We start from the raw sequence: 246,612 nt of genomic DNA on the forward strand, positions 1-246,612 counted from the left end.
ACAACGCTACGTTCTTATCAATAGTCGCGGTGCCTGCTACGTGTCTCCAAATTCATGCCAACTCGAGTGCCACATAATGCGATCAGCACTGCCGTCGCAACACCTCGCTGCTGTGCAAATATTGGCCGTCCATTGTCTACGTAACCTTAATGGATAGATATACTATTGAGCATGTATTGTCTGTTAGGTACCTCAGAGTAACTTGCACAATATGACCGAATAATTCAATTATATATAAGTAGGTACCTATCTACTCGGTTGTATCGGTTAAACAGAATGTTCCTGTATTGCTCGGACAACTAAATACTTATATCAGTTATATCCATTCTTAATATTCTTATTACATTTTAGAAAATAGATAATAAGCCAATCAAATTAAATCCAAAAACAGTTTTTTGAGGAATTAATTCCCAGGAAGCTGAAAATCGTATTAATACTTTCATTCTCTCCTCCACGGGACAGACATTGCCTAGTGTGGAGGTCAGTAAAAACTGTATCCAAGTGAATATTTTTCGGAAATAAACGATTTTTATTTTATTTATTTAATATTTGGTTCTAAATGAAGGTATTAAAACGAATTTTTCGAATTAATTCTTCGTAAAAATTTAATTTCATTGGCCTACATTCGGTATATCGGGTATATCATTGTTTTGTATCTCTATATTTGAAAAAATATTATAAAAATGATGTGGATTTTGTAATAGAAATATAGGTCAACGAAATGTCTATGAAAAAAAAAAAAATACTTATAGACCAAAAAGGGAGCGTTCAAGTATTACGTAACGCAATTTTTGGACATTTTTGACCCCCCCTCCCCCTATGTAACGCGCCGTAACGTTTTTCTGTACCCCCCTCCCCCTAGTAAAACGTTACGTAACCACCAAGTGACCGTTTTTTTACCTAAGGGCCACCCCACATCTGGCGTCATTCGGGCGTCGGCGTCGGTCAGCGCTATGGAAAATGACGTCGCTGCGCAGTTACGTTGATGTTGCGTCGAGCAGGGCCATAGAGTTGTAGACGCCGACGCTCGAAAGACGCTAGATGTGGGGTGGCCCTAAAGGCCACAATTATGTGGCGTAAAGTACCTGAAGGGTTAAAAATCAATGTTACGTAAGGCGCAGTTCAAACGTCCCCCTCCCGCCCCTGTAACGCATCGTAACGTTTTACAAGACCCCCCCTCCCCCCAAATTCGTTACGTAATACTTGAACGCTCCCAAACCTAATCCACTTCTAGATCACTTACAAACTCGATATTTGGCATGAAGGTAGACTATTAGGCGTATACAAAAGAAAAAATCTGAAAACTGAAACTTTTTGACAATTAAGCGCGCGTTAGCGAGGGTCTCCTTTTCAGCTTAGGCAAACTGCTTTCATCATACTATAGTAATTTCTGTACAAAAAGGAATGATATCCCAACAAAAAAATAAATGTGAAATGAGAGCCAAGTTCAATATTAAGAATATGTGTCGTTGTTGACTCGCCGACAAAAGAATTGAGATCTATATGGGTGCCAAGTTCTGTGCTGTGTAGAAAATCCTGAAATTTCTCTTGGCTAGTTTTTAAAAACAAACCAAATTTTTGAAAAAGTACCAAAGATAAATATATATTACCTATATGCCTATAGGTACGTAAAAACTAGCCAAGACAAATCCTTTATAATTTCAGGATTTTCGACACAGCACAGAACTTGGCACCCATATAGATCTCAATTCTTTTGTCGGCGAGTCAACAACGACACATATTCTTAATATTGAACTTGGCTCTCATTTCACATTTATGTTTTTGTTGTAAAATAAACCGTACGCCATTTTCGGCCGTCTGAAAGGAAGAGACAAGATTATGTTCTTATCATCAAGAGCGACAAGGACGCACCAACTGTGCGTACATAGATTACCATATCAGACATGTCACGGTAAGTTGCATTCAGAGTTTGGTTCTTGTCGTACAAATAAGATAAATACATAATATATTTCAACTTAAATATTAAGGTTTTTTACTCGAACAATTTTTTTCTTGTAATTAGTACAACAATTGGCAAATTAGAGATTATTATTGGCCATATTATTGCCCGGGTCGAGTCAAATAAGAAAATAGTCTCAATGTGTACAATATGGTAACGGCACCAGTCATGGGACATTTAAGAGGAAATTTGGAGTATTTGTGATATTTCCCTGATACATGTAAAAGTTCTACCTCTTAGCGTGTTAAAAGATGAATGTCCTATCCTTCTTTCATGTTTCAGGCGTGTTGTATCAAAGATACTGCAATTCGTTTCCACATAATTAATAAATTAAAACTATGTTTTTTTTCTCCAGTCATGGACACCAAAGCTCCAGTAAAGGAACCCCGGTAATGGACGTGGATCCAGAAATGGGCCCCCTATAATGGACATACCCTATCAGTATAAGATATTGGAATAGGGAATAAGTTTTTGGCAAAAAACTAGTTATTAGTAATTTCTGGTATAAGCTTTTATGTAAGAATGTATTTTTCTTTCCACAGCCAACTAATACTCATCGAGACAATTCTAACAAACCCAAACATAATTAGGTTGCGTTAATCACAGAGTTCCCATGGCCACCTCCTGTCTCCTTCATGAGATCAGGTCCATATTAGCATAATATTGCATTGTCATCCGATTCGCACACGTAGGTATCCAAAATTTCGACTCAATCGGAAATCCGAAAGTGGCTCAAATTCAACTTCCAAGATTTGAACCACACTAACTAACATACAAATTAACAGGGCAGGTTAATATTTTTTTTTAACACGATATAAATTTATCCAAAGTCCGAGGAGACCTCCTGACATAGTTCGTAACTACATTATACTTCTGTATTGCTTAAACATGAAATTACGCCATGTCCAGCATCATTATGTAAATTGTCCCATCATAGGAGGTATGCAGTTTTACAGCTCCTATAATGGGATTGGGCAAAATACCACTATTTTTTATACATCTCTTGAGTCACAACATAGTGTGTTGTATACCTTATCTCATGGTAAATGCAATTAACAAAACACATTCTAGTTTACACCAAGTAATAATTAATTACAATTAAATATATGAAGTCAATTCTCTTAGCGAAGTTGTTAAGAATTCTTACTTGTTATTTTTTTCAGTGACACAAGAAATTTTTGGGTTGACGCCAATTTCTTAAAAAGTAACCGAATTTAATAAAGAGTCAACCTTAAACAGCTCTATGACTCTTATTTATGATAAAATATTGCCAGTGTTTATAAACTACTTCAGATACTTTTTTTTAGAGGATTTGTGGTTTAATGTCCCATTACTGGTTCCACGTCCATTATAGGGGTGTCTACTATAATTATTCTATTTTATAGGTATTATATTCAGAAAAACAAACTTAACTTTAACCTTTTGGCCGCCGGACCTAGTCCGCAAAGACGCTCACTCACACGCCAGAGCAAATTTTAAGTAAACAACTAATAAAAAGTTTAGGGATTGCAAATAGTGATATCGATATTTACAATTTATGGTAAAAATCTTCTCAATTTGGCTTTGTTCTTATCCAACTTTAATTTATTTCGAAAATGCCAAAAATTTACATATTTTTTACACACGACAATGTTAAAAATAAAGGTCTTTATCATTAAAAACAACCACTACACAATATCGATTCATGACGTAATATCACCGCACTAGGCTGTACAAGAAGTCGTTTATACAAGACAAAGGCGCGCATGGACTGTCCGCAGTGCAGACCGACAAGGACTGTTTCCGCGCGGATTAAGTAATAATAGTCTCTAGGTCAACGGCGTAAGCGCTTGTCGGTACGTAAACTTTATAAGCGTAACGTTAGAGCCGCGCATCGTGTGTCGATAATATAAATGTAAGTACCGGAACTGCATTGGGGAAAATTGCACGTGGGTTGAATTGTCAATGAGTGAATAATATTGGAAAAGGGTGGGGAACGGAAATGTTCGGGAATGCTTGTTTCACATTCGACATGTTCCTTATATGAGCTTCTCAGTTCCCGTATTACATCCTCCCTACCATGACAATTTTTCATCAATTTCAAATATATAACATTCTCATAGTTAGGCGATACTGACTATATAATCTTAGCGTCCGCCTGTACCATTCTTGTGCGAAGCGGTCACTGCAGGGTATCACTCCCCACTACACTATCATCTTAAAATGAATCTTTTGTTCTGCAAATAAACCACAAGGACAGATTTACTTGTCTGACTCTACTATCAACAGCTGAAGAAGCTCCCTGAACTTCAGTTATAGTTAATGCCTGTCTCTCTCGTCTCGTTTTACGTATTATAGTTACTAGTTACCACCAGTTGGCATTTAACAAGTGTTCAAATGCTTAAATAAAACCAGATTTGCGATTTGATATTTATTTTGAATATTCTCATATCGAGTTAACATTCCCATCCCTAGCTGTCTTGTATACAAGACAACGGCGACGAGGAACAAGAAAAACGTTGAAATCTGGAGCAATTTTTTTGAGAGCCTTATTATAAAAGAATGGTTTTCTATAGCTGCAATAAATGCAATTTTTTATTTAAACAAGAACCTAAAACATTAACATGAGTGTAAAAAAAATTATAATTGATATTTTTTCCACATTTACCGAGCGGTTGAATTTTTGTCTTGTATACAAGACAGCGGCGCCAGTGTATCGTTCTATCGTTGTCTTGTATACATGCCAACGGCGGTCAAAGGGTTAATTTACATAACTAAATGTGAAAACTCTTAACTTCGGTAGCGAATAGGTACATTAAGTAGGTACTACATAGAACTGAACTAAAATGATTTGCACCTTCTGTCAAAAATCTTATTCTATGATTTATTTTTCTTAATAAGTTTTACGTTTCGCGCCGATTATCGAAGAAGCGTAATAAACCTCTTTCATTTCGAATTCAACGCGCAAGTGACAAACACTAGCCGTCTTTTTTTTTACTTAGGTAGTCTTTTAATTGTGCCGTCTCTTTTACGCGTTTTGCGTATTTATTGAATAAATATATGACTATGACTATAATAGTACATTACTGCAGACGCCGGGAAAGAAGGGCTTGCCGGGTGAGTAGGTATAGCCGGCCGACCGTAGGGAGGCCGGATAGTGATACGAAGCCGGCAAGACCTTTTCACGGCTAGGCATGTATAGTGCTTTTCTCAAACATGCAATGAAATAAAAAAATACACCACTAAAAAAACAAATTTATAATCTTTATAATAAAAATCCAACTTCACAACAAAAGGTTTTTAATTTTCCTTCCAATCCCGCCATAATTGTTTTTTTATTTACGGAAGTCGTCCGTATTTAGCGTGTGTAGTGTTCGAATAGACCTTATTAGGGCCATTATACACAATCTGATAATAAGAATCTCAATTTCTATAAATAAAATAAATGCAGAGGATTTTAAATATTGTCTATGGTCTCTGGTGACTTACGTATAGACAAAATTTTAAATGTATTTATTAACACATTGAATCATACAGATTCGTATTCTTAATATCAGTACGTTCGTGTATAACAGGCGTTAACACGGATATTTTGGTCCGATAACCATTCATTCATTCATTCACTAAAAATATTAAAAAAATATATATAATTCGGCTGTTTAGCCTGTTCATGGACACAGATCCCATGTTTACATTAGAATTTAAAAAAAAAATTACTTCCCGGCCCTTCAATTTCGTATGAAATTCCTTTACAGTTCTCTGAAGTTGCTGCGCCCTAAACGTGATACTTCGAAGCCTGATATAACGCCCGGAGCGACGACATTTCATTGCATGTTTGAGAAAAACAGTTTTTCTCTTCTGAAGCACGGAACCTTAAAGACTGTGTGCGTGATTCGCGGGCGAAGCCGCGAACGCAAGTGTGGAATCGATTTCGCTGTCTGCGAAAATCGACTCCACACTCGCTTTCGCGGCTTCGCGCCGCGATTCGCGCACGAGTGTGGAGGGGGTTCTAGACAGAAACGGACAAAGAGTTATGAAACGGCTCAAAATCGTTTTTGGAGATGGCAATTAGATGTCACTAATGTCACCTGTCAAAAGTGTACTATTACATACAGGGGGGGGACACTAGAAATGTAGTTAACGTCAGTAAAGATGCAGGCGATTTCTATATTTTGCCCCCGACAACATACTATTGCGTAAAGTTGACTTCCGATTACACAAACTACGTCACCAGATGGCACTATAAAATTCATATAATTTTAGTGGCATTAATATTAAAATTAAAATAAGTACGAATTAATATTTTTAATTATTATAATTTTCAATTAATTTCACGAAAAAATAAGAATTTTGTTAAAATGTGATTTAATTATGCTGTTTGTTTATGCTGGCAACACTTGCATAACCGCCAAGACCATAGATTGGCTTATAGGTCTCGTAACCAGGCCATAAAATAAAAAAAAAAAACAAACAAGACCATAGAGGTACAATCATATATAGATGAAATGGGCAAGGAGCCAGTTGACCGAACAAGATGCACTTATGGAACATTTAGTATGAGTAGCAGAGAAAGCGCTTTTGAAATAACCCGACCAAATTACGTAGGTTATGTTTGGTAGGTTGTCAGGAACGTCAAAACGTGTTTTTAATTTGGTCGCATTACGTATGTTCTGTCCCTCACGGACGCACGCGTATAGCTCATCTAAGTATATAATACTAGGTGTATGGCCAAGACATGCAATTTTTTAGCTGTCACTGTAAGAGCGTAAATTAAAAATATTTTAGTGATGGTTGAGCCATTTTCTTCGTTATGGTTTGGTTATGGTGCTGGAGGAAATTAGATTAAAGCCCGAATGAAAACACATGCCTGCCCTGCCCTGCCATGCCCTGTTGTGAAAACCTCCAGAAAGTGCGTTGAGTTCTGTGTTATTTTGTGCAATATGGACGCTATTTTAGAGTAAATTTATTTCGTGGTAGGTATCTAATAAGTACCTACTTTTGATAAGTTACGCCACTATCGATAAATCTGCTACAATGCCTAGACTATGTGCTTGTATTGTGCATAGTAAATTATTCAAATTTTCTTTTTAACATGTATTTTCTTGTGTGTGATTGCTTTTTCACCACACTCGCTTTCTTTTCTATTGTTTACCTAAAATTGTACTTTCCTAGCGATAATGTGATGTAAAACATGTATGCAATAAACATATTGAATTTAATATTCTGTTTTTTTCTTTATTCCATTATTGATAACATTAACCTTTTCCACATAATGTTAGGTCTACTTGGGCGGTTTACAAGTACATTTTTTGTTTGATTTCTTGTAAACAATGAAAGGTTTTTGTTACAAGAAACCAAACAAAAAATGGACTTGTAAACCGCCCAAGTAGACCTAATATTATGTGGAACGAAAGTACACGTATGGATGCATATGTAGTTGTGCACGCACACAAACATACTTAGTTTCGGCGGAGAATCAGAGATGGTGCGTTCAAATGAGTTTCCATAAAATGCTTCAAGAGGGCTCTCTATACCTATATACTTACTTTACTCTTTGATTACATACATATGAAAATAAAAATGTTTAGAACTCTGTGCAAAGTAGCCCGGGATTTTTCCTATCCTAAGAGTAAATATCCCAAAAATCTGTTCATAAAATCGAATTCAACATATGCAAATGCCATCAAACGACAATCGCAGAAAAAAGAACCGGTGGAAGTTGTAAAATGGGTTTTATTGGTGAGGTTAATGTATATATTCCAGTGAACGCATCTGATATCTGATATATTCAAATTGAATATTTTCTTACAATTATAAACTTTTTCATTCATGAGGAGCATCAAACTACAAAAACTATTTTTAGAACAACTAAACAATTCTATTTATAATTTACGTACCTCTATGTCCCGTAAAATAATTTTATTGTTTTTTAATTCTTGTTGAGGTTGCAGGTTATACCAGTAAGTTCGTTTGGGCTGGGCTGCTGGCAAGTATACCGTCTGCAATGGAAACTAGAGCTTATAGATATTCTTCAAGCGAAATCAAATTCTACTCCAGTCCCAATGCCAACTGAGTAAGACTACAGAAACAATATCATGCTCTCTAAATCAAATGTCTGTAAATGCTTAAAATAATGTACTAATGCTATGTTGTAGCTTCTCAGCACTAGAAAAGATGGAGTATATGCCAGTTAAAGTGAAAGGGGAATTTCTTCATGACAAGGAGATTCTTATAGGACCCCGAGCACTTATTGATAATGAACACCAGAGATTTGGATCCCTGGTGTCTGACCCCAAGAAAAACCAAGGATGGCTTGTTGTTACTCCATTTAAATTATCTGATACAGGGTAAGTTCAATATATCTACAGATAATATAATAATGAACCCTTTAACCGCCAGAGTCTGATATATTATAAGACATTACATATCCAGCTCATTTCGCCACAGTCTGATAAATAAGACAAAGATCTAATTTGGTTTTCATAGCACATTTATAACTCCCATAACTATGCCAACCTTACTCTGCGTGGTACAATTACTGTCGGTGGCGACACGAGCACGCTCGATCAAAAATTGCTGGCGGTTAAAAGGTAATAGTCATTTAAATTGTTTATTGGCTATTTTTTGTGTATTCATGCAGTGAGGTGATCCTAGTCAATCGTGGTTGGGTACATCAAAGCAAGCGGCCCAAGGATAAACGGGAACCATCCATGATTAAAGGTGAAGTGGAGTTAACCGGTGTTGTAAGGCTCACTGAGAAGAGAGCTCCATTTATGCCAAAGAACAACCCTGAAAAAGGTTCTTGGTTTTCTAGGTAAGACCCACATTGGCATGTGTACAGTCAGTATCAAAAGTGTCAGACTATGTGTCAAAAGTATTCTCTACCATTCTCTAATAAAATAACACAAACAATACACTACTCTTTTTGGGCAGTTGCGTAAAAATTTATATCTGCACTACTTTGAAAAAAACTTAATCTTATTTTGTCAGTCCAAAGAAAATTATAGTGTCTATATACCTATGGGATGCATATAGACTTAAACTTATAATATGTATGTTAAAATCTAGAGATAGTTCAAAAAGTGTATAGTGTGTGTAATACAAGTGTACTAATTTTATGATACTGACTACATATGTATTAACAGTATAAGTGTCTTGGCTGTAGCTGAAAACTTATACTTAGTGTTTGCCTGAATAAAGAATAGCACTGTGATATGAGATTTTTTCAAAGTAGTGTCAATATGTCTCTATATGTAGAACAATTTATACTGTGACACATACTTTTGAATGTGCACTGTACAGATTTATCTACATATTTGTAAAAGTACGAGTATTCCAGAGTGGCAGATACTTTTGGCGCATTATTTCATCCCCTACTATTGATGCTAACCTAGTGAACACATTGACAATTTTTTTTTTAATTAGGGAAAAGGGGCCTTAAATATGTGATATTTATAAGAGTTTATTAATGATCCCTAATTCAACACAAAGACTGTACAATATCATAATTTTTTTATTTGCAGCTGTAAAAAAAATATTTGTATGCTGTTGCAGGGACTTGGATGCGATGAGTGAATATTTAGGCTGTGCCCCAGTATGGCTGGACGCAAGGGGCATCCCAGACCCTCTTGAAGGCTGGCCAATACCTAACCAAACTCGAGTCACTTTAAGGAATGAGCATATGTCTTATATTGTTACTTGGTATTTACTGTCAGCTTTCACAGCTGTTATGTGGCACAGATTTTGTATACGGAAATTACCACTGATGTAAAATTTCAATTTGTACAGAACTTCCCAGAAAACCCGGCATGCTGATTGGCTCTTGAGTATAGGATAGGTAATTGGGGGTCATCCATTAATTACGTCACACGAATTTCTAGGTTTTTTGACCCCTCCCCCCTCCTTGTCACACTTGGCAAACCCCTCCCCCCTAGTGTGACATCACATTTTTCTACGAAATCGCCAAATCGAATTATGTAAGTACCTAAGTATTATTAATATTTTATCAAAATATTTTTGACGATATAAATATTAGTAATTTTATAACCCAAAACTGCTTAGGAAAGAAAATTAAACGAATAAAAACGATTATCGTTTTAAAAACTTGTTATTTAAATGTACAGCGAATAAAATAATTTAAATAAATTTTCGGTTACTGATAAAGTTAGTAACGTCACAAAGTTTGTGTCTCCCCCCTCCCCCATGTCACATTTTCTTGACCCCCTCCCTCCCCCTAAACGTGTGATGTAATTAATGGATGACCCCTTGACCCAGTGAAAGCGTAACTCTCCGTTTCAGCTAGGGCATAAATGTTCTCGTAACATTTAGTGAGCAAGTTCGATGATGGATCAGGTTTTGTTCTTGGGAAACCAAATAAAAAGTTATTATAGATTCCTTATTTGTAACTTTCCTTGTAAAAAAACATGATTTATGTATAAGTTTTTAATGAATGTATGTGCTAAGAATAAAATCAAGTCTAGGTACAATTATCAATTTTAGGAGAAATTAAAGATAGTAAACACATCATGTTATTGAGATTGTTAACGTTGATTTAATAAAAAAATGTGTACTGTGAAAGGGATCTTTAATTTTGACTTTTTATCCATGTGCAATTACGTATTCTACAAGCTTCGTTAAGGCCCCAGTACAGAGTGGTCAAGGATGGTCCATGACAAGCCATCGCCATTGTGTACAGGAGGCAATGGTATACATTGGCGGACGACTGGCTATCAGTTTTCTATCGTGGTGCGCAATCGGGAAGTTGTCGGTTTTTTGACACTTCAAAGGAATCGTGGCGTAGAGTGGCCTGTGATGTTCACACAGTCGCCCATGGTAGTGGCTTGGCATAGCCCATCGTTAGCCACTGTGTACTGTTCCTAATATACTTAGTTTACTCTTTTGACTTTGTCTTTATAATATGTATATGCTGACGATCTGAAAAAAAACTGAAGAATAAAAATTCTGTCCTTATTAAACACATTGATTCTTTATTTAGCATCTCGTCCTATTACAAAAATGTACGTCCATTGATAACAACAAATATCATAAAGTATACATAGAAGCGGGCACTCCAAATTATCAGTCATTAATTCATTAAACACAATCCAAACACTTTCAGGTGAACCATGCTTACGGCACATTCACACAACAACACAGTAGGTATAGTAATTTAGCAGCCACGTAGATAAATTACTATTCAATCCAAAATCGATTACTAGACCAGGATCTCTAGAAGAGTGTCGTATGCATAATTGTTAGACCGTAGTTTGACTTCTGATCTTTGTAGTAGGTCTCCCGGGCTACAAGAAACCTGATGTTGCCGGGCTGAAAAGTGGTGCCGTTCCTCCCACCACCCCCTTGAAAATCCCCTATAAAATGTTTATATTCTTCGAGATTTTTTAGCAAACGTTGTGTTTTGTTAGCGAACAGTTTTCATAATAATTGTGAGTCACCATTTGTACCACTCATTTTGTTAATTTGTTGCAGTACTTCGTACCGCAAAAATGTCTTACTTCACTCCTCTATTCATTTTACTTGATTCTAAAATTATCTTTCTCCTAAAAGTTCTATTCTTAACCTCCAGAATTGCACTCCAATTAAATGTTACTATTTATTTATTTATAAAGGAAGTGATGAATACATAAATATGTATATACATTAAATATTTTTGTCGCCGTTGGAATTAATGGAATAGTCGACGCTGAAAATATGCTAGTACATACCTCACCTCATTTGAAGTAAGACATTGTAACACCTCATTTTAGTAAATGAGGTACTCATACAAACTCATTTTAAATTGATGTCCTACCCATCACTACACCTTTTACCACTGGTAACTACTGGGAAAAATTATTCCCAGTAGTTACCACCAACTCGGTTTGGTGGTAACTACTGGTGTAGTATGGGACAAGATCCAAATTAAACAGCTGATGGCGTATGACTGATTTATTACATCTCATGCATATCTTAAAGTACCCACATTATGTTTATAAGCATACCCACTACAACTGGGAATTTTTATTCCCAGTAGTTACCTCTAAAAATTTTGTTAGAGTTAAATACTAATAAAAACAGTATAAAATAGTATAGTATAAATATAGAGTGATTTTGAATTACCGAATAAAATCACTTAAAAATAATCTAAATGGATTATTCAATTTATCCTTGCACATATTATAGTTTTTGTACTAGTACCGGTTAAACTGTTTCAATATTTTTCCGTCACTTTTAAGGCAGTTTACTAAAACACTAATCGACTTAATAATGATTTATTAAATCACTATATATTTATTTTTAATTTTTTTGTACTGTTTTTATTAGTAATATCTGGGTGACCGAGCTTCGCTCGGAAAACATAAAAAAACTCGAAAATGCGCGTTTTCCCAGAGATAAGACCTAGCTAGATCGATTTTTCGCCCCCAAAAACCCCCATATAGCAAATTTCATCGAAATCGTTAGAGCCGTTTCCGAGATCCCCGAAATATAAACAAGAATTGCTCGTATTAGATTTAACCCTAACAAAATTTTGGTGGTAACTACTGGGAATAAAAATTCCCACTAGTTACCACCAAACCGAGTTAGTGGTAACTACTGGGAATTATTTTTCAGCCCGGCAACATCAGGTTTCTTGTAGCCCGGGAGACCTACTACAAGGATTGGAAGTCAAACTGCGATCTAACAATTATGCATACGACACTCTTCTAGAGATCCTGGTGTATACTGACACTTGCGGTTATTCCCACTAGTTACCACCAAGTTGTTACCAGTGGTAACTACTGTGATTTTTTTTCCCACCTTTTACCACTGGTAACTACTGGGAAAAGTCATTCCCAGTAATTACTGGGAACTATTTTGAACCAAACCAAAATGTTGTTAAAGTTAAATACTAATAAAAACAGTATAGTATAAATATAGAGTGATTTTGAATTACCTAATAAAATAACTAGAAAAATAATTTTAATGGATTACTAAATTTATCCTTACATATATTATAGTTTTTGTACTAGTACCGGTTAAACCACCACTTTTAAGGCAGTTTTACTAAAACGCTAATCGACTTATAATGATTTATTAAATCACTCTATATTTGTATACTGTTTTTATTAGTATTTAACTCTAACAACATTTTGGTGGTAACTACTGGGAATAATTGTTACCAGTGGGAAAAAAATTCCCAGAAGTTACCACTGGTAACAACTTGGTGGTAACTAGTGGGAATAACCCGACAGTCCTTTGACAAACTATAGAACTATTTATCAGAATTACTTTTTAATGAAACACGTAATAAGCATTGTATACTTATTAAATATTCTGCACTACCCACATGTGATAACGCATACCCGTTTAAATATCTTAAACTTTGGATTTAGCTAAAATTGTCGAAGGATGCTAACGCGTCTCTTGTAGAAATTATTTGGATAACACTTTTAACGTGTCTACAAATATAACGATACTCAACCTGCCATGAAATTAACCATTGTTACCGATCACTATCTATAGATAGATAATACAATGTCTGATGTTCTAGCTAACCCTTATATCAATTGTATACTTTATTTTTATGTTAACAATGAATGAATTACCTTAAATTCTACATTTATTAATTAATCAGAATATTTAATCAAATATCATATGAATGAGATCATTACTTATAAATTCTTAAAAGTAACAAAATGATTATCATATATAATATCAAATCACAATATAACACAAGTGGCAATGTGCGAGCCGATTCGCCCTCACCACTTGTGACAAACTGTACATGAACGCAAATAAAATTCGCGTTTCTTTGTTAATTGTCTGGGTAATTTATATTAAAACACAAAAATGAGGATGATAACAAATACCATTACCAAATTTGGCGTATTAGTTTTATTTACGTTCATTGTAAAATCACTATAATATCAGTGGCTTTTCAGTAATTGACGAATTGTAAAGGCAACCTATTGAGTGCTTCTAATTTGTAGCAATGAACACCCTGCTAGTTGTGCATTGCATACATCGACTTATGCATGACACGTATTATAAAATGTATGTATACACGAGAGTAGAGATCGGGCGCCTCGCCTGGCGTAGGGAACAAAGCCAAGGAGAGTAAATGCATGCATCATGCTTCTTACAATGCTGTCCAATTCACCTAAAGCCGTCAGAAACGCGAAAAACTGCGCTGATGTCAGGGCAAAATTATAATTTCTATTTTTAGCACCAATTGAATAATATGTCCAACTATGATAAGAAAACATAATTATAGTCAATATTATTAATAATTATAGCAATAATATTTAAACTAGGATATCAGTCTGGATACCAGGCTAATATTTAATTTTAAGCGCGCAAGTCGAAATTGGAAACAAATATTTGAGGTACGTGTGTTGGATCGATTTTAGGGGTGGTTTTGTAGTCGCAAATACCGAGTTCCTTCAGTTTCCACTCCCATCCCATTTTTTGAACAGCATGTAAAGTTTCAGCTTCCGTGTTCTGACGCCGAAGCATGCCCTCCTGTCAAAGCATAATTTATCGAATGAGTAATTATTAGTAGAATTAATTGATAATTTCACTGACTTAATATAAAAGAAATAGACACACAAAGCAGAACAAAAACGTCAACAAATGTGGATCCCAATGACGTTTCGCACCATTTGCATTGATGATAAAAACGCTTACGTAAATTTTGAGTCAAGATAAATGTTTCGTACAGAAAAGAGCTTAATGTCGTAAGCATTAAGTGTCAAATTTGCAAACATAAGTACCAACACTGTTAAAAAATTTAGTCCGATGGCATTAAACGTAACGTATTTACGTCAAACAACGTCAAACGAGAATAATGAACGAATGGAGTCACTTTGGTACACTTTAATATGTATTACTGTACAGGAAAACCAATTGAAGTAATAAATAAAACAAATTTAATTTAATCGAGAGCTCAAATAAAATTAATTCGTGGTTCAAATTCAAACAAATTAATTTTTTAATTCGTAATACGTTCTTAAATACTAATTTCCTTGAAATAAATTCTACTTATTAAATAACTGTGTATTTAAGATTTACTCATAGCACAGGTGCACGGGGACATTTAGGTACTGATTGGTTTTTTTTTATAAAGTCTACCTATACTTTACAAAAAAAATCCTGTGGTTGTCACTGTGTTCAGACAGGTTTAGCATTTACAGTTAGTCGATTGGTGGTGTATATGTCGGAAACAGGGAAATGGGCCGAACACACAAGTGCCGTTTTGCCTTGTTTAAAACTGCATCACCCCTATCTCTTGCTATAATTAAATAGCAGTCCACTTTGCACGTGGCATAGGTTTTCTTGGAAATCTTGAATTTAAACATAATATTATTCCTTATGAATTCCATATAAAAATATAAAAAAATATTGACCTCACATTGACTCATTAGATTTTTGTTCCTTGACATCCCTTGTTTGATACTAACAAATTAATTTATTCAAAACCATATAATTACCACCAGATTACATAAATTATGTAATGCTATCCAAAGAACTAACCGAAAGAAATACATTCCATCCTTTTTCCTTGTTTTATCATTGTTATTTTTACATATTTTAACGGCACATTTCGTAATTGTTGACAACTTCACATTTGAGCGTTTCAAACAAGACTAAACGAAAAAGTGATGCATGATCTGTTTTGACATTACTTTTGTGGGGCCATTTTTGGCGGCTGATTGGGTATCCAGTTATTTATACTATATCAATGGATAATTTGGAAAATATAACGCAAGGCATTCATTGAACAAGGAATGTAATAACGACCGCGTTCTGTTTTGTCTATATAAATGCCTCTTGACAATCCACAGAATTTTATTAAAATATTGTTATATTATATACCTTAATTTTCTCCCATTTATCATCGACTTCCTGCAGCCAAGAGTTGATCTGTCGGCTGTTGCAGCGCGAGCGCTGTGCGTTCCGTTTCTCCTCTTGGTCTGGAGCCAGCACGTTGTACACTTCTTTGTCACGCAACATTGTGCATACCGAATAAGGAAGAGACTGGAAACAGAACAATATCATGTATAGACAAGCCTCTCCGCCGCTCCGACGTGTCTGATGGCGACTGTACTATGCTCGTGCGATAAGCAAATCGAACCTAAACGGTATATTCACTCTACGTACCTGATTGATCACAGCGCGTTCGGCGCGTCCGTGCACGCGTAGAATTTCTTGTTCTACAGCTAGTACCAGTTTTTCTTTCTCAACTAGGTGTTGGATTCTCATGCGTGTCCTGTGATGAGATAAACGTTTATTTTTGATGTGCAAAACTAACGCAACAAAATATATGCATGAAATAACAAAGCAAATTCACACAGACAGAAATAATAAAATACAGTAAAGCAAATTCTAACCGTTCTTTTTCCTGGTCTGTAAATTCGCTGACCATTAGTGGTGGCATGTTGTGTGGGATCTCCACCTGTGGGTCCGGGTTCACGTTACTCTGCAGAGTGTAAGTGCAGCGGTTCATCAGGTACTTGTTAAAGTCTTTGGGCGGTTTAGGCTTCACAGGAAACAGGCTCTTCTGACGATGTTCAATCTGTAAGGAAAACAAAATTGAAAATGATGCAATCTAGTAGGTACATATTAAATGATAGTCCGCAAGATGGTTATTAAATATTTAATCTGTATATTTATTTATTTAGCTGCAGAGATAGTTGACCCCATGCATAGTCTGTATGTATTATTGCAGGAGGGTCAACTATCTCTGCAGTTGACTGTACATATATTATTTACCTGTTTTCGAATATGAATGTACATTTGATAGGGGTTGGAATGTGTGACATTGTGAGACACGGTGCTGTCTGGCGTGGGCTCGGTCTTGACAGGCTCCCGAGAGTGGCTGTCCTTAGAAGCCTTGATCTTGCGCTTCCGAGGGTGCAGCTCCACCGAGGGCCCAGGATTGTTCACTACAATTACAAATATTTTTAATTAACTACCCAGTTATATTTTCACAGCTGGATGGATAACACAATTTTTTTATTAATACATCCAGTAGTTCCGTAACAAATTTGGGTGCTACATCTATATTTTTTATGATTTAATTACAAACATAGTTTTCACATTTTCCCTTGTACTTACTATACGACTACCTACTTGTATAGACTATATTACTTTGCAAATTTCGTTCTAGGGCAACAGAAAGTACCCTATAAATTTTGATTCCCATCAGAGTGTCAACCTATAAGTTTTTTGCGACATAATCGGCCATATCTTTTTGCTACGTTAAATTAGAAGGTTGATTTTTTTCACAGCTTCAAGGGGCTGTAGATCAGAGTATATGGTTTTCATTTCAACTGAATACCTCCACGCGTTCCAAAGATAAAGGGTATTGAAAGTCAGACAGACGGATAACAAAGTGATCCTGTAAGTGTTCCGTGTTTCCTTATGAGGCACGGAACCCAAAAAAAAGTCCATACCTGTCTCGGAGCGGCCACTGACCCCGCCAGACGATGCAGATGGAGCGTGCTCGCTATCATGCCCCTATAACAAGGAATAGAGAACTGTAATAACGAGGAAATCAAAGACACACCATAGTAGAGCTAGACCGGATACTTTATACAACTGCCAAAAAACAAACTAAACCATACATTAATTACATAGGTAATAATAAAACGAGAGAGGCAAGATCAATGAGACGCATGCTCAGTATCATGGTACAATTAAATAATTTCTAGAATCGGAGCCAACCACTACATGTCTAAAATAGTACGGAAATAGGATACACATTCATGCCATATAATGTTTAGTACTATGTCCGATTTTTATCTGCTAGGTTTGCATACGACAGAGTGACATGCTGTTCCCGACGACGGACTACCTACAGAATGCTCTATCTAATCGTAATACATGATACAGAGAACTTACAGAGCCCGAGGGCGGGGGGCTCTTGTTGGAACTCAATGTCGACTGAGTGGAACCCGTCCCGGAGCGACTCTCGCTCCCTGTCTGAGGGGAAGTCCTCTCCTTGTCCTTCTCTCTTTCTCCATCGTTCGTCCTGTGCGAACGGAGGACTCTTTGCCCAGCCTTGGGAGGAAAAATAGTTTTTGAGTTAACTTTTAAAAGGAAAACTGGATTCGCTAGCAGCTCTTTAACTTCATAAATGTTTCTTCTTTGGCATTTTGACGACATCGTTAGTAAATACGTTTGTTAGACTGAACAAAGGTCACTTACTTGGGTGTGAGGGATAGCCTAAAGGTAAAGTATTGATGGTTGTGTACCTTGCCCCCTTCTCCCGGGCGCTTGTCGTCGGAGTTGCCGTCGGAGCTGTCGGAGGTCTGCCCGGCGTCGGCGGCGGCGGTGCACGGCAGCACGTAGGGCAGCGTCGCCACACTGCCGCGTCCCTTCCCGCTGCCGCGTTGCCCGGTCCCACCTTAAGTGACGCAGGTCATTTCTTATAGTATACGCAGAGCTATTGATTGTAGGCATTGTAGCAAACATTGCAGGCGAAAATGATCTTAGGAGACCTCCCCCAACCATTTAATTAACAAAGACTGGTATTTACCAATTTTAGAATTTTTTTAAAGTTAGCGATACGCATAGTAGGGTCTGCCACCTAGAGGCTTCAATCTAAAAATGGAAACTTGACATAATGCTTCGCGCCAATGAATAGGGGAGCTTCTCTGCTGCCGTCTAGTTCATGCGCACTCCCTGAGGGTGGGAGTCTGATCTTCAACGACCTGGATGGACCTAGGTGCGACGCCGGAAGTACAATTCGGACACCCAATTGTAAATTGTGACTTAAGTGAGTAAGTAGCTTTCTAAAAATTTAGCTCTAAGTAAGGTCTTTCGGCCAGTAAGGCTGAAAGTCGGGTTACAGAATGCTGGTTGGCCTTGCGAAGGCCGAATGACATTAGGACCGAGGCCAGGTAACTTCGAGGGAGAGGGTTGAGGCCTCCGCCCGAGACGTTCGAAGTCTAGGTATTAGATAGCCACTTACATTATTAACCCGCACAAATATGACCGGCGACAGCAGGGAACACTTGCACCCCCTTATTTCTGACATTCCATAGTGTAAGTTGGCATATTCAATAATGTATAGATGCAAATTCATCTATCTGAAAGTAATTCGGCGCTCATGCACACTAAGTTTATTTTTATTTCGGTTGCGTCGTTCATACAGCTTACCTGTTTTTTGGCTACAGTTGCTGTCACCAAAGGGGGGCACAAGTGCTTACTTTGCTTAAGGGTTAATCGGCATAAAGTGACAAGTCAAGGTAAAAAACAGTACGAATTCGGAAATAAAATACCTGACTGTTTCATGTAGTTTTGTGTGTGTGGCTTTTATGGATCAAAACCTAAATATGTAATATGTACAGTCACCGGCAATAATATGTTACACAACGAAGGCCGCAAAAATATCTGATACGATCCTATTTGTAGAGCCATAAGAGCATGTCACATATTTTTGCGGCCTTCGAAGAGTAACATATTATTGCAGGTGACTGTACCAGTGTACCATCAGCTTACATTTCAAAATCAATATAAATAATATTTGATAGGTACACATAGCAATTGCCTTCACTAATTACTATACATAAACCTATTTACCTTCACCTTCTTGCTCGTTTCTGTTGGCAGAGCCCCCTGCGCCGCCAGGTATGACTATCTTTAATGGCGGCACCTTGGGTGCTGTAGATTCTTGGTTTTTCTGATCTTCAGAGTCACCATCAGCATCCTTGGCTTGGTTTGGTTTCGGGCTGGCAACTGGGCTTTTTCGTTCTTGTTTACTTGCAACCATACTAGTTGCACCTTTTGCACTCCCAGATGTCTTGCCCTTTAAAATAAATCATATTATGTAGATCGCAAAAATTGAATGAAATGAAACTTCTGTCATTTTTGTTTTACTTAGGTAATATCTTAATAACTTATGTAGTATTTTAAATATTAACAATAGATTTTAAGTCACTTTGTACCTAACACCAATGGATCATAAGTTATCTGAATAAAGAAATTATATTATTAATAAGGGGATCAATATGAGGTTTATATGAATGACCTAAACATGTCATATCACAATCATCAAACTGCCCCCTTCATTAAATTTTTCAAGGACTAAAAATGGTAGAAAGTGCAAGAATAATGTAATTTGTTTCATTTTGTTTATTTCTGAATGTCTAGTGATAAATATGAAAGTCATTTATCAAAAATCAAATCAAATCAAATATCATTTATTGTCAGGCAACTAAGGCCCATAGATACATACTTTACAAACTAACTTACATACAATAATAAAAATCTTACAACTCATCTTATTTATACTGATGATGGTTGTTTACACTGGCTTTTTGTTGCAATGTTTTGAGGGTATGTACCTGGTTTTGAGCACCCAGTTTGCCAGCTACACTGCCACCCTTGCCCTGAGCTTGCTGGCTGCCTTTCCCTGTGGAGGAACCCGCTGTGCTGCCTTTGCCTCCACCCTGCACATTACCACCTTTTCCTAGTGGAGTGGCACCAGTCTTACTAGCTGGCCCTGGAGGCTTTGTGCCTGTAAGAATGCTGAAAAGACAATAAATAGTCAATCATCATTAAACCTGTGTATTTCAATTGTAATGAACATTATTTATTTCCTGATGACTACACCCCGTTATCTAATGGTCAGATTGGGGGCAAATAGTGATGTTGCTTCACATTATTAGTTGATTCATATTTATCTATAAAGGGTTGTTTGTCAAAATAGAATTCTTATTTTGTGAATGCTCTAGACATTCATTCCACCTTTTTCATCAGATAGGACGGCGACAAATTATAGAATCGACGAAGTTTGACGTCATGCAATATGGAAAAAATATTGTTAATTTATTATGAACCGTATAATAAATAAAAAATAAATAAGTTTTTTTATTTCATAACAATTTTTAAAAAACACTATAGCAGAGCTCTGTTAAGTAGTAATCAGATCTATTTATATGTTATTAAGTGAGTAAATCAACTTAATTTTTTATCGATATTGATTATCGCAACTGTTCCATCACTTGCCCCCAAACTGAGCATTAGATAACGGGGTGTACTGATGACTAAAAGAGATAAATACCGTCCGGGGCCACTGCGTGGAACTGAAGCTGGTTTAGCCATGGGCTCTTTCTCTTCATTCTCCTTTCTCTTTTTGCGTTTGGAAATGTCATCGTCTACAGAGTCTGCCTCATGACCTTCATCTGAGAATGGCCGTTTTGGGCCTGCGGCTACTTCATCCTGAGATGAAGACACAACTCCACTGCTAAGTTGATTGCCTTCTGTAACAAAGTGTAACATTAGGTATTAGTAGTTAAAGGTAAATTAATAGTTATTTGTTATACAAGGGGGCAACATTGTTGTTTACTCTCTCATGCTAATATTGTCTCCTGGGCAAACAAAAGATTCTGAAACTGAGCCAACCACACAGAAAGTGGTTCTAAAAGTGGAATGTTGAATGTTGTAAGGGTTTAAACACTTTGCCACCAAGTGAAACACAAATTTCACCACACCAATGTGAGGAAAATATTAACTAAATATTACAAATAAAAACCAAATTAATGCTATTAAATATGTATCATTCAACATCATCACTTAAAAGTCAAATCAACCTGCCATTATGAGAAACAAAACAAAATTGGAATCTGGTTTGATTGCAACTTTCACATCAGTTTTTGATGAATAAAAAGAGCCTTTACAAGAAGGTGTGGTGAAAACTTATTTTTATGAGGATATGTATAAAGATTCAGCTGTTTTATTTCTTCTAGTATGTATTCTTTCATCACCATCTTTATTTTCTCCACTGCCTTTGTCTTGTGCCGCAGAGTCCTTGTTGTCGAAGTGTTCCTGTGCTAGGCAGTCCATGTTGCGCTTGCTGCTGTCACTAGAAGTACTTGCATTGCCAACTTTCTTGCTACTGTCATCCCTTGCCCGACCCGTGTGTGAGGCTCTCACGTTATTATCTGTGAACATATTTCACATGTTCCAAACACACACTATTCATAACAAATATTTGGTAACTAGTAGGTATTATTAAACTAAATAAGGTATTTATAAAATGGTACTATACTAGGTTATGTTACATCTATCTACATAATAGGAATAATGGACTTTTATAGTTTTGCAATATAAGAGTAGAAAGAGGTCCTATAGTTATTGACAGTTATGGTTGGATTATTTTCGTCGTTTTACTGTTCACAACAAATATGTTAGAAAAGGAATAGTTTTACTTTGAACCGCTGCAGATGTGTAGGTATACGCCACTTTTCCGTATACCTGCACCACACACAATACATATACTTAGCGAAATATTATACCCTGATCGATTGCTGAATAGAGGGTATTAACATCAAGAAACGAATTCTATTCCGTACAAAGCGGTACGGTGCTCTTAATATCATGTAAATGACGATAACGGGGTAACAGAAATGACGATTTAATCACTTTGTCACGTCAGTCAATATCTAAATTATGATTTATACTTTGAGAGTCATCTTAAACAGCGGCGGCGTGCGCGATTTTCTAAGACTAAGAATAAAGTAATACTCGCCTTTAATATTCGAGAGCGTCTTTCTTTGCATTTCACGTCCTCGGGCACTATTAATAATTTTTACTTGTTGCACTGCACAATTTTATCAATTATTTTATGCTAAATCGGTCCTCAATACCGTCGCGAAGTTAGTAACGCAAGCGGCCATCACAGCGCTAGACGGCTGTTTTTCCAAGTCAGATAATGGCGACAGGCAAGTGGGACCGATCATTACTAGTGAAGTGACGTGCTTCGTAATGTTGCCATGTTTAAAAAATATATAATCCATAGACGCTAATTTAATGGGATTTTTTTTAAAGCCGCAATAGGGTATATTACTAGGGCTACCGCGAAAACCTAAATTTGCAGATTGGGGGGATCTTTCTCTTTTACTCTCATCAAGACGTAATTAGAGTGACAGAGAAAAATGGCCGCAATTGACGAACTTCGATTTTTGTGGTTATAGCCCAGAGGGCCTACCGCGACCCACGTTCGACGTGTTGCCTGCCTCTCTGTCGCACTTGTGAATTTGTACGTAAGTGTGTATCATCGGGATGCATTCTAACTATCGCTCCATCTCAATCTGTTGGGCCGATATATCGAGAAGTTTATAGAGGCCTCATAAAAGCGGTAGCGGGCTATGCGGAAAGAGAAGAGTCGTGGAATGTATTGGGCCCCATACATTCCATGAATCTTCTCTTTCCGCACATACTCAATTATAGCCGCACACCGCACCGTTCAAGGTCCAAGGCACAGAATAAATAATAGTACCTCGCGGTGCGGTAGTGTGTTACGACTAAGATCTACACGGTCTCCGGGCCGGCCACCGGGGCCGTCCGGGGCCCGTGTCGTGGACTTCCGATGGCCGGGCTGAGTTCTGTTTTCCGTTTCATGAAATATCAGAACATCGTTAACAATAATTGAAATGTAAAAAATTGCCAAAAAGTGGAGTCCAGACGAGACAATTTTTCGCCAATCTGATGAAATCGTCCGATCGAATTTGATTCTCCGACCAAATCAGCAGGTGCGGACACAAAAATGCCAATTTTCGAAGTTAGAAAGCCCGGGTTTTAACATTGGTAATTAAATTGTGTACGTGTGGACGCTAGAGATTGGCGCCAATTATTTTCTTGATCAAATCGGTCGATTTCATCAGCCCGTCTGGACACGGATTATGTATTCTAGAAATGTCGATTGTGGAAGTATGAAAGCAGATTTATTTTTATTTTTAAGTAGGTATATGGGTAAGTGTCCTGACAATACGTGGAACGGAAAATGAATAATTGTAGATGCTAACAAGAATGGTAGCATAGCATCCGTTGACCGGCGTTATTCGTTTGCCGAAAATTTGCAAATATGCATGGGACTGTGTGGGTATTAACGGCTTGTACGCAAACGAAATCGAAGGCAAAAGAAAATCATTAATTAAAAAAACCATAACACAAGGAATCAACTGTCCGGCTCCGATTTGATTAATTTTTATATATGTTATAGAGTAGTCTAACTAAAGTAACGGGCAAGTATTTTTTTTTTAGCTGCCCATACTCACCCTACTGGGAAAAATTGGCCTCCAAAGTAGGTACTGAAAAGTGACAAAACGCTTTAACTTCTATAGAGAGTTTTGTTCAAGAAAATTGCTAGTTAATTAATAGCTGGTTTGAATATATGTTGGAGAACATGAAAAAATAATGGACACGTATTTTGTTATTTTGGCTCAAACTTATATTTTACAACTAAAAAAAGCGGCCAAGTGCGAGTCGGACTCGCCCATGAAGGGTTCCGTATTTAGGCGATTTATGACGTATAAAAAAAAACTACTTACTAGATCTCGTTCAAACCAATTTTCGGTGGAAGTTTACATGGTAATGTACATCATATATTTTTTTTAGTTTTATCATTCTCTTATTTTAGAAGTTACAGGGGGGGGGGGACACATTTTACCACTTTGGAAGTGTCTCTCGCGCAAACTATTCAGTTTAGAAAAAAATGATATTAGAAACCTCAATATCATTTTTGAAGACCTATCCATAGATACCCCACACGTATGGGTTTGATGAAAAAAAAATTTTTGAGTTTCAGTTCGAAGTATGGGGAACCCCAAAAATTTATTGTTTTTTTTCTATTTTTGTGTGAAAATCTTAATGCGGTTTACAGAATACATCTACTTACCAAGCTTCAACAGTATAGTTCTTATAGTTTCGGAGAAAAGTGGCTGTGACATACGGACGGACAGACAGACGGACAGACAGACAGACAGACAGACATGACGAATATATAAGGGTTCCGTTTTTTGCCATTTGGCTACGGAACCCTAAAAACACACTTCAAAGTTTCATACTTCTCATCCTTTCACTCGAACTTGGTTATTTTATTCGTTTTGTTTATCATGAAAACTAAAAACCGGCCAAGTGCGAGTCGGCCTCGCGCACGGAGGGTTCCGTACTATCAACAAAAAATAGAGCAAAACAAGCAAAAAAACGGTCACCCATCCAAGTACTGACCCCGCCCGACGTTGCATAACTTCGGTCAAAAATCACGTTTGTTGTATGGGAGCCCCACTTAAATCTTTATTTTATTCTGTTTTTAGTATTGGTTGTTATAGCGGCAACAGAAATACATCATCTGTGAAAATTTCAACTGTCTAGCTATCACGGTTCGTGAGATACAGCCTGGTGACAGACGGACGGACAGCGGAGTCTTAGTAATAGGGTCCCGTTTTTACCCTTTGGGTACGGAACGGAACCCTAAAAACTTCCCGGTAGTGAAGAATGTTGTCACGATTGTTAACCGGTTTGGACATTAAGTCCTAGCAGATTTTAAAACATCAAAGATCCTAAAAGTGTACATTTGAATACCCTGTTAGGCGCGCGGTATCGTTGTAAACGCGGAGCAGCAGGCGCGCGGCAACGTGTGGGCGGCGCCGGGCGGGCGACAACGTGAACACACGGTACTAAAGTGAAGCGCGTGAAACGATGACAAGTATGAAACTTTAAAGTGTGCTTTGTTTTGTAAAACATGAATTTGAGTCGAAATAGCAAAACACGTGTCCAGAGTTTTTTCATGTTCTCCAACATATTTTCAAACCAGTAATTAACTAGCAATTTGCTTGAACAAAACTCTCTACAGAAGTTACAGCGTTTTGTCACTTTTCAGTACTTTGGAGGCCAATTTCTCCCAGTAAGTTGAGTGGCAGCTAAAAAAAATACGTGTCTGTTATTTTAGACTACTCTATAACATATATTATATAAAAATAAAACAAATCGGGAGTCGGAGAGTTGGGTACCCTTCCTTGTTAGTGGCCTATATAAACCAGCGGTTCTCAATCTTTTTTTTTGACGGAACCCTTTTGGAAAGCGAAATACTTGATGGAACCCTACAATACGGTGGCGGCATAGTAAAATTTTTCGATGCGACTAAAGCATAGTGTTCTAAATTCTTCGGAACACACTTAGAGTATGGCTGATATAAACATACCCATAAATTAATTTTATAGAATGTTAATAAGGTGACAACATGGTAACAAGCTCTGCGCTGGTGTAGTATGTATAATGTACGTTTCGTATTCACCTACCTACATGATATGATATGATATTCCATTGCACTTTCATTTAAGATATGAATTAATTAACATTAGCACGAAATACCTATGTTTAATAATAAAGGCTCAGGAACACATTCAATCAACAACGTGGAAACACTCCAGATTTAAAAGAAACGTTAAAATAAAATAAACAAATAAATATTTGGGGACAATCTTACACAGATCGACCTAGCCCCAAACTAAGCAAAGCTTGCACTAGGTGTAAAATTCAATTAAAAAACAACATACCCTTCAACGATTCCAGAAACTCGTAAATATGAGGAGCTGCATAGTCGATGGGCATTTTAGCCTTTGCATTTTTAACAAATGGGTCAGCACCGTGCTCAACGAGAAATTTAACCATCTTCAAGTTGCCCGAGGTGGTGGCGTCGTGCAGCGGAGTGTCGTCGTCGAGACCCTTCGCGTTCACGTTGGCTCCACCCTTCACAAGGACTATGACCACCTGGTACCAGCCATATATACACGCCTCGTGTAGGGGTGTCCAACCTAACGAAACAAACCACCAATCAGATAACTAGTTTATATGACTCGTCATCGTCTATAATAACAAAATAATGCAGTTTTAAATGGATTTTAAAAACACATCCAGAATCATATTTGTGTGAATGAAAATTATCAGTAAATTAGGCTTACCATTAAGCCAATGTTAAAGAAGTTCCTAAACTAAAATCTACTTAAATATTTTCCTACCCTATAATTTTAACGTTTATATTTTTTTAATGTTTAAATACCATAAATGTGAAAGTTGGTATGACAGTTTCAATCAAATCTGAACGCCATGAGTTATTCCCACTAAGTTAACTTGTTACCAATGATAACTCAGTATTTTTTTCTCACTTTATCACTGGGAACAACTGAGAAAACAAATCCCAAGTACGATGGTTGTAACTATCGGGAATTGAGGGTAGCGATCACAACTGTTCAAGTTATATATGATTTTTGTATTACATTAAGTTCATTTAATTGGTCATAGAAATTGCTATTTGTGTTATTACTGCTTCTGAATATATGCACTTGCTATTTTATGCAATAATATATAGTTATGCCACATGCATAGTGAACTAAAAATAACTGGTAACTACATAAGTGTTGCTGTTTGTATGGTTTACAAGAATCATCATACATTGTGCAAACCAGAGAATTACATATTTAACATTAAAAAGCAGCGTGAACATCATGACACATTATGTAGCAGAAAACATTTGTAAGTAGGCTATTATTGTCTAGAATCAAATTTATTTGTTAATTTAATATGTATAATTACCAATGTAAAAGGTAAAGATTATGATATCAAAATCAAAAATAACTAACTAAGAATGTAGCTGCATTTAAATAATCAAAATTCGACTAAGTTTATAAGTAAATTATTGATCCAATTTCTGCTTTATCAGACCTCATCTTCACCTTATATTACCAAGGAATATCTTTTACCAAAAGACAAGTAACTAAAACAACCACAAAACGAAGGGTCTCAAAGACATGTTTCACAATAACATTAAGATTGACAGCAAATTAACTATGAAAGCATTTACCCATTTTGATTATTAGAACCTTCCTTATTAAATGTCACTCATACGTGGGCTTTGGCAGCAACATACACAAGGAGAATTTGTTATGGTTTGTTAACAATATTTAACATTTCATTAACCAAATTGTCTCAACTCACACTCCTCATAGTCAATCTCTACTCAGTATCAAAGTTTGTGATATTTCATAACAGAGATCAAATCAAATCTTCCAATTTAGAAACATTTCCTATTCAAATATAGCATCATATTTATGTCAAATATGATTTGTGTCATCCATTACCCCAGCTCAGAAATCCAAACTGATTGGTTTGTTCTGCTTCTGCCACTTCACTTCAAACTAAAACCCGTTCTGAGCCATGCCATGTTGAATTTAACATCTGAAACTATATTGACCGCAAGTCGTGTCAATATAGTTTATCCTCTGGGTTGAAAGGTCAGATGGTAACTAGTTTTATTTTAATTACTACTTGCGGTCAAAAATGTTACATTCGACATGGCATGGCTTACAACGGGTTTTAGTTAACTGTTGTACATAGTTAATAGAATTAAAAATAAAAGTAACACTGAAAGTAATAAAAAAGGCTCAAAAGTTTAATTAAAACAAAAGTTTCTTAGTCTCAGCCGGTAAGGAGTTTAAGTGAAACTAAATCATGTATGTTTCTTAGTCTCAGCCGGTAAGGAGTTTAAGTGAAACTAAATCATGTACAGTCAAGTGTAAAAATATGGGTTAATTCGCTGACATAAGAGCTATGGGACATATTTTTGAGTATGATTTGTGCAGCCATGTTCACACTTGACTGCACATGTGATCGCTAATACAATGCAAGGTACTGCTAGTTTTTATTACACTTATAATAGTTATAATAAATGTTGCGTATAGCATTTTTATTCAGGCAATAGGTTTATCCTGTGCTGACATCGGAATCTAGGGGGCATAATTTATTGACAGGTAGGGAGTTTCTAAATCGATAAATTGAATTATCGATAATTTTGCCTAATACTAGTGATCTCTCCCAGCTTCTTTTGTAACTGTATATTATTTGTAAGTATTATTATGGGGTTGATGGTCAAATTGATAAAGTTTACACAAAGCATATTAAATTTTATATGATCAATAGGGTAGAAAAAGAAGAAGTTTATAATAAAGAAGGGAATTTAGTTATTATTTTGTTACATGTTAATCCTTTCAATAAAATTGTATGTATTTGGTAAACAAAACTTGGGAGTGATAACGAGTATGTGAGAGAAGCACTGATAATTGATTTTATAAATATAGGAACTCCCTTCCTGTTAATAAATTATGGACCATACATACCGATGTCTCATCAATCTCATCAAGTGGATCTATAATAGACATCTGTTGAGCTTGGCTGGACTCATAAACAAAGACACAAAGGAATTAGAAATAAATCATTTAAGTTTTTCATTTCAAATTTCCTGTGCTAAATTTACAACTTTGTCTGTGTGTGTACATGCATACGTACCACATCATCATCAATATTTAAGAGCTATGCTCTTGTCGGTGGAGTAATCGCCACTCTTCTCTTTTCTGGGCCAGCCTTTTAATTCCCTCGTACGACACAACAGAAACTCTATCTTTTATTTACAACAAGGCACAAATTTTAAATGAGTCCAAACTATGGTGCTGTTTTAGATAGTGATACTGCTCTAAGTCGTCTATGTATATGAAGTTGCTTTGTGTCCTATAGTCATGGTAGGATGTGCAGCCACGGCTGGGACAAGGAGTGATAAAGTACCAATATATGTTTTTATGATCAGAGCAACTTAGTAAAAATTGCATAAAAATACATGGTAACTAATACTTACTCATTCACTCACTCATTGTAAAAAAAAAACATTAAAATCGGGTTGTATCAGCAAAGGATTTTGTTCATTATTATGTATGGATTGAAATAATAGGTATATTGTAATGCTGATTTTTATGCAAATGTAGATTAACTTATGAATATCTAAATATAATATTTGAATGATATTTAAATTGATTTATACTGGGTCAACCAAATCTTGTCAGTAAATAGGAACAAAAAGAACTATACTCGTCCTTTTCTTTTGGGTGCTAGTACTAGTGTTAGACAAAGATAGTATAACTCTCTCTGTCTATGTTTGAGATCAAACAGACCTTTGACACACTTTATATAGTACTTAAAGCAGCCACAGTAGCTCTTGCTTCAAAAAAGTGTAGAGTAGAGCGAGACAGCCATATAGCAATGAAAGAAAAATTCAAATAGATTTGATTTATATACAAACTAGTTACATTAACAATAACAAATAACATACCCGCAAAATCCGGGACATCTGGATCCTGGCCTTGGTCGAGGAGCTTTTTCACTTGATCATGGTCTCCCCTGATGGCGGCTACGTGTAGAGGTGTCTCACCACGCTCGTTGCGCTGCTGCCTGGTACGTTTCCTTTCTTCAGCAGTTGATGGAGCGGCTAAATATAAAAAGGGCGGGAAATAACGCATGACAACTTTACCAAAAACAAGTGCGTATTTAAGGTGCGAGCAAACCTGGAGGAGCATCCTGTGACGATATCTGCATCACCAAGGCCAGCTGCTGTCGTTCTGACATGGGAGCTATGACCGGAGGCCTGAGTGCCCCGTCGGGGCCGCGGCCGGAGCCCCGCGTCCGCGACGACGACGGCATACTTCCAGCATAACCACTCTCCTACGCACAAAACAATAAAAGTAATGCCACGCAGCACAAATCATCAAAACTTCTTCTAAAACTCCGCCAATTAAATTGGTGAGCATCAGTATTATGTACCTTACGAGTGCCAAAGGAAACGCCTTCAATTGAAACAATTTAAGTTCTTTAAAAGGTATAGAAAATGATAGGAACACAACAAGTGTTCAATCGTACATTTCAACAACACAAAAATATTATAACTGACTCGGTTAACTTCAACAATTTTACCATGAACGTCGAACAATCAAAGCAAGAAAAAGAAAGACTGACTTGAAACTCTATATACAAAGTTGTCTATGGTTTATTAGGGAGGCCCCACTATTTCGATTATTTTATATTACCGGTTTATTCGTTTTTTCGTCTATTTTTTTTTTTTTGCCATTTTTTAGGGTTCCGTACCTAAAGGGTAAAAACGGGACCCTATTACTAAGACTCCGCTGTCCGTCCGTCCGTCCGTCCGTCCGTCTGTCACCAGGCTGTATCTCACGAACCGTGATAGCTAGACAGTTGAAATTTTCACAGATGATGTATTTCTGTTGCCGCTATAACAAGAAATACTAAAAACAGAATAAAATAAAGATTTAAGTGGGGCTCCCATACAACAAACGTGATTTTTGACCGAAGTTAAGCAACGTCGGGCGGGGTCAGTACTTGGATGGGTGACCGTTTTTTTGCTTGTTTTGCTCTATTTTTTGTTGATGGTGCGGAACCCTCCGTGCGCGAGTCCGACTCGCACTTGGCCGGTTTTTCCTTATATTTTTGCAAAGTTAATTCACTTATACACACGCCCATTTTTTTTTCAGAAATTATTCGTATTGGCGTTTATAGTATGTCAAACAAGTTTGTCAGTAGAATAAGGCGCGAAATTCAAATTGTCTATGGGACGATAATTCAAATATACTTAGTCAACCAGATCTTGACAGTAGAAAAAGGCGGCAAATTTGAAAAATGTAGGCGCAAAGGGATATCGTCCCATAGAAAATTTGAATTTCGCGCCTTTTTTTACTGACAAGATTTGGTTGACCAGCTATATCACCAGATCTAAAGCCCCCTGCAGACTATGTGCGTGAATCACGGCGAATCAATTAAAATTGATGATTAAATTGGAGATTGACGTTATTTTCTTTTCCTGATCAAATCGGTCGATTACATCAAGATTACATCCATGGCCCGAGAATTTGCCGAGAATCATACGTACGTGTACGTACGTAGTATCTTCTTAGTAGTTTGTGCCGAGAATCCTACCATCTATGGGCCCGAGCATGGCCTGAGCATGCCCAGAGGCCATCAATGTCAGTGTCAGATCCAGATAAGAGGTTGTCAAATAGAAACTGTCTAGAGATAGAAACAGTGAAACCCGATTTTCAGTAACTTTTTCGATTGTGCGACCAGTGGCTTTTAATGAATACAGTATTGAGCGTTTAAATTAAAATGTGGCGTCCAACATTTACTTTATTTCGCAAGATAATCATACCGTCTCTAATGGAGAATGCGAAATTAGCAAAACTATATTACTCTACCAAAGGCCGGCTCCCAAGGTCTACAGCACAAATAACCTTAATCGGTGCGAGTGTTGGGGTCCTAGTCGGTGCAGGGTGGGGTGGCTATACACACTATAAGATCAACGCTAAAAAGCAGGTGGCTCCCATAGAAAATCAAGAATATCCATTCCTTAAGGAAGCACCGAAATACCAAGCTCAGTATAAAGTAATTTTGTTATTTCGTATTTTTTACTTATTTTGAGTTTTGGCATACTGATCTAATGTCAAAGATGAAATCAAGTCCACATTAAGCTCAATAAAGCTTGTTGTGTTGTGGCCACTTAGACAACAATATTTATATATGCATACAGTTTTGAAACAGTGATAAACTTGATAAAGTATATAGCTTCAATCTAGGAGATTTCATGTGGCAAAGCTTTGACCCTTAAAAAATTGTATTGTATTGAACTTTTCTGTGTATCTTAACTCTATGTCCTGCTAGTGTTAGCCAGGCCCTCTCAAATATAATTGTATGTTTATAGACTTGTCATCTACAAGTTATCAAAGTTCAGAGTTGGGCACTGTGTTCATAAGAGAATTTTAATATTTTCAGATCAGTAACGACTTAGACACTAGTAACTTGCAGCTCGTACTATTTCAATACCGCACCTGCCCATTCTGCTGCAAAGTGCGCGCATACCTTGATGCTCGGGGTATCAGTTATGAGGTGGTGGAGGTGGATGCTGTTCTCCGACAAGCCATCAAGTGGTCAGGCTACAAAAAAGTTCCTATTCTATTAGCCAAAGTGGATGGAGGCTATCAGGTATTTGTTTTTATTAAAACTATATTTGTCTTAACATTTTGATGATTCTTTATAACTTCATCTGCATTTTTATTGTTTTAGCAACTGATGGACAGTTCAGCTATAGTATCTGTACTGGAAACATACTTGAGAGACAAAAATTGTCAACTGCGAGATGTTGTGAAGTTCTATCCTATTACAAAGTTTCTGAATGACCAGGGCAAAGAAGTGACTGATGTAACAAATAAGTACTTTATAATGCACAACTCTGTTGTCTCTGATCAAACTGAAAGAAATGCAGAAGCGTAAGTTATTAATTTTTATACTATGTATGTGATATTTATCCAATGCCTAAGAAGGTTGTATTTATTTAGTTATTTGAATTCCAAACCGCTCAATAATATTTTTAACAATTGTTCGGCTCATAAAAAATCATTCTTACTTAAAACTTTGATAGAAATATAATGTGAAACAGGTAGGCAGGTAGCTTTGTTGTATTAACTAGTTTGTGTTACTTGCTTCAGTTTAACTCATAGACAATTAAACTGGCAATTTGTTCCACAGCCAAAATAGAAAAAAAACAGAATGTTATTGTTTTGTTATTATATTTATTTATAGTGAAGAGCGAGAATGGAGGCAGTGGGCCGATCGTGTGCTAGTGCACACCCTGTCGCCCAATGTATACCGAACAGCAGGGGAAGCTCTAGACACATTCAAGTGGTTTGAGGAAGCTGGACGCTGGCGTGAGTCTTTCCCGGCCTGGGAGTGCGCCCTCATGGTCTATGGGGGAGCTGCAGCTATGTGGGTTATTGCCAAGCGACTCAAGACAAGGTAGGCTTTATAATTTTGGTGCAATACATATTTCTCACTTACTTCATTACCTTTGTACCACATTCAGTTTAGTTAGTTAATTTTTTGTTACACTTACAGGCACAACATCAAAGATGATGTCCGTCAGTCACTCTATGACGCTGCAAATGACTGGATGGGGGTACTTAGAAAGAAAGGCACTAAGTTCCTGGGTGGTGGCCAGCCTAATCTTGCGGATATTGCTGTGTATGGTGTGCTGAGCAGCATTGAAGGGTGCCAAGCGTTCCAGGACCTGAGGAGCCACACGGACATTGGGGTGTGGTATGATGACATCAAGATCTCACTAGAACGAAGACAAGGAAAAGTTTCGTCTGCGCTGACACAAGCGTGAGCATTTTCTTGTGACTCTTACCTGTTGTATTGTTAGAGTTGTGTTGAAAGATAGAGATTTGAAAACTTTATTTATAATAATTAGATATTAGAAGCATTTGCGAAAGTGTTTACGTATGAGTTAATTATTTTAACGTCACTCTGCTATGCGTAATGATCGTTTGACGCTGTCCTAGTAGTCCTAAATTAGACGAAAGACCTATGATCACACTGAATACTTACACTAATAAAGGCACAATTCCTAGATACCTACACATAGTCTGTTCTGTGTGTTGTTATGCATTGTGATATGTTGATATTTCAATAAATACTTTGCATTTATATAATACAAATAAACTTCATCAGGTCATATTGTTTCAAAGTCATTCGGGTTTCAGCCGTTTTAGAAATTTTGTCAGCACCATTTTTGATCAGATCACACTTTTAAAATAAAACAAAAATGTTTCAAGTTTGATTATAAACATTTTGGCAAAGGCGACCATAAAAATAAATGATTATGTTCCCACTCAACTTCACGTTTTACAACAAGCCCAAACCTAAGCCTAATCCACATTATTCCACATTAAAACCTTACAAATCTTGCAATGCCTTGCCTAAGCTGTTTTTTTCTTTTTTGCGAACGACAATGACATGATATATCTACTTGGGCTGCAACCCTTCGTTTCCCGGCCATTTATAGTAATGTACCTACTACTATGTATGTAGTAATGGACCTTAGTTTGAGCATAGCTCGTTTTAGGAACGTGTAAACTGATTTCTATTAAAGGTTTACAAAAGTACACTGACGGTACGCTATAACTACATACTTGGAGTGCGGTATAATCCAAGATTACACAGGTCCACCCGCCATCCTGATGACGTCAGAATAGCGGGTGGACCTTTTTCGTTTAACCCGTGGAGCGCCCAGAACCAAGAATAGTATGGAGTTACCATCACACGTGTCTTGGTATGGCCAAAGAGAAATATAGTAAGACAAGAGTGCTCATTCCATACATCAGTTCAGACTATTAATTTCAGTGTCTACATCTAGCATCGAGTAGCGGAACTATCAGTACTGCTACTTGACAATAGATGTAGCACCGACCGGAAAGTCTTATGCTGTTGAGATACAACCCAATGTTTGTTCCACCACTCATAAGGCAGTATGGGCAGTATAGGCGGCGCTGCGCAATTTTTTTTGTATCTGAGGCTCCAACAATTATTATTTTTGTTACAATTGTTAGTGAGCGTCAGGATGGCGGTTGGACCTCAGCGAATTTGAACGAAATATTAATAAACATATTGTACTTTCAGTGTACTTTAGTGTATACCTTTAATAGAATCAAGGTGTACTTCTCACGGGAACGAGATATTAACCCGTGGAGCGCCCTACCATAGAGAAAAAAACACATAGAGTGCTCACTCCATACATGAGTTTTAGTACCAAAAAGACTATTAGCATCTAGCATCGAGTAGCGGAACTATCAGTACTGCTACTTGACAATAGATGTAGCACCGACCGGAAAGTCTTATGCTGTTGAGATAAGACTTTCCGGTCGGTGCTACATCTATTGTGCGGAAACGGACCCTACCTACGCAGTTAAAAATATAAAACCCCCGATAAAACAGTTTAAACAGTATCGCAACAGTAGTGTTTTTCAACGGCTGGTTCTATCTATAGTTAAGAAAATTAAAACACGTTAACTGACACGCACGACTACAGCCCAATATTAACTTTCGTGCATTCCGACGACGTTTATCTTGTAAAGTTGTCAGTAGGCAGTACAAGTCACTCAGAGTTTAGTAGAGTAGAGCAATCAAGTTTAATCTGTATAAAATACGTAACGTAGGTATATAAATAATATGTTATGTATTTAGTTATGCCATGTTGCTAATAAATCCGAACCGGTATTATCCCAACATTGAACATACCTTGTTATGACTATTTTATCAGAATTGTTTGCTAAATAAACAAAAGTCTGTTGATATCTTTTATTTTCTTATTTCTAGATACATGTACATAATAATACTTAATACATAGTCGAAAAGAAGACAATATTACAAATTTTACTGTCTTCCTTTCAAATATTTAACTATTTCCATCGTGTCACCTTTATTAATTAGGCACAACTACTATTTACAACTACCTATGTATAAATATTATTTTAATACAATAAACGAGAACAGACTTTAATATCTGATGAGCGAACCAAATTCACAATCTATAGTTCGTTTTTTTTTAGCATTAGAAATAAGGTAAACAATCTTGATGTGTCTTTTAATTGAAATACACATTTTAAAAATAAGTTACGGCAAATATGTAACAATTATGAATCTAATACGATAATTTATATTCTTCAGCTTTCATAAGTAATAGTTTTTGATTTTTAAAAAGCGTTTTTCAATTAAAAGACATGTCAACATCGCTTACCTTCTTGCAAGTTCTTTCTAATGCTAAAAAAAAACGAACTATAGTTAACGATTTTTTCACTGCCTGATAAAGCCCTTGCTACACGGTCGCCGACAAGCCTTCTAACCGTCTGTCCTTGGTCTGACCTTGGTCAGTTTTGGTCAAATTTTGTTGGAAACAACTGTCTACACGGTCCGTCCAGACCAAGGCCACGCGGTCTGAGGGGCTTGTCGGCGACCGTATAGCAAGGGCTTAAAAGTAGGGTAGTAGGGGTGAGTCCTCACTGTCCTCAGCAGGCCACCTGCGTGTAGGTCAGGCTAAAGCCGCGGTTGGCCACGTCGGGCGCGGTGGTGGCCGTGGCGCCTTCGCTGCCGTCCGTCACCACGTACAGCACGAACGGCTTGGCTCCCGCTGGACACAATTACCATTTATTAGGAGGGCTCATGGGTGAATTGCAAAAATATTGTACTGTGGCGCCCCTAGCATGGCAGTCCCCTCGGTCTTAAATAATTATGTAGGTAACTATATTTTTTGCATAAAGCTTTATTAGGTATAACACCAATGTTAACGAATTATCGTTCAAAAAGAAGAGGAAGCACCGTTTGAACAGATGTTTTAGGTAACTTATTCGATCCCAAGATATAAATGACTTTATTTAGTTATTTGCATACCTTACAAACAAACCACAAAAATATTAAATGCAAACCAAGTGCTTCAAAGAATGGGAAGGAATCAATACAAAAACCGGCCAAATGCGAGTCGGACTCGCACACGGAGGGTTCCGCACCATCAACAAAAAATAGAGCAAAACAAGCAAAAAAACGGTCACCCATCCAAGTACTGACCCCGCCCGACGTTGCTTAACATCGGTCAAAAATCACGTTTGTTGTATGGGAGCCCCACTTAAATCTTTATTTTATTCTGTTTTTAGTATTTGTTGTTATAGCGGCAACAGGAATACATCATCTGTGAACATTTCAACTGTCTAGCTATCACGGTTCGTGAGATACAGCCTGGTGACAGACGGACGGACAGCGGAGTCTTAGTAATAGGGTCCCGTTTTTACCCTTTGGGTACGGAACCCTAAAAACTATTCATTATTAAAACTCACTCTTGAAAATATGACAACGTCGGTTACAGTGAGACACTTACTTTGAACGGTAACGAAGCCCAGCCCGCAGAAGCGGTCGGTGTCGACGGCGAGGCCGGTGTCGACCTCTACAGGGTTGGGTATGACCACGAAGTCCGTGGTGCAGGCGCCGTCGTTCACCGCGCCCACCGTCGTGCCCAGCACGGTGTTGTCCGCGCCCTCCACGTCCCCGGTCAACGTGAACGAGTAGATGTCAGATGTCTTCAAAAATAATAAACATAAAAATAAAAAACATTGATTTTAATTTCTTAATTTGAAAAGGGGCTCAAGTAATATTTCCACTTAAGAGGCAACAGGAGTGGTCATTTCTCCATACAAACGTACTCGACTGTTTCCTCCGTGGGTTTTGAAGCTAGAGCAATGATTTTTTCAACACTTTAATTTTGTCAATTTATAATATGATAGATTAATATTGTCAATATCTGTGTCGGACCGTTTTGCTTTATTTGATATTTTTATTTTTTAAGGCGCTAGAGCCCTTCAAATATGGCCAAAATGACCTAATTGACTATGCCGCAATGAGAGGCGTGGTATTCAAAACTGATATCAATTAGCCAAAAAAGCAAAACGGTCCGACACAGATAATTTCATAATCATTTGGATTTCCAAATTTGGTTACGATTGGTTAAGTTTTGGAGGAGAAAACAGTCGAGTACGAAACCTCGTTTTTTCAGATTTTTACGCAGGATTTTTCGCCTTGTCCTTATCGCACTAGTTAGAAACCGCTTGCGTTAGCGAAACGGGTATATTTACCTAAAATATTTAAGTCTCAGCTCCTATTTCGTCTTAAGCTACTATCGGGAAACGAATGCGAGAAAGTCCGCCAAGAATGCGTACAGACCAACAGAGCACCAAACTCTTGTGAGAGCGCGGTGGTCTCTTTGGTACATAGACGTATTCTATTTTAAGTAGGCATGTGTTAATGTTAATTGGTATTGCGTATTGCGAGTAAATAATTATATAAAATTGTGCCCGGTAGGTGACCGTATATTTTGATTGTTGACTGTCAGAAAGTACATACAGAATTAGAGTGACATGCAAATAGTGGAATTGTTGACTGAATTATAATTACCTGAGAATATTGTATGTCGCAGTAGCCGGCCTCCATCCTGATGCATATCCCGTAGTTCAAGTTGGCGATCTGGCGTGTGCCTGTGACGAGCGAAGCGCTGAGCGCCGTGTTGGCGGCCGAGCCGTAGTTGAAACCGGAGATGGTTCCTGTGGTGCCGGTGTAGTACTGCAGGCAGCCGTTGGGTGCTGAAACGCAATGAATGAATGAATGAATTAAATAAATGTGTTTTCTTTCTTCTTTCTTTCTTCAATGCAGCAGTTAATATCAATAACCAATAGCCGCACAACAGTTGATGGTGGAATGGCAGGCGAGTAGATAGAAACCTGCTAATTAACCGTTACGTCGGCAAACGCTTTAAAAATAGTTTGATGTACTCGCGGCTGATACGGATCCGAGTTTCTCTGGTTGTCCAACCATTAGATAATATTTGTGCCAATGCCAATGGCGAGGTGAATGACGAAGTACCTATCCTATATACTACTATATAGGATTGACGAGTTCGAATGTGTGAACGCAAAAATCCGCACGAATGTATGTTTGAAGGGACTGACCTAATCCAGGGCAATCGCAGGCAATTTGTGTAAGCTTTACATTCCACCGTCTGCTGAATGTGGTACTCGCGGTGGCAGTGATTGTGACTGTGACTGCCGTGTCGTCGTCGAAGTCGACGAAGATGGTCTGGCCGGTGTTGTCGCCGCAGAGTGTTGGCACCTCAGTGTTGCCGCCCGTCACCGTGATGGAGTCCGTCGAGCACACGCCGTCGCCGTCCGGTTGAGCGAGCACCATGTCCAGGAAGTCGATACGGAGCTGGTGGAATAATGACGATTTAACCTTTTCGCTATAGCGTTTGATGGTTGTCTTCGGTCTTTCGAACGGCCAAAGAATACGAAACAAAAGTTGATAACAGTTAATTTCGTGGAAATGTACATTTTGTCATGGAATTCAGTCTGAGCTGGTGAGCTTTACTTAGTTACCCAGGTTGCACAAGCACATCAATGTTAGTAGAATAAAATTATGGCGTTGAGTAGTGCGACTCGAGGCGTAGTATTTTAAAAGAGCACCGGAAGAGTATATAAGTGCGGTGACCGGGAATACCTATTTGTGAACGTTTTTTAAAATTTGTGATACTATAAAACTCTACATAAAACTGCACTCAAGTCCTGAAGGCATACGGCCATCATCGTAAATCAAAGGTAAAAATTAAAATTACTGTTCTGCAAGCTATTTTCGCCTGATTTTCGCCAGTAGAAATAGAAAAAAGCGGCAAATAAAAAAAAATAGTCGTAAGGGAAGGTGTGTTTGTTATATACTTGGTCAACCAGATCTTGACAGTAGAAAAAGGCGGCAAATTTGAAAAATGTAGGCGCGAAGGGATATCGTCCCATAGAAAATTTGAATTTCGCGCCTTTTTTTACTGACAAGATTTGGTTGACCAGCTATAATTTGAATTTCGCGCGCCTTTTTTTTACTATTGACAGTGGGTTTGCCAGAGTATAGATTTTCGATGCGCTGCGAGAGTGAGATGGTAATTCTTCCTCATTCTATAGCTGGTCAAGCAGATCTTGTCAGTAGAAAAAGGCGGCAAATTTGAAAAATGTAGGCGCGAAAGGATATTAGCCCATAGAAAATTTGAATTTCGCGCCTTTTTTACTGACAAGATTTGCTTGACGAGCTATAGCTTTATAGCTCCACGGTGAAATGACTGAAGATTTAATTTCTTTGCCTCTTATGGCAACACCGCGCAATCCAGAGCCGTAACAGACTACCACACCGCGACCGTGGTGCAGTGCGGTAGTCTCATCTGTTAAGGCGAGGTTAAGGCTATTATTATATCCATAACACACTACCGCACCGCACAAAATCTTGGAGCTGGGCTTTTAAACCAGACCATAAAATACAAAAAAAATGGTTCTATTCTCTCGACATTATATCTATGCTCTCGGCCATCTCTCGACAGTGTCAAAAATGTCGGCGGTTTTTTTCGGTTTACCAATGGCTATGAAATATATTAAACTTAAAACTAGAAATTCTATAAATTAACGTGTGCTATGAGTACTATGTAAGTGGTGTATATTTTAGTGTGTACAGTCAGCACTATAAGTAGCGTATCTGACTATGCGTCTAAGGTTTAAAAATAGTAGAAAAAATAGATGTCTCTATATATAAAACAATATTAAACAGAACCTTTGAACGCACACTGTCGATATATTATTATCAGCTCTGTAAAATGGAAAATGTATCGAGGGAGGCGGATACTTTTGGTGCGTTGTTTCGTTCTATTTCTATTAACGCTGACTTTACAAAATGTGGAGTTAAAGACAATTATTCAGTTCTGTTAAGTACCTACTTTTTGTGTGTTTTGTGGTTTGTGGCTTTGATACTTCAATGTGTACAACCATCGTACCTACAGCCTAGTTCAACATTGAATCAGCGGTGATTACAGGTATTGTGTATTCAGATTATATTGCACTGTAAGTATTTAGTAATGCTGCACACTGTACCTACACCTATATGTAGTTATATATTGCCCTCACTGGGACAAGCATAGTCAGACGAAAAAACCGGCTAAGTGTGAGTCGGACTCGCCCACGAAGGGTTCCGTACCATTCCGTAATATCGAGCAAAAACGGCAGAAATCAAGTTTGTTGTAAGTACGAGCCCCACTTAAATATTTATTTTATTCTGTTTTTAGTATTTGTTGTTATAGCGGTTCATGATAGACTGGTAACAGACAGACAGACGGACAGCGGAGTCTTAGTAATAGGGTCCCGTTTTTACCCTTTGGGTACGGAGCCCTAAAAATGGTACCTGACAGATGTTACTGCTGCATCGGTTGACGATTATGCTGCAGGCGGCGCCGCCGGCGTACGCGGCCGGGTAGCCCGGGCTCGTGAAGTACGTGTTGTTCACGTTGGTGGTGCCGCCGCACCCGCGGGCCACTGCCAACAATAGGGATGATGACACATGTTGAATTTTATAACAAAATCTAGTAAAATAGATAGCAAACGAGCAATTTATCACAATAATGTGGATATTAAAATAAAATATTGAAAAATTACAAAATTACAGGACCTGAAAGTTTCAAAATTTAAGGTTTTCTTTAACTTCTAAAAACGGTAAAAGTAAGGGTACCATTCGATTCCTTACATTTCATCCAAAAAAATATTGTATAGCAACTATATACATAAACGCAATATTTCACCGACAAAAACGCAATTTTCTTGTTTTGTCCATACTACAAGATGGGCGATGACGTCACGGCCTCTGGCCGTTTTGGTGTTACTTTAATGCAATGGGTCCCATATAGACATTTGATCCTAAAAACAAACCCGATCGATTGATACCATAAAAAAAAATTAGTCATGTAGCCTATTACACAAAAATGCGTGGAGTCAGACCAAGCTAAGTTGGCAGCGATTTTGATAGCACAGAGTGTGCAAGTGTTATTTTAAACGTTAAACTTCGATGTATATGTGTAACAGAAGTATCTTTTCAACTCCATAGTTTATAAATGTTATTTTTGCGTTAACTTTTTGCGTAATTATTACCTACTACCTACACCTATACCACAGGGCGGACACGCCATAGATCAAAAATGATTTGCGTTTATATGTGTGCGCGGCACGTCTGTACACGCGTCATTGAGTTTCTGACGGAATCCTGACGGAATCTCAGTAGAGCGACTTACGCTCACATTCATGTCGCGGCCTGTCGCGGGCGAGGTAATCCGAATCGGGGCGGGGCGGTGCGTGTCCGTTCTGTATGATAATACTATTACTTATTCTGTGCCTATACGCTGTACCTATCTTTAGATACTTAAATAAAGGTAAACATAATCTACCCTCGGGTCTCTATTGTTTTCCAAACAGTTTTAAGTCAATGTATTGTTTGCCCGCATTTTCGTTAGTCATAATTCATTTGGTTCAGAAACGCGTCACTTTTCAGGCTTGCCATAAAACAAACCTAACCTGACCTATCTACAGGATAATCTTACGAAAATCCTGAAAAGTTAACGGTTTCAATTTTATGACTAATGATAATATGACAAACAATACATTATGACAAACTTTACGGGATAAATAAAAGAGACCCCTCTACCAGCCAACCCCTCTCTCTTTAAGCCAGTTGAGGGTAGATGAAAATGAGAACATTACATGATCAAATAAGATAAGATAAGACAAAATTAACCAATAAATGTCATAACTACCCGAAAATTACAAATTGTTTACTTTTATTTAAATATACCTAAAGGTACAGGGTATAGGTATACTAAAGTCTATTTTTTTTATTCGGTAGACTAAAATGACATTTCATAATATGAACATACAATAACATTTCATTTTAGTCTACCGAGTAAAAAATAGACTTTACTTCCTTACTCCATTCAGCCTACAAAGTTGCCTTCAGGCTTGGTCATCTTTTATATAATTAGCTTTTTGGTCAAAGCTGCAAACGCAATTTTTGTATAGCTGGTCGTTAAACATTGGTACTTAATGACTTATTAGTACAGATAAAAAGAGGATTTAAAAGGAAGTTGGTAACCAATAATTTTATAGGTGCTTTCCATAAATGCTTACCTACGCAGCATCGGCCTCTTCTTGATGCGCATGTCCCAGTGATGGTCCCATTGAGGTCGTTACACTCCCGGCGCGCCAAACACGTGCCACTCAGGGTGTTGGTAGTCGAGCACTCCGTATTCGCAAAGCGAACGATGCTCCCTCCGAATGGAAACACTGGAAATACGATGGGTTAGAGCTGGGGTTCCCAATATTTATCAGCCCACGGCGCACTTGCAAATTTTAATCTTCGGCACACTAACCAGGCGTGGCTCACTCCGCGATTTCGTCGCTTTGCTACAGGTAGCTAAAAAGTACATCCGTTACGCCCCAATTTTGGGGAAAGCCATAAGCCGCGCGTGGCGTTGTCGCCACCTAGCGGCCATATCTGTGCTGATTGCCTCACGGCTTCCCTCTTTACTGTCCAAGGCGCATCAGGGCGCGTTTGGGAACCCCTGGGTTAGAGCGTTAGACAGTGACCGATCCGATAACTATCCGATGTCGGATGACCTTTGGAGAAAAACAGCAGCTAGAAAATACCCTATGGCATCAAGTCCTTTTATTTATGTATTAACGCTTTCTCTTCAACAACAAAATAACAAATAATATAAAAAAATAAAAAGCGGTTAACTTTTTTTATTGTTTTTAGTCGTATCAGACATCTGATATCGGATCGGAAAATGTGAAAATATTTTATTCGCAGGTGCTGGTCTCCGGCCTCTGGGCTAAGGGACTAATTAATACACAATCGTACCTACTCAAAAGACAGTCCCTTGTTTTCCGTCGGTAGGTAAAATTAACGGAGAAGAAAATAATAATGTAAGCCATTCATACATTAGATAAATTTAATATACTAATATATAAATAGTACTTAATGCACTATCAGCAGTCGGGTGTAACTCTTCTTCACTTTAGCGGTAGTTCGTTACGTGATTCAAGCACATCTATACAATGTTTTATTTCCCTTTCCTGTCATGCAATATTTCATGCATGTATAAAATAAATGTGATGATAAGTAATGCTATTATTGTTTCAGTATGATATTGAGACTTAAAAACCTATTTCACATTAATTATCTCAATCTGTAGGCATAACACCGGCTGGTCATTAGTGAAGTGTATCTATTAGGCATTTAACTAAAGTTTAAGACTAAATTAACGTGCCGTAAATAACTGAATAAAATTCTTGTCATTTAACTTAGAACTAATGAGACCTAGATATTCGCTTGTTTACATCGTTTTTGTATTGTGTAAGTAATTAGGTGAGTACTGAGTAGGTAGGCAGTCACTAGTTATGCACAAAAAATGTAACACTTTTGCATTTCGCATTGTACTGCCGCGGTGGTGTAAAAACAACTAATTGCTACGGTTAATGCACACGCAATTAAAAGCAAAATATTAGTCTTACCTTACTGCTTGAAAATAGCGACTAAATTTATATTGTTCAAATATGAATCATTTTAGCCGAGTGTAGGAACAACCACCCTAAAATATCAGGTTAAAAAAAGCTGTGTTTCTAAAATGTTTATTTCTAAAGCTTTTAACCCTTAAATGCATAGTGTTGCCAAATGTCTACAAAGCATTAGACAGCTCACAGATTAAGGGTTAAACAAATTCTATTTGTTCCTGTATATTATTTCAATAGTAAAACTAATGAATTTTCCGAATTATTACATAAATTTACGCAGTATTTTAATATATCAATATTACATTTGTTTATAGACGAAATGTCGGAAAACTTGGAAAACCCTAGAAGTTGATGATTTTTAGTATGTGATTTTGGACAGATTTTTCGGGGTTTGTAATTATTTTATATTTACAAACTTTATCATAGGAACATCATAAATAGTGTACCTTTCTGATAGCAGTTAAGATTTTTCCTATACCCCTTACTATTAGCTATATATTTCCAAAAATATGATTTAGCCTATGCAACTTTTAACACTGATTTCGCAGTGAAAATCGATGATATATTTTTTTTTACTATTTTTCCTAGAAACTGCAAACAATTATGTGATACATATATTAATTTCGGGCAAAAAGAAAAAAATCATGCATTTAAGGGTTAAAGACATCCTAATAATGTATACATATACAGTTTTTAGAAATTTTGTATGTAATATTTTATGCAACTGTTGTTTAAGAGGGGTCAAAAAAGGCGAGTGGCGTGAGTAACAATTTAAGGCGAAGCCGAAAATTGTTAATAAAGACGCCACGAGTATTAAACAACATTGCATACAATACTTTTTCTACGACCAAGCACTTACTTTGAAATGCAATGAAATAATAATAGAAATGGATGATGATGATTGTTTCATGATGTCCTAATGTGATAGATTGTTCAGTGCGTGGGATTCTTAAGGGGAACGAAAATTTTATTATTTTTTCGCTACGATGCACGGTTTAGGAGATACAGCCCTATAAATATTTTTCTTGCTTTATTTTTTATTTTTTTTTGTGTTTTTTAGATATTACTTAGTGGTTTCTTAAAGGGGAACGAAAATTTGATTATTTTTGCACTACGACGTACGGTTTAGGAGATACATCATTATAAAGTTTTTATTTTGGTTTTTTTTTAATTTGTTTTTAGTGTTTTTTTATTAAATATTAATAACGTGATTCTTACAGAGGAATGAACATTTTATTATTTTTGCGCTACGAGGCACGGTTTAGGAGATACAACCCTATAAACATTTTTTTTTTGTTTTTCGTGTTTTTTAAATAAAACTTAGAGGCTTCAAAGGGGAACGAAAATTTGATTATTTTTGCGCTACAACGCACGGTTTAGGAGATACAGCCCGATCAAGATGAAAAAAAAAAAATCGTACCATTAACCAAAACATGTCTTTGGTTCACTCATCTGTCAGAAATGACAATTAAAATTAGGAACAACAATGTATTCCATACAATATTTTTTAAGTGGTGATTACACGAATCGTAAAAGTGCCAGAAAGATACTGCGTGTATGCACAAATACTTTTTGGGGAATAGACTAAAGACTTGTCTTGACAACTATAAGATAGGGGTTTAAAGGTGTGTGCACGACCCTTTAAATGACAAATAAAAGTACGGGAGTAGAAAAATGTAAATAATATACCTATCACAAATCTATTGACACCTAATACACTAAAATTGACTCAGTTGTTTTGGAAACATACGTACTTGGGTACATACATACCTACTCGTACATATCAACACACATACCTATATAATAATAAAATAATTTAGCTTGGGTATATATGTCCCACTGCTGGGCACATGCCTCCTCATATTCACGAGAATAGAATGTGTGTTCTCTACATATTGCCGTAGTCTTGTAAAAAATATGTTTTTTCATTTAAAACGATCAGAAGCCGCTTGTAGATATCAATATCACACAAATCTCGCAGGGCCGTAAAATACAGTGTACTTACAAATCTTTCCTCTTCTGTACCCCTCGTCTTCCGCTTCTCCGGAATCCAGTTCCTCTTTATCAAAATTCCACTCCCTGTTGCTGACGCTCCCTATCGCATCTGAGCCATCGTAATTAACGGATATAGCCAAAGCGGCGATTAAGGAAGACCCCAGTATCATTAAGAAAATGCAACTCATTTTTAACTGCTACCACCACTGTAAACAACACTTGGCAAAAAAAAAAACAGAATATTATATATTAAACATTAGCGAACTTCTTTGTTAACCAAGGCACGGTCCCACTATGCTGAATTTCAATCTGAGGAGTGTAAAACCCTACGTGCAACCGTCACCAAAATGGTAAAGGAGTTGTCAATCATGAATATATAATGTAGGTGATAACGGTTGCCGTGTTTGTGCAAGGTGTTAGGGTTGAAACCGTTCTTCAGTTAGCACCCGCCGACCCGGAGAACTACTTACTAACGTGTCTATATACAAGCTGCTAGGAAAGGTATGTCACACATCATTAGGCAGGTAATTGTTAAGTAAATCATGTGAACCTTATGTGCCACAGATTTCATTGCCAATGCCAAGGGCGTATTAATGGTGTGAGTAGGTACCTTTCCGTATTTGCAAAAATAATCATGGTAGGTACATTTCTTTTTTTACCACACCAGTTCCTAAAGGGTCTCATTTTTGCTCAAAAGCTGATACCTAATCAAGTTGCATTTCATCCACAAGAGTGGCAAAGTTTTTTCACAGCATTTTTGAGTGAAACCACTCAAAAATGCTCACGTTGGCTGATCGAATTGACTTTGATATGATGATTTTGAATGATACAATACATATTTTATTCATTTGGATTCGATTTATAATTCACTCGGTAGCAAAGTGTATTTACATAAATAAACCTTGCAATACTTATTTCTTTCGTAAAATGTAAATTGTTCGCGAGTAAAATACAATGAAAAAGGCTAGTGTGTTTTGTAGATAACAACAGTTAACAATGTTTTTTTTCAAAACGCCGTTTTTAGCTTGAATCACCGACACCTTTCTAATGAAATGTAAGAAATTATAAATTTAATAATTACGAGTATCAGTGCGTTGCTCTTTCCTTCACGTTTGTAAAGTGTCGTGTTGTTGGAAGGCCGATTGGTAAGGCCAATTAGAGAATGATCCTAGAGGACGTTGTTGGAGTTTAAAATCACCACCCAAGGCTAATAACCCGAAAATGCAGTATGACTCAGAACAACCTCCATGATAAAAGTTTGCAATTAAGGGAAGCGATGGAAAAGGTGTCGATATTATATACAAAATTAAATGTGACTAAATTTAATTTGTTTTGAAATGTGAAAATTACAATAATATACTTATTAACATCTATTGGCTGCAATACTTTGTTTTATGTTAGTTTCGAGGGCTTTCATCGCCAATCAAATAAGCGTTTTAGGTTTGGAACTCAACGACGTTTCTGATATCTGTTAATATGTACCTACCTAAGCAGTCATAATTGTTGTTTCGTTCAATCCAAATCATAAAGCGAGCCAATTTGTAATATTTTCGATTCCATTTGTAGTCGAGCGAGCGATTTTTTTTGTAAATAAGGTAAAAACTTTCGGAACATGTCTAGCTTTATCAGTATTTAATATTTCATCAAAAGTACTCGCTCGTTAAGTTTTCCACAAACGGTATCGCAAACACTACAAATCTGTCTGGACATAACTCGTCTTAAGTAAAACAAAAACACCCTCGTTATCTTCCTATGTACTTACATTGTAAAAAAATACAGCGCATCGTAATTGTGAATAAAAATAACATTTATTTAACCTTTTGGACGCCAATGACCGATATATACGCACCGCAGGTCCAACGCCAAAGACGTATTAATCGGTCATAGACCACAGAGCAACATAGACCTAGGTGCATATGCATAAAGTTCAATTTCAGTTTTGACACTTCGGTGACGTGGCGTCTGAGAGACAGCTTTTGTGTTTGACACGGCGTCAAAAAGGTTAAATTATCTCAAACTGTAGGTACCTACCTGTAGTACAACAGATTTCAGAATACATCATAGGGTTTCGCACTTTCCGAGATAGAACTTAATTACCTATACAGTTGACAAGTCTATTTTTTATTTAGATTTCACTTCACACGGGTCAATTGTCAATTTAAGACACTCTTAAAGGCAAGATTTTTGATTTCCTATCTACCTATTATGTATTAATGTAAGTAGTTGTTATTAATATATTACTCAAACATAGAGATGTTTTCCATTTTTTTTTCTAATTTGATTATCGAAAGTGTTATTTCTTCAAAGTGTGAGGTGGAGTAGGTACCTAGGTAATGTAAATGTAGGTTTACAATTACAATAATATAAACAAAATATATAATATTTAAATGATACAATGCTTACCGATTTGGATAAGTATACATTTATGACATTTTATTCACAATATTCTGCAGGTTATGTGCATTGGGACAAATTAGAAAACAAGATGAATCGGAAAATGACAAACATATTTGACAAATTATTTCTAAACGCGTAAGCTGAAGAAAAAGCTGGTTCACTTCACATCCAGTCTAGGCTGCCACATGATATAGCAACTATTTTCAGTTTTTTTTTCCAATTTATCCCGTTAGGTATACTCCAACCAATCAATTGTGAAGTGATTATATAAAAAAATAATCTGAAATACAAGTAATAATTACATGTATCTATTCGTGTCTTTAATTTACCTTGTCGTACCTACACACTACTTATACTGGTACCTACGCAACGACACACGATCTGTGATTTATGTGAATGAATGTGAAAATTCATTGGTGATGCCAGGTTTTTACATGTCTCGTAATTTACCACCGTCTTGCATCTACTTACAAGAAAGAAAATTTATTTTCACCACACTAGCTCATAAAGGCTCTATTTATCCTTCAAAAACTGATGAGAATTTGCATTACAGTTGCACAAGAGTGGCAAAGTGAGTTGAGGCAAGGTTTGAGTTGTTTCCTCATGTTGGCTGATAGTATTGATTAGGTATAAAATTTTCAATGATAAATATTTAATTGGGTTAATTTGGATTTGATTTGTAACATTTAGGTGTGGTGAAAAAATTGTGTTTCACTCGGTAGCAATAGTACATTACATACCTACTTAGGGAGGTCAATTCGTGAATGCTCCAGATCGCAGGTGTTTGTGGCCCGAACCGAAGGTGAGGGCCATAAATAATTATACGATCTGGGGCTTTACGAATTACCGCCCGTGGTTTGTCTAAAGTTTTACGTCTTGCCTTGGCCAGGAAGTGAGATTTACGCTACGTGAGGAGAAAATCCCACTTACGGGCCTAGGAAGGGTAACGTAAAGTTTGTTTAAACCCTCGTGACTTGAAACCCTCGCGCGTAGTAAAATTTTTGGAATAATTTCATAATCATTCGCTCTGTAATCAATATTAGCATGAGGGGTTAGACAACAACTTTGCCCCTTGCAAACGTAAAACAAATAACCATTTTTAAATTATCATTTTTTTTTAATGAACATAATTGCTTTCATTACTTTTGTTGTGCTGTGAATTGTTTTATTAGGTACCTACTTAATTGTTTTATGCAAATAATGACATCTCTGAATTAAGATAGGAATTATTTTAAAAACGTCAGAAATATATTTCTGAATTGGTAAAATTGAAAAAATTATATAAAATTCCCCGCTTTTCATAAATTCCTATAGGCACTTTAGGCAGGTAATTATGTATAAATTTCTAAAAGTCGTTACGTCTCAGGCGAACTGTAGTTCTATGATAATGCAACTAACGTAGGGTAACATCCAATAAAGAAAGTGTTATGGCACAGTGATTTAGCAAGTATATGTTAGACGATAAAAATGTGTAGACAATTTATTAATGTTCATTCGTCATGATTAATGATTATATTTATATATGTATATATCTTCGGTGGCGGAATTAAATATAAATATAGGTAGTACTCTTATTATGTCCGGTATAATATTCACAGTTTTTATTTCTATTGGTAAAGCCTGTCTTATTTCATAATTAGACATATACGTAAAAATTATGAAATGAGACACGCAATATTATTGAGGCTTGTATGTACCTATGTTTGTATGTTAAATAATATGTCCACTGTTAAATAAAATTAAATTACGGAAGTAGGCAATCACACATCTTGCAACTTTTACAATTATACAAAAAATACATCAAAAATCCATAGCTATCTCATCAAAATATATATATCAACTTTTTACACTTAACAATTAAAATATAAAAAAAGAGTTCAAAAAACATGTCATTGGTAATAAATTATCTTGTGACTTAGTCAATATTCTTAACTAACTATTCATTACAAACAAAAATACATCTATTTATTACATGTGAAGTATAATGAAATCTATATAATTAAACAAAGTCATAGAAATAAGTTAGAACGGAAAACTGTGAGGTACAATATTGGTTTAAGAGAAATAAAACTTATACAGCTAAGGTCATAATGTACTACCTAATGTTATTTATATATTATGTGTTCATATAAAATATGGCATCTATAGTCACGTCTATGGCAATAAATCAACATTATATTAGACACACAACAGCTACGCCCTAAAAAAAAGAAACAACTTCACGTTAGAGAGATAAATGAATTTAGCCACGTTGGGAAGCATCGCAGATCGCTTCTATGTTTCCTATTTTAGTACGAGACAAATCTTCGGTAACAAAGGTTTAGTACGAGCTTTTAGGATTTTGAACCGGCCAAACTGCAGAACTCTAATTATAAGGGATGGCCCTTATCACTAAATTAAATAAAAACTATTAGAGTTACGTTCTGGCTGTGGTTCTGGCATTCTCGGCTCCGATCGGCTCATTGCTACGAGCATTTATTAGGGTTGGCACAACTTTACGTCCCTTAGTGTGCACAACCACAGATAAGATAATGACTTAAATTTGGACAACCCTAAATATCCGATAGGGGTAGTGCCATACATTAGAAAGGGACAGCATGATTCGTCTCAGCAGATCTGTAGGAAGTTTATTTTCTGTACGATAGTACTATTTCTTATTCTGTGGTTATGCGACTTATGTGTAGGTATTAACAATTAACATATGTTTTATATGCCCGATGCAGCCCCAATTTAAAAATAAATGGTATAGCCATCAGGAGTTTGTCCTTTACTTTGTGCTATAAGGCATAACTTTTCTAATTTAATGTTTTTAAGACAACGGGAAGCAGTAGATTGTTTAAATGTTGTTTTTGTTGGGGTCTGCTCTGGAAAATATAATAGGCATATGTCCCATGTGATCTTTTTCATGGCATGTTCCCTTGATTAGAACGTCTAACGATTCATTATTTAAACTATGTTTTTGCTTTAGCCCCCTCTCTTAAGGGCATTAATTTGGATTGCATTAGTAATGTTTTACATTTAAATTTTCCTTGCGATGGCTATGCTGGTTTTCTTTATTTTAATTATTGAACTCGCAACTCTAATATGGTTTTCCGTGTTAGCCTTAATCACAGAATAAGTAATAGTATTATCATACAGAACGGCCACGCACCGCCCCGCCCCGGCTCGCATTACCTCGCCCCGTGCTCGCCCCGCGACATGAATCTGGCGGACTTCTGGCGTGCTTTCAGTACAGCGACTTATCCACACATACACAATGACGCGTGTCGCACACATATAAACGCAAATGATTTTTGATGTATGGCGTGTCCGCCCTGTGCCTTAATGAAACAGAATTAAAAGGGGTACCTACATACGTTAAAAACTTTAAATGAGCAGCGATAAAGAAATACGAATACCTGTTTAATATTTGGTTATTACAAATGTTCGTAAATACGCTAATATTCGGTGAATACGAATATTCGTATTCGTTGCAACACTACTACATATAAGTATTTTGATAATTGCTACTCGGTCGGTAACACTCCATCTGAGAGGAGCGTAACTGCATGCCTTGCGTCTTACCTAGACGAGGAAATGATTTCTTTGTGAATTTGACTTACCTGTTTACCTATACCTAGTATGACAATTTGACAAGTGGCAGCGGGTTAAGCGGGGTAAGTTAACATTTTTTTTATTGTGGTATAATGTTGATAATTTAAACTAACGTTTGCATTTGTGTATCAAAGCTAAAGGAAAATATTTTGAAGATAATAGTTTGAATTAGATTAAAGTTTTAAAACTTATTTAATACGTTTAGTAAAAACGTATTTTTGAGCCATCCCTGTATGATTCTGATTAAATTAAATATAGGTAGCAGTATTATAGCAGTCATGAATGTCGACTGGCGGTTAAACAAGAACAGAGAGTTTTCTACTTGCAAAGTAGGTATATTGTAAAGGACCCCGCAGCAAACATAGGAAAAAAGTGGTTTCTATGATGTAGATTTAAGTCTCCTGTCTCCTATAAGGGCATAAATGTCTCGGAAGTATACTTTCAGAAATGATTATGTATTGAATTAGTAATTGTATTTTATAATATAATTATGAATTCATAACGTCAATATGTGTCATTGTCAATTCAATGTATAGATTTTGAGAAAAATCTCATACAAATAGAAAAATATAAACTTGATTAGATTTGTGCCCTTATAAAAAAATAATCAGAAGACTTAAATCTATATCATACTTACTGAAATTTCGTCAGATTTGTCTGAACCTACTTTTTCCCTATGTTTGCTACGGGGTCGTTTATATCTTTTAATATTTGACTAATCGAACCTAGTTATATCATTAAGAGTGCTAGAAAGAAATAAGTTCTAGTACCTATTGTATATTATAGGCAAGATATTAAGGAACGACTTTTTATATAAATATCACGGTGTACGAGTATGTATAAATATGTCATTCCACATATGTTGGTTTTATGTTCTAAATGCTCATAGTAAATTTTTCGCTAAGTACCTGGTTAATTAATTACTTTATATTTTGGCTACCTATCTATCATGAAAAGGCGCTTGTGAAATAATATCTAAAGGTACAGAGATATTGTTTTAACAATAGTAAATATTTCTTAGTTTATAGATGATACAAATTCTAGTGACTATTAATTATGGCATTTTGAGTTTTCGAGCTATAACTGCTAGTTACAACCTTGCAGCTAAGTTATTCCAAAACTGAGAGCCACAGAAAACTGTCTTACATATTTATGTAAGATTAAATTCCTAATACCTACTTATGTAAGTTTTGCAACATTCTTCTCATCGAGTATCTTATTCGACTATGCACAGATCACTAAGTAATTGAAATTTAATTTGGATAACACCTTACGAGGTACATTACATACCAGGTTTGTTAATAGACCTGATAATCAATTAATATTGGTACCTGTACAATTAAAGGAAGATGTGGGAGTGACTTTTACTATTGAAACTTAAAAATTGAAATCTGGCTCTCCATAGTTGATAAAGATTCCGTAGTCCATATGGAATCCATTTGGTTTCGCCATGTTCCGGCCGTATTCGAATAATGCTTGTAAGATGTCACAGCGATACAAGTGTCAAAAGTGACGTTTTTGGTTGATGAAATTGAAATTTGAAAGCATTGTTCGAATACGGCCGTCCGTGTGTCTGTCTGCCCGTCCGTCTGCCCGCAGCTTAGGATAGGTAGCTCAGTGCCCTACTATAAAGCAGTAGCAAAGTGGTAAAGTTTTTTGAATAGGTATCTCTGCTACCTACACGTAAAAGGTGGATGAAATTCTGTTTATCTACTGTATTAGAAGCGGCTTCGGAATCCTACACTAAGCATAGCCCAATATGCTCTTGACCGGTTCTAGAAAAAATAGACAATTATAGTTTTAAGTAAAAAACCGTAGGTTACCTACTGTACCAGCGGTCAAAAATTAGCGTTAGCAACTTAGGCGATCAGTAAAGTAGTCTCGCGATGGTTTTCTTGGACAGATAAGTATGCCTTAACGGATATTCCAGGACAGTATTAAATGTTTAGAATATTTAATTGGACGGAAGCAATAAGGCTCATAATTTACATTGTTATCTACATTATTGGACCTTAAGTTATCTCGCTCCATATAATTATAATTAGGTACATACAATAGCAATAGTGCATCATTATGACTTCATGTGCATTTTGTGTCTGTAAAACATGTTAGTCGTACTGAACGAGACGTGAAATACTACGTCAGACGTACCGAGATAATTACTGTGATGTACTTTTGATTAAATTGTCTTTAATAAATCGAGACTAGAAAGTGTAAAACTGCGTGTACGAATGTAACGACCTGAATGTAGGCAATAAATAAACGTTTTTTAGAGCAGTAACATGACTTTGACGACTATCGCTCATCTTCGGGTGAAAACGGAATTAAAGACAGAATCCGTCCGCGTTAACTTATAAATTATATAATGATGCTGTTACTATACGATCATATAAGCGGTCAAAGTGACGTTTAAAATAACACTTGTACCGTCTGGGCTATCAAAATCGCTGCCAACTTAGCTTGGTCTAATTCTACATACTTACATCATATACATGGTTATTGGTTAGTCAAAAAAGTATACGAACTCGTACATTTTAACATACGACCATAGTCAGGGTTCAATACTATTTTGGCCTTTTGCTTACAATGTAGGTGTATAATACATACAAGTTATTCTGCTTGGGTATGAACTTCTAATGTTTGATATTTGTAGAGTTTTAAATATACCTATACTAATAAAGAACTGAAACTGAACCTACAAAAGAAACACAAAACTAGATTTTTTTAGAATCAGGTCATACATTATAATCTATATTCAGCAAAAATCTATGTGTCGCAAACGCTATGTGTGTGGTATTCACTCGGCAGCAAAGTTTCTTCACTTCTCGTGCCTTGAACCCTCGCAACGCTCAAAATTTCACCTTTTCAATGAGCTTTGCCCTCTAGAGCCTTCTTACACTTGCTTTTATCTCAATATTAGCACGAGTGGAGGAAACAACTAATAAAACATTTTATGATTTTTAAGTCATAATATAAAATATCAAACATACGAAGTGTGAATCCACAAATAATATTACGAACTAGAGCTACGTTGTAGCAGCAAAAACGTATTTTATTTTATTTTACTTAAGAAGCCACATTTAATACTTTTGGTATAGTCGATCTGATATGTTTTTAATCTTATCTAAGTAGGTATTATTATGTTTTCATTGCGGCTTGGTACGAGTGTCAGTCGCCTAATCATTACCTGACGTCTCTCGTCTTAGTCTAATGGTAATGCAATGTCTCCTTACTACAGTAGGTATTTAAGCTTTGAGTGAAGTATGATTTAAACTATGTTTACTTAATTGATAACTTTGTATAAGGTTTTCAAAGTCCACTGCGCTATTTCAGGTCGTTACATCCAAAAACGCGACTATGTATTCTACGCTTATAATTACTATTACCTACGAACTATACGACCTTTTATAATAATATACCTAAAGATAACTGTAATATCTTGGATATTCCTTGCTCTCTTAGTTAATAACTTATTATAATTTAACTAATCAATAATCATAATAATATCTAAAGAATACTTAGAGCTTTTACGTTTCGAAGCTTCAACAGCGACTTCATTGCTATTGCAGTGAGCAACTTTTCTATACAAATATCGTACCGACAACGCTACTCGTAGGCGCATTCAATCAAAGTAGGTATACAAAATTAATGGTCAACTAAATTCATAGGTACCTACACAATTCAAATCTAGTTATTAGCATCGTTCAACATGATTTAAGTGTTGCTTTTTTAAATAAATCCCTCAATTACCAACTCGGCTCAATCAAATCAGAAGGCCTAAATGATTGGTAATTATAATTAAAAATGTATCCTCGATTTCATTGAGCGAGCTGTTTTCATATTATTGAATACAATAAGAAATATTTAGAAGTATGTATTTACTATTCTGTTTCCATTTAAAACGATACACCGATTGTAAACTATACACCCCATTTGGAAAAGTAGACGCTCTTTTCCACTTAAGTAACTAAAATTCAGCTACCTATACAATATTCGCTTTTTAAATAATGTTTGAAAAATATGTTTTTATAAAATCATAATTATATTCAACAATTTTATTAAACTTTAAATAAATTATGATTGCATTTAATTATCTCTTTATGTTCTGATTAATTATCTTCTGATTAATGTACGATTTTATGTTTAAAGCAGTTTTCTTGGTAATTATGCTGAATAAACATATTTTTTTCTATATTTACAAGAACATTAGAATTAACAAGTGGCGTCTAATCATTACTTCAAGGTATCGATACAGCAGCGTACGTATTTTGTCAATTTCTTATTGAAAGTATGTACTACTTAGTATTCAACAGCAGGGCAGTCGCGTTCGAGTTCGCGGCTGTTCACTGTTCAGCTGCGCGCGCACTTGGCGCGTCACAGCGCGCCGTAAAACGTCTCCATCAGGCTTGTGTCGAGGTCGCACTCCAAGAAGATGGTGTCACTGCATTCCTCCTACAACAATACGAGTATTACTCTAGTTAGATATTTATATGAAGAAGCCAATAGAATAACGTTTCATTTTAGTAGTTTATGTGACTTCTACATAATAAAAGGCATTAAAAAGAGTGTGGGCGAACGAAGTGAGTTTCATAAATCACACGAGTGTTTTATGTACCTACACACTGCTACTACTGCTACTGTGCTGCTTTATCTACATACATCTGTAGTTTTTTATTCAGAGACAAACTAGAGCCCGACTCTAGTTGGGCTGACTGCCATAGGGTTCGATATCATGTAACAGAATTGTTTGCAATTGACACTTTATTTAGAATAAAACGCCATCTCGTCGACTGATAGTAGAATTGAGGTGATTACCTAATACCTATATTATTCTAATGAATTGTTTTAAAATATTTTCCAGAATGTCAGTGTCCAGACAGGAAAAAGGAGACTGTGTGACTGAATACTTAGCATGTAAGGGTGGAAACACGCAGGTTTAGATAAATAAAGATATTATCTATGATCGATACCTACACAGGGACGGGACTACGTTTGTATATATGGATGGACGTCCACTATCCTCTTAAAAAAGTTGTGCTTGAGAAAAAAAGATGCGTATTAGGCGGTTTTAAAATGTTTTTCTAGAAATCGGACTACGCTCAACAATAGCTTATTTTAATTATTAAGACAAGGTGTAGGTATGTGAGTAGGTATTATGAATGTTGTAGTTTACCGGTGTAGATTGGGGCGCGGGAGGCTGGTCCCCGCCCCTCCGCGCGTGTCATTTGGAGGTCTTGGGCAGGTGGCGCTTCATGTGCAGCGCGAGGTGGTCGGACCTGGCGAACGAGCGCTCGCACACCGCGCACTTGAAGGGCTTCGCGCCCGTGTGCTTGCGGTAGTGCCGCGTCAGCTCGTCCGACCGCGCGAACCTCCACTCGCACTCCGGCCATTGGCAAGTGTAAGGTTTCTCTCCTAAGGCAACACAATAAAACATCACATCTAACCCTACACTACCCCCTACCACTGTCTTAGTTTAACCCTACTTAAACTAAAACAGTGATAAGAGTACGGCAAATATGCTAAAACCTCGCATGGGTAAGCAAGCGCATGTTAGATACCAGTTCTCCTGACACGAAACGAATTTGTGTGTTATCAGTTTAATAGTACAAATAGCCAATACAAGCTGATCAAGGTACCTATAGATATACCGACTTTGAACTTTAAGCGGCAACTCGCTCTGCTATACTACAGTAACAATTATCAGAATATTATCTGGAATATTATGTTTTCACTTCTATTTAGATTCTGGTAAATATATATGCTATTTAGAAGTGATAGTAGTATCTATTACCGTTTTCGATGAATTAGTCCAAATATTTTGGGAACATTTTTGAAGTTTCCCTTAAGTTTAAGCTTTCCTAATACATTATTCGTCATTATTCTAATTTAATTGTCATTGTAGTATGATATAAATAACTTAACATTAACACTGAGCCTAATGTCCACTTAGTTGCCGCCCACATTCAATTAAAATGCTGTGGCTGTTAACATCCCCATGATTTGTTTTATTTTAAATTACAAATTTATAGCAAATTATTCTTTCGCACGGCGCTTTGTTCGCAGACGCAAATTATAGTAAGTAGCTATCGAGGAAAAAACATACCTGTATGTATCCTCTGATGTGCTTTCAGGTGAGAGCTCTTCGTGTACACCTTTGAGCAACCTGAAATAAAGCATTTATAAATACATTTTTTTTACAGATTTGGAGATTTACAGAGGACATTGAAAATAAATCTTACAAATAAAAAGTACTATTAAATATTAATAGTAGGTACATAGCAGTGGCGGCGCGTCCATAAAAGTCGACTCCCACCGGCTTGCATGTTTTTGGATGTTTGAGCAGAGTTGTAAAGGAAATATGTAAGCCAAATTAGCCCCGGCTTATCTATGGATATGTTTGACGCGCCGCCACTGGTACATAGGTCACTAGATAAGTTTTGCAATAGACAAATATGAAACAAAGAGGTGGCCTATCAGATTTAGGTATACTTTTTAAAACTAGGTATATTTCCAAATAGACAATGTTCATTTTAATTTTAACAAGCAGGATCAAATTTATTCTAAGCTTAATAGCATCGTTCGCAGACGTTTCTGCTTGTTATAAATTAAAATTAGTATGGGTAGCACATCGTAACTGGTGAATTTCCAATATGACTTGGAACTCCGGTAGCCGTTTAAGAAGTGTAACACGCTTACGGTAGATGTCGCTAGGGTCCCCTTGGCCCATAATATGGTGGAAAGATTTGCTGGCTATGGATGATGTCTTGGTGGCTCAGATGGCAGAGCGCTGGAGTATCTATCCAGAGGCCGTGAGTTCAAGTCTCACCCAAGACAGTAATTTTTTCCACTTTTAAATTTATTCTAAGCTTAGACAATGTTTGGCCGGAAAACATATACTTGCTTTTTAAATATGCGGGAAAACGCGCGAGATAAGACCTAGAAAGCTAGATCGATTTTTTGTCCCCGAAAATCCTGAAATCGTTAGAGCTTCGATCAACACGGAAGGGATGCGGCATTCGCACTATTTCCCCTCTGCCTACGTACAAGATCAACTGATCTAGCGCGGGTAATAAAACTAGTTGCGCTCGGATTTTTAACTAGACCGAGTCCAGACGCGCGAGTGAACACAGCAGCAGAAAAAATGCCTAATTGCTCGATTTTTGTTGTAAAAAGAGGTCGGGGACATGAAATTTACAAAAAGAAGGTGTTACATTTTACACGTAATATTTTTTTTACATGTCATACATTTAAATATATTTAAACACAATTATTATATTTTAGTCTCATGTAATTGCTGGATTGATCGATTTTTCTCGCCCAGTACAAATTCCGGATCGGTCGAGCAACAAATCCGACTTCTCATCTCTTGACGAAAATGTGTTAGTGTGCGTGTTGTGACACTTGTGACTCGTCCGTACACAAAAACATATCGAGGTGTGCAAGATTTGTCTGTGTAGGGTGTCATTTTCTATGTATTTGTGTCGTCATTACAGATTGGATTTTGTATGCAAGTGTGTGAGAAGTGCGACTGTGTGCACGTTCCCCCCCGCAAAAAATGGCAGAATGATTTGAATGTCAAGATATCGCTTGGGCCTATACCTTCCGACCTGTCGGAAGCCCGTGTTGATCGAAGCGTTAGAGCCGTTTCCGAGATCTCCGAAATATATAGATATATTTAATATATTTTTTAAAGCCGATAAGATATGTTTGCGGTCTTTTTGTTGGATTTACTTTCTAATTTTATTTTTGAAGTGAAAACTTCTTTAGCGGCGCTGGGCACTTTTTGAGGTGGGGAAAAAATGATAAACTCGAGACAGCGTAAGGCGATCACGTGACCGTAAGGGGCATAAGGCGATCACGTGACCGTAAGGGGCATAAGGCGATCACGTGACCGTAAGGGGCGTAAGGCGATCACGTGACCGTAAGGGGCGTAAGGCGATCACGTGACCGTAAGGGGCGTAAGGTTTAGATGGCCACTCATAATTTAGACGGCATTTAAATCAATAAAGAAAAACTCAATGTTATTTGACATTTATGTTGCGGACTCCTTTACAAGACTCTTTACCTATGTTCAAATAATTTGACGTTGTCATGGCAGTATGTAAATAAACATGTCAATGAAAAAGTGTGATCTTATTTGAGAATGATAATAATATATAATAAATAAATAGAATACCTCCGCTAAACGTATGTATCGTGTTACCGGGCGTCGGTAACATAGTGAGGTGAGTTTTCACTTCTATCGGCACTCCCGGAGTGCAACCGTTGTTACTTGTTTATGGTACATTTGTAATCTTCCAATTGCCCCCGGAAAAATGCCAATACCAATCGACGTTTTTGTAAATTATTATAAATTACGTATACAAAGTATGGAAGCCTTAATCCAAATAGAGACAAACCAAAGAAAGTCTGCAGCGCTAGATTAAAAGTAGTTTTTAAAAATCAGTATGCGACAACACCACAGAAAATGGATTAAATAGTCTTGATACTTGTGAAATTTCTACCATATTTACCGTCTATGAAAAAATTAAGCTGTATGCACAGCTTAATTTTTATGGTAAAATAAATTTCATTCCAACAATAGATGTCACTATTAATATGTAGACATACGAGGGGTGTTCAAAATATTCTCGGTATGAGAATGAAAACAAACAAGTACGAAGAGTTTGATATTTTTATTTTTCAATATACTCCCCCCCTATGTTCATACACTTAAAAAATCGAATAATTATTTTTTTTAATCCCTCGTAAAAATATTTTTTATCTTTCGTGTAAAAATGCTCCTCCACTGCCGCCTTCAATGCTTCATCGTCAGAAAATTTATTTCCACGCAGATCCTTTTTAAGATTGGGGAGCAAAAAGAAGTCGCTGGGGGCTAAGTCCGGACTATACGGTGGGTGAGTAACAGTTTTAAACCCACATTCAACAATAGCTGCCTTGGCAATATGAGCAGTATGGACGGGGGCGTTGTCATGCAGAAGCAGAATACCTTTGGTTAACTTTCCTTGCCTCTTTTCTTCTCATTACATCCTTTAATTGACGTAGAATGTTAGCGTAGTACTGTCCTGTGATATTTACACCTTTTTCTTTATAATCGATTAGTAATACTCCTTCACAATCCCAAAATATCGTAGCCATGACCTTGCCAGCTGAAGGGATGACCTTGAACTTCTTGGGATGAGCTGAACCCTTAATGTGCCACTGCATGGACTCTTGTTTACTCTCTGGGTCATAATGATGAACCCAGGTTTCATCTCCAGTAACTATTCTTTGCAGCACCTCATCAGGATTTTCACTACACAGGTCAATAAAATCGGAACAACAAGCTACACGCATGTCTTTTTGAAGCCGAGTCAGCATTCGCGGAACCCATCTTGCACTTACTTTTGACATATTAAGATGGTCATGTATAATATCATGTACGGTACCAATAGAGAGATTGGTTACTTGTGCTATAGATTTTACCTTCACTCGACCATCTTCCAATATAAGTTTTTCCACTTTATCAATATTTTCTTGTGAAGTAGCTACTACAGGCCGGCCAGGTCTAGGGTCATCTTCAATACTCTCCCTTCCGCGTTTAAACTCGCTTGACCACTTTTGAATGGTAGATAAAGAAGGAGCAGACTCACGGTAAACACAATCCATTTCCTCTTTTATGGTTTTTTGATTTTTACCGTTTTTTGTCAAGAATTTTATCACGCATCGATGTTCTAATTTAGTTAACATTGTCAATTCGCACATGATGTTCATGTTTGTTCAGCAATTGCAGAAAAACAAAAGACTATCTCGGTTCGAATTATACTTTTTTTTAATGTCAATGAATAAACCTTAGCGGCCAGTAACGAAAGAAATTTTAGAAGAGGTCGTAAGATATCAATACCGAGAATATTTTGAACGCCCCTCGTATACTAATATTGATAAATAATATTGGGAGAATGTGACATATGGCTTCATCAAAATTAATAAGCTTTTGTAATATCCGCGACGGCGGTAAATAGGTACAGAGGGCCTACCGCGAACACCGAAGTTCTCAATATGCGAGCATCTTTCTCTTTTACTCCCATTTAGGCGTAATTAGATTGACAGAGAAATTGCCCGCAATTTGCGAACTAAAGTTTTCGGAAAAACGAAATAAACCATTAAAACAATAAACATATATTAAAAATTAATTTTAGCTTTAACTAGTAGGTACCCATGCCGTGAGCATAATCATGGAGGTTGTGGGTTCGAGCTCAAAACCCGGCTAGTACCAATGAGTTTCTCGAAATGTTAGAGGAAGTTCATAAGTATGCCTATACCTATTAGGTGTGTTCAATTTGCTGTGAAACCTTAGTCTAAACCAATATTATATTATCTAAGTAGGTACATATGGTGAAGTATTAAGATGTTTCATTCCACTTACCCGTCATCAACTCCAAATTTTGTAAACATTGTCGTTTTTCAGCTTGAATCGCCTCGTGCTGACTTTTTAGAAGTGTAAAATTATTCGTCACGCGGAAAAGTAACTCCCGCACGCCGGTTTTGTAAGGTTTCACCATGTTTATTCCGTTCATCACAAAACACAATGAATATTTAAACGATTTTGACAAACACATACCATAGTGCATGACGTTTACTGACTGCTTAAAAAACATTGCCATATGTAGTTTTTTAATTCGATGTCAAATTATTGCGCTGCAGACTTTCTTTGGTTTGTCTCTAGTAGTTAAATAAACTGCATACAGCTGCTAATCGTTACAAAAGTAATAAACATTATGACAACACCAAACATTTTTACTGGGTGTCAAAAAAGTAATGTTGCTCCATAAAAAATCAGGCGTGTTTCAAGACTCTACACGTTTTGCTGGCAGATGTTCCAGTTGTCACCATTCGTTTAGGAATTATCAAGCTTGTTTCAACTGACCCCAGTCCCCTCTAATATTTCGCAACCGTCGACAAATTAGCAGTTGAATTGTTGTATCAAACAAGTCAAACAACTCACCCATGAAGTCGCAGTGGTGTACTCTTCTTTTTTCTAATTCAGGGTTGTTCCGTCGGTTGTACTTGACAGAGGCGGGGCCCAGCCTCGAGTGCAGCATCGGAGCGTGATGCGGCGCGTGGTGCTGCTGCGCCGGCGCTGGCAGCTGTGCGCCCATTGGCGGTACCTGTGCCATTGCCTGCTGTCCAACACAATGCTCAACGTTTAGCTTCATATTATAATATTACGTAAGCAAATATCGGAGGGATCCGAAATATGATTTTGAGGCACCTGTAGTAATTTTTGGAGGCCAACCTAACAATTAACCATGGGGTTGAAGTAGTCTCTGAGCTTAGCCGGGATAGACGTTCACATGAACTATAACTAATATATACTAAGGGTTCCTTATTGTCACGTACCGAAGCCTAAAAAGGGATATAGAAAAAATTGGGCTTACATAATGATCTAAACTCGCATTTCTATCGCGTAGACAAAAAATACGTAACTTCAATGTAAAACGAATGGTCAAACTATGCGTTTTAAACCTGCCAAACAACCGTTTCACCATTTCTTTATTACTATGTGCTTTAAAGTGTACTTAGAAGCATAACCTATAGTGTTACGTTTACAAACCTGTTGGTGATGGTGTTGGTGATGGTGCGGGAGGGGCGGAGGCGGGTGCGGCGCGCGCAGCAGAGGCGGCGGGTGGTACGGCGGCGGCGGCGTCCGACGCCCCGCGCCCTGCAACAACAACGTTTCTTGCTTCTACTCTTTACTTCAATATTGTTTTATTTTCTCTTTGTGAATTTCTTACTTTAATATTTCCAGGTAGTCTCATATAAAATATATGACAACAGCATTGACTTTGGGTATTAGATACGATACGACTTCCTATTCTGCTTTGTGAAGCGTCCAAGTGATGATTAATATATTACTGTAGTTAATTACATATATTTATTTTTATAGATGCCGAGCCCAGGTGTAACAATACGATCGCAACAGCACAAGCAGACATGGTACCGTTATCCGTCGCATGGCAAGCAATCGCAAAGCATTATACGAAATTGACAAGTAAAGCAGTTTCATCTCACAAAGCCAGCAAAATATGTAACCTAGTCACCATTAGGAAATTCTGAATCGATTGTAACAAGTATTACGGTGTGGTAAATGGTTATTCTGTCGCTGGCGTTCTAAGATGAGAAGATTATAAGTGAGTTTTACCTGCATCGAATTGCCTGGACTGCCTTGGTCGGAACCGGGCGGCGTCAGCGGTGACATGTACACCAGGCGTGCCGGCGGATACTTGGCAAATGAGCTGACCGGTTGCGGCAGCGGCTGCGGCGTGTGCTGCGGCGGCTGCGGCTGCGCGTACGTCGGCGGTCCGCACAGTCTTTCCGTCTTGATCTCGAGAGGACTGAGTAGCGGCGTGGCGCATTCTTCAAGCAGTGGATCATCCGCTTCCAGCTTGACATGTGTCGCTCCGAGTGGAGCGAGCATATTTGCATTTTCGGGATCGATGTTCCTGATCGAGGAGGCGATGTCCTCCCAGAGAGCGGGCCGCAGGAACGCATCGTCGCGAGAAGAAGTGCCGCCATCAAAAAGGTCCATGTGGGCGGGCGCTAGCGGGGCGCCCTCCTGCTTGCAAAGCAGCGACTCGAAGTCAGATGTCTGAAATGAGTATGACATTACAATTAGTGCTTCAGTTTCAGTCAGTGCTTGTGATGCCGGTGTGAGACCGGCCACTTGAACGTCTTTTCTATTCTCGAGTCTTGTCTTTTCTATTTTTAATGAGATATCATTAAAGCCAGTTATGATCTTACATTGTATCTCTTTCTCCGGACATAAAAACAGGACCTCTTTACATATATACCTACATACATAAGTACCAAATGTGGTGGGATTAAGTGTGAATGGAAAAAAAGAATTATTTATCATATGTTAATGATGATGAAATTGATATTTTATTTTCTGATAATTAGACTACGGTGCATGGTATTTGTATAAGACGATTTACAAGTGTTAAGACGATTTTACTTGTTACTAGGCCTACTTGACTAAAAATATTCATATTCTTATGATTTTATTAAATTAACACGTGTGTAGTTAATTTGAAGTAACTATGTAGGCAAAAGATATATATATTTAATATCTTCTCTTCCAGCACGCGCACATAATACCTATATATGTATTTTGCTCAGTATCCCATTAGTTCAGAGTGCATACAATAAGGCGTATGTGTAATAAAGCTACATTTACACTGAAGTCGTTTTTGCCAGTAAATCGGATTAGCATACAATAGCGCCCACGCGCCACGCCGCGCAGGTGACAGCGCGAGTACTTACTCTCTACTCGATAGATGTACTTAGGTGAGTAAAAATCGCCCCAGGAATGGATTTAGCCGCCTCTCAAATTAGTTTTTTAACCAATTCCTATCAACTAGTATAGGTACCAAATAGCCATAGTTTTTCCGTATCATAATGAAAAATAATCAAATCTGGCTGTGAGGGTCAAATCTAACTAATGATTTTAAGACAGATTGAAAGACAGAATTAAATGAAATTATGAAATTCGAACCCGGTCAAATATGCTAACAACACCGCAAAGAAAATTAAGAAAAAATATTGTGTTTTATTAAACCTCAAGTGTCGTATTTTCGAAGAACATAATATTTACTTATCTCATAGATTATGATTTCTCCTTACCCAATTTACAGTTGAATCTGACAAATTATAGGTATACTTTACACGTTGCTTCCATGTCCTATATCAAAATTGATCAAAGTGTACCTAGATCAAAATGGAATTATATGTCGTGGGCCTAAAATGGTTGCATTTTTATCGCTTGAAAGTGTTGACTTCATTTTCTAGCAAGTAGGTATAAGACGGACAAATATTATAACGATATTTTATTAGTTTACAAAAAAAATTGGTCAATGTTACCCCACGCACGAATCAGTCTTTGGTACCTATTATAACAAGAATTTAGGTACCTATCACGTTAATATTAGAGTCGTTTATATTTTATATGAAACGCATACATAGCTACTCAACTACTAGTAGGTACATACATAGTAGGTACAACATTAATTTGTATTATTTAATTAATATGTAGGTAGGTATAGGTACTATCGAGTGATAAGGATTTCGCATGCTTTAGGTGTCAATGTTGAATAATTTTATGTAAATAAATGTAGATAAAGATATGTATTACTAATCTTTTAGTACCATGCTTAATCGCTGTTTACTTTTCTATTGTTTATCAGAAGTAAGTGGGTGGGACCGTAACACACTTTTCTTATCGACTGCGTTAGTTTTCATAGGTATCATAGGTATGTATACCTAGGCATGTATGTACATGTCCTAACCTAACCTAACCTAAGTATTTATTATCAGTGATCACTTAAGTCCCTACCAATTGATCCTGGAAACAAACTGCACGCTGATTGATAATTCTTAACTTCATCGGTGCTTTTTAAATATGTTATGTCATACGCTAGCAGCTACAATGAAATCAAATGATTTTTCAAAGTAAATATGTAGTACGTTCTAGCTAAAGTACCTGTTGAAGTTATGAACAGTTAAATTCAACTAGGCTAGTGCTTTCATTCATAAAAAATGACTACTTAATAACGCATATTCTTTACAAAATATATGATCATTAGACATAATGGCTGTTGACAAATACAAAAAAGATAACTCTAATGCTCTAAGCTAAAATGTACCTAAGCACTTCCAGTTTGTCATTTATATAAAGTTTTATAATTATATATTTACCTGGGTTAGAAACGTCCAGGAAGGCGTTTTTGACCCAGGTATATACATACGACCGTCTTTCCTGTTAAAGTTTTTGTAAATTTAAATTATGGATTACCATATGGAATTTATGGAACATATTGTAAAGAAAAAACCACCAGCGCTGGCGGTACACGCCGAAAATCAGTAAAATGCTGCAAATGGTGTTAAAGGTATGAAAATCGGTACGATAGATCTTTAGGACATTTGAATCATTTTGACCCGAAGCACCAACAAATAAAAAAAACGAGAGGAGTTATGACGTCATCTTTTTTTTGTATGGAATTTAAAAAAAAATTGTTTAGAAACCTATCGTGTGTGGTATTAAACGAAAAGGCTTTCTGAGCCGACTCTAAAAATATATCACATCATTACATTTCAGTATTTTTTTTTATTATAATAAAATTTATATTCAAAACGTACCAAGTTTGGGCTTCTCCAGATACAATACCGTTCAATATTTTTTTGTAAAACATACCTCAAATTATATCTGATATCCTCATATCTAACTCTAATAAAGCAATTTTGAAAATATTTACATTTAGTATTTTTTTTAATTTTAAAATTTTACAAAGTGTGATCTATGAATTTAAATATTTAATAAGAAAGCATAAAATTAATATATAACGGATTTTTCAGATAGTTGCTTATATCTCGCAATATATAGTCGTAGTAAAAATTGTCTATGTAAAAATTAATTGAAAAAACTCACCTTTAACGCCCCTCGCTTTCCCCGAGTTCTCCACCCCCACTCATCAGAACTTTTTCTTACTTATAGCTTAGACATTACCAAAGGAACATGTAAACCAAGTTTCAATACTCTTATTTTACCCGAATGACATTATACTCGTATTGAGTAATTCGGCAGGAGTAATTATTAAACTATGTAAAACTAAAAAAAAAAATACTGAATGTAAATATTTTCAAAATTGCTTTATTAGCTATCCATAATTTGAGGTATATTTTAAACTTGGTATGTTTTTTGAAAATTATTTTTATTATAATTAAAATAAAAATGACTGAAATGTAATGATGATGATGTGATATATTTTTAGAATTGGCTTAGAAAGCTCTTTCGGTTAATACCCCAGTAGGTTTCGAAACAATAATTTTAAAAATTCCATACAAAAAAAAGATGGCGTGATAACTCCTCTCGTTTTTTTTGCGTTGCAGCGTTTTTTCGTGAACCGCCAGGTACTCAGACGTTCAGCGAACTACATAACTACATAGATACAAAACATTACATGTAAACATTGTATAATGCCCGTTGTTGTTTGTTTACATACTTCGACAATATAATATACCTACCTACGGGATTCTAGTGGACTATAATAGTAAGATACATATATATATGCTTAAGCAACACGATTCGCATTATAAAACTCTTAATTGGAGAAAGGTTGTAGAGCAATATTGTTATTGGGTCCTAATAAGTCAATTATAAAAGGCATTCAATATCAGACACAACCGATTCCGTAGTCGAGCAGAGCCAGCGCCGCGACCATTCATGAAATGGTTTCGCCATTTATATGCCCTGGTCGCTGCACTGAGTGGAAACTGTGGAACAGTGTGCCGTGTCGCAAGAACGCCGGACCGCGCGAATTCCTTCCATGACCTTTGCGGATCGAACGATTGCGCAAGCGGCTCCTCCAGCGCGGCTAGACGAGCTTAAGCAACTAGCGCACAGATTAACTGCCGTAGATCGGCCACACTTCAGCCTATTCAGAATGTCTTCATGATATTAATTCATCATCGATGAAATATTTACAAAACTGTAATATGCATACATACTTATAATGCTCATGACATAAAATAGGCACGTAGGGAACTAAGTTAGTAGGTAGATAGTGATTAGGAGCCTGAACGATATTTAAATTACTTATCTTATTGTAATCGAGCAGAAGCTACTCGACAATATAAGTAGGTGTACTTAGCTATATCTCAAATATATCTCAGGTTTATACCTAACGATTCTACTTTTCGCTCAGTGCAAGTACCTACATTATAGGCTCCTGTGTGATACCCAACCGCTATGTGGCATGGGGTACTTAAGCGTTACGGAGTGTGTTGGTAGTCTATGCCAAAGGCGACCTGTTAGGTGCTTTATTTCGCTTCAGTTCGACTCATTCACGAGCCAGCTAAATCAGTCGGCTTATGCCGACCGACAGCTATTGTGAAATGTAGAACCTCCCGCAGATTTGTACCTGCGAGTGAAGAAAGACGGACTTACACTTATAGATTTTATCTTAAATTTAAAGTAGGTAACTTATTACACCGCTCTAACCAAAGGTAAGTCGGTTAGTAGTTGTTACTATATTTTATTTCGATCGAGCAGAGAATAAAGCGAATGCCATACCAATCATCAATCTGATGTAGGTATTGTATTGCAACAACGTTTTGTTTAAAATGTAGATAAGTAGGTAAATACATTTTTGTAACTCTAAAAGTGAACAAAGTAAGTTATGAGTAAGTTAAGTGGTCAGTAATGTTGAGTTAAACTTCGTCTCAATATTATGTAGTTTCTAAACTTATAGGCCCAATCCAAGTGATATGTACTAAGTAGTGAGTTGGAACCACAGTATTGAATAATTATTAATTTGGTTCCAAATTGGCACAGCTGCAACAATTAGGTACCTACATCGGAAAATACTTGAAATTGATATGTCAAAATGCAAGTAAGTACCTATGTTAAAACCTAACTACAGTAGATAGGGAATTACAAATATCTATAGTAGGCATTACTAAACTCCACGAATATAATTATATTTTGAAAATAGTCGAGATTCGTAAACTATAATTGGTGACCACACCTAGCTAGCTTTAGAAGCTAGCTGAAGTCAAACGGGGTCACAGTTCATGTTTGAACTTACACCGCCCGAGGGACTGTGTACTAATTAGGTTTTAGGGGGGTGCTTCAATTTCATATATCATATGCAAAATATTACTGTGTCCAGCGGCCGCCGTACGTTAATTATTCTTTCTATAAACTATTATAAATTATAAAGCCAGAGTTTAACAATTTTTAGTGTTTTGACACTGTAATGTGAAACTAAAGCTCTTTGAGTACCTACTTAAAACGCGTTTAAGAAGGTACCCGTTCATAAATTAGGCGCGAATATCGTATGTCTTGGAAAATCTCTTCCGGTGATGCGTTTCCACAAAAAGTGTTCTTAGATAAATGAGAGGTTATTAAAACTCGTAGTAAATTATTGTTGACGTATGAAAGCACCAAGTCAGTAATCGTTGGTTAGGTAAGTGTGTTTTAGGAACACGGTAGTATTTTTTTAAATAATTTATTTAAGGGAACATTTGGTTAGGTTTAGGGATCTACATAGTTAAAACAACGCTTTATTACCCTGTAGGACCTACATATCTATTACCTACAGTGTAGGTAATAGATATTCGGTGTTAGGTGAATACATACCTATATAATATAAATAAAAGGAAATCTTAAATCTTGAATTTTTGTATAATTATTCAGAAATATTTACCATCTTAATAAATAACACTTACATTTATTATTAAGCTGGTATCATCTAATGATGATGATGATGGTGTTATTAATGTTCCTTTATTTAATTTTATTTGGTACCTATTGAATTTAATATAATATTTAACACCAGATTACTCTCATTTATTAATTTAGTATACATATTTCGATCCAGCCTGTTGTTAAATACTTTCGTCGTCATATTGTTCCTTCTTATGTCCATTTTCTCCTCTGTCTACAACTCTACATTAAGATAAAGATAAGATAAAAGATAGTTTATTCAAGTAGGCATAATTACAATGCGCTTATGAACGTCAAATAACCTATACACCTCTGCCCCGAGAAGATTTATAATCGAGTGATAGAGAGAATATTAAACGATATTTCGACATTTTGAGGTTCCCGGTCCTAGCCCTGCTCTTGTAATTGTTAAAATAGACATAGAATAATGATTAAACGTTACACTGATTCATTTAAATTCCACACTAAATACCTACTTTTGTTTTTATAATGAATTGTGGCACTGATGAAGTGATGACTTAATAGTAGTTTATGCAACAGTGATATAATAAGGGTTCTTAAAATTCAAGGGTCGAAGTTACAAAACGAGACGTAGTCGAGTTTTGTAAAAAAAGACCCGAGAATTTTAAGAACCAATTATGAGCTGTTGCATACATTACTTTTTCTATGACAGCTGCAGCAAAAAAAAAAAAAAAGGAGTTATTATTAAAAAAAAGAGAGATTATTTAAAAAAAATTGAGTTATTATTTTAAAAAAAGAGTTATTATTGTAAATGAAAACATACCTCTTTCAATCAAGATGATCGGAACTTGTATCTTTAAAAAAAATAAAGCAGTTTTATTATACTCATAAGATGACTGCTAGCAGTCATCTTATGAGCCTATAGACAAATCATTCAAATGACATTGCTTTAGATATCACTGTCAGTCATTTAATTGACACATTTAAGTGCTGGAGTAGAAAAAGTCTTTTTTTTTATTCGGTAGACTAAAATGACATTTCATAGTATGAACATCATGTGTCATTTCATACTATGAAATGTCATTTTAGTCTACCGAATAAAAAAAAAGACTTTAGGTAAGTGTGTTACAAATGTAAATACAGATGAGCTTTTTAAAGTGATATTTAATAAATTGACTTAAGGGTATGAACGCTTCTTCATATAATTGTAGACTCTATTTTCCTCTCTGGATATTACCATTATAGAAAATTAGTTTACGCAATTTGATGTCTTGAGCACATCTACTTATGCCCTTTCGATTTTATATAATAATAATAAGATTTAGGAACTTTAAAAAAATGTAGGTATTGATTTTTTCCGCTCCTTAAAAGAAAATCGAATAAAGTCAACCGAAGGCTATTAATGTCTAATTTACCGTTAATGTCAATATCCAGGGAAGAAAATGGGCATTACGTTTGTATGGAGAAGCGGTGGTTCACTATCGTCTTAAGATTACTAATTACACTACAATACGATCGAGGAAATTTATATCTATGTATTATATAAACGATATTGATAGATACTACTACTGTATATAAGTAGGTATACCTACTTTAATTTAAGTTATATTTGTTAAGAGCCAACAGGAGTGGTCATTTCTCCATACAAACGTACTCGACTGTTTCCTCCGTGGGTGTTGAAGCTAGAGCAATGATTTTTTCAACACAGATTAATATTGTCAATATCTGTGTCGGACCGTTTTGCTTTTTTTGATATTTTTGTTTTTTAAGGCGCTAGAGCCCTTCAAAAATGGCCAAAATGGCTTAATTGACTGTGCCGCAATGAGAGGCGTGGTATTCAAAACTGATATCAATTAACCAAAAAAGCAAAACGGTCCGACACAGATAATTTCATAGTCATTTAGATTTCCAAATTTGGTTACGATTGGTTAAGTTTTGGAGGAGGAAACAGTCGAGTACGAAACCTCGGTTTTTAAGATTTTTACGCAGGATTTTTCGCCTTGTCCTTATCGCACTAGTTTCAGGAGCCGCTTCCGTTACCGAGACGGGTATATTTACCTAAAATATTTAAATCTCAGCTCCTGTTGGCTCTTAAGTATGCAATTTCTTTTGTACCCATGTGTGGCAGTAATAACCAATAGCAATAACATTTTATAGGCAGTGAACACACATTGGCATCGATGTGTTAGATATGACAAGTGCGTGGGGCGGCGCTGGGCGGGCGGACTGCGGGTCGATAACAGAACGCCGCCCACGGCCGGGGGCGGGGGTCACTCGTGTCTGATGACTACATGTTTTTTTTTTAATTCAAGCCAACAGATTTTTTATAATTGAGTACAAAATTTAAACTTTAAGATTTGACTGTGTCTTCTACCGACCTATCTAGACTTGTGAAAAAAACTTATGTCACTTAGATTAGTATTTGTTTTGATAATGTTTTCGCTTATTGACATATGAGCATACCCCGCAACGGAGCTAGCAAAACCGTAGCATATGACAGTTTTGTGTCAGGGTTGGCGATTATGATGAAACATTTTGCTTTAACTTTATTGTATGTAAGATTAATAAAATTGATCGAGAACCTTGTTGACCCTCTTCCGATATAACCCGGTTCAATTTACTGTCAAATAATATAAATTAACAGGTCAATGTCAATATTAGATGCGTCTCAATGTATCTGTTATTTTGTTTATAAAATCACGTTTTTTTTTCGCATTTATTTCAAATATTAACATGGAATTTTTATTGCTTGATAATATTGGTGTGATTGAAAACAAAGAAAATATATTTTTTGTACTTTAGTTTATGCGTAGTAGTGATAACCCTGACGTACAACTGCTACAGATTTGCTAGCTCGGTTGCGAGGTATGCATATGAGATATATATTGATATATTGTTATATTGATATATTGTTGATTGGTATATTGATATATTGTTAAGTATAATATATTTATTTTACAGTCGAGTACACAAACATCTAACAAGGCAACGTTTCAAAAATATATTTTCACGACATGAATAATGTATATTCTTATGAGAATAAATGTCTTAAACCATACATTATTGTCTGTGTCTTAGAGGCGTGTAAATATATTTTTGGAACGTTGGCTTGTTAGATGTTTGTACATGTAATTTTAACCATAATTATGCATAGCTTCCAATCCACTAGTTACGTTACGTCTACCACCTAGGTATTAGCTGATATTTATTGTTCCAAATCGGTTTTAATGTCTGAACTTCAGTAGACTACAATTTCTTTAAAGATCAATTTCTAATAATACGGGCACGTGGTTATACTAGATGGAGGTACGCACATATTCCGTGTATAATTCCAACTACCCCATATATCCTCATGGCTGGAAGTGTGTGTACACATTGAGGTCATTACGGCGCCATCACCAGTCCCACGGCGGCTAAAATGAAAAAATAAAGACATTGTAATTCGAGTTCTGTTTGCGTTTCCCATAATTTTCCGTGAACGCCGAACCGAGGCTGAGGGGTGGGGTGTGGAGTGTGGAGGAACCATGAGTTAGCGTGAACGATTTATGGATGAAAACATAATTAATAAAGTTATGTGTATCTATTTATTTATCAGCGACATTATCTCATCTAAATTAACCTTTTCGACGCCGTGTCAAACACAAAAGCTGTCTCGCTGTCGTCCCGTCACCGAAGTGTCAAAACTGAAATTAAACTTTATGCATATGCACGTAGGTCTATGTTGCTCTGTGGTCTGTGACCGATTAATCGATCTTTGGCGTTGAACCTACGGTGCGGATATATCGGTCATTGGAGTCCAAAAGATTAAATAGGTATGAAAATCTAAGCTTAATCAGTTTTCCTCTAAAATGTTTCTTTATTACCGCTAAAAGCAATCCCAAATTGTGTAAAAGTTTTACGATAATAGGCGGTAATGGTCTATAGGTATTTACTTATAAATTGATGGCAACGCTATCTTTTTAGCAATCGTTTCCCGTATTGAAGTAGGTAGCAATGGAGTCGCGATAGCAGCTAAAGATAACTCAACGCATTAGGTCCGCCATAGAGTTGACATTACTGGTGGCGCACGTCTTTTTCTCTACATTACTCACGTTAGGAGCTTTCAAGAAATTACGTGATACGCGAAGGCTCACTAACATATAAAGAAACGGAAGTAATGTGCACTTAGTCACATCACAGCACCGCGCCGCGCCGTAACGTGCTCGTGCCTTGTGACATACTTTTCGTTTAGCTTGCGGTTAGGTTCTTTTATTATAATCTGATGGGATGGGGGATGGGTATCTATTCGATTTTTCTATAAAAAATGGGTTCGGGTGTACCCATTATATTTATGTGTCAGGTTTAGACCGAAATACCGAATTTCCGTCTAGGGCAGGCCACTTATGTTTCCACAATTCCACACCTGCCGGGCTGCCAAGCTAAGGCAAGCCAGAGGCAGATAATCCTGACCCACATCCCCAGGAGCATTCGGGTACGTGGGGTCCCTACTCCCCAACAGCTCGTCAGAAGCTGCCCGGTGTTATTGTTTGTACCTACCTATTGTTACCATATTGTTATTTCTGGGCGTTTTTTTTAAAGTTGTCCCCTACACTTTTTTTTCAAATTTGGGATTTTTTATGTTATTTCTACTCAGAATCACGAGCCCTTTCTATCCTAATAGGAGAAAAAAAGTGTTCTAAGGTTTTTATTTTCATTCCGTCACCATTTTTCATAGACTTTGTATGGCGGTCGCGGAATGGAAAGATCGAAAAATGTATGGCAATTTTGGAACATTTTATTTCTCCTATTAGGATAGAAAGAGCTCGTGATTCTGAGTAGAAATAACATAAAAAATCCCAAATTGGAAAAAAAGTGTAGGGGACAACTTAAAAAAAAACGCCCTTCTGTACTTATCATGTTCTGGAAATAAAATTTAAAAGAATTTTGAACCATAGATGTACAGTGAAAAGGCTTTTCATAAGCATGCATACACTTTCCTTGGCCCGAATCCACTACCTTTTATTTTAGAGTACAGTCAGCCAAGAAAGTGGTCTACCACTTTTCGACTCTATCATCTGATTGATAGATATCGGAAATTCTTAATCGAACGAGCGAGCGAAGCGAAGCGAAGTTCTTACATTCGACTTTGAACACGCGGCTGGCTAGCGGCACGTCTCGGCATTTCGATGTTTTTAAGCTGAACTGTCAGAAGATAGTTTGATACTCAATAACTTAAGTAAATTTGTTCTAATTTAAATAAAATTGGGTAAGCGTGTAGTCGAGGGCATTATATTTTAGTCATTAAATTATGAGCAGGCCCGATCAAGAGGTTATTGAGCTAGAAGAGCTTAGAAGGCCAAAAAGCTGTTTGTGAGAGGTCTTGCTATTCTGGTCATTTTTTTGCAAGAAACATGGTCGAGTTTAGTATCAAATGAAAGTGCTCGACTTACACTTTTATAATATCGTTTTTAAATTTACCATTTTGAAATAATTAGCAAGATAAAAATAAAATAGAATAAACATAATACATGTATTTGACATTTGACAGGAAATATTTCGGCTTAGCACAGATACAGTTTATTTTAATCTCTATGGTGGTGACTTAAATCCAGGGGAGGGACAGCCGTATACGAAGCCCTTTATTCGAAAAAATAGCGCCATCTATATTACTTAACGCTAAACTTGTAAATGGCGCTTCAAAATTGATGCAAAAAAGCAAATCTTGTCAGTAGAAAAAGGCGCGAAACTCAATTTTTCTATGAGACCATATCCCTTCGCGCCTACATTTTTTCTACTGACAAGATCTGCTTGGCCAACTATATTATACATACTACTCTTTGCTTAAATCAATCAGTTAAGGGCTCCACAGACCTTGCAATAAATCCACGCGATCTTTGATCCATTGCCGCCTATAGAGCGACATAAAATAGTAGAAATTAAATAAAATGGAACTCAAAAATGTCCATACTAAATTGTTGCCATGTGTAAGCATTTTACGTCAAAAATGTGACAGTTACATAGAAAGTGGCGCCCTCATTTATTTTCTATTATTATATGTCGCACTATACGAGTACCTAAGTAGGTGCAACAAAGTCAATCGCTATATAATTTTTGGTTAACCGCGAGTTCTCAGTTCGGGGCGAACTACTAGTACTTATCACAAATTCGGGATGAAAATACGATTAATTAAAAAACCGAAATGCGAGTCGGACTCGCGCACAATGACGCAAAAAACAACACCATTCGCGCACCATTACGTTTGCTGTATGGAAGCCCCAGTTAAATATTTATTATATTCTGTTTTTAGTGTTTGTTGTTATAGCGGCAACAAAAATACATCATCTGTGAAAATGTCAACTGCCTAGCTATCAAGGTTCATGGGATACAGCCTGGTGACCGACAGACGGACAGCGGAGTCTTAGTAATACGAGCTAGTAGGGTCCCGTTTTTACCGTTTGGGTCCGGAACCCTAAAAAGTACTTTCCGCTATACAAGTTTAGCTTTTTCATTTCTCATGCTCTGAAAGAGGGTCATTGTTGTTCTAAAAAGTGTGCAGAAAATGATACGTTTCTGCATTAGAGCATTGGACGTTCCAAGAAAGATTTTTTTTATTTTATAACGATAAGCAATTCAAATTTGGGTTTTCAATGGATTTGTTATACAATTTCCATTCTGATATTTGACTCCCCATTCTATAAATAACGATACTTTTGCCTAAATAGTTAATTGAAAGTACCCTCAAGAAATACTATAAAAATATATAGTCAAGTTTTAAAAAAAACACATGCATTTTACTTTCTGTATTCGAAATGAACTCGGTTGAAAGGTTTCATCCCTTGATTAACAAACTAGGTACTATCCGGACCATTGTTGGCATCGTCGTTTTGCCACTTGCTTTCCGGGATATCAATTATATTTTGACTACTATACCATAATAAATAAAATCGCCACATATATCCTATAGATGGTTGTGCCACAATGTTTAGAGCTATAAACAAATCACCGCATACATATTCATGGGTCATCCCCCTGACACGAGGGGATGAGCAATACGTACAGTTTTAATAATAAAAACATATTAGCCGCATCGCATGTCTGTCTTTCCGTGACCGGGCAGTTTTACACCTGGCAGATGGGGAGATAGGGGGCAGGAGGATAAGGGGGAGGCCAAGGGGCTTTATAGGGATAACGGGGCAAAGAGGAGCCGCGGGGGGCAAAGACACCGTTTGTCAGCGGTCAGCTATTTATTAATGAATGCGCCCATAATGTTTATTGTGCCCGCTGAGCACTTTTTAGGTAATGCTTCCAACTCATCATTTTATAAATTAAACGCGTGTTAGTTTATCAGTTTTATGATTTTGGGTTTTCTGTTATTGCACAAGCATAGTACCTACAGTTTGATTTTATTTTAATCCAATACATTCCCATATTATATTACCTATTTTATTCTGTGAACCATGCAAACGACTCGCGCAAAATAAAAAATGTGTCCTATTTGTAAGTTGTACACCCGGTCAACTCAATGAATAATGAATAAGCACCTCGTCACTCTCTAGTTAATAAGGCTAAATGTTGTCTGATAGGGGTCGAATTGACACGACACGAGCTGGGGCCATCGTTTACACGTTTGACTCCATTTTATTATAATGAAATTACCGCATAGGTGCACGGCCGTGTGGCGCGCGTGCGGCGCACGCGACGCTATTATCCCATTAGACGACCATCGGCTCGAGGGGAGAGTTTAACTTTTTAATTTGACAGTCGCGACGAAAAGGAGGGGTGTGATTTGACATTGTTTAAATGAGGATTGCGTATTTATCGTAGGGTGCTATTGTATAAACATGCATAATAATTATGATATTGGGATAGGTTTTTTTTCTTGGCTATGGCCTACGGCACAACAAACATGTCAGCACAACACTGTGACAATTTTATTCAGTTTTGCATTTAGTTACTGTTGATATAAAATCAGACTTGCCTCTGCCTACGTAACTTTTGATTTTGATTCTCAAAAATTATGAATCTGAATAGTCTTATCTGATTCTATTCTAAATCATCCTCTCTTACTGTTGTTGTATCTAAGCAAGTAATAATATAAATTATGTTTTGATTATTCGTGTACAAAATAGTTTTAGCGCGTTATTAATCGAAAGGTTTTTCCATTGACGCCTAAAAGTTTCGTCAATATGCTTATTTCTTAAATCGACTGGAAGGCGCTTGAAATAAGTTTTAAGATCCGATGATACGCGGATTCCTTCTTAAAAGTTTCATGCGACGTAAAGCTGTTCTAGCCCTGAAAGGATTACACGTAAAAATTGGGACATATTGTTTCGAACAAACATTAACAAATCAATCAATTGTTGTGAGTAGTGAGTCATTATGCGTTGTGAAATGAAAATATATGATATACTCAGACATACATTCACATTATATGCATGCCCCTATTGCTACTGGACAACGTTTATTAAACTCAGTGTGAAAAAATAAGCGCGGTAAGATACCTGTCCTAAATTATGATCAAAATCAATTAGCAAGCAAAGACAGCTCGGCAACAATCTGGCCAAGAAAGGGGTCGGTGGCGACTGGTAGGTAATTAGCTAATGGAAGCGCCCCCGCCGCCGGCGCCGCCGGGCTGGTAATGGATTGTGGCACGCTCGTCGACCACATCTCGGATTTCGCTGCCCTTCCAACTATCAACATCAGGTGCCCGTGAATAAATAAGCCCTCTTTAATACTTAACTTACTTTGTCATTTTCCTTTTACCTGTAGGTAACCACATTGCGAAATTGCTTTTAAATATATGTATATAGTATGGCTCTTCTGAGGTGAACTTTTCGCTTCGAACCTTAATCTTTCAAACAAAGGCCATTGTCTCTATTATCGCAAAACCGCTTGCTCCCGACTTAGCACGTGCCAGTACAACATTCATATTGAAAAACAACCGGTATCGTCATAGTATTAAGGTTCAAATTTAATGTCACTGATATTCTAGATATTACGTTTTGGTAGTGTAGGACGATAGACCGCCCCGAAGCGATACGGCACTCATATTATTTTGATACTTAGTGTGGTGTTAAAAATGAAACCCGGTTATTTATGATAAAGCGTTGTATATTTGTTATATAACAAAATCTAAGGTAACAATGTAAATTTAAGATTTTCTTATATTATAACCGACCTTTCTTCTGACCGTTGACACGTGACGTTTTGTTAGAAAAGCTGTACGCTTCAAAGCTCCACGTTTGCCTTATCAGTGTTTTTATTGTCACTATGCGTCGGCATCATATCAGAGGTGATAATTTCACAGTATCGTTATTTTAAAGATAAGAAAAAATAACAATGCTTGCAGCTGCACCTTAGTAAATTATTACATTTACCACCGCAAGCTAATAATTTAAATAAAACAATATAATAAATAACCACATTTCATTTTTAACACCACACTAAGTATCAAAATTATATGAGCGCCGTATCGCTTCGGGGCGGTTTATCGTCCTACACTACCAAAACGTAATATCTAGAATATCAGTGACATTAAATTTGAACCTTAATACTATGACGATACCGGTTGTTTTTCAATATGAATGTTGTACTGGCACGTGCTAAGTCGGGAGCAAGCGGTTTTGCGATAATAGAGACAATGGCCTTTGTTTGAAAGATTAAGGTTCGAAGCGAAAAGTTCACCTCAGAAGAGCCGTACTATACAAACGTAAGAGTTGTATGAGTACGTTTCCTTCTAGCACGGTAATAAAAGTGATTAGTTGGCTATAAGGCGGACAATAATCGTCAATTTTACTGCGGTAATGCCATCATTCACTCGTATTGTCGCCGCCGAGATGGAATATGGTCAATTAAATGAATTGCCTCGGTCTATTAATTGGTGTAATAGTTAATTTTTGGAAAATATAACAAGTAAAAGTAGGGAATTAGCAACAGCCAATTCATAAGGTCAAAGTGACCCGAAATATTTTTTTTCCGAAATGTTTGTCCATCAGTATATACCGTAAGCATTTTTCACTAATCCTTAAGAGGAATGTTATTTTTGGTTGGCCTTAGATTATTAGTCATAACGACCATAAATTCTGAAATAATGCAGCTAACAGGTAATACTTACTAAATATACTAATCCATACTGCCATACTAATATTATAAATGCGAAAGTGTGTCTGTCTGTCTGTCTGTCTATGTTACTGTTAAAACGGGGGTGAACATTTTGTATGGGGAATCAATAACCGGTGAACCGATTTAGATGAAACTTGGTAAGTATGCGGATAGTTTGAGCTATTCCCGAAATTATCCCGTAAGGGTGTAAAAAATGGGATGGAAATTTATAGAGTGGACCAATTTGGGTATGAAAAGAAGGATGAATAAAAAACAGATTTGTTTGAAAAGTAAGGGGTACCCAATTTACTTATTCCACGCAGACTAAGTCGCGTGCAAAAGCTAATACATAAATAATAAAGCTTTAAATTCTCTAAGGTGAATTAATTGTTTGTTTGTTAATTTTATTCTGATTTAGCAGATTGGGTATTTGCTCTAACGGCAGCCTTTTTTCTGCTGGTCACAGTATATATTACTTATATGTATCTACCGTTTCTGACGGATGCCTGACGGTCGGGTTGGAGAGATCCTTCCCGAAGAAAAAGCGAGTCAACTTGCCTGGGATTTAATAAAAGTTAAAGTGATTTATAAGGAAATTTTGGGATATAAAAATAGCTACCGGTATCAAAAATAAATGGCTAATCGCGTACATTATTAATTTTTTTGTATCCCTTGAAGTAAGAAGTAAGAAGGTATTATTTGAACATCGAGCAACATTCAAAATAATTGTCCATCGCGACCCAGCCGTCACTTTTATAGTTGAGGACAATAAAAAACGCATAACTTCTCACCCGCCGCAAATTGAATGAAGTCGGCAAGGGAAAAGTTGGACACAACATACAGTGGCATTAATAAACCCTAAGCAAACTACTGAAGGTTCTAAATTGCTCACCCGGTGGACTGTTCCACTTGTACGGGGTAGTGGAATAACTGTAGCTAGCAAATGGAGGCGAACGTTACGCTGCCGTAATGGTTCCAATACTGTTCGATATCCATCTATTTTGTATACTAACGAAAATAAATTACGATGGTTATTTTTACTATACTTCACCGCCATATTGAAGTAACACAAAACTGAAAAATCAATAACAATTAACTCCTTCTGGGTTGAGGCGAGTAATATATGCTAGATCTAGGCGACAAGTGACAGCGGTTCTCATCTCAGGTAATTTTTCCTTACCTTTTTCTGATGTAAGTAAGTTCAAGTTTGACACTCAGGTTTTTAATATTACATTATACCTTGTACGCGTATGAACTATGAATTGGATTCGTGTTGTTTCGTGTAACGAGTTTCACAGTCACTGAGCGAACGCTCATTATACCCATTTACATTATTTTTACAGATGCACCGACCTATTCAGGTAGCAATTGAAAAAAAAACAGACAAAAAGGCTATAAGACCTGAACTGTGATTTAGATCTCATTATTTGTACCTGTTTACTTAATCCTTTATTAATTTTCATTCTCAATTTAGGTTTTTTACAACATGCGTATAAAAGTAAAATTTAAAAAACACATACATAATAATCCAAAATAAATATAAACACATTATAAAAAACCTAACCTAGGGTGCCGCCAGCAGTGGGGCAGGGCCCAAGCTGCCGGTGGTCAGGTCCGCAGAGAGAGGAACCGACGTACTATAATATACCTACGCGCTGTGTCCAAGATTACCCTTGATCCAGCCACCCAGGGAGAGTCTAGGTGTTGGTCGAGACTCTTCGCTATGAGACTATCGACTATCGGAACAATGATCGTTAAGTCAACATCCCACAATAGAGGTTATCTCGTGAGCCAAGTCTAGCCTGGACTTGTCCTTCTCGACTTTCGACGTCAGGCTAAAGTTTTTTTTTACGAAATTATCATCATCATCATCATCTCAGCCGAAAAACGTCCACGGCTGGCAAAGGCCTCCCCCAAGGATCTCCACAACGAACGGTCATTCGCTCACTAAGTCATTACCAGGCCAGACCGGTCATCAAAACTTTATATAGACAAATAGTCAAATACGTACATACATACATAGGTACATATATAGATGACATCCATAGCTTCAGGACCACGTATTCTTGATGAACATGCAAATAAATGCCCTTGCCCGGATTCGAACCCGGAACCTCCTGCTTCGTAGGCAGGTTTAATACCGACTAGGCTAGTCTAGGCTAGGTCGGTAATAATCGAATTAATAATTTAATCGGATTTGTTATAGGTACACATTCGTTTTAGGAAAGGAACTCCTTCATATGAACCGAGTCTATCTGTTCTTGGGGAAAGCTTTTTTACTAAGTACTCATACTTGTATATTTTTTAAATGTTATTTTATGACTGTAGCAATGGTAGAAACAAATACGAGTATGAAGTCAACCCCATGAACAGTGTCCTGCATGTGGTCACAATGCGCGCGCAAGTATCGAGCGCGCCCGCCCCTCGCACTGATTGGGCCGGCTCGGGAAAATGGTGAAAAATTAATGCGCTCATGAATAATTTACCAGACTATGTATTACCTAACTTCCTTAGTTACCGCAGTCCCCCCATTTAGTTAGAATTTCTCGAATTGGACGGATTTGGATAGATTTATTTCTGTGTATTTCTGTTACCTACATCACTTGTATGATTTTAATAATGGTAATAATCCAGTTAACACATGCTTTATCCAGTATTTTGTGTTACGTTTTGCCGAGGCGTCATTTTAAATTATTATTATTTCAAATCAAATAATTTGCATTTAGCCTAAACTTTGTTATAATAACTTATTTAGAGCCACTACTTTAGCACGTACTTAATGCTGTAAGAGATTTTATACCAGTTAACTTTCTTTATATATCACTATTTGATTATTTTCATGTGATTGAGCCGTTTTTGTGTCCGTGAACCATCCCTTCTTTGTAAAAAATAAGTATCTTTGTAAAAAAACGTATCTAAACCCTTTTTTTAAGTCCGATTACTAACGGCAACTAAGGAACGTATACTGAGGATGGACACACTTGGACAATTTTGAATGACGCTTATATTCCCTTCACAGTTTTTCTAAAATATTCGTGGTTACATCTCTTTCCTTAATACCTAGAAAACCAAAAGGGATGCAGATCAGTATAGTGCGCAAATACGGCAAGTGATTACATATGTATTTTAATCGGAATTACGTAGAGTAACATTACAATTTTAGTGCGACAAACCTAATAAAGAAAAATCTTAAGACAAAAAGACCGTCGCTTATGCGTGCGTGTATATGTATGAGTATGAATGAGTACGCGCTGGAATGCGGCGCACGCGCCTCGCACACACGTGTTGTGTGTGTACGCAGATTGACACGGACATTGACAGCCAAACAAGTTATTTTGAGCACACACACAGATACATTACTACTCTATGTGGGCTCTCATACACATACACTTTTTGGTACTATCACTACCATAAGTAGTAATGTACCTAGGTACGTTAGGTCTCTTTAGGTTTAGATGAGATTTTTTAAGTGAATACTTTGCTATACATATGATGAATTCAGGATTGAATGGAACTTATGGAACTACACTGTTTTTCCTATTTCGTATTCCCAAACTTATATCCTAAATGTTTCTATTTAATAAATAGACTAATGATGAAGGATAGAGAATTTTACGGTTTAACATCTTAATAAATATTTAACAATTTTGGTTGATGTTTTATAGTTAGTACTTTCGTCATGTTGGTGTGGTGAAAAATTTTGTGTTTCACTCGGTGGCAAAATTTATTTAACTCGCCTTGAGACCCTCGCAACGCTCTAGTTTCTAATTTTGGAATCGATTGCTTGCTCGGGTATCAATATTTAAAAAAAACAACGGCTTGCACTCCGGGAGTGCCGACAGAAATGAAAACTCAATGACTAGTCCAAAATGTCTGCAGCACTATGTATAAATTGACCCATCCTCCTTTCTATTGAAAAACTTTAGTTCCGAAATTGCTGGCCAGTGAGCTTAAATTTGTAGCGTTCATTGTTTAAAATTCGAATAGAAATTGTAAAGTTACCTTGCAGACCTCGCATCTAAATATATTTGGTCATGATATTTTGAGTTTTATTCACCAGTACTAGAGTTCACTTTTATTAGCGATTTCATCAGGATGTAGCTTTATTGAATTATATTTGAGTGATATAAAGTTAGAATGTAACTGTGAGATCCTCGTATTTCAGCCCGTACAAGATTAGAACCTTTTTCATGTAATGTCATTGAATTTTTCTTTATTGATTTAAATGCCATCTAAATGAGTGGCCATCTAAACCTTACGGTCACGTGATCGCCTTACGGTCACGTGATCGCCTTACGGTCACGTGATCGCCTTACGCTGTCTCGAGTTTATCATTTTTTCCTCGCCTCAAAAAGTGCCCAGCGCCGCTAAAGAAGTTTTCACTTCAACAAATACATCGATTAGGATAGCTTTGATTGCAATTGTAGTTTATGTTACACCACATTGCGTGGTGTCTTAAACTCGTAAAGTTGTACTAACGTACTAATTGAAGACAATTAATTTTAGCAGTTCCTTTTTCACTGCATTTTTGGTCAAAATTATCTTACAAAACGTACATATTGTAGGTAAAGGAAAAATATCTTGCATTAAAATTCTAACCAGGATTAAATTAACGTAAGTACCTAATAAAGGTGTTATAGAAAAAAGCTTGTCGAAGCTTCTATAAATAAGTAATTGGTGCAATCACCAAAGCGAAACAAGAGAATGGCCTTACATAATTTAAATATAAAGCAGAGTAATACTTACCAACATATTTAATTAAGAACAAATGTTTTCATACAAAGGCGGAAAGGAGTGTAATTTATTTTATTTTTTATATTTATGATTATGACTTCAGTGTTCGATTGTCCCCAGCCGCTTGAACGGTGTCGTTGAGACTCGGGCATACTATTTGCCCGTTACTTCTCTCAATGAATGGTGCCTCTTTCAATTATGCCCAAAAGCCTTAAACATTATTCGTGTAGTACGAAAAGATGCTTATTTTGGTAAGACATTAGGTTTAAATTTAACGGTTATCACGAAGCGTCATGTTTATAGATTAAAGATTATGACCCCATGTCAAGAGGAAGTGAGGTGGTTGAGAGTGTGCGAAGTTATCTTTCAAACCGTTTAAGACCGGGAAACGAACTCGCGCCGCCCACGCGCTGCCGGAAATATCGTCACTCACGATCCTATCGTCGCAGAGTAGGTATACTACTCACGATTCCGTCATTAGTAAGGATTGCGCATTTTTTGGATTTCAAGAAAGGAAGTTGAATTATGATAAGGTCTAAACTAAACAAGAAAGACATTCACCCACCTGGTAAATGTTTAAGCCAGAAGAATAACTAAAACATTATGGACGGACGCGGTGGTTTTCTAGAAAGGATTTGCTTTTCGGCTTTGACGAATTTTGAAATAATACCTAATAGTTAAATTAAAATAGTTAGATTAATGAACAGGAAATGGAACCGTTACAATAATTATTGGTAGATTGGTACAGTCAACAACAAATAGATAGTGATGACCAAAGCGGCCAAATAGGTATATCGTAACGTACCTTTGTTATTGGAACATCAGTAGTTCCATTTCAACAAACAACAACAACACAGACAAATTCCAGCCAATTTTATTATTGGTTGGAATATGTCTGTGATATGTATGAACTTAGTCAACTATAGTATCTATAGGTACATACGATCTGCGTCATATTCATCTTAATCTAAACAATAGTCGACATTCTTACAACAGGGAACAGAAATATAATTTACATAAAATTAAAACGCGTCAGGAGCATGTTCGCCTGCCTGTCAGTTTATAGTAAAATCGCTGTATCACGACCACCTCTTGGTATGTTAATTCACAATTAAATTGTTGTCTGAGTATTCCATTCTTACGTCTTCCTAAAATACATGGCTTAGTTAGATGCTGCAATATTTCAGTTCGGTTTTATTTGCTTTAAATTAAATGTAAGATATTGAGTATTGTCCATCGGCTCTGCGTTATGTTGTGTCAGGTTACATATCAAATTGTGTTAAATAAAGTTGCAATCGTTGATTAGCTTTTCCTATAATAGGAGAGCAGAATCTATTCCAATTTGAGTTTGGGAAGCAGACAAGCGAAAAAATAAAGATAAGTAGGCCCTTCATATGATGAGTGCACCAACGAACTGGCCCACTTCGCAGTGCCTGTAAGGCCCGTCTTTATGAAGTAATATAATATAAGTCTACGCGCACAACAACGTAGCTCCGCAGATACCCGCCTGATTGAGTAAACTGGCATTTGATTGCTGTCCAAACTTTTTAACATGTTTACATAGGAACCATAGTTTAAACCAATTTCATGGGATCTAAGTAGGCCTCTTTTGTCTGTAAACGAATTCACTTATATGTATTCGTACAACCCACGAAAAATTAAATGTGAGTTACAAATTGAAGAAACTTTCAAACTGAGATAATAGAAAATGATAATAGAGATAATAGATATTAAAACAAAAAAAGAAAATTATGCAAACTGTCTAATAGGGATATTGACTGTATGTAAAATAAATTACTCGTTATTTACACCATGCATGAAACAAAACAACAGAACATTAATTGAGAAACGTAGACTGAAGGTATTTTAAGACACCATTTATATTTTATTAATCGTATAGAACTATAAAGAGTAGGTGGTAACATTACCGTGACGTCATTGCGTAACGTATCAATATTAATTCCAAAGTGGAAAATTCGAAAAAGAAAAAAAAACTGATTTGACTAGTAGTCAAATACCCTATTGTAGCTAGTTAAGTTATATTTTATTATTTTCCTAATAAAGAGAAGTTTACTGAATGGAGTAGAATTGATGTCAGTATGTAACGGTACCTTCGCTATTGATACCCCATTAGCATCAGGTCATAAATACGCCGCGAGCTTCTAAATTCGGAGGCTTTATAGCTGCCGTCCAATGCATGGTGGATTAACATGACTGCTATTGAGTTATTACAAACCCAATACACATTTACTATATTACTATGCTTAATTTATTTGTCTAACGTTGAAGTGTCGTTTGAGATTAAAAAGTTAATATTTAATTAACAAAAGTAGATCAATAAAGTTTGTAACTAGCACTAGTAGAGTTTATATGTATGTACATATGTATGTACCATCATGATCGCGAGCCATGAATCCTCTCGCTTTAATTACAGTACTTACAGGACTCTACTAACTTGTATAGGTAGGTTTCAATTTACAATGGTGATTTTATGATAATACATATTTTGTATACTTATGCGTCTTGTATCGGGTTCAGAAATTAAGATGGCTTCGCGATGATGTCACCGTGTGAGTTAACGGACAATGCGGTATTTTCTATTCCGCAGCCCCGCTTTTTGGGCCAGGCATTCGTCAGCCGAGCCGAATTGCCGCAGCTGTTACAAACCAAGAATAAGCAACCGTTCAATGCTTTTGATACATCCGTAGTAGATTTTGGACGGCTATTTCACTATATTCAGGGAGAAATAATATCGTAAATAATATATATATTATTTCCAGTTTTATTTGGTTTTGTTCCTACCTATTTGTTGTAACCTACCCTTTTGTTCGTTATATTTTTACAATTTGAGAAATATCTGGGAGACCGTGCGATTTTTCGCCCGCGAAAACCCCCATATAGCAAATTTCATCAAAATCCTTAGAACCGTTTCCGAGATCCCCGAAATATATAAATATATAAATAAATAAATAAACAAGAATTGCTCGTTTAAAGGTATAACATAATAAATAATATACATATGTTGGTCGAGTTACGGGGGTATAGTCTATGGGAGCTCAGAACTCTCTTAATTATTACTTGTTGATACTTGATGTAGTTAATTTATTGAGAGCGTTAAAAACAATTCTGTCGCGTGTTTAAATGAGGATAACATTAATATGTAAGTGGTATATTGACATAACTGTCGGTTTGCGCGCGGGACATGGGAATCGGCGGTGGCTGCCCGCCCACGCGCTGCGCGGCCCTTGCGACGCTGACGGCGGCACCTTGCACTTGACATCACACCTACTGATGCGCGGGCATAAGCTACGTTCAAAGCTACAGGTTATTTACTACCATTACTTACGAACACAACATACGTGTAACAATACATATTCTTGTGTAGCCAAAATATCCTGTAGCAAATTTAGTTTTGCCTGGGGTCTAAAAATTAGAGATGCCCCGAATAGTGGTTTTGGCCGAATACCGAATATTCGGCCCATCTCTCGGCCGAAGTGCCGAATATTCGGCGACCGAATATTCGACATGACATGCGAACATTTTGAGTCTCAATTATTATGAAAACTGTTGGCCAACAAAGCACAACGTTTGCTAAGATATATTTTTTGTTAGGGTCAATCAATTAAGACCCATGATAAAAATAAAATATTTTGTAATCAACAAATGCTCAAAAAAGGGTCTTCGTATTTAACAACTTTCCAAGAATACATTTTAAATATTAAAGATACCTAATTTTCGGTTATTTTTAGTGTAAATTTTTCTTTTTAGGTGGTTGCAACGGATATTCGATATTCGGCCGAATAGTATGCAACATTCGGCCGAATACCGAATATTTGTAGCATCTCTACTAAAAATCATTGTACATAATTACTTTCTAATACCATCCAAACTGCCCTCTAGATATCAGGCTAAACAGGGGAATATTTTATACCGTCATGATTTTAAATTTAAATTTTTATCAGTAAATGACAATACTTAACAATGGTGAAATATGTTTAAAGGTAGTTTGTATTGAATGCGACAATCATTATTTCTAATTCACCTAGTACCTACTTTTTAATTAACGAAGTAGTGGTTTCGTGTGTCTGGTTGCAACATGATAACAAGTTAATAAAACTTCTCTCGTCGTGACGACGGCAACAACACAGTAATAATGTGGGGACCACTACCACAAACGTCACCTGTAGTACTTTTACCGCTGTTGGTCAAACCATTCCTTATTAAGACCCAACTAAATCCTTTTCGGTCACATTTAATGACGTACCGACTCTGTCTTACCATATACCTAGTCAGTTTGATGGAAGTAACTTGATGTTTTGTGCAGTAGATAGCTTGAGAACTAATCACTTGTACGAGAAAACTGGAGATCTGACTATTAGTTAATGGCTGATTTAAAGCAGTGGGACAGTAATCGCGCACCGCGTTGCAGCGGAATGTGGCTAGTGCCATTTAAACGAGTGCGTTGATTTAAGCGTTCCTAGCATTCGATTATCACGATTATATTTCCCGATTCGACTGAAAAATTTTCATTCTACAGAGGTGTAACCTAACCTAACAGCCATTTTAATTCTACTAACTTAAAAAATATACTTATGTACAGTCAGCTACAGAGATAACTGACCCCCCTGCATAGAAATTTGTTTAGAGGGGGTCAACTATCTCTGCAGCGGACTGTATTATTATATAATATATGCGCGTACTCGTATGTAGGTAGTGTTTCCCTGGCTGTGGCGTCGTGTGTAGGTCTATTTTGGCGATTTTGATCGAATAAAGTGTTATTTCGTCACTACTTTGAAAAAAAAAACTCGTAGCTTGTTCTGTCAGTCAACAGAAAAATGTAGTAACTATATATGGGATGCATACAGAGTTACTGCATTTCCACTTTGAGTAGCAGTGTGAGATACTAGGTTTTTTCAAAGTAGTGACGATTTGTGGTCCGGGTAACATATTATACGTGACTTTCAGTTCAGTAAAAAAAACTTACTTACAGGCCAATTAGAACGTGTAAGTTCCTGACCTCAAACCATTATTAAATTTGAATGATATTATATTAGAATCATAACTGATAAGTTAGCTGTCATTCGCGCGATTAATGCGAGCGATTAACCCGCGCGAATGACAGCTAACTGATATGATTCCAAATATCAGTCAAATATCGCTTTGATGTCAGGTGCACGTTCGTATTGGCCTGTGTGTCGGGAATATATTTTTCTAACGGTTTACTTCTTTTATTGGATATAATATAAATATACAATTTATGTTCGCTGGAATACATTTATCTTTGATTTATGATCAATTGATCATCTTACAGTCTTACTGATGAAGTTTTCGCTATTACTAAGCATGCCTACTGTTGTATAGACAATTAGGTATATCTGTATGTTGTGTGTTTCCAGTCTGACTTCCTATTACCTGCAGTTCTGTGTGTAGTTTGGGTTAAAACTATTTGTAAATATCTATAAGTAACCCCTGTGAAAAGACAATATCTGAGATTGGCATAAACACTCGCGCGCGCTCTCCGTCGATATGACGATATGAGTGGTCTGTGTAACAGTAAAATGGTAAAAAATGGACAATAATGAAGATTTACGACTGAACTGAACAGGTGGCGAGATTGATCGGGAGATAAAGCAGTTATGTCGATAAACGGACTGGTTTACTTTGTTCAGCCAGACGGTTCAGAGGCGTAGCTTTAAAGTTATGATCCACTCATGCTTAACAAGTTTTCAACACTGGTCAATGTTTTACATGCATATACATAATATGTAAATATAATACCTAGACGAATCAATGCACGTTTGTTATTCCTTAACATTGTTTTAATGCTTCTTAGTTTTTAAAGTGATCCTAATCTCAAATGCCTTGTGCTTAGGTTTGCTTAAATTAATCAAATTATATATTTTTTAAACGGTGTTTTTGTAAATCATATATAAAATAATTCGACAATTTATGCCCGAACAACAGTACCTAATCCAAAAGTGTAGTCAAAATAAGTGTCATATGAGGTTTTTTATTTATTTTAAAACTAAATAGCATCTTCCCGAGACTTAGTCCGCGTAAAAATTCGTTAAACTGCACCGCCGTATAAATAGTTAAACTTTCAGGAGAAAATGTACCTATCCTATGCCCTTTTCCATGTATAAAATTTACCTAGTTGAAATTCGTTCATCTTTTTTTGTGCGATGGAGGAACAAACAACGAATAACCAAATATACAAACTTTCACAATTTATAATAAGTATTAGTAAGATTGACGACATCGACGTACTTGGGAGTTACCCAACAGAAACCATATTTTATAGTTTCCGATTTCTTCTCAGTGACCCATTTATATTGTTCAAGCTGTCGCGGACCTTAGTAGGTACCTACCTACCTAACATGTAAGATTGCTACAGCGGTGCTGTAGTCATACGAGCGTATGAGTCATACGAGCAAAGATATTTCCATTCATGCTTAGATATACGAGAAGCTGCTTTTCTAGTTTTGGTGGTACCTAACGAATTCTGTTAGAGTTAATTTTTAATTCGAAAAATGTAAGTTATTATAGAGCTTTAATGAGATTAGATAGGGTCGTTAATTTGGTCGTTTACAAATTGGTATCCAAAGTATTTTTTTTTATCTTTTAAATATTATATTATTAAACCTAGTAAAAGAAAATATTACAGATATTTATGTACAAGGTGCTGTTTAGTATCATGCAGGGATAGTTAACAACACATGTACGAGTAGGTACTTACTCATCTTTTATTTTTGTTAAGTTTGAACAAACTCGCAAGCAATGGTATTATTTAAAAAAAAGCTTTAAAAAAGTAGTTTAACTGTTAAATGTCATTGGTTGTAAATTCATTTTTCCTCTGATTATGCCATATTTGTACCATCACGCTCCGCGATTGTTACGCCATTTAGGGTTCTAGCCAAATTGGACATTCGATAGCGTAAGTATGGAACAACCAAGTTAGCTAGGACCTTAAATGGCCTAACAATCCCGTGTACAAGTAACTATGACTTAACCGTTGTCACTATGATTTTTTTTTAATATTCAGATACATATACTAATGTCCAGATACAGATACATGTACATCTAGAAAGCTACTTTGTGTTAGTCTACATGTCTACAGATGCAGAGTAGAACATGCTTAATGGACACGGTATTTTACGTACCTAAATAGTAGTAAGCAATGGTATTAAAGCAGAGAAGCCGCGCTCGGGCCCGGCCCTCGTGCCTCCGGGCGCAGCACGAGGTGGCGGGTCACCTGTCCACTGCGCTCTCGTGTCGCCAATAATGCGAAATGTTATCACACTTTACCAATTTTTTAACGGATTATTTAAATGTACATAGTATGCGATGAATAGGTACAAGGGATTACGATGGATAAGATATACTTGGTCAACCAGATCTTGTCAGTAGAAAATGGCGGCAAATTTGAAAAATGTAGGCGCGAAGGGATATCGTCTGATAGAAAATTTGAATTTCGCGCCTTTTTCTACTGACAAGATTTGGTTGACCATCTATATCCATCTATTAGGTTTAAGTAAGTTATGAGACGAAACCTGAATTGGATACCTGACAAGTAAAGATGAAAACTTTGTAAAAGTGCAGTCTAATGCTAGCCATATTTTGTTTTGTATTTGTGCCTACCCACCCGTTATAGCAGGTAGGTACTAGGGTAACGTTATTCTATTGTTGTCATTTATTTACCTATAATAAGGTTATTTAGTAGGTAGCCTCTTTATTTATAGGCGTACGGCATCGTCGCGCGACGCTCCGCACCGCGCGACGCTGTCCGGGCCGCGGGCGCGGGCGCGTCGCCCGCGGCGAGCCGGCGCGCTACTTTCTATGCGGTCTGACCACAATCGATGTGCCCAGATAATTTCACTTATTACACCGCGTGCGCAAAAAACCTGTGTGGTCTTTACGAGACCCTTAGGTAGTATATACCTTAGACTTGGTCACTTAGATCTACCTGTTACAGGAGACACATGGCTGAAAGGCGGACTCGTCCCGATACCAAAAAAAAAAATCTTACAGCTGAGGTTGCTAGACTTGTATAAGAGATCAGTTTATTTATTTGTTTTAAAAGGGGGCAAAGTTGTTATTTAACCGCGAAATATTCCAAAACAGTGGAATCTTGAGAGTTACGAGGGGTTTAAAACGAGGGTTAAAAAAAATTGCCACCGGATGAAAGTCAAATATTTTCAAAATACTAACTGTAAAATATTATGAAACAAACTCATACCAAATCAAATCTAAATGAACGTTATTACATATTTATCATTCAAAATTATAATTTACAAAGTCAATCCTACCAGCCAACATAAGGAAACAACTCAAAATTTGCATCAGATTACTTTGCCACACGAGTGGATAAAATGCACCTTCTCAAACAATCAAGAGAGGCTTTACCAGCAGGCGCGGTGACAAGTAATTAGTCTATTGCCACAGATCAGTCACTAATATCTGGGTGACCGAACTTCGCTCGGTAAACATATATGTAATAACTCGGAAATGCGCGTTTTCCTAGAGATAAGACCTAGCTAGATCGATTTTTCGCCCCCGAAAACCCCCATATAGCAAATTTCATCGAAATTGTTAGAGCTGTTTCCGAGATCCCCGAAATATATATATAAATAAACAAGAATTCGTCTAAAGGTATTAGATAGATAGATTAAAACTCAACCAATTTGAAATTCCGAACTAGCGACAATGTACGATTAGGTAGGTATACCTACTGCCTTGTGTACATACTCGTACAGTATACGGTAATACGATAAGGTAGGTATACCTACATACACAAAAATTCACAAAATTGGTAAAAAATCTTTATATAAAAACTTAGCCTTAACACCTTTACGAACGAAACTCTTTCTAAGCAGGTCAGCAAAGGAGTTTTTAATTTGATCGAAAAATCTGTAGGTAACTGAATCGATTGACACCTCATTCTAGAAAATCAATCAAATGAAAATTTCCAACACCAGCTCATAAAGGCTATCTTTGTTCTTTAAAACCTGTTGACAAAAAATAATGTTAGTAAGAGTGGCAAAGTAACTTGATGAACATTTTGAATTGTTTCCTCCTGTCTGGTGGTAAATTTAACTTTGAAGTGATGATTTTGAATGATAAATATTTAATTGCGTTTATTTGTGATTTGTGTTGTTTCCGTGAATAATACATATTGTGTTTCAGTCGGGAGCAAATTTTGTTTAACCCTCGTGCCTAGAAACACTCGCATAGCTCGAGATTCCACTTCTCGATTCACTCTCGCTACGCTTGTGGTTCAATGTATCCATGTTTCACTTGCTCGTGTATTAATATTAGCACAAGGGCTTACACGATGACATTTGTCCCCTTGTAAAAAAATAAAAGAAAGGACGCGTAGTACAGTCAGCAGCAAAAGTTGCTAAGCGGGCGAGGTGTTCAAAATTACCTTGACGCGTTCTTATTCTCTTAACAATAAAGTCGCGTCAAGATCATTCTGAACACCTCGCCCGCTTAGCAACTATTGCTGCTGACTGTACCGAGGAATTTTGTACATTTACCCGCTTGTTCCTGTCACTATCGCTCGCGATTAATATTGCTATACCGTTCGCACAGTGTAATTGACCGCCGTCCTTATGAGCGGGACAGAAATATGTATAAATATGCGGGAGCGATAGAGATAGGAACAGGGTGGGATGGACGAAATTCCTCGTGCTAAGCGTCCTTTCTTTTTATTAGGTTACAGCTAACGGTGTAGGTACTGTCGACTGCAATGAGATGATCAAAACACGTATTAGAGGTTATTTTAATAAATTATTAAGCAAGAAAATACATAACATCAACAACACCTGAATCTGGTATTGGTGGTCAATATGAGTAGGTAATGTATGAATTTTGGTAAGTATTTATGATATTCGCAAATAAAATTAATCGTAGGTATTACAAAGGCAAACTATAGCTTACCAGTAGAAGAGGTAAGCCTAAGCCAAAAAACCGGCCAAGTGCGAGTCGGACTCGCGTTCCAAGGGTTCCGCACATTACAAAATTTTTAACAATATGTTTTTTTTTATGAAAAGTGAGTAAAATGTCTTTTCAATTGCATTTTGCTCATTTTGTCTCACTCAGTGAGCAAAATGCGATTTTGCTCACTGTTTTTAAGTAGCAAAGTACCCTTGTTCGAGCTGCTGAGGTGAAAACTTAATTGTTGGTATATCTTAAGAAAACATGAGTGAATAGGTAAGTGATGAAGAAGGAATACATTTTTCGGGTTCTCTAATATGTTCTCACTGCTGAGGTGAAAAGTTTTGTGAACTACACGAGATCAAAGTTATTTACATCTCGTGCGCTTTTGAGTCCCTTACTACGCTCAAGATTCTAAATTAGATTCACTCGCTACGCTCGTGAATCTATTATAAAATCTTTCGCTTGCACGGGACTCAAAATAAGCACTCGAAGAAATATCAAACTTTGATCTCTTGTTGTACAAATAACTATTAAAACACCCATCAAAAACTGCACATTTCTAATAGGTTTTCCTGACATCTTTAGGTAAAGAACTATTTAGTGTATTTTTTTCAAAATTTTAGACTCAGTAGTTTTAGAGATAAAGGGGGGTCATTTTTTGCTTATTTTCTTGAATAACTGCTAAACTATTTATCTTAAAATTATAAAAAATATATATTTGAGATTCTCAAAATGAGCTCTTTCATTTGATACGTATAGAGATGGGTAGTGACTTAGTGAGTAAATACTCACGGGTGAATATCGAGTAAATACTCAGTATTAACTCAATATACCCGTATTTACTCGTTTGTGCCGAAATTGGTGCAGGGTATAAACTATTTAGAGTGCTGAAAGGGGCATATAAATTTGAAATATAGGTGTATTTTGTAAGCCGCTACTGGATTATGTACTCAAAATTGTAAGAAATGTATTTTTAAGACACTCCATACATGTAACTAAACGTCACAAAAAATATTCAGTCCACCAACGTGTTGCACATCATTAAAGGTCTTTAAAAATAACTGGAATGTTTCTAAGAACGTTTTTTTGGATAAATTGAATATTTTTGGAAAAAAACTGTTTCGAAAGGCCAAAATAATGTTTATCTCTATAACTTTCGAACCAAAGTTCAGAAAAAATATAAAAATATATCGGGAGATTATCCGTATAATAGAGTATAGTACCTTCGCTTCGAACCTTAATCTTTCAAACAAAGGCCATTGTCTCTATTATCGCAAAACCGCTTGCTCCCGACTTAGCACGCGCCAGTACAACATTCATATTGAAAAACAACCGGTATCGTCATAGTATTAAGCTTCAAATTTAATGTCACTGATATTCTAGATATTACGTTTTGGTAGTGTAGGATGATTAACCGCCCCGAAGCGATACGGCGCTCATATTATTTTGATTCTTAGTGTGGTGTTAAAAATGAAACGTGGTTATTTATTATATTGTTTTATTTAAATTATTAGCTTGCGGTGGTAAATGTAATAATTTACAAAGGTGCAGCTGCAAGCATTGTTATTTTTTCTTATCTTTAAAATAACGATACTGTGAAATTAGCACCTCTGATGTGATGCCGACGCATAGTGACAATAAAAACACTGATAAGGCAAACGTGGAGCTTTGAAGCGTACAGCTTTTCTAACAAAACGTCACGTGTCAACGGTCAGAAGAAAGGTCGGTTATAATATAAGAAAGAAATTGATTATATCTGATTTTTTATGACACGATTTTATCTAGTAGTACGTATAACTGTTTATATACCTACACGGAAAAATGTTGATTATACCTATGTTAAACTTATTAATCTTAAATTTACATTGTTACCTTAGATTTTGTTATATAACAAATATACAACGCTTGATCATAAATAACCGGGTTTCATTTTTAACACCACACTAAGTATCAAAATAATATGAGTGCCGTATCGCTTCGGGGCGGTCTATCGTCCTACACTACCAAAACGTAATATCTAGAATATCAGTGACATTAAATATGAACCTTAATACTATGACGATACCGGTTGTTTTTCAATATGAATGTTGTACTGGCACGTGCTAAGTCGGGAGCAAGCGGTTTTGCGATAATAGAGACAATGGCCTTTGTTTGAAAGATTAAGGTTCGAAGCGAAAAGTTCACCTCAGAAGAGCCATACTATACAAACAACTATATTTTGAACATCATCGGTTGAGCCATTTTTGAGTTTTCTTTAAAAAACCCTTAATAAAAGGTCGTAAGTGCCGCGTAAAGATGCACTTTTGCGCGACATGCAGTTATCTAGCTAGAACATCGATAGAATTTAAGTACCATATTTTTAAAGTAAATATATTCTTATTTAAAACAAAATTGTTAACTATGCATTATCACAATTTGCCTCTCACTGATAATTACCTTTTTTTCCAAAATTAAGCGTCCTATATGCTTTTGATTTTTTAGCATTCTTCAATAAAAGACAATTTTGTTCTTAAATCTCTTTTAATATTTTATAAGCAATCGTTTTTACCACCTAAATGAGTAAATACGGGTATTTATCGGGTGCTTTGAGTAAATACCGAGTAAATACTCAGTATTTACTCACCCCTACCCATCTCTAGATAATAGATATGTAACACGATACAGTTTGAAATGCTTTATTTTTTAATTTGCTCTTTTACCCCCCAAAAGTGGCCTCCATATTTAAAATTGATTTTTTTACGTTACATGTATTATTAACAATATGTTATTTTTTTAATGAAAAGTGAGTAAAATGTCTTTAAAAAACCCGTAGGGGTCGGATCAAAAACTAAGTACTTAAGTCCGACTCACGCTTGACTGCACATTTCTTATAGGTTTTCCTGTCATCTATAGGTAACGAACTATTTAGTGTATTTTTTTCAAAATTTTAGACCCAGTAGTTTCAGAGATAAACGGGGGAATGGTCATTTTTTGCCTATTTTCTTGAATAACTGCTAAACTATTTGTCTTAAAATTATAAATAAAATATATTTGAGATTCTCAAAATGAGCTCTTTCATTTGATATGTAACACGATATAGTTTGAAAAACATTATTTTTTAATTTTCTCTTTTACCCCCCAAAAGTGGCCTCCATATTTAAAATTCATTTGTTTACGTTACATGTCCGTCTTTGGGTCACAAACTTACATATGTGTGCCAAATTTCAACTTAATTCAGTAGTTTCGGAGAAAATAGGCTGTGACAGACGGACGGACAGACAGACAGACGCACGAGTGATCCTATTAGGGTTCCGTTTTTTTCCTTTTGAGGTACGGAACCCTAAAAATGGACGTATCTTGTCGACCGAACGGCTTCATACTTGGTGATTTCGGGGTCTGGATCAGGAATAACAAAAAATAATATGATCAAAATGTAAAGAAAACCGTACGGTCATTTAGAGTTTAGAGCGTTTTATAGGGACCCTGCCGCAGGGGTCTTTTCTAGATTTCGTTTAGTTTAGTTTTATTTTAGAATAGTTTGTATTTAGTTTAATTGTAATTCAAAGTTGTTTTTATTTATTGATTTTTTTGTACCTTATAACTTATAGCAATTTAGAGCTGCTAATGGAAGTCCGAGATGAAGGAAAATGAACTTAAAGAACTAATAGAAATGGTAGAAAACGGTTCAAATTATTCGGACTCCAAGTTTATACTTTGAGTCCGAATAATTTGTACCATCGTCGTTCGAAAAAATCTTTATAATTTATAATAAAATAGTAGGACCCAAAACGTACGAATATAAATTAATCTTATGTTTTCCATAATTCCAAACATCTCAAGAAATTCTACACCATCCATGAGCCTTTATTGCAAGTCGCAAGAGAATCTGGGTTTTAACTAAATCGTCACCTCGATGTTTTGATAACCTGCTCATACGTCACCTGTCAAGTGACAATGCACATTGTCAGCGTAGAGATTCCATTCTTATGGAATTCTGATTGTGTGCAGTGTAGGTACCTAAACCAACACAAATTTAAATTTAGAATTAGCATCACGCGCCGTCTATCTGTTCCAATCTAAATCGGCTTACTCCTATACACTGACGATGCAAGCTTGATCGAGAGGACAATGCGACGACATACAATGCGGAGTGACTTCCATTTATAATCTCATAAAGTCTCCTAGCCACAGTAATGTATGACGTGTAAGAGCAAAGTTCCTTGTGAACTGGCTTCGGCGTTGCTTAATGCTATATGCACAGAGTTTTGAGCTCATTTGTCATCGGAAAGATAATAGTCAATGTTCGTCGAATCGACAATGGGTAATATTTTCTTCTTGTTAAGTTATCCAGAATACACAACGATCTATTTATAAACATTACTGCAGAATATAAACCTTTGTGCTGTCACTGAGTACGCACACATAGTTTTGTGGTGGTAGTGTAGGTTTTACATATATGTAAATATATAAATAAAACATATTTTAATGACTTTTAGAAACTTTTAGTATTGCCTGGTTTAACTATTAAATCCAGAAGTTTGGTCATTTAATACAAGTTAAATTTAAATAGCAGCAATCGTACGGGCAATGAAGTACTCGTAAAATCCATGTTCAACCACAGGCCTAAGTCCGATAAATCGAATTTTATGAGTTTTTGGGAGTCTCTTGGGAATAGATAATTCGCTCGTTATATTTTTATTTATAAAAAGTACATATTTAGTACATATTTTTTGGCACTGTTTAGGTAGGTATTTTGGTGATTACTAATGTCCACACATCGGGGTTTTACGGTGCGGGAATGTTTTACACTAGCCAAATAACAGGTAAAAACTGTAAAAAACGATACTAATTTAACATTTCTCAGCACATTTGGACCTTAACACCTACGTTTAATTCATAGTTTGGTAATTATTTTACAATAAACAAAGTTATAAATACACGAAATCATTCCCGCACCGAAAACCTCGATGTATGCTAATGTCTCTTACTAATAAACATGGTTGTTATGTGAGAAAGAAAGGCAAATTAACACACATTAACTACAGGCGAAAATGCGCAACATTTAACCCCGTCTGTTGTTAGCTATCAGGGCCGGGGTTTATAAAGTTTACAGGTGTAAAGCGGCAACATTTATTCGATTAACACGCGCGTGATCAATGACAATACGCAATTTGACCAGCGTGGTAGACAGTTTTCATCTGTAATACTGACAATAATAGTGTCTAGCGCCACTGGGGTAGGTAATTTCATGGTCATGTCTTTAATTGTGTAGCGCAGTAAATTTTATGTCCGAGACGGTTGAAACAAACGAGCATCTAAACGAATAGACCCATAAATCGGGAAAATCGTGGAAATCATCGGACATAATGCAATCTGAATGGCAGTATCGCGATTAGTTATTCGGTCTTGCTACTTTGGCTAATTAATCGACTCACAAACGACACCGACCGCATTCACTTAAATCGATTCTTTAGGTCAAAGGTTGCCAACAAGCAAGAATAGGACAGGTATACATTTCACAGTTACGCTCCGTCATTCCACTCAAAATGGCGAATCACGCCTCCAACATCAGACAGAGATAGAATTATCGATAGTGAAATGCTAGTAACATTAACAATGCAAACAAGACTCTTTACGATTCCATATAAGGCTTAAAGTAGATCCGTTATGCTAACATGTCGGATCCCGATAGTTTCGCAGGCAGAAGGTATACATATTATGCGTATGTAGGTATATATCATACGGTAAAATATAAATAATATAAAATAATAAAAAAAACTATTATCGCAGCGGGTGATTAAATGACTTAATGACGTTATGGTTAATAAATAATACTGCATGATGATTTTTCACCAGCGAAGTATTTAGTTATGATGAATCGGAATCTAATTATCATATTGTTAGTAGATTTAGCAGACAAGCGCTCACTGTTTGTTAATAAAGTCGACGTTGAAAGGCGAACAGAATACCTATAGGTAGCTAAAATTGAAACTCTGTTTACAGAAAATATCTGGGAGACCGAGATTTGCTCGGATAACATATAAAAACTTAAAAATGCGCGTTTTTCTCAGAGATAAGGCCTATCTCAGTGGTTCCTAGCCTTTTCAGTCCGGTCACCCCTATGACTAACTAGGGAACCTGATTTTACCCCTCCTCCCGATGGTAATAAAAAATAAAACGTGAACGTTTGTTGTATTGTTATATTAGGTTAGCTTATTTACTCCCGTAAAATACCAGTTTTACCCCCACAGGTTAGGAACCACTGAGTCCTAGCTGATCAGACATAGATTTTTCGCCCCCGAAAATCCCCATGTAGCAAATTTCATCGAAATCGTTAGAGCTGTCTCCGAGATCCCCGAAATATATAGGCTGCTCAAAATGTTGGACAGTTTGAGCAGCCTACAGTTTAATTTATTGCTCCTGTTACAGGAAACATCCTGTATATACACAACAATTGCTCGTTTAAAGGTTTAAAATAAGGTACTTCGCATTGTAACTGTAAGTTTTACTAAATTAGCAAGTCATTTTTCTTTTGCAATAAAAACATGTTGCGGAATTTCACTGGAACATTTTTTTTCATACTATACTGAACTGTCACCCTATACATGAGAATAACAGCACCCTCTTGCCAATGATCTTATATTCCTGCACAGGCTTTACCGAAATTGGAATAAAAGCTCAGTGAAATAACTATTTTTCTCATTGATACTCGTAATTAGGTACCTATAGTTAAAAATATGTTAGTATTGATACTCTAATTCCGTTACCATTTCAATCAACTACTGTGTAAATACTACTAAATACCTACTATTAATAACCAAGTGCCAGTAAAAACATAAATGTAAAAAATGTTATAATATAATAAATAATATTTATCATTTAAATAATTATAATAAAAATATTTTCATAAAAAGATGATAATTTTGTTTTATCCTCTTCAATGCCGTTACTTTACGTCAGAGGTTTTCAACATGTGTCGTCGCGTCGTCGCGATTCTATGAAAGGCGGCATAGCATCTACAAAGGGGCCGTAAAAGCTCGAAAAGCCTTTGTAAAAAAACAATTAAGATTATAAGCCGTGGAGAAAACAGGGAGCTGAAAATTATCTAGAAGTCAAGGAAAGTCGCGAAAATGATTTTCGAGCTAAGGGGACCAATACATGAAACCGGTTGAAAAATTTGTGGTTTACGGTTTACGTCAACCTACTTGCATTAGGTAAATTAAATGTAGGTGCCTAAACGTAAATTTATTTGAATAGGATAATAATACGATTGAGATACATAGGTATACTGTGAAAATCTCAAAAACAGTTAAGAAAACTTCCATTTAGACCTATTCTCATTCCCAGAACATAGTACATTAGGAAACCTCGAGGAACCACCATCTTTGCAAATCGTTACAATAAAAAATAATAAGCCAATTATTGTGTAATTTGGGGTAAAATTCATCATTATAAGTTATAATATTGTACACAGTAAACACGTAGACCATCGAGATTATTCACACTATTCAGAGGAGATTCGCTTAGTATAAAACTTGGGAGAATTAGAAATCCACTTTAGTGTGTTTAACAATAACTATTTTTATTTGTATAAAAAATAGTAAATACAAACTCCACCCAAAGGTCCATTTCCAATGTTGTAAAATTCAGTTAAATAAGTTTAGGTAAACAAAAAGTAAGCTGAAATTGTAAATTGTTATAATCTAATAAATAAAATATCGACATAGTCGCGTAGGTAGCAGATAAGTGTGATAACAAATTGCATTCACAAATCGAGACAATAAACTAGTCGATATACAATACATGTAGCCAATATACGTAACCCATGTATTAAATTAGGTTCGCTAATATTTTTATTCATGGAGAAAACGATAAAGCCGTACATCAATATTATCTGTTTTATTGAGAGTGAAATTGACCACCAATTCATGGTGCTCCCACATTATGTGACGGGGACAACACAATGAAACACAATCAATACTATTATGTTATACTTGTCACAATATGTTATTTATAAATATATCGTGTTATAACAGCCAATGTGGAAGCACTGGGAGCACCATCATATTGCAATTATTTAGGAGGCGGCATTGCCAGGAAATTAGAAGGGGACAAAAGTTATTAGGGGAGAAATGGACATCGCGCGGGATTTTATCTTTTATCACAATTTCTCTGAAAATATATCTTATCTTATCTTATTATTTTCGGGGGCCCTTACGGATACACTTCGACCCATAGGGATCTTTTGTGCAATTGCCCCCTGGAGAAGATCCGTCAGCTACTCAAGAGCTTTTCCCACCATATCCATGTGTCGGATGATGGAGCTCATGGGTAGCGTTTTAAAGTCCTTTGGTTCCAGATATCCTGCTCCAAAGTCCTTCATTCTTTGTCTGGCTAGGGCGTGACATTCACAGATTAAGTGTTTCACTGTCTCTTCCTCTTCGCCACACATACGACAATGGGTGTTGTCAGAGTGTCCCATCTTGGCCAGAATTCCTTTGACACCGTAATGGCCAGTGAACACCCCCGTTATGATTTGGAGTTGTCTTTTGCTAAGTTTCCAAAGCTTTTTGCTCCAGCCGGAGTAGGGATTGCAGAACCGGTACTGTTTAAAAGAACCGGGATTTTCGGTACCGGGCAAAAATGGAACCGGGATTTCCCGGTATTTTCGGTACTTTCGGGACTGCTTTCAAAAATCAGTTTTCACATCAATTTTCAGTAAAAAAAACGTAAAACGACCACGAATCTTTCTTAAAACAATAAAAAAGCGGCCAAGTGCGAGTCGGACTCGCCCATGAAGGGTTCCGTATTTAGGCGATTTATGACGTATAAAAAAAAACTACTTACTAGATCTCGTTCAAACCAATTTTCGGTGGAAGTTTACATGGTAATGTACATCATATATTTTTTTTAGTTTTATCATTCTCTTATTTTAGAAGTTACAGGGGGGGGGGACACACATTTTACCACTTTGGAAGTGTCTCTCGCGCAAACTATTCAGTTTAGAAAAAAATGATATTAGAAACCTCAATATAATTTTTGAAGACCTATCCATAGATACCCCACACGTATGGGTTTGATGAAAAAAAAATTTTTGAGTTTCAGTTCGAAGTATGGGGAACCCCAAAAATTTATTGTTTTTTTTCTATTTTTGTGTGAAAATCTTAATGCGGTTCACAGAATACATCTACTTACCAAGTTTCAACAGTATAGTTCTTATAGTTTCGGAGAAAAGTGGCTGTGACATACGGACGGACAGACGGACAGACGGACAGACAGACAGACATGACGAATCTATAAGGGTTCCGTTTTTTGCCATTTGGCTACGGAACCCTAAAAAGTAGCACAGTGAAGGTACACACTTCTTTTGTACCATAATATGTGTCTTTAAGTCACACAATCATTAATATAATTTTTTTTCCTCTACTACATGATATTTTTACTATCTTTGTTGATTGGCAAAAACTGAATTGTGGCTCAGTAATATCATCATTTTTTTTTAAATATGTAAGACGTTTTGTGAAAAAGGATAAAAAAATGATCATTTTCGCATGCGTTCAAAATGGGCTGTGGACCTTCGAACATATAATAACAGAACTATCAATACGACAAATCAAGAAATTATTCAGCCAGAATTATTAATTCATTTAAAATATCATTATCATATGTGAGTTTCTTATACCGTGTTTGAATTTGAATTAAAAGTAGTATTTTATTAATTACAAAATTGTCTCTATTTTTGCTTCTAGTTAGTATACAAATATGAAATAATTAATTGTTCGTATAAAATTATTTATCGTACAAAAATTTATGCCTTTAAAAGTATCAAATTACGCAATTTTATATTGTCGGCACTGTCAAACCCATTGACTTTTTTTAAAATTTATTTTAATGTAGTGGTCAGCCATGTCAAACATGATATTTCATGCTAAGTAACAGAAAGCAGTCAAATATTGTACCGAAAATTTTAGTCCCGAAAATCCCGGGAGTACCGGGATTTTAATTTTGAAATCCCGGTTCTTTGCTTGGTTCTAAATCCCGGGAATACCCGGTACTTTCGGTACCGGTATTTCCCGGGAGCAAACCCTAAGCCGGAGTCTACTCCTTGCATGAAGAGCTTTGCATGCTTTAGACCCGTCAGACTGTTCCATTCTTCCTGATGTTTGGTCTTGGCATGGTCTTTAATAGCCGTTGTGATGGTTCCCTGTGAGAGCCCCACGACTGGTTCCGGACCTATAAGGTTACTTTCGGATCCGGTTCTGGCAAGTTCATCTGCATTTTCATTGCCTATGAATCCCTCGTGCCCTGGGATCCATACCAGTTGCACTCTGTTTGGCCTTCCAAGCTGGTTCAGAGCTTGGACGCCATTATATACCAGTCTAGAGTCCACTCTGTGCGATTCAAGCGCAAGTGCAGCCTGACTGTCGCTGAGTATATAGATATTCTTCCCTTGGGTTTGCCTAACTATATTCTCATGCACACAGGCAATTATAGCAAATGTCTCAGCTTGGAAGACAGTGGCGTAATTGCCCATGCTTATACTACTACTAAAGTCATTTGCATAAATGCCTGCTCCCGTACCAGATTCTGTCTTAGACCCATCTGTATACCATATGATGTCGTTTTCATCAGGGATTGGTGCTTCAAGACCTTCGGTCCATTCAGCTCTTGTTGGAATTTTAACGTTAAAATTCTTATGGAACACAAACTTGGGTTGCATCTTATCGCAGCCCATGTTCGTAATCCTTTTCACGAAATTGTCACATTCCATGTTTGTGTGCTTGGTCTTTGGCTTGCTATCGCTCCAGAGGCCTGTTAGGGCCAACCTGTGTAACGATTTCCGCGCCTCAGATTGTATCACTAGGTGTAACGGCGGAAGGTCTAGCAGTACCTCCATCGCCGCGGTTGGCGTCGTTCTAAACGCACCAGTAATAGCCATGCATGCCGTTCTTTGTATTTTCATAAGGGCATTCCTGCATGTGCTCTTTAGTGTCCTTGGCCACCATGCCAGGCATCCGTACAAGATGATTGATCCGTACATCTTAGTACCTTGGGGTTTAGACCCCACGTTTTGCCATAAGCCGATCTACACATTCCAAACACTCTAAGTGCCTTGGTGATTGTGAGTTCGACATGCTTTCTCCAGTTCAGTTCTTTATCTAGTGTTACGCCTAGATATTTCGCTTCATTGGACATTATAAAAATATAAGTTCTTTTTAAGATTTTGCTCGACAGTTTTCTCGGCATTATCACTAGCTATTTTATATTAAAATTATACTGCTATGCTATGCACGAAAACGATATACAATTGAAAATAAATGAAAATTAGACGTGTTTTCGTTTTTTTTTTCTATGGAGCCAACTTTAACATTTAAAGTTTTGGTTGGAGTCTGCCCTTATAGTACTATGCCTTATGGGAAACGGTGGAAGAGATAGTTCAGATCCGGAAACCGCTACCAACTTTAAGTATGTTGTTGGGCATGGTATTACAATTATAACTAGTTTAGTTTCCATGTGATTTTTTTCATGGCATTTGAGCTTGATTACAACGTGTGAAAATTCAATAAGTATCTAATTACAATTTTGCGTTAGCCCCCTTGTAATAACAAAACAAATTACAACTTTGGGAGTTGTGATTTTAAGTATTCACACTAGGTACTGGTACTACATATATACGTATCATATATTTCAGTTAATAATACAAATTAGTTAAGTAGGTAGGTATGTAATTATGTAGTATCAGTCTAAGATAACTGTGAACCGACTGTGAAGTGAAAAAGGGTTTTAGTGCCACCATAAACGTCAAATTTCACAATTTTACGTATACGTTAGCAGCGACACTACAGACATAATACACTTTGTCACTGTAAAGTCTCTAGGGGACCGATATTGAAATTTCGAGCGCTCGATTTCGTGTGGCTCTTTTCAATATATCTTCACTACTAGACATTTAAATTCTACTAATACGAGTGGCCAATACCACTTGATTACCAATTTCTATTGCTCGTATTTAAAAAATATCAAATAACCGTTTGCCACTGTGGGTACTAATAAAATATTCGAGGTATTTATGTTTTTAAATAATTAATTTCCTTAACGTCCCGGTTTTTCCCCACTTTCCCTTGTGCAAATCGGAATTCTTACAATTCAAACATAATTCCAAGATTATTTTTTAATGCACATTGCATGTAGGTACTTACATCGGTAGAATTGCACACTAAGTAAAAAAACAAATATAGGTCACCAAACAAAGGTGGGGTTGGCGAAATACTATGTTTTTCCGTTTATCTTTTTTTAGTAGGTATCTACATAGCAGAAATACTGATAAGATACGTAGTACATTGTTAGATAAAATATGTGTGCAAATATAAATTGCATACAATATGTTTCTACGATTCGGTTTGAGATCCATATTTCGCCAATGAACATAAACTATAAAGGTTTGATTTTGTTATAATGACGGGATAGACGATATATATGTCACCGTAAAATTGTAAACACTCGTCATATTATAATCTCGCTAGTTACATTATAAACTGACGGTAGGGAGATTATAATCTAACCTAACCTAACCTACGTTAGATTATAAACTAACGGGTTCACAATCTTACGGTGTCATATATACGGTGATAAAGGCTGACGAACTTGCTTATACTCCCACCAGCTTGGTACAGTCAACAGGAATAGTTGCTAAGCGGGCGAGGTGTTCAATATTACTTTGACGCCCTCTTAATTATTCTCTTAACAATAAAATCGCGTCAAGATCATTTTGAACACTTCACCCGCTTAGCAACTATTGCTGCTGAATAGGTTAGGTAGTTATTGTTTATATTGACTTAATATTTAATTAGTACGAGTATGTAGGTACATTGAATAACTTTACATAGCAGCTAACATTCGTTTTTGAATGGAGACTTTGCTTGAGAGCTTAATTCACTATTTTGTTCAGTACCTTGAATATTATAAAGTATGTGGCTCTTTTTTTGTATTATAGTATTTATAGTTAAAGACTGAGGGTAAATATTACAGTTTCTGACTGATCGAATCGAAATTACATTTATAGACCATGGTCACCTTTCACCTCGACCAGTGCTTCAGAACTATTGAGAATATGGCAGTTAGCGGTTGAACCTATTATTATATGATACACCTCTAATTAATAAAATTTACAATAAGCAAGTTGGTGTCGTATTTAGTTACGAGGTATTTTGTTTTCAACAGGATTTTCTTTAGATTATATTACGATTACATTAGAGGTGAATATGATACAAGAAAGCCTTGTAGGTACCTATGTACATTACAAGTAGAACGGGTCCCAAGCTTGTATCTGAGCATATAAAGTGAAACTGCAGTGAGCCACTTATCAATTGCAATTTCATTATCTAGCAGACACCTGCCTAGTGGGCCTATCGGTTTATTACTGCACTTACCTACATCACCCCACGATGAGATCAGGAGAGATCCCGATCATTTCGGGACAGGTTGTACTTAATTTTAACTAACAATTTACAATATTTCACTAAAAACAGTGATGACAGTTGTCTTTACCTAATTCATCATTCGTTTCCTTTGCCTCTCTCTAAATTGCAAGACCATACCTGGCGCAGTATATAAATTAGAGTACTAAAGGTGAATTACGTTGCTGCAAACAGTGAGGAGTGAAATCACTATTGATTTTTCTATAATAGAAAAAATATAAGCCACATAACGATGTCTGAACTCCAAACGCTTTTTGCAGGCAAGAAGAGTGAATTAAGAGCCAACAGGAGCTAAGATTTAAATATTTTAGGTAAATATACCCGTCTCGCTAACGAAAGCGGCTCCTAAAACTAGTGCGATAAGGACAAGGCGAAAAATCCTGCGTAAAAATATCAAAAATCGAGGTTTCGTACTCGACTGTTTCCTCCTCCAAAACTTAACCAATCGTAACCAAATTTGGAAATCTAAATGATTATGATATTATCTGTGTCGGACCGTTTTGCTTTTTTGACTAATTGATGTCAGTTTTGAATAGCACGCCTCTCATTGCGGCATAGTCAATTAGGCCATTTTGGCCATTTTTGAAGGGCTCTAGCGCCTTAAAAACAAATATCAAAAAAAGCAAAACGGTCCGACACAGATATTGACAATATTAATCTGTGTTGAAAAAATCATTGCTCTAGCTTCAAAACCCACGGAGGAAACAGTCGAGTACGTTTGTATGGAGAAATGACCACTCCTGTTGGCTCTTAAACAGAATTCAAGTTTTACGGTTTACTCGTATCTTCAGGCACTCTACGCGCGACTCGGTTCCACGAGCGTATGTTTCCATTATTTTACTTAGGCAATAGAATGACCGACATATTTTTTTTCTCCTTGATTTCAAGCGATTATTTTTGATTAACGTTTTTTTTTGCCAACTATTATATCTATAAAATATATTGCCTTATTAACATATAGGAAGGTTTTTGCAGTGCCACGTGTGATGGTACAGATGAGTCACACTGTATTATTGCCCGAGGCTATTAAGACAAACTAGTAATGGGCATTGCGTAATACCTACTAGGAGTAAAATGACTCACCATCCAAAATATTGTAATACGAGCACAATTATAATATATTTCTAATCAAATTTATTAAATAATCGATAGTATTAAGCTGTGTGAATCATCTTTTGTTAAATTTATTGCTGAGAAGGTTGTTGCTATTTACTAATTCTTATTTTAATCTTCGTTTTTCCGACCACTGATGTAGAGTTAGAAAAAGCTAAGTTGGCAGCGATTTTGAAAGCATAGACTGTGGAAGTGTTATTTTAAACGTCATACTTCTATAAAATAATGACAGTCTGTGCTATAAAAACCGCTGCCAAGTTAGCTTGGTCGAACAAGTATTTAAGGAAATTGAAGGACAAACGGCATTTTCTACCGACACCCCCTAGATATATGTAGAGTCAAACGAAGACGAATGAAATTGGCGCATGAAAAACTACTATCGTTTGGAGATGAACAATAGGAACATGTATGAAAGATCCAAATCACTGGTTTTTAAAGTTACGTGTGTGATAAAGTCAAGTCATCAAGTACAGAAGTACTTGATACAGACAAACATTTTAATTGCCCATTGCATGATGTTCTAGTATTAAAATTTCTTTATAGTTAACAAATTTTCAAAAAGTTAGCTTAGATTCCATTTTTTTTTCAGTGGGAACCAAATTTACTGTTTTTTTTTGTTTCCCAGTTTACGAGGTTGAAAGTGGCCCATTTTCTGTTTTCATCATTTTGATGATGATAACAGGATCTAAGAGAAATTGAGGGAGTTATGTTGATTTGGATATGTTTTCGAGAAGTCGGTATTACGTAAAGATAATTGTTATTGTCACAAGTGGCACAACTATCACGGTACTGTAAAAAATTCCGATTCAAATAGCCATGAGAAGGTATTACTATATCTTAATTAGTAATAGTAATTAGATATATAGATATATTGTATATGAAGGTAATTGCACGGATATAACAAATGTAGCATATTAGATCACATCTTATTTAGTAGGCACCTACCTACGGCGATTAGATGCTGTAAAAAAGAAAGCGGTTTCCGCCGCGGTGACCAGCTTTAAAGTTCGACTTTTGTATGTTAAAAGAATTATAGTTAAAAAAGTGGCGCGCCAAGCTGTCTGCTACCAGTGAAGTGGCCGACGACGCCGTCTCATCGGATATAACAACTTTTACAATGTAATGTTTGCGTTAATCGCATAGAAGGAACGAACCATGAGATCGAGCGCATCGATGCAGCGATGGATATAGGGTTGCCGGAAAAAGTGGAAAAACTGCGACACAGAGCTTCTATACCATTCACTCCAAGCAAGTATACTATGTGCTATAGTTTAAACTACGACTACGATTTCAATGATGTCATTTCGAGAAGGGATGAGGGGCTTAATTATTATTTAGACTATAGCATAATTAATACCTTACTTGCTCGTTTGAATGGTAAATTGTCATAATAGGTTTGTATTTAAGTTATGGTTACACACTACCGCACACATGCATAGGTCGGGTGCCTGTGAGACGAGTGCAAATCCAGTTCGAGGCACATTGCGTCATACAAATGGAACATTTAGAATGTTTGACCCGGCGTCAAGACCGCCCAGTATCCGCAGTGCGCCACCGACGACTCTGCGTGAATTCCAACCATTGTCACGACATTACCTATACATATCTAAAACTCTGCCGATGCCCGAGTTCGCAAAGCCGCCTACATTTACTGACTCCTGTGTATTTGCTACCTTCAAACTAATTATCTTTAATCTTAAGATGATAATTAACAAGACACAATAATAAATATGTACATACCTAGCTATTACCTATTTACGTAACTAATTTCTCTGGTAGGCCAAATTATTTTTCATCATAACAGCTGGTAAAGACTCCCTTGATTGTTCAAAAACTTGTCGAGAAAGTAGCGTTTTATCCACATTGTGGGGCAAAGTACTCGAATGATAATGTTGAGTTGTTTCCTATTAAGTTTCCTAATGGAATTGACTTTTAAGTGGTAATTTTGAATGATAAATATTTAATAACGCTTATTTGAATTTCATTTGTAATGTTTTACAGTTGAGTAGTTTCCTCGCGTTGGTGTACACTCGGGAGCAAAATTAGTTAAACCCTCGTGCCTTGAGAACCTCGCATCGCTCAAGATTCCACTTTTCTAACCACTCGGTACGCTGTGCGAACTCGGTGCTGTAAGCGTATTGTATTGAAAAGAGTCTCTCAACCAACACGATCTAAATATGTATTTATAAATATGGTGTAGGAATTTTGTATTTTACCTATGTGAGTTCATTGTAGGTAGTTAAATATGATAGTTAATATAAAGTTCTTGCCAAAATCACTTTCTGGTGCTGTCTCGCTCTATACCTATAGTATACGAGTACACACTATGTACCTACTTTTGTTCCCGTTTAAAGCTAACAAATACACTTGCACATAATCTTTACCGAGTCAACTAAGTGACGTTCCGAAACGCATCACTATAAGTCTACTGCTATCTCGGCGACACCCACTCGGAACGATTATTTTGCAGTTGGGCAACTGTTTAGGTGCTTTACGGAAAAGGGCCCATATCGGACGCCTGAGTTATTGGGTGTACGGCGATTTCAAAAAGGCTGTTAAGACTTGAATGGCATTACGATCGCGGCGTTTATCGGGCATAACCTGCCGAGTGCGATCACAGTGACCAACATTTGGTACGAATACGCCATACTCAGAAGCGGCAGAAGTTGCTGTATCGTCTCCTATCTGTCTCTTATATATTCAGTTATAGCTTTGAGAATTATATTATAACTAAGCTGTAGTTATAGTCTTGAATATAGCAGAATTGGCTAATGGCTAATCTCTCAATCAACGCAAATCAAGTTGTAAGAACGTTAAGAATTTATTGGTTAAATGAAAAATATCGATCCCTCGAATTTTTGGAGTACTTTTCAAATAGGTATGCAACGAATAACATTGATTGTTTATCTCAGAATATTGACCAGAGAAGTAGCGTTTCTGCGTGCCTTAAGATCTGCCGCCGATCACTTTCGTCGACGCTCGCGCAGGTGTCCCGGCGCCCCCCCTTCCCCCGACGCCGACAACTAACGGTGTGTTTTGTTAAGAAAAGTCAACACACACATTGTACTATTCTCTATTCTAAACGTGCGCTTCGCTCAATAAATCATTCAATAATCAGTTAAACCTATGTAGGTACATATTTAGCTGATGGGTTATTCTGTCAACACTTACGATGTTGTTACGAATAAGAGTGTTAGAGCTTTTTTCTTACAGTTCGTTTCGTAATCGACTAATTGAGGTAAATAATAAATCATGGGTAACGGTTATGCTAATTCGTGTAACTTTGGCTCCAATGTAAGGATAGCTTTTGCATTAGATGGCTTCATCTACCTGCATCCAACCACATTTCAGGATAATTTCCACTGTAACGTTATTTATTGATAAATTACATAATTACTTGGTATACAGGCAGAGAGTTGACACTAATTTATTATTTAACCTTTGATATGGTCACCAGGACAAGACCACCTGTCTTTAAACATAGGTGGGTTACCTCGGTCGTATCGAATATACAACTGAAAAAAAAAACTTTTTAATCTAAAACAAAAAAAGATTGAAAAATTCGATTAGGATCCTTATCAAACACATGTACTTAAGTAACATTTATATGTGTGCGTTGATGTATTGTAGCTACATAGGTAGATACTTGTACAGTCGCCATCAAATATATCGGAGCGGCCAATGCGCTCATAAATATCTGAACACGCCTTTATTTTCAAGGCGTAGAGTGCGTGTTCAGATATTTTGACCATCTCGGGCGCTCCGATATATTTGATGGCGACTGTACTTAAAAAATGCACCTGTGAATCTGGCGGGCGATTTGATTATGTCAGTAATATAACAATAACTTTAATACAGTCATAGAAATAGTATTCTCATAGGTTTTAAATATAATTATAATATAAAAATATCTGGGAGACCTATAAATCTCAAAAATGCGCGTTTTACCAGATATAAGCCCTATAGTACGTTATTTTTAGCATTAGAAAGAACTTGAAAGAAGGTAAGCGATTTTGACATGTCTTTTAATTGAAAAACACTTTTTAAAAATCAATAACTATTCCTTTGAAAGCAGAAGACTATAAAAGATTCCCACAGATCGTATTAGATTCATAATTGTTACATATTTACCGTAACTTATTTTTAAAATGTTTTTTTATTTTATTAAAAGACACATCAAGATTGTTTACCTTATTTCTAATGCTAAAAAAACGAAGTATAGCTAGATCGATTTTTCGCCCCCAAATTTCCCCATAAATAGCAAATTTCATTTAAATCGTTAGAGCCGTTCCCGAATCCCCTAAATATATATATGTTTCGGGTAATGTTAGAAGGTTGATTAAACTTAAGTTTACCCGGGTATAACTAGTATTACCCAAGCCTTTTGGTTACCTAAGTTTTAACAACATTAATCTGTATTTGTAGTAGAAGAGCCGGCCGCAAAATTTCTACTACCAAATTGATACCACGATGAAATGCACAATGGTTTCCCATAAAAGTGATGCTAAGTCCGAATTCGATAGTCTGCCACGGCGGAGCTTGCCGAAAGTACGAAAAAGAAGGCCACTTGCGGTGCGAAAAAAGGGGGCTGATTTAACTCATCTGATACCGAAATAATAGTTATGGCAGCAGTTAGAAGTTTACATGTAGACACAGAAAAGCGAGAGAAAGTCTGCCAGTATTTTTTTGCCGGAAGTGCTTGGCTGCAGATGCTTTCAAAGGTTACCATCGGGACCCCTAAATTAACCCATCTGATACCACCATAAAACCAATTCCTGTCGGTAGGTATGAACCCCCATTTCAGGAATATATAAGTCTGCCAAGGCTTTTCCTGCGACGAGATTGTCTGATGTTGACCTTGCTTACATAATTTATTTATTTTATTTATTTTAAACTTTATTGCACAATATAACAAATAAAGTACAAATGGCGGACTTAATGCCTAAAGGCATTCTCTACCAGTCAACCACCAGGCTAAACAGAAACAGTAGGTGCAGGCATTAAACAAAAAAAAAACGCAGAATAGGTAACTTAAGACAAAAAAAATATAGCGATATATAATACATACTAACGAAAATAAACTTACATATACATACTATAATTAAATAAACTTACATATATATTAATTTATGTACCCAGTGCAAAGAATACTATGCCTACGATGGACAATTAACCAGTGAGTTTGTCGAAAAAATGCTTGCGTAACATGCGCTTAAACGAAAGCTTGGTTTGAGCCTGTCTGATGTTGAGTGGGAGATCATTCCAAAGCCGGATCGCCTGAACGGTGAAGGAGTTAGAGATAAAACCGGTACGATGAGAAGGAAAAGAAAGCTTGAGACTACGGGACTCACGAAGGGTGCAACCTGCTCGGGCGGTAATAAAATGAAATTTGGATCTAAGATAGTCTGGCGCATTTGGATCAAATAAGAGAGTGTATAGTGTGCACAGAATACGTAAGGACCTCCGTTCACGAATAGGAAGCCAGTTAAGTCGACGGCGATATGCAGATATGTGGTCATATTTACGGAGTCCGAAAATAAATCTGATGCTGTTGTTAAGAAGGCGATCTAGTTTGCTCAGAGAGACTTCTGTGATAATCTCGTCTGCCAAGGTGTTTCGGCAGGAAAAGCCTTGGCAGACTTATATATTCCTGAAATGGGGGTTCATACCTATCGACTGGAATCAGTTTCAAGGTGGTATCAGATGGGTTAGTGTACGATAACCGATGGTCATCTTGCTTATAATCTCGTCTGCCAAGGTGTTTCGGCAGGAAAAGCCTTGGCAGACTTATATATTCCTGAAATGGGGGTTCATACCTACCGACTGGAATTGGTTTCATGGTGGTATCAGATGGGTTAGTGTACGGTAACCGATGGTGACCCTGCTTACATAATCTCGTCTGCCAAGGTGTTTCGGCAGGAAAAGCCTTGGCAGGCTTATATATTCCTGATATGAGGGTTCATACCTACCGACTGGAATTGGTTTCATGGTGGTATCAGATGGGTTAATTTAGGGTCCCGATGGTCACCTCTGAGAGCGTCTGCCAAGCACTTCCGGAAAAAAAAATACTGGCAGACTTCGCTTTTCTGTGTCTACATGTAAATTTCTAACTGCTGCCATAACTGTTATTTCGGTATCAGATGGGTTAAATCAGCCCCCTTTTTTCGCACCGGACCTGTGGCCTTCTTTTCGTACTTTCGGCAAGCTCCGCCATGGCAGACTATCGAATTCGGACTTAACATCAATTTTATGGGAAACCATTGTGCATTTTATCGTGGTATCAAGTCGGTTAGAAATTTTGCGGCCGGCTCTTCTACCATCGGGGTTTACTCGTACACACCTCCATCTCCCCAACACTAGCTAGGTAACTAATGGTGTAAATGTTGATTTAATTTTCGGGCTTTACCCAAAAGACGTGGGTAATACTAGGTATACCCGGGTAAACTTAAGTTTAATCAACCTTCTAACATTACCCGTAACATATATAAATACACAAGTATTGCTCGTTTAAAGGTATAAGATTTTTTCATTTTGATATATAGGTAATATTAATACCGTATACTTATGCTTCTTTATATGTAGAATAGCGTATATTTATTCACAGATTCCTGTTTGGTCAAAACCGGCTTTAATCGTATCTATTTTCAGTTATCTTGGAAGAAGCGTAAAATAAAATCACAAGCATAAAAATCATTAAAAAATTCATCTTTTTTTAATATTTGGACCTCGAGCGCCGTGCATAACCACATCCAGACCGAAGCGACCGATAAGTCGTTCGGACGTGTCAATAAGAGATAACATATGTAAATAGTCGAGCAAGCATGGCTGGACTCAATGATATACCTTTAAGGTAATTTGGATGAAATTAACTTATCGTGAACTGAATGTTTCAAAAGATACTATTACGTTCACAACATTTGATAACAAAAGGCTTGGGCCCAGCAATGGAACGTATCAGGCTGAGACAATTGTTCTTTCTTATTCACCTTTTTTAGAGTTCCGTACCTCAAAAGGCAAAAATACGGAACCCTATGGGATCACTTTGTTTGTAAAAAGTTTTTATTCGTATTTGTTGTTATAGCGGCAACAGAAATACATAATCTGTGAAAATTTCAACTGCCTAAGAGCTATCACGGTTCATGAGATACAGCCTGGTGACAGACACACAAACAGACAAACATACGGACAGACAGTCGGGCTGCGGAGTCTTAGTAATAGGGTCCCGTTTTTAGCCTTTGGGTACGAAATCCCAATAAATGAATATTTTATTTTGTATTTATTTGATTTATCTCGTTCTTTGGCACTAGTTAAATAAACCTTATTGTATTAATAAGGTTTTCCATTTAGACTAAATATATATACTTATGGGACATAGGGGTAGAAGATACATTTTGTATGATAAGTACATGATTATGTAGGTACAAACCTACAAAACGTATCTTGTAGGTACGTAGATAGTAGGTACATAAACATACCTACGTAAGTACTTACCATAAAAAACGTATCTTCTACCCGTTTGTCCCGTGTATATGTATATTTCATCTAAATGGAAAACCTTATTAATACTATAAGGTTTATTTAACTCGTACTAGTAAATACTATTTAGTACCTATATAAGAGCTTTACTCGTACGTAAATACGTGGAAATGCCTCGAGGAAAATGCGCGGGAGGGTAAATTAAAATGATTTAATCAACGCAGTTGCTAAGTAAAACAAAGGTATATTAGGTACCTAATTGGAAAAAATGGGTACTAGTTGTTATTACTGTTTAAAAAAAAATGTAGCCTGCTTCTAATAATGGTAGTGCAAATACGATGGGCAGAGGCAGCATGCGCGGGCGCGGAATGCGCGCGGCGGCGCGGCGGCGGCGGCGGCGGCGCTGAGTAGCGTGGCCGCGGGGTAGAAAGCCGCGCGCGCAGCGTCGCGCTGACACGCCGGTAATTGGGCCACATGCCCTTTGAAATTTGTTGCACTTCGAGATCGCGAATTCGTCGACCCGACTGCGGGCTTAACCTTTACTCTGGCCGAAGCTAGTATATTTTAAAGCCTCCCCCTGTCGTTCGTTTGACGCTAAATAGAAACGCATTTGGATATTTAGGTACGTACCTACATTATAGAACGTAGATTGTAAGTTATACGGATTATAGGTACCCGTTCTTATAAAACCTATATTTTAAAAATATATTTAAAATAAAATATAAATATATATACCTTGTATGAGTGAATCACTAAATTTATTTTACAAACTTACTTTAACTAAGATGGGTACCTATACCTGTATATAGTAGCAAAACGTAGTAATTCATAAAGTAAGTAGGCATTTTGGTACCTAATAGAGTTTATCTTATGTAAAGTGAAAACAGATACCTAATAAAACAAAACAAGACAATATTATTACTGAAACGACTATAAAAATAAATGTCAAAATATAATCAAATAGACTAGGTGCCCATTTAATACAAACAGAAGAGTGTTGTTTGTAGGCACCTACACTTTTTTGGAAAACTCTTTGTGATTATAGTTATAAATACACTTCCACGCTACGTAAACCGTTTTTCTGCAAAAATCATGACATAATAATAAAATAATAATTAATTAATCGCTACTTTCTTGATTTTTATCATATTTCTTTTACGCATTCGGGGGAGGAGAACTATTTAAATACAATAGGTAACATAAAAAAATTGTTTGCAAGACGCCGGTTATGCGTAGGTAATTTGTCCACAAAACGCTTAACCGTATCACTGCATTATACGCGACCGAATTACGTTTCATCTCTCGAGCGACGCCATCAACACCAATAAAACACAGAGTTTTATTTTTACTCAGGTAGACACATAATCTACAAGTACATATACTGCACTTCGAAAATGAAACCCGTGGATTCGGGGCCTGGGCAAGCTCGAGGGTGAGCGCTGTAAGGCAAGGCATCAGGCACGGCAGCCTGGCCTGGGGGTGAGCGGGGCTTCATCACCGGCTCGTCAAGATGTTTAATGTTAAATAGATTAGCAGTTTAGTGGTACATTTACAGATTATTGAATTACAGTTCCATATTGGAGAAAATCAGCGTTAAATCAATTTTAAATATTAAAGATCGTGTTGAAGTATTTGAACAGTACCAGTAATCACAGTACCATAGAAGAATGTTATAAAATACATCTAAAAGACAAGATCTTGTCAAGGTTTCAATGGCAATTGGTATAATGCATCGTGCTTGGTGCGACTTCAACTCTTAAAACAAATTACATAAATTAAGGGAAACGTAACAACAGTGTTTGTATGAAACATTTGACAAATGATGGCAGCATACTTAGACAAGCCGGCGCCGACATCTGCATGAACCACGAACGGCGGCGGCGTAGGCGATCGAATCACAAACACTATTAAGAAAATATGTAGGTAAGATTGCAGCTAACTACAGTACTTAACTACCATTTTTTATTTGGCATTAAAATCCACATCGGATTGGTGGGGTTTGAGGACCTGTTACTACATGCACGTTTGATAACCCCTGACAATATTGTGTGTAGGTAGCGATCTGACATAATTAGCATTATTAGCTTTTTTTAGGTAGCTGAACCTATAGTTTTCTACTATTTTGAATGCAATAAAGTAAACTATTAAATAGTTAAGCAGGCATCAAGTACCTGTGCATCTGAGTACCTATGTAACGTTCAAAGGTAATAAACATCATTGTTGTAAGAGATACGAATGTTAATCAATCAATAGTACCTATCAATTACAGTGAAACCTGGATAAATGCAAAACCTCATTAATAATAAGGTCCCGGTCCTTTGAGACCAAAAGGCCTCTATAATTGAAATTTTGGAACCTCTATAATTGCAATTTAGATTTAATTGCTTTTCGGAATTTTGCTTCTGTAATTGACCGCATTGCAACTAAGACCTCTATAATTGACACTGTGCTAAAAAATCCGTTATTGTAATTGAGAGAATGTAGACTTGTAGAGAGCAGAAATAATATTTTGATAGCAATGATAATTTTATTTTAAATCTTCATCCGGAAGTCAATTTATTTATTGGCTATCTATCTCAGAGTGTAGTAGGTGAAATAGTTTTGATTAAATCAAAAACATAGTATGCTTTTTACATTCCAATTAAACTTTCTTCTACAATTCAAGGGATTTTTTTTAAACCCAAATGACTATAAGAAAATAAAGTAGTAATTAATGTATTGTAAAAGTGCAAGTTACATAATTATATATACCAGAAACCAGAATGTAAGCTCGTAAATCTTCTTTCAATTGTTATTTGCACCTCCATAAAAGCAATTTGTCAGAACGCAACCTCTATTAATGAGAACCTCTATAATTGACACAACGATTTTTTGAACCTCGTTAATTGGCACGACCTGCTTAATTGAAAAACCTGGTTAATTGACAAAAAATTGCCAGTCCCTTGAGATTGCAATTATCCAGGTTTCACTGTATTATCGATTAAAATGTTCAAGTTTACATAGGTACACACAATCTTTCCTTATGAAAACTGATGACAAAGAGTAGGTAACTCGAAAAAGCCACAGGGCTCATCGTTGCGAACTCTAAGCGCGCTTTCCATTGAATGGAAAAATGCACTGCGGAGCCGGTTCCTTCATACCTTCCGGATTCCCAACCTGCTACTCTAGGTCAGCCTCGCGTCGCCCTGTCTCGCTCCCTCGTACACCGTCAGACGGAGATTACAAGTTCGATTTAGGGTCGCGTCGCCCTAACCCAGATTGTCTGCGCTCGGCCCGTGTTATAGCTCTAAGATCGCCTGGAATCGATTTTGCGCTACGTAAATGGACATGAAATCTTATTCGCATCGCATATTTTATTCGGCCGTGCCCGTATAGGTCTTTAATACCAAATATTTATACACATGCTAATCTAGACTAGTACGTGCATGAAACTTTGTATTGAAGTAAAAGTTAGTTCACAGCTTATTAATGAACGCTTACAAATTTTACGTATGGAATAGTAACTATGATACTAAATTCTACAGTGTGAAGGAACACTAGCGGCGCATTTACTTATCGACAATCTGATAAAGTTACGGGGCAATATTAGTCTTCAGCTCTGTTTGAACATGGTATCTAACACCATTCGCGGATTTTAACTTTATCAAAGTCCTTAATGTTTAAAACTTACATTTACTTTGTGATAGTAGTCTGATACGGGGACACCTAATATCTGTACAAAAATATATTGTAGCTAAATACGTCAGTAAGATTTTGCGGTTTAGTTTACAGATAATCAATTGACCCATTGATTTCTTATCGTCAAAGCAATACCTATGGACAAGTAATACGGTGGGTAAAAGTGAATTCCAAAATATTGTAGGTAGGTATATTGGTACGAGATAAATTTTAATTATAAGCAAGTAAGGCACCAACATATTTAGGGTACAGTTTACATACATTAATATTTTAATAGGTATAAGTACCTAACTTCCGAAACACTTCAGTTTTCGGTGATCTTGTTTTTTTGGCCAGATTACTTCGCAGCACAGCACAGAGGTACTAACAAACTTTACGAATAGTTGATGGTAGTTACTATGTAGAGATACTGTGTAGATACATATAAAGGCATAATCGATCGGTATTGAGTGCGATCATTGTGTTCGTCAGTTGGACCGTGAATCCTGTCACTATACTCCCCGCTCCTCGCCCCTCGCCCCGTTCATATTATGAATCTCATTTACGTTTGTGCTTACGCAACTGAGTAAAGTCACCGAAGTGTATAATGCTAATTGAAACTAAGGGCGCAAAGCCCAATATCAATGCAGAAGCGTATTATTAGATATGAAATGAGATGAAATAGTACACTGTGAAATCGTATATAAGTATAGGTACCTACTTATTTACGATTTCACTATGCAGTTTTAAAATTAGCTTTAAATAACTATTGAATAAGTTGTACTTGTCGAAATGTGGCAAAGCATTCATCATAAATGTATGTAGGTTTACCTATATACGAGTATGTTTATTTTCTTTACGCTTGCACCTACTTATATAGTTGATCTCGTACGAATTAATAACTCAATTAAGTGCATTATTAGCTATTAGTTTGATTCTCATAGGCAGTCTCCGGTCACCGGCTACCGTCCGTGACGTAACGTGGATGTGGAGGAAGCGAACAATGGCCGATGTCACAGTGCGCGCGGCTCTAATGGTGCGTTTAATATTATTTTACACGCTACACGCACGCACGGGAAAACATTCCTACGTACACCTAGTTCCCGTACATTTACGAAACTCACTTTAGAGGCACAATGTAGCCACTATCAATTTAATGCTGATACTTACATGCAACCCTTGACATTTTTTTAGGAAAATTTACAATTAATAATTACGTAAAAACGGCTATTAATCTGAGGATTCCTTTAACATTAGGTACAGACTAAGTATATTTAGTAGATCTACAATTATTAATGAAGTCTGTAATATTCTGCAAAATTATTTTATAATTATAATTTCAGAAAAATATTTTATCCGTCCGTCGGGGCACAGAATAAATAATAGTACTAGGTACAGAAGACTCACTCTCTAACAAAACGCGTCTGTTACGATCCTGTGCTGATCGTATATGGCCGCTAGGTGGCGACAGCGCCACGCGCGGCTTACTTATGGCTTTCCCCAAAATTGGGGCGGAACAGATGTACCTACTTTTAGCTACCTGTAGCAAAGCGACGAAATCGCGGAGTGAGCCACGCCTGGTCGAGGTGAATTTATTTATAAAAATATATAATGACGTCACACGATACGTGTCTCTTATTACCACTACCTAAATCTGTATTGAAAACCGATAAAGAGTGGGTAGCTTATTCGACTCTTTTATTAAAATAACCTCTTACGTACTTATGTACCATGGTGTTATTAAAATTCGCAGATCAATAGTCCTTATTTCTGATCTAGTGTAGGAATTTAATACACGGTTCAATTATAACTATGAAAATATAAATTGGTGAATCGTCATAACAGAATAACCCGTGCGCTACCGGATTCTATACACACATTTGTTTCTCATATCTCCTAATGATATACGTAGTTTTTAACTTTGTTTTTATAAATCGAAATAGCAACAATGAGCATGAGAATCATTGAAGTGTGCGAAGGAAGCCACCATTTTTATCGTTATTAGGTTGTGTGCCGTGCGTGACGCGCGTCTCCTGCTGAACATATCGCATCAGATTCAGATGACCAATCACGCTATGATCCCTTCTTTTTAGGGTTTCATAGCCAAAACGACAAAAACGGTGCCCTTTTAATTTATTCATGTCCATCTCTCGGATTTTTAACCGCCAACTAGAATATGTATTATATAATATAATATATCTACCTATCTATCTAATACCTTTAAACGAGCAATTCTTGCATATTTATATATTTATATGTATATATATTTCGGGAATCTCGGGAACGGCTCTAACGATTTCGATGAAATTTGCTATATTGGGGTTTTCGGGGGCGAACAATCGATCTAGCTAGGTTTTATCTCTGGGAAAACGCGCATTTTTGAGTTTTTATATGTTTTCCGAGCAAAGCTCGGTCTCCCAGATATTATCTATTGACATTATTAACTCGTCCTACTTCAACATTCAGTAACACCAAATTTGTCTGATGCTATTAAATTTAAGTACCTGTAGAAAATGGAATGAAACGCCCTAACTCAGTACGGATATGATGGTCGTTCTTGTCTACGTGACAGCGTGATAAAACGGTGTCCGTCACTTTCTTTCCCACGGTGTTAAACAGTGACAGTTATTTTATCACGTGGATAAAGATGGATAAAGCTATCCATAATAGGCTGGCAGAAGTATTTAAGCGTGTAGGTACAACGGGCGCGAATGAGAGTTAATTTAGTAGTTACGATGCTATATTATTTTTGGCTCTTGATTGAGCTATTCATCTAAATGTAACTAAATAAGCGTTTCTAATAGTTATTTTCGATACAAGTGCGAAAAAGAGGAAATTCGAAACGAGTGGCGATAAATTAAAACACGACCGAAGGGAGTGTTTTAAATCGACACGAGTTGCGAATTACCTATTCGCACGTGTATCGAACAACGTTTTACAGTAGGTATATATGGCACTTTAAATTTTCGACATACGCACGAAAAGTGCTATTTTACGCACTAGTGCGGAAAAGTAGCCCCATATGTACTGTAAAGTAAATAAAAAAACCACTCCCTGAAATATTAAAATAAATTGAATAAAATTAAGTTGTACATAATTATTAGATCGATTAAGTGCCTAAGACCGAAAAATTTACAAATGGCGCCATCTACAATAAGGATGAGGCGCGCACTTGGTATGAAGATGAATAAATAGGTAGTAGTTATTATTTACTGGTCTCTGCACATTAATGCCGATAGGCCGCGTAAAAACGACCAATCCGAACTAACCGAGCAATTAAATCGCCGATTAATGCTATAGCGTTTATGCCTGCACGCTTTAACCCGGTTTTTTTACTTTTATTGTATTAGGTACTTACTTTGTTACTAACGCTAATTTACGCTTATTCTGTATGTACAAAACATGCGAGATGTATGTTACGAAAAAATAAAAATACTAAGTGCCTAAATATGTTCATTTAAAAAAATACCTGAATGGGCAGCTATATTGTTTATAAAGTTGCACTTTGTATTTAAATCCATAACATTAGCAAATCGTCTAGATGTATGCTTATTGTTATATTTTGTTTGAAAAAAGTACGAAACAACAAAAATATCTCCATTCCGATTTTTTTTTCCTTCATCCAACTTGTAATTTTATTCGACATTATAATTATTAAACAAATTTTAATTAAAATATAGTATAAAACAATCGGTTTCCAATCTAGCTTTCAATTAGTTCGTAATGTGTGATGAAACAAAAACCATATGCGTTCTTTCATTTAGGTTTGCAGTTGTTATAATTGCATTTAGAAATTAGTAATGCAAATAAAGATAGTGTTTTGTTATAGCTCTGTAATTGCCAATCGAAAAGGTTTTTAATCTCAAGTTACGTGCAGTTAGAGATTATACAGGTAATGTGGAAAGTTACGTAACCGACGAAACTCAACTTTTATGTGTACGTAGGTAATGTAGGTATTTTAGGATAGGTTTTAAATAAGAGGTACTCGAACATAATCTCGATGGCTCTATTATCGATAATCCTCAATAACGCAAAATGAAGGTTAGGAACAACAAATTGTTACAATCACTATTATAAAAAAAACACTACCTACTCAAACGAATTACCTACTATAGTTATTTTATTAGTGCTACCGTGCCCGACGCAAGCGCGACCCTCCGTTCTCAACTTGTCACCCTCCCTCCGTGCAGCTTACGTGAGGATTTTAAGTAGGTATTTATAGAACAAATGAAGTGGAGTTACTCGTGATGATTAGTTTTGTTTATTAGTCCTTGCTAATAAATGTATTCATTATATTATAATATAGCATGTATAGCCAGATATAGGGATTTAATTATTTTGATAGTTTTACATGATTTTGACTATATCATTAAAAAGCCCATTTTTTTATTGTAATTGTTTTTCATTGTGTTTTACATTAACCAACATTGGTTTATTGTTTGGGTTTAGATAGTTAATATTAATTATATAAATGTAATAATTTTAAATGGTTTATTTGAAATAAAATAAATTAAGATTTTTTATAGGTAATTATAACACACTATTAATATAACTGTCAGTCACAGGCATAGCTATTATTAATATGTCAAGATTTAATTAAGTTACCTTATAATGTTTTTCTGACAATCAAATATTGAGGTACCAGCAAGATGGTCTACCGATGATGCAGACAGACCTTTGTAATAAAATACAACTCAATTGAGTACGAAATTGTTCTATGTATCTTTTTTATTATATAAATTTGTTTTTACGTCACGACGAAAATACACTCCTATCAAATACAAATAGTTAGGTCTCCTGTGAGTAGAGGAAAGAAGATTAGTTGAACTGACCTGCATCTGCATCTGGAACCATGAGTCCAGGAGGCCGGGCGCGTGCGGAGCGGCCCAGCGGCTGCCGCCAGGGACAATCTGGAAAATAACCAACCGCTTCATATTGTATACCAACCAATTGGCTACTTTCCTACTAGTCAAATCAGCATCTTTTTTAGAACTGTCAAAACGATTTTCTTATATGGAATTTATATGAAAACGTGTGTAGTGACGTCACGGTCAACTTACCTACTTTTTATGTTTCAATCCAATTTATTAAATAGAAATAGTATTTAAAAATAACTGCTATCTATATTTTTCTAATAATTATCTGGTGCTTTATTTCGTGCACTGTGTGAAATAACTTATTTTAAGTAGAGGAAAGTACTCAATTGTGTACCATTTATATTATTATGTAACGACATATTATTATCTCTTAGATTTAAAAACGGTACCTTTTTTTTTAATCATACTGATATTAGGTGAGGGTCAATCGGTCCTATGTCATGTTACGAAAGTAAAGTAGGTACCTACCTAGTCAATGCTTTTGTAGAAGGAGGTAGAGAATATGTATGTACTTAGGAGTGTTTCGTATCTCAAACAAATAGCGAAAAAATCTAAATAATTAGTCATAGCCGCGCGCCTGCGCCTGTCAAGCGCGAAGCCGTTACCGACTTATGTACTTGTGCTACCATTCCGTGAGCACTAATTACCTAGTGTCTTTGAGCATAAAAAGCTTCCCACCATTTAATCGCATTTATAAGCTTAATCCTTCAATACGAGTACACTAAGTAAAATTGTCTTTTCGTTGGTCTGTTTGCCTCAATCCGACTATGATCGAAGTATTTAATAATTCAAATCTTTTATTTTATTATATTGGCTTCGCATCGACATCAATTCTATCTGCTTTTGGGCTAATAATAAAAAGTTGACATCGAAGCCATTCATTCAAAAGTATCAGCTTATTATGCAAATCATAAGATTGGAAACCACTCGACACTGTGTTGTGGACAACAAACGATTCCTATTATTCATAAGTAACCGTACAACTTCCCAATTCATAAACCGTTTTAACCGAGATTGTAAAACCTCCACTAACGCTACTTGACCTATGTTAACTTGGCCGTACATATCATACATGTTTTTTTTAGAACCTTCTAGGGGTGTGGAAATACCCGATGTGTTTTGGGAAGAAGAACATTGCCAAAAAGAGGTTTGATTGACCGCTTTAACATTAGTTACCTATTAAATCGGCTACGTAAACTAGAACAGCCCTTAAAACTGATTGACAGGAGACTGGAGTAAATTACATCAAGTAATGTCATGCTTCTCTGAGCTCTGCGCATGCTGTGTGGCATTCAATTATTTTATTTAATAAATTTCTCAAGCACCTTCTTGCAGTATTGCAGCCGCCTAACGCTCTTTGTAGCAGCCTGTAAAGCTTGATTATGTTTTTGGGCGTTTTTTTTTGTTGTCCCCTACACTTTTTTTCAAATTTGGGATTTTTTATGTTATTTCTACTCAGAATCACGAGCTCTTTCTATCCTAATAGGAGAAAAAAAGTGTCCCAAAATGTCCATACATTTTTCGATCTTTCCATTCCGCGACCGCCATACGAAGTCTATGAAAAATGGTGACGTAATGGAAATAAAAACCTTAGGACCTTAGGACAGAAAGAGCTCGTGATTCTGAGTAGAAATAACATAAAAAAATCCCAAATTTGAAAAATAAAGTGTAAGGGACAACAAAAAAAAACGCCCTTTTGCACAATATGTGACAAGGGGCTGATCACGAGTACCATGAGATGAAGACAAAGTAAAAACGTGGTAAGTATTAGAGGGTTACTAGTTAATACCTATAGTTATAAAAAACCGAACAAGTGCGAGTTGGACTCGCCCACCAAAGGTTCCGTACAAATTTAACTCTGAAAGTATAGTTAAGTTTAAAATTTTGCTCGTCAGGTCCCTCGGATGTATTCTATTTTTTTTTTTAATTAAATTATACTACATCTGTAGTATATAGAGTAACGATATACAACTTAAAAATAAATGAAAGTTAGGGATGTTTTTGTGTTTTTTTTTTCTATCAAGCAAACTTTAACATTTTTAAGGTACCTATTGGTCTGTCCTTGCAAATAATTATATTCTAGTTACCGTGTGATTTTCATGGTATAAAAACGTTCTCTAATTGTTTTTTATTTTTTATTTAGGCTACAAACAGTCATTTACAAAAAATATATATATTGTTATTTATCGCCGAAAATGGTATGGCCGATTATCACTTTTTTGTCTGTGTTTTATAATGCAATTTTTCAAAATACCACCTTTCATGTTGTAGAATAAATAATTTAATGTTTTAGTTGGCATAATATACACTTAGTTGTTTATTGTTTACCAAATGCTTTATTGAGTACCGTTTCGTTTAACACCTTTTTTTAATACCTACTTTTTTATAAGACATATGTTTTATTTATTTTTTATTGCATAAAAAGTCGGTTCCGGTTTGCTCACGGTGCGCCGTCGCACCTAACTAGACTCTGTCACATATGAGACTTCTGTTACTACACTTATTATAAAAATAATATCTGGGTGACCGAGCTTCGCTCGGAAAACATATAAAAACTCGAAAATGCGCGTTTTCCCAAAGATAAGACCTAGCTAGATCGATTTTTCGCCCCCGAAAACCCCCGTATAGCAAATTTCATCGAAATCGTTAGAGCCGTTTCCGAGATCCCCGAAATATATATATATATATATATATATATATATATATATATATATATATATATATATAAATAAACAAGAATTGTTCGTTTAAAGGTATTAGATAGATGTAGGTATGGGTTATTTTTCTTATTTGTAACTTGCCTAATGTATGAAAAGGGAACTGTTGCATCAACGAAACGTTAGTCGTACAAGAGTTGTTTGACCAAGTGAAAGATTTGACAAATGATAAGTCTCCCAAAAGTTAAGAGGCATTATAATAATCTGCTTTACAATAATTCTACCAATTGAAACGTTGTCATACAAAAATTTGCTAATCGTTAGTTGTCAAAGTGAAACGTCGGCGAAATGTTGGTTGGCAAAAAAAGTTCTTCGAAAAGGCAGAACACCATAAAAAACTACAATTTGGTTTAGCCCCCCTCTTAAAAATAATATAAGTAAAAGGCTAAAATATAAGAATATTAACGATATTTTATGAAGAATTTTCCTTAAGTTTCCCTAAAGTTACCAAAACTTATCATACCCGCAGAGCCGAGAACGACAATGAGTTAGCCGCTCGATTTCATAAGGGTGAATTGGAATACATTTGGTAAATTCATACATACATAAGCATGTAACCGATTACAGCTGCAAATTAAACTGTTTCACACGACAGTGGTATGTTATGTATCTATTACCTGTAACGACCATTAAGAATAGAAGAATGAACATGCTAGGACACCTGTTACAATACGATCAATACGTCAAGACCGTTATAAAAGGGAAAAGGAACAGAGGGAGTCCTAGGAGGAATAGAGCGTCATGTCGTACCTCGCGCCGCAAAAGATAAGGTTTTAGAAATGAATAATTGGAGACTGTGCCACTGATAAGAGCTCGTTATTGTTTATGGTGATGTTACGCACCTTAAGGCACCGCACACAAATATCATACATACAGACTTTTTTTTAGTAATTATAGAAATACAATGCTGTTAAGAGCCGGAGAGCGGCAGCGGCGGGAGCTCCCGGCGCGGCCGTCGGCGCGGCGTAGGCCGGCGTTGATGTCTTTTCCACTGCGCCCGCTTGCGGCTGTTGTCCCGCAAATCTATGCGTTTTTACGTACTAATCCACTTACAAGTCCTGATACATTTGAAAGCGTATGGTTTAAGAGAATAGTGGACGACCGTTTCTCTATACAAACGTTGACCCAATTTTCGTCGCTGGATATTGTCGTTATGGACCATATTTTTACACAATTTATTGAATATTAATCATAGCTATGCTCCTTCGCTTGACTTTTAGATTTTTTGATTATTATAAAATGTAGGAGCGAAACACAAATTCTATACAAAATTTGAAAAGCTCCTATACTTAACACTTATAAACATAAATAAAGGAGCGGACATAGCTGTGATTAAAAATGTTAAAATGCATCAAATTGCGTAACAATATTTTCTATAAGTAATAATAATATACAGAAAGGAAAAAGGGGAATACGTTTGTATCGAGAAGCGGTATTATTTTGAGTTTTAGTTGTTGACTATTGATATGTTTATAGGAACTTCAAAATACTAATTTGAGATACTTAGTCATAGAGTAGTCGAGATGCGATTGTTAAGTTTAGTTTCGTGATAGTTTAACTTGATTTTGAATGTGACAATTCATTTAAAAAAGTTGTCTCAACTGTTACATACAGTGACATACAATATGAACATAAGCTAAAACTATTTACTACTAAAACTAACTGACGTAAATTCTTATCCGATGTATCAAACGGTCCTGACTCCTAAGTAACAATGATAATTACTTACACAGGTAATGATAGCTTTAGAGAATTATTTGAACAAATAAACATAACAATGTTTGAAAACCTTGAAAGGTTTCAGAAACTGATAAAAGTTACCGTAATGTACCTATTTGTGATCTAGAGTCCACGTATATTCCGGATCCTGCTCAGGTCGAGGTGGTAGATCTGCGCAACTAATGTGAGTTTTGATTTCGGCTTTAGCACTAGATAAGACCAAAACACTTAACCTCGTAATTACACCTGCACTTCGTAAAACATAGAGCGTATCGACATCCTTGATCCTGCTGCTATATAGATCTGGAGGCTGTACCGGGAACAACTCAACTCCAAGTAGCGCCGGCGCAAGCTCGTGGCCCAATTCGGAGTCACATCGAAACTGTTCCGCCGGTGGAAAATGCACTTGAGTAAATTTGCACAAACTATGTGGTATGCGGATCGAAGTTCCAGAATGTGAGGGCCTCGTACCTGGTCGCCCACAAGGTCCTCGGCAGCTCTGATCGCGCAGCAGGCCTCCATTCCCGGCGAGCCGGGCGTCGCGTCGCGGATCGGGGCGCGACTGTCACGCGAGGGCCATGCGCACGCCTGCGCGCGGCTGCTGCGCGGGACACACTGCGTGCGATAGGTGATAGCCGCCGCGACCTCCTTCGCGGGGTTGCAATGAAAGTGATTAGGTTCTTGCGCGACTGATAACGAGGGCTAGCGCTGCGAAACGCTGCTTTCCAGTTGGTTCTTTGTGTAGGTACTTACGTGGCGTGGCTGGCCGTAGGTAATTCAGAATACCTCCGTTACATTTTAATATGTAGCTACCTACACTGAAACTAATACTCAAGACACTTTTATAATAATACATTTATTGACATACCATGTTCGTAATAAGAATACGAATATTCGTATTCGTCGAATAGTAACGTATTTTTTATTCCTCTTTTAAAATTTCTAACGTTCCTAATAAATAGGCACCTACACCTACATTATGTCGTATTATGGCTGCTAGGAAGAAAGGCACAACTGACAGGAATTTGAAACCGAGAGAATATATATTGAAATTTAAAAACCTAGAACTTCTGCTGTAACTATAAAAAGACGTAAACACTTTCTGTAAAAAGATTGAGAAAGATATTTGCTAGATGTTCTATTTATGAGTACCTATGCAAAAGCATTTTGTGTAACTTGTGGCTCTGTGAGCTCAAAATGTCGTGAACCACAATAGCTCTACCAACTTCGAAACTAATTTTGAAACTACAAAAAATAACGGAAATATAAAAGCTGCTTACAAAATTTCAGTTGAGAAATTCGACTCGTAGATGCGAGCAGCCGCTGAAACGAAGAACTTCACTTTCACTCTGTTAATTCATATAAATGTATTGCATTTGCATCGCCAGTCATTTTTAAAGCAGTAGGTATCAGCAGCAGGTATGAAACTTTTAAACGAAAATCATCATACGTATGGTTAGTGTGCCTAGCCTGGGATTGGGACCTGTAAGGTAGGTATCTCATTTTCTTTGGAACTTATTTTATTTCGCATTCAATATCGCATTCGAGTAAAATAACTTTAAAATAAAAATTGGCTTCTTATGTATATTTATTATGTAATATTGGTAGATCTATATTGAATACATGAATTTTTCAACTTCCGTGAAATTAAAATTGGTTGCTCAAATATTGAAATTAAAAAATGTAATAAAACCATTAAAACGGATTATATCGCGTGTATTAAATTTATTCTACATCCCGACGTCTCGAACCCTTTACAACGTTCGTGGTCAACGCGTGACTGAGGAAAAACTACACTGTGCAAATCTACCCACTTACAACATATTGAACCATCAGAATGTTATTTATTGGGACATAAAAATACAAACTAAACAATGAAACTAAATGAAAAACATGCAATATAAAACTTAAAATAACCCTCTAAATAAACTTATAAATAAAAAAAGCGGCCAAGTGCGAGTCGGACTCGCCCATGAAGGGTTCCGTATTTAGGCGATTTAAGACGTATAAAAAAAAACTACTTACTAGATCTCGTTCAAACCAATTTTCGGTGGAAGTTTACATGGTAATGTACATCATATATTTTTTTTAGTTTTATCATTCTCTTATTTTAGAAGTTACAGGGGGGGGGACACACATTTTACCACTTTGGAAGTGTCTCTCGCGCAAACTATTCAGTTTAGAAAAAAATGATATTAGAAACCTCAATCTCATTTTTGAAGACCTATCCATAGATACCCCACACGTATGGGTTTGATGAAAAAAAAATTTTTGAGTTTCAGTTCGAAGTATGGGGAACCCCAAAAATTTATTGTTTTTTTTCTATTTTTGTGTGAAAATCTTAATGCGGTTCACAGAATACATCTACTTACCAAGTTTCAACAGTATAGTTCTTATAGTTTCGGAGAAAAGTGGCTGTGACATACGGACGGACAGACAGACGGACAGACAGACAGACAGACATGACGAATCTATAAGGGTTCCGTTTTTTGCCATTTGGCTACGGAACCCTAAAAATGCTCCCCAGGTCGCTGTCATGTGTTATGGTGCCCAGAAGACTGGCAGCGTTACCTCGTTGGATGGCCAGACTTAGTCTCTGGCCGAAGTAGTTGCCAGCCCTCTGGTCACCAGACGCATCTGTAAGATGCATCATGAACAATCATGAACCATCATAAACTATACATTTTAAGGCCAGTTATATATGCAAAATTGGTTCATAAGGCTAGTTCTACAACACAACTATTTTCAAGTAAAGATAAAAATACGCGACGAAGTTACGCCGGTTCTAACCCTACACCTCTGACCCGAAAAGATTTAATTCCCTCCTAAATTGTAGAAGGGTATTCCACTATGGGACCGGTAAGAAACTCGGCGGGACACATCTTTTCAAAACATTACATCTTATAATTAAATTAATTAACATGCATTAAATTAAAATACGGTACGGTGCATTAAAATAAAAAACTACGGTAACCGAAGACAATATAAAAAAATGTAAATAGATATATAGGTAAATGATGTACCTAAATAATATTTTAGATTATGTAAGTGTATATTTTGCGGGAAACCGTTGGTTCCCGAATCGAATGACCGTTCTTCGTGGAGGCCTTTGTACAGCAGTAGACGGTACGTCTATCGGCTGAGATGATGATGATGATGAAATTTTGCATGCCCGATTATTGTCGCCTGAGATGTGCTTGAGATATTGTTGCCTGAATTGCATGACTTTTCAACTGCGATTACTGCATATGTTGTTAGCACGGCAGAGCTGAGCCTCAGCTGAACGTATAGCAAATGTCACCACCTAAATAATTTGTACCATATTTCACGCAAATAAATATATAATTTATATTTTGTCTGTTCTATTTCCATGTGTGAAATTACCTAATTTTATGCCAGCCATGATGCAATTATTGTTTATACGAGTAGTACTTTCATGAAAAACGGTTTTTTTTTACATATTATTGAAGAATGAATGTTGATACTGCGGTATACAGGTTGTCTTTAAAACTTCCTTGATCCTCATGTATGGTCAGCGAAAATGTATGGTTTTTGGCGAAATCCAACTCCTGCTGTAATTAATTACTTACTACTTAAGAACGTCTGTGATGAAATTGTAGCAAACATTTTGCAGGCGTTTGTTGTTTTACTTAATGACGAGAACGAGACGTAATTACTAGGTTATGTACTTGCTTACGCTTTCCGAGCGCCATCTGTTTGTCCGTTTGTCGGTCTGTTTGTCAGCAGGCTCTATCTTGAGAACATAACTACCCAAGTAGCTATTAGATGGCCAGTTGTGTTCTCAGAGTGTTTTTCTGATGCCGTTTTAACACAATCATTTTCTTACGGAAACTAAGGGCCTCTTGCGCGTTTCAGGCTTAGCCAACTAACTCGAAGGTTTAACCCTGTATAATTAACAGAAAGCTCCGAGCTACTTGGCTAACCCAGGAAGACGCCAGTGGCCTTAAATGGCACAACAAAAATTGCGGCTTGGCGGTAGCAGTCCAGTCCTACACCGTAACACGGCGACTTGGTGAAGCTAATTTGAGACTATTTTAGACCCGCAAAATGGTCCTAAACTTGAACCGCTTGAACGGCACTATTTATCGTACAGAATGGGATTTTTATAAATACTTGATACCTATTGCCCGTCCCCTGTATGCATAACACGAACAGTATGATAGTTTACACTGAATGTTGTGTTTGTTCTCGTAGTATGGAATTGCCAACACGCACCCTGACATTAACCCAAACCCAATCGAGTCTGCCAAGATACCTACAACGTATTATTTTTTTACTATAAAAATGTATGAGGGTTAGCTCCATTATTTTAATGGAATTCGCATTATTTACACACAGGATAGTAAAATTAATAGGCCATTCAAAAAATAACCGAGTATAATTATTTAATCAATCTGTTCTGTTGTCAAATTCGTAGAAGTTAATCTATCTAATACCCTTAAACGAGCAATTCTTGTTTATTTATTTATATATATATTTCGGGGATCTCGGAAACGGCTCTAACGATTTCGATGACATTTGCTATATGGGGGTTTTCGAGGGCGAAAAATCGATCTAGCTAGGTCTTATCTCTGGGAAAACGCGCATTTTCGAGTTTTTATATGTTTTCCGAGCGAAGCTCGGTCACCCAGATATTAAGGTTAATAAACGTTAATACATTGAAATAGGTTTGATAGGCGTTAAACTCTTCTTGTACGCCTTTAATTTTTTACAGGCAACATAACTTCTTGCATTACAACAGCCTGCTTGAAGATAATATAAAAGGGTGTTGAACCTGTGTTGAACATGTTAATTAGAGTAATTAGATAATAAAAAAATGTCATGAATCAATCATAACAAATAACGTCGGAAAAAGTCGGGTAAGCCAGGGCCGCTGCTTATATAACCGCGAAAATCGAAGTCCGCAAATTGCATCTTTTTCTATCACTCTAATTACGCCTTCATTGGAGTAAAAGAGAAAGATCCCTGCAGTTTGCGAATATTGGCTTTCGCGGTACGCCCCCTCTTTCGACAGTCTCATCCTGTCATTCCCATACATTTTTTATCGATTCGTTAGCGATATCGTTTTACGAATTGCGTCTTGGCTAGGCCCCCATGGTTCCTTAAGGGGGATGGTCCGGAAGTTGTTAGCTGCTACGGCTTTACGCATGCGATTTGAATATTATTTTATTATGTATATAGCATTGTAACGGTATCTGGCCTGTATGTAGATTGTAGAGCCTCTCAATAGGGCCCTAGATTTTACACATTTCATGTTCGTAAAGTAATAAAATATAAATTTGTGCTGAAACGAATGTTTGGTTTTTCAAGAACCTATTGTTTAAATAAAACTAGGTACTTAATAGATCCATCAGCCACGATCCGCCACACAGCAGCCAGGCACCACCGTCGCACACAGGACCGATGGAGTGCTAATAGTTCAGTTACGAATTAAAATAAGGATCTTCGTTCCTAAAAAATAAAAGTTATATGGGCAACCCATCACTCGGATTAGCTTGGATTAGATTCATGAAACACTTCCTTTAGTTAGTTATATTTATCTTTCTTATCAAGTCAATGCAATAAGATCGTTCTCTAGCGAATTACTATTTACTGCCACGCTAAATCTAGTAACGTCTTTATTAGGATGTCGTAAACTGCCTTCAATGTTTAACTTATGGCGTCAAATAAGGGTCATTGTATAATCGAGCCACAATACAGTTGTACTTCATCACAAATGCCGAGTTAAAAGTCTGATATAAATACAATAAATATGAATACAGCCTTACTTAAAAGCTGCACACTCAATCGCTATCGAATCAAAATCAATGTTGTTTATCTATACAAACTAATTTCTTTATAAAATAAAACGAATAGGTACTAAATAAAACTAAAATACACTACTAATTGGGGCCCATTTGGAATTGTGCCGAGGGTGCTGGCAGCATTTCCCCGCAGTAACAACTAGGTTTACATTGCACTGGGAAGCTAAGTACTCTTTGGTCATCAATGAAGTCAACCAGTCATTTAGTAAGCTCTTTGATAAGCTGGTGAGCGTTAGGACTCTACGGGCCGAGGCTGAACAGATGTCATAAACATACCTATACTTACTCCGAAGCCGTGACCCCTGTACTTTTGGAGTTTAAGATTTTCGGCTGCTTTAGGCGCTTAACACACAATACTTGTGCATATTTTTCATTGTTGTACACTTTTTTCAAAGAGGTTAATTTCGAAACGAATAACTCAGCTTTTTATTTATTCATCTGGTTCGTTTTTTGAGAAAATAGTATTATTTATATTTTTAGGGTACCGTATCTCAAAAGGTAAAAACGGAACCCTTATAGGATCACTCGTACGTCTGTCTATCTGTCCATCTGTCACAGCTTATTTTCTCGGAAACTACTGGACCAATTAAGTTGAAATTTGGTAGGTACACATATGTAAATTAGTGACCCAAACACGGACATATAACGTAAACAAATGAATTTTAAACGAATGCAAAAATATATATAAAAAAAATCAAACTACCTATATCGTGTCATATCAAATAAAGAGCTCATTATGAGAATTTCAAATCTATTTTTGAAATGAAAACTTCTTTAGCGGCGCTGGGCACTTTTTGAGGTGGGGAAAAAATGATAAACTCGAGACAGCGTAAGGCGATCACGTGACCGTAAGGGGCGTAATAAGGTGGCCACTCATAATTTAGATGACATTTAAATCAATAAAGAAAAACTCAATGTTATTTGACATTTATGATGCGGACTCCTTTTCAAGACTCTTTACCTAATGTTCAAATAATTTGACGTTGTCATGGCAGTATGTGAAAAAGTGTGTTCTTATTTGAGAATGATAATAATATATAATAAAAAACAACGGGTTGCACTCCGGGAGTGCCGGCAGAAGTGAAAACTCAATGACTAGTGCAAAATGCACTATATATAATACCTCCGCTAAACGTATGTATCGTGTTACCGGGCGTCGGTAACATAGTGAAGTGAGTTTTCACTTCTATCGGCACTCCCGGAGTGCAACCGTTGTTGCTTGTTTTTTTATAATTTTAAAATACATAGGTTACAAGTTATTTTACAAAATAGCCAAAAAATTACCACCCCCTCCTCCCCATTATCTCCGAAACTACTGTGTCTAAAATTTTGAGAAAAATAGTGATATTTTCTTTAAATTGACACAATTCATCAGAATCGGTTGATTCGTGAAACTTGTACAATTTTTACTTGAATAAGTATACCTCGGTTCTCCTCGGCTCCTATATAAGGGGTAAAATTTGGGGTGCTTAAAAAAACATTTACTTTGATGTCTAATAGGCGAACCCTACACGTCAATAAATATTGTGATAATTATCATGATATTTATTATGTATCCTGGGCCGGATCACAGCATACCCTACACCATCAATACGGATCGCTTCAGTACAAAGCGTTCTTTGTACGGGGCAGAAGGCCTACCGCGAACCACGTTCGACGTATTGCCTCTCTGTCGCACTTGTAAATTCGTACGTAAGTGTGACAGGGAGGCATCACGTCGAACTTGGTTCGCGGTAGGCCCTCAGGTACGCGATAAATATCAAACGCGACACTACACGCAAGATAAATATCACGATCCAGGATCTAGGATCAAATCACAAGCATTTCCAGAAATCCAGCGAAATATTGTGATCCGTCAACAATACACTACCTTGCACGTCAATAAATATCGTAATCCGTCAATATAATTGACGGATCACAATATGGATCTTGCGTGTAGGGTACGCCTTAGGCCGCTTGTATACGGTGCGTTTGTTTTCACCGGACAACGAACCGTGTTATGCGATTAAATACGTCTAGTTTTGTATACTGTGGATGACTGTGGCTACCGACAGCTTACACCCAAGAAAACAAAACATCGTCCATTTAAACTGACAATTTTCCTGTAAAATTAAACAAAGGACGTAGGTATACAAACGGCCTTAAAGTGCAGCTTTTTTCAAAATAAGTAGATATGACTAGTTATTTAAATTAAGAAATCTCTCCATCATCTCCCATCGATTGCATGTCATTGTCTCATTTTGTTGGCTGGCCTTCTATCTTAGAGCAATATCGCCTTGGAGAAGGTAGTTTCACAATAAATAAGTAAATACATTAGTAACCTACTATCATTAACTTATTAATAATAATTGTCCTGGTAGGATTTCAAATATGCCTGATCCACGAATTCCACGATCAATTTTATTAAGTACTTCGCTTATAAACAGAATTAAATAAAAATGTGCCAGCGTCTTCAATTCTGTTATTGCTTCTGGAAGACTTTCATCTTCCGTTAATAGAGAGTTTTTCTCTTCAGGATGCAGTTTTGTTGTTTCCCCAAATAAGAGCGGGTCAAGCTGAAATAGCCGAATGTCACGTGGGGGACTCTCCCCGGGGGTCTCAGCAAAACATCACGTAATCTTGTTCTAAAACTGAAGTGTAAAAATGTTAGCACATTAAATTAAATTCAGATATTTCTCTAGGCTAAAATATGGTGAAATCTGACACAATCCCTCCAAATAATACTCTTAACAAAAATTACAATGCAAATGGTGTTTTCTTAAATAAAGGGGGAGGGGGGGGGGGGTTCAAAAAATCTTCAAAAACAGTCACAAAATGAATGGACGCTCTAACTTAAGAATCCCAGTCTTCTTGTTCACATTCTGAGGAATCACACATGTGGTGCCGCTTTTTACAATATGATCTCGAAGAGGTAAGAATTTGCTGACAGAATCTGAAGCCCGAGCGTTGACCATAAAAACAACACCTTTTTTGACAAACACTGTCTGTTGCATTCAGAGGAATCAATCTGAGGTGTCTGTAACAAATTGTCAAATTACAAAGTATGTTTTACTTGACATATTTACAAAATATGTTTTACTTGCACTTTTAGCATAAGTTATACTTCGTTATACGATCATTTACATTCCTTTGTTTTCATAAGTAACAGTTTCTAATTTTTTTAAAGCGTTTTCAATAAAAAGCCGCGTAAAGATCGCTTACCTTCCGTCTAATGCTTAAAATAACGAATTATAGAATACTGACTTGCATTTTTACAAATTAGGAGCTAAAACTTGACTAGATGGTAAACGAAATACAATGTGTAAACACGCATGTTACACGGTACGTGTGTATAAATAAAACGACGCGCGACACTTGGCGCGTAGTGGCTGCGAGCCCCCGCAGAAGTCGCACCGACTGCAGCGTTGCGACGCTCGTGCTCTATTTACCTACGGACATCTGCTACAAGTACCTACTTACATCACGAAAATGGGTGCGAATAAACCAGAAGAAAAGTAAGTTCATAAAGTCCTTCCTCATCAGTCATGTGTTCTGATAATATGCTTCGCGAACGCACAATATATAAGTTATTTTTTTATGATTAGGTCTTTAAAGGTTACCGTGTCCGTAAGGTATAATATTCAGGTAATTCCGAATACTTACTTGTACATAGGTACCGATAATTCCGTCATATTAGAGACCAATTCCGAAATTAGTTTCTGACCCGACGTTCTGTAGTAAGTACCATAGAGAAATAAGCATCGCTTCAGATTAGAAATTTTATATAACCTCAAAAGTAGTGATATTTTTTTCCTCCAAAATTAAATTTGAGTAACTATGCACTGAATTATAGTGTCGTTTACATATTAAATCTATATCATAGGAATCCTAGCATTTTGGAAGAAAAAGTTAATCACCACTACTATTAGAAAAATTCTAATCTTAAAAAAACGGGGTATACCTTGTACAATTCAGCCACCGACTCCCTCCGACCCGTACGAGACCATCCGTCTATCTAGTGTGTGGTCGTCCGACAATGCGCTGTCCTTTCCGCGTGGCCGGCATTCTACGACTTTTCTGCCCCAACCCCAACGGCCATCGACTCTCCGGACTACCATACCAATAACAACGTACTTTTGTTAACTTATTTTTATTTATTTTTTGCTTGGTATAACTAAATTCCATGACATAGAGATTTTCTGTTGCACATAGCTATCAAAGTCAAAATCTACATTTGCACTCTTATTTCAGGGAAGCCGAATTACCTAACAGAGTTTCGTACATCCAAATTGTAAGTATAACAGAAGTATACTTTACTAGAGAGTTAGTGATATACTCGTAAGCTGAAAATAATTATCCATTTCAAAGAATCGCTATAAGTAAGTACCTATGCCTAAGTATAAGAGTTGAGGAGTTCCCTCAATTCCTCATGGAATCCATCATCAGATCTTATATAAAAATCTTATGCATTTAAGATTTGAGGCGTGCCCTCGATTCTTCTTTGATCCCATCTACAGAACTAAGTTTTGGCAAAAATAGGACCAATCTGTGTCTACTTTAAATCACAAAAAATAATTTTCAGAATTCAACCAAAAAGAAGCTTACAGCCTAATTATGAACCTCCTCTTTTAATAAAATAATAAGAATAAGTTCATTATATTTCCTAAGGGGTTACTAAAACTACATCTAATACCGGGCCGTGTCACTAATTAAAAAACTTTCTACTAAAGCAGATTAGTGCAATAATTTTGACAAACTTAAAAATATTGTAAACTTGTTCAATTTAACTGTACGTCTATAGTTATGTAAAGTTTAGCCAATATGAGGTTATCGTGGTAGTATATTTTAGGTATATTATGTTGATTAGTTCCGATACGCGAGCTGGGTGGAGATCGGCGCCACACTGCTTGGCGTGTTGCTGGGGTTGCTGAGCGGTGGCGGCGTGTGCTACAACCTGGTGCAGTTTGGTGAGATGAGCACCTCGTTCGTGGAGCGCACCGTGCTGACGGACCGCCTGTCCAGCTACTTGCCGCTCACCCAGATCTTCGGCGGCGGAAAACGACTGTGAGCTGAATGCTAAGATTTTTAAACGAGTGTTAATTAAACTTAATGTCAATGTGGCTAATTCCGTCGTAGGGGCTATTCCGTCCATTAGCGGTTTTCTCGAAGAACGAACAAAATTTATAAATTCATCGACAAAGCAGCAATTGCTTTTAGTTTCAGCAATCAAGGGCAAATGGTTTTTTTCCTACGATTGAAAATAAAATAAATATACGGTCGTGGACAGAATAGTCCCTATGTCGGAATTAGTCACATTGACCTTATAATATTTTGTCCTAAAGTTTCGGACGTTGCATTAAATATTAACGTTCTTGGTCGCAGGAAGACCTATACTGCAACTACTGCAAGTTTACGTTACAGTGATTAACAGCGTAGGCACTCCGGCCGCGTTGTCCGACAGTCTTGTCCGACATGTCAGATGACAAGAACTATTAATTCCTTGCTGTCCAACCACTCGGACTATAAGGAATTTTATATTCCACTTAGTTCGACCATCGAACGACAAGGAGTTCTAAATTTTCACTTAGTTCGACTGAAGAACCATAAGAAATTTTTAATTTCGATTATTCTTAACACCCATGGGTTTTTTTAACCGTCAGAGCTATCCCTCAAAATACCACCACATGTGTACATTTAGTATCAGTGTCTACCCCGTGTCTATTTTTGAAATCCATGCTGGTTCGTTAATTTATCATAATGTTAATGAAATAATGATTTATTTTTGTAGATGCAAACTCTGTCGGTCTCTACGAGATTTTAGATGCCTGGTAGCAATACGATTAATAAAACGAAGTATTTTTTTGTATTTTTCATTTTTGGTTTTTAATTGATTAACTATTTGTTGCTTACTGTATCATTTAAAATGTTATACATATTTATTGAACTGGAATAAAATGTACAAAAATGTCAATAATACACATAAAATAATGTATGTAGAATATTCTTAGGTACCTATTCGATACTTGCACGCAAATTTTCATACGTAACGTGACAAAAAGAAGTAAATTTACAAATTAATATAATATTGTATAAATACTGCTTCAAGCAACAAGCAACACGGAAGGGAGGCGGCATTTGCACTATTTCCCCTCTGCCTGGGTACAAGATCAACTGATCTAGCGATAGCGCGGGTAATAAAACTAATAAAACTAGTTGCGTTCGGATTTTAAACTAGACCGAATCCAGATGCGCGAGTGAACACAGCAGCAGAAAAAATGCCTAATTGCTCGGTTTTTTGTTGTAAAAAGAGGTCGAGGACATCAAATTTACAAAAAGAAGGTGTTACATTTAACATCTTAATATTTTTTTTACATATCATACGTTAAAACACAATTATTATATTTTAGTCTCATGTAATTGTTGGATTTATCGATTTTGCTCGCCCAGGGGGCCGATTTTTGAATTTCGATCGCTCGATTTCGTCACTCGAAAATCGGTGGAAAACGGCGTAATGCTAATTCTGGAAATACGAGTGATAAAAATTTGGAATCGAGTGGTATTGACCACTTGATTATTAGAATTTATATGCCTAGTAGTAGACATATTACTGAACGAAATACACAAAATCGAACGGTCGAAATTCAAAAATCGGCCCCCTGTACAAATTGCGGATCGGTCGAGCGACAAATCCGACTTCTCATCTCTCAGAAAACAATAAAATTCTTCGACGAAAACGTGTTAGTGTGCGTGTTGTGACACTTGTGACTCGTCCGTACACAAAAACAGATCGAGGTGTGCAAGATTTGTCTGGGTAGGGTGTCATTTTCTATGTATTTGTGTCGTCATTACAGATTGACTTTTTGTATGGAAGTGTGTGAGAAGTGTGACTGTGTGCACCTTGCCCCCCGCAAAAAATGGCAGAAAGATTTGTACGGTACGATATCGTTTGGGCCCCTCCCTTCCGACGTGTCGGAAGCCGGTGTTGCTCGAAGATTGACTGTGATGATGTGATGATGTCATAATTTACTGGATTTTTGGAGAGATCGCTGTGGCTCAAATGGCGCGCTTGACTTTGTTATTGTGACCTGTCTGATGATGGTGAAGAGCTGATGAGTTTGTTATGTTATGTATAAAACTCTGTTGTATGTATTGATATATTTATTTATTTATTTATTACTTATTTATGTACCTGTATCACTATTTTGAAATTATAAAAGTAAGATAATTCTTGGTTTTCAGCGTAAATGCATCATATGAAGAAAATATGCAAGCCCTTATCCAAGATGCCGAATCAGTTTGCATAGGAATGTTCATAACTATAATGATCTCCATACTATTTTGTATACTCTCGGTCGCTCTCATCAATTGGAGTGCTTTAAGACAGGTTCGTTTTTTCGTACTACCTGGGGCCTATTAGATAATAAAATACAAGCTAACACTATGTGATTTTTTATGTAAAATCACTAAATAACGCTCGACGCTTGAATGGAATTGGTTACTTTGGTATTTATTTGTAATAAATAACTATTACCTATTTTACTAGACTTCCCATAATAATTCTTGATTAAATATTAGGTACTTAAAGTCATTACTCGAGTAGATACAATGACACTTCAATTGCATTATGTAAGCAACACAAACAAAGATAAGGATGGTGGATATAATACGCCGACTGTTTGAGAGATTAATTGAGGGCCATTAATGACGCCTTGAAACCACTCAACAGACAATCGGGTCTAAGACATGTTATAATATTATTCGACGAAGGAATAAGTAATTATGACATGGCACGCCTCACTGTAGTAAATAATATACTTCAAATCAAAAATAATATTGCGTAAGTTTTATTTTTTCAGATCACAAGAGTTAGAAAAAAATTTCTTATTGCTGTACTGGGTCAAGATATGGAATGGTTCGATACTGATTCTGAGTTCAATCTTGCTTCTAAGATGTCTGAGTGAGTTTTCTTTTATGCTAATAAGTATTGGTTTAATTTGTAAAAATATTCAGTATCCAGGACTCCCCCTTAGTTCTCGTCCTAAATTGAAGCTCGCAATTTCAATTCCTTAGGGATTGAATTCCGGAATAAGGCGTAGGTAGGTGCATGGAGCGGGCGCACGCACGCGGGTGTCCGTGTAGGTAAAATCCATCGCACGCGTCCGCGCCCAGGGCCGTCTTAAACTATGCTGGGGCCCCTGGGCACATAAGAATTTGGGACCCTTTTGGAAAGTAAAGAAAGCTAATTAAACTAACATTTGTCTACTATGATCTTCTATTTATTATGGGTAATCATTGTAATCAAATATATGGTAACTGTCTGTCCTTTGGGGCCCCCTGAGGACGGGGGCCCTGGGCACGGGCCCCGTGTGCCCTTATGGTAAAGACGGTACTGTCCGCGCTATCGCCAGTTAGCGTTGCTCATACCATGTATCCGCGCCGCGTGCAACCGCGCCAGCTAGCGGACGCCCTAAAAACTAAAAAGTATCCGAAGATACGTTACGGAAGTCCATTTTTTAAATGGTTTTATCGACTTGTTGAAGGTGCAAAATATCTATCACCCCATCACCCACCTATTGTATTAAGGGTGTATTGACGTTATATTGGGACCACTGTTTACAGAGACATGATGAAGTTAAAGGAAGGCATGGGCGAGAAGCTGGCGGTAGTCTCCAACTTGCTGGGCACCGCGATCATCAGTATTTGCCAGTCGTTTCCTCTCGGCTGGGAACTTACTCTTGCGTGTCTGACGGTGCTCCCGTTTTCGCTGGCGGCGTCTATAATATTATCCGATGTAAATATCTACTTTTTATTTTTCAATATGGTTGTAATTTAGTCTATCGATTTTTCTTCATAAATCTAAATGGATGTTTATCAATTTTAGTATCAATCCACATCTTCAGTACGTGAGATGATGTCGTACAGTAAAGCTGGAAAACATGCAGAAGAAATGTTTAAATCCTTCAAAACAATAGTGGCATTTGCCGGTGAAAGCAAGGAAATCGACAGGTTTGTGATACTTAATTAGTTGTATGAACGTCGTTTATCGGTTGATTAAATAGAAACTAATGAAAAGATTGTAATTTTGTATGTATTCTGTGAATAAGTGTGTGTAAATGTTTTATGTCTATGAAAAAGGTTAAGCACACATTTTATTTACGACGGTAGGTATCCATTATCTTTATTGCATTTGTTTAAGATTGTGACCTATTGTTAGGTATTTAACTGGTATCAGAGAGTATTTTTTGTTGAATCATCATGGCTTTCGTGATTTTGTTGTTTCCCGACGTTGTGTAATTATTTGTTTACTATTCAAAAAAAATATTAAGTTACACTATCTAATAAATAAGAAAGGTTTGCTATTTACGTTTGCAGGTACAAAAAGTTGTTGGCGCCCGCGGAGCGGTACGGTCGTAAGCGCGGGTTGTACACGGGACTGGGCACCGGCTTCAACTGGGTGCTCACCTACTCGCTCAACGCCATCGGCCTCTCCTACGGTGCTCGCCTCATCATTCAGGATATGGATAACGAAAACTTGGACAGGAACCGATACGTTATGGGCAAAATATTTACTGTAAGTTACTTGCTCGCCGATTTATAATCTGGACTGAGTGTGCACCTAAACATTCGCTTAATTTTCTGACGATTTGTTGCAGATAATGTTTGGCGTGTACATGGCAACTCAGTCTATAACGTTCATAGTTCCTCATGCGGAGGCTTTTGCAGCGGCGCGCGCTGCAGCTGCCGGAGTGTTCAGTATATTTGACCGGTTGCCAAAGATAGATAGTATGAGCCCTAAAGGACTTAAACCCGGTAAATTTGCTGGTGCAATAACCCTGGAGAATGTAACATTCAGTTATCCTTCAAGACCTGACGTTAAAGTGAGTATTACGCAAAATTAATTAAATTCCAAACTTTCCAAAGTATGGTTTCTAAATAAGTACTTATACTGTTTCAAACAGAGTTTCTAAGAATAAGAATGTTTCTATCTAAGTATATAAGTATTGCCGTATACATATTGTATTAACAGGTCTTAAAAGGATTTTCTCTTCGCGTAAACCCTGGGGAAAGCGTAGCTTTGGTGGGGTCATCCGGATGCGGAAAATCTACGATACTACAACTCTTGCAGAGATTGTATGACCCGGCATCTGGCGTGGTTAGAATTGATAATCACGATGTGAAATCCTTAAATGTTGGCTACTTGAGGTCTTCTTTAGGTCAGTCAATCATTAGAGATAATCATTAAAGACATGTTTTTGTAAAAACTTAATGCATGTGTCGGACCATAATTTACGTGTTATAATTTTGTAGGTGTGGTCGGCCAAGAACCTGTGCTGTTTCGAGGTACAATTCGCGATAACATAGCCATTGGGCATCCGGAAGCGACTGACAAAGAAATTATCAAAGTAGCAACAATGGCATATGCTCACGACTTTATAAGTCGACTACCTAATGTGAGTATGTCACCTAGGTACATGATTTAATTCAAATTTTTACTAAGTAACCCAATTTTACACAAGTACACTCCAAAATACTTTTTGAAAAATGCACGGAAGAAAGAAAGAGCGCGCCGCGCTCTAAGGGGAAACGGCATGTGCCTGGATTAGTATGGGAACCTATGTCGCCAACACGCTGTCACAAAAATTGGCCATATTTTCTTATTTCGAAAGGGATTATGAACTCGCACCCATCACAATAATTTGAACCTTACAGTAAAGAAAATTATGTCGAAATTGCACTACGATTTTTATTTATTGTAAATAGTCATTTATGCTCTATCCCTTTTACACATGCATGGCTTTTCCAAGAGTGAATGCGATAGGATAAAATATTCGACTATGACGTTGACACATGCGATAGGGATGTGCATGATTCGGTGTGATATCGATAAACGCTTAATTAGTTTAAATAGTTTAGCTTAATTAGTTGCTAAGTACACGTAAACTACTCAGTTTTTTATACATAAGTATGTATACTATATTTTCTGGCGAAGATTAGGTTACCTACTTACTTTTTAATAAAAAGCGGCCAAGAGCGAGTCGGACTCGCCCATGAAGGGTTCCGTATTTAGGGGATTTAAGACGTATTAAAAAAAACTATTTACTACTGAAACAAAAATAAATTATCAGGAACATGTATGAACCTAAACAAAACGAACGTGTATTTATACAAAAATCGACATCGATAACTTTTTTGATATGGTCCTCGCACTGTGGCCTAATAGCGCACCCGTACGTGACTTTTACGCTAAGTAGATATCAACCTTATCTCATTTACATAAATTAGATTTTTGTACTAAACAATTCAAAAATCCTTGCGGAAACCGAAAATGTAAAAAATATTGAAATATTACTTACCGATGATATGAAATGCCTCCATGTCTAATATTTTTGTCCGGCTAGTGTTTTTACACTCCAAAATGGAGCAGCATGGCATATTTGTGATTATTTGTAATTTTAACTGGAATCGTTTTTACATCTGACATTTCATAAGCGCCATACTGAACTGACAACGACTGACAGTAGCCCGTGGTGAAAGTGAGATCAGCTAATCATAATGCTGCCACACGCTATACACCTACGTTTCGCTTCTATTACTTCTTTGTTTTGTGGAAAAATGTAACAAGTACCTACGTAGAGTACTATTTGAAAGGAACTATTGATTTTAGTCAACATTGAATCGTTCCAGGGCTATGATACGATGATCGGAGAGCGCGGCGCGTCGCTGTCAGGCGGGCAGAAGCAGCGCATCGCCATCGCGCGCTCGCTGCTGCGCAAGCCGAGCGTGCTACTGCTGGACGAGGCGACCTCCGCGCTGGACCCGCAGTCGGAGCGGCAGGTGCAGGCGGCGTTGGACCACGCTAGCGTTGGCAGGACCACTCTCACCGTCTCTCACAGGTTTCATTCACCGCACATTCACACTCAACCTAACCATAGAGAAATAACACGTAAGCTTCTAATACTCAGAGGTAAGCTTAGAGTGCTCACTCCATACAACTGGTTATTAGCCCTAAAAGCTTGACATAATGAAAGCATGACGTCTAAGGGAACTGAGGAACCGATACCTATGGATAAAATGTATAATACGAGTATAACTATTCAATTCAATTCTTTATTGCAGATAACAAATGATCCATATTACAATGAAAATTATCAAAGTTACATTAAAATTACGTACACAATTGAAATAATAATAGATAGGAACACTTAAAAAATATTAAAATTTAAATTTCAATCTTATAAAGGATGTTTTTTTTAAAGGTATGAAAATTCAAAATTAAATAAAACACGTAAAAAGAAATTTAATTATAATGGTATTGGTTTTATTTAAAAGATATTCTTATGTCATTAGTTCTTAAAAATGATTTCGGGCATATGGGCTAGCTCGAATGAAGCGTAATCGGGAAGTCCAATTTTCGACCTGCGTAGACCTGTGATTTCACATATCCCCAAAGAAAGTACCTAATCCATAGGTGTGAGATCACACGATCGTGGAGGCCAGTTCACAGGTCCATTACGGGAAATTATGCGCTCATCGAATGTTTCCCGCAATAAATTGATGGTGATTTTGATTTTTAAAATAAATTTGCACAATTTGCAATCGTTGTTCTGGAGTAAGTCTATTCATTGTGAAAATGGCAAAACGTACTGATCACAAATATCCCGCCAACTGTTAAATTAACAATCACTAGAAACAGTTGTTGTTGTTGTTGTCGTCCTATGGTACCCCATTGGTACAAAGGGCCTTCGTGAGACGTCGCCATCCACTCCTGTCCTGTGCCTCGCGCTCCGCGTCCCTCCAACTCAGTCCAGCTGCCCGCAGCTCGGCGTCGACAATACGTTGCCACGTGTGCGCCGGCCGGCCCCTCCGCCTGCTCCCGTGCGGCTTCCACGTGAACGCGATCCTAGCCGTGTTGTCCTCCGGTCTTCGAAGGGTGTGCCAATTATGCCAACAAACAAATTAACGCCGTTTATGCCAAGAAACAGTTATGCCAATTTAAAAACCAAACCTTAAAAAAAAACACCCGTTACAAATAATAAAAAGGTACAGTTTAAAATTACAAACAAACACAAAATAAATATCAAACAAAACAAAACTATAAACTACAAAACAAATTCTATTTTAATGTCTAGGCAATAAGTTCGTGTTAATACATATTTTTGGTGCTTTGTCCGTGTTGATATTTTAAACCTAGACTCGTACGAGTATGTAAGTACCTACCTTTAAAGATGCACATGATTTTCACAGGTTATCAACGATTGTCAATGCTGATCGTATAATTTGCATGGACCAGGGTGCTATAGTAGAGTCGGGCACACATGAAGAACTTATAAAAGCTAAGGGTACGTTGACAAAAAAAACATGTTTCTAACTGATTTGTTTTTGAATTTTCCTTTAATTGTTGTTTTATTACGTGATAAAAGAAACTTTATTGTTTATTTCACTGTGTTTTTTCACCTATATAATTTTCAAACTGCATTAAAAATGCAACCGATATATATACATATTTATACTATAACTTTGTGATGCGATTGATGTGAACGAGCAAGTTGTTAATTTTTATTTGCGATGTCCTCTAAATTAATATTATAATACGTTCTTTCAATTCAGGATTTTATTATAAGCTAGTCACAGCTGGTAAAGATGTAAAAGAAGTTGTAATAGAATCTTTACCAGAAGAAGGAAAAACCAACTCGGAACTGGAGGATGAAGTCCGACATGAAATTAAAAGACGATCTACCAAAAGAATAGTCAGGCAGTTTTCCAGTAGAAAAGGTAGGTAACCGTAATTACGTGTAAGTGCTATTCGAGATCTCTAGATGATAAAATATCGAAGTATTAAGGATTGTACTTAATATTTTTTATACCCTAATGTTTTTCCATTACAGAGACTTGCGACTGGATGACCCCTCGCAGCTCCATTAGCTCAGTAGTATCTAATGGGTTGCAACACTTTTCGCATAGATACGGCGGTGAAATAGAAGAAACACAGGATGACAATGAAGTAACTCCTTCATTTAGAACCTAAATTTAAAGTTCAGTTGATTACTTAAAATCATGGATAAAAAACATAAAGACTCACAATGTCTAAGATGCAAAATTTCGTTCCTCAATCATTTAAGCTATTGCCAGATTGGGATGGCGCGGATGGCGTCACTAGCGTAGCAGGTCTCGGATCCACCTATTTAGACATGGCTTAGAACTTTGGTTTCGGGTTTCGCACCACCATCTTGAAGGAAAGTTGAGTTATTTTGAAGCAGGTCTTAGTTCGCAACGCTTTCCGTTCAGTAGATGGTGCTGAATAGGTATTGGAGTCCACGAACGCGATTTTGTGTAGACATTGTGAGCCTTCTTGTTTTCTTCGCCCAGGATGTAAAACTTAGATATAAATTAAGTAATTTGTGATACTTTTGTTACAGGTTGTGAAACCCGTGAGTGACTGGGCCTTGTTGAAGCTGAACGCACCCGAATGGCCGCTCATTACCATCGGAGCCATCGCCGCTACCATCCAGGGGGCCTGCTTCCCGGCGTTTGCTGTACTTTTCGGTTTTACTTCCGCGGTAAATAAACACCCCACCTAAATATTTCATTTCATATGTTGCCAAGACTAACACGCGAGTTAAATAAGCTCTCTACAGTACAGCAATTAAAAAAGTTAATAAATCTCGTAATTCCAAGACTTTTACTCTATTAGCTCCAAGCCTTAATATAAAGCCAACATCTTGGCCAATTATTACGGCTTGGCCGTTCCGCTGCTGCTATTAAATTCCTAATCATTAACTAGGGGCTTAGCCAAGATATATCGATGGGATGACAGATGCTACGAAAAGTCACGTGACTATTTCAATACATTATTGAAGTTTCGTTTGGCAGGTTCTATAAACGATTGCCATCTTGACTAGGCCCCCTGAACGCCAGTACTGACGCTAACGGTATGCTGCACACCATGTCGTGAATATAAATCGAATAATAAAAATACTAACATTTCGTTTTCAGATTTTTGCGTCCCGTGCTGACCCTGATTACATAATTTACATGGCGGATTTGTACTCGGGCCTATTCGTGGTAGTGGCGGCAGTGGCGGGCGTGACGATGTGTCTGCAAAGCGTCACCTTCACCAACTCCGGCTTGAGGATGACTACTCGACTACGCCACCAGTACTTCTCCAGTTTACTCAAGCAGGTTAAATCCTTGAACCATTATAACGCCTTATTGGAATATGCAAGTTAGTTTCACGCGTACACTTTTGTTACAGTAGAACAAGTAGGATTGACAGATAACGTTATTAACATAAAAAACTACGGTTACTATGGTCCAAAATCTAACTGTATTTTTTTCGTTCAGATGTGTCTTTTACTGTACTTTTTAACAGCTGAAGCAGATGGCGCCGTATGTAGTGCGGTAATTGATTTTTCAATTATCAACTTTTGGAGCCATCTACACCAGGCGGTCTAGCATGAGTTGCGTTCTCGCGCGCGACTTCATATATCTTGCGCGATTCAAGTATGGAGTCGCGCGCGAGAACGCAACTCATGCTAGACCGCCTGCTGTCACGAATTGTTAGACATTACGACATTACATATATCTTCTATCTAGTATTTGGTTACTAGGAAATAGGGTATTACGACCGTGAAAGCAACACGGTGGGCGCCCTTTGCGCGCGGCTGAGCGGTGACACGGCGGAGGTGCAGGGCGCTACGGGGCTGCGCATCGGGCTCATCCTGCAAGGCATCAGCTCCGTCGTCATCGGCTTCCTGCTGGCTGTCTGCTTCAACTGGAAACTCACTCTTGTCGGCGCGGCGTTCTTGCCTATTGTACGTTATTTTTATATTATCTAATGTTTTATCGAAGAGCTGCGAACAATTACTTTAATTTCGTGCCAGCCGGCCTATATAGCCAAGGTGACGCTATCGCTACGACAACGAAACGATTGTGTCTGTCTATTACTGTTGCATATTATTAGTGTGACAGTGACAGTTGCGTTTCGATCGCTAGTTGCTAAGAGCAGGAAGAAATATAGCATAGATTAGACCTGGGGATCCAACCCTTTCCCCTCCCTTTTTGGGGGGTAGGCACGGTACGATCTCGTGGCTACCGGGCCAAATCAGCTTTGTTTGACCTCAGAAACAATCATGCCAAACGGCATCGCCTGAGACAAAAGTGCATACTCACTGCAATCACTTAGCCTACGAATTCAAATTCAAAAAATTAAAAACTTTTGAAAGGCTGTATCTCTGAAACTATTCAAGTATTCAATCTACAGAGATCATTCTAGTGTCGTATTGTATCAAATTTAGTCTTTTTTAAAAACGGCCTGAACATGTAGGTACTCTTGTCTTCTAAGGTTATAATCGCCCAAATCTAAAAGAAAACCGAAATTTTTGCGGTTTTTTTAAATTTTTGACAAAGTTGCGTTCGGCGCTCGAGGTTACAAACTTGGATTATTAATTGGGCCAACATCATAAATAAGTCTGCAAAAAATCAGAACTACCGGATTTGACGCAAACGCTAAATGTATAATTTTACTGTATTATAACAGATGGTGGGAAGTATCTGGCTGGAAGGCATGGTGGCCCAGAAGTCCGTGCAGCAGGAGCGCGACGCCATGGAGGCGGCCACCGCCGTCGCCACCGAGGCTGTCGTGGGCATCAGGACCGTCCAAAGCTTGGGTAACTATTAACTACGTAATAGGGATGCTGATTGTATTTAAAAAATCTTACAATGCACGAAATAAAGCTCCAGATTAGTTATGTACGATACAAGTCCAGAAAATAGGAAATTTGCAACAAGTGGTGGTCATATCCTCCCTTCGGTCGAGTTCTAAATCGACAAGAGTTGCGAATTATCAATTCGCACGTGTATCGTACAAATTTAAATTTTCGACATAGGCACGGAAAGTGCTTACAACATTAGTACTGTAAAATTATTTTTTGACACCTATTCTATTTAAATTTTAATTAAATAAATTTAAAATTTTCCTTCGGACTCACATTGGACTATAGTAAAATAGCAAAAAAGCCCTACTATAAGGCGGTTCTTTCAGAAAGTAACTCTTAAATCTTAACTTTGTGTATATCCAACGCGCGGTATCCATTAAACAAATTCTGCCACCCAGTGAAATGCAAAATTTTTCACCACACCAACACTAGGAAAATACTTACTGTAAAATATCAAACAAAATTAAAGCAACTCGATCAGGGGCAGGAAACTTAAACCTTATGTATGGAAATCAGCGCTGTATCCGCAGTAGCATCATATCAGTGCAATATTTCCTCACCTGATGCTTCCAAATGAATCAAACAGATGGCGCCACCGCGGAAAAACATGTGTTTAAAAAACTCGCATCCAACCCATAATTATTAAAAAGAAAAAAAAAATGTCTTTGCATTTTTGACACAAATTCCGTTTCAAGTATAAAACGTTTAAATTTTTCTGTAATTTTAGTACCTCACATTTTTTATATCGTTTATATTCGTTTTAATATCATTTTATTTATATGAACATAATATAATCGTTTTTATTAACAACAACTAACTAAATAGATTCGCCAAGTGTCCTACGTGAAAGGAAACGTTAAAACAAAAAAACATAGTAACCGTCAAACTATAAAAGTCAAACAGAAAACTTAAATTTTCTGAAATTATATATTAATAATTTAATTTAATCACTATAAATTGATGAAAATGTGTGCGCCTGGGAGAAAAAAACGATATTGCCTTATCGGCTGTGCGAATCAAAACAAAATTACTCCAAAACGCGTCAATTCTTCGTGGCATGTGCTATAGCTAGTCAAATTTACGTCCAAGTGTGGTCTAAGTTTTAATAGTGGATTTGTTATATTTCGAACTAATTTACTATAAGTGGTTTGTTATGCATGTAAGTAATGAAAAATAAATGCCATTTTTACACATCCGTGTTTTTACTTTTGCGACTAAAATATTCTTTGGTGTAAACATTTATAAAATACTAAATAAATAGGTTGTCGTAAATCGTCACTGCATGAATAGGTAATTAGGTATTACATAATATATTAGCGCCTTTTTCCTTGACCGTGTACAGTGTACTACAATGAGGTGTATTCATTTTTCACGTGATTGCTTTGCATTTGCAATAAGGTGAAAGAATGGAAACCTCAAATTTGTAGTTCACTGTAAACGGTCAAGGAAAAAGGCGCCATACTGGCGCCATAGTATTATTAGTATGCATGTGTGCACTGTGCACGCACACATACGTAAAGGTTAGTTTGGTCAAATTCCGCTTGGAGCGTTTGTGTAGACGTTTTTTGACATTTATCGCGAGTTGGCTCTCTTTTACTATATATAGTTATTATACTCTTTGAATGATATTAAATACATATGTATAATTCAAAATCATTATCTAAAAGTCAATTCTAACAGCAAACATAAGAAAACAAGTCAAAATTTGCATTTTATTATACTTTGCCTCACATGTGGATAAAATACAAACATAACAACCTCAACTCCATCGGTGGTGCGTGCGGACGCACAAGTGAAACGGCCATGGATCTTTATTTAGGCCAGACAGTTCGCTTGACATACCTAATCATAACATTATACAGTGTGTAAATTCAATACGGGCGAATATTAAAACGGTGGTTAGTGTAGGACCTAAGAAGTATCTATATTGAGATAGATTTCTCTTAGAAATACGATGAAAAATTTAACCATACAAAATAATTCGGCCTGCGATGTAATACAACACACAAGTTACGGGATACGAGTTTTTTAAAGTAACTGTAAGCGCTTGTTGGCAGTTATAGGTACTATAAAGCCTTTATAAAGTTCGTGTCTCGTAATGCCATGTCATCTTATGTTTCAACGTTTGCAGTAAGTACATTGCTGCACGGAAAAAATAAAGTATTTTAAGTGTAACATAAAAAAAATCTTAATTAATGATTAGACAGATACATTCTGTGGTTTAATTTATTGCCAGTTTTGGATTTCCACCCTATAAATTTGACGCTGTTAACGAAAATATTGGGAGTGAGCGTGAGCAATGCAAAGAAGATATCTACTTGCCGTTTTATTTTGTCCTAATAGGCATAGAGCAAAATTTCATCACTAAGTTCGAGGCAGAGCTGGATGTGTCATGCTCCGCCATAGCCCGGAAGAGTCGGTGGCGCGGCCTGGTGCTGGGGCTGGGCGTGTATGTGCCGTTCATGGCCTTCTGCTGCGTCGTGGTGTACGGCTGCACGCTCGTCGTCTACGAGGGGCTTGCCTACTCCCGCGTCTTCTTGTAACTATATATACTATATTCCTGAAATATGCGATGGTGCTCTACTTATACAGTTGGCGACATACAGTTAGGTGCATTACTGTCCCAAAGTTAGCACCTCAGTAGTAACTATGGAAGCAAGTTTCTTTTAATTAAATGTATTTTAAGTCAAAATAGTAGGTACTCCGTGATTTTTTTTTAATTTTTAGAATAGAGAACATCAGTAGCTTTAGTATTAGTAGACATTTATTGACCGAAGCGTTAGCGCAGTTCTCCGTTTCGACTCGGACAAATTGTTTTCGTATGATTCTCGTGAAATTTTGTGAGCAGGTTCATTAGTTAGATTTTTCTGTCGTAGTATGGCAGTCTCTTAGTTTAGTGTATAGCAAGTACTTTAATAAAATTTCCCTAATGTATCGTAACTCGACGGTGGCAGGGTGACAGAGGCAGTAATGTACGGCGCCTACATGCTGGGACAGTCGTTGGTGTACGCGCCTAGCTTCCAGGCAGCCAAAGACTGCGGAGCGCGGATCCTGTCCGTCATCCACCGCCAACCCCACGTCATCACGGAGCCCGGCGTGGTGGACTCCCCGCACTGGGTTAGTACCATGATGCCACAAATTATTACACAATTATGTCTGTCATGTAAAAAGTGGGCGGCAAATTATACCGGTGTGGAGTTGATGCAGGGCGCTCTCCCGCATTCGCGCCAAAAAGGAAGCCTTAGCGTGCACTTCTTCAAAAAATGGCATTTAATTACAAGTGCTGGTTGCACTTAACCGCTCCATTCTAAATGACACACAATAATTAAAACCACTTAATTGGTACCTCCACTATAACCAGAATCGACATATCTAACATGAAATTACTCTTTCCGCCCATTTGAGTAAGTCGGGTTAATAGATATTTAAGTATGAGAAGGTAGATTGGGTAAATACACTAAATACCCACGACCCATCTCTACGTCCATAGGTAGGTATGTACATACTTCTCAGCCTCGACAATAATGTAGGCACTGTTAGTGCATGCCTAACATTAAAGTGACGACTCATTAAAGTTCATACGAGTAATTTGGACGTGTTTGTTTTCAATAGTCTGCTACCGGTAAATTCGGTATCAAAGAAGCAGAGTTCAGTTACCCGACGCGGCCACACATACGCGTGCTGCGGGGGCTGGACCTGCAGGTGGAGGCGGGCAAGACGGTGGCGCTGGTGGGCTCCTCGGGCTGCGGCAAGTCCACCGTGCTGCAGATGTTGCAGCGGTTCTACGACCCCGACTCTGGCACTATCGTAAGTTTACTTGGTGCAGTAGAAGTCTCTGACTGCAGTATCTGCCGTACCTAGTTCTACCATAATTAATCATTATTATTTAGAGGTATTGTTGACAAACGATTGTGTTATGCCCATGCACAGTCTACGTGAATCATTCACCAACTGATATGATGGATGGTTTCGCCATCACAACATTTATAAACAGGCTATAACTGTACCCACTAGTAAAGGTTATCTTGTAAATTTTAACCCTGAAATATTAGAGGCCACACGCAAAATATGATTTTCATGGAGTCAAAATGTTAACCCAGGAGCTGGACGGGAGAGATATCCGCCGGTCGCTGACGCTGCCACGGCTGCGGCGGCAGCTGGGCGTGGTTCAGCAGGAGCCCGTGCTCTTCGACCGCACACTGGCCGAGAACATCGCCTATGGGGACAACTCGTGCCAGCCCTCCATGGAGGAGGTCGTCGCCGCCGCCAAGCAAGCCAACATACACCAGTTCATCATCTCTTTACCACAGGTTAGACTGCCTTCACCTTTCTATCTATTAAAATATAAATATCAAAATGCAGGTCATTGAAGTCTGTCCTGTTATTCAGGTAGTGGTTTACAACTGCAGGCTTTCTTCAGTCTTTTTCGGTCTTCTTTCTTTAGAAAATAACGTGCAAAAGAGAGGGCGTTTGGCTAACTCGCCTCGTTGAATCAAGTATCTATAGTAGTTTTGATGATAAGGGATCATGCTTAAGTAGAGATGATAATATTTAAAACAAATCACGAGTTAACCTGAGAGCCGCGCTTTACCACGGTCGTTTATTTTCAAACTAAGTGAGCTTTTTCCGCGTTTTTGTATTTATTGTGCATATTATTGATTTATCAGATATAATTTAAAGGCTACTTGTATATTTCTATTTGTCTTTTTATCTGATTATGTACACTAAAATCTTGTAAATTAAAGACTGCGTAGCTCAATTGAACACTAGTAAGTAGTATTCAAATGAGCAGATATTTGGTCTCAGATATGAGCAAACGCCCATGACTCCATGACCACCTTATGACCATTTCCATGACCAATCCCATTACCAACCCCACCACCTCCATTTCCACCTCTATGACCAAACCCGTGACCACCCTATGACCAACCCATTGGTCACCTCATGAATAACCCCATAACCAACCCCATGACCATCTCCAAGAACACCTCCATGACCAACCCCATGGCAACCCCAAGTGAAAAATAAAGTACGTACCTAGGCTAAAAAGTCCTTCGTTCTGTTCCACCCCATATAATCAGGTACCTAAATAATCATATAAATACCTACCCACTTAAAATCTTCGAGATAGTAAAGTGAGACTCTTTATTTAGTTAAGTACAACCTACCTACGTTCTTCTAATATGTTACGTTGCTCCAAATATCAATTATTGTAATTGACATTTGCAGCATAAATAATTGAACAAATCAATAAGTAGGTAAGTAGTCACAACACAAATGTAGCTACCTAATAAACGCGAAGTCTGTGGTTGTATGATTGACATACATTGCTTGTGTCAGGGATACGATACGAACCATAGAGTATATTGAATAATAGGGTATAGAGTTATCAGTCAAGGTTTTCGGATGCAGCGCCATCTATTGATAGTTTACTGCAACTTTTCAAATGTGTATATATCCATACCTATTAATACAGCTATACGAGCAGTGGCGGGCTTTTTAAATAGCTAAGGTTTGCGTTCTGAGTCCGAGCAAACGGAACCAGATCACATCAAGTGTGAACCTCCATTGCAGTCCTCACCAGGAAACCGCTAACGAAGTTCACACAATGATGTGACCTAGTTCAGTTTGCCCAGACAAGTAATTGAAAAACAATAAAACAATAAATGTGATTACAGTTTTATTTTTACATTACAAAATCAATGCTAATTGACAATATTCATTCATAATCATCGCTTTTAGTCAATCTATCCATTAAAAGCAAAGAAACAAGTAAAAACACTCATCAAATCAGACTACACTACACTCTTATGGAAAAAAGCGATTATGCACACTGTTCATCGATTGGAGCATTTCCTTCGTTTTAAATAATAGTTCCTCGTCATTTCTCGCATTCTATCTTCTGGATCGAAGTCTGATCGCGTTCCTTTTAATAATTTATTTGTGTCTTTACACCAGTGATGTAGGAAAAACCTACAAGATAAGTCGATGATTTGGTTGGTCAGGGCATATGTGGTCTTTTATGGCCTGCGCTAATTCGTGTTTCTCGGTGGCTCCACAACAAAAGCTGTAACTAATGGGCTGTTTATAATTTTTTGTGATGCCTCTTATCATAAAAACTAGCGCGTGGTCAGCGATTTTTTTGACCCTCCTTTTTCCGTTGTCAACGAATCCGATGATCATGTCTTTTTTTGAATTGTATTCAAAATGAGGTTTAATTGCCATCTCGTCGAATAATAAAATACACAGCCATTCAGATATCGACATTTTTCTGGCCTTTTTTTTTAAGATTTTCGAAAATGTTATCATTTATACCGGCTTTTAAGGCTGCAGCGGATATCATCCTTGATAATGTGAGAGGCGATGGTAGTACAAAAATGTGCCTCAGCCATCTATACGCCTTAGGTCCTTGCTTATAAAGAGATAATGCCATTATTTTTTCTTGCTTTGTGAATCTCCTTCCCATTTTCTTTTTATTTATCTCCCTAAATTGCATCATGACAAATAGCAATGCCATTGTGGTAAATTTACCGATGGCTTTCTGAAAAGCCGTGTTGGTTGAGAGAGACATAGCTTTTTTTAGTCTGACGGCATATTTGTCCTTCGTCTCGGTAAGTTTTTTTATATGTTTGGCTAAACTACTAGCTTCAGAGCAAAATTGTGGCGTGTAGGGTGGCGTATGATCTGAAATAAATTTTATAATATAAGTAGCTGTAGGAAGAAATACTTAGCAGTTATTATAGCACTTATTTATTCTCAATCAAAAGGTACCACATTGCCATTTGCCATAAGGACACTGTGTCAGGTTATTCGTATAAACATATTAGCAAATTTCGTCTTTATGGTAAGCGAAATAGTGCGGAGTGTTAGCATAGAGTAATCTATCTATCTATCTAATACCTTTAAACGAGCAATTCTTGTTTATTTATTTATATATATATTTCGGGGATCTCGGAAACGGTTCTAAAAAATTCGATTAAATTTACTATATGGGGGTTTTGAGGCGCGAAAAATCGATCTAGCTAGGTCTTATCTCTGGGAAAACGCGCATTTTTGAGTTTTTATATGTTGTCTCCCAGATATTATAAATAAAGAAAGAGTGGTAACTCCATACATCAGTTTTCTTAACCAAAACGCGCGTTATTTCGTAGTCCACATGTAACATATATCAAGTAGTGGAACTATCAGTACCGCTACTTGACAACAGATGGCACAAGTGTCGCTACTGACGAAAAATGTACTGCTAAAAACAATTTACAACTAATATTAGAAGCAGAAGGAGTTGAAAATCGAGTTTCGAGTAATGCGGTTATAATATTAGCTGAAAATTGTTGAGCATTAGAGTATTTGTTCGCCGCGACATCTATTGTTGACTAGCAGTACTGATATATTCCGCTACTTGACGCTAGATGTCGACTACGAAATAACGCGCGTTTTGGTAAGAAAACTGATGTATGGACTTACCACTCTTTCTTTACTTATATTACTCTATGGTGTTAGGGTCGGCAACGCACATGTAACATCTCTGGAGTTGCAGGTGCCCATAGGCTACGGAGACTGCTTACCATCGGGCGGGCCGTATGCTTTTTTGACACCCACGGTCCGACGTAGTATAATAAAATGCATATATTATTTGTAAGAAACTTTACAGGTTTATTATCAAACTCACCTGAAATTGTGGGCCGAGAAGCGTCGTGAGCAGCCGCATTTGTGATGTTGATCAATGGGGCTCGGGGTACATAGTGCAATGGTTCTTGTAAATTGCTTGCAATTTTCAGCGATGCGGTTGGCGTAGCCATCCCTGAAAATCATATATTTCACCAATTTAATACCTACAGAACATTTGATTTTTGTAAAGTTAAGACGAAAGTGGAGGACCCGTGTGAAATCGCCTTTTCATACAAACGTAGTACTCATTTTCCTCTCTGGATATTAACATAATTGAAAACATTTTGACATAATTTGTTACACATCAAATTTTTTTAAACAAGTAATATTATTATTTTTTTGTAGAGGTGAGTCTTAATTTATAGAACATTGACTAAGATTTAAAGAAAAATTGTGTGGGTAGTTTGTGATATAATAATTATTTTCAATAAATCTTAAAAATGACGTAAGTCGGAAACTATCAAACATAAGAGACTTGGGCAAAATTATAGACACCATTAGATGTGCTAACCACAAAAAAAAATCGATGCTCTATAATAAAAGGTCGCAAATGTATGAAAGTCCGATCAAAGCCTTTCTATGAAGAGTCCATCAACGTGCACCTAGCGCCACAGCTAAATAATCCTAACCTAACCTAACCTAACAAGAAGAAGAAGAATGGAATGGGAAGATTGATAATTAGTCACATAAAAATTAAGCTATAATTTAGAATACTAAATGATCTGTAAAGAATTTCCTCCTTAATAAAAACTTTAAAAAAGCTTCCAAATTATGTATCAAATATATAATGAAATAAAAAAATAGATATATTATTGTAAGAAAATATATAGTTTTCATACTGACCTGAAGTTGAGGGCCGAGAAGTGTCGTCACCACCCGCATTGTACTGATTCGTGATGTTCATCAATGGGGCTCGGGGTACATGATCATCTTGCAACGGTTGTTGGAAATTGCTTGCAATTTGCACCGATGCGGTTTGCGTAGCCATTCCTGAAAATTTAAACAAATTATTACAGACATATAAATTTATCCTTAAAAAGTATTGTCATAACAATGAAAGACCAAAAGTTAAGTTAGAGGGCAACGGGCAGATTTTTTTTCTAAAACACCTTAAAATAATAGGTATTACATGAAACTTAAGCCATATTTTAGAATAGTAAGTGATCTGTAATGTAAGTGATGATTCCAATAAACAAGGCTTTTGATAAAAAAAACTGCACTCAAATTAAGATATATAACTACTACATACACATACACATTGAACTTATGACAGCCCTTTTTTGTCATTGGGGGCTAATACTAACACTATGATGGTATCCTGTTATCTCTCATCAGGGACATAGGGATACTAACACTATAATAAATAAAATAATTTATACTGTAATTTATTATTATGAAATAAATAAACTAAACTATGATATGTCCAATGTAATATGAACCCTCAATGGCACAACAATTAAATTGTACAAGACAAGTGTGCAATTCGGCTAAAATTGTGTATGTACCTTTTAAATGTAGTGTTGGAACTGCAATAGCGCTGAGTCTTCCGCTTCGATTAATAAATTTTTCCTCAAAGTGAATATGACACACTTTTCGGTACTTATGAATAAATTGATTATCCAAAGATAACACATCTCCACTAACAGAGTAAATCCAAGTACGAAACCGGTCAGCCTCATTAATTGGACAGGGAAATTTGTGAAGAATCACATTATCTAATCCTGAAAAAAAAAAAAGAAATGTATATGTATAATTACAGTAACACTAGTACAGACTTAAGTAGGTACACTAACAGAATGAACTTTGGATGTTCAATGAATACCTATATTAACTTAAATAAGTTAAAAAAATACCACATTCATAACTGCACTTATGTCAAGGTACGAAATGATAAAAAACTACAGTTGATTTTGTGTTCTTTAACCATGCTAAAGAAAAGCCTTTGAAGGACCCGGTCCTTAATAGGGAAATACCTCTACTTATATAACTTATAACCCTTATTTGGAAAAATACCCAGACTGTGTATATACTGATAGTGTTATATTAAAGAAATATAATCTAGGTTTGATTACATGTCAATAAAATACCACGCAGTGCTAATAAATCGCGACAATTTTGTCAAAGTTATATTCGAAAACGCCGAGTTATATTGCACATGAAGTAGACCTTACTGGGGTCATAGTTCCATATTTATATTTCAGGGTTAAGTATTATTGCTCCACAGTTGAAAATGAAAAATATTAATATGAATACTTACGCGTTTTACCGTAATTAGGTACACAACACATCGCACTGTTTCGAACCATTGTCACAAATAACCAATCCAAGCAGCAAATCAGAGTCCGTTGAGTACACCATACTATTCACATAAAAACAGATTTATCGGGGTCCAGGGCATGGTCTATTATTATACCATGGTCCAGGGCAAGCACAGGCGTATAAAATCACAAGAGAATCGTTTCAGAGCACTTTAAAGCATCGAGGATAACAAGAAAGTAAAGTATTGAAATAAAAACGTTATGGCGGGTCTGTCAATAACGTTCCGTTCCTTTCATATTTATCTAAATTGTATCCTAAAATTTATGCAAATTAAGATTTTAAAATGGACTAATTTAAAGAAAAAACACTCGATGAATATTTTATTATTAGATATATGAATCAAAAATATTTTAAAGGCAAGCAAAAAATAAAACCAAATTATTTTGTTATTTCTTTCCTTTTGTTAATTGCGCGTAACGAAAAAGATGAAAGTGGCATCACAGATTATACAAGATTTGAAAGACTTATAAAATTGGTTTTCACGCCCTCTGTCATTAATTTCCCCAAGCATATCCGAGTACATCAGATTCACTGTTTCTTTTAACTGAAAACACTGTGATACGAACCTAGGGGCGAGCGGCGCGCAGCTGTCGGGCGGGCAGAAGCAGCGTGTGTGCATCGCGCGCGCCCTCATCCGTGCCCCGCGCCTGCTGCTACTGGACGAAGCCACCTCCGCGCTCGACGCCAACAGCGAACGGGTAATGTCGGGGCTACTGCACGAGTCGGGTCGTCACGCAGCTGTCGGGCGGCATCCCCCATCTTTTTCGCAAAACATGCACATTCTTGACAAGCTTTTAATTCCTCTGCATCTCTCAGAATCACTCTTTTAACTTTCTTCTATTTGTTCTTTAGGCTGTAACCGAAGCTTTGGAGAAAGCGGCGAAAGGACGAACATGCATAACCATCGCACATCGGCTTTCCACTATCAAGGATGCCGATCTCATCTGTGTATTGGACAAGGGTAAGGACACTTTGGGTTGTTACATCACTGAATTTCCTATTTTCATATCTGTATTTATGTACATATACCTAGGTACATTTTTACACTATTAAAATATGTTATTTCTTTCATAAGGTAAAATCATCGAAAAAGGCACTCACGCTGAACTTATGGATATGAAAGGCTACTACTACCGAATGGAAAAAGGACAACAGCTCGCCTGAATGCCGCATCACTTAAAAATAAATGTACATAAATAAGATATAATTATATATTTTATTTACTTACCAAATAATTTATTTTTATTTTACTCTGGGTCCCGCGTATTTTTAATGTAATCTAGTAAATTAAACTTAGGTGTTGTTCAATTTCTTACTGAATGATGATGGCATGACTCGTAGACGATCCCTACTCGTAATAGTAATAGTCGTGATACCTACGGTGAAATGATTTAAATGGCTGAGTAGAGCTGTAGTAGGAGGGGCGATAGGGTTAGCGAAAGAATTTTTGATATATTTTATACAACAATATACTCACTTTTTTTTTATTATTTGTTATCTTTTGACTAAGAAAAGTCTCTTAATTTAAAAACAGTTAACGATAAAGTTACATATTTTTAAAACAAATTTTATTGAATAGGTACCTATATTTTCACAATTAAGTATTTCATTCTTAAAATTAATGGTAGAGTCTGTGAGGAAAGAGTAGAGTCGTGGAATCTATTAGGCCATATACATTACACGACTCTTCAAGTCTTCACTTTCCGCACAGACTCTAACCAAAATAGGAAAATCAACTTAGCCAAGTACTGATAAGTTAAGTTTTTACAATTTATTTCAGAAAAGTTTATTGCCATCTCTCCCACACTAGCTTTGGTTGAATCCAACGTTGTATCCAAGTGGCAGTGGTAAATTGTATTGAATATTCAAGTGGGATCATGAATACATAAAGAAAAGTTTTATAGAGTATTTGAGACACAAGTAGTTATAGTACCTATGTCAAACAAGTTTGTCAGTAGAAAAAGGCGCGAAATTCAAATTCTTTATGAGACGATTACCCTTCGCGACTACATTTTTTAAATTTGCCGCTTTTTTCTATTGACGGAAAAGGCTTGATAGACTATATATTCACTGCCAGTATGGAATAAGGAACTTAGAGTCGGATCAAGTCAATAGGTCTGTGGTAAGGTAGAGAGGCATACAAGAGAATACCTACTAGAGATGCCCCGAATAGTGGTTTTCGCCGAATACCGAATATTCGGCCCCTCCCTCGGACGAAGCGCCGAATATTCGGCGACCGAATATTCGGCATAACATTTGTACATTTTGAGTCACATTTAGAATCTGTGCGGAAAGAGAAGAGTCGTGGAATGTATGGAGCCCAATACATTCCACGACTCTTCTCTTTCCGCACAAACTCTATGATGAAAACTGTTCGCTAACAAAGCACAACGTTTGCTAAGATTTAATTTTGGCTGCTCAAAACTAATGAATGTAGTCAGAGTCAATAAAATCGAACCTATGATAAAAATAAAATGATTACTAGAATACTCTCTCCAGGCGGGTGTTGTCCTGGGGACCTAAGTCCAATGACAGTTGGTCAGGACTGACATTCGGAACTTCATAAGTCATAAGTACTTCTACCCTCCATTTTCTTAAGCGCAATGTAGGAAATATACTAACGCCATCTTTTAACAATAAAGTCACGTCGAGATAATTTTGAACACCTCGCCCGCTTAGCAACTATTGCTGCTGAGTGTACAAGTTTATAGCTTTTATAACTACACATATAGGGCCTGTTTCTATTCGTGTCTATGAACTGGCTGTTTTTTGACAGTAAATGTCAGACAAATTTATTTACACAAATTTGCGCTGAACCTTATTAAATGTCTATTTACCTTAAAAGTTTGTAAAAGCTTAAATAATGGGCCAGATATTGGGTTCATTAACTAGTAGGAATCTAGGCCTTGAACCAAACAGGCCGCCAGCATTCGATCCAAATGTTGGGTTCAAATCCACAAGAAAGCCCCGCAAGATGGACAGAGAGGTGAAAGAGGAAGAGTTGGTGTCTGCCCGCATTCCCCCAAAGTTCCGGGACTACTGCGCGGACTACCTGCTGGACTACCAAGTGTGTCGACACATCAACTTTCCCCTACTGTTTAAATGTCATCATGAGAAACACAATTACCTCAACTGTGAACAGCGAGATTATGTAATTAGGATGAAGGAATTTGAAAGAGAGAGAAGGTTGAGATGCAGAGAGAAAAGATTAAAAGAGAATGCAAATATTGCAAAATAAGTATCTACTTGCGTACATTTAAATTATGTTCACTGTACACAAATAAACTTTTGTACGTTTTGATTACTTGGTTTGATTTAATTATTGTACTTGCAACTTGGACTTGCAAGGACAATTTAAATGTGATTACGTAGGTATTAGGTATGTCAACATTAATAAATGAGGACGTTATAGGTAGGTATGCGTAATAGTTAACAAAGTGCTAAACGTAAGCCAAACTTGAAGCCATAAGCCTTTTTAAAACAGAACTCCTAGTGAATATTTCATTCAATAGCGTGACGTTGTCATTCGTTACGGAGCGTAAACAATTGGCATGTTGGCTACGCACCCTGATAATAGAACAGAGCGCCTACCGCGAACCACGTTCGACGTGTTGCCTCTCTGTCGCACTTGTAAATTCGTACGTAAGTGTGACAGGGAGGTAACACGTCGAAAGTGGTTCGCGGTAGGCCCTCAGTTAACGTTCTAAGCAAAGTTCGGTATCATTTTCAACTAAATCAATGATGTAGATTTCATCTTAATCGGGTCGGCGGTTATTGATTTCCCATACAATCCTACATCTCCCTTTTAACTTTTAACAATTTACTCCCCGCTCCTAAAAATGACGAAAATCAAGATGTTAAGTGATCATGATAAGACCAATAAATTCAAAAGACGAAGAGCAATGTGCGCGAACTATGTTCATTAATAACCCCCATTTTGAATTAAAAGTGACATGGCTTGAGTCAACTAACTTGAGTTTAGTGACTTAAAAAAAAAAGAGTAAATGTCCAAGTATTTTAAAATATGCATTTTACGAAAAAGTGATAGAAATGTAGTACCTTCTACATTCTACAACATAAAGTAGAATGGCCCTTTTATGTATCCCGAAAAAGTGTAAACTTACCGAAAGCTTAATAGGTGTGTAGGTAAATATACATACGTATATATGTACTACCTATGTATGAGACAGTCTTGATACTATACTTGTATATTTATGTGCTTAATTACAATGAGTCCTTCACTTGTTCGAAATGTGTCTCATAAATTAAGCAGTTATTAGTTGTTCCCATGCAGTGTATCTGTATAATAGATCGGCGTTTCTTAATATTGTGCCACATCCCGAGTGAGGCGCTTGCGCACAGTCCGTGTCTCAGCACGCGTTCATGTAAATTATACTCATAGTGTAACTATCCTCCGATATGGGAAATAAAAAAGATAAAAAGTAAGTCACAATTAGCCACGCGATTTTTATTCACTCGCTTCTTTACATGTTTTTGTTTCCTTATAATCTAAGTATATCTTTATTTATGTTTATGTTTGTTTGTCTAAGCTCACTGTTCAGCAATGTTATATTTCTTATTTACATGTAGTAGGTATTATATAGGTATTATTATGACATTAATTAAAAGGTGAATTTATATGTAGTGCTCATCTTATCTATCCATACATTCCTAATGAAATCAGTTTCTTTTGCGAAGTCAAAACGATCAGTCACTATTGTGAAATTAAATTTACAAGAAGACAGAACAACGGTCAAGTTACCTACTCTTTATTTATAGGTATTAAACAGAAATTGTGTCTTTAAATACTTGCTGTATAGCGTAGACAATAATTCTTATATCTTTCCTGTACTTTTTTCGTGCATGGTGTGAAATAATTGATTTATGCTTACTAAGTATGCAGCCAACAGCCAAAATCCCTATTTAGTAACATTTTGTAAAGGTTGAAATGATCTTTTCAAAGAGCTATTTCCGGAAAATGGTATAAAGTTAGTGTTTCCATGTTATCCTTATATAAATTTGTATTATATCTCAGCACATCCTGACAGCTGTTTATCGGTGAAAGCCAGAATGGCAGACTAAAAAAGGATTACATTATAGGTATAGGTATAGTAATTTTATTATAGGTATTAGGTATGGCTTTTGCGACAGTGGTATCTTTCCAAGTGAGTATGATTTTGAACCTAATTTACTGAACGGTAAACAATTACAACGATCAAAGTTTGCAGTAGGATGTGTGATATGCACCTAATACTTTCTTACTTAAGTAAAATTTTTTTTTTCAGAGTAAAAGAAAAAGAGCCTCCTAAAATTTCGTATCTTCAAATAGTAAGTAGTAATAATTATTGTTTACTGTTCCATTGATATGAAAGCACTACCCAATTCGAATAACCCGAAGGATAAAAATCCAAAGGGGGATGGGTAGGTTTGTATGACCGTATACATACAAATATCTAAATAAACGATTGTTTGTTTTAAGTATCGTTACTCGACATGGACAGAGCGAGCGGCGACAATATTGGGAGTGGTGCTGGGGTTGTTGAGCGGCGGTGGCGTGTGCTTCATCCTGGTGCAGATCGGGGAGCTCAGCACATCCTTCATCGAGCGCACTAGCTACCAGGATCAGTACACCAGCTACATGCCGATCATGGACGCCTTCGGGGGAGGCCTGAGATTGTAAGGCTTTTTGCACTTTTTATACCGTTTACAAATCATACCGCTGATAAACAAGCGTACGTACCGCCTGAAAGGGACGATCAACGCCATTTTACATCATTTTAAAATGACGGCTTTCGGAGATAGAAACCTGTAGTCGGCAGTAGTATTGTAGTCGTTAGTCTCAAAAATGTTGGGTAAAAATTTGACTTAAAAAATTCGATCTCTGAGGCTCGTTGTAAATAACTTACAACGGAATAAGATAAGTATGTATTATAATAAGCAAATATGGACTAAGTACACTATACAGCTGGATCGAAAAATGCAATGCTTCCTTAGGTGCCATGTGCATGTGCTCGTTTTTTAGCGAACCTCAAAAGGAAAAAACGGAACCCTTATTAGGATCATTTTGTTATCCGTCTGTCTTTTAACACCCTTTTACAAAAATTAAACTTCTAAGTTAAGTTAAAAAAACACAGCCGTTTATGCCTTATGTTTAATAAAACAAACGTATATTTCGACACTCAAGGGAATCAAAATTATAGGATACTTTCCGTTGAACTAGAACTATGAAATGTGGAAAGTAATATATATCAAATATTTTGTGTATTATCAGGAAAAATGGAACTCCCCACCAGCATATGGCCGCCCTAATTGACGATGCGAAGGCGATGGCCATAGGCACGTTTGTCTGCGTGATAGTATCGCTAGTGCTCGTCATCTCTTCGGTAGCGCTCATCAACTGGAGTGCTCTGAGACAGGTACTCACATGGCAACGATTAAAAAACATTTAGCAAGTACTAAAATGTAGTACTTACAAATAAAAAACTAGATATATTGGGAAATCTAACTGTCATTTTAGTACCGATCTGAAATATTTAATCTGAGTTACAATTAATTACTTAGAGGAATATTAATCGTGTAAAAAGCTTTTGCACCACTTTTCTTAACCCAGAATCTTAACTACTGAAGCATATCATAAACATTATTATAAGTAAGATCTAGATTGCATGTATGTGCCACATAAATCTGCTAATACATTTAGATTGAAATGATTTCTGTTCTCAACTCGGAGCCAATGAAGAAACAAGTGTTAAGTGTTTAGTGCATATAGTATAGGTTGTATCTCCAACAGTTGTATCTCGTATTTTATTGAAACGCTTACATAGCAATTGATTTAATTGATGGCCTTGCTTTGGTTTGTCTTGTCTTTGTCTATCTACGAGTTTCGCTGAAACAGAGACAAAATGATGAGTTTGGATATTATCATGCCGCGATCAGAAAGGGATTAGAAATAACAGATTTCCATACACTTACGTCAAAATCAATATGGATTGACAGCTATCTCAATCCCTTTCTAATCGCGATTCAGTAATACTTAACATGCCAATTGCCATGTGAAGGTCTTTTACACATTAAATATGAACTGTACACGACTTCCGAGACGCATGCCTAATGCATTTTATGCACTTTCAGATCACAAGAATTCGGAAGCTTTTCTTACAGGCTGTTCTAAGACAGGATATGACATGGTTTGACACTGATACGGAATTCAACTTGGCTACCAAAATGACAGAGTAAGTAAGTTGAAGACTTAAAGGCAGCATCACAGCCCGAGAGTAAATAAATAGCAGGAGGGACAACTTTGTACAAATCTAGTTCTAAACAAAATAGTTAAGCAAATATAATTTTTTTGTCTAAGTACCTGGGGACCTCATCAGCAGCTTCCCCAGGTAGTAACGATTCAAAACATGATTGTTTTGGTCATGACTGTGCAAGAATAATAGGGTACTATAACCCGGTGAAGCTGATTTTATAAAATAAGTATTTAGGTATAAATTGAGACTGGTTCTAAATATTTTTTCAGGAACATGATGAAATTAAAAGATGGAATGGGAGAAAAAGTAGCAGTTGTTTCTAATCTCATCGGAACGGCTATTATTTGTATCTGCCAAGCGTTCCCACTTGGTTGGGAATTGGCGCTCGCTTGTCTCTCAGTAGTACCTTTTTCTATCGCAGCGTCCGTCATTTTATCTAACGTAAGTACGTACTTACAGCACTTTACTGTAATTGTACATATAAACGAGCGTTACACTAATAACTAAATTATAACGTTATATTTATATTGCATTAGTCCATTCTATACATACAATACATAGATTATCTGGTCGGTCTCCGAAGATCACTCCTGTCGGGGAGAGATTAAGGTATAAACAAGGACTGATTTTAGTTTTTTTTTGCAGTACCAAACAAAGTCTTCAGTCCGTGAAATGAATTCCTATAGCCAGGCTGGAAAGCAAGCTGAAGAAGTATTGAAATCTGTGAGAACTATTGTTGCTTTCGGTGGTGAAAATAGGGAAGTCGACAGGTAGGTTTCTGAAACTAATTAAGTAGGAAGAGCCTCTTCCTCTTCCGAAGAGGTCATCAATCTGGGCCGCCACCTACAAAATTATATTTATGTCTTCTTTATACGTAGTAGAATCTATTATTTGCCGTCTCGATACGGACATAAGCGGAAAGGAGGCGCCGCACTGGTCGGAAACTCATCTGGCTCCGATAGTTTCATGATTAATTATATGTACCTATAAAAATGCTATATATTGTTAAGTATATAATCGGTGCCGGCTATACTTTTATTCGAATGAAACATCCAGGTACAGGAAGTTGCTGGAACCGGCGGAGCGGTACGGTCGTAAGCGCGGGCTGTACACGGGACTGGGCACCGGCTTCAACTGGGTGCTCACCTACTCGCTCAACGCCATCGGCCTCTCCTACGGCACTCGCTTGGTACTCCAAGACCTGCTTATTGCTGACCCTGATAAAAGACGATACGCAGTCGGAGAAATTTTCAGTGTAAGCAGAAAGTCAGGCTAAATAAAATAAATATAACTAACTACTGACACCGAGTGAGCTAGCTATCCTTGCTACCAATATTATTAATATACGTTTGTTTTTTTTTCAGATCCTCTTCAGTATATACATGGCCACGCAGTCTATAACCTTCTGCGTGCCACATGGAGAGTCATTCTCGGCAGCGAGGGCCGCAGCTGCCAGCGTGTTCGAACTGATAGAAAGAAAACCGAAAATTAATAGCATGACCAAAGAAGGCGCTCAACCAAGAAGAGTGATTGGTGACATATCTTTTGAAGACGTTTGTTTTAACTACCCCTCGCGTCCCGACGTTGCGGTACGTACATACCTGCCATGTAGATACTTAAAAATCCTACAAGGTAAATAGTACTATATCGGCCCGATTCGAACAATGCTTATATGAAGTCACAGCGGTACGATACCGATCTGTCAGTGTCAAAAGTGACATTTCTTCATTCATTCATTCTTTTAATATTTAAATGGCTTCAGTCCCGTATTTCGCCAGTGTTAAGATATTAGAAGCTTTAAATTCGACTATAATTGTACGATTAGTACAAGACAGTGTACGGTGATTTTATTAGCTCATCAGATTGTAAAAGTAGGTACCTATACCTAGTATTGTAAAGTATTATATAGTATTGTATTACTATAATTATGTTATTTTATTTTAACAAAATGAGTGTTTATACTTTTTTTTAGCATTAGAAATAAGGTAAACAATCTTGACGTGTCTTTTTATTGAAAAACACGTTTTAAAAATAAAGAATGGCAAATATGTAACAAGTATGAATCTAATACGATAATTTATATTCTTCTGCTTTCATAATAGTTAACGGTTTTTAAAAAGCGTTTTTCAATTAAAAGACATGTCAACATCGCTTACCTTCTTTCTAATGCTAAAAAAATGAACTATAGTAATAGGGTATTTTTTAACCGACTTCCAAATCTAAAAGGAGGAGGTTATCAATTCGGTTGTATGTTTTTTTTTATTTTTTTTATTTTTTTTATGTTTGTTACTCCATATCTCCGTCATTACTGGACCGATTTTGAAAATTATTTTTTTGATTGTATGTATATGCATACAGATTGGTCCCGTTTTTGTCAAAACCCAGTTCTGATGATGGGATCCATGAGGAATCGAGGGAACTCCTCAAATCTTAAAGGCACACATATAGTGATTTTTATATTTTTATCAACAAATCAAGCATATACATTCAAAAAAGTGACATTTGATGAAGTGGAACTGCTGATGATGATCAGAACGGAACTCTTCAACGATGCATAGCACACGTCTGACGATTTGTCCTCTTCGTTATGTTTGTTAAGCAAGTTAAGTTTTTAAGCTAAATTTTTGTCAAGCTCGAGTGCTGATGATGGGATCCATGAGGAATCGAGGGAACTCCTCAAATCTTAAAGGCATGCGTATAGAGATTTTTGTATTTTCATCAACAAATCAAGCATATACATAAAAAAAGTGACATTTGATGAAGTGGAACTGCTGATGATGATCAGAACAGAACTCTTCAACGACGCATAGTTCACGTTTGGCGATTTGTCCTCTTCGTTATGTTTGTTAAGAAAGTTAAGTTTTTAAGCCACAATTTTGTCAAGCTCGAGTTCTGATGATGGGATCCACGAAGAATCGGGGGAACTCCTCCAATCTTAAAGGCATGCGTATAGAGATTTTTGTATTTTCATCAGAAAATCGAGCATTTTCATTAAAAACTGTCGCATTTGATGAAGTGGAACTGCTGATGATGATCATAACGGAACTCTTCAACGACGCATAGCTCGCATTTGGCGATTTGTCCTTTTCATTATGTTTGTTAAGCAAGTTAGGTTTTTAGGCACATTTATGTCAATCTCAAGTCCTGAACATGGTATCCATGAGGAATCGAGGGAACTTCTCAAATCTTAAAGGCATCCGTATAGAATTTTATATATTTTCATCAGAAAATCAAGCATTTACATTAAAAACTGTGGCATTTGATGAAGTGGAACTGCTGATGATGATCAGAACAGAACTCCTCAACGACGCATAGTACACGTTTTGTGATTTTCAATTTCGATTTTGGCTTGGATTGGGCCCCGGACTCCGGACTCGGACCCGTACTCGGACTCGGACCCAGACCTTGACCCGGAAAACCACTATGATACCTAAACTAAATCAACCACTATGATTACCATAAAATGTATACATATTACCAAATAAAGTATAAGCACCGTTAAGTGGGTTAGGCTAGTAGTTAGAGAAGTCGGTTTTTTTCTATTAAAGATTATTTTTGTAAGTAATCGTAGTTAACAAACGCTAATTTAGTTACAAAAAAATGTAGATATATGCATCTTCGCATTAATTACCGAGTTTGGTTTTGTGTAATAAATTCGTTTACAATGATGTCTTTTGAGCAGGTTTTGAAAGAGTTTTGTCTACACATCAAACGAGGAGAGTGCGTGGCACTGGTCGGGTCCTCCGGCTGCGGCAAGTCCACTATACTGCAGCTGCTGCAGAGGCTGTACGACGTGCACTCAGGCTCGGTCAAGCTGGATGGCAGAGATGTCAGAACACTGAACATAGGCTGGCTCCGATCTTGTTTAGGTCAGGCTTGAAATAAAATGTTCATCTTTAGCTCTGTAGGAGATTGATCTTTCACGCTTACATTTTTCAAGTTTGTCGCATTCTTCTACTGACAAAACTGGCTTGCCAAATTATATACGAATATATTGTTATGTATACGATTAGCCCAGATAATTAGTAGAGGTTACAGACTTACGTTTGTTAATAAATTCCACACAAACTTGAATTTGCCAAATTGCTGGTACTAACAATCACATTGCAGGTGTCGTAGGCCAAGAACCTGTGTTATTCCGCGGAACCATACACGATAACATAGCTATAGGCTACCCAGAAGCAACGAGGGAGGAAGTTATTAAAGCTGCTACAATGGCATATGCACATGATTTTATCGTTAACTTGCACGAGGTCAGTCTATTACTTATCAAAAATTTTTTAATGAATCGATTGAATTGAAACCGAACCTAACCTCGAACTTATTTTACATAGGGCTACGACACTATGATTGGAGAACGAGGTGCGTTGCTCTCAGGTGGCCAAAAGCAGCGTATCGCAATCGCGCGATCACTGCTGCGCGAACCGGCTGTTCTTCTTCTGGACGAGGCTACGTCTGCTTTGGATCCGCACTCGGAGAAGCAAGTACAGGTAGCCTTGGACAGCGCTAGCGTTGGAAGAACTACGATTGTTGTGTCACACAGGTACGTTTACGATATTTGGTGTGTGAGTAAAGTTAATTGATATAAAAAATATTACTTTTTCTAAACTAGGTTATTTTATGAATATGATACTCAGATTGTCAACTATTGTGAACGCTGATCGAATTATATGCATGGACCAAGGTGCGATTGTCGAACATGGTACTCACGAAGAACTGATGAAGGCCAAAGGTAAATGATTTCTTGTAAAAATATATTTGCCGATTTTTCAAAAAATGTTTCAAACAAGAGCAATGATGAAACAGTATGCATGTTTGCAGGTTTCTATCATAAGTTGGTAACAACCGGGAAGGAAGTAAAGGAACCGGATGTAATCGACACCTTACCGGAGGAAGTAGATGGAACGGGCGATACAGAAGAAGTGGCGGCCCTTGCCCCGCGTATAGATGTAAAGAGAAAGTCTAATAGGAGGATTCACAGACACCACTCAATGAAAAAAGGTACAGCCATGTTAAAATTTAACCATTTTATTGCGTAGTTCAGACGGACTTAAAACCGTGGCTAACATATTTCAGACTCGCATGATTGGATGACTCCTCGTGGCTCTATAAGCTCTGTGATGTCCACTGGACTACAAAACTTTGTTTACAACTCCGATATCGTTGAAAGTGACGAGGAAAAGGATGACGACGAAGTAAGTTCAAACAAACCAATATAACACCGTGTTATTGAAGCGAAGCGAACAAGGTACTGCAAATATCTGCACATTGTATATTATTATTGTTGTTAAGGAGCTCTAGACTGCTTGTCTACATTTTTTGCTCCAGTCATGGGCAGTATGGCACGACAGCACCATTAATGTGAAAACAAACAAAAAAACAATGAAACATTTACCGCAAGCAGCTCTACGGCTTTTGTTTATAAATAGTAAAATGTTGCCAGTGTTTAAAAACGACAAATACTTAATGTACAGGATTTGTCTTCACTACCATTACTGGTGCCACGTCCATTATAGGGGCGTTTACTATAGGTACTTGGCTAAGGTTATAAAGTCTGACATATATGATCATTGTCAAGAGGGCGCTGTCATTCTCATTCATATGAAAAAATTCGTTCCAGTGAAATTCCGCAACATGGCGCGTAATCATATAATTATATATGATCTGGTCAGGCTTTACTTGTTGTTTAAATTATTTTTGTAGAAAGTCAAGCCGGTGAGCGATTGGGAGCTGATGAAGTTGAATGCACCAGAATGGCCACACCTGGCAGCCGGAGCCCTGGCCGCATTTTTGCAAGGTGCTTGCTTTCCTGCTTTCGCCCTTCTTTTTGGATTAGCAAGCGGGGTACGGACCAAACCTGTACCTATAAAACATTATTTTAATTTTTTTTTATTTATAATAACTATTTACATATAGTAAATTTTACACACAGATTTTCGTTTCAAAAAATCATGATGAGATAAGATACGAAGCTGACTTTTATTCGGGCATGTTCATCGTGGTAGCCGCCATTGCTGGAATATCCATGTGTCTGCAGAGCGTCACCTTTACAAATGCTGGCTTAAAAATGACCACCAGATTACGGCATCAATACTTCAGTAGTTTACTTAACCAAGTGAGTTTATAAACCTAGCTTTTAGCATTAATAAGGTTACTGTAAACAACTGTCTGTAACGTGTAATTGTAAATGTGTACACACGGTTCTTTCAGGAAATTGGCTATTTTGATAAAGAGTCGAACACAGTCGGCTCGCTCTGTTCTCGTTTAACTGGCGACGCGGCAGCAGTTCAGGGAGCTACGGGCCTCAGGATTGGTCTCATCCTGCAGGGCCTTAGTTCCGTGCTAGTCGGCTTCATCATGGCCATTTGCTACAACTGGAAATTGACCCTTGTAGGGTCTGTATTTTTACCTCTTGTGAGTACAATGTAACGAAGCACGCCTGCAATAATCAATACACGGACTTACTAATATCGAATTGGCAAGTTTAACATTTTCTCGTTGTTATTAAACGCAGATGGTAGGAAGCATCTGGTTAGAGGGGATTGTTTCTCAGCAGTCTCAAGAAAATGAAACAGCAGCCCTGGAATCAGCAACATCAATAGCTACTGAAGCCATCATTAGTATTAAAACTGTTCAGAGTTTAGGTAAGAACTGTGCTTGTATCTATGAGACAAAAGAAAAGATTCTTTACGTTGAGATCCTTCTTATAGCAATCAACGTCACCAATTTGCAGGTGTCGAATCGAAATTTTTAGAGAAGTTCAACAAAGAGTTAAAGGAATCATGTGCTGCTGTCGCCAAGAAGTCACGCTGGCGCGGCTTAGTGCTTGGGCTGGGATTATACGTACCATTCCTGTCGTACTGTAGCGCGACGGTGTACGGTGCCACCCTCGTTGCGAAGGACAATGTGCCATACCAATATGTGTTTTTGTAAGTATTCAGCTTACGAGTATATCCTAGCTGTAAATCACTTCACTCTACTCAATTGGTTGCAGTTAATAAAGTTACAAAACAACATGTTACATATTGTCGTTGCAGAGTTACGGAGGCCTTAATGTACGGCGCGTACATGCTCGGCCAGTCTCTGGTGTATGCTCCAAGCTTCAACTCGGCTAAAGCAAGTGGAGCCCGCGTCTTGGCCGTTATCAATAGGGAGCCGAAGGTCGTAACAGCAAATGGGCTGAAGGACAAAAAAGATTGGGTAAGATTATCTTTAAGAGGATGCTGTAAATTCCATCTAGAATTCGGTAGTAGGTAATCTAACCCGCGCAGCAACGGCGGGACATATAGCTCATTACCCACCGGCTTACTTATTAAGTAAGCGACAATTATGCAATTTATCCAACAATATTTTATGGCTGTCTGTCTTTTGGAGCGCTAACTGTTCTGAGCCTTGATCCTCTTTTTTTTAAGGTATCCACCGGACAGTTCCGCTTCAAGGATGTAGAGTTCAGTTACCCGACGCGGCCACACATACGCGTGCTGAAGGGGCTGGACCTGCAGGTGGAGGCGGGCAAGACGGTGGCGCTGGTGGGCTCCTCGGGCTGCGGCAAGTCCACCGTGCTGCAGATGTTGCAGCGCTTCTACGATCCTGACTCTGGCAATATTGTAAGTAGATCAACTGGCACAGAACGGTTCGGATTTAATGTTACACGTATGTACATAACGTACCTACTTATTGTTGAGCCTTTTGCCACCGTTTGTAACTTATTTATCCGTGTTGGGTTTGGTCGGTTACATTACATTTTATTCATAACACGAAAAAAGATGGAGAAACAAGGTAGATCAAATTAAAACAGATATATCTGGCTTACCAATTCCATACCAATGTTCATACATTTTTCGTTAGTACCAATCCTCTCTATAGTTCTTCTTATTTTCGTGTTATGGACACACAAATGTCGACAAAGTACTCCAAAAAGCTGCTGAAACTTTCGTGTCACAATTTGCTTGCGCACGTCCACCATAACATTTTCGTGACTTAAGTAACTCGTTCTGTATCATGAACATGCCATCAGGAACATCAGTTGACATACGTATACCATAGGTACTTTGTCTTTTTAGGATGTAGACGGGCGAGATATCCGGAGCCAGTTGACATTGCCCCGCCTTCGGAAGCAGCTGGGCGTGGTGCAGCAGGAGCCGGTGCTCTTCGACCGCACGCTTGGCGAAAACATTGCCTACGGCGACAACAGTAGAAAAGTCACGACAATGGAAATCGAAGCCGCTGCTAAAGCTGCTAATATTCATAGTTTCATCGTTTCACTACCCAAGGTACGTAACAGCTGGAGATGTGCGAAGCTAATTAACCAACAAAGTGTATTTGTATTAGGCACTTTTTTGTAGTGTGAAATGTTTTGACAGGGCTATGACACGAATCTGGGGGCGAGCGGCGCTCAGCTCTCAGGAGGACAGAAGCAGCGTGTATGCATCGCGCGCGCGCTCATCCGCACCCCGCGCCTGTTGCTATTGGACGAGGCCACATCCGCTCTCGACGCCAACAGCGAACGGGTAATGTCACGGCTAGTTACGACCATGCTAACTTTACACAGGCTTGATAGTAACAATGCATATATGCATAGGAGGCATACTTGACGTAGCACTTGGCAAGGACACTTAGCGTAGACTCTACAAACAATACGAATAAGCCATGGCCGCATGGCGAGCAGGCAGATGCAGCGCCCATGTTTGGTTGTATGTACTTTTAGTTTTGAAGAGTTGTTTATCTTGGCTGAATTACGTACAAATGTTTTATTCCAGGCTGTGTCGGAAGCACTGGAAAAGGCAGCCAAAGGACGAACATGTATCACCATCGCCCACCGGCTCTCGACTATCAAAGACGCCAATCTCATCTGCGTTGTTGACAAAGGTGCCCAAAAAATATCACGCAAAAGAATCAAACGATTACCATTATATACCCCAAATAGGCTTATATTAACAGCCCCTAAAAAGTTCAATGACAGTCAGCTGTACAGATAGTCGACCCCCACTGCAAACAAATTTCTATGCAGGGGGTCAGTTATCTCTGCAGCTGACTGTACATACCAGGGATGTTGCGAACATCCGCATCCGCATCCGCAACCGCGGAACATCCGCATTATTTTCAACATCCGCATCCGCATCCGCATAAAAACGATGCGGAGCTTATGCGGATGCGGATGTTGAACAAGTCGGTACAGGAACGTCTTAGCGGCGGCGTAAGTGCTAGGTAATTTCGTCATTACCTATAACGAAATCATCTAGATCCAGAAAAGTCGGCGAAGTTACTGTTTATTAAATATAACGCACCTATATTCTTGCTCAAATACTAAAGGTTTGGTTTTTTTAATAAATAAATACTAAAAATGTAATGGCAGGCAACTATTGAACAACCTTGGAGCCAGGAACAAAGTTGTTCTACGTTGGGTCCCAGGGCATGCGGGTATCGTAGGAAATGAAAAGGCCGACGAGCTCGCGCGAGCAGGGGCTAAAGGGAAAAACTACAGTCCTGAGCCGTTTTGTGGTATCCCCAAAAGCCTAACGCGGCTCACCCTAAAGACCTACTGTCAATACACAACAATTCAACTCTGGAGGGAAACAACAGGTTTGAACCATTTCAAAGCGCTTATCAAGGCCTTCAGCAAAAAGGCGTCCTCGAACGCCTTAGCGCTGTCTAGGAACCAACTGCGCAACTTGGTAAGGGTGCTTACTGGGCACTGTTGCCTAAATAAGCACATGCACACCATGGGGAAACGTGACATGGGGCGGTGCAGACTCTGTATGGAGGCAGAGGAGACGCCCTTGCACATTCTCACAGAGTGCCCTTGCCTAATGCGTACTCGTGACTTAATCCTGGGCGGGCACATATTGCGCCCGGAGGAGGTAAAGTCTCTCGAGTTCAAAAAGATCCTGCAGCTGTTTGAAGTTGCAGGTTTGGATCGAGAGTTGTAGTAGGTGGCGATCACAATAGATCAGCGATGGTCGCAGTGATACATAGGCTTTGGAGCCTTATATAGCCCCTAACAAGAAGAAGAAGAAGAAGAAGAAGAAAAATGTAATATTTGACGTTTTCTAAGTACCTAATCTTGACATCCGCATCCGCATCCGCATCCGCGGATGTGAGCCTTTAAAAATCCGCATCCGCATCCGCATCCGCGGATGTCAAAAAATCTGCATCCGCAACATCCCTGGTACATACCCATAAAAAAATCATCAGTTTTGCTATTTTGTATGTTTTCTCTTGTGCGATCATGTGCAATACAAGCATGGCACATATGCCATTGCAGATTAATCTCGTATTCAAATAATTTGTATGGCATTATCTATTTACACTTCTAGTGACGTTATTTTTTTGCATAGGTAAAATCGTAGAAAAAGGAACCCACGCGGAGCTGGTGGCTCTGCAGGGCCACTACTATCGCATGTGCAAGGGTCAGCACGTCTCGCTCAACTAACAGCGGCTTCACTTGATGACAACTTCCAAACAAATGAAAAACGACCCAGAATAACAACATAATACAATTTGAACCACGCAACTAATCTAGTTATAAGCTTTATCAATTAAGTATAGGGGATAGGGGTAAGGCGGGACAAAAAGGCCCCTGTAAGGTATATAACCATTTAGCCTCGCCCTACTCTACTAGTAGATAATAGATAATATGTAATATTTAAGGAAAATAAACAGACAAATATATTAATACATATAATATTGTATTTATAGCTGGTCAACCAAATCATGTCAGTAAAAAAAGGCGCGAAATTCAAATTTTCTATGGGACGATATCCCTTCGCGCCTACATTTTTCAAATTTGCCGCCTTTTTCTACTGTCAAGATCTGGTTGACCAAGTATAAAAATGTATTAATGTATTTGTTCAAAAATATATTATGTATCTTTTCAACAATAAATATACTATTGGTAAGAAATCTTGTTTGTGTTGTACATATACGACCTAAATCACGTTATTCATAAACGCTTGTCAAGTCAAGCCTTAGTCAAGCCATCCGTCATTTGATTTGTGTTTGTTAGAAAGGGACCACATTACAGAGGATTGCTAAGTTTAGAGAGTAGAGGGCAAGTAGAGAGTTACGATTAGATAATTGTTGGCAACACTACAATAAAAAAAAGCACTACGAATTTTCTAAAACTCTGATGGTCGAACCTACTGCACCTTAAGGACTTGAATTCATATTTTTTTAGTGTTTAGAAATAACCCATGTACGTGGGTTATTTTACGAATAAAGGATCAATTAACGCTAAAGAGGAAAGTAAACGATCGCATTACTATACAAACGTAGTTCCCATTTTCCTCTCTGGATATTATGTAAACTCTACTACGGTTGTATAGAGGCAGTAGTCCACAGTTCTTTTTAACTACGTACAACATTTATTAATCCTATTGGTGATAAATCCAAGAGTAAACACAATTTCCGAAACTAACTTTAAAAAAATAGATAAGGAATAAAATCGCCAAAAAAATGGTCATTTACTTTATTAACCATTCTAAAATTACCATTTCTTACATACGTAACATTGAACGCGCTAAAAATTATACTACATACAATATCACTCTCTTCGTGAAAAATCCTGCTTCATATTTGGAATTACCCTGTAACCTTCCTTATAATACGTCTGTTTCAAGACCGGTATCAGACTAGTGATGCACATTTTATTGAGCTAATACCGGCCCTGTAACGGATCCCAGATTGTAAGTACATTAAGAACATCAATATTTACCTTTATTTACCAACATAAAAATTATTTTTTTCCGTGGAAGATCAATTGCAGTCGCATTCAGGGTGCTTATTCAATAGTTGTTGATACTCACTCAAGTAAAATTAGCTTTATTTACCGCTACCGCTTTAAGTGCCAACAGGAGTGGTCATTTCTCCATACAAACGTACTCGACTGTTTCCTCCGTGGGTTTTGAAGCTAGAGCAATGATTTTTTCAACACAGATTAATATTGTCAATATCTGTGTCGGACCGTTTTGCTTTTTTTGATATTTTTGTTTTTTAAGGCGCTAGAGCCCTTCAAAAATGGCCAAAATGGCCAAATTGACTATGCCGCAATGAGAGGCGTGCTATTCAAAACTGACATCAATTAGTCAAAAAAGCAAAACGGTCCGACACAGATAATGCCATAATCATTTAGATTTCCAAATTTGGTTACGATTAGTTAAGTTTTGGAGGAGGAAACAGTCGAGTACGAAACCTCGAATTTTGAGATTTTTACGCAGGATTTTTCGCCTTGTCCTTATCGCACTAGTTTTAGGAGCCGCTTCCGTTAGCGAGACGGGTATATTTACCTAAAATATTTAAATCTTAGCTCCTGTTGGCTCTTAAACAGCTTTATTAGCTTTATATTTTATATAAACTTTTGGTTGAAGTAACAGTTAATATAAATACAATTTAATATCATGGCACAGCTAACGGCTAGCTAAGTAAAATAAACAGTGTGCAAGTTGAGGCATGATAACTGATAAGGTATTTCCCGTGAAATACATAGTTCATTTTTGAGACTAGTAATACATACTGCCAGCTAGTGTTTTTTGGCAACCGAAATTAGATTCAATTATTCTACTCGGGAATTATTAAAACAATGAGCATAGTACATAAGAAATGCCGTTGAAAAAATCCATGATCGTTTGATGGATATTTCATAGTCAGTCAAAGACAGACAGCGTTGTATACTTTGCTATAAATATAATATGCATACGTGTGCTAACCCGGGGTACGTTCTAGGGTTTTGATATCGATAAATATATTATGTCCTATTTATATGTCGATATATATTTATAAAAAAAATGTATTACTATATAGAGCTTCTATATCAGGTCTATAGCATGTCTGACAACGAGCACAGACAAGATATTAACTTTAATAATAAACTTCATTTTAGCACACGTATGTTCACTACTTTAAATAAAAACGTATCTTGTTCTGTCAATCAAAAGAAAAACGTGGTAAATATGTATGGCATGCATAGAGTTACTGCGTTTCAACTTTGAGTAGCAGTGTGAGATACGAGATCAAGCTTTTTTTTGTTTTAATGTATATTTTCAAAGTAGTGACAATTTTAATGTATATGTTATTTTGATTTTTCGCTACAGACATTTATTTAAGTCTTGAATGTGATATAGAATTTTCACAATAGGTCAATAATACGTGGTCAAATTTCATACTATTTGTCGATGTTGTACATGTACATACTTGTACTTAACTATAAATATTATAACTACTATTCTTACAACATGAACTATCCAATAATTCATTCTATTCGTGTAATTATTGTGCATACCCGGCTTAACTGCTGACTGCAATCTTTGATGGGTATTCGTAATATTCGTACTTATTACGAATATGGTTAAACCATAAAAGTATCACAAACTTATTTTAGTTAAAAACCGATACAAGAAGGGGAACTGCCGAGCCACTTGCTGCTAGTGTTCTTAGTTTTGGCGCACTAGATTGTAAAACTATTTTCGTCGTACAAATATAACGGGCAAGCTCGATTTGCTTCACACGGCACATTACGCACAGCAGCAAGTGGCTCAACAATCTCATTTCCTAAATGTACGTCATCGAACGTGAGCTGTCATTTTTTCTTAAACTTCTATTTGCTAAGAAATCGCATATTGGTCTTAAAGTTATATTTTTACAAACCTATGATAATACTTGAATGATTTTGGATGATAGCACACTTAGTTTCGTGCTAAGTATGGAAATGAGAGCGTCTTCGTGGAATAATTATATATTTAGCTAACAATTTACAGAATAATGTTTATCTACTTGGACAAACACTACTATAGTTCAACGTTTGCGTTTTGCGTTCTATTAGTTTATCTTTTACTAGAGAATATTTTTTGCTCTGAATGTTAACACGCCGTAGATAGAAAAGTTACACTTTGGTTGACGGCGGGTACTGGGTATGTAACTTTCATTATTGCAGCATAAACTAAACCAGAAACTCGAATATACATATGCGAACATATTTTCAGAGATATTTTTATATTTAATATTTCCAAGTCCCATAGCAAAATAAAAGAATCAAACAGCGCAAAACAAGGTCAATAGAAATATATTGACACTATTTTATGTTTAAAGACTAAGTTTCGGTGGTTACTTTTATGGTGTTAAAGTTTTCTTAGGTATTAAAGAATTACCAAGATTGTTAAAAAAAGGACTACATGCTCTTTTTGTCGATACAAAAAAATGTTATAGTTACCCAAAATATAAAAAACATGACTTTAGAACTCAAACAATTATTTCATTTTAATTTCCTATATAACCAAACACGGGACTACCGCCTACACCAGATGTGTAAAACAAACTGCCAAATAAGCGTTTAAATGGGTAACACTTGACAATTGTGGTATAAAACCACCGACGTGCATGACAGCAGTGGCGCCTAGATAGCCCTTGATTTACACGAAAATGATACCTAACGTGACTACATAACAAAACCTTAATTATCATGTATTTAGAAATTTTGGGGGGTACCCCACTAAGTCAACATTTTGTATCAAAATTTTGATTGGCTCTCCTTCTTGAATCAATCTATGAGTCAAAAGGCCCTACTCTGCAAAAGGAAATTCCATCATCATCATTTGCCGTATATCGTACTTTATATCTGAACACGCACTCTAGCGCCTTAACAATAGAGGCGTGTTCAGATATTTGTGAGCACCTTGGCCGCTCCGATATATTTGATGGCAACTGTACAGACGCCACTAAGGGCGCATTTAGATGATACGAGAACTCGCATGCGAGTTTCATTACATTGCGGTTTTTGATCGATCGGTTGAATTGGACGTAACCAACAGTCCGCAATGTAACTAAATCGCATGCGAGTTCGCGCGCCGTGTAAATCAGTCCTAAGAGTTGACAGTTAATATCTGCAAAACACATTGAACCGTAATGAAAGGAAGAAAACTATCTAATGCCCTTCTAGAAGTACATCTCGCTACCGGCAGACAAACAATTCGACATCCTTCCATTAAATATGATAATACCTACATAAGTGCAAAGTGTTTAGTGCTACGTTGCATTTATGTAGGTGTTATAAATGTTCGGACAACTTTTTTTTTATCAAATCCTTAGAAGGTAGGTACACAATATTTTTCTACGAATTCTATTGACCCTGGTTTACGTTACTACACACTAAGTCATTGTATACAATAAAATATATTTATATTCATCATAACTAACATATATTATGAAATATGATAAAATATTAAACCATTATACAAACAAATGCAACAAACAAAGACTATTCAGTGGCAACAAAATAAACCATCAAGTAAATGAATAATATATTTTGTTTAAAACAGAGTCAGCATCGGTAATATATTTACAAAAAATTAACAAAAATAAATTTCATACAGTTCCATAATCAAAATATACACAGCCGCAAAATATTTTAAGAGCACAAACACATAACCACTTATAGGTTACTGCAAACGCAACTGCATTCAGATCTAACTCTGTCTTGTACCTATACACTCCATGTCTGCACTGCTACTTTCAATCTGTCAGTCCCTATAAATTTAATAATTTTGTCTAAAAGATTTCCATGGCATACTCGTACAGTTGACGTCAAAAATATGTTTTCCTCTTTATCACAAAGGATAAAGACGCAAAAGTGTAGACATAAATCTTTAACGTCGACTGTACATATCTTAATTTCGTTGCATTTGCGGTAGCCCTTAAGTTAAACAACACAAGTCACTTTTTACTTCATAGACAGCGAATTCTTTGATGTGGCGCGTAACCGAAATAGAATAATAACTCCACCGTTTCGGCATAAATACTAAATTAATACTACTGCTGATATAAACATATTAGCAATATACCTAACAACAGTTTTATGGCATGTTTGAAATAGCACTATATATTTTTGCTAAAAAATCTTATACTATCTCGTATAAAAGGACCCAAATTAGAACATACATGAGCAAGGTGAGTTATGACTATGAGAACTAAAATATGTATAGTATAATTAATATACAATAAAAAAATAACTCTTCATAATTTTACAATTTTTACTACAGTATTACGAAACAAGCGTCGTAAATAGAAAATCGAAATATCACATACATTTTTATTGGTATTGGCACACATGCAGAACATCTCCGGCGGGAGTATGCTTCGAGAGGTAGCGGACATCGAAGGCGATTAAAACCTCCAAGATGCCTATTAATCGACATCATAGACTAGGAATCCTCTAGACGGAGTTTAGAGCAATTATTTCATGAAACCGATGCTGACAAAAATACTGGGGTGCGGGGGGACGAGGTGAGCGAGTCCCGTGCCGTGATTGGTCCGTTCAAAGACACGGACCAATCACGGCACGGGATTCTGACACTTTGACTCGAAGATGGAGTAAAACTACCGTATATAGTGGCAGAGGGGGTAGCGTTACTATGCTCAGTCTAGAGGATGTCTTGTCTGTGATCGACATAAATTGGTCAATCATGAAGGCGTCGTCTCGACTGACCACTATAGGTATGTTAAGTATTAATGAGAAGTGATCATAACAATAAGATCAGTTGATGCATTACCTGGTAAGCTAGGGTAACATCACAGTACAAGAACAGTAGTGAATCTTCATAGAAATGTGCCGCTGCCGGCTTGAATGTGTGCGTGCGCGCCGGGCGCCGTGTACGCACGCGCTGCCACGCACACATTCGCATAATATACGGGGGAATACGGTGGCGGCAGTGTGGGCCGTACCGCGACTGTGATCGCGCGCATTCGAGTACGCTCGCATTTGCTTGCTCTTACCGGCCTTCATTTATACCTCATTTATGAATTGATAGAACATTTCATTATATTATATAAATATAAACCTAGTGCTACTCATAATACGCAAATAATATTTAACTAAAAATAAAAGTGACAACCCTAAGCGCCAACGCAAGAGTAGGTAAATAACTTGCCGAGCGGCCTTAGATTCACTACTGTTTTAGTGTACTGTGGTGACATGGCATGGTGGGTGTGGGAAGTCACTGCGGCGGGGCCGGGGGCGGCGCGTAGCCCGCCACGGCCAGCACGCGGTCCGACTCCTCGTACACCAGCTCGCCGGGCAGCCGTGCCGGGTTTTGGGTCTCGTTATTTACGTATGTGTTCGTCACCTGTAACACCGCGATTATAATAATAAATAAATAAATATAAATAAATATTATAGGACATTATTAACCAAATTGACTAAGCCCCACGGTAAACTCAAGAAAGCTTGTGTTGTGGGTACTCAAACAACGATATATATAATATACAAATACTTAAATACATAGAAAACAACCATGACTCAGGAACAAATATCTGTGCTCATCACACAAATAAATGCCCTTACTGGGATTCGAACCCAGGACCGCGGCTTCACAGGCAGGGTCACTACCCACTAGGCCAGACCGGTCGGTCAACACACGGTCAGTATAATAACACGTACTTGACATTATTATAATGACTATGCTAAAAATATCACTTTTGGTACAAGTACTGTACTTTGTTACTGTAGTTTTTTTACACAGGCTTCAACTAATACTGATCGAGACAATTCTAAAAACGTTGTTTCCTCATATAGTACCTATGGCTACCTCCTGTCTCCATCATCAGATCAGTTCGATGGTACCATAATATTGCATTGTCACTAGACTTACATATGTATGCAAATTTTCAGAAGGAAATCAGGAAGTGGGTCAAATTTACCTTCCAAGATTTGACCTATATAATATAATAACTTTTTTGTAGGCTGGTGTCTTTCTAGCTGTGTATTCCTTGTGTTTGTATTGACAGACAGTAGACAACATAGTTTATTATGGGATATGCCATGACGACACATGAACGACATCGGCATTCTGATGGAATGCTCCTATTACACGAGTAATGTATAGGTGAACCAGGATCTATTGAGGGTGCGCCATGTTGCGGAATTTCACTGGTACTAATTTTTTCATACACTGAATTGTCACCCTATACATGAGAATAACAGCGCCCTCTTGACAATTATCATATATTAGTGGTCAGGCTATACAAAGCTGGCGGTGGGTACTCACGGCGGGCAAGGGTTCCAGCATGCCGAGGCGCGCCAGCAGCAGCTGCTCCTTGACCTGGCGCAGTTCCTCCTGCTGCCGCACGATCATCTGCTGCAGCTGCTCGTGCTTCTGCTGCAGCTGCTCCTGCCACGGCCACTAGCTCGCATCACCACAATACGTTTTAATACCGTACGCCGATGGCGACCATTCCTACATGTCCTTGCGATCGATACAAGTATAAATGAAGAGATAAACCTTCTGTACTTGTATATGTATATGATCGCTTGTACAAATATCGAATAGCTGCCAAACACAGTTGACAAGCTTAAAGGCGGAATATAATTTTTTTTAATTTACGAGTAAACTGGTTTAAAATGAAGATCGCGACATTCCGACGCAGAGTTGCAGAAACTTTCCGCATTTACACTTTCTTGGTGTCATCTTAATTGTAATCTTAGTTTCATGTTGCAATAGCGCGAAAGGCCACCGTATAGAAGAACTAAAAAGGTTGGAATAAAAGCACTTGTCCCATTATGATTTTGAGTTTATTTATAGAATAGGAGCACTCGTAACATGTTTCTAGCTGGCCTAACTGCTACAAAAGTAGATTATAATCAATTATCCGATTATCCAATTATCCGAAATTTTTAGATATTTCATGGTTTCATTTAATTTAAAACTTCATGAGGAAAGTCTTGAGGTATTGTCAATAAACGCATACGTTTGTACGCACCCATAACAATTCGTATGGATAGACACAGAATGTCACTCCTTTTTTCGAATTCGAAAAATATATACAACCAATTTGAAATGAAGTATTCAGTTGAAGCGTAGTCGCCTTTAAGGAATTTATATCCCTAGAAATATCTTAACCGATTTCTTCCCCTCAACTGCGTTTCCACTAATAGTACATTATTGTCGAGGTTCGGAAGTAGCTACTTGCAGGCTGAGGATTCGTTTTAAACGGACGACCTTGGGAGTCCGTTTAATTGAATCCGAAGCCAGCAAGTAGCCTTCCAGCCGAGTCATATATAGTGCTTTTCTCAAAAATGGTGCAAGAAATAGAAATATTTTACAGAAGCAACTTTCTAATTTTCACAGAAAAAAATACAACCATTAAAAAAATTTGCTTGCCGCCTTTAAAAAAAAAAGAAGTGTATTTTTCTGCTGAAAATACGCCAACCTATTTGAGACACCGAAATAGTCGCGGTACCAACATTAAGCCTGTAACAGACTATCGCACCGCACCGCGACCTTGGAGCGTCGCACCCATAAGTGAGAGCGAGAAAGAGATATCTGTTTCTCGCTCTCACTTATGGATGCGACGCTCCAAGGTCGCGGTGCGGTGCGATAGTCTGTTATAGGCTTTATAATAATAAGTGCTGATCATCTGTTTGGCTGTTTAAGGGACCTATGCCTTCATTTGATATGGCCATTTAAAGTTTTAAAAAGTTTGGAACTCGTTAAATAATGGAATTTGTATGCGACATTGCAGTCCCGAAATCGAGACTGCAATGTTTTTAACTTTTTAATTTTTTGAATGACCATAAACTACGCACTTCGCGACCTATTTTTTAACCGGCAACGTCGACTTTGCCGTCCATTTTTGAGAAAAATACTGTCACAGTAACGATCAGTTGAATAGTGAATGATGAGCTCACCTGCACCTGCGCCTGGTCGGGCGTGACGATGACGGGCAGCGATGGCAGCGACAGCGGCAGCACGGCTGGCAGCGCCGGCACCACCGACACCACCGGCGCGGGCACGCCCACCGCGCCCACGTACGGCGCCGGCTCCAGGTACTGCGCGCCGATCGCGCGCTGCGGCACCAGCACCGGCTCGTTCTTGAGCTGCGGGAACGTCATCAGTCCACCGTCACCATAACTGACTAGCCCGCTATATCGCAACGCACGCTTCTAATTGAAGGGAGAAAAACTGAATTCATTAATACATTTGGATGAATGATTGTGGGATGATGTTAATATATAGTTAACCAATGATATTATATAACCATAGATAGGTTATACTCATACTTGAGGAGCACAAAAAATACTTCCATATTTATTTCTGTGCCTATGAAGAAATTTGTTATTTTTGATTAGTTTTCTCATTACATTTGTCACACTCGTTGTTAAACATAAGGTCGTCTCTTTCTCTTTCGGTGTGCGGGAGCTCGTTAGCACGTGCACATTTCTCGCTTGTCCAGCCGCGTCTAAAGGAAACTTGTCCAATTTGTCACAAGTTAAGCGCTTCAATTTTGGAACGCCTATAACCTATCTTGAGTTATAAATCATTGTAGTTAACCAGAAGTGTAAACACATTGTAAATAAGTTGAAACATGCTGAACATTCTATTTTAGATTTTTCCGGCAGTCGGATGGACGGCTAAAATAGTTGTGTTGCAATTGTGAAACGAGGTGTGAATAGAATAGTCTCTAAATTAAGCTCACCGCGGCCGTCGACATGTGCAATAGGTAGTATGACGACTCGGAGGTGGCGTAGTGCTTATGCACGTCACCTGTCGGTATCAATAGATACTGACCGTGCGAGTGTTGTTCCGCTGCGAGGAGCGCGAGTCGCCGGACAGGGAGCCGGTGTCGCAGCCGGGCGCGTACCGGCTCGCCTCGGCGGGCGCGTAGCGGGACGACTCGGGGCTGGCGTAGCGCGTGCACGCGCGCGGCCACGACGTGTACACCGACGTGTATACTGACCGTGCGAGTGTTGTTCCGCTGCGAGGAGCGCGAGTCGCCGGAGAGCGAGCCGGTGTCGCAGCCGGGCGCGTACCGGCTCGCCTCGGCGGGCGCGTAGCGGGACGACTCGGGGCTGGCGTAGCGCGTGCACGCGCGCGGCCACGACGTGTACACCGACGTGTATACTGACCGTGCGAGTGTTGTTCCGCTGCGAGGAGCGCGAGTCGCCGGAGAGCGAGCCGGTGTCGCAGCCGGGCGCGTACCGGCTCGCCTCGGCGGGCGCGTAGCGGGACGACTCGGGGCTGGCGTAGCGCGTGCACGCGCGCGGCCACGACGTGTACACCGACGTGTATACTGACCGTGCGAGTGTTGTTCCGCTGCGAGGAGCGCGAGCCGGTGTCGCAGCCGGGCGCGTACCGGCTCGCCTCGGCGGGCGCGTAGCGGGACGACTCGGGGCTGGCGTAGCGCGTGCACGCGCGCGGCCACGACGTGTACACCGACGTGTATACTGACCGTGCGAGTGTTGTTCCGCTGCGAGGAGCGCGAGTCGCCGGAGAGCGAGCCGGTGTCGCAGCCGGGCGCGTACCGGCTCGCCTCGGCGGGCGCGTAGCGGGACGACTCGGGGCTGGCGTAGCGCGTGCACGCGCGCGGCCACGACGTGTACACCGACGTGTATACTGACCGTGCGAGTGTTGTTCCGCTGCGAGGAGCGCGAGTCGCCGGAGAGCGAGCCGGTGTCGCAGCCGGGCGCGTACCGGCTCGCCTCGGCGGGCGCGTAGCGGGACGACTCGGGGCTGGCGTAGCGCGTGCACGCGCGCGGCCACGACGTGTACACCGACGTGTATACTGACCGTGCGAGTGTTGTTCCGCTGCGAGGAGCGCGAGCCGGTGTCGCAGCCGGGCGCGTACCGGCTCGCCTCGGCGGGCGCGTAGCGGGACGACTCGGGGCTGGCGTAGCGCGTGCACGCGCGCGGCCACGACGTGTACACCGACGTGTATACTGACCGTGCGAGTGTTGTTCCGCTGCGAGGAGCGCGAGTCGCCGGAGAGCGAGCCGGTGTCGCAGCCGGGCGCGTACCTGCTCGCCTCGGCGGGCGCGTAGCGGGACGACTCGGGGCTGGCGTAGCGCGTGCACGCGCGCGGCCACGACGTGTACACCGACGTGTATACTGACCGTGCGAGTGTTGTTCCGCTGCGAGGAGCGCGAGTCGCCGGAGAGCGAGCCGGTGTCGCAGCCGGGCGCGTACCGGCTCGCCTCGGCGGGCGCGTAGCGGGACGACTCGGGGCTGGCGTAGCGCGTGCACGCGCGCGGCCACGACGTGTACACCGACGTGTATACTGACCGTGCGAGTGTTGTTCCGCTGCGAGGAGCGCGAGTCGCCGGAGAGCGAGCCGGTGTCGCAGCCGGGCGCGTACCGGCTCGCCTCGGCGGGCGCGTAGCGGGACGACTCGGGGCTGGCGTAGCGCGTGCACGCGCGCGTCCACGACGTGTACACCGACGTGTATACTGACCGTGCGAGTGTTGTTCCGCTGCGAGGAGCGCGAGTCGCCGGAGAGCGAGCCGGTGTCGCAGCCGGGCGCGTACCGGCTCGCCTCGGCGGGCGCGTAGCGGGACGACTCGGGGCTGGCGTAGCGCGTGCACGCGCGCGGCCACGACGTGTACACCGACGTGTATACTGACCGTGCGAGTGTTGTTCCGCTGCGAGGAGCGCGAGTCGCCGGAGAGCGAGCCGGTGTCGCAGCCGGGCGCGTACCGGCTCGCCTCGGCGGGCGCGTAGCGGGACGACTCGGGGCTGGCGTAGCGCGTGCACGCGCGCGGCCACGACGTGTACACCGACGGCGCGCCCGTCGTCGCCGTCGTGCCCGTCGAACTGCCCGACGCAGACTTCACTGACGCCGGCTACAAATGTACAAGAAAAAAACTAAAACACCAAACAAAGGCTTGCTATGGTGTGATATAGCGTATCATTATAGTTCAGCCAAATTTGTAAGGTTTGCTTTACTAGACATTCTAGACAATACTTACAGGGGAAAACCACTAATAGGAACGGCGAGAGAAACGATCGCACCACTGCGCGATCACCTACGAGGGGTGTTCAAAATATTCTCGGTATGAGAATGAAAACAAACAAGTACGAAAAGTTTGATATTTTTATTTTTCAATATACTCCCCCCCTATGTTCATACACTTAAAAGATCGATCAATTATTTTTTTTAATCCCTCGTAAAAATATTTTTTAACTTTCGTGTAAAAATGCTCCTCCACTGCCGCCTTCAATGCTTCATCGTCAGAAAATTTATTTCCACGCAGATCCTTTTTAAGATTGGGGAGCAAAAAGAAGTCGCTGAGGGCTAAGTCCGGACTATACGGTGGGTGAGTAACAGTTTTAAACCCACATTCAACAATAGCTGCCTTGGCAATATGAGCAGTATGGACGGGGGCGTTGTCATGCAGAAGCAGAATACCTTTGGTTAACTTTCCTCGCCTCTTTCCTTTAATTGACGTAGAATGTTAGCGTAGTACTATCCTGTGATATTTACACCTTTTTCTTTATAATCGATTAGTAATACTCCTTCACAATCCCAAAATATCGTGGCCATGACCTTGCCAGCTGAAGGGATGACCTTGAACTTCTTGGGATGAGCTGAACCCTTAATGTGCCACTGCATGGACTCTTGTTTACTCTCTGGGTCATAATGATGAACCCAGGTTTCATCTCCAGTAACTATTCTTTGCAGCACCTCATCAGGATTTTCACCGCACAGGTCAATAAAATCGGAACAACAAGCTACACGCATGTCTTTTTGAAGCCGAGTCAGCATTCGCGGAACCCATCTTGCACTTACTTTTGACATATTAAGATGGTCATGTATAATATCATGTACGGTACCAATAGAGAGATTGGTTACTTGTGCTATAGATTTTACCTTCACTCGACCATCTTCCAATATAAGTTTTTCCACTTTATCAATATTTTCTTGTGAAGTAGCTACTACAGGCCGGCCAGGTCTAGGGTCATCTTCAATACTCTCCCTTCCGCGTTTAAACTCGCTTGACCACTTTTGAATGGTAGATAAAGAAGGAGCAGACTCACGGTAAACACAATCCATTTCCTCTTTTATGGTTTTTTGATTTTTACCCTGTTTTGTCAAGAATTTTATCACGCATCGATGTTCTACTTTAGTTAACATTGTCAATTCGCACATGATGTTCATGTTTGTTCAGCAATTGCAGAAAAACAAAAGACCATCTCGGTTCGAATTATACTTTTTTTTAATGTCAATGAATAAACCTTAGCGGCCAGTAACGAAAGAAATTTTAGAAGAGGTCGTAAGATATCAATACCGAGAATATTTTGAACGCCCCTCGTATGGTGTGCGCTCACCGCTTAGCCTTACTTGACATAAGTGTGGCGTGTAAAGGTATGTTCATCATCTTATGGTTTTCATTAGAAGCTTCACTTTAACCTGCAGAATACTTTGTCATCCGCTACTTACACGCCAAGGTAACGGACGCAAGCGAGCTAATGTAAAACTTACTTGAAAGTGTCAAGGTTACTTTGACACCGTATGCCATAACACCTTTAGTTGTCCTTGCTGTCCACGACTAGTAACGACGATATTAGGTGTTCAAAAGCTTAATAACTGATGATTCTCGTCATGCAAGAGTAATAAGTACTATAAGAATACAAAAATCACTAAAGGTGATTCCGACTTGCTCTCATTGCCTCGGCTCTCCTGCTTGCCACTCTCGTTACAACTATTTATTAGAGATGCACCGGATATCCGGTTACTATCCGGTATCCGGCCTATCCGGCCGTTATTTTAGTATCCGGTATATAGTAACTTACTATCCGGCCGGATACCGGATAGTAAAATTAACACATGTTGGGGTAAAAAATGGAATCTAAAAAACAGTCACGGTCATAATGCTAGCGACACAGTAGATAGAAATGAATACGTAACCAATGTCACACAATACACTTATTTGTTTACACAAAAATACGCGCGCGCACTTGTAACTATAAACGAACTTACTACGTAATGACATGATAAAACTTAAAACTCGTTACGATCCTAGAAATGTGTCCGCGCGAACGTTCACTACCTGCAAAACTCAAAATATAGGTATAGTTCCGCCGGCCGAATATCCGGCGGCCGGATACCGGATATTCGGCCAGTGTCCAGGCCGGATATCCGGTATCCGGCCAAACAACTATCCGTTGCATCTCTACTATTTATTTGAATAAACAAATGATCGGGATAGCGAGACGCACGTACCCTCGACACGGCCGAGTAGGAGGCGGTGTACGAGTCGCACGGCTCGGACATGTACGTGGGGGACATGTCCGCGAGCGGCTCCTCGGCCGGCTTCTCCGCTTTACTCTCCTTCAGCCCCTCGGGAACCGCCGGCTCCGGCTCCACAGCTTCTTGTTTCCCGCTTTTTGCTACGTCGGCGTAACTGTAAAAAAAAACCGGCCAAGTGCGAGTCGGACTCGCGCACGGAGGGCGCACCATCGACAAAAAATAGAGCGAAACAAGCAAAAAAACGGTCACCCATCCAAGTACTGACCCCGCCCGACGTTGCTTGACTTCGGTCAAAAATCACTTTTGTTGTATGGGAGCCCCACTTAAATCTTTATTTTATTCTGTTTTCAGTATTTGTTGTTATAGCGGCAACAGAAATACATCATCTGTGAAAATTTCAACTGTCTAGCTATCACGGTTCGTGAGATACAGCCTGGTGACAGACGGACGGACGGACGAACGGACGGACGGACAGCGAAGTCTTAGTAATAGGGTCCCGTTTTTACCCTTTGGGTACGGAACCCTAAAAAACATACTTAGGGTTGGTTGCACCAAACTGTTGCCATGGTTAAAGAGCTCGCTAAATTGTATTGTATGGAAAGATTCATAGTAAGCCGCCGCGGGACGCCGGCTGACGTTGATCAGTCTGTCAATTGCGGATGGTGCAACTGGCCCTTATTGAATCAAAATCTAAATAAGTAAGAAAACTGCTGACTTATTTTAAGTGACTTATATTGGATTTTTTTTTCACACAAGACTATTTTTTAACTGCTACTAATTATTTGTGTTATGTGACGTTATCTATGAAAAGGGATCTTATTGTCGATGGCGCTTACGCCATTATTAACGATGCTCCGATATAAATACAATACCGCGTAATGCTGTGCGGCGTAAGCGCCATCGACAATAAGGTCCCTTTTCATAGAGAATGCCCCATATATGTAGGTATACTTACTTTACAACACGATGAGTACAGACTACGAATTCTGGTTTCGAATTCCATTGATGGTAGGTGATGTAAAACCGTGACTGCAACCAAATCCATTGCTGGCCTTTAGTCAGGAACCGGTAGTAGCAAGACGTTAGTTCTCCTTTTTGCATGACTAAAACAGCACATAAGAGATGTGTTATTCATGTTATTACGATATGGTAAAACTGTTATACACACCGGATTTTTTTAATGAGACAGCTTTTCTGTACAATTTAACAAGTACTTATGGAATGCCATGTAGCCTGCATGACAGATAAAAGATGGACCATACACACCGCAAAATGGAAGAGACCACACGGAAAACGCCCCCGCGGCAAGCCGAAGAAACGCTGGTTTGAAGACATTACCCAAATAGCCGGAAAACATTGGATGGAGACAGGAGAAGATAGAGAAAGTTCCAGAGAGGGATCCATACAAACAAACAAAACAACTAAGATAAACATAGATAAACTAAAAGGAGTATGGAAGTAAAGGCTGTAATATAATATATGGAATGTGGCATTGATCCTCAAATCTAAGTTTATTCTATACATCATAAGCAAAAACCTACTAGAGAATTAACTCACGAGCTTCATGGCAATTGACAACCTTCTCTAGATCGTCAAAGTGGTAATAATCGTAGCCGGAGGTGCCGAGCACCTCGAACGGCAGATAGCCGATGATGGGCGGCGCGCGGTGGTCGAGGAACAGGAACTTCCACTCGAAGCTGTGGCGCGAGGTGAACTCGTTGCGGGTCGAGTCCACTAGCGACACGTCGCGGATCAGCTGCGGCGTGTGCAGGCGCCCCGTGCACACGAATAATCTGCCACACACACACACACACTGCTATAATGCTATCCGGCACAGATAACCTAAAAGATGGAGCATATAAGACAACTCGCGGTCACCACACATGCGCACCTGTACTTTTTTTTCTGAGTTGTTCATTGTTAATCTATGAAACGGGCTGAAAGCGATATACGTCTGCCATGTACGTTATTTTAATTTAAAAAAACCGATAAGCAATATAAACTTGGTTGTAAAAGGATTTGTGGTGTAATTTCTAATCTGATAGTATTAAATTATGCTTATTTTACCTGGATTCGTGATCCGCTCTATAAGGCAAGTCTTCATTATCTAGCGGCTCAGTGTTTGTACCTTAAAAGTGAAACACATTTAGATCAGGTAAAAGAAGTTATCAAAGTTGACGATATATTAAATATATTAAAAACGGATCACATATACGATTAAATAACAGATGAGAATATATTAACACCGGCAGTCGATTAAGAAAAAGGAACAGATTAGTGTACGAGTATGTGGCCTGTGACATACTGACGGACAGACGATCATGACGACAGGAGATGGTTTCCATTCTTGCCATTTTATGTACATAAGCCTAAAAATACATCAACACCTCATACTGTAATGTAGGTACGACGGTTTTCGAACATCCATACACCAACCATCATCTAACCATCAGGACTCTGAACCAGGGATGTTGCGGATGTCGATTTTTTGACATCCGCGGATGCGGATGCGGATTTTTAAAGGCCCACATCCGCGGATGCGGATGTCAAGATAGTACCATAAAAAACGTCAAATATTACATTTTAGTAATTTTTATTTCAAAAAACCGGCCAAGTGCGAGTCGGACTCGCGTTCCAAGGGTTCCGTACATTAAGTCCCACTCACGCTTGACTGCTCATTTCTAATAGGTTTTTTTGGTTAATGACTAAATTACCTAGCAGTCTAGCACTTACGCCGATGCTAAGACGTTCCTGTACCGACCTGTTCCACATCCGCATCCGCATTAAATCCGCATCGATTTTATGCGGATGCGGATGTTGAAAATAATGCGGAAGTTCCGCGGTTGCGGATGCGGATGCGGATATTCGCAACATCCCTGCTCTGAACCTTACAGAAAAGTAACACATTGTATTGTTGATACTCACGAAAGTGTCCACTGAACTCGACCAGTTCGTACGTGATTTCGTCTCTGAAATCCAGAGTACCGCGTCTCAGGTGACACTGGAACCGTATCTCGGTATCTACAATACAACACACTGTTTGTTGAGCAACATAATATACCTTAATATTTATTGCACCGTAACAAAACAATGTGCATATGGCGGACTTAATGACGAATGTGTCTACATGTCGAACATTTACATATACTGTAGTTTTGATTTTTAATCCCACCTTAATATAGGGACTTTAGGTACACTATGATGGCATGATAGGGAAACTTTTAAACTTCATCAAAAAAGCGACGCAGGCAACATACTCGAGCTTTATCAAAAGTATTTATATTTTCTAAGTTAAACTAGCCTTATAATAAAATGTCTAATTTAATGTGTGAGGTGTCCCTACTGAATTGAATTTACCAGTTGCCTGACAATGATCGTTATGGATAAAGTAATACATCAGTGATATGGCAACGACCAGGCGGTCTAGCATGAGTTGCGTTCTCGCGCGCGACTCCATACTTAAAGTCGCGCAAGATGTATGGAATCGCGCGCGAGAACGCAACTCATGCCAGACCGCCTGATGAGAAACTTAGTAAGAATGCGACATAACGTCACATAACGGTCATATCACAATAATAATTAGCAGAGCACATAAAAACATAATTCGCGGTTTTGTTCGATATTGCTGTGGGCATAGTAATACCGTCGCTAGGTGCCATTGGGATTCAATTATTTCACAGATGCCACTATGTAAAAAAAATCGTAACGGGAAGTTCACAATAGGGAATATTACGCGAAAGTCTGCGTAGGGGGCGCCACATCAACAACAAGTAAACAATCTAAGGGTCTACCGCAAACGAGAGAGTCGACATTTTGTTACCTAACATCTCTATCACTCTTGCATATTCGAGCGATAAAGAGGCAGATAGCTGAGTTTCGATTTCGCGTTTCCCGGTAGGCCCTTTGTAAGCAAACCGCCTTGATGTATCAATGTCATATTTGATTGTCTGTGAAAACTTGTCAAAAAACAGTTTAAGGTACAGTATGTATAAGTTACTCTATGGTATACTTAAGTCATTAGTGCTGCACTCTGGCGGCCAAACATTGCAGTAATACTCCCTATTATGCCACGATAAGAGATGACGGAGACATCAGCTAACACCTCATTTCACAATAATTGGTTCAATAATTCTGACGCTACAATGCAAGACACAAACTTACCCACATACAATAAATACAAATAATACTTTTTTTTTAAATATTAATACAAACCTACATACAATGGCATACATACTGTTATAGACTATTAGTCTTCTACATTCATGACATAACACTTTCTTCAAATATTAGGAAGGGTTCAGAAGTTACAATTTGCATCCCATTTTTTATTGTTTTGGATATTTGCATTTATCAAAAAATGGTTGTTAAAGACCCCTGTTCTTTTTCAAATACCTACCTAACGACACCTCACAGTATGGGATGGAGAGAGAAAAAAGACTACGGAACCCTTAAAAAAGCGCTATTTCAAATACAGCCAGCAGTAAGCGGAATGTATCGCCCCCTTTAAAAAATTGTTAGGGCCACCCCACATCTAGCGTCTTTCGAGCGTCGGCGTGGCTCAGCGCTATGGAAAATGACGTCGCTGCGCAGTTGCGTCGACGTTGCGTCGACGTTGCGTCGAGCAGGGCCATAGAGTTGTAGACGCCAACGAGACGCCGACGCTCGAAAGACGCTAGATGTGGGGTGGCCCTAAATTGGAATATTCAAGTATAGAATAGACCTATGCAGATGAAGGTCATTATTTTCAAGGCAAGCAAATGAAAACAATCACATTCGCATTCGCATTTCGCTCATATTTCGCATAACGATAGGTGGGGTTAGCCGTCAGCAACATTTGCTAATATCAAAGGTTGTTTGAAAACTTAACTTCGTCTACTAGTTAATACAAACGTTACAAGATAGCAACAGCTTAGCGGTAGCGGCGGAGCAAAATAATCAAAATGTAATATTCTAAATTACATCAGTCATATAAAATCTATAGCAACAAGTTATAAAATATACTTTATTTTAATTTGCACAGGCAGACTCAGTGGTTGATTAAATCGAATTAAAGGTTACATAAACGTAATACTTATGAATAGATGCATTGCAATTTAAACAATACTATCAATCTACACAAAAAGGCATTCGCACATTGTTTTCTATTGCAAAATGAAATATTAGTGTGGCAAAATGACTTCACTTTCAGCAGCAGAAAGTTTATAGCAAACTCTTCAAAATGATTAATTAAGTACTTGTTTTTTACCTTGCCCTCTTCTTTGTATTGCGTCTACTGCTGTGGCGGGACCCTGAAGTATGTTGTACAAGTTTGGGTGGTCATCCTCAAAAGCTAAATCAAATATACTTTTGTTCACCACATCACACTGAAAATTAAACGTGTTTTTGATTATTTCATGAAGCTATGTTAACGGAGCATATTTATCTAAAACAAAAATATCTTACCATATTGTGGCCCAGTAATGATGTTATGCTCTCCGATACATAATACACATGGCCGCTACCAGAGAGGACCATCACAAAGCCCTCAAGTGCTTCCAAAACTAAATATGTAAATTCTTCATTTGACAAAAATGCCGGTTTCCAGTCTTCCTGTACGTCATGGACTCTTGATCTAACTGTTATTTCTAAAAGAAATTGGATAATTATGAGATACATGGACCCAAAAAAGTGCGGAGGGTTCCGCACCATCAACAAAAAATAGAGAAAAACAAGTAAAAAAAAACAAGCAAAAAAACGGTCACCCATCCAAGTACTGACCCCGCCCGACGTTGCTTAACTTCGGTCAAAAATCACGTTTGTTGTATGGGAGCCCCACTTAAATCTTTATTTTATTCTGTTTTTAGTATTTGTTGTTATAGCGGCAACAGAAATACATCATCTGTGAAAATTTCAACTATCACGGTTCGTGAGATACAGCCTGGTGACAGACGGACGCACAGCGGAGTCTTAGTAATAGGGTCCCGTTTTTACCCTAGGCCGCCAACCCATCACGCAAAATAGGCGCAATAATATGACGTCGAGTTGCGGAAACCAAGCCCGCGAATACCTATAACCTATAACCTATAGGGTCCCGTACCCAAAGGGTTTTTACCCTTTGGGTACGGAACCCTAAAAATGGCTAACAAATAGATCGAGAAGTAACAAAAAATATACCATAATATTTTTTTATATTCTACATTACAAAAATATTAAAACATACCAATATAATTATGAAATTAGATGTAAGGAAAAAGAAACATACAAAAACAAAATTATCTACTTTAGTAGTTTATTAACATAATAACATTTTTTTTATACTACATCGGTGCCAAACAAGCATACGGCTCCCTAATGGCATTTATAATTCGTTGGCATATTCTTAGCTTAATTTCCATGGTAAATACTAATATATATATCTTATGATTCAAACTTCAGGACTATTTCCATATTAAACTTTATTTAAATTGGTTTACTGAGTTCAGCATGAAGAGATGATAAGCAGACAGTTACTTTTTCATTTATAAAGGATTCATATTATTTATTGCACCAATGCAAAATAATGTGAATATTGAATATGACAAATTATGTTTTCTAATATGTATGTATTGGTATCCTCTATATAAAATACAAAAAACCACCTAAAGGCTACTACCTAATAGGTCATCAAAAATCTCTGGTTGTTTGAAGGACAGTAGTATAATGAAAAGCATAACCTCATGCAAATTACATAACTTACCATTGTGGTTTTTCAGGAATGATATAGTTGATTTTAAGACTGTAGATTTGTCCATCTTCCGATTATTTGAAGACACCATGCTGCTCAGTTCATTGACTAGGAGATTAAACTGGTCTCGTCTTTTCTTCTCACTCATATTCCTAGTCCTCCTACAATGATAACATGCCGAGTCATGTACTTCGATTCAAGTTTTAAATGTTAGAGCAGGGTTACTCAAACTCATAACCATACATTGGGGTTTTAGTGTGGGAATGTTCTACATTAGATAAAAAATAGGTAAAACTGATACTATTTTAATATTTCTAAGCACATTTGGAACTTACTACTTATGTGAAATTCATAGTTTGGTAATTATTTTACAATAAAGAAAGTTATAAATACATAATATCATTACGGCACCAAAAACCCCTATGTATGCTCATAACCCACATACCCTAATAAATTTCCCATATTGCTGCAAAAAAAATTCTCAAGCATATTTTAAATTCGCTTTTTTTAGTGTGCAATTGAGCTAGTTACTAGTTACCTGTCTTATACTGGTCTTGTTGCAATCCCTTTGGAATCACTGGTAAACCCTTTGTGGAATGCATACCCCACTTTGAAAAACGCAACATTACAGTCTTGTTGCCGGTTTAATCGTTTAGCAAAGACAACCATCTATTTTTGCAATTAATAGGGCAAATTAAATCCAATGTTAGAGGAAAGAAACATTTAACTATCTGACAATCGCACAGTATCACATAGTTCATGTGCAAGTTTACATTACTTGCACATAAACAATGTGATAGTGTGTGATTATCAGATAATTAAATGTTTATATTATTAATAATATATCTCTATAATTTATCCACATGCTTACACAATTTTTTTATTTGCCTGTAAGACAAACAAGTGAAACAAGTCATACATAAATACAAAATTACCCAGGACAATTTTGGTGTTTGCAACGTTCAACGGTATCTTACCTTTTGGAGTCATCTTTATCATCTCCGTCGTCATCCATTTTGCTAATGGTAAGCGGCAGGGCAAGTTTTAAGTATCAAAATAACACAATTTATAACATCGCACTATCTACGATTCATGAAGATGTAGTGTGCATGTATTGTCGTGATCGGCTGGGTTTCGATCACATCGCGGTAGCTGATATAACAAGACAATAGAAGCGTTTGATTCTGTAGAACATAAGTATTTTAATAATGACCACCGTATTCCAAATCCTGCATGCGTATCACTGTCGACATATAATTTGATCACTGCCAACTAGTTAAACAATCGGAGGTCAATAGCTGTCACTGCAACTATTATGAAAACAAGTAAACGTTTATAATTGCACAGTAAAATTCACAATACGATAAATATTTTCAACACGAGTACACACAAAGTACCTAGGAATGATATTTGATGTTGTATGGAAGATTGGAAGAAACCATCCATAGATATAGTACTTTAGTACTACACATGACTACACATGATATTTTTTTTTCTTTTCTAAAGGACCTTACAGACGTAAAAAGGTACACAACTTGTCTGATAGTCTGAACATAGTATCTTAAGGCTTCTACAGACGGTGCAACAAAAGAAAATGAGGTAATTGCTATAAGTAGAGTCTGTTCGGAAAGAGAAGAGTCGTGGAATGTTTTGGGCCCCATATATTTCACGACTCTTCTCTTTCCGCATAGATTCTAGGAGAAACAAGTTCAATCTATCGGTCAAATGCAAATCGCAAACGATTAATGGTGATATTGGTGATTCGTGATGTTTGAAGAGGCACCATTATAGCACACTTACAACCACGCTTATATTTAAAAAGTTAATTTTTATACATTTCTCATGCATTTCTCCAACCTTTCTCTTCGATTTTAACCTTTAGGCGTATTACATCATTATACAACTTCGCCTTAAATTGTCTATGATTCATTTGACATTGACAGGTTTATTTGTACCCCCTCCTCTTTTCTCCTTCCTTCAATTTCCCACCATCTTATTCGTGGGAGCCACTAATACACAACCAAATAATGCTCAACCCAAGAATGTACAGCCCAATAATTGGCGTCCATGATGGACGCGGATTATTGGGCTGTACATTCCTGGGTTGAGCATTCTCGGTCCGCGCAAGTTTGGTCCGGGGCGATAATACGAAGCCACTATTTTCACAGGGCAATAATGTACGACCCCATAATTCGCGTCCACTAATTTGAGTCCCTTGGCTTTCAATTATTGGGCTGAACATTATTGGTACAGGTCGAGAAAGCCCGACCCAATAATGTACGACCCAATAATTGGAAGCCAAAAACCAGAGACATTCTTTTTTTTAAGGGAGCTGTCAAAATTAGTAGTGACGTTCTGACATGAGCTCTTGACAGCTCAAAAATAATCGATTTTTCCAGTGACATCTATCAGTGACATTGACAGTATTGACACTTGTTGCTTAAGTTGCTTTACAATTTCTGTATCAATTTTTATTTTTCATGTATTTTTGCGAGGAAATCGAGGAATACAGAAGTACGGACGTGACTCGAACGAAGACGGCTAAGTGTAGACGTGGCCCATTTACTTGCTGAGCGAAATCAGAATAACCAATGGCGTCTGGAAGAATCACATAACCCACGGCGAGCTTCAATCATATCAGTACAGATGCAAGAACCCTGTTCTGAGTCTCTGATCCATAAGTGTGGCCTGCTTAGGCCTTAGGCCACGTGTCGGCATCCTCGATAACATCAATCAATCCCACAGTGACTTGGAACCCAGACTAGTGTTACCTATTTCTTCACATCTGTACAGTAGTTATTTGAGTTTCAGGATGAAAGGGGAACTCATTTTCCTTTGCAACTGTTACCTGATACGACTTGCAGGTAGTTTTTGGCATTTGAAAAGATGGTAACTTTGGGAATTTTGTGGGACTGATATGTTCAGCCTATACTTGGGACAAACCATGTAAAAAATGTGTCAATGAAATATTGTGAAGAACATTACAAGTTGCTCAAGTTGTCGTGTCGGCAGTACCACTTCTACGACCGAGCAGTCTTGATACGCCGTGTCTACGAAGAAAGACTCAGAAAACTTCAAGACGCATCAATCACACGCAAGTTAGAAGAGCCACAACTAGAGCCCAAGTACATCGCAGACCTCCAGGATTTGAAGGTACAAATAGAAGAATGCTTACACTACATGCAGATCACCCAACCAGCACCAGCAGATGACGTCGCAGAATTGGCCAGGGTAGATTTAGCAATGAGAAAACATTACACACAGAGATTCTGCATTACTAAAGACAACAATCATGACATGTGGGAAGACCACTTGAAAAACATTATAACAAAAAGTGAAGTGAAAAACAAAGACAATGATCGTGAGTTATTAGAACAGTGGTTATTAGAATTAAGAGCCATAGTCTATGATTATTCACCAGACTTGACATCACCGACTACTCACTTAACAACTAATCAATTAGGATTAGAAGTAAATTTAGAAAAAATTAAGGATACACTGATAGTTAATAAGCTAAACTTAATGTTGTGTTTGCTAATTGGCGATAAGTATAATACATTTTTAGAAACATATGTAGATTTTAGTAAGACTAGCATTAATGAAATGTATTATAATTATCACTATGGCTACCCCATATTCAACTATGTGCCGTCCCAGGAAACATGGGCATAGATCGAATATTATAGCTAATAGAATTTATTTGTATGATATTGTAGAATATAGCCAATAGAATTGTATCTCGATATTGTAGAATATACTTGTTATTAGGATTTACTTGTTATTAGCCTATGTACTTATTAATTTACTTGTTTTTAGTAGTGATGGGTAGGACATCAATTTAAAATGAGTTTGTATGAGTACCTCATTTTCTAAAATGAGGTGTTACAATGTCTTACTTCATATGAGGTGAGGTACTAGCATATTTTCAGCGTCGACTATTCCATTAATTCCAACGACGACAAAAATATTTAATGTATATACATATTTATGTATTCATCACTTCCTTTATAAATAAATAAATAGTAACATTTAATTGGAGTGCAATTCTGGAGGTTAAGAATAGAACTTTTAGGAGAAAGATAATTTTAGAATCAAGTAAAATGAATAGAGGAGTGAAGTAAGACATTTTTGCGGTACGAAGTACTGCGACAAATTAACAAAATGAGTGGTACAAATGAGGTGCCTCACGAGTGAGCGACTCAACACTAGTTTTTAGGCTATGTACTTATCAATTTACTTGTTTTTAGGCTATGCACTTATTAATTTACTTGTTACATATTAGGTTATGCACTTATTAATTTACTTGTTATTCACTTATAAAAATTATGCTATGAATACATGTTTTTTTTTTCATGATGTTATTACCCGACTACGGCAAAGCAAAAGGAGGGTTATGATTTTGACCGTTATGTATGTGGGTATGTATGTGTGTATGTTCATCTGTTCCCTCATAACTTCAAAAGTACGCATTATAACTTGACAAATGATGTGTCATTCGAATTGTCTTGATTGTCCGCTGGTTATAGGCTTATAACGACACATTAAATTGATCATGGCGCCCTCTAGAGGTCATAAAGTCAGGAACAAAAAAATTAAATGAAGTACAATACAATACTCTTTATTGCACACCTCACATACACGTAGTTTACAATAAATGTGCAATAACATAAACAAAGACAATAGAGGTAACAACAGGCGGTCTTATCGCTTAAGAGCGATATCTTCCAGACAACCTAAAGGTATCGGAGACAAAAGAATTAGAATATACGGTAGGTGGCGCAAATAAAAAATATGAAAAGTCGAATTGAATATAACCAAACAACACAAAACATTAATAAAGATAAACATACTTAAATACATATAACCATAAACATACATCTAGACATACATACATACATAAAAACTATAATATATATTAAATAAAGAAACAATAGTGTCAATTATTATAAAAATAAAAACTAAGATAGGGAAAGATAGTATTCCTTAAGGTTATGATGCCGTGTCATATATCATTTGAAAGAGCGTAATTATTAGCACATTTCAAATATGTACATATTATAAGCTTTTGCTCCCGGCTTTGCTTGCATGTACCTACCCGATAAAACAGGTAATATTGCGGGTAAAACGAATTTCGGATCCGCTAGCGCTCAGGATTCTATAAATGCTGCGGGCGTAGCTCGACATACGTGGCGCACTACAATACCGGGCACCGAAGGTGACCTCATACTAAATGTGTCGGGCGTCGCCCCACGTTTGTGGCGCACTACAATGCCGGGCACCGAAGGTGCTCTCATACTAAATGCGTCGGGCGCAGCCCAACGTCCGTGGCGCACTACAATGCCGTACTCATACTAAAGTAAATAAGTTATTGGCAAAAATTTCATTTTTGGTACAAGCTTTTACTTTCGCTGACTGTACTTTTCTTACGACAGACAACTAATACTCATCGAGACAATTCTAAAAACCCCTAACACAATTAGGTTGCGTTGTTTCATCACAGAGTTCCTATGGCCACCTCCTGTCTCCATCATCAGATCAGCTCGATGGTACCATAATATTGCATTGTCACCCGACTTACATGTGTATGCAAAATTTCAGCTCAATCGGAAACCGGGAAGTGGATCAAATTTAACTTGCAAGATTTCATTACATAGTTAGTTACATACAGGTCGACCTAATAAAAGCTTGTTAATTAATTAAATGCGTCGGGCCCAGCCCGACGTACGTGGCGCACTACAATGCCGGGCACCGCATCATACCAAAGGCGTCGGGCGCAGCCCGACGTACGTGGCGTACTACAATGCCGGGCACCGAAGTTGCCCTCATACTAAATGCGTCGGGCGCACAACAAGGCATTGCCGGCAGGGCACCCTCATACTAAATGCGTCGGGCGCAGCCCGACATACGTGGCGCACTACAATGCCCGGCACCGAAGGTGCCCTCATACTAAATGCGTCAGGCGCAGCCCGACGTACGTGGCACACTACAATGCAGGTGCCCTCATACTAAATGCGTCGGGCGTAGCCTGACGTATGGGCTGTTCTACATTGGCGGATACTGAAGGTACCCAAAGTACCAAAAGCGTCGGACATAGCCCGATGTACGAAGCACGCTATAATGCCGGGCACCGATGGTGCCTCCATCCATACTAAAAGAGTCGGGCGTAGCCCAACGTAGGTACGGGGTGCGCTCTAATGCCGGGTGCCCACCTGCGATCCTGCACTCAAGACAGGGGCGTATTAAGCTGGTGCGGGGCCCGTAGCACATTCGTCCACGGGGCCCCCTGATGGTTTCATTTAGTTTCTTAGGTTAAGAGGATAAAAGAAACAAGGTTGTCAGCCATTCACTTTTCGTGATTTTATATATTTGCAAATTGATGTATTATGGGGTCTGTGTCAATTTCTTCAAGGAGGTCATATTCTATGTTCATCAACGACAGATCAGACAGATGATCCAGACGTACTTGCCCCATTGTGTTCCTCAATTCATTTTTAGGGTTTCGTAGTCACCTAGAAACCCTTATAGTTTCGCCATGTCCGTATGTCTGTCCACGGCTTTGCTCCGTGATCGTTAGCGCTAGAAAACTACAAAAAAAATTTTTTCGGTGCCTCCATAATTTTTTTTTTTTGCTTCGATCGTATAGTGTGGGATAGGTCTTTCAAAATGAATAAGGGTATCCAAAAACCATTTTTTGATGAGGTTAATATTTTCGGAAATAATCGCTCCGAAAGAAATAAATATATGCCCCCTCTAACTTTTGAACCATGGCTCCAAAAAATATGGAAGAATCGTTAAACAAAAGCATAATAAATACTGTCAATTAAAACTATAGCGAATATGATCGGTCCAGCCGTTTTTGAGCTATTGTAAAAAATCTCCTCTTCTTAGTAAAAAGACGTACAAAAAGCGCTGCGAAGGTACTCCCTTATGCTTGTAAATCTTGTAATGTACATGATATGTAGTTATGTACTTACTAATAGCTCCTGTTTGGCCTATTCTGACAGAATGGTAACTACGAAACCCTACACTGAGCATGGCCCGACATGCTCTTGGCCGATTTTTTAAATTCTTTTAGCCAACCGTTGGGACGTTGACCGTGACGTTGGAAAACAAAAGGTCGTTTTTGACTATTAACTTCCTATTATGACATGACTATTTACCATTCACCGTAGAAATAAAGAAAGTTTGTTACCGTTTAAGTTTAAATATCTGGGAGACCGGGTTTTGCTCAGACATCATACAAAAACTCAAAAATGCGCGTTTTCCCAGAGATAAGACCTCACTAGATCGATTTTTCGCCACAGAAAACCCCCATATAGCAAATTTTATCTAAATCGTTAGAGCCATTTCCGAGATCCTCAAAAAATATATATAAATCACTAAATAGGTATACATACAAGAATTGCTTTAAAATTTTGTATAATATTACAAGCAAATATCAGCCTTCGTGATATTTGTAAGTATTGTATTGTATCCGTGATGTTCGAAAACAAAAAGTCTTATGCTTATTTTAAAGTCTATGAACTCTAAGTATTAGATAAATAAAGTAGAATTTTACTAATGCTGTAATTATGTAATGCGACATGCTGATAGACAGTCCAAAAATTTGGGGCGATAGAATAAAAGTTTCACATTAAAAATATAGGAGCGAATCGCGATTATGGCGAAAGTTTTTGAAGGCGATAGATGATTTTGATTTAGTCACGCGCCTCTTCGTTATTTAGTGTATTTTTTTTGTTTTTCATACAAATCAATTTCAAAATCGCTTGGTCAGGGGGTCAGGGTCGAACGCGGGGCCCCTCTAGGCGCGGGGCCCGTAGAATATGCTTTTTATGCTGTTAGGTTAATCCGCCACTGACTCAAGACGTTCTCACACAAAAAGAATATAATCTGACTTCAAATAGTAACTTACGATAGCATAACCCCAAAATGAATTAAATAAAAACAAGCAGCAACGGTTGCACTCCGGGAGTGCCGATAGAAGTGAAAACTCACCTCACTATGTTACCGACGCCCGGTAACACGATACATACGTTTAGCGGAGGTATTATATTTATTTATTATATATTATTATCATTCTCAAATAAGATCACACTTTTTTATTGACATGTTTATTTACATACTGCCATGACAACGTCAAATTATTTGAACATAGGTAAAGAGTCTTGAAAAGGAGTCCGCAACATAAATGTCAAATAACATTGAGTTTTTCTTTATTGATTTAAATGCCATTTAAATTATGAGTGGCCACCATATGACCATAAATTACGCCCCTTACGGTCACGTAATCGCCTTACGCTGTCTCGAGTTTATCATTTTTTCCCCACCTCAAAAAGTGCCCAGCGCCGCTAAAGAAGTTTTCATTTAAACTTCAAAAATAAGTTTAGAAACTAAAACCCGACTACTGAAAAATTGCGCTCTTAAAGTATGAAACAAGAAAAAAAATCATCTTGAAATCGCATTTAGAAAATATTTTATATTTATGTACCTATTATCTTTTAAATTATAGATATTCAGAGGATAGCCGTGGTCGTATGCCACTATTCTTTAAAGCTTATGTTAGCTTAGTTATTTACTGTATTGTGTTGTTAAATGGGTAAGTGGCAAGTTTGATGCCACGAATATTCGGCAACTATTCGGCATTCGGCCTATTCGGCCACTTTGCCGAATATTCGGTATTCGACCGAATGTTGCCTACTATTCGGCCGAATATCGAATATCTGTTGCACCTACTTAAAAAGAAGAATTTCACAATAAAAATAACCAAAAACTATGTAGGTAAGGTATATTTAGAATGTGTTCTTGGAAAGTTGTTAAATACGAAGACCCTTTTTTGAGCATTTGTTGATTAAAAAACATTTGTGTCATGCCGAATATTCGGTATTCGGCCAAAACCACTATTCGGGGCATCTCTAGTATTAATATTAATATGTCTTTCCTATCACGAAACAATGATGTTCCGGACCTGTGGGAGGCGTTTGCCGAGCCGAAGACAACATATAGCCTTTTGACATTTTAATGACTGTAGGGGCTACACCGAGTGGATGCTGCCCTTGCCCTTCATGGGACGCACGTGGAAGCAGCACCCGCCAAGGTGTATAAAGACTGAGATGCCACGAATATTCGGTAACTATTCGGTATTCGGCCTTTTTGCCGAATATTTGGTATTCGGCCAAATGTTGTCTACTATTCGGCCGAATACTGAATATCTCTTGCCTCTTAACTAAAAAGAAAAATTACACAAAAAAATACCAAATTTAGGTATAAGTATTTATTATTTAAAAAGTATTATTGGAAAGTTGTTAAATAGGAAGACCCGTTATTTAAGCATTTGTTGATTATGAAATATTTTATTTTTATCATGGGTCTGATTTCATTGACTCTAGCCCTACATTCATTAGTCCTGTTTTACAAAAAGTATATCTTAGCAAACGTTATTGTGCTTTGTTGGCGAACAGTTTTCATAATATTGTGACTCACAATGTTCGCATCTCATGCCGAATATTCGGTCGCCGAATATTCGGTATTCGGCCGAGAGAGTGGCCGAATATTCGGTATTCGGCCAAAACCATTACTCGGGGCATCTCTAATAAAGACTATTGAGAGTTGATGGAATCTAAAATGGACTAAGCTAGGCTATTGGGTGAGAGCAATGGACTTACTGGGCCTACTGGGCTACCGCTATGCTATGGGATTGTAAACTAGACGCCTGCCTAATAAGATGGTATAGGTAATACAATTTTCTCAAACATGCAATGAAATGTCGTCGCTCCGGGCGTTATATCAGGCTTCGAAGTATCACGTTTAGGGCGGAGCAACTCCAGAGAACTGTAAAGTAATTTCATACGAAATTGAAGGCCTAGGCCGGGAAGTAATTTTTTTTTTTAATTCTAATGTAAACATGGGGTCTTTGTCCATGAACAGGCTAAACAGCCGAATTATATATATATTTTAAATATTTTTTGTGAATGAATGATTATCGCACCAAAATATCCGTGTTAACGCCTGTTATACACGAACGTACTGATATTAAGAATACGAATCTGTATGATTCAATGTGTTGATGAATAAATTTAAAATTTTGTCTATACGTAAGTCACCAGAGAACATAGACAATATTTAAAATTTTGGGACACTTTTTTTCTCCTATTAGGATAGAAAGAGTTCGTGATTCTGAGTAGAAATAACATAAAAAATCCCAAATTTGAAAAAAAGTGTTTGGGACAACAACAAAAAAACGCCCCGGTGCGAGGGCTGAGGGTAGAGAACTAGAGAGGTGTCACTGGACTTTAAACATACCTGTAGCCTGTAGCCAACTTGCCACTTATGTTTTCACATGTAGGGTAGCCTCGAGAACGTAGATTTCACGACTCCACTCTGGACAGCCGGCTAAGGCAAGCCGGAGGCAGACAATCCTATTCTGTTATGTTGTGCTATTATAATTTAAACCTTTTTTTAAATACTGTAAAGATTGGATTCCAGCGATAAAAAGTTTCTACTATAATTATTGCATACTGTTTAACAGTTGGAAAAGGTGAAAAAATATTTTATATTAACAAAAAATAATGTTCTCCAAATTAAATGTTATCTCGCCAAGTCGAGCAAAACAAAGAGGCACGGCCGTACCATTCTTTTCTCGAAGCGATTCAGGATTTCAGGCCGTTTTCGACGTCCTGTAATTTTGTGCTGGCTGAATGGCTGAAGCTAGAACCCTAAATTTTCAGTAATCTATAGGGCTTAACAAGCTTAAGATATATTCTCAAAAACATTCAATTTGAATTTGTAGTTTAAGAATTATTGTATGTCAAAGTTCCTTAATTTCGACACTGATTCACTCGCTCACGATCATCATAATTCTAAGGTACTTCGAGCATACCCACAAGCTTCACATTTTAAACATAAGTAGTTAAAGTAGTTTTCAGCTTATCAAGCCATAGAAAACCTAAAAATATTGCTATATCAGTCACGTTTTAAAGATCTAAGAACTGCATAAGTAAGTTTGTAATCCCATATAAATATATGCTATTACAAAATTACTGTTGCAGTTCCTACAAATAGTAGGTAAAGTAAAGGTAAACTACGATGTACGATGTGAGTATGAATGAAGATGTGTTTAGTTATGAAGTGTATACATAGTATGGGTATGAGTACCCGAAAAGAAGGACTGCCTACAAAAAGAGATGAGAGCTCATCAAAAACATTACATGTATAATGTATAATATAATATTTTGTAGCTTTCTAATAGACCCCGAAGGCTAATCCTATTGTCTATTGTTAAGAAAAACCGCTCGTGCCACGTGCCACAACCACCTGCATAAAAAATCGGTACCTCGGTTACTGAGTGCCGGCGAGTCGAAAGCTACAGAACCAGTCTAAAATGTGTCATCGAGATGCGTAACAAAGGCGCGTTATCGGAGAGCGCACCTACACTGGTTTTTTGAGCGTTGGACTAGCCCGCGCTCAGGTGCCAAATAGAATAACTAGACCCTTTTTTGCAGGCAGGCACGTGCGGTTTTACTGAACAATAGACAATAGGATTAGCCTTCGGGGTCTATTAGAAAGCTACAAACTATTAAAGTTAAATTGATTACCTCAATATTGACTTAGTCCATAGTTTCCCAAAGTGGTCAATACCGCCCCCCAGTGGGCTCTGAAGAGTTTCAGGGGGGCGGTAAGGGTCGCGGAAGCGATTGGGGGGCGTTCATGCTGCCCAGGGGGGCGCTTCCGCAAGTGAAAAAAAAAACTAAAATATTAGATAATACAAATAGATTTATACCTGAGTATACGGTTTATTTGTGTTCCTACCTAAAACAGCATTTTGAGGAATTAATTCTCAGCAAGCTGGAAATCGTTTTAATACCTTCATTTGGTCCTAAAATAAATGCGTGTAATCAGAGTTTGCTCAATTTCAGGAGGTGTGCATAAATTTTGTGAGCCTTGGAAGTTCAATTTTTCCTTGGATTTCCAAACCACTCGATATAGAAGGAATCATCAATTGGGATCAGATACTGGCGAAAAAGAATTTCGGATTTTAACACAATTATGCCAAAAAAAAACAACAACGGGTTGCACTCCGGGAGTGCCGACAGAAGTGAAAACTCAATGACTAGTCCAAAATGTCTGCAGCACTACCGTAAAATGGGGTGAGTAGGTGCCAAACTGACATTCAAACCTCGATAACATTTTATTTTTACATATGCAAACTGAATGGTGTATATAATAAGTGTTCCGGAAGTTTGTATTTTCGTTTTTATTTTATTTTGGGTAGTTCCATTTCATAACTTTGACGATAAACAGGAAAACCCACCTCACCCCGTAGTCCCGCGTATTTGGGGTGAGTTGGGTTTTCATACAAAGGTGATTTTGGAAGATTGTTGGATCGATTTTTTTTTTTATTATGAGTATTACTATAGCTCCAATTTAAATTGGAATGCATTGTTTTTGTGGCAGTAGCCTTAAAAAACCATCTCACCCCCCTTTCAAACCTTCTCTCCCCATTCATAACCCAACTCTCACCGCGAAACCTACTCACCCCATTTTACGGTATGTATAATTTCTATTGAAAACCTTTAGTTCCGAAATTGCTGGTCAGTGAGCTTGTTTAAAATTCGAAATTCAAATTTGTAGCGTTAATTGTTTAAAATTTGAATAGAAATTGCAAAGTTACCTTGCAGACATCGCAACTAAATATATTTGGTCATGATATTTTGAGTTTTATTCACCAGTACTAGAGTTCATTTTATTAGCGATTTCATCGAGATGTACCTAGCTTTATTGAATTATATTTGAGTGATATAAATTTAGAATGTAACTGTGAGATCCTCGTATTGTCCTCGTATCCATGTAATGTCATTGAGTTTTTCTTTATTGTTTTAAATGCCATCTAAATGTTTCCATCTAAATCTTACGGTCACGTGATCGCCTTACGCTGTCTCGAGTTTATCATTTTTTCGCCACCTCAAAAAGTGCCCAGCGCCGCTAAAGAAGTTTTCACTTCAAAAATTGTGACACACTTTTATTTCTGACTGTACTTATTCTTATTTGGATGTCTATCTAGCGAGTACTTCTTGCTTAAGACCTTTCTAATGAGCCTAACTCGTTGTGTTTGTGTTTTCCATCGAGGAGTTTCTTTTTGGCTGCCTACGGACTGCATCATCAGATCACCACCCTGCTAGCATATTATTGCATTGGCACCAGAATTACAACTGAATCAGATACTGGGAAGTTGTTCAAATTTTAGTTGCAAGATCTAAAATTACAAATAAAAATTATAAATTAAAAAAAAAAAAAAAAACAAAATGCTTCAAGTCGTTCCTGGTGCAAAGGTGCCCATGATGCTCGCAGCATTACCACGCTGGATGGATCACCACGGACTAGGGTTGCCAGATCGAAAGGCAGAAAATTTATCGGGAAAAAATATAAATTTTTCGGGATTTTGAGACTTAATTCGGGAAAAAGAAAACATTCAAATTTAAGTGCCAAATTGTATTAAAAACAACGATATTTTACATTATTGGCACTACGTAAACTGCTCTGCCCATAGACGTTTTTATAACGCTGATGCGCTCGACACGGATCGCTCGCTCGCTCGACGACAGTTCGGAACTTGAAATTATTGTTTTATAACGTGCGCTGCGCAGCGCGCGCTGACCGCATCCGTAACGAGTACATCCGCGGCAGCCTCGCAGTCCGTGACGTAGCAGAGAAGCTCCAAGAATGTCGCCTCCGGTGGTTCGGCCACGTTTGTCGCAGGCCAGCTGACTACGTAGGAAACATATGCCTTAAACTAGCCCTTGACGGCCCCCGACCCAAGGGCAGACCAAAAAAGTGATGGCTCGATGTCGTGAAAGCAGATATGAGCGTGAACTGGCTCACACGAGATGACGCCCAGGATCGCGCAAAGTGGAGGAAAGCAAGTAGGGAAGCGGACCCTGGCAAAGGCCGGGATAACGCTAGGTAGAAGAAGAAGAACGTGCAGCTGTTTTTCGGGACATTAATTTCCACTTTGTCGGGAATCGGGAACTTATGCTAAAAATCGGGAGAATCCCGCCAAATCCCGACCATCTGGCAACCCTACCACGGACGGACAGCCTTTGCACGAGGAACGAGAACGACTCGGAGCGGGGGCCTTCCCCTTTCTGTCTGAGTCGACGTCCTAAGTCGCGTGTGAAGCGCTCCGCATCGGCTCCCCAGCTACCCGCCGTTTCAACTGCGAAAGGGACGATTATGTAGGCAGGGGAGAGAGGATCATATTTTCGACGCTTCACATCCGCTTCTGTTTCCGCTGCCGCTCCGGCCACGCGTGAGGTACGGCTGACATGGGAGGCGGCGAAGGTACTGACGCACGTAGCGTCCCATACCAAACACCGCCCCCTTTCCCATGGTACCAAAGTCAAGCCATCAGGCCGTTTACCGTCGGTACGAGTGTATATGGCAATTGACCAGATAAAAAAAAAAACTTGAAAATAAACATACAGCAATACATTTATAGCTGGTCAAGCAGATCTTGTCAGTAGAAAAAGGCGACAAATTTGAAAAATGTAGGCGCGAAGGGATATCGTCCCATAGAAAATTTGAATTTCGCGCTTTTTTTTACTGTCAAGATTTGCTTGACCAGCTATACTAGTAGTTCGCCCCGAACTGAGAACTCGCGGTTCGCCAAAAATATCAATTGAATGCAGTCGTCAAAGGATTGAAAATCGCGTACGATTTATTGCAAGGTCTGTGGAGCCTATGGTTGCCACATGGTCGGGATTTCGCGGGATTCTCCCGATTTTTAGCATGTGTTCCCGATTCCCGACAAAGTGGAAATTAATGTCCCGAAAAACAGCTGCACGTTATAAAACAATAATTTCAAGTTCCGAACTTTCGTCGTGCGAGCGAGCGACCCGTGTCGAGCGCGTCAGCGTTATAATAACGTCTATGGGCAGAGCAGTTTACGTAGTGCCAATAATGTAAAATATCGTTGTTTTAAATACAATTAGGTACTTTAATTTGAATGTTTTCTTTTTCCCGGCTTAAGTCTCAAAATCCCGAAAAAAATATATGTTTTCCCGATAATAGCGCCTTTTGATCTGGCAACCCTAGCTGAGACCAATAATGTAATGTATACTTGGTCAACCAGATCTTGACAGTAGAAAAAGGCGGCAAATTTGAAAAATGTAGGTGCGAAGGGATATCGTCCCATAGAAAATTTGAATTTCGCGCCTTTTTTTACTGACAAGATTTGGTTGACCAGCTATATCTGAATGTCATCATGGAACGCCTCTAAAGCCCCCTCGACACTCGCGTTCGTGGCTTCGCAGCGCGATTCACGCACATAAGTCTGGATGGGGCTTAAAACAAGCAAAATGGGAACCACATTCATGCATACGCCGACGACATCCTCCTAAATTGCACCACCACATCCAGGAGCTCCGAAACAAGACCATATCCTTCATACACATGTATCCATTTGTGTCATTAAAACGCTTTTTTAACGCGCGTTTTAAAAGCGCTCGTGAGACCAATGGCCTTAGTCCCCATTCGCACAGCAGCTTTTTCAACGCGCGTTAAAAAAGCGGTTGAATCTGTCCGCACTCTAAATTCGATTTAACAACCAAGGCTTAAAGTCGAAAATCCAATAACGCTTGATAAAAAGCGCCACCGCTGTCGTGTCAATAAATACACATGTATCCATTTTTGTCATTCAAACGCCTTTTTAACGCGCGTTGAAAAAGCTGCCGTGCGAATGGGGGCTTACTTCCTTTGCTAAGCCACCTCCATACTCTGGAGTCTGGAGGGGGCTATAGGTTGGCCGCACACCTACTACGCGGATTAGACTCTCGCGCGAGCCACGAGACGAGCCGCGAGCCGCGCCACGAGACGCGAGCCCACCGCTTATACTCGCGTTCGGCTTGTCATTCGGTTATAAACCTTATGCCGTGCCGTTAGTGTTTAAATTATATTAGCTCGACGAGCTTGCGAGCCACGAGACGAGCCGCGAGCCCACCGCTTACACTCGCGTCTCGTGGCGCGGCTCGCGGCTCGTCTCGTGGCTCGCGCGAGAGTCTAATTTGCCTAGGAATTTACATGTGCAAGCGAGACAGCGCTATGCATTTGTAGAGGGACGTCCCGTTCCCACCTGATATTCCGTACCGAAACCGAATGAAAATTCCGTGCTTGTAAGGCCAGGCTATCATAATTATCCTTGAAATCTTTGCCGGCAAACATAATAGCCATAACACACTACCTCACCGCACCAAGGCCACGTTGCGCCGCAACAATATGTGAGAGCGAGAAAGAGATATATGTTTCTCGGTCTCACTTATGGGCGCGCAAAAATCGGTGCGGTGCTGTAGTGTGTTACGACTTTGGCTCAGTGCTGGGACCAATAATGTAAAGGCCCTAGTACACAATGGGCCATCGCCGGCCACTCCAAGGGACGCATTTATGCGTTAGAGGGAGCAAGTGATATTGCTATCTCATTCTACCGCATGGCTGCGTCCCTTGGAGTGGCCGGCGATGGCCCATTGTGTACTGGGGCCTTAAAACCTGGACCGCCTCTAAAGCCCCCTCCACACTCGCGTTCGCGTTTTCCCGCCGCGATTCACGCACATAGTCTGGAGGGGGCTTAAAACAACCAAAATGGGAACCACAATCATGTAATACGCCGACGACATCCTCCTAAATTGCACCACCACATCCAGGAGCTCCGTAACAAGACCATAATATCCTTCCACCAACTTCCACCTTAAGCCCCCTCCACACTCTGCGAAATCGACTCCGCACTCGCGTTCGCGGCTTCGCGCCTCGATTCGCGCATGAGTGTGGAGGGGGCTTATGACAAAGGAATATATAGTTGGTCAAACCAAATTGTAAGTACATAAAAGTGATAACACACTATCGCACCGCAACGCGACTTTGGTGCGTCGCACCCATAAATAAGAGCGAGAGACAGATATCTCTTTCTCGCTCTCACTTATGGGTGCCACGCACCAAGGTCGCGGGCGGTGCGATAGTGTGTTACCACAAAAAAATACTCATCCTATAAACTATACTCATCCTTTTCTTTTGGGTGCTAGTACTAGTGTAAGACAAAGACAGTATAATTCTCTCTGTCTATGTTTGAAATGAGACAGTCCTTTGACAAACTATAATTTATATACTTGGTCAACCAGATCTTGACAGTAGAAAAAGGCGGCAAATTTGAAAAATGTAGGCGCGAAGGTATACGTACGAAGGTACGTCCCATAGAAAATTTGAATTTCGCGCCTTTTTTGACTGACAACACTTGGTTGACCAGCTATAATACATCATAATACCAGTACAGTATTTGCTTTATTTTTTGCGCATGACAACATTATTGAATCGTAAACTTAAAAACCGTCGTCCCATCCCTAGAATATCACTCTATGTGTCAAATATTTATAGTCTGTGGTTTGCAGCGAAAAGTGGACGCCAATTATTGGGCTGTACATTCCTGGGTTGAGCAATCCCAGGTCGAGCATTATCGGTACGGGCCAATAATATGCGACCAATATTCGGCGTTCACTAAATGGATTCGTATTATTGGGTCGTGTATTATTGGGTTGAGCGTTATCAGGGTGTACAAGCTTGGTCCGTGCCAATAATATGAAGCCACTGTTTGGACAGGGCAATAATGTACAACCCAATAATTCGCGTCCAAAAAAGTGGACGCCAATTATTGGGCTGTACATTCCTGGGTTGAGCATTAACCGGACTCTTATTCGTCACCTTCAGTCAGTTCTGATAAGTGTCCGGTAGTACGTGGTTGTGTACATCTATAAATAGTTTCAGATTTGCAGTTTTTAAAACATCCTGATTATCCAAAACAAAAACGGAGTTTGTACCATGTGGCCTCCGGTTAGCGAGCTTCTAATGCCGTTGCCGTCTACTACAACCGAGGTAACATAGTAAATAGTTTTACTTTAAAGCCACCTGAAATCTCGACGAATTGGTATAGTTGTACAAGATCATTTTTACGTTATAGAATAATGTTACGTAATTGTAAGTGGTATTAGGCTCCTGGTGAACTATAAAAGAACGAAATCCTCGCCACGTGGTTATTACGTAAGAAAATTATGTAAGGATTCAAGCTTAGGGATGATTTAATCGAGCCGGCGGCATCGAATGACCGTTATTAACCGTTTCAAAGCTGTAGGCCATAATCGTTTTCAAATTACTTTGGTGAACTTTTTAACCAATAACAAATTGATTATTAAAATGTACATGTTTCAAGAATAAAGAACAGTTTAACCATGGTAGATCGGCGGGGCCGGCTCCACCGCGAAGCGAAGCGGCGTGCGAGTCGTGTCGTAAACAGTATGGTGTTGGTGTAAACATAAATAATCGGTAGGCGCCTAAAGCGCAACTAGTGAGCGAACTTGAAAAAACTCCCAAATAAACATTATTGCGTAATTAGTGCATTATGTAACATATGTCTTTTCCTATCGTAACGTATTGATAGCCAATTTGGTAGTCTTTCTAATTGGAGTAAAATGTTAATAATATCTTTAAATATGCCTACAAGCTCGACAAGATAGAATTAGTTTCCATATGCTATATTAGAACTTAGGTACAGTCAGCTGTAGAGAAAAGGTACCCCCCTCTCCCATGCATAGAAGTTTGTATGCATGCAAAGGTGCTAAGCGAATAGTATTGCTGACTGTACAGGCATTAAATATCGACACGAACAAAATACCAAAAATATGTACACACCTTGGTCTTAATGTATGGGCAATAAGGTCGTGTACATGTTTTTGGCACTTTGTCCGTATGTATACTTAAGCCTTTACTGTACCTAAACCTATATTCCTTCTTTCACTGTGAAAGTTGGTACTTATAGCGGAAAAAGTGCATAGTATAACCTCGATATTTTTAAGCGTTTTTTTTTCGATAGCCACTTATTCAAGCGTCGTTCAGCCCTTAGTAACCTAAATACCCTAATTTCGCTCGGGTACATGTCTTGTTGTTTATTTTTCGTGTATATAAGAAATAACGCAGTAACGGAAAAGCAGGGCTCAATCCCCCCTGAGCCCCCCTTTTCGAAAGCATATGAGTCCTTCCATGAAATTTTTGACCTACCGACAATAGGCGCAAGCCCCTCTCCCCGCAATTCAAGCCCCTCCTAAATGAAAATCCTGGATCCGCCGCTCGCACAATTCTACAAGTAACTTTTAGGTATCGTATAGTTTCCTTTACTGATATGTTACTGTTGGAAAGCTATGACAGAGCCGACAAACTGAGATACTGGTACTTTCAATAGGTATAATAAAGGTAAAAACCGCGTCAAAATCCGTTGCGTAGTTTTAAAGATCTAAGCATACATAGGGACAGACATACAGCGGGAAGAGGCTTTCTTTATACTATGTAGTGATAGTATATATACCATTACCAAAAGCCAGTTCAGTTCAGTCAGTTCACACACCAGATGCGTAGGTATTCAGCACGGCGGCGGCGTTAACACGCTTGTTTCGGGGTAGGAGCCGCAGACGAAGTCGTGCTGCATAGGTCTTACGCATCAGGTCTGGCCTGGCCAGACTTATAGTTGCCATAGCTGAAGGTAACCGAATCAAACGAGGATCAAGCGCACATACAGCGTGCTTACCTTACCCTTTGTTCTTTGTTCCACCTTATACTCATCAGGACGACTCAGGAGGACGGTCACCATGGCCTTAGTTGTCAGAAGTGCGCTGGGCGTTTTTTGCGTCACCACGCGATAAATAAGGTTCGCAGGGCTTTGGTCTCAGCCAATGTTCCCTGTGTCCTGGAGCCTTCGGAATTGTGCCGTTCTGATGGCAAAAGGCCAGATGGTCTTACATTAGGTCCTTGGCAGAAGGGTGGGTGCCTCTTACCATCGGGACGCAACGTGTGTTCAGAATCAGAATCAGATCATTTATTTGCTTTTCACATATAAATACATGCAAATATAGTTATAAAATATACTCTAAGGTACTAGCATTAGCTACTTGGCCCCGTCCCATCTGAGTCACACAATCAGCGCTGCTGGTTCGGCTGCGAAGTATGCGGCTAAAGCTGGAGGACCTTGGGAAGGTCCTGCAGGCAAGGCTAAGGAGTTTGTGTGGGAATTGAGTCGGCGACTAAGAGATAGGGGTTGCGAAGTTGCGATCCTCACTCCGGATCGTACCTGGTCCAACAGATCTTGGCAATACAATGAGGCAACGCTGCCAAATGTCATGGGGACGTTTGGGCCGGCTACAGCTCGGGGTAGCACCTGTTGCGGATTACAGCATTTGTAAGTGAGTGACAAATGGCGTTATTCATAAACGGTAGCTAACTTAATCAGTTGATGATCGTCGTTTGTCCCTATCTGTCGTTATACCATAGAGAGGGACAAACGATGATCATCAGCTGATTAACTTAGCAGACGTTTATGAATAAGGGGGTTAGTCAGTAGCTGATTTGCTTTTGTGTCCACTTGACGAAGCCTGCGTAGCTGATCACGAACTATGGATGGACTTGTTTCTACTTATATTAATTCTTACCTGAACAAATTAATATTTAGAGTCATTTTAATCATGTACAACTTTTTAATACTAGGCGCAACGTAAGAAGTGGTATTTGACAGTTATGAATTGACCCTTGAGGTACAAATTGTAACCCGACCGCAAACAACAGCAGTAGACGAAGTGTCGCTGCGACGCTAATGGTTTCTATGTATTTCTATACCTAGTAACTTCGTGTCGCTAACTACGAATGTTATTTAATTACCTTACCTACTATAGACTAAATTTAATAGATAGCTATTTTTGTGTAGGTATTAGTTACGTTAGTTCTATTCTAATACAGTAGCTTAAGTTAAGTTAAAAAAAAACACTCAAAACTGCATTAGTTTGATTCGCTCGATCGATGCTGACGCTGAGAAAACAAGGTATAGTCGGCAGCAAAAGTAGTTAAGCGGGTGAAGTATTCGAATTGAACTTAATAATGCTTTATTGTTATGAGAAAGAGCGCGTGCAGGTACCTTTTGAATATCTCACCCATATTCCCTCACGAATCTATGAGGGTTGACGCTGCAAGTTTCAGCGTAGCGAATTCTTTCGAAGCGTTTTTGTCGTGGCCTACGTTAGCATTTATCATTAAATGCTTAACGCTGTGCATAGAACGAGACCTCTGTTATCGTTTAAGGGTTGCAAATTGTAACAAATGACAACATCTAAAATAGAAGGCTAACACGTTTACCCTTCAAGTCTTAAATTCATAATCAGCCATTGACATAGAGATCTAGGGACTGGCTTTACGGGCAATAATAATGAGGCATGACAGGGGCCAGTACAGCGGTGTGAAATCGCTACAACGCGATTGGTTGGTGAGTTCGCATCACGCGCGCGATTGGTTGACGAGTTCGCATTACGCGCGCTATTGGTCGCAATTAGTTGCGTTAGACTGCACGATTGGCTGGAATTCGTGAGTAACACCGCTGAACTAGTACCATTTTTAGTGCCCCATTAGCCCGTCCTTAGATATTATACGTCAATGTAATCACCATATCTCGGTATAGACACCTGTCTAAGGTATACATACTTAGGCTACTTCAGCTGCTTGTAAGTTTTTATGCTCGCCTACCTATATCCTACATCAACACGACTACCCGACAGTCCGCCGGTTGTTCGAAGGTATCATTACAACCATACTCTTGCAAACAGCTTCACATAGCTACCTACCAGCCTACTTTAATAATTACGTATAAGTATATACTCATTGTTGTCAACACGTAAATGACCAGTTGCGCAAACATTCATGTATAAACATATGTATGATATGTACTCTACACCTTGATTTCAATAATAATATTATAAATGCGAAAGTGTGTCTGTCTAGCTGTTATCTTTTCACGCTTAAACCGCTGAACCGATTGGTACAGAGGTAGTTTGAGTCTCGGGGAAGGATATAGAATAGTTTATATCTCCGAAATTATCCCGTAAGGGTGCAAAACGGGTTAGGAAGTGTGTAAAGGGAATTAATAAATTCTTAAAAAGGACTAGACTATCGTTTAACTTTTCGTAAATACTATGAAATGTGTATACATTTTTGACAAAGTAGCCATCCCTTTAGGGGGTGGAAGTTTGTATGGGGAATCAATAAGAAGCAGATTGAATAGAAAATAAGCTACCCGAATTACTAATTCCACGCAGACGAAAAGTCGCGGGCATAACTAGTATGTATATAAAAGCAACCGATTATTAATAGATACCTTATGCTAGCTAAATTTGTTAGTTGTCTTGCATATAAGTTTTATTTTTGTCCGACGAACTTGAAATATTGTAATTAATATGTCAATAGGTAGGTAAGTCCTTCATAAGATGAAGGTGGCAAAATCCTCTTTTTGGCAAGTTTTGTCAACTTATTAGCCCCGATTAGGTATATACTAGAATTATGAACGTGATCAAGCTCAACTCAACAAATAAATCAACAAACTAGCAATTCACGAAATTGAGCTAAAGATATCCGAAATTTCAAATCAATCGAATACTTGATAAAGGGTCAAATATTATTCTAGTAATAGTAAAATCAACTACAGATTTAAAGTAATTAATAGCTTATAAAATAGAGAAGTCTAGAACAAGTAATTCTAGCTCTTGTACCATCAATCACAACGTAGCGCGCAAAAATATCGGAGTAAAAGAAATAATATGAATTGCATTTATTCTGGTCCTCGACACTAATCATATTACGAGATTACCATATCAATTATTGGATTTCAATATTAGGTTAATGCATTGCTAAGGCGTTAGGTTATACTGGCTAGAGTACGCAGGTTTATATTTTTGTATGTAACAGACTAGTACCTTTTAATAATATTTTTTTTAGTTGCTTTCATACTCGTATTAGGCAAACGAGTGTCGGGTTCTTCTATGCGACAGTGTGAGAGTTATTTATTTAGACCCAATAAGTACCTACACAAATTACCTTTTCTTGATTTAACTACGCCTACATTTGAACAAACACATCTATGAATAAAATTGATTACGCTTGATTTTTTTGATAATCCTAATTCTCATATTTCACAATGTCAAATTAATGCAATTAAAACTTATTTTATAAAATATTTACAGTTTCCTACAAAGTTTCAGTGTTACTATGAAAATCGGTACTTTATGACATTCATCAACCGACAATGGCACCAATGGCAAACATATTGCCGTCTTGTAATTTGGAAATGACAACAGAAGGAATAAAAAATTCTCGCTAAAATTTATACAAAATATAACCTAGATCGTAAGTGTTTGCAAACTTAGTTTTTGCTTTAAAAAATAGTTAAAGATAAAGGGTTAATATATTTGCGCACCTTCCGCCGATATGATCGATTGAAAATTTAATATCCTGGTATACAAGTACCGTGTGAATCCAATACACTGTATCTGTCTATCGTAGTTACAGTGTATTGGATTCACAGAATACATAAGTGACATATCAAGAAATTGTAGCTCAACCGGAATCCGCGAATAACGGATTGACCGATATAGTTGCAGTTTCCTGTAACCGATATGTGATACTTACATGTTAATGCCGAATATTGTGTTATGGCAATCACTTTCCTGTGAGCCTTTATTGTAACCAATTAAACATGTAGGTACAGGCACCGGAGTTGAGATTGTCCACAGCATATCTCGTATATGTAATTACAGTGGGATTTTGAAATTAAGTAGTTTTCTGTTTTCGTTGCAACGAGTTTAGCAACTAACTGCAAGATTGCGGAAATCTTTCTTCAAGGTATTTACCTTAACTATCGTGAGCTTAAATTACATCAGTTGTTCGTTCATTCACTACCTTTTTTGCAATCATCTCTATGAACTTAGAAATCTGTGTAATCATTCACCTCAACTTTCCTTCCAACACATAATTATCAACCATGAAAAAATATTGATCACCGTTCGAAGAATATTTTATTAACAGCTGTATGTACTTTGCTCAATCGCTAATAAGCAATAGCTAATCAAGGCGACTATAACTAGCTCATAATCAAAGCAAATATGCCTAACTATACTAGCTCAAGCTAAAATAAATAATAATTAATATTTGGGGACAATCTTACACCGGTCGGCCTAGCCCCAAACTAAGCAAAGCTTGTACTGTGTTGTGTAGGCACTAATAGGCGATGGTATATTTATGTACATACACTACATACATCTACATACGTAATGTAGATAAATACAATACTTATATATGTACAATGAAAACAGCCATGACTCGGGAACAAATATCTGTGTTCATCACACAAATAAATGCCCTTACCGGGATTCGAACCGGGACCATCGGCTTCATAGGCAGGGTCACTACTCTACCCACTAGGCCACTATCGATTGTTTAAATACCTATTCCTTCCAGCTAGGTACATAAATCTTCGTCTTTGTCACAGTAAACTTCAAAATTTGCTTCAAAAATTGTTTTTATCAAGTTTAAAAAAAAAGAACTGGTTATAAGTATCTGTACTCAACGTTTCTATGTGGATACTGCGCATATTGAGCAATTGAGCATACACAAGGGCTGCGCGAGGTAGGAAGCGGTGTACAAAGAAAATATCCACCACTATGCGTTTTGCACCACTCCGCTTCTTTTCTAATATCGTGCATCGTGCAGCACGTTTGTCTTTAAAATGTAAGTAGCAACATTATAGACTGTTGTGGCCGTTGTGGGGTATATCCTCCCGAGTCCCCCTTCTCATTATTGCAGTTTTGAATTTAATATTTAATCCGTAACATTTTATGCTTTTGCAATAGTTGGTACACTCGTCGGAACAAAATGTTTAATTCAGTCATATTTTAAAGTATTTTTTTGGCTGTTGCTATGGCTTAAAATATTCGTGCTCAATGTTATCTAAGTATGTAAAATGTTCATAATTCTAAACAGCCCCATGGGACTGTATAATGTGATCAGATAGCGCGCTATGTGTGTGAATTTGTATTGAATATGTAATATTCGCGACTTACATTACAACAGATAGAAGGGTTACTCAGTAATCGTACGTAGGTAGAGCAGTGCAACCGAGGTACAGGCATACAGAGTCAGTGTGCCACTAGGTCGCGTTATATAACGCGCCGCTTACCCGCGCTTTGCGTAAGACTATTGCGAGCAACCAACCCCAGACGATGACTGTGTTCAATGGCGTATTTTATGTAAGCGCTTAGTTGACGTATATGCAAGCGGTCGCCGCCGCCGCGCCGGCGGATAGCGGCTCCAACTGATGAGAGCAGTTTCTAGCCGTATTCTTATTGGAACGGGGTCAAGTGCATCGCTTAACGCGCTCAGGTTGCGAATAACTTACAATATCAAATAGGCTGTAGATCATGAGAAATAATTTTTTTCCGTGAAATTTTGTACATTTACATATGAATACTACCTAAATTTAATAATTATTGCCAATACTTTTACGACATATTTATCTTAAGCTGTTCTTGTTGTTGATCTAGGTATAGCTAATAAGCCGAATTACGTATTTAGCATACGACGATTGAATCAAACAATAATAATTACAAGTACAAAAGATGGTTAATCCTACTAATCCTTACTAATACTGTTAGTACTGTTACCAATTCCAGCTTAAACCGCCGGACCGATTTAGATGAAATTTGGAAACAGTTTGAATCCCGAGAAAGGACTTAAGATAGTTTTTATCACGGATTTTTTTTCCACGTAGATATGTAGTTCACAGGTGGAATCTGGTTTAAACTATGTCTATATATCTCACAACGAGCCCATACATCGATGTCGACTAATGTATTTTCGTATAAACATACGAGCGCGTGAATCAATACAATACAAATATTCTTTATTGTTCACCAATATGAAAAGAAACATGACATACACATTAAGCCCATAACATAACTTAAACTATTTATGGTAGACAACAGGTGGTCTTATCGCTAAAGAGCGATCTCTTCCAATTCAATTATCAGTTTGTGTCAATAAAATACGAATCGGTGGCGTTAATATATTATTCAACAGAATAATAGAGGTGCAGTTAGCTAAGGTCGCTCCAGAAAATCAATAGTGCGGAGTTGAAATGCGGCTGGGCTACTCGAGCAAAATGAAAAGCTGTAGCCAACTATCGCCAGATTCAGCGCACGTAACTAGGAGCAACAAGTCGGGACACACGTGGCTATCAAAACTAATATGTATAAGTATGTACATGTGTATGCACGAAACAAACTCTTGAATTTTGGACACGTAATCGAGTTCAAAATTAGAGTCAGATGTATTATTTTCAGGTCACACAGAATGATATCCAACCAGAGCTGCAAGGCAGCGCACAAACTGTCGATTGTCGTACAAGAGACAGAGTTACTATTAGACGTTCCTTACGTCGGGTAGCTCGCACTGAACCGTTATACAGGAGAGCAAACAACGCCAGACAGCAGCCCTACACGATCAGCGTCACTCACCGGCACAGCGATCCGGCTATTGCGGCCACCCAGGACCAGGACCACACTTTACAATTAGGAATAACTAATGACGATATTCAAGCTGCAGGAATTCTTATGTTATTTTCCAAGAGCCATGCAGTCCAAGGCGGCGAATTAAGCTCGCATCAAGAGGATCCCGTTAATCCTACAACACAAAGCGCAATGTTGTCAAATAACAGTGCAACGTCGCCTAACGACTGCACAGCTCCGACAAATTGGTTGCAAACATTAAGAAGGCAACCGCGGCAGAAACTGTTGCGGGTTCTTCGTAATTTATCGATACCACCATTTGATTTGCCGCGCGAGGGACGCGGTTGGAAGAGCGACGTGAACGTCCACTTGATGATGTCGTGCATGATGGTGACGCGCGTGGTGCCGAGCGTGCCGGTGCCGCTGGTGCTGCAGCAGGCGATGCACGTGGCGGGCCAGCTAGTGAACCTCGCGCACCTCAAGAAGATGCCGAAGGAGCAGGACATCTGCTGCGCGGACTGCGGCGCGCTGCCCGCGTTGCCGGTCACGGGCCAGTGCGGACACACCCGCTGTATACAGTGAGCATATATTTCTATATCTTTTTATAATGAATTAAATCGCACGTTATCTGTCGTGTCACTTTCGCAAAACTATTTTAACGATTCTAATTTCTTACTGTTGATATTGTACGATCCACATTAACCAGTGCACTATTTAGTCGAGGCGCACCTTACTAAAATAAAAGGATTTTGAATCATTAAATGGAAGCGCACATTATCGCCAGCAGTCGAGATCGCACCGCCATTTAAATATTGAATATAATCACTAATGTATGGTTTAATCACGAAAGCTGACGCCGATTTTACATGACACCTTTGAAGGTTCAGTACAAATCTCGCGCCAGTTCTTATAATAGAGATAACAGTAGCTGCATCCCGACAACAGCCGGCTGATGTGAATCGTAAAATAGATGAGAATGTAACCGTTACTCTTGTACTGTATTGTTATTAGAAGTCGTCAACACCTGTTTGATGTGGAGTTATTCGTAGATGCGTCAAAAGCAATTCGTCGTGTACATGCGGCGAGGCGGCGCCGGCCGACCTGCACGTCGACACCTGCGTGCAACACCTCATCGGCAAAATACTGTCGAACAAACAACCGTCCAGGTGACTAACTTTGAGGCTATTGTCTTATGTTCTTATTATATGTTACACTTTTTTCACATATGGGACTTAAGTGATTCTAGCTCTTAGCGTAATTAAACTACCTCATTTTTGGTATCAATAACTGTTAAACTGTTAAAGTTGCAAATACAAGTTTGAAGGGCCAGTGTTTGCGAAAGTACAGTCGAGCTTAAAAAATGTGCTACGGGGACCTGTTTGGCATTTTAACGAAACTAGTACAACGAACTCATCTAAATTTTCGTAAATAAACGTTACTCGTTTACTCGACTATGGCAATGGTAAAAGGAAGGATCGCGATTGTAACAGTTTGTGTATGTATAATGACCTGAATGAAACCTGCATGCATCGGTGAAGATATTTATAATTTAGGTATTTTATTTATCATTCATTTTAAATACCCCTATAATTTTTTAAAGACTTATCGAATGGCCACACCTGTGAAGCGGAAAAATATTCCCCATTTAACGTGTACGAGAAATAATTAGAATCGGACCAAGTTAACTCTTCATGGCATTAGTAATGACAAAGTGTGGGAATGATATCATAAATGTCAAATTTCTATAATAATATGACGTTTGTAATGACACTCCACATTTCGTTGTATCGAAGTAGAGTGAGTTTTTGTTTTGTAGACGATCTATGTTATACCCACGCCAAATTGCACCCTTACGTGTTCCTGTGTGACTATACGGAACACTAAAAAACGATATTAGGAGCAAATAAATATACACTAAATAGCTCACGGATGGATTTTAGCGCGCACAGACTTTTGGCTGTAACGGACATGACGAAACTATAACATATGTCTAATAGAGTTAATAGACCATATAAACCTGACCTGATGCGTTGTAAAACAATCACTGCACCTAGCAAGGTAACGTGTTGTTAAACTCGATTTTATGTAGGTATATAGTTGCTGGTTCTATAACATACACTGACTTATACATAAAATATATATTTTAAATAACAGACAAGATACACCGTCTCGCGTCTTATGAAATTTGGAACTTAAAATAATGGTATAATATAAATTGAGACATTAACGGGGATTGGAGTCAACGGCACATCGTGAGAGCTGAAACCCTCCGATCGGTGTTGCCACTGTGGCCAGCAAGATTGTCTAACGGCCTGGCCACGACATTGCGCGACTGGCTTCGTTAGGTTGGAGCGGGACACAGCGATCGGACGTTTCGTTGAAACCCGCGTGACGGCCATTATATACATATAAATAACTAAATATACAAGAATTGCTCGTTTAAAGTTATAAGATAAAATAATAAAATTAAGAAATCTACGTAGTTCCAGTCAATAAATAAATAAGTAATTAATGAAGATATGATTAGTTCAGATGACATTTGACTAAATGAAGATAACAAAATATATAAATTATTTTTAAAAGAGACGAAACTCAATCTTTGCCGTATCATATTTTTCCGTGTTATATAACAATCATACTATGTATTAAATTAGAACTATGCCTATGGATTAAACAGTTATTGGACAACTATAATGAGCTGCCATATAAATAATTATTCATGTAGCCCATGTAGGTCAGTCAATATTTAAGCTTCTTTGGCACTCTAAAAGCTCACAATTACCTTTTCTTTTTATTTAAAAGGAAAAAAGTATATTTTATGTTGATTGCCGTGACTATACCAGAATAATATTCGTTTCAATAATAGCGGCCTCTTAAACCCGCCCTTATTGTAGGGTATGTTGTTAAAGCTACTTGTTTTTCTCCGTAGGGTTGCCTTGAGAGCATCGGAGCGACCACCTGTTAGAGGACAGCCACTGCATGATTTTGTCTGCGCGATTCTCGGCAGGGTTATTCAAGGTCAGTGTCTAGTCCCTACGTCACTAAACTAGATAGCTCTAGGTACTACTTTTAAATTCTTTACCTATAGGTACGTTTTGAATTTTAAATGCTTAGCATGCTACGTTTTAATACTTTGTCAAATATTACTTATCTGTTAATTTGCAGTGCTTTGTTTTGTGTCATATACAGACTAATACCTAATTACCTAACTTTCGTTCACCTGTCTTGCAAATTAAGTTAAAAATTAGTCTTGAAGTCAGTCATGGCAAATGTTTAGTCGTCCGTGGATAGCGCATTGTGTTTTCTGTTTTTTTGTGTGTATACAGATGGTTTAAATCATTTAGTATCGAAAAAATGCCTGCAATTTAATACTAACATTTATTATAGAAACATTACATACTTCCTTGCCGGATTTGACTGTTTTTGTATTTTGATTTTAAGTACTTCGACTAGAAACAGTTTGAAATAATTTGTGAGTATGATATTATGAAGGGAGTTTGTACACCATACACCTCCAGGCCGAAACTTCTCAGGTTCCAACTTAAAATTGTATTTACATGAACTACGTTCTTCAATCCTCCCATAATTTATAAAGTTGAAGACTAATCGAGATATTGTCTAACAACCAAGAAACGTACTAAATATGAAAAGTGCACCCCTATTTAACCCTAAGCCCTAACTTGGCTCGGTCAATTACAAATAGGTATGTACGTATTTTCCACAAGCTATATTCGAACGAAAGTGGATATGTTTATGTTTGGAGAATGCGCTGCGTCGTGTTTTCAAGTCAATGCCCACCTGACATTGAACGGTGACTCTTAATCTAGACTGACACCGCTCTACGTCACCCTTAAAAAATATCTCGACACCTTCAACTATACCAATGTCAAATACTTTGTATTTATATTTTATAGACTACTAAGTGATAAATTATGGAAATTGTAAAGACATTTTCATTGTAATGAATGTCACGTAGTCCTCTGGTATGATAGCGAACCGACAAAACTATTATGTAAATCGTCCATTTGTTACATAGCCGTTATGTAATGACATTGTAAGCGAAGCTATCGAGAGCGCCTGCCCGCGCCGCCGCGCCGGGTCGCAGGTTACGATAGGCTCAACTACAGCCGTATGTACGCCTTCAGATGATTCATCTCAGCTCTGCTGCTAATAGCCGCAGGTCAAACTCTATCTTCGAAACTCTACTTGCTCATATAAATAATCGAGCAATTGGAGCAAACCCTCCTCTTACAGTCGGTCCATGAAATTTTGAAAATGTTTACAATAATACCGAATATTACACATCTTTACATACGAATCCTAATACGTTTAGAATATTTTCTTTCTTGGCAATCTTCCATGATTTACACCCTCTTATAGTATTTTTTTGCTCGATTAGGCGCAAAAGGCTTGCACTCCGGATTTTTTTTTATCGAAGAAAACTGTTAAAATAACAATATCAAGTAGGTTTTTATTATTAGCCGGTAATTTACAGGTATAATACCTATTTTGAAGATTTATCCTGCAAAACAAATATCATCAAATGTAACGATGTAAGCATACACACTTAGTTCTAAGTTAAAAAGAGGTGAACGCCGTAAGTTGAATAATTAATGTTTTAATTAGGTATACCGATAAATAATGTACTTACCTATTTTCAAAATTGCCTCGTCTATTAGTAGTGTTTTAGAAAGTTAAATAAAATCAATCAAGTTGCGTAGTAAATTCAGTTTTAAATGTGGAATCTGCGTGCAACTGCGCAGTAACAGGCGGACGAGCTTCGTCGGGATTGGCCGACCCCGCGCTCCCGCGGGCCCATCGAGGCTCGCTCCGCACTCAGTTCCAGTTTATGGGTCACCAAGACCGGTTGAGAGCTCTTGGTCCCTTTTAACTGGCTCATAATACCAATTGTCATTCACCACTTACATAAGAGGTGATCTGCAATCGGACCAACAAACAAAATAGCACTTGATATCCTTCCATAATCTCTCTCCTGATTAGGTTTGTAATGGGAGTTTTAATATTCAAATTCGGAATTATTGGCATTGGTCGTGATTTTTTAGATACGTCTTGATTATGTCGATGACGAACTTGAACGATGACTTCGTTCAGAAGATTGATGTCCAAATGATTAGAGACCAGCGACTTTGATGTTTGGTTCCTTCATCACGTCCCGCCCTATGGAAACTAGATAAAAGTGCCTATTACTTTCGAAGGTCAAGCTCTGTTTAAGTCTAAACCAAATCGATGGCTGTTTAGGACGGTAGAGGCTTTTAAAGGCAACAGCCGCATGTTTATCTTTATATCTACGATCATCTACTAGGTACTTACCAACCGGATTCACACAAGCCTACATTACATTCAATGAGTTTGAGTGTGTCCCCATGATCAATGATCATGTTCGGTCATATTATATTAAGAGACCATTAAAAGGCATTGTCATTGCACACCGAAGTTGCATAGACATTGGTATGTTAAATTGCAACGCAGTCATCCTTCGGGAACATGTTCAAATCTTGCTTACAACATTTGATCTAAACAGGCCATTAAGAAACTAAGAAACATTGTTAGCTAAGTATATGAAATAGTTCTAATATGATTTAATTCCAGACTGTTATAAATTAAGTCTGTACGCAGAAACCTCTTACGGAGACGTACCCTGATTTGGGCGTATACGTTTGTTGTATCACATTCTTCAATAATGGGTGATAATCTTGAACGTCATACGCCGTAATTAACTTTTGAACATAAACATAAATAGGTCTCAATTCCCACGCGAAAACGTTGAATAAAAAAATAATTATGAGGTCCCCTTTCGAACCCTAAATATCGCCCCTAAAATTAACATACACCGGTTTATATTGATATGAGATTCGATATTGAGTGTCCATGGGCGACGGTAATCGCTTACCATCGGGCGATTCGTCTGTCCGTTTGACTCCTATTTATACTCGTGTCATCCCAAATGTGTTTCTATGTAGGTAAAGAGTTCTCACGATTGCTTCCAAATGAATCGCCTTTAAGGTGATTCCGTAAGTTTTCAGTAGTTATACGGAACACTAAAAATATAACGATTAGCCGTAACCGTGATAACGATGTAAACATTAGGTACTTATTCATATGCTTGTTTGCGACACTACTAATATGTATGTAGATATAGTTGTTGATGGTTCAAAAGATATCGCAGAGCGTCTCGCGCGTCAAGTATGTAGATTCCGTTTGGCTACTGCTTAGTCCTCTTCTGATGCCAACGCCATACGCCGTCTGGTCGTTTTGTGTAGGTACTCTGTAATTTATTATAACCAAAAAACATCGTTCGGACCTCAGTTTAACGCCTTAAAAACTAATGTAATGAAAAATATATTACCATAACAGAGACAAATCTAATCAACCCACACAAATTGCATCAAGCGAGGCCTTTGATACCTTTGATGATATGGGGGGGTTCCAAACCATCATGCATATATGTAACTATGTACTTCTTTCTTCGTCAATTGCAAAAGTACAATTTTGATATAAGGTTGTGTAACATCGTAAATACTTGTCGCAATAGATTTTACAACACACGTAGTATATTTACCTACAAATACCAATATGTTATACCAATGTGTCCTGGCAAGACGCGGTATATTCGCACATACCTCCTAGGTAGGTCCTGACTATCCCAAATGATCACTACCTATAATTGTACCACGGCGAAACTTTACAGTCTTAATTGACTGCCATGTCAGTACCTATGTATTATGTAGCTCGGTACAATGTAACGACATGCAACAAGTTCAAGAACCACATATTGACAACACCGAGATTTAAAAAAAATACTAACTTACTGTTTAGCGAATAAATCAAAATTACCTTTATTTCACAAATGCGTCAGCTCGGTTTTCAAAAGTACCTACATTATGTATATGGAAAGTGAACCGTAACAGTTGAGTTCACCTTGACTAAACTTGTTGAAGTAGGTATGTAAATGTTACAAACAAAATTAAGTTTGACACTGTAATATTCTGAAGTATTGTGGAAACTAATTAACTCAAGTTTAATTGTGTAAGGCTTCGATGTATAGCATTTTGGGTGACGCGTGAAATGACATAATACTTATTACCCTAGTTCAGTTCGTAACGATATGCCGCTTTGCGCTTGTACCTTGAACTATGCGTTACATAACGAAACGCAACAACTCCTTAGCAAATTATGTAACGTTGTTTTATACGAGCCGGGCAAATGTCATAGACAAATCGGGCCTACCTACTGAACCCATCACATTTGTAAGTTACATTCGATTTTTAAGTTGACGCATATGACGGGGTACGAGAGGCGGATAACTCGCTCTTGACGACACTATTGTGATTATAACACATACATACGACATTTATACAATGGGCTGCTTTCTTATCAAGGACAACGTGTCTCCTTCATTCATTCATTGAATGGATCGAATAATACTTTCTGCCGTGTCCGCTGTCCCTTTTCGCGTAACCGGCGTAACATAACAGCTTTCAAGGTGATGTCTCCTAATATTTTAATATCCTATACTGACATTTATGAATGCGCTGCGAATTTCGTTTTAATTTTGTTAATTTGCGCAAATTCTCACCAATTTTTTTTTAATCAACAGAGAATTGTCAAGCATTGGCACGCCGTCGTACAGTTGCACAACGCTTGTCGCGTGGCCTTCGCGTCTCACTTACCATCTCTCCTGATAGCTTCACCGCGCCCGACGTGCCGGCGCGCTTGCCAATGACCCCCCAGGTGAACTTCACACCTTTCTGTCACTTCCATATCGGCCAAACTGCGCTTATAACACACTCGTTAAGACTATCGAGCGTATGTCCGGATGCAGAATTGCTGGTGAGATTTTATTTTTTTGATCGCCTGTAATGCATCTCGTACGAGGCATACGCTCGCGATTCTTTCCGACAATTAGTCGTTATTCATTTTGCTATTTATAATTTAATTTTAGAAATAATTAGTATGTGTATGTATATTTCAGTATAAACGCTCGCGGTTTGACCTCTTAAATGCTAGTATGTAAACGACACCGCTTTCGCATTACTTGCATTCAGTATGACAATGCAACACGCAGCGCGCCACGACGCCTACGCGTGTATAACATGTATACCTAACTGTATGTAATTGTGTTATTACATTGATAACTAAAAGTTACGACAGCTTGCATCCTTTTAGCCTAACACTAATGTGTTTGTATTGTGTTCTGTTTGCTTGGCGATAATTATAGCTGGTCAAGCAAATCTTGTCAGTAAATAAAGGCGGGAAACTCAAATGTTCTATGGGACGATATCCCTTCGCGCCTACATTTTTTAAATTTGACACCCTTTTCTTTCTACTGACAAGATCTAGTTGACCAAGTACATATAACTATTCTACTTTTATACATGTGTCTAATAATTAATTACCAAACCTGTAACCTTTTTTTTACCTATGGAATCTATAAAATAATAACATTAATAACTATGAACAGAAGAGGACATCGGGCCGATATAACTTACCTCTTCATTTACGGTCTTTATGCGAACTGTTCAGTTTAAACCAAAATTACTATACACAATGAAGCTACCGATGCTGTATAAGTGCATATCCGATTTTTATTGCGAATTAACTATCTGTTTCTGCACATAAGCATTATTGAAAGTATCTATATGAATATTGAGTGTTTTATTGTGAATTTATGATTATGTTGCGCCTTATTTTCCTTTTTTTTGGATCCATTTTGAATCAACTAAATAAGTAACAACAACACAAATCCAATTATAATTGACCAATAAAGCATTTTCTACGAGTACAAAGTGAATTGCATTATGCATTTCACGACATAATATTTCCCGTGCCTATTTGTTGTTATATATGTTGCACTAAACTCATGTTACACAGTTTTCGCTCGCCTGGCGAAAACTATCAGCACGCAGATTATCAAAGAAATCTGCCGCATAAGTTGCGTGCAACATATGTCTATGTACTATTATTACAAAGTATGATGAAGCGTTAAAACGCGTCCAGCGCGTCACTCACTGCACACTAATGATTTGATATCATTCTGGTGCAATGCATAATTTTATTTGTGTCAAAGTGTGAGTTAATATTTACATATTATATAAATTTCAACAAGCATTGCTTAACCTTATCAAGGCAAAAGCGATTTAGCGACCACATGTGGCACTTCAAACATATTTATATATTCAAAGACTAACCACAATTGCCGAATTGATCAACGCCATTCTGTCAACTAATTATATTCCCATGATAAAATTTATCAAACGTTTTAACGGTGGCCGGCAGGTGCAAATGACCCCAAATCTGATTTGATTATACTGTCAGGGAGGGTTAACCAATGCTGTTCGATGGTTTCGTTGATAAGAATGTGACGGAGGTTATGCACGGGCAGGGTGACAGTGTGGTTTGTGTGCAGGCGCGCGTGCTGCACGCGTGCGAGCTGATCCGGCGGCAGCGGTACCTGGAGGCGGCGGCGCACCTCGCGCGCGCCGCGACCTATGACGACTTTGACGTCGCCAGAAAACTGCTCGTACAGGTAACTAATACTCATTATAATAAAATTATAAAGGTGCTTTTGCAATAACAAATGACGCTTAATGCGATCTTCACATTGGATCCGTTCTTGTGTTCGAGAAATCGCTCCTGAATAGCGTTGTTTCGCTTCGCTCGCATACCGAAGCGGCGTACAAGTCTTCATCAGTCTAATAACCATGTAATTCCGAAAGTTAAATGTGTATCGTATCCCACTCAATCAGCTGTCCGATCCGATCAGAGCTATTAATCGAGCAAATATAGAGCCCATTCGAATGAAAAAGATGGCTTACGAGTATATTAAACAGTGATCGCTGTGGTCAATCAGTCCCAATGGCCGGCCGGCAAGATTTTTTGTAAGATAAATCCAACGACACTTGCAAAGAATAAACTCGTACTCGCACATCGCTATAGGTCTTGACATGGAGAAAGGTGACCTAATCGTGGCTGTGACACTAACACGTAAACGAACCGCACATTTGTGGGTGTTGGACTCTGAAAAGAGACGTTTTATTTTTGTTACTCAAATCAGTTTTAGTATGTATTAATAAAGTAATACAAATGAATTACGTGATTGAAGACCGTAATTTTAAAAAACATTCCATCCTTATAAAACATGGTAATATAACAGTGTCGGACCAATTACCGGCTTCCTAGCATTAGGTAAGCGACACTCTGGTAGAATGCACCATTAGTTGTTGAATCAACAAGCAAGTAATGGAGCTCTCAATACCGGCACCTATTGTTGAAAACATGGCGAGGATGTGCGAATGTTTTCTTATGACACAGCAGCCTAGCCCTCCAAGACCAGTGCCGCTAGGTACGTGCGTTCTCTACACGTAAACATCCTGTGAGTTACTCTTACGTATTACATGTTTTGTTTCAAAACAATTCGGAGAGCGTTTCAGATGGAAAAGTACTCTGAAAAGTTATTTATAGATTATGTTTGGGCTCTAGTTGTTAATAATAACTGGTATTGAGCTGCACCCTATAGCCTCGTAACTCGTAAGTCCTCACGTAGGTACCTCTTGAACTTTTATATAAACAAAAGAAAGTTCCAAATATAAAAGCACAAAAATGTCCTTGGTCTTATGGGGGTAAAGTTCATTGAATTGCGTGGATCAAATTACCTAACTCGTAGGTAGAATATTCCTTATCTCGTAAACCATTTCTTAAACAGTTGTGTTAAAGTGACCAATTTTATTATAAGGGTCGAAAGGTTATATTTTATTTTCTATTCATGCTTATGTACTCAAAAGATCTTGGTAAGTGCGCTAAGGTTGCCTTTTTGAGGCGCTATTAAAATGACTACTAGTGCCAGTAGCTTTAACCTCAACATTACAGTTAACCTTCTCACCGCCTCGTCAATTAAGTAATAAAGTGTCATCAATGCCATGTCAAAAATTGCACCTAACCAAAACCGCGACTTGATATGAAGTCGTGGCGTGTGGGGCATAAAATTAACTGACTTTATATCAAGTCAGTGGCGGCGAAAAGTTCAAACTATTCGTCTTTACAATGTAGAATGCTAGTATTAGGAATAAACAGTATCATTGTTCTGTTGTGTCGCATTACTGTTGCGCCATTCATCTACGGGGCTGAAGTAAAGTTACGTCACTTCGAAGTCGCGCCAGCCGACTGCGTGGTTGACGTTGAAATTGCTTGTTTCAGACACGGACTGATGCTTCGCGATCTGTATTGCCAAATTTCTGAATTATATCGAGGTTTCATAGAAAAAATACAAATCCAGTAATGATTGAATGAATAAAAACTAAAAATGAGCACCTTGCTAGGGTAGTTAGTTAGCAAGAGACCTTGTATTGTACCTAATACATTTAGAAAGGATATTCTGATCGAATTATGAAATTTTACGCATTCTCTTTTAATTACTACAATGGTAAGATAACAGTACATTAACCCAACAGGTTAAATATTGATAACCTCTATTCACACTTGTGTTATATTATAAGTTTACAATGTTTGCATGTTTCCTTTGCATACTTCGCGTTAGGTTGGTTGGATAGGCGTTGGTTGATCGAATTATAACCGTGTATTTGAAAAACAATCACTTGAAATGTATATGGATAGAACAGAAAAATGCGTAACTATTAACCCCACAGGTACCTTTTTATATGACATAGCATTTGCGGACGAACACTTACTGAAACATGCTATATTTAGTCGTTTAGATATGTACGAACAAAATAGTAACAAACTGCATTAAGTACATTATTGTTTATTTCCAAAAATATCCCCTTAAGAGTCACACGAACCCGCCGCCAAAAAGCCGCTCCCATACAATCGAAGTTACGCACTCATTTTAAAACGAAATTCTTAAACTACATGAATTTTATGGGTTATTCCCACTAGTTACCATCAAGTTGTTACCAGTGGTAACTACTGGGATTTTTTTTCTCACCTTTTACCACTGGTAACTGGGAAAAATAATTCCCAGTAGTTACCACCAAAGTCTTGTTAGAGGTAAATACTAATAATAAAAACAGTATAAAATAGTATAGTATAAAATCCCAGTAGTTACTACTGGTAACAACTTGGTGGTAACTAGTGGGAATAACCCAAAAATTGTTAGGTATACAAAGAAAATAGAGCGAAAGGTTTTGTAGGTATGTAAAACTTCTACCCGCTAATTATTTCATTCGTAGGACAAAGGTAAAACGTAAAAGGTTCATGTGACTCTTAATTCCTTGCCGTGCATGACAAAATCGTATCATTAACAACTAAATAGGTAGAGCAAGGAAGTTGCGGTCAAAAATGAGGCGAGGGGTGAGCAACACTCCTTATAACCAGAGGGCCTACCGCGATCCACGTTCGACGTGTTACCTCCCTGTCACACTTATGTACGAATTTACAAGTGCGACAGAGAGACAGTGAGTGACATATTTGTTACAGAGTGTTGTTACTGAGTGACATATTTGTTACAGACAATAGCGATCCTGCTGGAAGAGCAGGAGCCGGAGCAGCTAGCCCGCGAGCTGTCGGCGGCGGTGGGCGGGCAGGCGGCCGACACTTGGCTCACGCCCGCCGACCTGGAGTGCGTGCTGTGCCGCGACACGTTCGTGGCGCCCGTCACCACGCCGTGCGGACACACCTACTGCCGCACCTGCATCGCCTGCTCCTTGGACTACAGGAAGGCCTGCCCGCTCTGCATGCGCGACCTCACCAACTTTAATCTCGCATTGGTTAGTAAACTTAGTGTAAGGCCTGAGTGGACGCTCGATTGGGCGTGCGGCGTGCATGTTAAACAAATGCAAGCGTATAGGAGTGGCCTTAGTGCACGCTGCTCAAATCCCTTGGGAGCTCGACGCCACGCTGCACGCCCCGCCGAACGCTCCGCTTCGAGCGTCCACTCAGGCCTTACACTTACATTGTTCTCACCTCGGTTATGTTTGAAGCCAATGTTATGTAATGCATTAAACTTGTCCTAAATTCTTGAACAGTAAAAACTCGGATTAGGAACATTAATATTAGTTTCCTTTAAATCCAAAAAAACAGAGTTCCTACAAATGCACGACAGTACATAATTTTATGAATAAAATTAATATCGACATTAGTCAATCACTATCTGACCTTTGAATCAACAACAAGCTACTCTAATATTTTCTCAAGTGCCCGCTCCAACTTAGTAAATATAGCGGCTAACCGAAGTGAATTCAAATTGTAATAACCAACTTGAGCATGTACGTATTGATCAAAACCACAGAACAAGTAGAATGGCGATGCGAACAGGGTACGTGTCGCCGCCGGTTATGTCAAACGCTCGCATGCTAATACTCGCCCGCGCTGACCAAAAAACGTAAACATGCCTTTTACGCCACAATAACCTTCAGATTATGAAGCCAGACATCAAATCTATCTAAAGGAGGCGTATCCATTCACCACGCACACAAGTTTTTACTACCGTTGCGCAAGTGTTAGTAAATGTGGAGAGGAACGAGCGGCGACACCGGTTCCGATACTAACTGCGCGCGATAGCCATTCTAACCTCTTTAAATATGTTCTGTGATCAAAACCTTTTTTTACTTTTGAAAGCTGTACGATGAAAGCGTTACTATTTTACTGTCCGAACGAAAGACGTACGTTTTCAAACACATAACCTTTAATTTTTTCAGACTCGGCCATCAGGGTTCATAAGCGCAGCGTTGGCATCCATCAATTTGCGACCGCCGTCGCCGCCGCCGCATGATCCCAACGTCGTGCCGGTATTCATCTGCGTCACTGCCTTTCCCAAGTAAGTACCTTCATACGAAATGTGATTGTGCAAGTTAATTTTGTGCTTACTAACTTTAATTAGCAATAAGTAGGACTATCGGATCAAAAGTACGCCCCTTTTTCTTGTGCCCGTGATGGTATGAGACTTTAAATAGAACTACTGTTTTAAAAAGTTTATTGATATATTGACCAAACATATTGTCAGTAGAAAGATGCACAAATTTCAAAACTATTATATTAGATGGATGAAGGATCCTTTTCATCTACATTTTTCCAATATGCCGCCTTTTTGACTATGAAAATTGGTTTGGCAGACTGTAATAAAGCCGTATCCTGTTTAAACAGAGTGCCGTGCCCGCTGCTGATCTCCGCGCCGCGCTACCGCGTGTTCATCCGGCGGATCCTGGAGTCCGGCTCGCGGCGCCTCGGCATCGTGGCCAGGAACGAGGACCACACAGACTCCTTCGGAACGGTAATACATCATCATTATGATATAGCTAGGGTTTGCACGACGGATCTGAAATGTATGGGAATATCCGCGGATCCGGATCCAAATCCGGATAATTTCATACATTTCGGATCCGGATTGCAAACCCTAGATATGAGCGTTTTCTAAAAAAAGTGTACATTTCATTCATGTCTTCAAAATATTGACTTCTTGGGCTCATTTTACTCAGAATCATTTGTACATTCACGCCTCATACATGAAAAAATGTGTCCCAAAATTTTGTATGAAATTTTTTTTTCCAGTGCGTCACGTTCATACAAATAAAAAAAAAATTCATACAAGAATGTGACGATCAGGAAAGGAAATTTTTGGACACATTTTTTTATGTATGAGGCGTGAATGTACAAATGATTCTGAGTAAAATGAGCCCAAGAAGTCAATATTTTGAAGACATGAATGAAATGTACACTTTTTTTGGAAAACGCTCATATAGCTGTAGTATTTGCTACGACATGTTGCATTTTAGTTCAGTATACATCTCGGCAAATATCTAAAAATGAATAAATATACATAAAAATGTTCTACAGGTAACGCAGCAGCTTTGTAGGACTTAAATTGTTCAGTTACCACATGACACTTTATTGGCCTGTCAATTGAGCGTCTGCTGGTCCAGTAGCGCAGGGTTAAAAGCATTAGACCACATGTGTGATGTGTGTAATCAAGGTCGTAATTTTCGACTGCACAATAGTTCCAAGCTTTAGATATAACTCGAGTAGTATCACAAGAGTTAATGATCATCTGTTTTTTCCAGATGTTGGAAGTACGCGACTGTGTAGAGTGCGGAGACGGGCGGATCATCTTGTCCACGATCGGCGTTTCACGGTTCAAAATTGTCGAACGGCTGATGGACAGGTGCGACAAACACCGAATGTACATTAGCCGTGATAAATGGTTTCGATTAGTGGTCTGTCTTATTAAACATGATTTTTTTTTTCAGTTGCTTGGCCAGGGTAGAGACTCTGACCGATAAGATCCCCGAAGACCACTTCATCATAGGCATAATGCGTGACGTGGGTCTCGACGTGGTGCTAAAGTCCCTGATCTGGCTGAAGAAGTTAAAGAGGAGCGTGCGTTGGAAGCTGGAGCGCGCGTTCGGCAAGATTCCGCTGACTGTGGAGGAGGAGTGGTGGCGGAACCCCGACGGCCCGGACTGGCTGTGGTGGCTGGTGGCCAGTCTGCCGCTCGCGCCCGAGCTGCAGGTACATAAACGTATACCTATTTGACACCAGCATAGCTTTTCAAGCAAGAGTTTCTTACAATAAATAAAATGCTGCTTTACATACAGTGCTACCTAGCAGCTAGTAAAAGACCCGCCAGCGCATACCTTGTTCGTTAAAGATGGACGTAAAACTCTCCCCCCTCCCCCTCCTGCAAACGAGTTTCTATTTCATTTATCTCTGCACTTTACTGTACATGCCAATATGTACAATATGTACGTTGTATATTTGAATTGTTGCGTGCAGAGCATGATGATCGCGAGCAGCAACCTGCTGACGCGGCTGCGCGTCATGCAGCGCACGCTGCAGCTGGTCACCAAGATGCCCGCCACTAGCCCATTCGCCTACTCCCCGCTGCGAGACGACGCGCAGTAGGTGCCAGGTGCCAGTGACACGCTGGCCGGCCCGGCGCTCGCCCGACACTACAAAAAAGCAGGGTTATAATTGTGATTGTTACTACTTATCACTGCATACGGCACTCGCTAATCTAATTATAATAACATTCCATGCAATGCACCGAAATCAACTAAAAATTATTCCTTACAGTGTTCTATGTGTGGTTTCTGTTATTGAGCCATACGAGTAGTGTTCACCTATTCCGATCTGTACATCTTTCAGTGATTGTAGTATTGTGAGTATTGTGTTATAAATGTTGATTGTGCCTCAATATAAACTGTTCGTTACGATATTTAGGGTGACACTTCTTGTTAGTATTTCCATCGTAAGACTGTTTGTAGGTAAGGTTTATTGTTAAGTTTTGATTCATAGGTAAATGCCATGAAAGAGAAGGAAACTATTTTTGGTTTATTTAGTTTAAACACGAGTTGTTTATTATTGATTGCATTTAATGCCTATGTTTGTTCCCTTTATGTAAGAAGTTGTATTTTATGGAAGTTATAATTTTTTTGGTATAAATAATATAAATGCATAATTTCTCTTGTAATTCCATATATAATTACTAGTGTGTTAAGTCTTGTTTAAATTTGTATTCGTTGTAGCGTGATTGCCATTTAAAACACTATGGAGAATGTAGTGTATTATTGCCTTATGTCTTTTAAGTATAATTCTATCTACCTGGTTGGTCCATAGAAGGCCAACCAAACGGTATTTGATGAAAATTAAAAAACTGTCCATCACCATATAAAACGTGACCAAAATGTACCAGGGTGTCAAATTTAGAGTGAACTTTGTTATAAGTAATAACATTTTTAATAATATTATATAGAGATTTGCAAAACTTATTTCTGATCAAACCATTGATTGGTTGTTTGGCACATCGTCCATACAGCTTCATACGAACATCGTGCCCGATGTGTGGTCAACACATACAAGTAGCAATAAAAATAATGGCAATTACTAAAATGCAATACGCCTCGTGTTACTTGAGAGAATGAGCCCTAGTAATATTAACATAAATGAGTGATGTCTATATAGTAGTGGTTGTAGGAATAGTGTGTGTGTATGTATTCTATCCATTTGAGTATTATACCGCGCTTAGGCGCTAGACCACTAGGTTTCGGGCAGGACTCGAAACCTGAATTTTTCTAACAGTGCATATTGATCCTGATATTATCTGCAGAAAAATTAGTACCTGACTGCTGTAACAGTTTTTGTCTTGGCCGGTTTTTATCGGTATATATGCAATGAACTTCATGCACCTAATTTAATATAAAATAGATTAGGGGCCATACAGTTCACTCGGGAACTTTGTCAATTTGTGTAAATGATACAGAATTTTTAGTACCCGTATTCTCAGATATTACTCAATGATATTAAACTCAGTAAAGGTTACAAGCGAAGACAATTTCACCAAACCCGAATAAGGAGGTAATAATTAATTAATAATAATGGTTGATTTTTGTTATATATTGACATGTGTGGGTAGATAAGAAGATCTGCGGGTACCCCCGGGGGAAGTTCGGTTCTATCCAGCAAGCCAGCACACGTACGTAACATTCTGGCGACGGGATTTAATTCGGAAATAGACTAAAAGTGCATTAAACATAGTGTTTGAATGTTTAAAAATGTTATTTAGTGTGGTGAATAAAATGGCGGTAAAATTTTGTGAATTTCATATGGACAAAGACAATTGGAAAAATTACGTGAATAGGTTCGACTATTGTTTGCTCGCGAATAGTATTCAGACGGATGAATTAAAAAAGGCGAATTTCTTTGCAGTTTGTGGTCGTGATTTATATGATCTCGTTGAGTCTTTAATTTCACCGAAAAAGATCACAGACATAACCTATACAACGGTAAAGACCACGTTAGACGATCATTTTAATCCAAAACAAAATGAGATAGTGCAATCGTATAAGTTTCATATGAGGTGTCAATCGAGCAGTGAAAATATAAAAGAGTACGTGGCTAGTTTGCGTAAATTGGCTATAGAGTGCAATTTTACCGATTTGGATCGTACGTTGCGCGGCGACCGGTTACGACCGGACCGGTGGAGGACGGAGGTATAGATACTTTACTGGAAAAATATAAAGAAGTTTTTCAGTCTGGTTTAGGAAAGTACACCGGCCCGGTAGTAACCATACCTTTGAAACCTGATGCGAAACCAAAATTTTTGAAGTGTAGGCATGTGGCGTTTGCAGTTAAAGAGAGAGTTTTACAAGAGATTGATAGATTAGTTGCAGAAGATGTTTTGGAACCGGTGAGTCATTCTGAGTTTGCCAGTCCTATAGTACCTATCATTAAGAAGAATGGGAAAGTCAGACTTTGTGGGGATTACAGGGCCACTGTGAATACGGCTACTGAGACTGATACTTACCCTCTGCCTACGTTAAATGAAGCTTTTGCGGTTTTGCAAGGAGGAATTATTTTCAGTAAGATAGATTTAGAGCAGGCTTACACCCAGGTGGTAGTTGATGAACCGACTTCAAAACTACTTACTTTAAATACTCCTAAAGGATTGTTTCGGTGCAAAAGATTAGCTTTTG

The 246,612-nt window shown here is 37.9% G+C and overlaps 10 protein-coding genes across 14 annotated transcripts; 5 read left to right on the forward strand and 5 right to left on the reverse strand.

The window, feature by feature from the left end:
- The first annotated feature begins 7,511 nt into the window (after positions 1–7,511).
- LOC134661865 (surfeit locus protein 1) lies at positions 7,512–9,724 on the forward strand. The gene is made up of 5 exons (XM_063518079.1): positions 7,512–7,678; positions 7,891–8,012; positions 8,095–8,286; positions 8,580–8,753; positions 9,494–9,724. Exons 1-5 carry the CDS (start codon positions 7,520–7,522, stop codon positions 9,708–9,710), a joined length of 864 nt encoding a protein of 287 aa, XP_063374149.1. The 5' UTR covers positions 7,512–7,519; the 3' UTR covers positions 9,711–9,724.
- Positions 9,725–14,183: 4,459 nt separating this feature from the next.
- Positions 14,184–30,519, reverse strand: LOC134661363 (ankyrin repeat domain-containing protein 12-like). 5 transcript variants are annotated; one of them, XM_063517400.1, is made up of 16 exons: positions 30,347–30,519; positions 30,091–30,247; positions 29,859–30,014; positions 26,260–26,517; positions 21,688–21,864; positions 20,985–21,183; positions 20,266–20,449; positions 19,508–19,727; positions 18,172–18,323; positions 17,819–17,977; positions 17,371–17,434; positions 16,688–16,860; positions 16,306–16,490; positions 16,076–16,184; positions 15,791–15,952; positions 14,184–14,437 (listed from the first exon to the last, which is right to left on the reverse strand). In XM_063517400.1, the coding sequence occupies exons 2-16, from the start codon at positions 30,224–30,226 to the stop codon at positions 14,264–14,266; spliced, it is 2,508 nt and encodes an 835-aa protein (XP_063373470.1). In that variant the 5' UTR covers positions 30,227–30,247; positions 30,347–30,519; the 3' UTR covers positions 14,184–14,263. The 5 variants fall into 5 exon arrangements, with proteins under 5 accessions (XP_063373470.1, XP_063373469.1, XP_063373473.1 ...); XM_063517399.1 differs by having other exon boundaries at positions 19,502–19,727; XM_063517403.1 differs by lacking the exon at positions 21,688–21,864 and having other exon boundaries at positions 19,502–19,727.
- A 1,076-nt stretch (positions 30,520–31,595) lies between these two features.
- LOC134661949 (prostaglandin E synthase 2) lies at positions 31,596–33,864 on the forward strand. Its single transcript, XM_063518203.1, has 5 exons — positions 31,596–31,975; positions 32,363–32,572; positions 32,654–32,856; positions 33,170–33,382; positions 33,482–33,864. The coding sequence occupies exons 1-5, from the start codon at positions 31,700–31,702 to the stop codon at positions 33,750–33,752; spliced, it is 1,173 nt and encodes a 390-aa protein (XP_063374273.1). The 5' UTR covers positions 31,596–31,699; the 3' UTR covers positions 33,753–33,864.
- Positions 33,865–36,429: 2,565 nt separating this feature from the next.
- On the reverse strand, positions 36,430–46,490 carry LOC134661608 (uncharacterized). Its single transcript, XM_063517747.1, has 7 exons — positions 46,331–46,490; positions 42,940–43,095; positions 41,171–41,301; positions 38,914–39,169; positions 38,363–38,547; positions 37,293–37,491; positions 36,430–36,551 (listed from the first exon to the last, which is right to left on the reverse strand). The coding sequence occupies exons 1-7, from the start codon at positions 46,488–46,490 to the stop codon at positions 36,430–36,432; spliced, it is 1,209 nt and encodes a 402-aa protein (XP_063373817.1).
- A 10,137-nt stretch (positions 46,491–56,627) lies between these two features.
- LOC134661357 (dendritic arbor reduction protein 1-like) lies at positions 56,628–131,085 on the reverse strand. Its single transcript, XM_063517396.1, has 8 exons — positions 130,775–131,085; positions 125,823–125,900; positions 64,493–64,939; positions 63,905–64,012; positions 63,296–63,488; positions 58,415–58,474; positions 57,485–57,723; positions 56,628–56,763 (listed from the first exon to the last, which is right to left on the reverse strand). Exons 1-7 carry the CDS (start codon positions 130,823–130,825, stop codon positions 57,533–57,535), a joined length of 1,128 nt encoding a protein of 375 aa, XP_063373466.1. The 5' UTR covers positions 130,826–131,085; the 3' UTR covers positions 56,628–56,763; positions 57,485–57,532.
- Positions 131,086–139,596: 8,511 nt separating this feature from the next.
- On the forward strand, positions 139,597–163,998 carry LOC134661804 (multidrug resistance protein homolog 49-like). The gene is made up of 26 exons (XM_063517996.1): positions 139,597–139,622; positions 140,359–140,398; positions 140,975–141,171; positions 143,347–143,491; positions 143,964–144,064; positions 144,727–144,898; positions 144,989–145,113; positions 145,480–145,678; positions 145,761–145,985; positions 146,135–146,321; positions 146,416–146,558; positions 147,793–148,001; positions 149,353–149,447; positions 149,716–149,880; positions 149,994–150,109; positions 150,525–150,665; positions 151,102–151,287; positions 151,716–151,919; positions 152,645–152,774; positions 155,166–155,361; positions 155,777–155,939; positions 156,435–156,629; positions 156,923–157,128; positions 163,357–163,507; positions 163,662–163,770; positions 163,885–163,998. The coding sequence occupies exons 1-26, from the start codon at positions 139,597–139,599 to the stop codon at positions 163,971–163,973; spliced, it is 3,915 nt and encodes a 1,304-aa protein (XP_063374066.1). The 3' UTR covers positions 163,974–163,998.
- LOC134661343 (uncharacterized) lies at positions 158,832–162,878 on the reverse strand. Its single transcript, XM_063517380.1, has 5 exons — positions 162,748–162,878; positions 161,996–162,211; positions 161,334–161,480; positions 160,492–160,623; positions 158,832–159,506 (listed from the first exon to the last, which is right to left on the reverse strand). The coding sequence occupies exons 1-5, from the start codon at positions 162,794–162,796 to the stop codon at positions 159,076–159,078; spliced, it is 975 nt and encodes a 324-aa protein (XP_063373450.1). The 5' UTR covers positions 162,797–162,878; the 3' UTR covers positions 158,832–159,075.
- Positions 163,999–165,783: 1,785 nt separating the features above from the next.
- Positions 165,784–180,528, forward strand: LOC134661805 (multidrug resistance protein homolog 49-like). The gene is made up of 25 exons (XM_063517998.1): positions 165,784–165,876; positions 168,289–168,485; positions 169,081–169,225; positions 169,941–170,041; positions 170,332–170,503; positions 170,708–170,832; positions 171,119–171,317; positions 171,427–171,651; positions 173,745–173,931; positions 174,173–174,315; positions 174,397–174,605; positions 174,700–174,794; positions 174,884–175,063; positions 175,139–175,257; positions 175,766–175,906; positions 175,995–176,177; positions 176,273–176,476; positions 176,577–176,706; positions 176,796–176,991; positions 177,100–177,262; positions 177,475–177,669; positions 178,126–178,335; positions 178,426–178,572; positions 178,822–178,930; positions 180,400–180,528. Exons 1-25 carry the CDS (start codon positions 165,784–165,786, stop codon positions 180,492–180,494), a joined length of 3,963 nt encoding a protein of 1,320 aa, XP_063374068.1. The 3' UTR covers positions 180,495–180,528.
- A 6,516-nt stretch (positions 180,529–187,044) lies between these two features.
- Positions 187,045–203,051, reverse strand: LOC134661806 (circadian locomoter output cycles protein kaput). Its single transcript, XM_063517999.1, has 13 exons — positions 202,751–203,051; positions 201,786–201,934; positions 200,513–200,694; positions 200,316–200,433; positions 197,996–198,091; positions 197,138–197,198; positions 196,628–196,863; positions 196,026–196,173; positions 195,044–195,224; positions 192,432–192,662; positions 189,735–189,923; positions 188,095–188,217; positions 187,045–187,173 (listed from the first exon to the last, which is right to left on the reverse strand). Exons 1-13 carry the CDS (start codon positions 202,786–202,788, stop codon positions 187,045–187,047), a joined length of 1,881 nt encoding a protein of 626 aa, XP_063374069.1. The 5' UTR covers positions 202,789–203,051.
- A 16,451-nt stretch (positions 203,052–219,502) lies between these two features.
- LOC134661605 (uncharacterized) lies at positions 219,503–244,537 on the forward strand. The gene is made up of 12 exons (XM_063517745.1): positions 219,503–219,680; positions 228,005–228,747; positions 229,219–229,335; positions 231,099–231,187; positions 235,788–235,921; positions 237,597–237,716; positions 240,655–240,912; positions 241,843–241,961; positions 242,288–242,414; positions 243,202–243,302; positions 243,388–243,649; positions 243,914–244,537. Exons 1-12 carry the CDS (start codon positions 219,627–219,629, stop codon positions 244,040–244,042), a joined length of 2,253 nt encoding a protein of 750 aa, XP_063373815.1. The 5' UTR covers positions 219,503–219,626; the 3' UTR covers positions 244,043–244,537.
- Positions 244,538–246,612: the final 2,075 nt, after the last annotated feature.

The sequence above is a fragment of the Cydia amplana genome, chromosome Z (assembly GCF_948474715.1).
Source record: "Cydia amplana chromosome Z, ilCydAmpl1.1, whole genome shotgun sequence".
NCBI lineage: Eukaryota > Metazoa > Arthropoda > Insecta > Lepidoptera > Tortricidae > Cydia > Cydia amplana.

What these genes read in the sequence shown, in the direction of transcription:
- LOC134661357 (XM_063517396.1), bottom strand. Translation starts at nt 130,825, where the DNA reads ATGGAGGCCTGCTGCGCGATCAGAGCTGCCGAGGACCTTGTGGGCGAC. An exon ending in GGTTCCAGATGCAGATGCAG is followed by an intron (nt 64,940 to 125,822) that starts GTCAGTTCAACT and finishes TACTCATTTCAG; the next exon opens with ACATCTGACTTCGAGTCGCT. An exon ending in ACACCACTGCGACTTCATGG is followed by an intron (nt 58,475 to 63,295) that starts GTGAGTTGTTTG and finishes GCTTTATTTCAG; the next exon opens with GTTGCTCAAAGGTGTACACG.
- LOC134661805 (XM_063517998.1), top strand. Translation starts at nt 165,784, where the DNA reads ATGGACAGAGAGGTGAAAGAGGAAGAGTTGGTGTCTGCCCGCATTCCC. An exon ending in TTATCGTTAACTTGCACGAG is followed by an intron (nt 174,316 to 174,396) that starts GTCAGTCTATTA and finishes TATTTTACATAG; the next exon opens with GGCTACGACACTATGATTGG. An exon ending in TCAGTAGTTTACTTAACCAA is followed by an intron (nt 176,178 to 176,272) that starts GTGAGTTTATAA and finishes CGGTTCTTTCAG; the next exon opens with GAAATTGGCTATTTTGATAA.
- LOC134661804 (XM_063517996.1), top strand. Translation starts at nt 139,597, where the DNA reads ATGGGTGCGAATAAACCAGAAGAAAA. An exon ending in GAGTTTCGTACATCCAAATT is followed by an intron (nt 140,399 to 140,974) that starts GTAAGTATAACA and finishes TATGTTGATTAG; the next exon opens with TTCCGATACGCGAGCTGGGT. An exon ending in AAACACAGGATGACAATGAA is followed by an intron (nt 150,110 to 150,524) that starts GTAACTCCTTCA and finishes CTTTTGTTACAG; the next exon opens with GTTGTGAAACCCGTGAGTGA.
- LOC134661605 (XM_063517745.1), top strand. Translation starts at nt 219,627, where the DNA reads ATGTGGCCTCCGGTTAGCGAGCTTCTAATGCCGTTGCCGTCTACTACA. An exon ending in CCAGAAAACTGCTCGTACAG is followed by an intron (nt 237,717 to 240,654) that starts GTAACTAATACT and finishes TATTTGTTACAG; the next exon opens with ACAATAGCGATCCTGCTGGA. An exon ending in GTCGAACGGCTGATGGACAG is followed by an intron (nt 243,303 to 243,387) that starts GTGCGACAAACA and finishes TTTTTTTTTCAG; the next exon opens with TTGCTTGGCCAGGGTAGAGA.
- LOC134661865 (XM_063518079.1), top strand. Translation starts at nt 7,520, where the DNA reads ATGTTTAGAACTCTGTGCAAAGTAGCCCGGGATTTTTCCTATCCTAAG. An exon ending in CCAGTCCCAATGCCAACTGA is followed by an intron (nt 8,013 to 8,094) that starts GTAAGACTACAG and finishes GCTATGTTGTAG; the next exon opens with CTTCTCAGCACTAGAAAAGA. An exon ending in AAAGGTTCTTGGTTTTCTAG is followed by an intron (nt 8,754 to 9,493) that starts GTAAGACCCACA and finishes ATGCTGTTGCAG; the next exon opens with GGACTTGGATGCGATGAGTG.
- LOC134661806 (XM_063517999.1), bottom strand. Translation starts at nt 202,788, where the DNA reads ATGGATGACGACGGAGATGATAAAGATGACTCCAAAAG. An exon ending in AATACAAAGAAGAGGGCAAG is followed by an intron (nt 198,092 to 200,315) that starts GTAAAAAACAAG and finishes GTTGTATTGTAG; the next exon opens with ATACCGAGATACGGTTCCAG. An exon ending in CTCGCACGGTCAGTATACAC is followed by an intron (nt 189,924 to 192,431) that starts GTCGGTGTACAC and finishes ACGTTCCCGCAG; the next exon opens with CTCAAGAACGAGCCGGTGCT.
- LOC134661363 (XM_063517399.1), bottom strand. Translation starts at nt 30,226, where the DNA reads ATGCCGTCGTCGTCGCGGACGCGGGGCTCCGGCCGCGGCCCCGACGGG. An exon ending in AGATGTCCCGGATTTTGCGG is followed by an intron (nt 26,518 to 29,858) that starts GTATGTTATTTG and finishes TTGTTTCGTTAG; the next exon opens with GTTGGACACCCCTACACGAG. An exon ending in GTTTCTGGAATCGTTGAAGG is followed by an intron (nt 21,865 to 26,259) that starts GTATGTTGTTTT and finishes ATATGTTCACAG; the next exon opens with ATAATAACGTGAGAGCCTCA.
- LOC134661343 (XM_063517380.1), bottom strand. Translation starts at nt 162,796, where the DNA reads ATGGTTCGAAACAGTGCGATGTGTTGTGTACCTAATTACGGTAAAACG. An exon ending in ACCTAATTACGGTAAAACGC is followed by an intron (nt 162,212 to 162,747) that starts GTAAGTATTCAT and finishes TTTTTTTTTCAG; the next exon opens with GATTAGATAATGTGATTCTT. An exon ending in TCCAACACTACATTTAAAAG is followed by an intron (nt 161,481 to 161,995) that starts GTACATACACAA and finishes TTAAATTTTCAG; the next exon opens with GAATGGCTACGCAAACCGCA.
- LOC134661949 (XM_063518203.1), top strand. Translation starts at nt 31,700, where the DNA reads ATGTGGCGTCCAACATTTACTTTATTTCGCAAGATAATCATACCGTCT. An exon ending in AATACCAAGCTCAGTATAAA is followed by an intron (nt 31,976 to 32,362) that starts GTAATTTTGTTA and finishes TAATATTTTCAG; the next exon opens with ATCAGTAACGACTTAGACAC. An exon ending in GCCAAGCGACTCAAGACAAG is followed by an intron (nt 33,383 to 33,481) that starts GTAGGCTTTATA and finishes TTACACTTACAG; the next exon opens with GCACAACATCAAAGATGATG.
- LOC134661608 (XM_063517747.1), bottom strand. Translation starts at nt 46,490, where the DNA reads ATGATACTGGGGTCTTCCTTAATCGCCGCTTTGGCTATATCCGTTAAT. An exon ending in CTGCGATTGCCCTGGATTAG is followed by an intron (nt 38,548 to 38,913) that starts GTCAGTCCCTTC and finishes ATTGCGTTTCAG; the next exon opens with CACCCAACGGCTGCCTGCAG. An exon ending in GCGACATACAATATTCTCAG is followed by an intron (nt 37,492 to 38,362) that starts GTAATTATAATT and finishes TTATTTTTGAAG; the next exon opens with ACATCTGACATCTACTCGTT.